The sequence below is a fragment of the Callithrix jacchus genome, chromosome X (genome assembly GCF_049354715.1).
Source record: "Callithrix jacchus isolate 240 chromosome X, calJac240_pri, whole genome shotgun sequence".
Taxonomy (NCBI): domain Eukaryota; kingdom Metazoa; phylum Chordata; class Mammalia; order Primates; family Cebidae; genus Callithrix; species Callithrix jacchus.
In genome coordinates this window covers 146776286-147033899 of record NC_133524.1, presented here as the reverse complement: position 1 = coordinate 147033899, position 257614 = coordinate 146776286, and the positions used below count along the sequence as shown (strand labels likewise).

The 257614-nt window shown below is 43.4% G+C and overlaps 2 protein-coding genes across 48 annotated transcripts in view; both read right to left on the bottom strand.

Moving 5' to 3' along the window:
* Positions 1 to 14900: 14900 nt before the first annotated feature.
* MTM1 (myotubularin 1) lies at positions 14901 to 127439 on the bottom strand. Of its 7 annotated transcripts, none has more exons than XM_035289653.3 (15): positions 127170 to 127439; positions 102999 to 103071; positions 99112 to 99184; positions 97015 to 97109; positions 80080 to 80190; positions 75488 to 75589; positions 47480 to 47563; positions 45227 to 45376; positions 40960 to 41148; positions 36797 to 36982; positions 30135 to 30341; positions 28070 to 28162; positions 27351 to 27464; positions 24587 to 24763; positions 14901 to 16582 (listed from the first exon to the last, which is right to left on the bottom strand). In XM_035289653.3, the coding sequence occupies exons 2-15, from the start codon at positions 103059 to 103061 to the stop codon at positions 16415 to 16417; spliced, it is 1812 nt and encodes a 603-aa protein (XP_035145544.1). In that variant the 5' UTR covers positions 103062 to 103071; positions 127170 to 127439; the 3' UTR covers positions 14901 to 16414. The 7 variants fall into 7 exon arrangements, with proteins under 7 accessions (XP_035145544.1, XP_002763409.1, XP_008988271.1 ...); XM_002763363.5 differs by having other exon boundaries at positions 127374 to 127439; XM_008990023.3 differs by having other exon boundaries at positions 14901 to 16579; positions 127374 to 127439.
* Positions 127440 to 177122: 49683 nt separating this feature from the next.
* The window catches only part of MAMLD1 (mastermind like domain containing 1), a 566578-nt gene continuing 486086 nt past the window's right edge, over positions 177123 to 257614 (bottom strand). For 31 of the 41 annotated variants that reach the window (XM_078364352.1, XM_078364350.1, XM_078364348.1 and 28 more), the window contains 6 exons: positions 242031 to 242189; positions 225455 to 225532; positions 216674 to 218422; positions 214433 to 214555; positions 181135 to 181219; positions 177123 to 179325 (listed from right to left, as the gene is read on the bottom strand). In XM_078364352.1, the coding sequence (XP_078220478.1) occupies positions 178181 to 179325; positions 181135 to 181219; positions 214433 to 214555; positions 216674 to 218422; positions 225455 to 225532; positions 242031 to 242126 (3276 nt within the window). In that variant the 5' untranslated portion in view covers positions 242127 to 242189 and the 3' untranslated portion in view covers positions 177123 to 178180. Of the gene's footprint in view, positions 179326 to 181134; positions 181220 to 187443; positions 187688 to 214432; positions 214556 to 216673; positions 218423 to 225454; positions 225533 to 242030; positions 242190 to 257614 lie in introns of all 41 variants that reach the window. The other 10 variants (XM_078364363.1, XM_078364364.1, XM_035287779.3 and 7 more) reach the window with 5 other exon arrangements.

The window sequence follows — 257614 nt, the reverse complement described above, 5'->3', positions numbered from 1 at the left end:
TTTCTCAAACAGGACTCTTTCACTGTAGCCACTACAGCTGTGAATGTGCTTAGTCACACCTGAGACCAGCATGTCTCAGAGCCCAAGGCCCCTGGTATATTACCTGGGTATCTCTGCTGGTTATCTACGGCTCAGGGGCTCTATAGTCAGCAGGTGTAGGGCTTCTAGCCTCACAGGGTCGTGAGGTGTCTCTTATGCTGTGCTGAGGCGCTGGATCTGAGAAATAGAGATAGGACACAGAAAACTGGAAAAGAGCAGCTGGGCTCGGGGGGCCACACCACCAATGAGCAGAGACAAGCGAGGCCCCAAACCTCCAGAAGCATCTGTATTTATTGGGAAGAGGCAGGGGTAAGGTTCATGAGTGAGGTCATCTATAGGCTTAATGACAGGGCATACACAATCACATGAGTAACAGGCGAGGGGCCACCCCATTATGTCACCTGGGCAGAGAGGTGGGCCGTAAGCAGTAGGGGGCCCTGCCGTGCGTAGTACTAAGGGTAGTGTACAGAAAAGGGGTCCACCCCCATTACATCACCAAGGCAAGGAGGTGGGCTGTGTGCAGCAGGTGTCGTGTGCAACAGTTCTTATCTAGGGGCTGGAGACTTCAAAGGATTCCTGTAGAAGGATGCTGCAAACCAGTGCAGTGGGAACTGACAGACTCGTGCTCTTCTCTTAAGATATTTATGGGAGGATGATTTGAGCTAGCACCGAAGTGAGAAAAGACTGACAGGGCGTACAGCCGCCGTGACTGGTCACACCAGAGGGGTTCTTCTCCCTCGGTTACTTCCAGGATCTCAGGCCTGAGGCCTACTCTCCACAGGAACTGGATGCAAGGGACTTCAACTCCTTTTTCAGGAGCAGAGGCTCTAGCTCCAAGCCTGCCATACAGCATATGCCCTTTCAGGCAGGGACGCCACCGCTGGGGTCTTGGGTTCTCATCCTGGTCTGGCTTTTCCCATGTGCTGCTTCTGTTGTGTGACTGCTCCCGGCATTCCTCCTACTACAAACTACTATATGGTTATATAGAAGGATTATATACATCAGCTCTAAATGTGTCAGTACAGCTCCGACTACAATACCTATATGATTATATAGAATATATATATATATAGACTACAATATTTACATGACTACATAGAAAGATTATATGGAACTAAGTGTGCTAGATATAAATACTAAGTATTATTATATAAGCTAGATATGTGTAAGCAGTAAGTTATACTTCAAGCACTATTTGTTCCAACTATAGACTAATACATGATTATATATAAAGAATTCTATAAAGGAAGTAGCTGAGTAATAACACTATAAACTAAGATATTCTTCAGGCACTAATTGTGCCTGGGGTTTGCACAGCCTTCCTTCCTCAGTGCCCATGTGTGGGGGTTACCCACAAGCAAGTGATGAATCCTGCCAGGTCTCTGCTGTTACATGGCAGCACTGAGTTAAATGTAAAGTCCCTCACTTACTGTGCTCTCCCTCTCCCAAACATACAGATTTCTCCACACCCTATGGCTGCTGGGGGAATGGGGAGGAGTGGTGCACAAGTACTCCCTTAGTCACCTCAACTGTGTCTCAGTAGGTTACTAACCACCCCCCCACCCAAATCCACTGGATCTGAGCCCAGTTCAGCACTAGGACTTACCCAGGATTTGCATTCCTTGTGGCATAGACTGTCTCTCAAGTTTACTTAGGGCTCCACAGCACTAGAGTTCACAGTGATGAGGGTTGCCAGAACTCAAGCTCTGATTGCTAGGATGGATGATTCTCCTCTGGCTAGGGTGGTCCAAATGCTCCCTCAATGAATGGACATCAACTGAGTACAGCCTGGTTTTGTTTTCCACTATGACAGGGCAGCACTGAATTCAGGGCAGAGCCCCCAAATCACTGCATTCTCCCTCTCTCAAATGCACAGACCCTTCATACTGCATGGCTGCTGCTGGGGGATGGGGGATGGGGCTGTCAGTGCTTCAAGGCTGTCTTTCCTGTCCTCTCCAATGTCTCTTTCAGTGATATGAAGTTAAAACCAGGTGCTATGATTGTTCACTTGATTTTTGGTTCTCTTGATTTTTGTTCACTTGATTTTTGGTGATAGTGCTTTTTGTGTACAGCTATTTGCTAAAATTTGGTGTTCCTGCAGTGCTTCTATCTGACCATCTTGCTCCACCCTCCAGAACCTGTTTTAATAGTTTAAAAAATTATCATTTAGGTTTGGCAAGGTCCACAGGTCAGAAAACGGCTGACTTTTAAAACAGTTTGTTATACTTCCAGATCTCATGAGATGGTGTATTACTCAGTTTTCACACTGCTATAAAGACATACCCGAGATTGGGCAGTTTATAAAGAAAAGAGGTTTAATTGATTCACAGTTCTGCATGGCTGGGGAGGCCTCAGGAAACTTACAATCATGTCGGAAAGGGAAGAGGCACATCTTACATGGCAGCAGGTGAAAGAGAAGTGCAAGCAGGGGAAATGCCAGATGCTTATAAAAACATCAGATCTTGTGAGAGCTCACTCACTGGCACAGGAACAGCATGGGGGAGCTGCCCCCATGATCCAATCACCTCCCACCAGGTACCTGCCTCAACACCTGGGGATTACAGTTCAAGATGAGATTTGGGTGGGGACACAAAGCCTAACCATATCAGATGGGGACATGTCATGCCACTGGGAAGCCACATGAGGAAGCGCTATAGTTAGTCACAGGCGGAAGCAGAGGAGGCAACTGCAGGCAGCCTTGACTGTGGTTTCTGTGGGAATGAATGGGTGAGGCAGGGTAAGCAGGTTTAGAATTGGCTAACTTGAATGATTTCCTTGTTCTCTTGGCATAGGAAGTCATCCCATGTTGTCTAGTGCCTGGGTCTGGGTGATGAGGGCAGGATAGTGGCCCAGAGTGAGAACCCAGTAAAGGAGGCAGTTAGGGGCGTGGGGTCTGGATTGGTTGGTTTGCATTTGAAAAGCACTTGCAGTGAGTCATTTGCTGTCTTTAGGAATTGGCTAGCTCTAGGAGGGGTGGTTGCTCTGGGGTCATCAAGGCCCCAGATGTCAAAGTCTCAGAATACAGAAAATAAAATACATGGCTAATACATGCATGGGCCTAGCACATTAAAAAAAAGAAAGGAAAAAAAGCATATGCATAGGAACCCAGCACCAGAGAAAGAAAGCTGTGCTCTGGAGGAGGCAAAAAGATGAAGCACCCCAGAATCCGGAAGAGAAAACTTTTTTCTCCTCTGGTCTCTCTCTAGCCCCCTCTACTGACAAGGATTTGCATTATTCCAGCTGGTAGGAAATACTGAATGATCACAGAGCAGTTAAAGCAGGATGGCTTTGGAGCTGAGAATGCATCGATAAGTGGCTCAGAGACTCACAGACTTACTGGGTTGAAAGAAACGCTAATCTAATGTCTTCCTATTTCCAATCCACACCCCACTTGATGATCGAATTCTCCCTACAAGATCCTACCAGTTATTGCTTCTACAGATGTAGGGCCAAAGAAATAAATTCCTAAATTTAAAGCCTATTTCTGTCCAAAGTATCAATCCATACAACAAACTTTTCCAAAAGGAGCTAACTCTGTAATCAGTGATTAATTCTTTCAATGACATCTACTTAAGGATGCTATTTGACCAATATGTAGGTATTGCCCGAAACAGTCATTCCTAAACACTTGATACTGGACCAGCGGCACAAACTTATCCGGGGTACCTTTAAAAAATTAATAGACTTCTTTATGTAGTTTTTTCAGAAAAAGTGAGTGGAAAGTACAGCGAGTTCCCATATACCCCCTCACAGCACGCCCCCATCCCAGTTTCCTTATTATCAACATCTTGCATTAGTGTGGTACACAAGTTATAATTGAACCAATATTGATACATTATTATTAACTCAAGTCCATCGTTTACATTAGGGTTCATTCGTGTTGTACATTCTATGGGTTTTGACAAATACATGGTAACGACCTATGTCCACCATTAAAGTATCATAAAACATGGTTTCTGGTTTCAGTGCTCTAAAAATCTTCGGTGCTCCACATACTCATCCCCCCTACTTCCCTCCCTCCTTCTCCCTGAACCCTTGGTGACCACTTGTCTTTTTAGTGTCTCTACAGTTTTGTCTTTTCCAGAATGTCACATAGTTGGAAGCATACAGTATATGGTCTTTTCAGGCTGGCTTCTTTCACTTAGCAATATGCGCTTAAGGTTTCATCATGTGTTTTAATGGCTTGATTGATGGCTCATTTCTTTTTAGTGCTGAATAACATTTCATTGCCTGAATGTACCATAGTTTTGTTTACATCTTCACTGCTACCAACTTGCGACAGCTATGTGACAAACATGTGGCAACTGCTGTAAACGTTTGCGTGAAGGTTTTTGCCTGGACCTAAGTTTTCAATTCATTTGGATAAATGCCAAGCAGCATGACTGCTGGGTCATGTGGTAAGACTATGTTTTGCTTTGTGAGAAACTGAACTGTCTTCTGAAGTGTCTGTGCCATTTTGCATTCCCACCAGCAATCAATGGGAGTTTCTGTTGCTCCATATTCTCACCAGGATTTAGTGTTGTTGGTGCTTTGGATTTGGCCATTCCAATAGGTGTGAGGTGGTATCTCACTGCCGTCTTAATTTGCATTTCCCTGATGACATATGGCGTGGAGTATGCTGTCATATGCTTATTTACCATCTGTAGATCTTCCTTGGTGAGGTGTCTGTTAGTCTTTTGGCCATTTTTTTTGTGTTGTGTTTGTTGTTGAGTTTTAAGAGTTCATTTTATACTTTGGATAACAGTCCTTATCAAATGTGTTTTGCAAAGATTTCTTTCCAATCTGTGGCTTGTCTTATCATTCTCTTAAGTATGTTTCATGGAAGTTTTAAATTTTAATGTGGCCTATATTGTTAATTTTTTCTTTCATATATTGTGCTTGTGCTTTTATATCTAAACACTCATTGTCAAACTCAAGATCACCTAGATTTTATTTCTTTAAAGATAATTTTCATATTCATTTTTATAACCTGCCTCCAGCAATGTTCTAGTACATTTTTAATTATCAGCTCTCTGAAGAAGGACAAAGCCTTGATTTGTAGCATTTGCTAATTTCTGTGGTGTAACTCTTCCCAGCCTGGCCAATTTCAATGTACCATGTTGACACACTGAATACAGAACTAGGAAGAGATGCTCACAGCTGTCTCTGACAAACCTGTATAAGCCAACTCCAGCAGAATGACTGCTTGTGTCTGATAATTTGAATAACCTGAAGTCTTTCAAGTATTTTTCTGCTCTTTTGTTTCTATTGATGTTCACCGAAGACTTTCTGTCTGCTATTTTTCACCGGGAGATGTTCATTTTTTTAAAAAAAATGATTTCTGAGAATTCTTCGAGGCCTGTGATCCACCAAGCACCTGGGGGCACCATAAGACTGCTGCCTGAAGATTTCTGAACTACTAAAGTGAAGCCAATTTGAACTATACTGGAAAGCCTGCTAGTGAGCACCACTTCTTAGGGACGTTTGAATCTTCTTCCCTTTCCTTTGCTCTGGGCCAAGCAAATTTCCTTACAGGACTCCGCTATTGTGGTTACAGAGGGAGTTTGTAAGAACATGAGGTAACCAGGCACAAACTCCATCAATTCCCTATGCCCCTTGTATTCATACCCTATGGCTGCTGTAACAGATTACCCAAGCTTAGTGGTTAAACAACATGTATGCATTATTTCACAGTTCTGGAGATAAAAGTCCAATCTGGGTCTCACTGGGCTAAACTCAGGGTGTGCGTGGGGCTGTGTTCCTTCTGGAGACTAGAGAAAAATCTGTTCCCTTGCCTTTTCCAGCTTCTGGAAGCTGTGTGGCCCGTGGCGCCTGGCCCCTTCGTCCATCTTCAAAGCCAGCGTGGCCAGTTGCCTTTCCCTCATGGCATGGCTATGACCCAATGTCTCTTCCGCCTGCATCTTCCAGTTTTAAGGAGCCTTGTAATGACATTGGATGTTATTACAGGGATGATCTCCTCATATAAGGGTCAGCTAATATCACAGCCTTAATTCTATCTGCTACCTTAATTCCCCTTTGCTATGTAACCTCACATATTTGTAGGTTCTGGAGATTAGGACATGGACATATTTGAGGAACCATTATTCCCTCCATAAATGTTTCTTCATCTGTACCCACCCTCCTCCTCTCTAGTTGCTGAGGAAGAGGAGTTCTCTCTGTTATGGAAAGCAAATCCCCCTCTGTCTGTGTCCTTTGGCTCATCCCCACTCTGAGGCCTTGTTCAATCAGGTAACAGCTCCCTCTTATCCATGTGATCTCTCATTCGCCACTGGCTTCTTCCTCCTGATGTATGATTCCATGAAAGTCTCTTCCTTTCAAAAGCCCATTCTGTCTGTCTCATTTCTCAACAGTTATTATCCAATCGCTGTCCTTTCTTTATAGCAAACCCTCTAGAAAGAGAATCTTACTCTTGCGTACCCTTCATTCATTCATTCACTAATGCATGCATTCAATTAAATATATATATTTTGTACCTACCATGTGCCAGGCACTCTATTGGGCATTATAGCTAAGAACAAGGCAGCTTAGAGTGCAGAGACAAAGAAAGACATTCAACATGTAATTTCAACAAAATATGGCAAATGCAATAATAGGAGATGTACAAGGCCCTGAGGGAGCATAGAGCATTGGGACCTAAGATAGTATCTAGGGGAGGGCCACTGGGGAAGAGTGCCATAATCGAGTGACATTTAAGCTGACAGAGCTAACAGGTACCTGTTGAAAAAATGACTGCAGGAGGCGGGGCTATTCCTCTTCAGTTTCTTTTTTCTCTTCGCTGTAACACAGCCCTTGCCCTAGGACCTAGAACACAGGCCATCGCATCTTTTTGCAGCTTAGTGGTGCTAGAGCAGACCCTGGTGCCAAAATCACAGTTTCTCGAACTGGGGGCACTTTCAGCCTTGTGCATCCCTGCTGTTTGAGCCAGAATCCTGGGTGGTGACTTTTAACTCACTGTTCTTTCACTTCTGCCTCAATGGAACAGCTCTCACAAATGTCTTCCAGGGACCTCTTACTTTCCAAATTGACCGGACATTTTCTTTTTAACCTTATTTCACCAGATCTCCCATGCTAAGAACTTGCTTCTTGGAATTATCCTGTCTTTTACCTTTTATGGTGCAACTGTTTGCCTCTGCATTTCTCTGACCTTCCTCCTCCATCTCATTCCAAGTCTCCTCTTCCTCTGTCTGTCCCACACAATCTGGAGTTGGGGCCACTTTCTGCACTTACTTGCACAGGCGATGCCATCTGCTTCCTTAGTTTTTCCCCAAATCTGTATTTCCGACTTCTTTTGTGAGCTTCAGAACTCAACTTTACCACATCTTGGACACCTGTTCTCCTCACGTTCAGCGTGTCCCAAACTGGCCTCAGAATCACTCTCGACTTGGTCCTCTCCTGACATTCTCTATTTCTGCAAATGATACCACTTGCTAACCAATCGCAGCCACCACCAGCTTCAGTACCATCTTTGACTTCTTTCTTGTCTCTTTTTTTCAGTCATGAACTTAAAAAATTTTTGTTCAATCTGCATCTCTACTTGTCTCCATTCCAGGCTCAGTTCTTCCCATCTGGTCGACTACATCAGCCTCAAACTGGCCTTTCTGTCCCCAGCCTTGCCACCCTGAAATCCATCTCCCACGCATGGCCCCTAAGGCACTCCATGACTTGCCCCTGCCTACCTCTCAGTAATCTTCTGCCAGGCCCATGCACATGCTGCATCCTATTGAATGTATCAGATGCTCTGCTCATAGTGTTCCCTTCTATGGTGCCAGTTTCTTTGCTTTTCTTTACTGTTTTACCACACGTGCATCTCAAAACCTGAATTTAGTTTGTTTTTGAACTTATATAAATGGAATAATATTGTATACAGTGGTCCCCCCTTACCTGAGGTTTCTCTTTCCATGGTTTCAGTTACCCATGATAAACCATGGTCTGAAAATATGACAGTATTTCAAGAGAGGGAGAGTGAGAGAGAAAGGGAGAGAATGCATTTATGCAACTTTTATCACAGCATATTGTTATAATTGCTCTATATTGTTATTTGCTATTGTTAATCTCTTACTGTGTCTAACTTATAAATTAAACTTCGTCATAGTTGTGTATATATAGGAAAGAAACATAGTATACATAGAATTTGGTACTATCTGTGGTTTCAAGCATCCACTGAGGGGCTTGGAACCTATCTCCCATGGATAAGGAGGAGCTGCTGTATATTCTTTTGTACCTGGCATCCTTTAGTCAATGTGCTTATGAGATTCAACTGTGTTGCATGTAGCTGTGGTTCGATCATTTATCCTGCGTGTGTACTATTCCATTATGTGAATACGCCGCAATTTATCTGTTCTACTGTAGATGAATATTTGAATTATTTCCAATTTGTTGTGTTTTTTGTTGGCTATACAAACAGCGCTGCTATGACTGGTCTTGTATGCCTTTTGGAATACAGAAGTTCTTATTCCTCAGGGGTATCTCTGTCTTTAGGAGTGGAAATGCTAGCTCATAGGGCAGGTATCACTTCAGTTTTCCCAGGTAATGTCAACTGTTCAAAGCAGTGTATGACAATTCCTGTTGGCCCGCAACCTTCCCAATGCTTGGAACTGCTAAAAGTGTTAAAGGTTTGCAATACATGAGTGTTTCCTAATGACAGATGTGACTGAGCTCCTACCTAACTTGCTTTTTTCTCTTTACAGAATTTAAAACATATTACTATATATATTTAAGGTGTACAATATGATGTTCTAACACACATACAGTGAAATGGTGACATACTCACTAAAAACTACTCATTCAGCAAAACCCAAGTACAACACTGTATTATTAACTATAGTGGTTATGTTATGCCTTAGATCCCTAGGCTTCTCCAGCTTATGTATATCTGCTACTTTGTATCATTTCAGCTACATTTCCTACTCCCCTAATGTCTGTTTTATTCCCTATCTCTGTGTAGTCAACTTTTTTTTTTTTTTTTTAAGATTCTGCAATCAATGAGATCATGCAGTATTTTTCTTTCTTTTCTGGATTAGATCACTTAGCAAAATGTCCTCTACTTTCATCTGTGTTGTGGCAAATGGAAGGATTCCCTTCCTTTTTGAAGCTGAATAATATTCCATTCTATATGTATATATACCACAATTTCTTTATTTATTCATCTAACAATGTACGCTTCAATTATTTCCATATGTTGACTATTGTGAATAATGCTGTAATGAACATGGGAGTGCAGCTATGTTTACAAGGTGGTAATTTCATTTCCGTTGGATATATACCCCAGAAAAGGATTGCTAGGTGATTTGGTAGTTCTATTTCTGTTTTTCTTCAAGAAACTTCATACTGTTTTCTATAATGGCTGCACCAATCTCCATTCCCACGAACGATGCATAAGGGTTCCCCTTGCTCCACATAGACTCGCCAAAACTCGTCTCTTGTCTTTTTCATAACAGCCATCCTAGCAGATGTGGCCTAATATCTCATAGTGGATTTGATTTGCATTTCCCCAACAATTGATGATGTTGAGCACCTTATCAAATACCTGCTGGCCATTTTTATGTCTTCGTTGGAGAGATGTCTCTTCAGGTCTTTTGCCCATTCTTTGATTGGGTTGTTTTTGTGCTATTGAGTTGTGTGAGTTCTTTATATATATTTTGGATATTAACCCCTTAACAGACATATGGTTTGAAATGTTTTCTCCCAATTCATAGTCCACCTTTTAATTTTGTTGACTGTATCCTTTGCAGTGCAGAAGGTTTGTAGTTTGATGTAGTACCATTTATTTATTTTTGGTTTCGTAGCCTGAGCTTTTGGTATCATATCCAAAAAGTCATTGCCAACGCCAGTATCAAAGAAGCTTTCCTGTTTTTCTCCCAGGAGTTGACTTTTGTGTATGCTGTAAGATAAGGATTCGATTCCATTATTTTGTATGTGGAAATCCAGTTTTTCCAGCACCATTTATTAAAGACACTATCTTTTTCCTATTGTGTTGAAAATTTAGTCTGTATATGTTTAATTTCTGGGGTTTCTATTTTGTTCCATTGGTCGAATGTGTCTGTTTTTATGTCAGTATCATACTATTTTCATTACTATAGTTTTATAATTTTAAATGAGAAATAACTGGTTACTCAAGGTCTTTTGTGTTTTCATACAATTTTCTAGTTCCTTAAAAATGTCCTAAGAATTTTGCTAGGGATAGTGTTGAATCTGTATATTACCTTGGGTAGTAGGAGTCTTTTTAATAATATTAATCCTTTCGATCCTTGAGCATGGGATATCTTTCCATTTATTTGTTTTCTTCAGTTTCTTTTTATTAGAGTTTTATAGTTTTCATTGTACAGAGCTTTTACCTCCTTGGCAAAATGTATTCTTTTTGATGCTGTTGTAAATGGAATGCTTTTCTTGATCTCTTTTTTGTCACATTGTCATTTGTGTACAGAAGTGCAACTGGTTTTTCTGCATTTTTTGTATTCTGAAACTTTACTGAATTCATTTATTAGTTCTAACAGCTTTTTGTGTGTGTCGGGGGAGTCTTTTGGGTTTCCTACATATAGGATCATGTCATCTCTAAATAGAGATAATTTTGGGCAAGGCACAGTGGCTCATGCCTGTAATCCCAGCACTTTGTAAGGCTGAGGGGGTCAGATCACTTGAGCTCAGGAGTTTGAGACCAGCCTGGGTAACAGGGTAAAACCTCATGTCTACAAACAATACAAAAAAAGTAGCTTGGTGGTGTGTGCCTGTAGTCCCAGCTACTTGGGAGCTGAGGCAAGAGAACTGTTTGCGCCTGGGAGGCCAAGGCTGCAGTGTGCTATGAATGAACCGCTGCACTGTAGCCTAGGTGACAAAGTGAAAGAAAAATAAAGAGATATTTTTCTTTCTGCCTCAAAGAAAAATAAAAAGAGATAATTTTACTTACTTTCTGATATGTATACCTTTTATTTTTCTTGTCTGATTGCTCTTGCCAGTTCTTCCAATACTATGTTTTGTTTTTATTTTCAGAGATAGCGTGCAGTCTCTGAAATTTCTCTGTCATTCAGGCTGTAGTGCAGTGGTGCAATCATTGCTCACTGCATCCTCAAATTCCTGGCCTCAAGCAATCCTGCCTCAGCTTCCTGAGTAGCTGGGGCTGCAAGTACACACCACCATACCTGGCTTTTTTCTTTTTTTTTAGTGGAGACAGGGTCTCACTATATTGCCCAGGTTGGTCTCCAACTCCTGGCCTCAAGTGATCTTCTTGCCTCGGTCTCCCAAAGTGTTGGGATTACAGGCATGAGCCACTGCACCTGGCACTGCGTACTATGTTGAATAGAAGTGGCAAGAGTGGGCATCCTTGCCTTGTACTGGATCTTAGGGGAAAAGCCTTCTATTGTTCCCCATTGATTATGTTAGCTGTGGGTTTCTCATAAATGGCTTTTATTATGGTGATGAACTTTCCTTTTATATGTAAACTATTAAGTTTTTATCATAAAAGAAAGGATGCTAACTTTTGTGAAATGTTTTTCATCAATTGAGATGATTGTATAGTTTTTATCTTTCCTTGTGTTCATGTGGTATATTACACTGATTTTTATGTTAAACCAACCTTGCATGTCTACTCAGCTTCCAAGGCTCAGTTCTGACAATATTGTCAAGTTCCTCCCTAGTTCCCTGTGCTAGCCCAGAAGCCTGCCATCTGTCTCTATCATTGCAGGTGGCACCCTGCTTGGAAATTACTGGTTAACTGAATTGTCTCTCCACTAGGCCAGATGCTCCTTGAAGGAGCCTACTGTTTTCCTTATTTGTGTTTCAACAGCTGGCATGAGTCTGTGTCATAATAGACAATATTTGTTGAAGTGATCTTACTTTAAATAAAAAATACCTCTGGCTCTGGGCCTCTCTCATTTGTAAAATGACCAAAAAATTATGATCAATTGTATAAGGTTATGGGGAGGCTAAATAGTACAGTGTTTGGCACATATGCTCCTAATTAATAGCTCTCTTTCTTCCACTTAGAGATCAAGGGACTTGAAGCACATGGTCTGGGGCTTTGGATAGAAGCAACAATAGAAATACGGAAGAAAACTAAGGACAAGTGTACGTGTAAATTTTGTCTGAGATGAACTGAATTAGTCATTTATGTAATGATAAATAATTGTATAGCTTCTAATAGGAAAGGCCAGCAGTGTCTTATTTCTCACCTCGCATACTCTGACCATCCAAAGCTAAAGGAACTCAAGTGTGGTAGGCACCATAATGCACTCCCCACACACAAGTTGCTCACTGCCCAATGCCCAGAACCTGTGAATATGTTACAAGACAAGGAGGAATTCAGACTGCCAATTAGCTGACCCTGAAACAGGGAGATTTTCCTAGCTATACAGATGGGCCTGATGTAATCACAAGGGTCCTTAAAAGTCCAAGAGGGTCAGAGACTTGCAGATGTTACGCTGCTGCCTTTGTAGGTGGAGGAAGGGGTCGTGGAGTCAAGGAAGGCAGGTGGCCACTAGAAGCTGGAAAAAGCAAAGATTTCTTCCCTAGAGCTTCTAGAAGGAACATAGCCTTGCCAACATCTTGATTTTAACCGTGAATTTTAAGAGAATACATTTGTGTTGTAAGATAATAAATCACTAAGTTTGTGAGGATTTCTTGTAGCAGAAACAGGAAACTTATGAGGCAAATGTTATCTTGTGTGATAAGTATTTTACATGCACAAGTGATTAAAATGCATTTCCGAGATCAAAACTTTTTCTTGTGTAACCGTAACTTTGCACCCATTGACCAGCTTCTGGTACTTTCTTCCCTGCTACCTCCTCAGTCTCTGGTAACCATTCTATTCTCCACTACTATGAAATCAACTTTGTAAGATTCCACATGTAAGTGAGGTCATACAGTATTTGTTTTTCTGTGCCTGGCTTTTATACATATATTGAAACATCACTTTTTACCTCATAAGTATGTACAATTATAATGTGTCAGTTACAAATTTAAAAAAATTAAAAAGGCGAATCTCTGCATGGAATGTCATTAAAAATGCATTTCTGAGAAGGGCTGTGTTTGAGTTGTAAGGAAACTTTGAGAACGTGCAGTCCACACCCTCACTGAGCAGATGGAGGCTGAGGCCTCCTCCATAACTATAGCATCTGGGAGCTAGGAGGACTTCACTCACACCTTTCCTTCAGGAAATAGGGCCACGGGTCAGTGCTGATGCCCAGATGAGAACCCTGGTTTCCACACTTCCCATCCAGTGTTCTAATACAGCTTTGTGATATGGAGTTCATGAAATGTGAGCAACTTTTATAATTTACGTGGAAGCCACTGTGAAACAATTTCAGACCCGCTGTAAATGAGTAAGTAACATTCTCAAAAGACAGAGAAACAAACTGCTAAGACATAATGGTCATGTCTAAGCACTGAGCCACTCTATGTGTTTGAAACATGTTAATCACCTTTGATTTTAAAGGAGAAATTGCAAATAATAATCCATGTCTGAATGAGAAATCCATGCCTCATAAGAAAGTGAGCATACTTCATTTTACTTCTCTTTCCTCTTCCAAGTATGCTCAATATGGAAGACCTTGCTAACAACCCCGTAACTTATAAATCTACCAATAGGGTTTGGCAAGTGAGACTATTTCACATACTGGTATTCCAGTGCCGTGCTTTCAGTGGTTCTGCATACCTGAAACATTCAATTGAAATGTAGTTCAGCCGTGTCACACTCTTCTGCAAATGCACTATCATTCTTGCTTTTGGAAATGGGGAATGCATACATTTCCCATTTCTCTCGGGTATCCCCTCTTTTGCTTTAATGGCCACCAGTGGGTACAGCCTCCAGTCCCAGGTGTATACACTCTTTAATAAATTCCCACATGAAGAATTTTCCATTTATACACAAGAGTTGTCGGAATGGCAACAGAGATCTGCATTATGCAGAAAGGGCTGCAAGTGACAAGACACTGCTCAGCTTATTCGGAGAATTTTTGAGTATTATTCCTTCCATAAAAGCAAAAGGATAAGCTTGGCTGCATTATCAAAAACAGTTCAGAAAGTGCTATGACTATATTTAGAAACAAAACCTATTTTCAAAAATTTTATGATTCAGAATTATTTGAAGCGTTGTCCCAGGAAGAGAGGTTTTTCTATTTCATTCCAAAAGGCAGAGCTCAGGCCATTCAGTGGGAACTCAAACGGAGACTTCAGGCTAACATCAGGCTAACATCTGCTGCTGCTGTAGGCCTCGGGGCATGTCAGTAACCGCCTGGAACAGTGGCATTCTCCTCAGCTGAAAAAAGGGGTCACAATGCCATCTAGCCCAGAAGGTCCTGGTGAGGGTTCGATGAGGCAATGTCTGAGGAAGGACTTCACAAAGCACCTCAAATCTCATCGTTATAAAAGATACACTTAGTCATCTGAGAGTCCTATTCTGATTGTTTTTTCTTTAAGCTCCGTTGGACTTGATCTATTCTGGTGGTCCAAAATGTTCAATTTTAGTTTAGTGCTATAACTATTCAGCCTTCTTCAAATATACATGTGTAAATGACATACTCTCCCACTGGCAATACTGTTTGAAGAATTAAAAAAAGTCTTAATGAGACATCAGCTATGGCTTATTTGACCAGTATCTTCACATCCCTCACTATCAACTGCTGTGCTCCCTAGTCAGCGCCTGAAGTTTTGCATGTTCACTTCTGCCAAAGCCATCTTCATAGACAGTTGTGACTCTTCAAATCTGCATTGTGAATGCACTTAAACGCCCAATCTTGCTGAAATTTTGGGAGAGCCCTGGGAGGCTGGCAGTGAGAGAAAAAGTACATGAAATAGACCCAGGAAAAGAAATAAGATGGCCACCGTGCACATTCCCAATGCATACACAGTGAGAGCCCTGCAAATAGTGCTAGGTTTTAGTTAATACATTTATTACAGCAGGTCTTTAGTCATTATTGCCATGAAAAAGTTTTCATGAAATTTCACAAAATCTTTTACGCTATTAGTATTAGCTTTCTTTTTATGGAGTGACACTTTGTTAATTTATGAAATATTTACAGCATTTACAAAAAGTAAGAGAATGTCTAATAAAATTTCTTATACTTACAAAATTCATACATTATACCACTATATTTGAGATGTCTTATTTGGTAGACCAATTAAACTATGACATAAAATAATTTACAAAGATATATTTAAACTTTAATTCATTGAAAACAAAACCATATTAGCTATAAATAGTCCTTTACAAATCACTGTAAAACACTTAATTGTTTTAACTCGAGCCTTAGCTTTTACAAATATACTTAATAAATGAATTAGTTCAGATAGCAAATAGAACTGTGCATTTAAAATTTCACTTAATACTATAAAACAAAACAACCTGAAAAAGCAAACTGCCTGGTACTTCAAGTAAAAATTTGTAGAACCAGTTTTTATGCAGGCGTGGGGGTGGGGAGGGGAAGCCAACACCATTGAAATTGAAATGCATAAACACAAATGTACGTCTGGGCGTCAATTTCTAAGGATGATACTCTAGCAATAGCTCACGCATCCAAGACGGTAGGCCTACATTTTGGCGGATGAGCTGGACTGACTAGAGCAACATTTGCGAAAACATTCCCGGAAGCAGCAGGATGCTCCTGACATCCTTGGACAGTGCTCTCTTTGGGGTTTGCCATAACCCGAAAACCATTCCGAATTTTAGGCAAGCTCATGAAAGAAGTTAGAAAATAAAACTGGCAAATTAAAGAAAAATCAACTCATATTTAACTGGGCCCTGTCAGTTTTTTAAAAAATAGAAAAATAGGCTTCTCTGGAGAATTAAGGGAAAACATTTTCTACCCTCAAATTTCCAAATAATGAAAAACTCATCTATATAGCTATTTCTCCTTAAGTCACCACTTACGATGGCATGAACACTGGCAATTACTTAAACACCTTGCTTTTGGGTAATGCCTAGGAAGCGGAGCTCAGTTTGCTTTTGGCAGTAACACACCTTTTACATTTGGATTCATTTGAGATAATCCAAAGCAACTGTTAAGCAGCTCGAGGAAAATCCATTTCATGAGCATATTTCCCCTTTGATTTTAAAATAATGTTGTTTCAATTAAGCCCACAAAATATGTACTGTATACATAGTATTTCTCAAGAGGTAAATTAAATCTAAATTTTGTCTTTCAAAAACTGCTCTTTAAAGGTGTGTTTTCCAAAACCTCACCTCAGCTCCTTTCTTCTGACTGCCGTGTGGATCCTGTCGTTTTCCTGTAATATGTATTCTAGAAGGCACATCTTCAAGAGTTTAAGATTATGTTAGCTCAGGTTCTACATGGAGGCAGATATTTTAATCTACTTTTTACGAAAGCCCCAAATGAAAGTCAGCATTGCCTTTATTTCGAGCTCTAATGCAGTGCCAGGGTCCCCCTCAGAAGTGAGTTTGCACGTGGGGCACCATTTGCGAAGGACTGGAAGGTGAAGTCGGCGGATCAGAAAGCTTGGCAGAGTTGGCAAGCTGCAGTTCCTCAAGCCGCTTGATGTATTCGTCACGCAAGGCTAAGAGCTCCATGTAACGCTGCTCCACTGGATTCGGCTGCTGGAGAGAACCAGAGACATGAGTTAGACCTTATGCCAGCCATGTCACAAGAACTCACCTGCTCCACCCATCTGCTGTGACTGCTGCTTTGTAAATCAGCCTTTTACTCAAAGTTTAACATAATACATTCTTTCCTTAACTGTTGCCTCATTGACACATACAGGAAAGTACCACACAGTACTAGAGCACCCAGCTGTTCACCAAGAAATACCTAATGTGCACGTTTCCTCACACAGGTAACCCATCTTTTAAAATTTATCAAACAAGACCCAGCTCCAGTCTCCCGCGTTGCCTGTCCCAGGCCCACTGTCCTCTTTCACTCTGAGGGACAACTCTTCTCAAGTTGCCATGTGGCCTTCCTTTTTGTGCAGATTTGTGACACTTTTCCTGTGAGTGAGTATCCAGCAACAAAATACAGTATTACTTTATATTTTATCAAAATTTACACCACTGGTACCTCCGGTATTTATCAATTGACATTTTGACCCAACATGTTTTCTGAATTTCATCCTTGTTAAGTTGCATTGAAGGAATAAACCAGTTTCTCCACCCATTCCCAGGCTGATGGGTAATCAGAGATTTCCAGGGCTCCTCGGTAGTATGTGCAATGCTGTACTGAGTATCCTTGTACACATCTCAAGCACAAGTACGAGCACTGCTCTAAGGAATTCTCCTGTGGGTGGAACTGCCAAGAAGCAGAATATGGTCATTTATACCTCACCGGATGTTGCCCAACTTTCGGCAGAGAGGGTGGCATCACCTTAGGCTCCTGCTGGTGATGGCTGGCAGTTCCACTGTTCTGCATTCTCACTGGAACTTGGGAGCATACAATGATGATGATGCTTTCTAGTTTGAGGGCCATCACGTGGTATGCCATGGTAGTTTTTGTTCCTAGTGCTCTGCTGGGACATCTCTTCATGTGCTTATTGCCCATCTTAATATATGGCTGAGAGCCATAGTGGCTCTGCTATGCTCCGCCTTGGGTGTGAATGCTGGTTTGCCCCTCAACTTCTGCGTGCCTCCATTTCCCCATCTGTAAAATGGGATTCACAACAGCACAGCCCTCACATGGCACTATTATGTGAGTGAACTGAGTTAACAGCATCTGTTTTGCTACAATGGTAACTACTTTGATGAGTAAACAGGGGATTGATGTTGATACAAAGGCAGAAGTCTGGCTGGAGCATAGGTAATTCTCCCAGCATGGTAATTTTTAAAAGTTTTGTACTGAGATATAAACCACACACAGTGCAAAATCTTCAAATTTTCAGCTCAGTGAATCTTAACATATGTATACACTTAAATAATCACACCCAGGTCAAGATACACAAGAACAGTCCTCCAGAAAGTTAATGTTTTGAAGGATCAGGGCAAGCACTTTCTAGAAAGCTTAAGCAATATATGAAGACCTTAATGTAAAACCCCAAACCATGCAAACCGTAGAAGAAGACCTAGGCAATATCATTCAGGACATAGGCAGGGGCAAAGACTTCATGACAAAAACGCCAAAAGCAATTGCAGCAAAAACAAAAATTGACAAATGGGATCTAATTAAACTAAAGAGCTTCTGCAGAGCAAAAGAAACCATCATCAGACTGAACAGGCAATCAATAGAATAAGAGAAAATGTTTGCAATCTACCCATCTGACAAAGGTCTAATATCCAGAATTTACAAGGAATTTAAACATATTTACAAGAAAAAGATAACACCCTCAGAAAGCGGGTAAAGGATATGAACAGATACTTCTTTAAAAAAAAAATTTACCCAGCCAACAAACATATGAAAAAAGCTCAACATCACTGATCATCAGAGAAATGCAAATCAAAACCACAATGAGATACCATCTCATGCCAGTCAGAATGCCGATCATTAAAAAGTCAGGAAACAACAGATGCTGGCGAGGCTGTGGAGAAATAGGAACGCTTTTACACTGTTGCCGGGAATGTAAATTAGTGCAACCATTGTGGAAGACAGTGTGGCCATTCCTCAAAGACCTAGAACCAGAAATACCATCTGGCCCAGCAATCTCATTACTGGGTGTATACCCAAAGGACTATAAATCGTTCTGTTATAAAGACACATGCACACGAATTTTCACTGCAGCACTATTTACAATAGCAAAGACCTGGAACCAACCCAAATGCCCATCAATGATAGACCGGACAGGGAAAATGTGGCACATACACCATGGAATACTATGCAGCCATAAAAAGGAATGACATAATGTCCTTTGCAGGGACATGGATGAAGCTGGAAACCATCATCCTCATGAAACTAACACAGGAACAGCAAACCAAACACCACATGTTCTCACTCGTAAGTGGGAGTTAAACACTGAAAACACGGACAGAGAGGAGAACATCACACACCAGGGCCTGTTGGGGGATGGGGGTTGAGGGGAGGGAACTTAGCGGATGGGTCAATAGGTGCAGCAAACCAGCACAGCGCATGTGCACCTATGTAACAAACCTGCACGTTCTGCACATGTGTCTTGTTTTGTTTTTTTAAGAAAAAATAAAAAGCCAAACATCTACAAAAGTGCCTTTCTTTAGCACATGTAGTGGTTTCCAGAACCATCCTGCTTCCTACTGTGTTGAACTGTTTGCTGAAGCTGTGAGCACCAGGAAGGAAGCTGTGAAGATAATGCACTGATGAGGAATGTTGCAGCTGATTTTTTTTTTTTTTAAGAGACAGGCTCTCACTCTGTTGCCAGGCTGGAGTGTAGTGCAATCATAGCTCAGCAAACCTTGAACACTGTAACCTAAAACTCCTGGGCTCAGGCGATCCTCCTGCATCAGCCAAGCAGCTAGGACTACAAGTATGCAGAACATGCCCGGCTACTTAAGACATTTTTTTTTTTTTTTTTGTAGAGATGAGGGTCTCTCACTATGTTACCTAGGCTGGTCTCGAATTTCTGGGCTCAGATGATCCTTCTGCCTTAGCCTCCCAAAGTGCTGAGATTACAGATGTGAGCCACTGTACCTGGCCTCGATTCAATTTTTAAAGTTCAGGAGAATGGTCTCTATTAGAAGCAGACACTTTTTAGAACCTGTATCCCAGAGAAGGGAGCATGAGCCACGAGGCTGCCCTAACAAATTAACATAAACGAGGTGGCTTTTAAAACAACAGAAATTTATTCTCTGATGGTTCTGCAGGGCAGATGCCCCAAATTAGGGTGTCAGCAGGGCCATGCACCCTCTGGAGGCTTTAGGGGGAATTCCTCACTCTTCCAGCGTCTAGTGCTTCCAGGTGTTTCTGGGCTTATGGCAGCATCGCTGCAATCTCTGCCTGTTTTCACACGGCCTTCTCTCCTCTATGTCTGGGTCTCAAACTTCACCTTCTTTCTCTTATGAGGGCATCTGTCACTGGATTTAGGGCCTGCCCACCCTAAACCTAGGATGGTCTCATCTTAGATCCCAAACTTAATTACAACTGCAAAGATCCTTTTTCCAAACGTGGTCACATTCACAGGTTCTGGGTCGCTGTCTTTTGGGGACCACACCATGCTACACACTACAGGCAGCCAAGGCGTGAATCAGCTAAAGCCAGGTGCCAATGCAGCAGAGGTGGAGCCATGCCCACATTTCTACTGGGACTGCTGCTTTCATTAGCACTCTGGTCTCTTCATCCCACTCTCCCTATGATCACTGTGAGTTTCAGTGTGCGACAGGCAGTGGGAAGTTTTCCAGAAATGCATGTCTAGCATTATGCTTGGTAGAATGCCTGACACCCAGTAAGTGCTATGGGATGCTTGCTAATATCCTTTGCCCATATTTCTCTTAAAAGTCAACTGAGGGCCAGACACTGTTCTAGGTCCTCAGGATGCACCAGAGTGAACAAAGGAGGCCCAAATGCCTATTTTTATGGCCTTTATCTTCTAGTAGGGGGAGACGGACAAACAACGAATATTAACAACCCTGGGAATTTCACAGAATATTCGAAGGTGATCAGTTCTACAGAAAACTAGAGCAGAGTAAGAGGGTTCCATGCTAAACCGATGGTCAGAGTGAGCTGCACTGAAGAGGTGACCTTTGGAGACAGACTTGAGGGAGATGAAGGAGGGCATCATGTGGATACCTGAGTTCCTAAGGAAGAGCAGAGGCCAGTCTAGCTGTAGCTGAGCATGTGACAAAGAGTTGTTGGTGAGGATGCCAGGAGGTCACAGAGGTAAGGGGTGGGGTGGGGGGTCACACGAGGCCTCAAAGGCCACTGTAAGGACTTGTGCCTTCACTTTGGGTGAGGTGAGCAGCTACCTGGCCAGTTTCCAGCAGGAGAGTGACATGATCTGCTTTGGCTGGCATGTTGAGAAGAGCAGAAAGAAGTGAAGGCCGTGTCCGGGCGTCCAAGTAGAAGGCTATTGCTGCCACACACAGGAGAGGGCAGGCAGCGCACACCAGCATGGTGGTGGGGGGCTCACTGAGAAGTGCTTGGACTCTGAATGCGTTTTGAAGGCAGAGCCCAACAAGCTCTCCTGACAGACTGGACATGGGGTGTGGGAGAGAAAGGTGTCAAGGATGACTCTAAGGTTCCTGGCCAGAGCGACTAAGCTGGTGCTACCATGAGCTAAAATGGGGAAGATGGCAGGAGGAGGAGGAGGTGGTTTTGGGGGGAATATTGGGAGTTCTGTTTGGACGTGTTAACCTTTATTTCCAGTCCCAGCACCATTTACTGAACAGTCCACTCACAGGAATGTGTTATGTTGCCACCTTCTTACTATTCCAAGTCTCCACATCAACGCAATGCAATTGTAATACTCGTATTTCAAAGGGAGGCTGTTTCTGGGCTCTACTCTGTTCCAAATAAGTCTGGCTCTATAGCAGGGCAGGTTCTTCCTTGATATTCTCCTCAAAAATTGTGGCTAATTTTAAAACCTCCCTTTGAAATACAAGTATTAGAATTTAGAATCAGCTCGAATATTAGAACGAGCATGTGCAATCAGATAAGAAAAAGAAATCAAGTAACAGTCATTTTTGCAGAAGGCATGACTGTATCATTAGAAACTGAAAGAATAAACCTAAACACCATTAGAAATAAAAAGGCAATTCAGTCAAGCAATGCGTATAAAATATACAGAAGTTATTGGGTTACAGACAAACAGAAACCACTCAGAGGATGTAAACAGTCCATTTGTAATACAAAGACAAATAACAAGAAATAAAAACTTCAAGCCAAGTGATAAAATATTATATCTCGAATTCTCATTTGGAAAATGAATTATAAAGTATCTCCTCACTAGGCATGGAAAAGAAGATAGGCAATCAGATCATTACGGAAGTGTTTTAGGCTTTAAACAATTTTCATATTCATATCTCTCTTAATTTTTCTAACAAAAATGACTTAAATACCACGCAGGTCGGCCTGTTAATATTTGTCCTGAATCTCATCCTTTAGTTACCACTATACAAAATTTCAGTACATGCAGTGCAGCCCTGACCAACAGCTACATGGAATGCCGTGGTTCCTGGATGCTGACCGGCAGCCGAAATTCCTACTCAGGTTTGTAATGTGACTATACTTTTGGCATGAGTGATTTCCTCATATTAAATAAAAGTACCAGCTCTGCTTATTGATAGCTTTTCAAATGTAAGCATTGGCCTTTCCATAAACTCTGTTGAGATTTTTTTATGTCATGCCAAGAGTTGGTGGCTTTTGCTTTTAAAAGCACACTAATCCCGCCTTCTTTAGGCTAACAGCTCATTATGGGGCTGTATACAGGTAGACAGTAATTGTATACCTTCTGGCTCACACGACTGAATAACAATTTAAATTTTAAGTGGTTAACTACATTCTTTTAGGTTTATATTATATACTTTTAAAAGTCCTATGCGATTGGATTTAATCTATTTCTGTATGAATAATGTTCTACATAAGCGGATCTTTAAGAAAACCTAATGTACTTAATTCATACTTTTATTCTTACACTCATCCCTGTGCATTATAATCGTTGGCTTATGTTTCTGGCCGTGCCCACCAGCTTGGGAGCTCCTCACGGGCAGAGACCGCCTCTTCTTAACCTCTGCATCCCCCTAGTGCCTGACGCATGAGAACATTCAATATTGGTAGATGAAAACACAAAGTGCCTGTGGAGATGAAGATGTGTGTAGGGTCCTTCACATTCAGAAAATCTACATAGAAGGAGAAGTTCTTTCTTTTCTGAATTGATGCCAATAAATCATAATACAGGCCAATTCCTGTCTCGAAGTAAAAACCCTACCAGACAATGGACACTCCTCTCCAGCCCAGTTCCATTTTGCCAAGATCTATGAGAATAAGTGGGATAAATACATTCTAATAAGTTCTTCTAATGATGTACCCTCAAACTTGACCTGCCACACAATTACCATTATTACCTTTATGAATTCAGAAATGAAGTGCTCCAAATTCCTTCAATTTCAAGAATTTCTCCAAGTACAAATGGGTGACAAGAGATTACAGGACTTGCACAAAAACTGTCCATATTCTCTCACTGACAATATTTTAAAACCAAGACATAGTGCTCATCTATAATTATATATATATATATATATATATGTATGAATTTTTTTTTGAGATGGAGTCTCACTCTGTCGCCAGGATGGAGTACAGTGGCATGATCTCGGCTCACTGCAACCCCTGCCTCCTGGGTTCAAGCGATTCTCCTGCCTCACCCTTCCAAGTAGCTGGGACTACAGGCATGCACCACCACACTCAGCTAATTTTTGTATTTTTAGTAGACACGGGGTTTCACCATGTTGGTCAGGATGGTCTTGATCTTTTGACCTTGTGATCTGCCCCCCTTGCCCTCCCAAAGTGCTGAGATTACAGGTGTGAGCCGCTACCATGCCCGGACTAAAATATTTTTTAATATGAAAGTGAACATATCTCCTGTAAAAGCAGTTAGAACTCTGTAAGGATTACCATTTATTCTTTACTTGATAATCAAAAATGCTAGAACTGCTGCTAAATAAATTCCCCCCATCTGCTTCTCAAATCCCAAACTAAACAAGTGAATGTTCTCAAGCCCTGGAATCTGTCCCTTTCCAAAAGAATACACATTTCAACCACTACCAAATTGCAAAAGCCTTTCATGGGGGTAGCACAGACCCTGAAATGAGGATGCCAGCTTGAAATAGGCATTTCTCCAGTGAGGAGGCAGGGCACAGACTAGTATGCTGCCAACTGCCTGAGAGGAAGGAACCATCTGAGAGAGAGGCCACAGCTATGGGACCCTGCTGTGGCCAGCCTATTTCTGGCATTAAAGCTGGTGCTTATGCAAGACTGGACTGTCAGAACAGGTAGTCGACCACCCAAACTGCCGGAAAATGTACAAACCTTTACAAAGAACCATCACGAATACTGAATATCGATAATGTTTAGAACAAATCAATAAACTGATGTACTGCTGAGCCTTTACAAACAGATTACTTTTCCTTCTGATTTTGGATGGAGTGGAGGTGGGAGAATGGAAAGCCCAAGTGTGTCTTTAACAAAATGGAGTCTTTCACTTCAAAACCCACTGTTTCCATTTTTGCTTGATAAAAGGCCAACTGAATTTCCTCCTATTGACAGGGTAATTATCTTTATTTTTTAAGTAAATACCCTCAGTGAAAAGCAATCTGATGTTAGCTGACCTAGGGCATACACCTGAATGACAGAGTAGCAAACATTTTCTTAACAGGATCATCTAAGTCCAGTCAATGTAAAGAATTTTCTAACAATGTCTATATAATGAACAACTACTTCAAGTGATAAAAGGAAATCTCTGGCTATGAAAACTCAGAAATTTTCTAGAGCTTTAAATCAGCTAGCATTATAGTTAACAATTGCATCACATTGGCAGAAGAATGGCAGTTTCACATCAAAATACATAGTTTAGTAATTTTAAAAAATTTACATGAAAGTTGAGTTTAACAATAAGTGTTTTTATAGTCTGACATTTTTCCTCATATTGTTAAAAAAAACCCAAATAACATGATCTAAGCCCAGCAGCTGACACTATCTTTGAACAGTGCAATTGCACTTACTTGTTGCTTGATCCTGGGGTTCCATCTAATGTAGTAATTCACCCAGAGTTCCAAGTGACGCATACTGGCAACTGGATATAAAACTCGATTGATTTCTTTAGTATAGAAGGGGTTTTTGAATTTTTCTTTATTACTGTTTATCAGTGACCACAAAGAAACAGTTCTTTCTGTAACTTTCTACAGAGAGAGAGAAAGTAGAAAGCCTAAGCCAAAACACACATAAATCCACAAATCATTTTGCAGCCTATAGCAATACAGTTCAGCATGAAATTGAAGCATACATTTACATTATCCTCATAATAGCTCAAAAAGCCTCAGGAGCCAGTGAGTGCTTGGCAGCCACTTATCGATATTTGCATAGGTAATGGCCTAGCTTGAAAGCCACTGTTTCTGCCAGAAGACAGCGGCGCAGGATGCTGTACCATTATATGCAATTCACTGACCTAAGTAGAGTATTTCTGGCTAGGTAAAAAATTTATGGGGTGGTATACTCTTTTTAATTCAGTGAAAAGAAAAACTATCATACAATCCCAATTACTTTTAAAACTTTTCTATTTTTTAGAACTATGAAATCTTAACCTGTGTCTACTTGACAGTAGGCATCTGAACAGTTATTTTAATCAAGATGTTTAATCTACATGTCAACATCCATATACTTGAAAACATCTGGATAACTGACTGCATGAAGTCTTCACTTTCTAGCCTAGCGTCTGTCATCTCATAAAGATATTCACATTTTCATTGTTTTTTATTGCAGGCTTTTACAAAATTTTGACCATAAACTAGAGAGGAAACAAAAACAAAAACCAAAGCTAGGGAAATAAAAATACAGGAATTAAAATTACCAAAGGTAGAATCTGAAACTTTTCCTAGTAATGACTTTAATAAGAAAAGAGCAATAAACTAAAACTGGAAGCCAATAAGAACATCCCAAAATAAGTGACTAAAGACATTTCTTCAACATATGGATGGATTTGATTTCATGAATAATAACAGCATAATTTTGCCTTTCTTTGAATCCACCTAAACCTCAGTTGTACCTTTTTCATGCCAAAATCTATACCACATTGTGTTTATGTGAATGTCACTTTGCTTTTATTTTTATATATGCACATACTTTAAAAAGTCAAATAATTTGACAAGGTTATGAGAAAAAGAGCTCTCTCTCACCTCTTTTCCCAGAAACAACTGCTTTTCCCCCCCAGTATTACTGAGGTACAACTGACAAATAAAAATTGCATATGTTTAAGGTATACAATGTGATGTTCTGATATATGCATACATTATGAAATAATCACTGCCATCAAGCGAATTAATATCTGTCACTTCATATAGATACCAATTTTTCAGTAGTGACAACACTTGAGATCCACTATTTTAGCAAATTTCAAATACACATTATTATTAACTATAATTACCATACTGCACATTAGGTCTTTAGTACTTACAACTGAAGGTTTGTATCTTTTGACCACTATGTCCCCCTTTCCCTTACCCCTTTCCCTAGTCCCTGGTAACTACCTTTCTACTCTCTGTTACTACAGGTTCCAGTTTTCTTAGATTTCACACATAAGGGAGATCACGTGGTACTTTTCTTTCTGTGCCTGGTTTATTTCGCTTAGCAAAATGTCCTCTGGATTTACTTATGTTGTTGCAAATGGTAGGAATTCCTTTTTTATGGCTGAGTAGTAGTCCACTGTATATAGGTACTATGTTTTCATCATTTGTTCATCTGTTGATGGACACAGGTTGAGTCCGTATCTTGGCTACTGTGAATAGTGCTGTAATATACATGAGATTGCAGATACCTCTTTGACATAATGATTTCATTTCCTTTAGATATGTTCCAGTAGTGGGAGTGCTGGATCATATGGTAGCTATATTTTCACTTTTGGGAAAACCTCTGTCATGGTTTGAACATTTGTCCTCTCCAAACCTCATGCTGAAATCTGATCCCTAGGGTGGGTGTGGTGGCTTACACCTGTAATCCCAGCACTTTGGGAGGCTGAGGTGGGTGGATCACTTGTGGTCAGGTGTTCCAGACCAGCCTGGGTAACATGGCAAAACCCCATCTCTACTAAAAATACAGAAATTAGCCAGCTGTGATGGCGTGCACCTGTGGTCCCAGCTACTAGGGAGGCTGAGGTAGGAGAATCTTGCTTGAGCCTGGGAGGCGGAGGTTGCAGTGAGCCAAGATTGTGTCACTGTACCCCCAGCGTGGGTGACCAAGTGAAACCCTGTCTCAAAAAAAAGAAAAAGAAACCTGATTCCCAATTTTGGAGGTGGGGCCTAGTGGGAGGTATTTGGGTCATGAGGACAAGTTCTCATGAACAGACTGACATTCTCTCTTAGGGGTTTGTTCTCACTCTATTAGTTCCTGAGAGAGCTGGTTGTTAGAAAGAGCCAGGCACCCTCTCCCCTCTCTCTTGCTTCCTCTCTCACCATATGATCTCTACATACTGGTTGTCCTTCACCTTCTGCCATGAGTGGAAGCAGCCTGAGGCTCTCACCAGAAACTAAGTAGATGGTACCATGCTTCTTGTACAGCCTGCAGAACTGTGAGCCGATTAAACCTCTTTTCTTTATAAGTTACCCAGCCTCAGGTATTCCTTTATAGAACACAAAATGCATACCTTTATGTAATTCCTACTCTTTGAGGTCAAAGACAGTGTCTTACAAGCTATCATATTCTTTATATTTCATGGCAGACTGCATACATTTTGGCAAGCCTAATGTACAAAAAAAAAATTGCAGTTCTACTCACCTGTCTTTCTCGAGCAGATTCACAGTTGAATAAGAAAGTACCAAATCGGCAACTATACAGATGATCCAAAATTATAATCAAAAATTGTTCATTGAATTCAAAAGCTGTAGGGAACTAAACAAAAACAAGCAAAGAAAGCATGAAACACTGGGGCTGAAACTTGACAAAACTAAAAAGATACACTGTAGAGGCTGCCACACTGTAGGTTCTAGGAAGGACAGCAGAGGCTGTCATCTATACGCACACTAGAGTTCTTTTTTTGGCACTTTACATAGGACCAAACAGTTTAAGTAAGTGCTGAATAAAGCAATAAAGAAGGAAAGGAGATAAACAGGCTGATTTTCTGGGTTCTCCTGCATGTACAGTGTAGTTTAGGTATTAAGGTATTTAAGGTATTACGAGTTAGCAGACACAGCTATATATCAGTGTCAGTGTAGAATGTATGACAGGACAACTTGGTATTGTCAATTCCATCGATCTTCCATTAGTAGAGATAACAGAGTTAAATATTTAAGTTTTAAAACTTTATTAGGGAAAATCCCAGATATATCAATAGCAGCAGGAATAAAAAGGTGAACACTCATGTAGCTTCTGCAGTTATTCACACGTGACCAGTCTTGCTTCATCTCCATCTCTACCCATATTATTTTGGGGTTAAATCCCAAGCATCACATTAAAATGTTTAATTTAAACATTAAGTTGAATGACATGTTCCTTACCTGTTTTGACATCTGCCATACACAATCAACAAACTGGAGAAAAATAGGAGAACGGTCAGTGTCCGTGTGGTTTTTATCACCATGACCTATTCTCTGAAATAAATTGATGAAGATAAGTTTTTTTAATTAATGAATACAAAACTAAGAAAAGCACATAACACACAAAATGTGATAATACAATCAGCAATCTGCCTTCTAAATGCCAAGTTTCTCAGACAGGAAATAATATATACTTCCATGGCAATATAGGCAATGTAAGGTTTCAAAATAATGGAAATTAAGTATAAAAACATCTGTAAAATACCAATAAAAACTGGCAAAGAATCATCATCCTAGGTGATTATTACAACTGTTTCATACAGTTGGAGTTTTGTACAAGTCCTGAACAGCTATAGACAGAATGAACATGATTATCCTACTTAGTACATTAGCAATACACTCAAGCTAGTTCCTTCAGTTGCAAAGAGAACACTCCTAAAGTTTCCAGACTTAAAATCATGTCCAAAAGGTATGATTATTAGAATGAAATGCTCTTTCTCTCCTAAAAACAAGACAAAACCAAAAAATCTCACAATGTATTCATTTACTAAACAATGATTCTTTCTATGGCCAGGCATGGTGGCTCATGCCTGTAATCCCAGCACTTTGGGACAGCAAGGCCGGCAGATCACCTGAGGTCAGGAGTTCGAGACCAGCCTGGCTAACATGGTGAAACCCCATTTCTACTGAAAACACAAAAAATTAGCCAAGCGTAGTGGTACACACTTGTGATCCTAGCTACTTGGGAGGCTAAGGCAGGAGAATCACTTGAACCTGAAAGGTGGAGATTGTGGTGAGCCAAGATCATGCCATTGCACTCCAGCTTGGGCAACGAGAGCAAAACTCTGTCTCAAAAAAAAAAAATGATTCTACTTGAAAATGTTATTCACACTGTGAAACTTGGATGAAGGCTAAAATGATACATAAAGGAGTGTTTCTGAAAGGGTAGTCTACAAATCCCCCTCATGAGAATCACTGAGGAGCTGGGTGAAAATGTGTATTCAAAGGGCATCTGGAAATAAGACCTAGGAATATGAATTTTTTTTCTTTAAAAACGGAGTCTTGCTCTGTCACCCAGGCTGGAGTGCAGTGGCATGATTTCAGTTCACTGCAACCTTTGCCTTCTGGGTTCAAGCGATCTCCTGCCTCACCCTCCTAAGTAGCTGGGACTACAGGTGCATGCCACCATGCCCAGCTAATTTTTTTTTTTTTTTGGTATTATTAGTAGAAACAGGGTTTCACTCTGTTAGCCAGGATAGTCTCAATCTCCCGACCTCGTGATCTGCCCGCCTCGGCCTCCTAAAGTACTAAGATTACAAGCGTAAGCCACTGCACCTGGCCTAATTTTAATAGGTTCTTTTGATGATTTCATTAAAAAAATTCTTGGGGAAGTTATTTGTAAAAATTTATTTTTATTTTTAATTGAGAGAGAAATTTATATATACTGTGTATACTATGTTTTGATGTGTATATATATATATATATATATATATACATTGTAGAATGACTGATTATACCAAAAATGAGGATACACATTACCTCAGTTATCATTTTTGTGGTGAGAACACTTTACATCCGTTCTCTTAACACTGTTCAAGAATATATTAACTGCAGTCACCATGCTGTACAATAGCCCTTTTGAACTTATTCATCTCTTGATGATTTACAAAATGCCTATCAGAAAATAAAAAGCCTCAACTCAAAGTCTATAAAATATATTGGACTCTAATAGCTATATTATTTGAGAAAGAATTGTCTATTTTCCTTCTCTTATGACATTTCAATTGAAATATTTCTATGAAGATTGTTTGTATTACTTTCAAGTGAAACTGCAAACAGTGCAGATGGATAAACATGTCTCTTAAAAACACTTTCACTACTCAAGGCATCATGCATTTTCAGACTCATAAATTTTTTATTACACTCCTCAGATTTTCATTATAATACTGGATATGTAGTTTAACAACTAGTTTTAAAATCCTGAATGGTAGTGATCTATTTTTAGAAATTAGCTTTGTTTACTTACAGATGCAAATTTATGTCCAAAACTTATCCATTCTTTTTGTACCAATATTTCGAACCCTTCAATGCTCCTATAGAAGCTATCCAACATCAGCATGGCCAAGGACGTCAGCTGAGCAGTCCTGTCCCATCCATCACTGCAGTGCACAAGCACTGAGCTCTTCCCTGAAGAAACTCTGTCTGCCACTTGAATGGCTCCTGTCAAAACGAGCTGGCAAAGAAAAATATGTGAGTCAGTAGGGAGCTATAAGATACTGTTTAAATTTGCTAGTTTTTAAAACTAGAAAAAGCCATGCTTTAAAATATCAATTAATTCCAGAACAAAGATTTATCAAAATGCAACACTATGCACTGCAGGATCTATTGATCTTCCTCTGCAGACACTGCCTTTGAGTGTGCCCAGGTATTAAAAAACAAACCCAACAAACCAAAAGTCAAAGTGCATCCCAAACTCATGGATGTGATTGTGATTGTCATAGTGCGCTAGGCCCGTCATAAAGTACGACAGGCTGTGAGGCATAAACAACAATGCATTGTCTCAGAGTTCTGGAGGCTAGAAGTTTGAGAGCAAGGTGTTGGCAGCACCACGCTAACCACTAAAGATCTTTTCCAGGTCACTCTTCTAGCTTCAGCTTGTTTCTTGGCTTGTGGCAGCCTAACTCCAATCTTCACACGGCAGTCTCCCTGTGTGTGTGTGTGTCCGTGTCCAAATTTCTTCTTTCTAGAATGACCCTAGTCATAATGAAGTAAGGGCTCACACTACTCCAGTATAGTTTCATTTCAACTAAACATGTCTATAGACCTTATTTTCAAATAGGGTCACACTGAGGTATTGGGGGTCAGGACTTCAACATATAAATTTTTGAGGGACAAAAACTCAACCCATAACAATGATCAGATTTAAAAAAAGAATCACTGACCCAACAGGTCGCATCTAGACTATAACAGTCTGATACAGTGAAATTCACCTTTTGACCTTTAAATTGGCAATATATCAACTCTTACTTGGCTCATAAACAGTAGGTACTTAAAGTGAAAGTATTCTAGTAAAAATTTGAGACTTAGAAGTATCAATAAGTGTAAGTATACAACGAGTTACTGCTATGATGTCATGTTTTGATGATTCATGCATTCAGAGAGACACTTTATAAACCATGCAATATACCCATCATGACTGTGAGGGTGATAAGATTCCGCAAATGTATACAGTTGTGCAATCATCACCATAATGTAGTTGTAGAACACCCACATCACCCAAAAAGTTTACTTGTGCCATCTAAGGTCAATCCCTCTTCCACGCTGACCCCTGGGCAACCATTGATTTGCTTCCTGTCTCTGTAGTTTGCCTCTGATAGAAATTTTGCATAAATAGAATCATGCAATAGGTGACCTTTTGTGACTGGCTTCTTTCACTTAGCATCACGTTTTCAAGATTCATATGTGTTGTAGCATGAATCAGTACCTCATTATTTCTCAGGGCCACATAAGCTTCCATTGTATATAGACAGACCACATGTTATTTATCCATACAACTGATGGACATTTTATTGTTTCTAGCATTTGGTTACTATGAATAGTGCTGGAGTGAACTGCTGTATACACATTTTTGAAGGGACACCATGTTTTTATTTTTCTTGGGTAAAATATCTTGGAGTGAAATGGTTGGATCATATGGTGAATGTATGTTTAATTTTTTAAAGAAACTGGCAAACTATTCTCAAAAGTGGTTGTACCATTTCACATTCCCACAAACAATGTATGAGAGTTTCACGTTGTCACATATGTACAGCAATTTGCATATATTATGTAATTTTGGGATGGTTTTTAAAAGACTTCTTCCATGGAGCTTCCAAAATTCCAACAGCCATGCAACAGAAACGTATTATGGTCATTTTACCTAATTCAAGGAAATGGAAATGGAAATAGAAATTCATTTATTTTAATTAATTCATGGAAAAATCACACCAAGTGAAAGATCTGATGTATGAGGGGCGAAAAATTACCTACTACTGGGTATAAAGCTCACTATTCGGGTGATGGGTAAACTAGAAACCCAAACCTCACTATGCAATATGTCCATGTGACAAACCTGTACATTTACTTCTTAAATCTACAAAAATAAAAATAAAGAAATGTAACTTCATTAAGCTTTACATATACAACATAACTAAAGATAAGTGGATAAAATAGTACCAAGAAGGAAAGGTTAATGGACCTAAGAACGTCTGGCACATCAGTTAGTTGTACAAAATCCATTACTCTGAAAATAACTGGAGCAGTTTATTTCTTCAAGCATTTTAAGTATTCTCCTTGAAATCCTGTTTACAATTCTCATTTGAAGTACTTCTGAAGAAAGGGCTGTTGAGAAGCAATGGTAATATATTAGATCACTTGAGTCCAATTTAATGAAGTTGGGGTTCTAATGCATTTTTACAGAGGGCAACTTTCACTCGAGATACTTCCCTCACTTATAATTAAAAAATAGGACTCAATCTCAGTCAATTATTTTGAAAAACAGTAGCTGTGTTCCAATGAGGTATTAATTCCCACTATCACTTCTGACAGAAACAGCTACAACTATCTAATGAAAGTAAACTAGAGTTTTAAAAACACATGGCCAAAAACTCTTAAGTAATCGATGGACTTGTGACTGATGGGAAGAAATGACAGCCATCAAGCAGCATACATCACGATGTTAAGAGCACTGGCTCTATGGCCGAAAACCTGGTCCTAAAACTTCATTCCACTTTTGATATCTCGTGCTTTCGTCAACTGAGTAACCATGGTTTCTTTCTCTCTACTGTGAAGAAATGAGTGATATCCCCAGTAGCTTGTCTTGGACTAAAGGATACTTCCCATAAAGTGCGGACATTGAGCACAGGCTCAGTGAGGGCTAGCTGCCATCCAAGATGCCCAAAATAATATGACGCTTTAAAAGAAGAAGGACTGTAGGGCAAGAGTATTGTATTGAAAAGGGCAAAGAGGAACTACAACCTCCAGATATCACAGAGTCTGCCTTCTAACCTTCTGGGGCTGTCAGTGAACTGGAATGAGGATTTGAGAGGCATGCTAAGGATGGTGATTTTCTCATTGCAAAAGGCTTGCCCTGGTTTCATGCATTGAGTGGTGACACCATTTCACCAGATTACAGGTTAGTGATGGCCATGCCACCTCTCTGTCAGCAGACTCAGGGCTATAAGATACTGTAGGAGGCTGAAGAATGGTCACCAAAGATGTCCAAGTCCTAATCCCTGGAACCTGTGAATACTATCTCACATGGTAATAGGGACTTTGCGGATATGATCAAGTTAGTGATTTTGAGATGACAGATTATTCCAGATTATCCAGGGGGCCTAAATTACATCACACACATCTGGATATGAGAGAGGCAGAGGGAGATTTCACACAGGCAGAAGAGGGGAAGGCAATGTGACCACAGAGGCAGAGGATGGAATGATGTGGCCACAAGAAGCTGAAAGAGGCAGGAAATGAATTTCCCCCTAGGGCTTACAGAGGGAATGCAGCCAAAATATTCCATCCAGTATTCAAGGTCCAACGCAAGGCTATCCACAACTCTGCTCTGCTGTCTGAACTGCTATGATGTGACTGACGCCTGAGAAGCTGTGAGTCAGATATCGTTACAAGTGTCCACCTAGAGTCCCTAGTTTCCTGGTACCTCCTTTGGTTTCCGTAGAGGACAGTGACAGTTTCTTTCATTTCTTTCATATCCTCTTTGCTATAGACAAAACTATAAAACCTTAGAGAGATCTCTTAAAACATTTTCCACATTCCCTAAGTGGGAACTTCATCTTTTGCAGATGGCCTTGTCTCCTAACTTCCTCAGACATCTGAGCCATTCAGTAAGACCTACTTTCACCCAGTCTCTCTTCCTTCTATCCAGCTCAGAGTAGCAGCTGAGCCACCTTGCCAATAACTCCTGTACCTGTGCTCTCTCTTTAAAAAAATATTTTTTTCTTATTTGCGAAAGTAATATATATTCCCTGAAAAAAAACGGAGAAAACATAGGCCTATAACTCAGAAATAATTATTCACATATTGGATACCTTTCTAAACTCTGTATAAATATAACTTTTTTGTACATTTAGATTGTTTCCAATCCTTCTCCACTTTTTTTAAGAGATGGGGTCTTGTTCTGTCACCCAGCTGTAATGCAGTATTACAATCGTATTAATAGGTCACTGCAGTCTGAACATTCCTGGGCTCAAACAATCCTCCTGCTTCTGCCTCCTGAGTAGCTGGGACTACAGTTGTGCACCACCACAACTGACTACTTTTTGTCTGTTTGTTTTTTAGTTTTGTAAGAGGCAGCTTTCGCTATGTTGTCCAGGATGATCTCAAATTCCTGGGCTCATGTGATCCTCCTGCTTTGACCTCCCAAAGCCCTGGGACTACAGGCATGAGCCACCATGCTGGCTCTGTTTTTCCACTATCATAAGCATTCTAGTATATTCATCTTTTCAGACCTGTATGATTGTTTCCCTTAAAAAATTCCTGAAGCATTTTCTCTTTGTCTACAAAACAGGCTGAAGCTTCCCATGACTTGAAGACTTGAAAAGCCCTTCTCATAGTCATATGATCCTCAACACTTCCCCCTTCCTTAACTCCCTCTCTTTTGAAAATAAAAGTCTATATTCACTACCTCTATTTTGTCACTCATGCCCACCACATCACTAGACACCCCCAAGGTCATCAAGGGCCTTGCTAGGAAATGTCCTTCAAGTATCACCGACACTTTCTTAAGATCCTTTCTTTACCCTCCAATATTCTCTCCTTTGATGGATTTCTCTTATGCCTGGTTCACTGAGCTCCACTTCTCATCTCCTGCCCTGAATACAAACAGGCCCAAAACTCCACTCAAAGTCCTCTGATCTTTTCCTCACACAGCCTCTCTCAGAACCCACATTAAAGGACTTTGCCTGTGCTCGTTGCCCAACAGCTGACTGCCAAACTGACATCTCAGTCCTAAGTCTCTATTTTGGGTTCTACTTTGCAGAGAACCTGCCTGTTAGACACGACCAGGTGGATGGCGCACCACTATTCCAAATGCATGGTGTTTCTCTTGCCCAAGGTCCCAATCAGGATTACCCTTCATCTGCAAATGGTGGCATGCTTTTCTCAGCTAGCCAGGCTCTCCTTCTTGGTGTCATCCTACATTTCTTTAGACCTGACACCTCGCTAATCATCAAGTACCACAGGCCCTCCCTTGGAAACATGTCGATTGCTCTCATAGTCCCCTCACTCCCACACTGGCAGCATTCAAACTAGTCCATTACTACCCCCCATCTTTGCACTCTTAAAATAGTTGTTTTTTCCTCCTCTCCTCTCCTATCTATTCTATAAGCAGCTTGGCAGAACATTTTCCTAAAATACCCTGCTATTCCAAAACCTCTGGGGGCTCCCAACAGCCCAACCTGACAGTCAAGGCCCTGTTCATCTGGCTTCTGCAGGTTTGTAGATTAACCTGCAACTACGGAAATCCTTACTCTTCCTAATTCCATCCCACTTACACCTGTTTCTGGGCCTTTTCTAGGTTGTCCTCTTTCTCTAGAATGGATTCCCCCATCCTTCCACTTTCTTCAAGGACCAGATTCAAATCCCACTGAAAAGCAAAGGAAATGTTCCTTCTACATTATGTCTCTTTTTACATATACCTATCATCTCTTCAATCATATATGAACCTCCTTAAAAATACCATGTTCCCATTCACAAGGTCTAACATAAAAAACAAAATAAAACTTTTTTATTTTATAATAGTTTTACATTTACAGAAAAATTGTAAAAGTACTATAGAAAGTTCCCACATACCAAGCCCAGTTTTTCTTCTTATTGACATCTTATGCTGATCACAACTATGGCATGTCATGTTGTATGGTACATTTGTCACAACTAATGAACCAATATTTATACATTACTAACTTATTATTCATAAAGTTCACCCTTCATTTTTACCTCATGTCCTTTTTCTATTTAAGGATCCCATCCGGGTATCACATTATATTGAGTTGTCACAATCATTTTTTTTCTGCAATTCATTGGTGAGGATGGCAAATTCATAAAAAATGAAAGTTAGGCAAAAGAAAAATAAGATTTCCATCAAGTTGGAAAATAAAATTCGACTGGAGAATATATCTTAATAACTCACCTATAAATTAAAGCTGGTTTTTTGTTTACAGAACTAATTGGTTTCTAAAAGTGTTAGTTCCCGAGAAGTGTTGATGGCTTTGTCAGGATAAAGCATTGAAAGTAATAAAACACAAGATCAGTTCTTTAAAATAAGTCATTTGAGATTAGTTTCAAAAAAACAACAACAACCTCTATCTAGGTCCAAAGAGGTCATACCCAGTAATGGTCAGATAATAAATCGGCTACTCCTAAACAAACCTGCATGAAAGACTGAACAACTGAATACTGAAAGATGGAAATGGATGTCTTTGCAAACTCTAAAGATATTCTGGAGTGATGATGTGAAATCTTTAATTTAGGTAAGCATATTATAAAGCAACATAAAACTGTCAAATGTAGTCCTCTACTACTAAGTTTTTCCTTCAATGTCCATTTTTTTAAGGAATTAAAAAAGATCTCCATTCCACTAAACAATTACATTCTTTTTTATATACGCAAAATATTTTTACAAAATATACTTGCCTTGATGTGTTCTAACCAATGAGTAGACTCCAAACTGGACAACCAATGAGATTCTTCTACATTAGGATAAACAATGTCCCTCACTTTTTTTAAAGATTCCCGCATAACATGAATATTATGAATGTCTAGGAAGAAAAGTTCGGCGTTATGATATGCATCATCACTTTCATATCCTCCTCCTGTCGCCTAAGAAATGACACGAAACACAAACAATTAGTTGAGGCTTCTATTTCATTAGAAACTTATACAAATATTTCTAAAGTTATTTGTCCTCCAAATAACCCTAAGCCCGCCAATTTAAATGAATAATTGATGTGACTTGACTTCCTAGCCAACACTAAGTCTCAAAAACATTAGTCATACTCTGAGCTAAAAAAAAAAAAAGACAGAAGGCTGGCAATTTCCTGGAGAATCTGTATTCCTAAGGAAAAAAATTATCCTCAAAATGCTCTATAATTAATCGCTATTCTTCTGGATCTGCAAAGGCAAAAGCAGGCCGTGAAAGGTCCTCGTTCTCCATTAGTTTTGTAGCTCTGATAGTACTCTTCAGGGAGGAGCGGGGAGGCTGCCAGACTGAGGTGGCAGCAGGCACCTCCGGCTCTTTACAGCACTCACATAGGATGTGATGCATTAGAGGAAAACAACAGGCCTTGGAGTCAGACCCAGGCTGATAGCTCAGCTTCTCCTTGCCCTGTGATCTGGGGCAAGGCATTTAACATTTCTGAGCCCCAACATCTTTTCCTGTAAAAAAGGGGATAATACTACTGAGGTCTCATACTATTAAAGGAACCACACTCTATTATAATAGCTAATGCCAGCCACTATTTAATGAACCCCTATGACATTCCAGGCATTGTGATTCTGGCTTTACATGATTTTATCTCTTCAGCAATGTTGCAAGATAGGTATTACTCTCCTCATTTTGCAAATGAGAAAACAGGAACTCAGAGATGCTAGTTTACTATACCCTAAGTCACATAGGTAATAAGTGGAACTTAAATCTAAGTCTAGCTTCAAAGTTTGAATTTTTCTACTAAACCACGACTATTTCTCTGCTGTGCAAACACCAATGACAGACACTGCACATAGTGAGCTCTGAAAGAATAAATGATTTCCAAAGGAGACAAGATGGCTACCACCTATTGTAGCACCTACAAGTATTAACTTGCCAGGGCAGGCTTTGGTTCATCTTCACACCATGGTGAAGAGTGCCCATTTTCTACACTGACAAAAATAGATGCTATGGTTTCATTTAGGAATCTGGCTGCATTCTGCTTAAACGTTTTGAAATGGCGTAGGACACGTGGCCTTTGGCCCTTTAAGAAAAAGTTCAACAGTTCTGAGACTTGCAAAGAAAGCAATATTATACCAACTCCAGAGTGCCTGGAGAATAGAACAGGGAAACATCTGCCTGGGGCTGAAGAGGAAAGGAGAAGTCACCAGACAAATGTGCCATAGCTACAATATGCCTCTTTTCTCTTTATTATTAACAATGGAAGGAATATAAGCTTATAGCCATGCATAGAAGTGCCAAAGAAACAGGTTTTTTCCTGAGGTTAGTCACAGAAAAAGGCTTCCTGCAGAAGTAAGGCTACCATCCATTTAGGTTTCAAACCTGGAGACCTTTGTTAAAAGCCAGAGATCTTGGTCTCCAAAGACTCCAGGCAGAACTATTTCTTTAGAGCTTGCTCTAAATAGCACCACTAGTAAGTAGACAGTAAACATTCACAGTGTTTTTTAAAGAAGTTATTAGCTAATAAATAAGCAAGTTATTATTTAAGTGGGCCACTTGCCCCTCCTACTGGTTATCTATGCCTTGGGGAAGAACTCTAGAGATGCTCCCTCCAAGTAGCAGTCACTTTTGTAAAATGCAGGCACAGCACAGGGTCCGGGAGGAAATGGTCAGCCTGTTTTGCTCAATCTGCAAGCCTATAATGCAGTGACACGTCTCCCTCCCACAGACAGATGACCTGCTTCTCTACATATGTGGTTTTTCAATAGTTATGGCGATTTTCAAAAAGATTCTTGATACTGGAGTTCCCTTCATAAAACTGAAAATAATAAGTGAAAAAAAAGGAAAAATGTACTTTATTGCTCATTGCTAATGTTTCTGGTAAAAACAGACATTAGCACAGTTCCACATTAATTCATCACAATGTACTGTCACAAAAATAGAAGCGGCTCGCTGCTAGAGCTTACCGGTCCCTGGATTTTGTTTAATTTAAAATGATGTGCCGTTGCTTGTTACATCTGGGGATGTAAATTTCTAATATCCATAAGGGAGGAACAATTAGGTCCAAGAAGAACAGAAGGTCAGAAAGGGCAATAATCAATTAGTCAAGCACACACTGAGTTCCCAAAAGTTTGAATTCTATGTCTCTGGTTACTTTTGAAGTATTGGTTTTCCTTTCTTCAACAAAAAAGTATTCTGGTTACTTTTGAAAGAATTGGTTTTCCTTTCTTCAACAAAAAAGAACAACGCAGATTACCTAGGACCATGATTTAAAGGTCTACAGGCCCGTTGCTATGGATATAGACGACTAGTGGAGAGACACAGCAGAGGGAGAGGGACACGAATGAGCTTTGGAAAAGAATGACAGAGATCTGTAAAGCTTAGGCTCTTCCCTTGATATTTTTCTTCCTTTGACTCCTAACAGGACTAGAAATAGAGGCTTGTTTCCTGAGTGTTAAAAAGGCCTTCAAGAATTGTATTGCTGTAATGAGCTTTAGAGTTAATATAATTAGTGTATCCATTCCATACATTTTAATATTCTAAAATATTCTTTGTAAATACTTTATTTTAGTGCTATATCATATCTATTTCAGGCTAAATATGTATATAAAAATATTGCTATATATATATATATATATTCACTCCGAATTATGTATGAAAGAACAGAGACATATAAAATTAAAGACAATCCAAGAAGATATTATGATTTATATTTGATTTCTCCTAAGTGTTGCACTTACGATTCCTAATTTACTTGTCAATTTAACTTACTGATTGCTTTACATATAATTTCAAAATCATTTCTAGACAAAAAAACAACAGTAGTAACAAACAGCTGGTTCAAAAGCATGCATGGGGATGAGGAGATAGCCCAGGATTAAACGTGTCGAATAGAAGACCTGTGTGCAAATAACGAAGAGTTGAGCTCCGCACACATGTAGTATGACATGTCCTAGTCCAGACCGACACTGAAGACTCTATTAGGAAGCTGCTGCACCTATCTGAGCTGCTCAAGAACTTGTTTTGCTTTCTGGTTCTTGTCTTATGTTCTGAATAACTGAAGATTCTATACAAATGAACTCAGGATAAGCAATGTGTTAAAGATGATGAAATTTTAGCCTACAGTTGATGAGAAACGAAAAATCTGAAAGTTGGAATGCGAGTGAGCAACTTGGGGAGGGCATTTGAAGGTGACAGCAATGATGGGAGGAGAACAACAACAACAAAAAGGAAAAACAACACAAAATGCACATCAATCTGAGGCCATTCAGTGTAGAAGCAAAAGGCCCTACGCCTTGCAGCAGCTTCTGAAGTAACACTATGCAGCCGCTGACGCTCACGATGACCCTAATCAAAGTGCATTCAGCATATTCTGCTGTGGGCAGAAAGTCAATCCAGACGGACTTCTTTAAAAACGGTCAACTTTATGTATGTATTTGTGCTTGGAAAACTTACGTACATGGATCTACTCATTTCTTGAATTCTCTTATGTAAATGAGAATACATATATGTGAGTATATATGGGTATGGAGGACGGAGTGTTTGGGTAAGCATACAAATTTAGTATTTTAATAATTACAGCTTCCCATAACTCCTCACAGATGCCTCAATAGTATACACAACGAGTGATCATCCATGGCTGAAAGAGCTTTAAAGAGAATCTAACTTTTGCCTGCCTAAGGTTCTGGCCAAAACCCAACTTCATCACCGTCTAGACGTGCCTATTTACCTAGAGTTTATTTGCATTTGATTTTAGTATATTCAATTTTGTTTTAGTTTTGTGATTACAATTATTTCCTATTTAAGAGAACTGGTTTTCTTAACTATTAACTTAAACCCATGTGCTTCTATACCATGACAAAAACATTCACAGAAAACACTGCAATCTGTACGTCGGCTACGTGTTGATCATATCATTAACTCCACTCACCTTGTTGGCCACTGCATTTACACTGGGTCTTGCATCATAGATGGTGAGTTTGGAAATCTGTTTGTTAGTCTCCCTGATAACATCAAGATATTTCTCATCATCTTTATTTCGTTTCCCACTCATACCGACAAGAGGCTGACTGCAACGCACAATGACCGTCTTGTTTTCTGGATGAATCCATGACAGCACCTATGGTTAGGCCAGAAAGTTTAAGCTGTCGAGAAAACCAATCTCCAAGAAAACAAAACTACAAAACAGTAAAGCACTAACAATGATCAAGAAGTGAATCTGATTGTGCTAAAATAGAATACTTGTTCACCTGTAATCTCACTGTGTGGGTGTGCCCAGACACATGCATTTAATAATATGACAATTCAGAAACAAGTACAATTACCAGTCTTTTCTTAATCAGCACGTTTAACAGAAATTAAACGCTTACCTAAAAATAGTTGTATCACTTAAAGGAAACTGAAAATGTGATCCCATTTTAATTATGTACCTTGCACTGGATTTGTTATCATATAGAAACAGCTTTGGCAAACAGTGAGAGGTAGAGCAAATCGTCTGCGGTATAATATATTTCTCATAATAGCAACTCATGTCTATAGATCATTTTCCCGACAGTCTCAATTCTAGACTCTAGCACAGGAGGGAAGAAAACCCGAGGGGGGCAAAACGGATCTCAGGAAAGCCCAAAGAGCGAAGATCGGCTCATCACCACAGTGCAGTGTGGACATCCGATGCGTAGGAGACCTCATCAAGCCCTGATTCCGAACCTGTCTTCTCTAATTTTATATACAAGTCTAGTGCGTTTGCTTCCTGGTTTCCAAGCTCATAGCATGTAAAAAGTAATATGTGTATGAGGTAGCTAAAATGTAATATACCAAAAATGACAGAATTGTACACTTCATATGGGGAATTGTTTGGTATGTGAAGTAGATCTCAATAAAGCTGTCAGAAGTGGGGAGCTGGAGAACTGCAGCACAGTGGGCAACAATGTGGGCTTTGAGGTCTAGTGCCATCTCTGCCATGGCTCTAACCTCAGGCATTTCACTCGCAGCTTCTCTGGCTTCCCTTTACCTCTTCCATAAAATGGAGAAAATAATATAATCTCATAAGGTTGCTGGGTGGCCTGAAGAAGAATGCCCAAAAAGTCTGCAATAAACACTGCCTCGTGTTAGCTTATAGAAGCAGGCCCAGCAGCCAGGAAAGTCAGTTAACAAAAACTACAAAATACAGACACTAAGAACTAAAGAAGCACAACCATGTGGGCTCACTCAACACAACACCAAATACCCTGATGTCTCTGATGTTACCTGTGCCACAATGGCAAATGACAAACACTGATGTTTATAAAAATTAGTGTTTATAATAACAACAGGTTATTAAGGAAAAATTATACAACAATAATATTCATTCTCAGAACAAATATTTGAGTCTTTGCACCATGCTAGACACCAATTAAAAGCACCATTGTAGGCCCTGCCTAAGAGTCCAAAGGCTCAGACCTGGGAGCCTTGGAGAAGGTACTAGTGGGACCTACACCTCCACCTTCCAGTCTACAATGCACAGCACATTTGAGATCTGCCTTGCCTTCCTCCTATGGCCCTGGTATCAAGAGAGTCAAGAGACATGAAATCACTTTAAAGGAGCAATTTCCTACACATTTAAAAGATTTATTATTTGAGAAAGACCCTCATCAAGTTGCAAATTTCAGTTGGGCCATAGGCAACGGCCTCTCTTCTTCTACCCCTCTTCTCTTCGTGGTGCCATGTTAGGAAATGCTACTCTTCTGAGTTGTTTCACCTCTTAATTTCTTTGCAGCAGGGGGGATTCTTACTACTTTTTAAAAAGGATACTTATTGTAGAGCTAAATAGGTACAGATAACGTTCATTTCACAGTGTCAACTAACATGAGTGCTTTTACAGTCTATGGTACTGTATTACATTATTATTAAAATTAAGATCTAGAAGTCATAGATAATTAAGAAGGTACACAAATACCTAACCACTGAAAGATGTTTATCACAGCATTGTATATAGTAGCGAAAGATTAAACAGAAGCTGAATGTCTCACAATGGAAAACTGATTAAATAAACTGTGGTACATCTACACATTGGCATATGAGCAGATCATATTTAGCAACATGGGAAGTTGTTTACAAGATATTGCTAGGTAGAAAAAGTAGACTGAGACACAAATTATAGAATAATTTCATTTTTTCCAAATATATACATATGCTTAGAAGGAAGTCTGGAAGGATATATACCAAAAATGTTAACACTGGTTCTCACTAGGTGGCAGACTCCTTTCTGCTTATCGGTATTTTTTACAATGCTTAAAATGAATATGCATTACTTGTACATGAAAAACTCATAAAATTAAAACAAATCTGTTTGAGAACAAGAGAATACATATCCATTAATGAGAACATTTAATGCACATGGATTATTTCACTACCCGGTGATATTTTATTATAATTTGTATCTTATTTACATGCAAAATAAGATCTCTCTCCCGTCACTTCCTTTTGCATTTTTACATGAGCTTTTGTAAAAACAATTGTCAGATATTAATGATTTCACGTTAAAGGCATGTATGTTCTCTGGGTGTAAGCAAGCTCTGAGACTTAGTCAACATTCAGGTGGTTAGAAAATATCCTGAAAATGACATATTACCATGCTTAATAGTACCTAATAGTAGATCTGTAAATATGTAGAGGTGATAGGGAGCTTAGTTTTTCCTACAAAACTATTTTAGGAAAAATAAATACCAATTGGTGGCCATGATAAAGTAAGAAGGATAATAATTATCCATCTGCGCTATAGCGGCTACTCATTCATTCAGAATAATGGAGACCACTGGATCAAGATGGTGGAAAGGGCACAGTTGTTTAATTTTCTCTCCTGTTCCAAATCCCATGGAATTTACCTACATACACAAGTGACACAGTAGATGCTCAGTAAATATGAACTGAATGAATACATGAACAAAACTGAGTCGTGCTACCCTAGCCCAGTTGTCCTTGTGGGCAAGGCATGCATTAGCAAGCCAGCCAGCCAGGGTACGGGCGTAGTTTGTGGCTATGGTACAAAAGAACAGGTCCAAACAGAGCACAGAGGACTGAACTTGTAACCCTAGCTTCATTAGCACCATGTTCTAACAACATGAGCTAAAGAGCATGCTTTCAAATACAATTTATATCTTGAAGATATGAATGGACACTACTAACTGGAGAAGCAAGTGAATTTTAAAAAGAGCATTCCATTAGGCATTTATTAATTTAACAGGTAAAATAATAATGCTATAGTGGAAAAACAGATGCTACCTTAGCAGAATAATGACAATTAACATCACTAATAATGGGACAAATCAACAGCATGTCTCCTGAGGTGGTACACTGAGAACATAGCATCGCTTCTGCAGTTTTATGGCTAGAAGTGTGTAACAATTGAATTAAAAAAATTACAATTCATATTAGGTTGACAGAATGCAAAAGTTTCATGCGAATATCCTTTTAAGGAAAAAAATCGTCTAGACTTGAAAAAGGCAAGGTGACATTAAGTCTTAATTTCTTCAACCTTTGTTTTTAAACATTTACTAATATGGGGGGGAAAACCCAATGTACTTATGACAGACCCTGAAAATTAGCATGAGAAAATACGTAGATTTTTAGTCAATGTTTGTCAGTGTTAGATAGTAGGACATGCCCTTTAATATTTAAGGACCAAACAAGAGCTTTGTGAACTAGGTGCAATGATACTGTATGGATACTTTCTGGAATAATCTGTACTTGACTCCAGTTAGACAATGATACTGGGGAAGCCTGCAAAAGTGATGGGGATGAGGTCATGGTGAGTATATGTCAAAGTCTGTGCTGACACATTGTATAAGAAGACAGTGTATTCCTTCCAGCATGATTTATCTGACATTTATCAAGAGCCTATCTTATATCACGTATTGTGCCATAAAGACACAAGCCACAAGGAGCCTGTCCTTCCTCGCTTCCTTCAACACAGCATTGGTTCCCATGTGACAGCATTACTTGCAGCCCTTCTCTCATAGAGGGCTCTAATTACTTGCATTCATTCTGGATTCTTAGTTGCAAGCTCCTAGAAGGCAGGTGACAGCACACTTCTTCTCCAACCTGGTACGGTCCTTTGCACTCAGAAAGCACTTGGTAGGACCATTTCTCTAAGTTCCACAACCACCATTCTTATGGACTAACAAGTGTTCTTCGAGAAGAACGTTAACTGCAGTACTCACTGGAATTCGATTTCGGGACCTGAAAGTTGCAACTCTCCGGAGGTCATCATCTGTGGCACGATAAGGAACTACCAAAAGAGCAGGGTAAGTGTCACAGAGCTCATAGCACTTATTAATAAAAGTTATTCTCCAATGGTGATTGGGCAAGCCCTGTGAGGAAAAAAGAAAGTTCAAGTCAGTATTGCTCGACTTCATCTCTGAACTTGGCCTTGGGCCTCTTTTCTTGCTTCTAGCAACATGTGCACATGCCTCTGTGACCACAGGGTGATGACAGTCTACCTATTTATAACAAGGGTGCCAAATCAATAATCCAGACAACGTAAGAACACAAGACGAAACACTGGTGGTTTTTACACTTCTAAACTATATTTTGTAAATACAGATTCTCTTGAATTCAAGATCTTCCTTTATTTTGTCTTCACATATTCTTTACTACCTGTACCACACAGATAAACCCAAGTTCGTCCCCCACCCATGCACCCCTTCCACCCCCTAAAAAAGTACCCTGCTTTATCTTAATCTGGGTCTAACTGAGGGTAGAAAAGAGATCAGGCAACTTCCTCTCCCTGCTCAAAATAGAGTAAATGCTTCAGTCTGCTCCAATCTGGAAAGAGGCTGAGCTCATGAAGAAAATCACAGAGGGGAAGTAAAGGAAAACCCCTCTGGGGAGGCTCATTTCGCCACCTCCGATGAGATTATTTTCAATCAACTTGTTCAGAATTGATGATCGCCCTATAGGTTGTGTGAGAAATACAGTCATTTGCATTTTAAGCATATTGCTAATGTGACAGGGAGACACAGAAGACACCTCCCATCCTATCATCTCCCCACAAAATTGTATTTAGTATGGAAAAGATCCAGAGGTGGTGGAATATTCTCTCCCCATTCTCACAAATGCACAGATACACACATGAAAGTGAGCTATGTGGGTGTTTGCTTTGGGGACAGACATTGTACCTTTTCTTTAGGTCTGGCCCTAGAGACCACGGACCAAACAGATGTTGAGTCTGATGCTGAGTCCAATTAGACAGTTATAAGTCCCATCAGAAAGTTATAAGAAAAAAAGATTGAATATAATGGCAGTCTAAAACAAAATACCTTCAACAGTTCATATATGCATGCAATCTTAAAAACAGGAACTGTTTTGTTTCGAGCTAGAAGCTTTGAACTAAAAAAAAATCTTAATGTTATCAATAATACTTCAAAAATACGGTAAAAATATTTTAATACATCATTTACAGAGGTCTCCAAAACATGCAAAATGTTTTCATGGTCCTTCTTCCACCTCAGTAGCTAGTCCAGAACGGAGGCCATTAAAATGGGAGGAGTGCACAGCCTTAGAAAACTCAGCAGTCTAAACGTGACTTATGGAAACAACAGGATATACTACCTCACATGTGTTCTAGAGCTAATCTCCTGCACCCAAATTCCAGAGCATCAAATCTGTTCATGAATATGCAAACCACTGAGTAAGACTAAAAAAGGAAATGAATCCAGGTTTTTCATGGTGAAGGTGGTGACTAGATAGTTCTTCTCAAGTCCAGGGTTCTATCATGTTCCTTTATATTCACTACCTTTTCATATAAAGCATATGGGCTTGATCTGATTCTCAAAGCTCACTCAATAAAATTTTTCAATTACCTTAAGAGCTTTGTAGAACAAGAATTGTGAATAATCCCATCACACAACTCCTAACTGTCTACAGATTTGCTTATACCAGAGGTCAAACTGTGGCTCTTGTTACATATTATGCACAGAATTCCCTTTCCAAAAATACTGCAAGAGACATTTGTCCCTGAACAGCAACATGAAACCAAGCCTTTTGCCTTTATTATAGCAAAAAAACATGCATTAGGTGACATATAAGAGAGCAGCTTTCTTGAAAAAGGCAGCATTACAGGAAAACAGTTCTAATTCATTTGACTCTGCAAACTGAAATGAACATAATTTAAATCTAACTGCCAGTAACAGTAAGCTCCCAAACATGCATATACATAGCAACATCGAGTCCTAAAGTATAACGTCTAAGAGGTTTGACTTTTCTAAATCCTAAGGATTTAATTCATTTCATAAACAACACAAAATTGATACTCTTCATATAGGAAGGAAATAGAATTTAGTCATCCAGCTTCAATGCAGCCTGAATATGGCAATGGAATGAGCTTGTAAGTTATACAGTGATAGACAGAATGAGATATATTGTACAAAATGTGTATAATATCACGTACCAGACAATAGCATCTAACAACTCACCTGCCTCCGGTATTCTTCCACTGGATTGTAAACTGTCCATCCATCCACGTTAAACTTTTCTTCATTTAAAAATGCAAATAATGGCTAGAAAAGGCAAAGAAATAAATGATTTAAAGTTCAGTGTGAAGGAATAGTCTACTATCATAGTACATCCTTTGATTTCTCACAAAATAAATTTCACCAGATTTGCTGACCACGAAGTTACAACCCAAACCAAGACCTCTAACAAAAACACTGGAAAACTCAGATCAGACTTACACTAACTTGTATCTTGAGTAATAGTAAGAAACTTCAATTTTCTATGCCTCTGAATATCCCTCTTAATTGTTCTTTTAATGATGTTCCACCAAAAATCTGACTACCAGACCAAAAAGTGCCAATTAACTTTAAACAGTATTAGTATTAGCAAATAATCACACACAGGCCACTAAAAAGAAAGAAGGAAAGGAAGAAAAACAAAATTCAGGAATTATTATTAAATGGTGCAACTGTCTCAAAAGGGAACAATGACGTGTTTATTTTAAAAAAACACAGGATATTAAGAAAACTCTGAATTAACTATTCCCTGTGAATTCTGAATCAATGCCCTGGTTTCTGTGAAATGGCAGGACTCAGATGTTTCATTTCCTCTCTACTTATACTCACTCTCAAGGTGCTCCTGATACATTTGATAGCTTCAAATACCATCCATACCCTAGTGACTACTAGGTATCTATCATTCTCCAGCATCCCCTCTGAATTCCAGCATTGGCTATCCAAGTGTCCACTCTACCACCCCTTAGGCATCAGACTGCCTAAGAGGCATCTGGAGAACTCTGAAGTTAACACATCCAAGCCAAACACCTTTGGCTTCCCCTACCGAGTCCTGCTCTTCCCATAGTCTCCCCATTACAGTACATGTCAGCACGTCCTTCCAGCTGACTGAGCTGAAAACCTTGGATTCATCCTTGTCACCACAAGGCTACCACCCTAGTCCAAGCCTCCACCATCTCTCACTTGGTTGATTACAAAAACCTAACTGCTCCCCTGCTTTCATCTTTATACCTCTTAAGTCAGAGTGACAGCGTCATACCACAGGTCAGATCAAGTCCTTTCCTTGCCTCAAATCCTCCTGGAGCTTTCCACTTTGCTAGGAGTACAGGTGGAGTTCTTCCACTGCCTTACGCATCTGCAGCTACAAAGGCCTTTTCTTCTTCCCTTCCTTCTTTCTTTTTAGTGGCTTGTACCTGATCAATTCCTAATACTGTTTAAAACTGATAGGTACTTTTTGGTCTGGCAATTTGATTTTTCGGTGGTACATCATTAAAAAAAACAATTAAGAAAGATATGTATAGCCATAGAAAATTGAGGTTTCTTTCTATTACTCAATTCCATCTGCCTGGAACTCTTTGACCTCATGGCTTCTTGTCTGACATTTCTCTCACATCTCTGACCTAATAACCTTAATCAGTAAGACCTCAGAAAAATTTCACAGAAACCAGGGCACTGATTCAGAATTCACAAAGAACAGTTAATTCAGAGTTATCTGAGTATCATCTCTTTTTTTTAAATAAACACATCACTGTTCCCTTTTGAGACAGCTGCACCATTTAATAATAATTGTTTAATTTAATTTTTTCTTAGGTCTTATTGATTAAGGTCTTGGATCAGAGAAGTGAGAGAAGTAAGACAAGAAGCCACGAGACACCATACAGAAAAACATGTTCCCCCGTAACAGCACTCCCTATTCCCATTTGATTTTCCTTATCACTTATGACTATTTGACAGATTAGATATGTACTCATTCACTGTACACATATACTATCCCCTCCCCTAGAACATGGGCTCCATGAAAGTAGACACTTGCTTTGTTCACAGCCTTTATGTGCAGTAACTAGAATGGTATCTGGTCCGAGGGAGGCAGAACACAGGCTCGCTGACCACATGAAGACATGAATGCCCACACAGCCCCTGCACAACCACGTTCTCCGGAGCCACTGCGTCTGGGCCCTTTTCCCCGCTGTAGTTCCCTCCCCACCCATTTTCTTCTGTCATCAGTGTTCCCTCCCCTACAACACAGAGTATTTCTGGAAAAGCATCATTTAGCAGCAGCAGTTTTCTGCATGTGAATGGCAAGAGGTTTAAGGTGAAAACTGCTTTCCAGGTTGTCTACTCAAACCTTCCCAGGCACACAGCATACTCTGCAGGTCTCAACTCTGGCAGCACTAGGCCCGAGTGCTGTTTATTCTGGATGGCTGGCATGATAAGCACGCATTAGTAATGATGCTGACCTAGCTAAGCAATTCACTGAGGCTTTAACCTGATACTGAATCCACAGCGATGCTTAATTATTCAGTACCACTGGGGAAAAGAAGTGATTTCTGTTAACTGAAGTTGAACTTAAACACAGAGGGACTTTGGGTGAAAACGGCACTAAAATGATTGTTGTACTTCTTTATCCAGAAACAGAATATATGGGACATGCCTAAGCAGTCTCTTGGCAATTTACCATTACTGTGAACATCTGATACCACACTGGTTGGCACTTGGCACAGGTAAACATTCAGGATTCTTGAATGCTGTGCTGCTAACATGGCTGTAGACAGTTTGAGACCTAAGGCTCAACTGTCACTTTAGAAGAAAACCTGGAACTTGCTTTCTCAACATGGTTTGTGTTCATTTGTTTGTTTTTAGTTATTGGCATCTTTCTCATGAAGCTAAAGTGAATATGGCAGCTTTTAAAAACCAAAGATAAAAATGCCCAAACTGAAGGCCCAGATAAAGCTTTCTTTCCAGAAAAATCATCATGTGTAGTAATGCTATCAGTATTAACTCTCAAGCAGCATTTTCAACCTAAATTGCTGTTTTTTCAATCACTAATGTTAAAGCACCTTCTTTTTTTTTGCTTCCAGTATTCCTGTAACTTACATGAAAATTTCTAAGTTTACAAAATTGTTATCAGAAGACCAAAGGTATATGGCCTAAACCAAAATTATTTCCATAACTTCCTTAATATGTTTGATAAGAGAACCCAAACAGAAGCAACATTAAATTTTTTTTTGTCATTAGTATGAGACTGAGACAATGTCCCCATGGTAACTACACATCAGGTGGCCTCTCTCATGAGATCACTTCTACAATGGCACTTCACATTCTGACTAATATCCAGAATGCGTCAACTAACTGGTATCCTTTAACCCGAAACATGCCTATGAGAATTGGTGACAAAAATAGCTCCCAATTTACTCTTGATGCTAAAAGCCAGGCTTGGACCCCAAATATTTCAGGAAGAATAATTAATCACATAACAGCCAAATATTTCTCATCATGAAGTACACAGCAACACATGTAATATTGCATTGGAGCTTAGGGTAGGAAAGACTGGGTGCTTAAACCATTATTTTCACCATTCAAATAAATTAGCTTACAAACACAGAAAAACATTTTTCAAAAAGCATTACTAGGTAGTGTTTATGTGGTGCTTTTCTTTAAAAACTATGTCTGACACAAGAACAGAAAATCAACCACCACACACTCTTACTCATAAGTGGGTGTTGAACAATGAGAAGACATGGACATAGGGAGGGGAACATCACACACCGGATCCTGTTGTGGGGTGGGAGGGCTAGGGGAGGGATAGCAGGGAATGGTGGAATTGGGGAGGGATAACATTAGGAGAAATACCTAATGTAGATGACAGGCGGATGGATGCCACAAACCACCATGGCACGTGTATACCTATGTAACAATCCTACAAGATCTGCACATGTACCCCAGAACTTAAAGTATAATAGAAAAAAAGAAGAAAAATACTTGAAAAAAATAATAATTAATAAATAAAAACTTTTCCGGTTGGGCGTGGTGGCTAATGCTAGCACTTCGGGAGGTCGAGGCTGGCGATTCTCCTGAGGTCGGGAGTTTGAGACCAGCCTGACCAACATGGAGAAACCCCATCTCTACTAAAATTACAAAATTAGCCAGGTGTGGTGGCGCATGCCTGTAATCCCAGCTACTTGGGAGGCTGAGGCAGGAGAACTGCTTGAACCCAGGAGGTGGAGGTTGCAGTGAGCTGTGATTGTGCCACAGCACTCCATCCTGGGCAACAAGAGTGAAACTCCGTCTCAAAACAAACAAAAAAACCCAGTGTTTTCCATAAACTACTTGGCTCAACTGAGGCAAGCAGTCTGAAAGAGCCAATGCCACCATTTTCTAAACTTGAAAGTATGAAGCCTTATTTTTCTTTTTTTCTTAAAGAGTAAGAGAATACAAGCTCTCAGAGTAACATAAAGTTGGATTATTACAAAAACAAAAATAAAGCAATAACAAAACCCATTCATCTGTACCTCATTATCAAAAAGTGCAAAATTCCCTACAAGTGGTAACTTGTTACAAGCCTAATTAAAGCTCCAATTCCAAAACTGTTAAAACCTAAAATGAATAGGTTACATGTCTTGGGGTTTTTAGCTGTCATTTACTCTCTCTTCCAGACAATACATTCTTTAAGGCTTTGAGTCTTTTAGTACTTTATTAATGTGTTTCTTAAATATAACCTTGGGTCAGTTTTGACCCTTAATTTGGGAACTCTAAATCTCAGGGAGAACTGGTTCTCGAGTATTTTCCATTATAACCGCCAGGGTGTCTTGTTTGCTAAATGGTAATGGTAAAGCGTACTTCATGAACACGCCCAAGTACTGATTTCATTTCATCGCCTATGGAAAATTCAAGAATGATTCAGTCCCAATTGAGCAAAGTCTTAGGACAAAGATGATGTTTTGCTGAGCATCACCTTTCAGTTGATGCTTCAGTACGTCCTACATGGCTTTCTTCTAGGGCATGGTCCTTATCTAGGGCTCTGCCTCCGAATCGGGGGTGAGGTGGGCTGCTTTTTCCAGATGCCAGTCCATGGCTGTGCCCTGCCTCACCCCTACTAAACCAGAATCTCTAGGGGGTGACTTTCTACTTCCTTGGTCCTAGAAGGGCCATGTGGGATACACTAGAACTCTCAGGAATGTAGCCTAAGAGTTCTGTGGTCAAGCTGTTGGGGAGCTACTTTAGTTTTTTTCCTTTAAATTATTTTGAAATACTTATAGATTCACAAGAAGTAAATCTTCAGCCAGCCTCTCCAGGTGTTCACATCTTGTATAACTTTTAGCGCAATATCAAAATCAGGAAACTGATAGAAAATACTCTCAAATGCCCACCCCCACCTTCCTCAATTGAGTGAGTGACATCTTCCTTAATTTCGCTCTGTATTAGTATTTGGGCGTTTCATCAATTTGCAATTCACTAGATCCCTACTAGTCAAGAGACACCGTACATGGAGACTTTTTTTAAAGCAATCATGTGCATTGTTTCTGGATTAAAAATAGCACAATGTAACATTTGAAAAGTGTTAAAGGACAAACTTGAAATGAAACTCTGATTTCACACCAGGGATAAAAACCGCTCTGACACACAGAATATAATTTGTCATTTTAATTTAGCTACATTTATCATTGTATCTTGTAGTGGGAAAAACTCTGAAATGACAACAGATTTTAGCTTTCACTTAATTCACCATTATTTTTAAATAGCACCTATATAAAGATACACTGATTTCCTTAAAACATCTAGATCGGATTTTTTGTTTATTTAGCACAATCTATAAATGTTGAGCAATACTTGAATTTCCTTTGAGGAGGGACAACTGTCGGTCACTGTTATAGGCTCTCCGTAGGTCATAAACAGGGGAATAAACTGATAAACTACGAACATTTAAAAGTGTTTTCAAATGGTGTCCTATGTCTCCTAATACCTAAACTTACAACTTCAGGGAACCACTTACTGCTGCTTTTTGTTTTTTTTGTTTGTTTGTTTTTGTTTTTGTAGACAGAGTACTGGCTCTATGGCCCAGGCTGGAGTGCAGTAGTGCCATCTTGGCTGACTGCAACCTTTGCCTCCCAGGTTCAAGCAATTCTCATGCCTCAGCCTCCCGAGTAGCTGCGACTTTAGGCACGCACTATCACGCCCAGCTAATTTTTTTTTGTATTTTAGTAAAGACAGCGTTTCACCATGTTGCCCAGGCTGGTCTTGAACTCCTGAGCTCAGGCAATCCACCCACGTTGGCTTCTCAAAGTGCTAGGATTGCAGGCATGAGCCACTGCATGCAGCCCAACTGCTTCTTTCTGGATTAAACTTTTTGCAACATTTGAACGGGAACTCAAGCTAGCTTTTTTTTTTTTTTTTTTTAATTTGATTTCTGAAATTAAAGACACTCCATTTTTAAAAAGCTTCCATCTACCATTTAAGGTTACAGTAATGTAAAATTGCCTCATTTTCATCTTTTAGATTAAACTTAGAAACAAGACCTGTTCATATAAGAAAAAAGTGCTTTCATTAAAATTGGAGGGAAAAGCCGAAAATTTTAAAGAACCACAGGACATACTGATATTTGGTAAAGTTTATAATTCAAATACCGCAATGCTAGATAATGCTTTCTGTGTATTCCACATGAATAGTATTCCACTATTCCACAGGTTCATTTATATCAGTTTTGACACAGTTATTCCAAAAACCTGACAAAAAATTAAATAGGTCAAAAAGAGCTAGCACATAAATTACCATTTATACTTCTGTTTGCATAAACAATTCTCTTAATCCTATTTCTACTACTAACTAAATCAGTATCTCTGGGGGAAATGGCTTGATATTCCTGTGTCATGATTATCTTCATATATAAATGTACATATATATTCAGGAAAGGACCACAAAAGTGCATTTGAAATGTCATTTGAAACTATTTTGGAAAAAAGAATACTCTTGACAACTTGTCCACTATCATAATCATTTAAGGCTGAGATTTCTCAGGGTTCATACACTGTCCCTCTTCTCACTGTAGTTCTCTCTCCTGGCAATTTTGGCCACGTCTATGAAAATGTGCATGATGTGATGTCAATGTGATCCAGGCTTACCAAATAAAGCTCTCCCCAGGCCAGTGCTCTGGGTCTACGTGGTCATCTGTCTCACAGACACTCTCAATTCAAAGGATCCAAAACGGAACTTGCCACTTCTTCCTCACTCCCCTCCTATATTCCTCATCTCAACCACTGGCCCCACCATCGGTCTGGTTATCCAGGGTGGATTCTTCCCTCTCTATCATCTCCTCCTCCCTCATAACTACATTCGGTCAACCACCAAATCCTACTGATCTTACCATCTGAAACTTTCTCAAAAACATCCTCTGGAGTCCCTCTCCATTGCCCTATTTCAAGCCCTCATCATCAAGGACTGAGGTGTCTAAAAGATCCCCAGAAATGGTCTTCCTCTCTGCTCTGCTCCCGTTCCCTCCACCTGATCTGCACACACTGCAGCCCAGCAATCTTTTTGAAATGGAAATTTAATCATGCCACGCTCCTGCTTAAAACCATTAAATGGCTCCCTTCACTTTTAGATAAAAAGCACAAGTTTTGAGTGGGGAATGTCAGGTTCTGCAACCTTTGGCCCAGCCTCCTCTGTCCCCAGCACTATCTCCTGTTGGTACCCCCACATGCACACCATGCTCCCAGACACCAAACTGCATGTGGGTTCAGCCTGCATCTGTGCATCCTCTTTGCATGACCACACTGTTCCTTCAGTTTGGCATGTCAATTTCTGCCTGGCAAATGCTCCTATTAATCTTTCAGAATCTGACTCCTCTAGGAAGCCCTCCTTTGTGCTCCTGTGACATCCTGTGTACCACTCTATCATATGCACCTGTTTGTTTGCATTACCCAGGAACACAGCACTCCTTGGGAACAGGGAGTGGGTATTAGCTCTAGATCCCTGAGCACAGCCATAATGTAGCATTCTGTAATTGCTTATGCAACAATAGAGAGGAAAAAAAATGAAAAAGAAAAGGAACAAGGGGAGGCTCGCTCCACTAGACAGTGCAGCATCTTATAAAGCTTCAACAGTTAAAAGAGCATTCCTGGTGCACAAGGAGAATAATTAATGCAAGAAGAGAACCTCTTAGAAATAAAATCAAATATGCAGAGCAATTCAGTGTGAGATAAAGACAGTATTTCAAATCAGCAAACTACTCAACAAATGATATTGCAACAAGAGGGGAAGAGAGATTCACATCCTACTTTAACCCCAAAGAAATTCCAAATACATGAAATCCTTAATTCTTAAGGAAGAAACCAAATTACTACAAGAATATGAGAATTTGTTTTTTTGGGAGATGGACTCTCACTCACCCTGTCACCCTGGCTGCAGTGCAATGCAGCAATCTCAGCTCACTGCAACCTTTGCCTCCCAGGTTCAAGCAATTCTCATGCCTCAGCCTCTCGAGAAGCTGGAATTACAGGTATACACCACCACACCCAGATAGTTTTGTATTTTTAGTAGAGACAGAGTTTTGTTGGCCTGGCTGGTCTTGAACTCTTGGTCTCAAGTGATCCACTCACCTCAGCCTCCCAAAGTGCTGGGACTGCAAGGTGTGACTCACCACACCTGGCCAAGATAATTCCTTGTAAGTCTGAGTAGGGAAGATCTTCCTAACTGGGATATAAAGCCCAGAAGCTATAAAAGAAGAGCGTGCAGAAGAATTAACATAGCTGCCCTCCTTAGAAAGGCCTGCTTACATGGTTGGCCCTTGCCAGACACTTGGTAATCTGGATTTCAGCAGAGTTCTCACCATTCCTTCACTGATAAGATTGGTTCACCGTGCCTAAACTGTTTGTATAAACAATGTGGTTTATACTAGACTCCTGCTTTTCTTACGGAAGCCTGGAATTTTGCTTTGTGCAAGGCAGTGGGTGCTTACACGGCCAGCCTCAATAAACACTGTGGACACAGTCTCTAACGAGCTTCTCAGGTTGGTCACATCTCCTGTGTGCACCACTCACTGCTGGAGGAATCAGGTGCATCTTGTTTGATTCTGCTAGACAGGAACTCTAGAGGTCTGTGCCTGGCTTTCCCCCCTAGTCTCACCCCATGTGCCTTTTCTCTTTGCTGGTTTTGTTTTATATCCTTGTGCTGTAATATGCCATGGCTGTGAGTACAATCACATGCTGAGTCTTGTGAGTCCTCTTACTGAATCCCCACACGTGATGTGGTTTCAGAGCTCCTCAACACACAGAGTCTCAAATGCTACCAAACAGAAAACAATTCTCCATAGCAAAATCCTTCAAAAAGTCAAAAAACATATAGGAAAAATATGTTACTCATATTAAACATCACTATAGCTATTACATAAAAAGTACCTACAACTAACAAGAAAAAGACCAAACATCCAAACAAAAAATAGGTAGAAGATATAGAGAATGGATAAATGTAAATACAAATAGCTTAAACCTAAAGATAGTCAATTTTACTCAAACAAGATAAATACAAAATAAAACTATGAAGTTGCATTTTCACCTATTAGATTGAAAAAGATTAAAAGATCAGAAAACATACTGGGTTGCTATGGTAAACATAATAATGACTTCTCAGCTGGGGCTGGGGCCTATAATCCCAGCATGTTGGGAGGCTGAGGAGGGCAGATCACCTGAGGTCAGGGGTTCAAGACCAGCCTGGCCAACATGGCAAAACCCCATCTCTACTAAAAAAATGAAAATTAGCCGGGTGTGGTGGCCCATGCCTGTAATCCCAGCTAGTTGGGAGGCTGAGGCATGAAAATTGCTTAAATCTGGGAGGTGGAGGTTGCACTGAGCTGATATCGTACTACTGCATTCCAGCCTGGGCAACAGAGTGAGACTCTGATACTCTGTTAAAAATAATAATAATAATAATGTCTTCCCAAAGATGTCCATGTCCTAATCCCTCAAACCTGTGTTATGCTACCATATATGCCAATGAGGAATTAAGGTAGCAGATGGAATGGAGATTGCTAATCAGCTGACCTTAAAATAGAGAGATTACTCTGGATTATCTAGGTTTGCCAAATAGAATCATAAAGATCCTTAGAAGTAGAAGAGAGAGGCAGAAGAGTCAGAGTCAGAGAAGGAGATGTGATGATGGAAGCAAGGTTAGAGTAATTCAATGTGGAAAAAACCTGGCCCATGTTGCCGGCTCTGAGGATGGAGGAAGAGGGCCACAAGACAGGGAATGTGCGGCCACTAGAAGCTGGAAAAGGCAAAAAGTGGACTCTCCCCTCATGACTCCCGAAAGAACACAGACCTAACAACTCCTTGATTTTAGCCCAGTGACATCCATTTTGGACTTCTGACTTCCAAAACGGTAATATAACAGACTTGTAGTTTGTTTTGTTTTTGAGACGAGGGTTTCATTATGTGGTGCTAAACTCCTGGGCTCAAGATCCTCCTGCTTCAGCCTCCCAAGTACCTGGGACTACAGGCACACACCACCGTGCCTGGCTTAGCCTTGTGTTTCTTAAGCCACTAAGTCTGTGGTAGTTTGTTACAGCAGCATGTGGAAACTAATACAGTTGGAGAGGATGCCTGGAAACAGCCACTCTGATGCGTGACATGTGGGAGTGAAAATCGGTATATCTTCTATGACAGGGAATTTGGCATATCAGTAATTCTACATTCTAAGAATTTAGCTTACAATATGCTTGAACACATACAAAATGTATCTGCAAGGTGATTCACTGTATTATTTCTATGATAGCAAAAGATTGGAAACAATCTAAATATCCATGAATAGAGGACTGGAGAAGTAAACGATGGCACGGTCAACAGAACACTGTTTAGTCATCAGCAGGGTAGAGAAGCACATTCACTGGGCAATGTCTCCTGGTGGATGGAAACAGGAACAGGACTGTGTTTATAGCTCTTTACCATTAGGGTTAAGGAGGAAGGAATGTGAATCAGTTCATTGTATAAGCCTAAACTATCACTGGGTGGAGATGTAATAAACTGAAACCTTGGTTATCTATGGGGAGGGGAATGGGGTGGCTGAAGTGTGCTGGGAGGAAGATACCTTTCCTGTATACCCCTTTACAGTTCCTGAATTGTCAACCATGAATGTATATTGGCTATTTAAAACTTAAATTAAAAAGTAAATACTTATTGAATAAATGCTCTTTCTAAAAAGCAGAGTATTCTCATTAATGTCTTGCTTGCTACTGATTCCAACTTATTTGCTCTATTTATATTAGTGTATTCGCTCGATAAATATTTACTGAGGCTCTACTATGAACAAGGTATGAAGTGGAGAAAAAGGCAAGTAAGACACAGCTTCCGTCTTTAAGGAGTCAGAAGTCATCCAAAGGAGAGAGATGCGGAGGGCATGTAAAGCGGAACAGCAAGTGCCACAAGTGGGAGAAAATACTATGAGGCCCAGAGAATGCCCAGATTATTTCTTGACAGATGGGCCTTGGTGGGGCATTGATGGTATCTGAACTACCCTGGAAGAATAACACAACTCTGGGCAAGATGACAACAAAAAGGCACAAATGGTAGCCAAACTCAGAGAACATATGGCCACTGGCAAATATCTCAGTCTACATTCACTCCACTGAGTGGAGAAGGATAACAAACAACGGAGAGAGGCGGGCCACACTGTGAAAGAGACAGAGAAGGGGGAAGCAGCTGAAGTTTGGAGTCAAGGGATAGGAGACAGAATGGAGATAGAAAGACCTCCAAACAACGTTCCAACGGTTTAGAGGAGAGGAGATGAAGACAGGAACTAACCCAGGCTGGGGAGGCAGAATCCCCTGGATTTAGTACATGCTACGAAACAGGGGCCAGGTATGGTGGCTCATGCCTGTAATCCCAGCACTTGGGAGGACGAGGCAGGATTTCCTGAAGCCAAGAGTTTCAGATCAGCCTGGGCAACACAGTGAGACACTGTCTAAAAGAAAAAAAAAGAAAGAAAAATAAATTAGCCAGGTGTGGAGTCATATGCCCATGGTCCCAGCTACTCAGGAGGCTGAGGTGGGAGGATTGCTTGAGTCCAAGAGGTCAAGGCTGTGGTGAGCTGTGACTGCACCACTGCACTCCATCCTGGGTGACAGAACAAGAGCCTGTCTCAAAAAAAAAAAAGAAATGAAAACCTTTGACGGCCTTGATTTCAAATGTTCAAATGTGAATGAACAAGGGATGAAATCACTAAGAGGAAGTGCAAACCCAGAGTGGGTTTCTGGGACATATGAGAGTCATTTTAAACAGACGTTTTGGTGTTGCTTGAAGTTCTATAACAGCTACAGGGAAATATAAAGCTATAGATTTGGAAGCCATGCTTAGAAAGGCAATGCTCGTGAACATGAGTTTGCCCTGGGCGTAATTCAGAGCAAGGACAGACTTTTGTAGAAAACCCATCTAGATGGTATAAGGATGCAGAGGAGCCAGAAAAGAAGTGAAGCAGAGGACTTAGATCACAGAAGCGATGGAGAAAGTTAGGTTTCAAAAAACAGAGGGAGAGGTGTCTGCAAATGTGATGGTCTATATGTCATAATGAGACTTCTGATGAAAACACCTTCAAATGCTGGATATAACAGATACTTTTATATTCAGAAGCCAAAACTGAGTGCAAATAGGAATGCAGACAGCAAGAGGAACACACCAGCTTCCCCCTTCAGGCCACTCCCAGAACTCGTTTTCATGGCCTCTTGGGGCACAGGACATAGGGCCTGAGACCTGGCCCACCCAAAATGAGGACTCAGATTAGAGAGATCAGCTCGTTCAAGATTTGCATAGCGAAGTGCATGTGCCAGACTGCAGTAGTGTACATTGGCCATTTGGAAGTTAATGCATGGAAGGTCCAGATGAGAAAGATCAGCACCGCTGAAGCTCGAACCCTGGCGTCGCAGTTCTGTCTTGGTTGGAGTTGCGCAAACATCAGAGAAACTCCTTTCGGGATATTGGTGAATGATCCTCCAGTGGTTGAGAATTCTTTATTGCCACTTCCAGCTTTTCAATCTACCAAAAAATCTTGCTTCTTCTAACACACCCAATAACTCAATGCCATCATTTACAATGAGATGTCCATGAGGCAAGTAGTTTAAAATGGGTTCAAAGTCAAACTTCAGTCAATTAAGAAAAAAAAAAAAAGAAAGAAACCTCCCAAGCGCTATGGCTCAGGGGAAGGATGAATGGGAAAGGACCGCCTGGGGACTCCAAGAGAAACTTCCTGTCTAGATTATTGGTGCTGAGCAAGGGAGGAAACAAATCTCTACCACCATCACCCACTAGACATTTGCAGTCACAAGTCAGCCCTTAAGTTGTATGTGGACCAAACTCACAAATCTTGGATGGCCCCGAAAAACTTCAATCTGAGATTTTAATTTATAAGTGTCCAAAATCTGTCATGCTTCAAGATGCCTGGCAGAAAGCAAAACAAATCCTCTTTTGGTAAAACTGCCTTCAGTCCTAGCCTCAGAGTATTCCCACAGATAAAGTTCCAAGGGATAGGAGTTTGCAGGCAATAATCAAAAGACACACCCACATTAGCAATGAAGTGTCACAAGCCGGCAAACACACACACCTGTGGTAGAAAAAAATGCCACAAAGGCTTTGGGTGTTGTAATCATCAGATGCATCTTATAAATGATATTTAATGTGCTTTCAGAAGTAAAAGGATGAGAAATCTGAGTACAGAAGAAGAGATTATAAATAATGGCCAAAAATATCTAAAAAACAATCAAATAGAACTTTTATAATTAAAAAAAATAATAACGGAAATTTTAGCAAACAAAAACTCAGATCAGGCACAGTCGAAGTAGAAGATAAAACTGAAGAAATTACCCAGCTTACATCTCAGGAGGGACAAAGGAAAGTTCCTTCAATCAGCATTCTTTATATTTTATACATATTTTTATAAATATCCTTTTGTATCTACTCAATATTTTAAAAGCACCACTTTGAAAGGAAGGGGTGGGATAGTTGAGAGGCAAATGATGGTGCAGTTGAGAAGCATATGATCTAACGGGCTACCAAGTTTTGTAACTTGTAGGGCCTTGGGCCCCTTTGAGAAGAATCATTCCACTTGAGTGAGCCGGCTAGAAGTCTGGCTGCAATGAGTTATGGTGTGGGTGGATGTGGGCGGGGAATTCTACACTTCTGATCATCGACAGCAATGCTGGAGGAGACCAGGTGAAATGTCAGTTCCAGAGGACAGGCAATAGGAGAAGAACCAAGCACATTTCAAGGCTGAGAGGGAGAAGGTGGTGGAGACCGAGAGATCAATGAGACCAGAGGACCAAGTCTTAGAGGAGGCAGAAAGGAAGGAGACTTAAAAGCATAACTAGTGTGTCAATTTGCCAAGTTCACTATTGATTCAAGAAAAAACAGTCCTGGCCAAAAAGGAAACAGAAAACTAAGACGTAACTGTTGGTCATTAGGCCACATTTAGGCTAAAAGCATGTGTGTGTGCACTTCATTTCAGTGTTCATCTGCGAATAAGTTCTTTCCTCTTATATATTAATTCCATAATCAACCCAGAAAGTAAGGGTCCACTAAATATAAGTCCCGTTTAAAATTGCAAAGCAATTTATAAAAATGTCCACCTTTCTGAGCTGAAACACAAAGGCACAAAATAAAACATCCTATGTGAATTCTCCATTCATAGGATCATTTACACCTGTCGTTCAAATGATCAGAAAAGATGTATGCCTCCATAACCCACTCTACTAACTTAGGAAATTCCTTTTACAAGTAAACACAATTGGAGTAGGGCGAGAAAGGACATGCAGTAGATACGGTAGTGTTTAAGCCATGTGGCAGGGCTTGATGTGGTTCACCAAAACTAGGCAAAAAGAAAGCAGCTGTAACGAACACCTGCAAATGCTGATGAGCCCTATTCACAAAGGTGCTGCTGCTTGGAAGACCTTGCTCCCATCCTTGGCATGCAACCTAACGCACCACGCTGCAGTCCTCAGAAGGCTGCTGGTCTCCACAGCAAAGGCCGTGCAGCCCAGCTGCTTCTCTCCTGAAATTAGAGCTAGCAAGAGCAAGTTCCCTCACCTGTGTCTTTCCTGACTGATACAAGAAGGTCAAATATCTCCCACCACACACACACGAAAACAAAAATTTTGCAACTATATGTCTGCTAATCAGTTCACATAATAACAAGAAATATTGTGATGCTAAAGAACTTAATGCAGAATGTCAAAGCAAAGTGGCAAGTGTAGAAACATAAACCTGAATGAGCCATGTTCCCCTAAAAGCAGAAAGCCTGCACAGGGTCAAAAGATGGAAAGAAAAACATGGAAATCCATTTCTGAAGAATTCTTTTCAGACATATCACTGCCCCATATCTCACCTTTCTAGGTCAGACGCTTTCTGGATTTAATGCTCTGACTTTCAAAGAGTCCTTTCTCAAGGTACAACCAATGGTTTATTAATAAGAATTCTAATCTTTATATAGCATCTTTCTTTTAAAGAGCTTAAAGTGCCCCACGTTATCACGATTACTTTATTAATAGTCTTGGGCAAAAGTGTGCTGGGTAATCATCCTTATTCTCTACACCTGCTGGGAAAATGGCACACTAAGAACAGAACTGACATTTACTGGGTACTTACTGCGTGCCAGGCAGCGTCCTAAGCACTTTACATTTAATCCTCACAAAACCCCAGCGGGGTAGAGACTGTTATTATCTCCATTACAGATGAGAACACAGAGGCGCATAAATATTATGTGACTTCCAAGGTCACCAAGCAGGTAAGTGACTGAGCTGAATTCAGACACAGACCACTGGACTCCAATGGCACATGCTTGTCACCACACACCGGAAGGGCTCTGCAAACATGTTCCCTCACTTGGTCTCCCCATCAGTGGCTGCTATGAGCCTGGCACCTGGGTCTCAGGCTTCATTTCTTCTAGCCCTCGACTTCCTTTATGTGAGTCTACATCCCATGCATTTATTCATAAACTCTAAACCTTCACTTAAAATCTAAGAAAATCCATGTGCACCTATTGCTGTAAAGGTAGATTTAAGTGAGTATATGAATGTCTACAATAACTTAAAATGCATATTATTCTACATATTCTACCATTACCTAAAATGGCGTTTTTCAAACTTTTTGGACCACAATTAAGGATAAGCAATGCACTTGAACACCATGACCCAGTACACACATACACCGAGAAAAATGTTTCACAAAGCCACACTTATCCATATTATGTGTTATGCTCTTAATACATTCTATTCTATTCTATTCTATTTAAAAATGCTAGCTGCAACCTGGTGCTTTTATGACTCACTAATAGGACTGACAGTTTTAAAAACTGTCATCTGATATTTATATTATCTCTGATTAACCCATCTGAGTAAAAAATGAGCAAACAATAAAGAAAATCAATAAAAGAAGAACTTTGCCAGTGAACATTATCATCCCAGCGATCGAACTCTTAATCTTTCTGTTATACATGATTTTAATTTCTGCCTTTAAAAAAATCACCATACTATCAAAAACACTGACATTTCTAATTAAAATATATAATTTACCTACAACTACTATAGAGCTTCATGCGATTTATGAGAATTCAGTACAATTTCTAGTGTTTGAAAAGCAAATCAAATAGATTTTAAAAAAGAAAGTAAATGAATAAATTTCTATTTTTGGCCAAAATAGAAAATGTTACTATAAAAATCTTATGCGATTGACATAACACAGAAACAAAGAAGTTAATGGTTTGGGGTGAACTCTGTGTTGCTGAACAGCTCAAGTTCAATTCAAAGTGTAAGTCATGACTTGAAAACACTGAATGGTGAAAATACTAATGGGAAAGGAGGCCAGAGAGAGCCAAAAGGGTGGTCTGAAATTAAAAAGCCCACTCATGGTCTATTCATGACCTGGTCAGAGTCAGGGCCCAGCTTGCTTGGCCTCCAGACACCATTTCAGACATGCAGCAGCAAGTTCACTTCTCACTTCAAATGCCAATAAAAATCACTAAGGTAATCTGCAGCTGGCTGGACATTCCACTAATATTAACAAAGTGATCTTTTTCAAGCAGGGTCCTTTGTATGGTTCAATGCAATCAGGCTTATGTTCCCTCCTAGGAAAGCCTTTTTGGCACACTCCCATATTCCCCACTGTGGCAGTTTGGAAACTTTTCTTCCCCTCTTGTCTCAGAGAAATAATGGTCCCTTCTCCTTTCCCAAACCACCCCACAAACTGGGCTGGATCCCATCCCCCTCTGCCTTCTTCAGGATTCTGCTTGAGAAAGGATCTCTTCTCTCTTCGCCTTGAAAAGAGGCAACATATCTTTCCACAAATATATTCCTTTTCCTTTTTCAAATTCTAAGGTAAAAACATTCTTCCCTCAACATGCCTGCTAGTTTTTTTTTTTTTGAAAACCAACTATGCTTCTTTTAAACACGTGCAAATTGGTGTTTGTCCCCTTCACCCAGAGATCATTTTCTGAGATTCATGAAAGTTCAAAAAAAAAAAAAACAACAAACCCCAAAACAAAAACGTGTGCCAGGCACTGGACTAGGCACTGGGGCTGCAAAGATTATAAAATGAGGTCCTGACTTTAAGCAGGTCACAGTTAGGAGGTCGGTCAGTGCCCCAGGGAGGCTGTGATCCATCTCCCCGGCTCTGACACCCATGACATCTCGTTCATCCTCTCCAGGCTCTTCCCTGGCCTCTGTAACCTTCGCTTTGTGGGCTCCTTTCCTATCTTCACTGCTTAATAGCTGGCCTCTCCCAAGAATCTGGTTCGGGACTTCTCTATTACATACGAGGGTTACTTTACCAGGGTCCCAAAAAGGGGCTTCAGAGGGGCCAGAAGTCCCCTAAAATTTTAGGCAAGGTTTTGTACATGACTGCATGTTTCAGGGGAAGATAAACTAATTTACATGGTATTCTCAAAGGAGCCTATAACTTCAAACTACTTAAGAACTACTATTCCAAATCTACATCTCTAGACTACTTTCTGAGGAGCAGGCCTTCAGTGGCTTGCTGGCAATTCTGTCAAAATACATGAAATGCCACGTGTTCAAAAGAGAACTCATTGTTCCTCCCCCTTCCCCTTTTTTCCACCTGTTTCTGCAAATGAAAGTTTTTTCTGACTTCCGTATTCTGTCGACAGTGCCCCACCCTCCTGATCACTCAAGCTCCACACCTCAGAAGTTCTTCATCATGACTGGAAATTATATCCATCCTACAAGGCCTTATACTAACAACTATCAATTCTATGCAGGCTTTTCCAATTTTGGTTAGATGTGGTCTCTTCTTCCTATGAGTCCCCAGTGGATGTCCTTTGCATTTCTCTTGTACAACTGGATGTATACTATCTTATATTGGGGCTAAACATATTTGTCATATCACTGATGTTTGACTGTCACATCCCTGAATGGGACTAGGTATCACCCATCCTACACACTACTTATCTTGACCACTCCCACTGCATCCTGACACCACCTAGCACAAGACACGAGATGAACCTGATTGACGAAACAGTTGCATATGTGGACTTGAGTATCAGGGACTGCTATTCCAAAAGCAGCATCAAGAGCTGATCTGTTTCAGTCTGTATCTTGTATTATATTGGTGATTGGCAAGCCTTTTTTAAGGATGACTTTTAATGATTAAAACCTAAGATACTGTCATTTCCCAAAACTTCATATGACCAATTCAGTTGACTTTTTTTTTCCAGTTCGTTACTTTATTGACTTCCTAAAATAAGAAGTAGGGATTCTCAGCACAGTTATGAAAAATACGGCCAAGTACCACAGACTTGGGAAATCAAACCCTCTAGGGATGACTCCAATAACAGCAACAGAGAATTCTAGGTTTTGGTGTTTGATTTGCAATATTCAGAAACATATATCTCATTTGTTTCCATATAGTGATTTTTTCCTTCACTTTCTACTAAGCCCGAGTTCAAGAAGAAAGCCATCATTACAAAACTCCCATGCAGATGTCACTGTGCTGACAGTAGAGAGAGAAATCAAGGCTGATCCCGCCTGGATAAGCTCATAATTGATCAGGCAGTGGTAGGAGGTAGTTATGACAAAATTATTCCATAAGGCAGACTGAGATAAAGTGCTCTGATAGAGGAACTTGTAAAGACGAACAACTGAGAGGTAAGAGGAACTCTCACTGAGTTCACATGGCCCACACACAGCCTGGAAAAGGACCTTGGACCGATTAAGATGTTGAAGGCTAAGTGTGTGGATGATGCGTATGCAAGAGACGAGGGGATTGCAGGAAAAGAGGATAGCAAAATCTGAACCAAGAAAGTACTTTGTGTGCTAGAGGAGCAGCTGCAGTGGAGGGCACTAGCTATGAAGAGTCACTGGGGGTTTGTTTTTCTGGGGGTAGAGGGTGATACAGTAACATGATCATATTTAAAAACAAAACAAACAACTGGCAGTTTTGTATAGGATTAGCTGGAAGGGGAAGAAACTGAAAGAAAGGAAGCCAGTTTGAAAGCATGGGTGAAGGTAGAAAGCATAAGAAATGAGAGGAAATGGCTGAGAGTTGCTACTAAGTAGAACTCATAGGATTCAGAACTGATGTGCCTATGGGAGAACTAGCAGGAAAGGAACTGAAAAGCTGACTTCAAGTTATCAAACCTGAACAACTGGGGATCCTCAAACTTGCAGGACATATAGGATGAAACGTAGGTTTCATGAACTGCAAAGAGGTTAGGGCAACAACAGGCTTGTGATTCTTTTTTTTTTTTTTTTTTTTTTTTTGAGACGGAGTTTCACTCTTGTCCCCCAGGCTGGAGTACAATGGTACAATCTTGGCTCCCAGGTTCAAGCAATTCTCCTGCCTCAGACTCCTGAGTAGCTGGGATTACAGGCACCCACCACCATGCCCATCTTTTTTTTTTTTTTTTTTTTTTGTATTTTTAGTAGAGACAGGGTTTCACCATGTTGGCCAGGCTGCTCTGGAATTTCTGACCTCAAGTGATCCACCCGCCTTGGTCTCCCAAAGTGCCTGGATTCACCAGCCGAGCTTGTGATTCTCAGACTCCCAGAGGAAGGAATTTGAGGTAAAACTCATTGGTCTCACTCAAGGACAATATGAGAGTCAGATTTGGAAGTCATCTACATAGCAGTGATGACTTTAGGCTACACAAAACCATAAAGGCAAAGTTAATAAGGCGAGAAGAGGGATGAGAGTAAAACACTGAAGAGATATTTACATTTGAGGAAAAGACAGATGCAATGTAGGCTGGAAAACAATCAAGACAGTGCAGGAATACAGAAACCAAGGTGCTCAAGAAGAGAGTGGTCAAAATTGGTGAATGCTGGGGAAGAGGTCAAGCAGAATGAGATGGAAATGAGCCACTAGATTTGGCCAGTAATGAGCTCCATACTGGAATGAGTTGGAGGATGAATGCACTAGAGATGAGGATAGGCTAGAATATTGTTTCCAGAAGTTTGGCAATGAAGTGAAAGAGGGGACGGTAGAATAAGGGGAAAGCTGGTCCAGCACCTTTAGGGGAGTAAACCCTACAAGAAAGAGAAGATACCAGAAAAAGGGGATGTTTGATGAAGCAAGATCTTATACGAGACAGACTGGAGCTTCGGCTCCTTCAAACCTGCCGTTCTGTCAATTTCTGATATTTTAGGGCCAGATGTGCATAAATCAAGACAGAACACATTTCCTAACTGAACTTTCATGAGTTAGACTCACATTCTCACTATCATAATAATTGAGAAGATGTGTTCCCATCAGACTCTCTTTTTATCCTAATAGAATTTAAAACTGTCATAGAGGACGATTCAAGATGGCTGAACAGGAACAGCTCTGGAGTACAGCTCCCAGCGAGAACGCAGAGGGTGAGTGATCACCACATTTCCAAATGAGTTTTTATTACCCACAGACCAGGAGATTCCCAGGTGGAAAAGTGCCACGAGTATCCAGCACGGCTGTTTCAGCTGGTGCAGTGGGTCTCCATACAAAAACTCACACAAATCTGGGCAGCCGTTTCAACTGGCACCTGTAATGCCTGGGAGACAGAGCCACCTATTTAACTGAAAAAGAGAGGGCTGAAACAGGGAGCCAGGTGATCTGGCTCAGTGGGTCCCACCCCCACAAAGACCAGCAATCTCAAATGCTGTGGATTGAGAGTTTCACAGCAAGCACAGCTGGACCCAGGATGGTCCAGCTCTGTAAGGGGAAGGGCGTCCACCATTACCGAGGCAGTCCACCACTACCAAGGCAGGCCACCACTACTGAGGCAGTCTGCCATTACAGAGACAGTTCACCATCACTGAGGCAGACTGCCATTACTGAAGCAGTTCTAACTATAATTCTATAAACAAAACTGCAAGGAAGTTCACACAGCAGCTGGGCAGAGCCCACGGCAGCTCAGCAACACCTCTGCTGGCAGACTGTGACTTAGCAACCTCCTTGCAGGGCAGGGCATCTCTGAAAAAAGGCAGCAGCAGGTCAGAAACTTATAAATAAAGCCCCACCTTCCCAGGACAGAGCATCTGGGGAAAAAAGGCGGTCATGAGTTCCACTGCAGCAGACTTAAACGTACCTACCCAGCAGCTCTGAACAGAACAACAGACCTCACAGCTCAGCACTTGAGCTCCTATAAGGGACAGACTGTCTCCTCAAACAGCTCCCTGACCCCTGTATATTCAAAGAGACACCTCATAAAGGAGAGCTCAGGCAGACATCTGGTGGATATCCTTTTGGGACAAACATAACAGAACAAGAAACTGGCAGCAATCCTTACTGTTCTGTAGCCACTACAGGTGATCCCCAGGCAAGCGGGTCTGGAGTGGACTTCAGCAGTCCTACAGCAGAGAGGCCTTACTGTTAGAAGGAAAACTAAAAAACAGAAAGAAATAACTTCAACATCAACAAAAAGGACATCCACTCAGAGACCCCATCCGAAAGTCACCGACTACAAAGACCACAGGTAGATAAATCCACAAAGATGGGGAAGAAACCAGGGCAAAAAGGATGAAAACACCCAAAACCAGAAAGCCTCTTCTCCTCCAAGGGATCACAACTCCCCAACAGCAAGGGAACACGGCTGGATGGAGAATGAGTGTGATGAATTGGCAGAATCAGGCTTCAGAGGGTGGGTAATAAGAAACTTCTATGAGCTAAAAGAACATGTTCTAACCCAATGCAAAGAAACTAAGAACCTTGAAAAAAGATTTTGATGAAATGCTAAGGAGAATGGACAACTCAGAGAGGAATATAAGTGAATTGATGGAGCTGAAAAACACAACATGAGAACTTCGCGAAGCATATACAAGTTTCAACAGCTGAATTGACCAAGCAGAAGAAAGGATATCAGAGGTCAAAGATCAACTCAATGAAATAAAATGAGAAGGCAAGAATAGAGAAAAAAGGGTAAAAATAAATGAACAAAGCCTCCCAGAAATATGGGATTATGTGAAAAGACCTAATCTATGTTTGATAGGTGTACCTGAATGTAACGGAGAGAATGAATCCAAGCTGGAAAACACTCTTCAGAATATTATCCAGGAGAACTTTCCCAACCTAGCAAGGCAGGACAATATTCAAGTCCAGGAAATACAGAGAACACCACAAAGATATTCCTCAAGAAGAGCAACCCCAAGGCACATAATCGTCAGATTCACCAGGGTTGAAATGAAGAAGAAAATGCTAAGGGCAGCCACAGAGAAAGGTCAGGTTACCCACGAAGGGAAACCCATCAGACTCACAGCGGATCTCTTGGCAGAAACCCTACAAGCCAGAAGAAAGTGGGGGCCAATATTCAACATCCTTAAAGAAAAGAACTTTCATCCTAGAATCTCATATCCAGCCAAACTAAGCTTCATAAGCGAAGGAGAAATAAAATCCTTTACAAACAAGCAATTGTTCAGAGATTTCCTCACCACCAGGCCTGCCTTACAAGAGCTCCTGAAAGAAGCACTAAACAGGGAAAGGAATGACCAGTACCAGCCACTCCAAAAACATACCAAATGGTAAAGAGCATGGGCACAATGAAGAAACTGCATCAACTAATGGGCAAAACATCCAGCTAGCATGAAAATGACAGGATCAAATTCACACATAACAATATTAACCCTAAATGAAAATTGACTAAATGCCCCAATCAAAAGACACAGATTGGATAAAAGGTCAAAACCCATCGGTGTGCTATATCCAGGAAACCCATCTCATGTGCAAGGATATAAAGGCTCAAAATAAAGGGATGGAGGAAGATTTACCAAGCAAATGGAGAGCAAAAAAAGCAGGAGTTGTAATTCTCATCTGATAAAATAGACTTTAAACCAACAAAGATCAAAAGAAGGGCACTACATAATGGTAAAAAGATCAATGCAACAAGAAGCGCTAACTATCCTAAATATATACGCACCCAATACAGGAGCAGCCAGATACATAAGGCAAGTTCTTAATGACTTACAAAGAGACTTAGACTCCCACACAATAATAGTGGGAGACTTTAATAATCCACTATCAATATTAGACAGATCAACAAGACAGAAAATTAACAAGGATATCCAGGACTTGAACTCACACTTGGACCAAGCAAACCTAATAGACATTTACAGACCGCTCCAACCTAAATCCACAGAATATACATTCTTCTCAGCACCACATTGCACCTACTCTAAAAGTGACCACATAGTTGAAAGTAAATCACTCCTCAGCAAATGCAAAAGAACAGAAATCATAACAAACAGTCTCTCAGACCACAGTGCAATCACATTAGAACTCAGGATTAAGAAACTTACTCAGAACTGCACAATTTCAGGGAAACTGAACAACTGGCTCTTGAATGTTACTGGATAAACAATGAAATGAAGGCAGAAATAAAGATGTTGTTCAAAACCAACAAGAATGAAGACGCAACATACCAGAATCTCTGGGACACATTTAAAGCAGTGTCTAGAGGGAAATTTATAGCAATAAATACTCACATGAGGAGCAAGGAAAGATCTAAAATCAACAACCTATTATCAAAATTGAAAGAACTAGAGGAGCAAGATCAAAAAAATTCAAAAGCTAGCAGAAGACAAGAAATACCTAAGATCAGAGCAGAACTGAAGGAGACAGGGACACAAAAAAAACCTTCAAAAATTAATAAATCCAGGAGCTGGTTTTTTGAAAAGATCAACAAAATAGACATTCAACTAGCCAGAATAATAAAAAAGAAAAGAGAGAAGAATCAGATGTAATAAAAAGCAATAAAGGGGATATCACCACAGATTCCACAGAAATACAAACTATCATCAGAGATTACTACAAACAATTCTATGCACATAAACCAGTAAACCTGGAAGAAATGGATAAATTCCTGGGCACTTGCACCCTCCCAACCCCAAACTAGGAAGAAGTCGAAACCCTGAATAGACCAATAACAAGGGCTGAAGTTGAGGCAGCAATTAATAGCCTACCACCCCAAAAAAAGCCCAGGTGCAGATGGGTTCACAGCCGAATTCTACCAGACACACAAAGAGGAGCTGGTACCACTCCTTCTGAAACTATTCCAAACAATCCAAAAAGAGGGAATCCTTCCAAAATCATTTTATGAGAACAACATCATCCTGATACCAAACCTGGCAGAGACTCAACAAGAAAAGAAAACTTCAGGCCAATATCCATGATGAACACAGATGCAAAAATCTTCAATAAAATACTGGCAAACCAGTTGCAACAGCACATCAAAAAGCTTATCCACCATGATCAAGTAGGATTCATCCCGGGGATGCAAGGCTGGTTCAACATACACAAGTCTATAAATGTAATCCACCACATAAACAGAACCAAAGACAAAAACCACATGATTATCTCAATTGATGCAGAAAGGCCTTTGAAAAATTCAACAGCCCTTTATGCTAAAAACCCTCAATAAACTAGGTATTGATGCAACGTATCTCAAAATAATAAAACCTATTTATGACAAACCCACAGCCAGTACCATACTGAATGGGCAAAAACTGGAAGCATTCCCTTTGAAATCTGGCACTAGACAAGGATGTCCTCTCTCACCACTCCTCTTCAATATAGTATTGGAAGTTCTAACCAGAGCAATCAGGCAAGAAAAAGAAATAAAGCGTATTAAATTAGGAAAGGAGGAAGTCAAATTGTCTCTATTTGCATACGACATGATTGTATATTTAGAAGACCCCATTGTCTCAGCCCAAAATCTCCTTAAAGTGATAAGGAACTTGAGCAAAGTCTCAGGATACAAAATCAATGTGCGGAAATCACAACCTTTCCTATACACCAATAACAGACTTAAAGAGAGCCAAATCAAGAACTGCCAATCACAATTGCTACAAAGAGAATAAAATACATAGGAATAGAACTAACAAAGGATGCAAAGGATCTATTCAGGGAGAACTACAAACCACTGCTCAAGGAAATAAGAGAGGAAACAGATGGAAAAACATTCCATGCTCATGGTTAGGTAGAATCAATATCATGAAAATGGCCATACTGCGCAAAGTAATTTATAGATTCAATGCTATCCCCATCAAGCTACCTATAAACCACTTCACAGAACTGGAAAAAGCACCTTAAACTTTATATGGACTCAAAAGAGAGCCCGCATAGCCAAGTCAATTCTAAGCAAAAAGTTCAAAGCTGGAAGCGTCACACTACCTGACTTCAAACTATACTACAAGGCTACAGTAATCAAAATAGAATGGTACTGGTACCAAAACAGAGATATAGACCAGTGGAACAGAACAGAGACCTCAGAGGCAATGTCACACATCTACAACCATCTGATCTTTGACAAACCTGACAAAAACAAGCAATGGGGAAAAGATTCCCTGTTTAATAAATGATGTTGGGAAAACTGGCTAACCGTGTGCAGAAGTCAGAAACTGGACCCCTTCCTGACACCTTACACTAAAATTAACTCCAGATAGATTAAAGACTAAAACTTAAGACCTAACACCATAAAAACCCTAGAAGAAAACCTAGGCAAAACCACTCAGGACATAGGCATAGGCAAGGACTTCACAACTAAAACATGAATAGCATTGGCAACAAAAGCCAAAATAGACAAATGGGGTCTAATTAAACTCCAGAGCTTCTGTACAGCAAAAGAAACAACCAACAGAATTAGAGTGAACCAGCAACCAACAGAATGGGGAAAAATTTTTGCAATCTATCCATCTGACAAAGGGCTAATATCCAGAATCTACGAAGAACTAAAACAGATTTACAAGAAAAAAACAAACAAACCCATTCAAAAGTGGGTGAAGGATATGAACAGACACTTTCAAAAGAAGACATATTTGAGGCCAAACATATGAAAAAATGCTCATCATCACTGGTCATCAGAGAAATGCAAATCAAAACCACATTGAGATACCATCTCATGCCAGTTAGAATGGCGATCATTAAAAAATCTGGAGAAAACAGATGCTGGAGAGAATATAGAGAAACAGGAACACTTTGACACTGTTGGTGGGAGTGTAAATTAGTTCAACCATTGTGGAAGACAGTGTGGCGATTCCTCAAGGACCCAGAAATAGAAATTCCACTTGACCCAGCAATCCCATTACTGGATATATATCCAAAGGATTATAAATCATTCTATTATAAAGACACATGCACATGTATGTTCAATGTGGCACTGTTTACAGTAGCAAAGACGTAGAACCAACCCAAATGCCCATCTACGATACACTGGACAAGGAAAATGTGGCACATATACACTATGGAACACTATGCAGCCATAAAAAATGATAAGTTGGTGTCATTTGTAGGGACATGAATGAATCCAGAAACCATCATTCTCAGCAAACTGACACAATAACAGAAATAAAACACTGAATGTTCTCACTCATAGGTGGGTGTTGAACAATGAGGACACATGGACACAGGGAGGGGAGCATCACACACAGGGGTCTGTTGGGGGGGACTAGGGGAGGGACAGCAGTGTATACGGAGTTGGGGAGGGATCACATGGAGAGCAATGCCAGATATAGGTGATGGGGATGGAGGCAGCAACCCCAGAATCTAAAGTACAACAAAATATAAGAAAAAAACCCTGTAATACAGACATATTTTTTAAAATCACTTATTTAATCAGAAATTTAGAAAAGGCAGAAAATAGATTCAGTTATGAGATCAGCACATTTTTTCCCAAGCATGGCATTTTCATCTGTGTTCAACACATGCCTCTTCTACTTAAGGGTCCCTTCCATCACCTTCGGTTAATCTGCAGTGTGATCATCCTATACTTAAAATAAAGGCACTTCTATAGTATATGTTGTAAATAATTATTTCCTCACTCTCCCCTTAGCAGGTATTTGCATCTAAGTTCAAGTCAACCAAAGGAGTAGGACGGGGCTAGAAGATTCGAGCAAGGCACAGGAGGCAAGGCCGAGGCAGGATATAAAGAAAGATTGCTTTAAGAGCAAAACTCACAGAAAGGCTTATTTCTGTACAGCAAAAGAAACAATAGTAAGTTTCTTTTTAAGTCACGCAGTAAGAGTAAGGTTACTCTAACAGTTTGGTGACGAGGAAGGAAAAGTTTTAGGTACACATAATACTAAATGACCTTTGGACTAAGTCATAGATTATAAGTAATTAAATGCATAATAAATTGGTCCTGCCAATTATATAGTAAATGCTATCAAACGACATTTGAAAGGTTATTCTTTTCAAAAGAAAACCTGTCCCTATTCAGCTATTGGTGCAGTACCTATACCACCCATCTGTATTTGCACAAATGGCATTTAGGCTCAGAGGGTTAGTTTCCATTTACAACTGGAGCCACAAAACCCTGATACTCATTGCTCATTAGCTCCAAAGCTAAAAGCAAAGAACTCTGGGATATGATCTCACAGGGTCGCACTAAGCCACCTGCTGCCTCATTACCGCCTACATTTTCAAGCAGGGTGGCCAAGATTAAGGGCACATTTGGAGTTGGAAGAGTACAAGATGCCCTTGGTGAAGCTCCCAGGCTCATACAGGGCTCTTGCCAGCCTCCAGGGATCTGTGTTTCAGTCACCTAGGGCAATCCATCCCACGCAGACTAGCAGGGGAGAGACCTATCCCCTCTGGAAATGATGAAATTATTTAATAAACACCCCCGCAGATACATCACACTGGGAAACAACACAGATGAGAAAAAGAAAGAGAATCCCAGCTTGCGGGCAGTTTTCACAGAGGAGGCACTGAGAACCTTCCCATGCTAAGGAAGAGTGTTGAAATTTACCAGACTGTGGGCCAGAGGAAAGGCGTATCTTGTGAGGATCTCAAACATATCTCTTCTGCTGTGGCCTTCCTGTTTCAAAGCGAACCTCAGGTTTCTCATGTCCTGGGGGCAAAGGACAAGTATGACAGTTTAGTCTTCAAAGAAAGTCATGTTAATTAGCAAGAAATCTTCCATTCAATTAAGGGAAAAGATTCACTTACCTAAAAGGACAATTAATCTAAATTACAAAAATTGCTTTGCTTTATATGGTAATGCGATATATCCAGTCTAAGAACACCTGAAAATGTTTCCATCATAGCCATGAATGCAAAGACAAGATAAAGCAACTAGCACTAAGGAGAAGACAGAGCTAAATTCATTTTATTAAAAAAAATCAAACATGCCTTGAACAACATCTATTACGGTCCATCTACTTTCACTGGTTTCCGACGTATTTTTTAATTTTTTAAAATTTGTTTTATTTATTTTTTGAGATGGAGTCTCACTCTGTGGCCCAGGCTGGAGTACAGTGGTGCGATCTCAGCTCACTGCAACGTCTGCCTCCTGGGATCAAGTGATTCTCATGCCTCAGCCTCCTGAATAGCTGGAACTACAGGCAGACGCCACCACACCCAGCTAATTTTTGTATTTTTAGTAGAGATGGGATTTCACCATGTTGGCCAGGCTGGTCTCGAACTCCTGACCTCAGGTGATCCACCTGCTTCAACCTCCCAAAGTGCTGGGATTAGAGGTGCGAGCCACTGCAACCAGCCCTGGTATTTTTTTTTACTTATAAAACTATTTTATTTAAACAACTTTTCTAAAGAGTAACTGATATCAAATATAATCTCGACATTGTCAAACACGTCATTAAAACACAGAAGCTCTCTTCCTAAATGACTGGCATTTTAAGCTCTCATTGCAAGTAATATATTTTTATTCTACAATTTTACCTTCACAGAGTTCTGTATAAGCCACATTAAAGTAGCCCATATTCGTAGTAACTATGCTTTTAGGAGCTAAAAATAAAAGGTCAAAACCAGATTTTAAAGGTAGCTTCCAATACCTATCTCTTCAATAAGCAGGAAAACTTTCTTTTATACCAAATCCAAACCAAATAAGCTCCTTTAAATGTCAATCTGTATTATATATACAGATATAACATTCTATCTTATTTTCAAGACTGGAATATTTTTAAAGTTGTTTCGTAAAAAAAAAAAAATCAGTTATGGTGCTGTGACTGAGTGGTGGCGCCACATTGGAACCCTATGCTCTGCAGTGCACTTTCAATTTTCATTTCAGGTAAAGGAGTGCTAGGCTGGACCATGGAGCCACGTCAGGAGTGGTAGAGACCTAGTCGCTGCCCTCTTGGATATCACAGTCTTCATTTTTTTCAAGATGCTTTTTCCTTCCTCAGCTCAAGAGTATATTCTTAAGCTTCCCAAGTCTGCAGTCTGAAGGACCAGAACAGGCTGTGGCCATCACCAGACATCTCCAAACACAAATGGCAGGAAGTGAAATATGAAGAACTATAGCCTGAGACCGCTCACAAAGGACTGGAGATTGAGCACTATGTATACAGATGACATCTACTAGGCCTTGCCAGCTCCACGATTCTTTGTTTTTGTTTTTTTTGAGACAGAGTCTTGCTCCATTGCCAGGCGCCAGGCTGGAGTGCAGTGGCACGATCTCAGCTCACTGCAACCTCCGCCTCCTGGGTTCAGGCAATTCTCCTGCCTTAGCCTCCCGAGTAGCTGGGACTACAGGCGCATGCCACCACGCCCAGCTAATTTTTGTATTTTTAGTAGAGATGGGGTTTCACCATGTTGGCCAGGATGGTCTCAATCTGTTAACCTCGTGATCTGCCCGCCTCAGCCTCCCAAAGGATTCTCTGCTTTGTAAAAAGCACGTCACAGAATAAAGTCCAACAACCCATTCATATTACCTCCCAAGAAAATTGGGATAATAGTTATTGGTTCATGGTGCAATGAATAGTTAAACAAGAGGAATAATCATTTCAATGTGATGATATGCATTAAAAGGGTTTACAACTAGCCACAAGTGCCACACTGGAGAGCTGAGTACCCTCAGGGCTCAGGCCTCGTGAGGAACCTTCTTCCTAACCCCCACAAGTCAAATGGTAACTATAGCATGGTTCTCTTCATTGCTTGACCAGAAATGAGACCATCTCTACGTGAATATTTATTCTGATCTATCAGTGATTCAAGCAGCTACTTTTAATGTGCCAAAGCACAAGTGATTCAAGTAACTTCTTTTTGCCATCTGATTAAGATGCAATTAAAGAAAGAATATTATTTCTTGCCAAAAAAACTAAGTAGAAAAGGCAAATGACTCACAGGTGGCAGATCACCAAATCTGTAACAGAAATAAGTTCCACCTGGTCTCCTCAGAGTTTGACTCATCAGGGAAAGAGCCACATGCCTAAGGGTCTCCCAGTCGGACCCTCAGCCTTTTTAACAGCCTGGTCATATGATGTCCCAAGCCTTGCTATATTCAGAGTTGAAGAAAACATATCCCTGCTGAATTGATTTATTGAGGCATCATTTCTAAAGAAACAACACACATCACTGCTGACTTTGAAACGCTACACTGCGTCTTTAATGTGAGTCCACGGGAGTGAGGTGGGGAAGGGAAAGAGAAGGCTTTGTGGTGGTATGGTTTTACTTTGCTTTTTTGTCTGTTTGTTTGAAAGACTCCAGGTAGGCAGCAGGGGCTGCTAAGGGGCCTGCAGGGTATGAATTTACATGTTCAGAACTTCCTTTCCCCTGCTGCTGGACAACATTCTCTGGGACTTGTATCTACTGGGAAAGATGCTACTGGCAAGCAGCAATCTCCATGTGCATAGCGGGCATAGCCAAATTTGCAGGAGTTGTAACTACTTGTTTCTGGAGAGGAATGTGGTTGTACCATGGTTACTGAATGCAGGTGAAAGCTGACCTACGGGAGACGGGACAGTGAGTCTTTCTTTACCTTACCAGAGCAGATTTCCTTCATATCAATGTCAGGTTTGTTACTGAGAAGATGGAATATGACTCTGTGACATCAGTGTTTCTGGGGAGATAACTTAGATAAAAGGTTTTGCTACAACACTGTTCTAGTCCATCATCTTTGGGCTCATGCTAACTCCAAGAAATATACATATATAACATTTCAGAATTACACTTGGTGAGTTGTTCATATGCCTTTTATTCTTATAATAAATAGTCAAGGGTGAGAATGTGCTTTGGCTCATTAATTTTGGGGGATTGATACTGAAGTACAAGTTTTTCCTATTATGAGGAAGAAAACAGGGTTTTTAAAACCCTGTAAGAATGAAAGTCACCCCAAAACTGTCAATATAGCAACCCCATTTTCCCTTGACTACTCTAATATTAAACATTCTACTCCCATAAATCCTTTGATGCAAAATGCAAAAGCCTTCCTTAACAGTAAATTCCCATGTTTCTAGGACCCAAAGGGTAGATAGTAGCTGCAATAATAGATAAAGCATTAAGGTAGCTGGAATTAAAACACCACCAAAAAAAGCTGTGGTAGATGGTAGTGGAGAATTTCAGTTAAGGTTTAACAATGGCATTATTCTTTAGTTTCTGATAGTAAAAACGAGTCTTGATCTTTTATAAACTGGAAAGAAAACCACCATATTGTAGCATAATCCAAATATAAGCAAACAAGGTTGGTTTTGAGAAGTTGCAGTGTATGAGCCTAGGAAAACGAGCCTTAGTTTTTGGTTCTGGCTCTTGCGCCAGATCGGCTGGGGACCAGCAAACTTCAGCCCAAGTCTTCAAATTAAGAGTGTTTTTTTAAACACTTCAAAAGGGTTGAAAAACAACACACAAAGAAGAATACACAACAAAAATCGGATGTGGCCCACAAAGCCTAATATATTTGCTATTGAGCCCTTCACAGAAAAAGTCTGCAAAGCTCTGCACTAGACCAGTGGTTCATAGTCACCTGAGACACTGACACACAGCCCCACCTTCTGGGTCCCCGCCTTCAGAAATTACCTTAGTAAAGATACCCAACTCTTCGGAGCCTCAGGCTCCCCATCTACAATACGCCCATTTCAGAGAGTTGTACTTGAGGATCAAATGCAAAGCACCCCATGTGTTTGGATGGACACAAATGCTGAATACATGGTTACTATCACAGCAAACTGTACCTCTGAAAATGACCTAAGCAAAAGTTACAAAGGTTATTAGAGGTAAGGACACATCCTGTGAACTGAGGGCAAAATCTCTTCGATTCCTCCTTCCTTCATGGTAACACATACATGAAGGGGCACCAGGAGCAAGCTGGAGCAAAAACTAAAAGTTTTAAGAAATTTATTTATAAAGTTCTCTTCCCACTCAGTCAAGCTAACAGACTGACCAGTTCCTCAAGTCCTTGTACTTGGTGATTGCAGTGGGTCCCTCATGTGGGCACTATTTCCCCAGGCAATTCGGAAAAGCTTGCTCTTAAGGGAAGAGCCATTTCCAGGGCCTTAGATAAACAAGAGATTTTTTATTTTTTTTTTCAAATCCACATTAATTTTTTACTATCATTCAACACTAACGTGCCTTGTTCTTTGCATAAGGAAGTATTAAATCTCTTACTTTACAGGTAATATCTAGACCATAGGAATTTTCTCCTCTACTTGTCGCGCCTCCCATTTTTTCAATTCTTGAGATCACACCCAGAGGAACATCAAGTATTAGAGCAGAATCCTGTAATGGACAAAAATACGACAGTCAGTATGTCTGTCAGTATAATTAAACCATCAAGAAGCATATAAAAACAACCATATGCTTTCACCGTGATTTTGCCTTCGCCCTTTTATCACTTTACGAACAAAAATATGATACAGATTACACATGACAGAGAAAGCATTAAAACAATCAATTATGCAATCCAAATGCATCCCCAAACATTTGCCACTGTGCACTCAACTCCTAGGTACACATTTCCAGGGTGTTCGTGACATCACTTCTAGCCTGTTTCTGTAGGATTCTCTCCCACAACATTCTGCATTCCAACTAAGTGAACTTCTTCAGACACTTTGTCTACGATCAGGCCATGTGCTTTGCTCAGGGTGTTCCCTTTGCCTAGAATGATCTATCGTTCCCATCTACCAAAATTCTCCCCATGGCTTCAGCCTTGGCTCAGCAAGCATGACCTCTAATGAGGCGTTGCTTCCAAATAAGATCAGGCAGAATTCAACATTCTTCCTCAAAGTTCCACAGCACTGGATTCAGATTGCTGTTATACCACTTGCTTCACTCAGCCTTGTTACCACAAATTTACATGTCTGTATTCACCCACTAGAAACCAAGCATCTGCAAATGGTGCTTGTCTCTGGCATGGGTGCATTTCCCAAAGCAGAAGGGCCTTAATGCACAGGAAGGCTTCTCCATTATTTGCTAGCCAATGCTGGATGCAAGTGGTCTAGAAGACTGCTGGCATGATGAAACCATGTCAGTCAAGTAATAGCACAATCAGCACCACGAGACCATTACAGCAGCTGCCATGTAGGAAAACCTCTCTTCTGTGCCAGGTACTATAATGGGGACTTTGCACCCATCACCTCATTTTATCCTCACAACCATTCCAGGACTGAGTCTGTCAAAGCTTCAGTAACTTGTTTAGTAAGTATAGGGCAGGGCTGAGATTCAAGGCAATGCCTGAAAACACATATTAAAAGTGCCATAAAAATTGTCCTACTCTTTGATCCAATAATTTCACTACTAAGAACTTATGGCTATCATTTAACAGAAGAAAGATGTTCAACAGAAGCAGAGGTAGATAACAGGATAGAAAAACTTAGTCAACTAGATGGAACAAATATACAGTTATTAAAAATAATTATGGTCCATGAAAAGATAAGTTTAAGTGGGCAAAAAGCAGCATACAACATACACGGTGACTATAATAACATGAAATATCTATTTATAGGGACAAAGACATGAAGGTCTACACCGTTTTTTTGTTTTGTTTTTTGTTCTGTTTTTGAGACAAAGTCTCACTCTGTTGCCCAGGCTGGAGTGCAGTGGCACGATCTCAGCTCACTGCAAACTCTTGCAGAGTTTAGTTTTTACTCCAGAGGCTCTGCCTCCTGAGTTCAAGTGATTCTCCTGCCTCAGCCTCCCAAGTAGGGAGTACAGGCAAGCACCACCATGCTTGGCTACTTTTTGTATTTTTTGTAGAGACAGGGTCTCACCATGTTGGCCAGTCTGGTCTCGAACTCCTGACCTCAGGTGATCCACCCACCCTGGCCTCCCAAAGTGCTGGGATTACAGGCGTGAGCCACTGCACTCAACCAGGCTATACTGTTTTTAATCCAAAATTTTCTTTCATGTTGTGATAGATGAGTTTGAAAAATAAAGAAAAAAATCTGTAAGGGGTATTTGATTTTTTTGCTCTTTAAAAACTTTTTGGAGCTAGAAATAAAGTTTTCCTTTCCTTTTCTTTCTTTCTTTTTTTTTTTTTTTTTTTAAAGAGATAGGATCTTGCTCTGTTGCTCAGGCTGAAGTGCAGTGGCTCACTGGAGCCTCGACCTCCCGGGCTCAAGGGATCCTCCCACATCTGCCTCCCAAGTAGCTGGGAGTAGCTGAGACCACAGACATATGCCACTGAGTCCAGCTAATTATCTTGTATTTTTTGTAGAGACGGGGTCTCACTGTATTTCCAGGCTGGTCTCAAACTCCTGGGCTCAAGCCATCCTCCTGCCTTGGCCTCCCAAAGTATTGGGATTACATGTATGAGCCATTATTCCTGACCTTTTATTTTAAAATACAATACAGAAAATATAAATACAGCTCATGGGTTGTCTAGAAATTCAAAAAGTGTAAGGCTGTAAACATCTGTACCATGGAATACCACTCAGCAAGAAAAATGAATAAACTATGGATACATGGAACCTGGAAGAATCTTAAGGGCATCATGTGAAATGAGAAACGCCAATTCTTTTTTTTTTTTTTGAGACAGGACCTCACTCTGTCACCCAGGCTGAAATGCAGTGGTGTGATCTCAGTGCAGCCTCGACCTCCTTGGGCTCAGCTGGCCCTCTCACCTCAGCCTCCCAAGTAGCTGGGACTACGGGTATGTGCCACCACACCTGGCTACTTTTTGTTCTTTTGTAGAGATGGGGTTTCACCATGTAGCCCAGGCTGGTCTTGAACTTCCGAGACCCAAGCCACCCACCCACCTCAGCCTCTCAGAGTGCTGGAATTACAGGTGTGGCCCACCACACTTGGCTGAGAAATGGCAATCTTAAAAGGTCACCTGTTATATGATTCCTTTTATATAATGTGCTTGAAATGACAAAATTGTAGAGATGCAGCACAGAGAAGTGGTTGCAGAGGCTGAGGGGAGGGATAGCATGACTCTAAAGGGGCAGCATGACTCTAAAGGGGCAGCATGAGCGAGTTCCCTTGTGGTGACAGATCGGTTCCATGTCTTGATTATTGATGGTGGTTACCTGCGATCAAATGCCACAGAACTGTGTGCAAAAGGACACAAAAAGTGAGCGTGTGAAAAATACTGCTGAAATTCAAGTCCGGCCAGTCTAGTTGTATCAATCTACTTCCTGGTTTTGATAAAGGGATATGGTTATTGCAGGGAGCTCAGTGATAGGTACAAGGGACCTCTTCCATTTTTGCAAGTTCTATGAGCTCACAATTATTTCAAAATAAAAAAGCAAAAACATGTACGAGTATAATGATCATAATATAGAGAAAATAGTACAAGCTCTTAAGGTAGACAAAACTGGCTCAATCTGAGTTCTGACATTTACTAGCTGATGACAGTGGCGAGTTACTCTCTCAGTCACATTTAGCTAAAAGTAGGGATGATTACAGGAAATGAGTTTAAAGTACAGTAGCTAGAAAACAATGGAAGTTATTATTATTATGGCAAAGAATATCTTAGTATTTGGAAGATGTAATTGTGCTCTTCAAATACAGTGGGTAAGTATACTCTAGCAAGCATCTGATAGATCTTACCATTTGCACCTATAAGGAGAAATGTCACGGGGTGAGACACCTCATGACAGGACTGAAACCTAAATGCCCAAAGAGAAAAATACTACTCAGTAACAGTGTACGTACATAGCAGCATATCATAATGTATTTTCTTATCAACACAGTGCAGTTATTTAAAACATACTATCAGTCCGTTATCATGCTTAGATATGCTATATTGAGATTTGAGGGTCTGTGAACTGTATTCCTAAATGTCAAACTTATACCTAAAATACAGAGACTAGACACTAAATAAAAGCCTGATACTCTAGTATCAACATGAAAGCAAGGATGTTTAAAAAAGCAGAAGAATTAAAAGTGAGATAACATCTCGCTCCTCTTTATCTCTGTACAGAGGAAATTTTATAGCTCAAAGTGCCCTGGCCCTACACACAAAAAAACAAAACAGGACACGGGGGAGAACCAGCCAGCTCCTGACCAAAGGCACCCACAGTCTAATGAGGCTGCTTGCCACATTCTCCCTGAATGACACGTTCAAGATCGGACAACCCGGCAGGCCGAACTGGAAGATCCAGGAATAGGAAAATTAGCTGAACTATCTGGATATCTGAGTCATCAGTATCTCAATGTCGTTAAATATTTAAGCATTTTCAAAGGTTCATTCTAACTTAAAAGTCTGAGCCTTGTACTTCTAACTACCTAAAATAATTGAGATGTAAATACGACAAATAAGCTAAAACAATGCATTCTCTTTCTCTCTCATACACTAAGTAACAGAAACTCTGCTGGACCCTAGGGTTCATGAAGTTGAGATGCAGAGTTGCCTGCATGGAGTTCAGGGCCTAGCTCTATCTGAGAGGTAAGACACATGGACCCAAGTAACTACAATGCCCGGTTGCTAGTGTCAAGAGCCATAAGAAAAGTCCACACAAAGTGGAATGGGAGGTCAGACGAGGGCAAGTCAATATCTGATTAGATAGCATGAAAGTTCTGTGGCAATGACTACATTAAAAATGATCCTTAAAGGATGGATCAAAAGCAACTGGAGATTGGCATTTGAGAAACAGGTAAGAGTCACATCAGCTGCAAATGTAGGAAAGAAAAGCATGGGGGAGTTTATTTTAAAAATGTAGGCCAGGTTTAAGCAAGGGTGATGGCAATTTCCTGGGGAGTACCGCAGGGCTAGGATCAGGGAGACTGAGCTCTAAGGGATGCTCCTGGAGAACAGGAATGCCATGATGAAATGGCACTTTATGAAGGTTCATCTAGCAGCACTGAGCGCTCTGGACTAGCAAGAAGTGGTCTACAGCTGCTCCTCAGACTATGAAAGCTGATGCTTGAGTACAAGTGAGAGGCAATGAGCATCTGAAAGTGGAGAGGGACCGAGGTAGAAAGCAAAAGAGACTAGCCACTGGGGAAGACTCAAAGATGACTAAGCTTTAGGCCCAGATCTCCGGGATAAACAATGGTGGTACCACCAAAAGATGTGAAGAACACAGGAGGGGGTTTTGGAGGAAGATGAACATGGCCAATTTTAGAAACTCTAAGGCCCAGTAGAGTTTCTGTTCATTATGATAAATGAACCAAGTACAGATATCCAGGAGATGGCTGGATATACAGAACTGACGAGATCCCAAGGGCACCTCAAACTCAAAATGTCCAGAACTAAATGCAGTTCTCTCACCAAACTACATTATTCTCCAAAGTTTCCCATCTCTGTGGCTGCTTGGAAAAGCAAGAAACCTAGGAGTCAACCCTGACATCCCCTTCTCAACTACCCTTAAGCCAGTCTCCCATGTCTATCTCTTAAATCAGTCTCAAGTCTGCCCACCACTCCAATTCTACCAGCAACGTCTCCGGGCCACTGCCATAGTTGCAGTGGTCTCTGTACCTACTATTGCTCCCCGTAATGTGGCCAGGGTGATCTTTTAGAAGAGCACATCTGATGCTGTCATTCCCTGGCTCACACCACTTCAAAAGTAGTGTGGAAAGCTACAAAAGCTTCTGACTGCTAAACTCTAAAAACCCAAATCATGGGGGAGGGGATGGGAAGATGCTGGTCAAAGGACACAAAATTTCAATTAATAGAAGGAGTAAGTTTCAGAGATCTACCGTATAACAGAGTGACTACAACTAATAACTACTGTATACTGGAAAGTTACTGAGAGTAAATTTTAAATGTTCTGACCACATAAAATATGTATGTGAGGCCATGCTTATTTTACATAGCTTGATTAACTCATTCTACAATGTGTATGTATTTCAAAACACATTGCACAGGATATATACAATTTTTGTCAATTAAAAAATAAATTAAAGGGTTGGGCATGGTGGCTCATGCCTGCAGTCCCAGCACTTTGGGAGGCCAAGACAGGCAGATTGCTTGAGCCCAGGAGTCTGACACCAGCCTGGGCAACACAGCAAGACCCTATCTCTACAAGAAACATAAAAATGAGCTGGCCATGGTGGTGCGCACCTGCAGTCCCAGCTATTCAGGAAGTTGAGGTGGGAGGACTGCTTGAACTCAAGAGGTCGTGGCTGCAGTGAGCTATGATTGCGCTACTGCACTCCAGCCTACACAACAGCGAGACCCTGTCTCAAATCAATCAATCAAATGAATAAATGAAAAAATTAAAACCCAAAATCCTGAACAGGGTGGGCAAGGCCTAGGACATCTGGCCACCATCTACCTCTCTTACCTCACCCCTTGCCATTGTCCCCCCACTCAGCCATACTGTCATCTTTTCATGCTTCCTTTGGTCTCAGGTCTTCTCAAATGCTGTTCTCTCAGCTTCTTCTTACCTCCTCAGTCCCTGCCTCACATCTAGGGAACTTGCATGCATTCTTCAGACCCCAGGTCAAGCGTCATTTTCTCAGGACAATTTCTCAGGCTCCTCAAACTATTGTGCTCCTGTACTACTCCCATGCTCCTGATCACAGCTTGTTATTATATATTAGTGTGATTATTAGAAGAATGCCTGTCAATCCCATTAGAACTATAAGCTTTGTGAGGGAGGAACTATGTCTGCCGTGCTCACCACCATATCCTAGCCCCTGGCATTAGTGCTTAACACATATGGGACTCTCAGATATTCAATGAATACAGAATGAAAGCTTGGTACTGGAGCTAGAGAAGTAGAAAGCAACTGACAATGGAGAAAAAAGAGGGTGAGGACAGAACTCTGGGGAAAATAGTATTTAGGAGGTAGGAAAGAAAAAATGAGCTGCAGAGAAGGCAAAAGGCAGAAGTGAGAGAAGAGCCAAGAATGCATGGGGAAAAGGATAAAAGAAAGAGCAGTCGACACAACCAATCCCTGCATAGAAACGTAAAAGTCCAGAACTCAACCAGAGCCATCAGAATTGAGCAGTGAAGGAGCAGTTTCAATAGGGAAGAGGAGCCAGACCACAAGAAGTAAGGAATCAGTAGTCCAGAAGTGGAAGCAGCATGTGTGGACTAGTTTTAAAGAAGTTTGTCCAAGAAAGGGAAGAAAGAGAATGATTGTATCGGTGGTAGCAGGAATATAAGAAGGTGTTTTCCAATAAAGACACTTGAGCAAAGCCAGGCATGGTGGCTCACACCTGTAATCCCAGCACTTTGGGAGGCTGAGGTGGGCAGATCATGAGGTCAGGAGTTCGAGACCAGCTTAGCCAACATGGTGAAACCTCATCTCTACTAAAAACACAAAAAATAACTGAGTGTGGTGGTGCATGCCTGTAATTCCCGCTACTTGGGAAGCTGAGGCGGGAGAATCACTTGAACCCAGGAGGCAGAGGTTACAGTAAGTTGATATCACACCACTGCACTTCAACCTGGGCAACAGAGCAAGACTCTGTCTAAAAATGGAAGGAAGGAAGGAAGAAAAGGAGGGAGAGACTCGAGCAGATTCACAGAGCAGGGGAAAGGAGAGCCAAAAATGATGAAAACCAAAAATGTAAGATGCAGAATAACTAATGGGGAACTGAGACTCTAGAGGAGAAAGGAGAAAGGTTTAAAGAGTGGGATTCACTTTGGAAAACAAGATGTCTGATTCCTTCCTCCCATATGTGAGGAAAGGTGGAAAAGATGGGTAAAGATAGACATCTTTAGGTGGTGACAAGGGGACTTATGACACTGCAGAGAGGATGATTTTTGACTTTTCAACCTAAGAGATGAGGTCAGCTCAAGAGCATGGAAGATTTGTCACTGCAGTGGTGGAGGGTGTAATGAGAAGTCAATCTGGTACTGAAAGAATTGCCAAAGCAGTGATGAGACCCTTTCTGAAAGCCTGAACTTGTAGTGGAACTAATTAATTAAACCCGTTATGTGACTTTCAACATCAGAGCTTACTATCCCACAGACCCTAAAGTTTGGGGATTAGCATGGGGACAAGGGACAAAGGAACCAAGGCTATTAGTGGGAAGTAGGTTTTGTTTTTTAAACATAAAGCATTTGTTTTGCAGCAGCAATATAAGACGATGATTTAAGACTAGAAGTCTAAAAGAATACCTATGGCATGAATCCTGTGTTCCCACTGATATTCCCATTTATGGCTATACTAGGGTTTTATTATAGTCTATTTAGCATTATTTCACCTACTATGAAAGGAAAAAAGGTGCCAAATCCACAAGAGGGAAGGACCTGAAAAGGACAGTCTTGAAAAGTTTCCAATGCACTTTTTTTCTCAAAGAACAAATACTACAGGAATCCTTTTTGCTTGTGCTTACAATTAAGTGGACTTGCCTTCCCTCTGAAATGTAGGTCTGGCTTTGAAATTCTCACACGGGAAGGTAAATTCTGCCTCCCTTCCTGGCAGTATCCAAGGCTTACAGCTCCAATGACAGCCTCCAACAGAGATTAGGGAACCTGAGTGCTGCTGCACTTGTTCCATGCCCAGCCCTTAGATGGCATGACACTCCGCACCCACCTGAAAGTCATTTTGCAAACAAGTATTTAAGACAGAGTTTGACTGACATATAGACTGCCTACTCGTCTTGATTCTCCAAATATTATCTTTGCACAGGTAATTCATCAGAAAAACAAAGTAGACCACATTACACTAGTTCTTCATGGAAGTACCTTTACCAACTAAAAGTTAACATTGTATGCTCCATCTTTATAGAGAGTCAACAAAAGAACCAGCAAATCAAACAGGATTCAAGAATCCTTGGGAAATACATTGAAGAATTGAATCACTGTGTCACTATCTTTTAGAGAAAAGCCAAACAACAAATTCGTCCTTGAATTTAATCCAGGAAGAATGTGTCATCAGAAAATGAAAACTCTGTATCCAACATGTTTCTCATCTTGCCAGCAGTCCTGAACCTAGAGCCAAATTATACTGCCCAAGGGTTCTGGTATGCTCAACTGGAAGCCTTAAAAGCCCCAATCCTTTAGCTTCCTCCACATTTCCTATATTTCATTCTATTTTAAAAAGGGATGTGTGTGGATGGATGTGGTGGCTCACACTCGTAATCCCAGCACTTTGGGAGGCCAAGGTGAACAGATCACGAGGTCAGGAGTTCGAGGCAAGCCTGGCCAACACAGTGTAACCTTGTCTGTACTAAAAATACAAAAATTAGCTGGGCATGGTGGCAGAGATGCCTCTAATCCCAGCTACTCAGGAGGCTGAGGCAGAAGAATCGCTTGAACCCGGGAGGCGGAGTTTGCAGTGAGCTAAGATCGTACCACTGCACTCCAGCCTGGGCGACAGAGCTAGACTCTGTCTCAAAAAATAAAAATAAAAATAAAATACAAAGGGATGTGTGAAATGACCAGGAGTGAGAAATACTAACTTTTGGGTGGTGATTACCTCCGCTGTGAAGTGGGAGGAAAGGATGGGATTTCTTCAGCTGAGAGGTGGACCCACAGACATGTTATCCGTCATAAGCTTTCTATGGTAAATACTTCGGAACGATTTTTAAGAGGGCTGGAGGGCAAATGGCAGAGATGGGGTGGGGATGAAGGTATGTTCTAGGTGAACAAAATGGCTGCAACAGAAGTCCATAGGTGAAGAAGCAGAGGGCTTATTTAGGAACACCAAGTTGCTCATAGGAGCCAAAGCATAGGATGTCTACACAGGGGAGGGGGAAAGGTAGGATGACAGCAGTGTGGTGAGGACCGTGAACACCTGGCTAGGGAACGTGTGATAAGGTAGGAAAGGAGAGTTTCTGAGTAAGGGAATGAGAAGATTGCAGGTATGTCTTAAGGAGCAGATAAAATGGCAGGGAGAGACACTGAAGGAGACTGCCAGGGCCTCAGGGATAGACATGGGGGATTAGGGTAGGGTGACCAGAAAGGGTGGGACAAATGTGATGAAATACAGAGGAGAAGTGGGGATGGGTAAACAGAGGAGACTCCAGGGTGATGAGAAGAAAATGGCACCATCGAGAGAAACAAGAACGCTAAAAGGAGAAAGTTGAGTCAAACAATTTCGGCTTGACCATGAGCCTGGGATGCCAGGTGAAAATTCAGGGGATCTCCAACAGGCAGTACGGAATGAGAAACTGGGGCTCAAAAAAAAGCCCAGGGACTGTGCCAGGGTGGCATCTGCTTTGTCTACGTGTCAGCTGTTGTCATGCTCAGATAAAAGAGTCAGTGGAAGAGGGCTGGGTAAACTCTAAGGAGCTTTGTTACTATACAATTTCATGTGCATGGAAGGGACTAAAGCCAAGTGGGTAGCTTAAAGCCATGGGGAGAAGAAAGAATGGAGAGCAGCTCGCTGAGGTCTGGAAGCTGCAGAATCTTTACAGAAAGAGCAAGGTGGAAGAGGGCTACGAGAAAGACCCAAGGACTCACATCTACATGGAATCTGTTCTCACTGGGGCTCCTGTGAGCCTCCTCCTCCTGGACATACTCCATGGCCTCTTTTTATTCTTTATCTTACTGAACCTTGCAACATTTCACACCGTGGTCTACTCCCTTCCTTTCTGAGATTCTTTTCTCCTACTGACTTCCATCACAGCCCTTTATCCAGAGATTTTCTACTGCTCTGACTGCTGCCGCTTGGTTGTCTCCACTGGCTCTTCTCACTCTCCCCACCGTGGAAAAGTGTTTGCACGTCCCCTGGGGTTCTCTCTTTAGCCCATATCTTTTTATGTTACATATTCGTCCAAGGTGATCTCATGAATGTCTGTGGTCTTTAGTGCTACCAATGTGCTAATGACTTCAGAAGCTTCAGAGTCAGGTTTCCAACTGCTTCTGAGCCATTTCCACATGCTAGTTGTACAGCTGTGAGTCCACGCCTTCAGACTTGCTTCCCCACTGGACGTATCTACAACATATTCCTTCTCCTATAATATGTCTACTTTCCCATAGAGCACATACGTCCAAGCTTTTAGGGATCATCCTGGGACACACTGGAAGAAGAACTGTCTTGGGCCACACATAAAATACACTAACACTAATGAGAGCTGATGAGCTTTAAAAAAGGTCCGTGCATAAGTTTTGTGATACCTGCCGCAACAGATAAGCAAAAAAGTCCTCGCATTCAAAGGACTGGACACAGTTGCAGGCCTAGAGCCTCCAAAAAGGAGCACAGCTCTGCTGACACTTTGATTTTAACTCAGTGCGACCTACATCAGTCTGCTTTGTCTACCTGACTGCTTTATCTACAGATCTACAAGACCTATAGATAATAAATTTGTGTTATTTAAAAAAATATATATATATATAATGTCTATTTGGATGAATGGGAACAGCTCCTATCATTCAAGTGAAAGTTTGTTCAACTACTTCCTCCAAATGGCCACTCAAGCCCTCCAAATCTCTCACGGCTGTCCCCTCTTTCCTATCTCCACTATGACTGTACTGAGCCCTTACCACTTACCTGGAAAACTAAAATAACTTCCTGGTTGGGCTTCCTGACTTCAGTCTCTCCTTCCCCTAACCCATCCCACACGCTGCAGCCAGAGTTCTCTTCCTGAAATCACATAGCATATGTCATTGTCTGTGTAACTTGCCTACTGCTTAACTGTGACTTATGAGACTCTTAAGGCTGCTCATAAGTCACAGTTCCAGCCTCATCCCCTTCTGTTCCCCATGCCTCCCTCAACCCTCAATGTTCCAGCTCCAAAAGATCATTCAACCATCTTCATAACATATGGTGCTTTTCCATATTGTTATACATGTGATACAGAAAAGCACCATAGAGATGTGGAAACCCTCTACCTGATATGCTCCTCTTTCCTTCCTGTCCAGAAAATTGTTACCATTCTTCAATACTCGGTTCAAGTATCATCTCCCTATAAAGCATTCTGTGACTCGTCACACTGGCATGAACATCTTCTCCCTTCTCACAGCACTATGTGTACCGCTGTGGGCTTTGCCATATTACAACACAATTACTCAACTCTATATCCTATGAGGCTGTGCAGGCCTCAAGGTAGAGTATTATGCACCTTGCACAGTGTTAAATTCACCATGTTGCTCAGCGAATGTTTCTGGAATGAAGACATGAATACCTGAATGAACAAGGGTTAAGGTGTCTTTCTCATGCACTATAGCACCTAAACACAAAGTGCGCCTGGAAGGAGCCCTGAAAGCAGTCCTACTCATGGTAGTCTACCAGATTACAGGCTGTCACCTGCCTACAGTAGGCCCTACTATAGTCACAACATTAACCCAAAGCCAAATTCCTTAGTGCCCTTAAGGCCAAAAGGTGGCTATGGGATTTCTCAACTCCAGAAGCAATGTTAGTATTCAAGATGCCACAATGTAGTAGGGGCCACACTGTGGTCAAACCACAATGACTAGGCCTTTGCCCTCTGGGCAGCACTAACAACATAGGAGCCCATTTCCTCTCAAGTTCACTCAGTACGCTTTTACTGTGTATTACTGCCTACCAGGACACTGTACTAGCTAGGCATGAAGGACCAAAGGGACTCAGCATTTGATAAGACCACAGACAGAGCAGCAAATAAGACAGGATCCATTCATTCAACACAATGTGGCAGACTCCTTCCTAAGAACTGAAAGAACATCAGTGAATAGACAGACAAGCATCCTTGTCCTCAGAGAGACAACAAACAAGATGAATTAGTCAAATATATAACACAGGAGATAGTGACAAGTGCTCAGGAGAAAACTTAAACACAGAAAAGAGGGATTCAAAGTTTAGCCAAAGGACCAGGGAAGGTTTCACAGCAATGTGTTAACACAGAGGCATGAAGAAAAGGCTGCAGGGACACAAAGGAAAAGTGATTCAAGAGAAACTGGGGAAGACTCCAGAGAGGGCGTGGCTTTTGAGACGGGTCCTGGAGGATGAACAGCGGCTTCTGAAAGGGGTGGACAAAGGGCATCCAGGTTCGGTGAGAATGGTACCTGCATGATGGGAGAAGGAAAGGCTCTGCGCATTTGGGGAGAAGTGATGTCAGTCAAGGCTGGAGAAGTCAGAAGGACTTTTATGCCACAGAAAGAGAATGGATTTTATTCTGTGGGCCACAGGGATCCAGTGGTAGTTTCGGAACTGAGAAGCAAAGGGGTCAGCGTCACTCTAAGGATGAACACATTGGAGATGGGGTGTGCAGCAGACTGTGGGGACAGGCCATGCAAGGAGGCTGAGGTAGAAGCAGGCCACGGTGGCACTCTGAGGACATGGCCACTGTTCCTCTACTTCACTGGGCCACAGGAGGCAAGGAATCTGCCCTCGACACCTTAGAAATAGCAGAGCTGACTCCAGAATCAGACCACACACATCTAGACTCAGCACTCCCACTGCAGTGTTTACATACCTGAAACAAATAGATGTCCACTTCGAAATGCCAATGAGATGACAGCTCTTTGTCAAACATGCAACATAATTTTTCAGTTTGCAGCAGAATCCATAATTAATGCTCTTGTTTAGGACTTTAGTTGAAGAAACACTATGATGACTGTTTTTAGACTCCTGTGTAACCATTTACATAGCATTCTTTATATGTTTTCTGCTGTTAGCTGCCTGCTTTTATACTTGGACTAAACGTTGTGGCCAATTGCTTTAAATGTTTATGTAAAACTTAGTGGAAGAAGAAATAAGTTAGTAGTCAGTGTCAGATGGGCATCTTATTCACCCACTCAGCACTAACTCCACCCTCTAGGGCATCATATGCAAAAATAAAACTTGCTGAGAATTCTCCCAACTATAAAAGTAATACATGTTCATTATGGGTTTTTGAAAAATATCGACAAGTGAAAGGAAGAAGACATGTATAATCCCTCTCTTCAGATAGCCCAAGTACTGAAATCTTTGGTATATTTCTTTCCAACTCTTTTTCTACAGATAATTTTTATTTTTCGTAGTTGAGGTCACACTACATACACAATCTTGTTGTATCATCAAAGTCTGAATAACTTCCCCAGTTCATCATCAATGACAGCATAAGGTGGAACTGGGTACATGGGGTGAGTCAAAAAACCAAGCATATAAGAAGCAAAAGGGACCATAATGTTTAATTGTAACTTTTGACAATTCTCCTATATATTAGCATAAAATCTTTCAATCTATCCTAATTTGACCCTTGGGAGCTCTACAGAATAAATCTAATCCCTGCTCCACAGAAAGGTGGATCCATCAAATATTCAATAGATGGGTCAAATATTCAAAGATGGATCCATCATGTCCCCTTTTAGCCATCCTTTCTTCAGACAAGATCAGCATTTATTTTGATCATGGCTCAAACTGCAGTCCTTCATTAATCTGGTATCTGTGTCTGAACTCTCTTTAGTTTGTTAAGTCCCTCTTAAAACTTGCTATCTGGCTTTGAACACAATATTTCAGATAGAGCTATTGTTTCATTTTGTCTGGCAATTATGTATACTTCTGTTAACTCAGCCTAGGGGTAGATTAGCTTTTAATCAGTCATATCCAATTACTGGTTCAAATAAGCTTGGATCCCTGTTAAGACACACCTCCTATCCCTTACTGATAACAACTGATTTTTACTGAGTAATTGTTATCTACATTCAATTTTATATTATTAGTTTTGTTCCAATATCCTATCCAGTTAAGGTCGTTTCAAACCCTGATCGCATCACCTAGCACATTGGCTAGGATGGTGTTTTTCACATACTGGGAATGCATGTGTTCTCTGTGCTCCTCTGCACTGCACCAGAAATGCTGGAAAGGAAGGGCCCTGCATCGGGAGATGTTAGTGACCACCCTTCCTGGCATTAAGCCTGAAATCCACAGCCTATAACTCTACCTAAGTGTACTGCCACCATTCAGCCCAGGTGTCTTTACCAGGGTCTGTCCTATGGCCTTGATTCCATCAAGACAATGTGCCAATAACACTCCCAGTGGTTGATTTCTTTTCTAGGTACTTAAAAATCATCTGTTTAAAATTATTATTTGTAGAATTTTTGCCAATTGTTGCCAAGGGTGAACATCCAGCTCGCTGTTGTTTTCAGAATCTTCTTTCCCATTCGGGAAAGCTAGAACATTCACTCATCTCCACTCTTACTTAAAAGTTTGAATAGAGTCACATAAATAAAATGCCCCATGGCCCGAACCATGTACCTATCCCTACAAGCACTGTGCTACAGGAAATTCCATAAGTTGGGGCAGCTATCAAAGTGGGTTCCCACAGCTAAGGTGATAGGGATAATAAACAGCATTTTTTCAGAATTCAAACATAATAATGCACAGCTTCTGCACAGCAAAAGAAACAGTCACTAGAGTGGATCGGCAACCAACAGAATGGGAAAAAATTTTTGCAGTTTACCCATCTGACAAAGGGCTGATATCCAGAATTTACAAAGAAAGAACTCAAACGGATTTACAGGAAAAAAACAAACAAGCCCATTCAAAAGTGGGCAAAGGATATGAACAGACACTTTACGAAAGAAGACATATATGAGGCCAACAATCATATGAAAAAATGCTCATCGTCACTGGTCATCAGAGAGATGCAAATCAAAACCACATTGAGATACCATCTCACGCCAGTTAGAATGGCGATCATTAAAAAATCTGGAGACAACAGATGCTGGAGAGGATGTGGAGAAAAAGGAACACTTTTACACTGTTGGTGGGAGTGTAAATTAGTTCAACCATTGTGGAAGACAGTGTGGCGATTCCTCAAGGCCTAGAAATAGAAATTCCATTTGACCCAGCAATCCCATTACTGGGTATATATCCAAAAGACTATAAATCGTTCTACTATAAGGACACATGTACACGAATGTTCATTGCAGCACTGTTTACAATAGCAAAGACCTGGAATCAACCAAAATGCCCATTGATAATAGACTGGATTGGAAAAATGTGGCACATATACACCATGGAATATTATGCAGCAATCAGAAATGATGAGTTCGTGTCGTTTGTAGGGACATGGATGAATCTGGAGAACGTCATCCTCAGCAAACTGACACAAGAACAGAAAATGAAACACGGCATATTCTCACTCATAGGCGGGTGATGAAAAATGAGAACACATGGACACAGAAAGGGGAGTACTAAACACTGGGGTCTATTGGGGGGAAAAGGGGAGGGCCAGTGGGAGGGGGAGGTGGGGAGGGATAGCCTGGGGAGAAATGCCAAATGTGGGTGAAGGGGAGAAGGAAAGAAAAGCACACTGCCATGTGTGTACCTACGCAACTGTCTTGCATGCTCTGCTCATGTACCCCAAAACCTAAAATCCAATTAAAAAAAAAAATGCACACCGTAAAAGAAAAAAAAGGTTAAAAGATACAAACTAATCTAGATTAGAACTGTCCTAAAAAAATGGTGGAGTAAAAGCAGTGAAACAAAAGCTACATTTTCCCAACAGCCTCAAGGTCACCTGTGTAGAAGCTGCTGATATGCTACTCTCTGTGAACCCTGGACCTCTTCCCTGTTCACATCTCATCAAAATATACCTCCCCTTCAGGCTGACCTGGCCAATGACAACGCACCACATCTACCGGAAGTCCTCGGTGACAGCCACAGCAGCTACTCACTCTCTCTTCCCTTTCTGAGGTATCTCTTTCCCATCTCATTGTCCTAGCCATGAAACATTCCTCGAAATGCTGGGACAAACCTTTCATGGCCGGGGACTGAAAAAGTAGAGTGGCAGTAAGCCATACCATAGTTATCCTAGTTCTACACTGCTACCTGGTGCTTTATCACTGACCACTCGAAAAAGTTCTAGAATAGTGGGCCTTACCCAGAAACTCACATCAGCATCCTCCTCTGTGATATTTTAGAAAATAGAACTGTGAGTGGACCCCAGGCCTGGATATTCTGATGCACTCTATCTAGGACATCTGTATTTTTTTTTTATTTTTAACTTTTATGGATACCATGTTGTTTGTTAAGCTCCACGAGTGGGTCTCATCTGTGCTTCTGGCAAAGAACCACTGTTCTACACCTAACTTTTCCAAACTAGCAAATGGTTACAATTACTAACCCCTCCCCCACCATTATGAGGGATAAGACTATTTTTTATTTACCCTATTCCTTACATATACAAGTGTTAGTATTAAATGAGTTTTGCATAAGCAAAATATTAAGAGTTGAGAAGCAAATATATCCCACGTTAATTTGACCCACAGTCAATCTTGCAAAGTAGAAGAGAAACAATTTAGCATTATCTTTAACAGTTAGGGTCATCTTTATGGTCTTATATTCTACTTACCGTTTCCAAACTTCTTAAATAAAGACGATAATTTGTGATGTAAACTCTTCCCTTAATGGGGCCATTGAAAGGACATATGTAAATAACTTCTTTGTCTATTGAGATAAAAAAAGTACCCTAAAATAATGGAAATATATACCAAGATACACAACAAATGGCACTAATTTAATATAAACTATTCAGTTAAGAATAACTACAATCTTAAAAAATTATTGAAAAGGTTGAAAGCAAGCACTGGCAATGCTTCTACATTACTGGCTGGGTTGAGTTGAGATAGTGGGGGAACTACTGGGGCCACATCACCTCCAGGCACTCATAATGCTTCCCTGAGCTTTCCCACAGTGCTGTCACTACCTGGGGCAAGGTGACAACAGCTCCACAGCAGAAATGAATGAGAATATTGCTGCTGCTGCTACCCTAAAGTGGTCGTAAAGGTAACAACTATTTGAGCTACTTCAACCAGAGGAAGGCAACTCACCTGGGACAATCTCATGGACTAACCAATACACTAAGAGATGAGGCTACCAATCTCTAACCACAGAAACATAATCATGTTTTTTATAAATGTCAGCAGCAAAAATCTTTTCAGTTTATTCTTTTTTTTTTAAAATAGGGTCTTGCTGTATTGCCCAAGCTGGAGTTCAGTGGCACTATCATGGCTCACTGCAGCCTCGACCTCCCAGGCTCAAGCAATCCTCCCACCTCAGCCTCCTGAGTAGCTGGGACTATGGGTATGTGCCATTGCACCTAGCTCATATTTTAATTTTTAGTAAAGATGAGGTTTTGGTATGTTGACCAACTCCTGGCCTCAAGTGATCCTCCTACTTCAGCCTCTCAAAGTGCTGGGATTACAGGTGTGAGCCACCGCACCAAGCCTCTTTCTCTTTTTAATAGTCTAGAATAGAGTTTGGCTAGGTTCACTTCAAATACTGAAGTTATATAAAACACGTGGCTAAAAGAATAGCATACCTTTGGAAGAATAAACATAAGGAGAAGTTAAATCAGAAGAATTAATTATAATAAAAATATGTCCTTGAATGTGTTAATAACTCATAATGATTTTGAAATCCCTTTCTCCTAAAGTACTAAATGAAAAATGGTAGGGCTACTTCATGCTAGTTCTATTAGTTACTACCTGGGTTAAGGTTCAGGCACTGATACCTACCACCAAAACTTCATATATGAAGACCATCAAAAGTAAAATATCCTCTTTGCTCTTATCCAGAAATTGGGATGAACACATCCCACTGGTCTCCATTACAAGACTAGAATGTGTGCAAGTTTGTGGAACTCAGAAGAGAATCTCTCATGGTGTATGGCTAATTCCCAAAGGTACTTTGCTTAGGACAGGCATCTAATTAGCACCAGGTTTTAGCCATTTAAGCTAAACAACCCAGATCTTAGTTAATTAATCAAAAGGTTCCCTGGAACATTGGTAACAACATTCGCTTCAAACACACTGAAGTCTGAGAAGAAGGTGTTGATCTGAATATAAAATATGCCCACAACATTAGCACTTGGCTTAGAAGCTGTCAGACGCTTCTATATTCTTAAGCCGGAGTGATTTAGCCCTTCCAAAGTCGATCCCTTCCTTTAAGTATATGTTTATCATGAAAAATAACATCAAAATATTACCCAAATACTACTAACTTCCATTTTCTGACAAATGAAAGGTATTTTAAAGCAATATGGTCTTCTATATTTCAAAGAGGAAAATGCTTAAGCCTTCAAGCCTTTATCATTTTAAAGCATGCATCATAGACTGAAGACCTTAATATAATTTTGCTCTTAAAACCTTAAACCATGAGAGCTTATGGCTCCAATGAGAGACGTTCAAGAGATAATGAACATTTTTTCCCTAAATCATTCTCAGTCTTTGGTACAGACACAAGAATATCACTACCCTTATGAGCATGAAGCTCTTGAAAGAACTCTTTAATCAAGAAACGGATGCAGAGAGTTCTGTGTTAACACTTCTAAACAAAGCCAGCCTATTTGTCTAAGTCTGATTTCTAAAGAGTAAGCGGGATTGAAGCCACCTGATCCTGCCAGACTTCTCCTCAAGTTATGCAAATCTGAATGTCAGCAGTTCCTTACCAGTGATTAGTGTTTCCCCTGCAAGTCGAGGAACAGCCTCAGTGAGATCCCGATTGACTCCATCTCGAGACGTCTAGAAACAAAGCAGACGCAGCCGAAGTAATGACATTCTATTTATACACTGTTTGTAAGTAGGAATAAAACCCACTAGAGATATGCTTTTTAAAGAAAAAAACAGATTTAGCATCTGGAAAAAGTGGCACAAAAATTCAAACTAAAAAAAAATACAATCTAACACCATTAATTACACGTGTCAACTTCTAATATTAAATAATGTTAGCATGCTTTTCAATGATATTAATTTTTAAACTACATTTCCAAGCACTTTAAAGTTAACAGCTTTCAGGAAAGTGATAAAAAGTAAGTATTAAGAGTATTCTATAGATACACATACACTGTAGCAGCTTTCTTTTTTCATGTTCAGCCATCTTTTGGGAAGAGTAGGAAGGAAAACTTCAATTCCACAGAGGCTTAACTGAGTAACAGTACAACTATTAGCCAGAATCCTATTACAACGCCTGAAAACCACTGTGATTACCTACTGAGGTTCCTACTTCACTAAGATCCTTCCTCACTTTTTACTTTCTCACATTTACTAAGATCCTTATCCTAGATAAGAGGAAAGAGCGGTCTGTCAGAGAACTTTTGAGCTGGCAAAAGCCTTAGGAGCCGTTTGTGCAAATTCTTCATGTCACTTTACTATTTCTCTAGGCTTCCTGGCTTTAGAGGTATTTCCAGGCATGTGCCTCATTCAATCACTTCCACAGCTCTGCTGGGCAGGCTCAGTATTATTCATCACTACAAATGCGCAGGCGACTTCGAGTTCTCAGAGTCTAATTTCCACTGATACCCACTGTCTTTCAGGTTATTCAGCCACCCTAGTGGATTAATACAATGATGTGTTGCAGGTGCTAGTCTCATGACATTTGAGGCACATCACTAACATCTGTTTGGGTAAAAGGTTTTTTTTAAGCATTACATTCATTTTTTTTTCTAGTTGTTGTCCAAAATCACACTGCAATCAATTGATGAGTGAAATTACTCAAGCTTCCGTCAGAGCAGTTTTGTGAGTATTAAGTGAAAAAAAAATACACAAGTACACTTTTATTTTTTGAGACAGACTTGCTCTGTCGCCAGGCAACAGTGGCGTGATATCAGCTTCCTGCAACGTCTGCCTCCCAGCTCCCAGGTTCAAGTGATTCTCATGCCTGAGTCTCTGGAGTAGCTAAGACTATAGATGTGAGCCACCACGCCCAGCTAATTTCTGCATTTTAGTAGAGACAGGGTTTCATCATGTTGGCTAGGGTGGTCTTGAACTCCTGGTCTCAAGTGATCTGCTTGCCTTGACCTCCCAAAGTGCTGGGATTACAGGTGTGAGCCACCATGCACACTTTTGTGAATTACCAAAGGCTATGCAAATGGAGAGAATTATTATGAAACAAGAGAAATGTGAATCGTCTAGGTGAAATATAAGTTGTCAAAGAGGGGTGCTATGCTGAATTTTCAATATTTTTTTTCCCATTCGGAGGCAGAATGAAAATTCCTACCCAATTTAAAAATTTTTCTAGTACCTGCAAGCTAAGCAATTTTACTAGCTGGGCAAGACAAACTGTTCTCAGTCAAGAATGCCTTCCTCGATGAGAAGTAAAACCATACACCTTATATAAATTGAAAGATAGGAAAGAAATTATTATCCTTGAACACTACCTCTCACTCATGAAAAACAGGTATAACGAGCAAATGCAACACTCAGTACATCTTTTAAACACCACAGCTCTGGGCCAGGAGAAGACAACAATCGAACCACAAAATAAGGGGAGTGAATGTTTAAAAAAGAATAACATGGGATTAATATAGATATACATTATATCAGAGCAGCATTATACAAGGATTTCTAGTTACGTTTTTGAAATTACTCCCGTGTTTAGAACTGATTCATGTACCATAAAAATACTTAAATACAATAAAAACATATAATCTTGGAGATGAGGATGGTCTTGTAGGCACCCAAATCAGAATATTTTAAAGGAAAAGATAGATGTGATTACATAAAAACTTTAAGTTTCTGTATTTCAAAATCAAAACAAAATACCATAAATACAATTAAAAGGCCAACAATAAACCAGGAAGAAGACTTGTAACATATATTATAGAGCTGATTATTGAAATATAAGAAACAAGCCAGGCATGGTGGTCCATGCCTGTAATCCCAGCACTTTGGGAGGCTGAGGTGGGTGGATAGCTTGAAGCCAGGAGTTCGAAACAAGCCTGGCCAAGATGGTGAAACCCCAACTCTACTAAAAGATACAAAAATTAGCCAGGTGTCGTGGTGCATACCTGTAATCCCAGCTACTCGGGAGGCTGAGGCATGAGAATCACTTGAACGAAGGAGGCGGACATTGCAGTGAGCCAGACTGCATCACTGCACCCCAATAGAGTGAGACTGTCTCAAAAAAAAAAAAAATACACACACGCACGGGCACACACACACACACACACACCACATAATCAATAAGAATTCCCCTCAAAACCACCAAAAGCCAAATAGAGGACATGAACAATCACTTCACAAAAGAAGTACAAACTAATAACAAACACACTTTTTATTTATTTGTTTATTTAGAGACAAGATCACTCTGTCGCCCCGGCTGAAGTGCAGTGGTGAGATCTCAGCTCACCGCAACCTCTGCCTCCTGGGCTCAAACAATCTCCCACCTCAGCCTCTTGAGTAGCTGGAAATATAGGTACATGCCACCACACCCAGGCTAATTTTTTGTAGTTTTGGTAGAGATAGGGTTTCACCATGTTGCCCAGGCCAGTCTTGAACTCCTGAGCTTAAGTGATCCACCTACCTCAGCCTCCTAAAATTCTGGGATTACAAGCGTGAGCCACCTCACCAGACCATAAACAAACTTTAAAAAAAAAAAAAAGTGTGTTCAAAAACTCATTAGTAATCAAGAAATACAAATGAAAAGACCACCTTTTGCTCCCTTCTGATTGCTTGGGCATCCCTATCCACCTGGTGGGAGTATAAATTAACCTTTCTGGTGGATAATTTTAGGGCCTTAAAGGGCTTATTTTAAATTAATCCCTTCCTTTTAATGCACCTTCCAAAATCTCCCTTTAATTACACATCTTCCCCTGGATACCTTGAACTATTTTCTGTTAAAGTTGTATTTGTTTTGGTTATGCAACGATTTTATCATCATGATTAGAAAATAATGCCAATATTTAGGAAGGTGTAGCAGCCTGCTCAGCAGGCCTTGGCCTTCCAGTGTGTCCTTCAGCAACCTTTCTGGGTGGAGAATTGCCTACTACCTTAAACATAAGGTCTAGCAGTCATTTCACAAGACAGAGGTTCTCAAAAACGAAGTTACGTGAAAGGATTTACAAATGTAAACCTCATTTAACACATATAAGGTATTCTATCTAAAAGCTTTGCTAGGCTGGGCACGGTGGCTCATGCCTGTAATCCCAGCACTTTGGGAGGCTGAGGCAGGTGGATCACCTGAGGTCAGGAGACCAGCCTGGCCAACATGGTGAAACCCATTCTCTACAAAAATACAAAAATTAATTGGGCATGGTAGCACACACCTGTAATCCCAGCTATGCAGGAGGCTGAGGCAGAAGAATCACTTGAATATGGGAGGTGGAGGTTACAGTGAGCAGAGATGGTGCCACTGCTACAGAGTGAGACTCTGTCTCAAAAAAAAAAAAAAAACTTTTCTGGAACAAGGTGGGACAATAAAGAAACCACATGAATAAATGTATTTATACTATGTGAATAATAAAATTCATAACAGGCTAGCCAAAAATTACCTAATATTCAAATATGAAAATAAAGAAATATAAGGAAAGAGATAAATAAATCTGAAAATTCAACTTACCCTCTTAATAGACTCATTCTCCAAGGAGTGTGAATTATATTTAGAAGTTGATGCAGAAGCCATACTGGAAACTCTACCAAGAAAGACAACATTCAATATCAGCTGAATTTGTATGCAATTTCACACATATGTGATATCTGAGATTAAAATATGGCAACTGAGAGCAAACGGCACTACTTTACAGGTTCTATTTCCATACTAGGCCCCAGTGGTAGTGAGACATACAAATGACGAACCAGACCAACCAGAGCACAGGCCGTATGTGAGAGCGCCAATCAAGGTGCAGGGCACTAGGAGAGAACAGACAAGGGGAGCTAAAGGCACAAGGGGGCCTCAGCAGAAGACACCACACACATTCCAGGACTTTTTATTCCTAGTGCTCAAATTGCCACCTAAAAAAACTTAATGTTTATTAATTGTGCAACAGGCCTCAAATTTCCTTACTCCTTAATTTTTAAAGATAATTTAGAGGTATCCAAGCAGAATGAAAAAAGAATGGACAATTTAACTCTCACTATTTTCTCTTTTAAGAATTTTGTTTTCTCCAAATGATGGCATGGATTTGACTGAAATCAAATTAGTAAGATTTGATTTAATCAGTATTTTCTAGGGAAAGTATATACTTCATTTAAATAATGCATATTCATCACAGTTCAGGCGTAAATGAAAGCATTATATTCAGAACATACACAAATAGCATTTGAATGCAAGGATTTATTTAGACGTATGAAGATCACAGCAACAGAAAACTAAGTACTGCTTCGGTTATTTTACCAACGTTTAGAACACAGATAAATACACATGAAGTCAGTGGGAGGTAAACCACATCCAATTCAACAAGGCGACTGTGGATATTTATAGAGATCTTTTTGCCAGGCTGCATTAAAAGAGCAACCAGACATACTAACAAAATCCAGCAATGGGGAACATTAACCCATTTATGCTGGAGGCTGCAAATTATTTTTGTGAAAAATCAGAACTTGGTGATGACCTTGGGCAGTAGGATGTAAGTAACTCCCACAAGCTTAGTGTTCCAATAGTGGAACACCAGGCATAAATGAGTCAACACGCCTTGGCACAAAACCTAGTGAGATTTAATATCTTCACAGTACTGGCCACTGTCCTTAAGATATAGTTGAGAGAGGTGACTAAGTCACAGACGAAGACAGCCACCAGGATGAAGAGGTGGAGAGATGACCGGATAGGGGCCATCTTACAAGGTTAGGACTGTCAGGATTCCCTCATCAGAGTTCAACACTGCGAGGCCAAAGTTTGTGTCTGTTTGGTTCGTGGATGTATCCTGGCACATGCTGGAACTCACAACTATCTGGTCAATGAATCGATGATTACGTGGCAAATATACAGTACTGTGACATGTCATGACAGGGTGAGCATGTATACTAGTTCACCAAATCCCAGAACACTGGAACTAGGCAACTACCACTGAGGCTTAAAAGTGAACAATTACCACAAAATACTTCTTTATAGAAAGAGAGACTTAACTTAAAAGACCTGAAACGACCTACAGGCAGCACAATGCAAAATTAAAAATAATTTTTAAAAAAGATTAATGAATAACACGAAAATGAATTAAATTCAGACAAAATGGTACAATATGCTTTGAAAAACCCTTTTAACCTTAAGTTCATGTCCAAGCAAAATAACCCGTTATTCCTGGAGACAGCAGAATGGATGAGATGAACTATGGAGCAAGTTAGATGTATTTGCTCTGAAATTTTTCTATTGACTAAACAAGACTATATATTAGGGGCAGATTTTCTTCAGTAACATATAAAATTACTTTTTAGTATAGATACTTTAATATTTAAAATGCTTCATTAGTATGTCAACTTTTTTTTTAAAGTTAAATTCTTACTATCAAGTCAGTATAAAAAAATCTAAACTCCTGGTTACACAGTCAACTCAGTCAACGTCACCACCCTGCTCATTCATGGGCCATGAAAGAACGGTGAGCCTTCCTGCTGTTTGTGATTTTCATGCAAAAATTTCAATTTAAAATAAATATAAAGGAAGAAAGCCCTCATTTCCCCTCATGTAACTCACATACCATACCGTTCACCTTTTTCAAGTGTACACTTTATAGGTTTCTAGTATATCCAAAGTTGTGCCACTATCATCACAATCAATTTTAGAACATTTTTATCATCCTAAAGAGAAACCCCCTACCCATTAGTACTCACCCACCATTCCTAATCCTCTAGCAACCACGAATTTGCTAACTCTATAGACTGGCCCACTTTGGGCATTTCATATAAATGAAACTAAACAATACGCAGCCTTCATGTAGAAAGCTCAGTTTTTAGTTCCACCAGACACTACTACTACTATTAATAGCTGGATCAAGGACACATCCGAGAAATCCAAGGGTGCAGAGAACATGTGCCAGTTCCACAATGAGGCTGACTTTCAAATCTCATCAGTGAGCCTCTCTTTGTTGAATGGTTTTGATTGATCCCTGAAGTTTACGGAAGCTGACTACATTCAAATTCCAACTCTGCAACTCACCATTTGACCTTGAGTAGGTTATTTAAGTTCTCTGGGCTTTGGTTGCTGTTCCTGCCATTTTACATCAACATTATCGGGTGAAACAAATAAATCAATACATTCATGAAGTACTTGGAACCAAACAGTATATCTGTTAACAAATTACTAGCATTTTAATTTTTATGAGCACAAAAGGAAAACTATTGAATGCCAATGTCTTAGCTGATTTTTCTACAAATTAGTACTGACCTTAGAAATAATAGGGAGAAAAGTTTACTCCTATAGGGACAGTGCATAGCTAGTAGCGACTCAGCTATAAAGTGCTTTTTGCTTTAAAACAAAATAAGTACATGACAATAGTGGCTCTAATGGGAAAATGGGAAGCAGTGTAGCACTTTGGAAAATGTACTAGACAGGTGTGCAAAAGCCCTGGGCTGTCTCTAACTTACCAAAGGAAGTTCATCCATATCTTTGTCTACAAAATGACTATGTTAGCATAAAGGCAGTTTGGTGAGAGTCAGAAGCTATAGTGAAGTCTACGAAAATCAGCTACCCTTTTGGTTACAGACTATTTCATCCCAAAGCCCTAACAATCAAGTTTTTATCCTTTTTATTTAAAAACAACAACGACAACAAAAACGTTGATTTTTGGCTACCTTGGCTTTAAAGCAAAAATTGAAACTTGATTCCCTATATATACGTCAACTATGGCACTCTAACCAGAGGTAGACGTCTATCATTTTTGATCCCCCAAAATAACCTTTGAGATGATTTAAACCCAACCCTCTCCTGTTACAAAAGAGATGAGGAGGGCTTAGAAGGTGTGTGACAAGGTCCTGGAGTGACTTATTGGCAGGGCCAACTCTAGCCTAGGTCTCCTAGTACTGCAGAGTCCCCTCTACCTACAGAAAAGTGCTTATAAGCGGTCTCTGGAAAGAAACCAGCTTGCACGTGACTGGTCTCAATCTCAGTAGAAGAGCTTTAGACTAAGAAACATAGTTAAGAGAACTCAAATCACCCAGCCAACCAACCTTTGGGGCTTCTAAGCCCCAAGAAATTTTATCTGTTTTATTTATTTACAGCACCTGTAACAGTGCCTGGCACCCAAGATACGTAACAGGTATTTGTTAAATGAGCGAATGAACTGGACAATTAGGGACTGGCCAAGGAACTTAACAGTCATTTGCACAATATTTCACTTAAGCCAGAAGTTCACACAAACTTATGTTTGAAATGGTACAAGGCCTTGGCTAATCAGGATGGTCCAGGCAGGGAGTGGGCAGCAGAACTGCAGTGTTAACTTGTACCCCTTTGAAACGATTTGCACTGAAAAGAATTTGAGCAATGCTATCTTCCCTTACAGGCTTTTCCATGAAGCAGACGTTTCAAGTTAAGGCACATTCATCCCAGTGTAGGGGGTGGGATTGGTCAGTTGAATCTGTGGAGGCAGCTACAAAACCTTTCACTGCGCCCTTTTTTCCAGACTAAGGAACTGTTTTCCCTTTTCTGTAGAATATGAAAAACAAGATTACACAAACCTGAAGCATACATAATTAAAAACATTAAAAAATGCATGCCATTTTAACTCTTATGTTAAAAATCTAAAAGCAGCAAAACTAGAAAATAACTTTGACCTCCACCTCGTAGGGCCTTTGCAAGCAAAATGCAAATACCAAGGGGAGCTCTATTTCCAACGTCACCTGATTTGAGATCAATGGCCCTTATGGAGTGGTTTTTCTGAACTTTTTGTATACAAACAAAATAGTGACAAAGATATGCAGCCTTTATTTTCTGATGAGCCTTAATGTGATTTATGACTCTGTGTTGGCATTTACGTTAAGTTCAATCATGCTCTTTCTCTGGAAAGATACTGCTCATGGAAACATACTGAGACTTAAAACTTGACTTCTAAAGTTTGTCAGAGAACGAGCAGCCTCTCCGTTAAGAATTCCAGCTCTTTCTAAGGTAGTTGTCCTTACTTAGAGGTCTGTTTCGGAAAAAGATACCAAATCTGTTTGGCAGTGGTGCTCAATACTATCAGACCTGAAACTCCCTTGGTTATAAAACAAATTTCTGTGAAGTCCCCTTTGCTAGGCTGAAATGAAAACCATGAATATCATCAACCTAAACATGATAAAAAATAAATATACTGAACTAACTCCAATATAAAGGAGAACTAAAAGGACAGTGATTTATAATAAAATAATGTATTTTTCAATATGTTACACCATAACCAAAACATTCCCCCATTTCCAATTTGGCCTCTAGGGGGAGTGTCACCCCCAATGAGAACCATTCGCAGAGTTCTATACCTGGAGTGCCAGTAAATGCAGGATTTACTATAGATTAAACTTATTCTGATTTTTTGCATTAAAGTGGCTTGAATCATAGGCCACTTAGGAGGCAAGAAAATGAAACATACCTTGAGATGTCCTCATTCTATTGTCCTCAATAGAATGCTTCTATTCCAGCCATTTTGAGAATGTACGCCATCAATTTAACACATATATATTTGCTTACTTAAAGGGAGAGGGGTCAACTCACATGAAAATAAACTATGATCTGCAAAAGTGGAAGTTTAGTTCACTTTTATACATTTTCCTTTGAACAAGGGATTGGCAAACTTTTCATGTAAAGGGCCAGATACCCAGACATTTCTGTTGCAAATACTCAGTTCTGTGTTGTAGCACTGAAGCAGCAACATGAAAATAAATGATGGGCTATATTCCAACAAATTTTTATTTACAAAAACAGGCTGTCACACCCTGCATTAAACTATTAAAATCATTCCCATGTGAACTGTTTTCAGCCAAAGTACATAATAATCATATTCTCTTGAACTAAAAAGCCATTAACCACATCATTCAGAGCTTGTCAAAATGCCACTGTGCCATCTACAAAACAGTGTAATACAGTTGAGAAAAAGGAAGGGATTCTGTGTTCAGACCAATCTGTGTTTCAGATCCCAGTTCTGTCACTTAATTACTGCAGTTCCCAGTCTGTAAAATGGGCGTGATACTGATACTACCAGCCCTCACAGTGCTGTCATGAAGAACAGGTAAAATTATAGCACAGCAGATGGCCCAACAAAGATGCTCAAATACCAGTTCCCTTCCTCCTACCATGGACTTTTTTTTTGAGATAGAGTCTCATTCTGTCGCTAAGGATGGAGTGCAGTGCTACCATCTCAGCTCATTGCAAACTCTGCCTCCTGGGTTTGAGTGAGATTCTCCTGCCTCAGCCTCTTGAGTAGCTGGGATTATAGGTGTGTGCCATCATGCCTGGCTAATTTTTTGTATTTTTAGTAGCGACTGGATTTCACCACGTTGTCCAGGCTGGTCTCGAACTCCTGACCTCAAGTGATCTGCCCGCATCGGCTTCCTCCCAAAGTGCTAGGATTATAGGCGTGAGCCACCACACTCAGCCCAGTGAACTCTAAAGTCACTCCCCAAGCTGGTGCTAATATGCTAGGCTGGTTGTCCACAAAATATACCATATCCTTGACTGCCTAACCATTCTCCACACAGGTTTTCCAAGGTGATCAATCTAATCTCCTCAAGACTCCAATCAGCCTTACAGCAGTTTATCTTAAAATATGCCTACTTTCATTAAAAAAAAGAAAACACTGGACTCCTAGCCCAGGGAAACTTTCCATGGAATCCTTAACATACAGATTTTATCTCTTTACCTTCTATTCAGGTACAGGTATCTAAAAATAGGCTAGAAATCTAACTATATTTATTCCAAAAAATGATCCCCCAAGTAAGTGGCTTACTGTCCACACAGACACATGTAACAGATACATTTAGAGCTTCTTGACTTGTCTTGGTCACTTCAAGTCTCAGGGCTACAGGGTATTTGGTTTGATGATTCCTCTTTGAAAATTATAAGATGCTAAATAGCATTTCATTTAAAATATCACTCTTTGTATAATTTTGATATTTACAATACACTTTAAACATCATGATATATCTACTTCTATTTCTTTAAATGTTGCAAAGACCTTTGGCTAAAAATAATGTAATTCCGACCCAGTGGAGAATGCATTTTGAATCATTTTTTCCAGTGGTTAGTGATGGATTTGGGCTGATCTCTTCACCCTATTTCTTGGTCCCATCGCGACAAATGGCACATCTTTAAGAGAGCTGACTGGCTTTAGTGGCATGAGCTGTGGCCATGGAACAAGGTAACTTTAGAAGTTCTTTGTAAATTGAAAGTGATATGGTAGGTAAACTATTAGAAAAGTCAACTACTATCAGGTTATTTGTTTGAAATGTACAAAGGCTACCTAGCAATGCTGTACACATTTAAACAGATCATTAAACTCACCAATGGATTTTTTAACAGTCAAATACCTGCCAGTAAACAAAGTTTTAAAATAGGAACAAGATCAAGTTCCTGTGCATCTGCCAATTCCAAAACTCATGAACCCAGCTGATCTGCTCAATGAAGAAAACCTGTATTTTATTGAACTATTTTCCCCTGGGAGAACTATTCACAAAAAGTACATTTTAAACTTATAAGTAAACAGTAACTTCTTTAGCAAAAGTTAAAACAGTAATTGTTGAAGAATAGAAACATGTAAATAGTTTTTTTTTTTTTTTTTTTTTTTTTTTTTTTTTTTTTTGAGATGGGGTTTTGCTCTTGTTGACCAGGCTGGAGTGCAGAGGCGCGATCTCGGCTCATTGCAACCTCTGCCTCCTGGGTTCAAGCAATTCTCCTGCCTCAGCCTCCCGAGTAGCTGGGATTACAGACTTGCACCACCATGCCCGGCTAATTTTGTATTTTTAGTAGAGACAGGGTTTCTCCATGTTGGTCAGGCTGGTCTTGAACTCCCAACCTCAGGTGATCCACCCACCTCAGCCTCCCAAAGTGCTGGGATTACAGAGGTGAGCCACTGAGCCCGCCCTGTAAATAGTTATAACTATGGTAGTAGCAAAGGTGCCAGATCAAAACATCTTCTTACTTTCCAAGAACCTTCTCAGGTCTGGGCTAAAGGACCCCAAAGAAAAGCCCAGGCATTGGGCATTACTGATGAAGATTTTTTTCAACTAAAATTAGTAGTGGAGGAGGAGGGAAAAAAAGGACCTCTAGAGTGGATGTGCACAGTATCTAAAAAAACTAAAGAGAGAAGGCTGGAGATAACCTGCCATTTGAAATAATTCCTGTAGGTACTCTCACTTGAAGGTAGAAACATGAGCTTTGTTGGCATCGTGTCCTTATTTACGTGCTTCAAGGCACAGAAAGCTTTTCCTGACTTCTCCACACACATCACACACACACACACACACACACACACACACACACACACTCTCTCTCTCTTTTCTCTCTCTCTTCACTTCTCTGTACATCATACATATTTCTAATATAGTCAGCCCCCCACCCACATCCAGGAGTTCCACATCTGGGGATTCAACCAACTGTGGGTCAAAAATATTTGGGAAAGGCCAGGTGCGGTGGTTCAAGCCTGTAATCCCAGCACTTTGGGAGGCCGAGGCAGGTGGATCACGAGGTCAAGAGTTCGAGACCATCCTGGTGAACATGATGAAACCCTGTCTCTATTAAAAATACAAAAATTAGCTGGGCATGGTGGTGCATGCCCGTAATCCCAGCTACTCAGGAGGCTGAGGCAGGAGAATTGCCTGAACACAGGAGGCGGAGGTTGCGGTGAGCCAAGATCACGCCATTGCACTCCAGCCTGAGTAACAAGAACGAAACTCCGTCTCAAAAAAAAAAAGTATTTGGGGGAAAACCACCAAAATAACAGTACAACAAAAAATAATACAAATAAAATAATACAAATAGAAAAAACACAAACAGGGAAACAATTCAAATATAAATTTTTATTTGGATTTATGTAGCATTTCCACTGTATTAGGTATTATAAGTAATCTATAGAGGACTGAAAGTACACAGGAGGATACGCATAGGTTATATGCAAAGACAATGCCATTTTATATCAGGGACCTGGGCATCCAAGGATTTTGGTATCCTCAGGGGTCCTGGAACCACTTTCCTGCAGATATCAAGGGACGACTGTATTTCATTTCTCACCCTGTACTTATGCCTTGACATTTTCTGTCCCATCTCTTAGATTTCTAGAATTTCCTAAGGCCAAGGGCCATGTTTTCCACTCTGGCACCAGCACAAAGCACAGTTTGGGTACTCAGTATTCAGTGAAAAAACAAATAAGCATCACCCTCATAAATGTTCATGACTTTGGAGAAGTCAGTCATCAGCCATTAAAGGTACTCCAACCTACCTCCCTAGGACTGATTTTCAGGTTTATAATTCCCTTGCATATCTTTAAAATTTTCCATATATGTGTACATCCCTAAATAATATATTGATTTTCCATGTTTCTGAAGTTTTATGTAATTGGAATCATTATACATTCTTCTGCTACTTGCTTTTCTCACATAGTGTTATTGAGAGAGCCATAAATGTTGATGTATATAGTTGTGTTCCACTCATTTTCACAGCTGCAAAGTAGGCCATTGCTTTGCACTTGGTTTTTCCATTCTCCTCCCAGTGATCATTTGAGCTGTTTCCAGGTTTCACTATTATAAACAGTGCTGTTATAAGCATCCTTGGAAATGTCTCCCATTCCCAGCACACACGTAAGAAGTGTATTTTTGTGCCAGATTTTCATATATGTGAAATATATATATATATATTTGCTGCCAGATCAGGTATGGGAAATACATGAATATTATATTTATATATTTATTTATTTTTATTTTTTATTTTTTTAGAGATGGGTTTCACCATATTGGCCAGGCTGTTCTTGAACTCCTCACCTTGTGATCCATCTGCCTCAGGCTCCCAAAGTGCTGGGATTACAGGCACGAGCCACTACGCCCGTCAAAGTACATGGAGAAGATGGGTAATGGATGAAAACATAGGCAAATCCACCATTTGAAATAAAACGAAATCCCAAGCTTGTCAACACTAATTCAAGCAGATGGGCAGTGTATTGGTGTTCTGGGGCTGCTGTAAAGAAGTCCCACAAACTGGATGGCCTAAAACAACAGAAATAAATTCTCTCACAGTTCTAGAGGCTCAAAGTCCAAAATCAAGGTGTCGGCTAGGCCATTTGCCATCTTGAGCCTCTAGGAGAGAATCCGTCCCTTGTTTCTCCCTAGCTTCTGGTGGCTGCAATCCTTGGCATTCCTTGGCTCGCAGCTGCACCACTCCAATCTCTGCCTGTTGCTGTCACATGGCCTTCTCCCTGTGTGTCTGTGTTTTCACATGGTGCTCTCCTGTCTTATAAGGACCCCAGTTGTGTTGGATGAGAGGCCCACCCTACTCCAGTACTGCATGACCTCATCTTAACTAACTACATTCACAATAACACCATTTCCAAACAGGGCCACAGTCTGAGGTAACAGGGGCTAAGTCTTCAGAATATCTTTGTAGGAGACACAATTCAACCTGTAACAGGCAGGAGGTTGGCTACAGAAATTAACATTCTACAAAATGGTCATGTGAACATATGGTTACATTCAGAACAATTTTGTTTGTCAATCCATCTATAAGCATACAGTGAACACCTATTAAGCATTACTAAAATAGTAATATGGTTTCTTAGAAGAAATAATGAAATGACAACAAGCCAATGATTCTGAGATACTCCTTACTCAGCATATATAATTATTTAATCCTGTTTCGAAAGGGTTCACAATCAGTAACTATATAGTGGGCAACTACTCTGGATCACAATGGAGATTTCCCCCTCCCCGAACAAAAAAATTGAGATAGGTCTTCAAGGAGCTAAAAACTGGGCTGGGGAGATGAACAGATGTTAGATAACAATAAAGATAATGAGTAGGTAAAAAAAACGGTTAGTAATAAAGACAATAACGGAGGTGATACAGTTAAAGCAAAAGAGTATCTGCTTATGCTAATGATCATTGCTTTCATTTCTGATCATCTACTACCTGTCAGACATTGTTCTAACCACAGATTAAGTCATTTAATCCCCACTAACAACCTTAAAAGGCAACTAGGTATTAATATCATCGTATGACAACTGACAAATACAAGGAACAGGAAGGTTAAACAACTTGTCTTCTAATAACTGTCAAAGGTGGACCTGAAACCCAGGCTACGTGACCAGCCCTCTTAGCCACTAACAGATAGTCATCTGTCATTCTCATTCTGTCATAGATCATCATATTAAAATGAGGATATTATGCCTCCTGCTTGCATAGTTGGATAAAAAATCTTTTCAGAATTTCATCCTTGTGATAAAATCAGATGATCACAAAGAAGAACCCTAGACTTCACTTTAAAGATGAGTCAACAAATAGACCTTTTCCCCTGAAATCCATGTCTGTGAGTCACCGAAACAGTACAACGCTTCTTGTTTGTCCACTGCAGTATTTCTTTGTATCCACCTAGTCTTTATTAAAACTATCTTTTAAAAGGGGAAAGTTTTATTACTAGTGCACAAAAATGGAATACTCCATGAGGTGCAACTATGATGTAATGAGGCATTTGTTAAAAGGCCTGTCAGATCACATATAGCTAAATGAGTTACTCTTCAAAGTAGTCCCTTTTGATGGTGTATGCAAATTCCAGCAATGTGGTCATTGTTCAAAGTATTCTTTGAATTATTCTTTTGAAACTGCCTTTGGAATTTAAAGCTACATAAGGTACCATCTCATGAACTTTTACCATATCTCAATTTTTAAACCAAAACCAATGCTCTGCAGAGCACCGGTGGCCCATTCTGTTTATTAATAGAAGTGATACAAAATGATTTTGGTCTAAAGCCACTGAGGATTTTTTTAAAGGTGCCATAGTCTCTGAAGTCAATTCCAAAAAAGAGTTCCAAAACGCACTGAATAATTTGGATTTGGAACTTCCTAACCTTCCTCTACATGGGGTTTTGGGAACACTGCCTAGGGTCTTTTGATTGTTGAAAATGTTGGGCTTGATACATCTTAATTAGTCCTAATTTGCAAGAGCTGGTTGACCCTGAAGGTTAGCAGAGATCACCAGTAGGAGTAGTAGCTTGCCCAACAGGCAGTTTGCTATAGTAGGGAAGGAGTATGCAAACGGAATCCCCAAAGATGGCTTAATTAGGATCCTGGGAGAATCAGAAGGAGAAAGACTTGCCATGACCTAGAGAGTATGGACAAGAGTTATCTTCCTAGTTGGAGCAGTTACTTCGTATTCCAGCCATAAATACAAACAACCACCTATCCTTGAAACAGAAGAAGGTGAAAGGACTGAACATACACATTTTTAGAACTTGGCACTATTGGCAGAGAAGGTTCCACAGATGGGGAATAAATCACCTTTTAAAAAGGCAGAAATAAAAAAAGGCAAGGAGATGAACCAGTGTTAAAAGAATGGCAAAGAAAGAGAGGATGAAGAAATTCCAGTTCTATAACAATGATACCTGTGAATCTCGCAGAGAATTTCCATGCCTTTTGAAAGAGCAGTATATGTTGCTCCACAGAAGAATAAAAACAATTCCCAAACTCCAGATGGAAATTAGGTTATCAATACCAGGAGGAAAAGAAGCTGGGTAGTGGTGGTTGAGAATGGGTATAAATGTGGTGATATGTATAGTCAGTAAGACTATTCATGAGGTGTGCTATCTTTCTGATGATTGTATCTGAGATGCGGCTTCTACTAACGTAATTCAACATCTATCCATGGTTTAAAAAAAAAAATCCCTTAGGAAATCGGGAATAGTCAAGGGCACCTATGAAAAACCTTCAGCTGACATCACACTTAGTGAGAAGGTATTTCTTCTTTCACCAGTAAGAGTGGGAACAACACAAGGAAGGCCACTCATCACTTGTATTCAACATCTTTCAGAACTTCTAGCAAGTTCAAAACAGATAACATATTGGAAAGAAGTAGTAAAACTGTACTTATAGACAATATAATCATGTATGCAAAAAAATCCTAAGAATACTACAAAAAAAACCTACTAGAATAAGTAAATTTAGTAAGGCTGCACAAAACACAAAGCCAACATAAAAATTCATTATATTTGCACTGTTAGTAATGAACATATGAACACTGAAATATAAAAATACTGACCCACTTGTAATCTCAGTACTTTGGGAGGCTGAGGCAGGAGGACCACTTGAGCCCAGGAGTTTGAGACCAGCCTGGGCAATACAGCAAGACCCTATCACTACAAAACATAAAAAAGAACTAGCTGGGCATGGTGGCATGCACCTGTAGTCTTCAGCTACTCAAGACGCTGAGGAAGGAGTATCACTTTAGCCCAGGAGATTGAGGCTACAGTGAGCCATCATCATGCCACAGCACTCCAGCCTAGGTGACAGAACAAACTTTTTAAAAAAATTTTTTAAATGTCATTTCCAATACCAAAAAAATTAAATATTTAGGGAAACACTGAACAAAATATGTACAAGAATCATACACTGGAAACTACAAAACACCACTGAGAGAAAATAAAGAAGACCTCAATACATGGAGAAATATTGCATGCTCAAGGATCAAAAACTCATTGTTGTCATGATGTCAATACTGATCTATAAGGTCAATGAAATCCCTATCAAAATCCCAACAGGCTTTGACAAGATGATTCTAAAATTTGTACAGAAAGGCAAGTGACCAAGAATACTCAAAACAATCTTGAAAAAAAAAAAAAGAAAGAAAAGTTGCAGTATTTCCACTACCTAATTCCCAGACTTATTACAGTGCCTCAGTAATCAAGACACTGCAGTATTGGTAATAATGATAGACATACAGATCAATGGAATAGAACAGAGACTATAATTAGGCCCATCTTTTTGAGGTCCTAGCAATGGTCAATTGATTTTCAACAAAACTACCAAAACGTATGAGCCTTTTCCCACAAATGATACTGGCACAGTTTGATGTCCATATGGAAAAATAAATGAATCTTGACCCTTACTTCACAAAACATAAAAAATTAAGTTGAAACAGAACATAGATATACTAGTTTTATATTGCTGAATAACAAACTTAGCAGCCATAAACAGCACACATTTATCATCTTAGTTTCTGTGAGTCAGGTGTCCTCTACTGACTCAGAGGACCTCTGTGAGTCAGAGGTCCTCTACAGCTGGGTCCTCTGCTCAGGGTCTCACAAAGTTGCAATCAAGGTGTTGGCCAGGCTGCATTCTCATCTGGAGGCTCAAATGGGGAAAATCTGCTTCCAAGCTCATTCAAAATGTTGGCAGAACTCATTTCCTTGAGGCTGCATAGTTGAGGGCCCTGGCTTTTTGCTAAGCGGCTTTAAGTTCTTAGAGACCACCTGCAGTTCCTTTCTATGTGCCCTTCGTCAAAACAGCTCCTCACATCAACAAGTCAGCAAGGAGAATCTTACCTCAGGGAAGACCCAGACCTCCTTTTAAGGGTTTTCTGCTGATTAATTCAGGCCTACCCAGGATAACCTCTCTTTTGATTAACTCAAAATCAACTGGTTGTGATCTTAATTATATCTTTAGAATCCCTACACATTTTCCATATTCTATTCTATATTCTAGAAGCAAGTCACAGGTCCTGCTCACACTCAAGGGAAGGGGATCACATAGGTATTCACAACAGAGTTTGGAAAGATCTGTCTGCCAAAACAGATCTAAACATAAGGGCAGGACTAAAAAAGTTCTGGAAGGAACACAGGGGAAAATTTTTGTGAACTTAGGTTAAGTAAAGATTTCTTAAAACACAAACATTCAAACCATAAGAGGGGAAAAAATAAACAGGACTTCATCAAAATTTAAAATCCTTGCTCTTGCACCAGCACAGTTAAAGTGAAAGGCAAAGCACAATTTGAGAGAACACGTTTGCAAATCACATATCTGATGCAGTACTTGTATCCAGAATATATAAAGAACCCTTACAACTTCAGACAGACAATCCAATTGAATAAGAAATGGGCAAAAGATTTCAGCAAATACTTCACCAAGGAAGATAAACTTAATGGCCAATAAGCACATGAAGATATGCTCACTATTACTAGTCACTAGCAATCTGTAAGTTAAAAATACAATGAGACACCATTATACACCCAGTCAAATGGCTAACATTTTAAAGGCTGACAATAAAAGCCAGTAGGAATGCAAAGTGGCACAATATCATGGCCACATTGGAAAACAGTTTGACAGTTCCTTGCAAAGTTAAACATACACTAACTATATAGCCCAGCAATGCCACGCCTAAGTATTTACACAAAGCAAATAAAAACATGAGTCCACACAAAGACATATACGAATGTTCATGGCAGCAACAGAAAGTCAGGAAGGAACTGCTGATACATGCAACAACACAAAAATGAATATAAAAATCAATACGCAGGCCAAGCGAGGTGGCTCATGCCTGTAATCCCAGCACTTCGGGAGGCCAAGCTGGGCAGATCACGAGGTCAGGAGATCGAGACAAGCCTGGCCAACGTGGTGAAACCCCATCTCTACTAAAAATAAAAAAATTAGCTGGCCGTGGCGGTATGCCCCTGTAATCCCAGCTACTTGGGAGGCTGAGGCAGGAGAATCACTTAAACTCAGGAGGCGGAGGTTACAGTGAGCCGAGATCACACTACTGCACTCCAGCCTCTGGGCAACAGAGCAAGACTCCATCTCCCCCCGCCCCCCAAAAAAAAAGCAGTATGCTAAGCAAAAGAATCCAGCCACAAAATACCACAGAGGCCTATCCTTGACAAATTTCAAAGAACTATGAGTGTTCACACCATATTCTTTGACCATAATGCAGTTAAGTTGTAAATCAGTTTTGCAAATACCTAGAAAATACATTTGTAAGTAAAAACGTACTTCTAAACAGCTCACAGGTGAATTAATAATCATAATAGAAATAAGAATATATCACAACTAAATAATCATGAAAATACTGTTTTGAAACATCGAAACTGCAGAATAAATCTAAAGAAAGGAGGAGAAAATGAAGAGTGATTCCTGGTATATATTTTAAGCAAAAAGAGTGAAAGGCTGACTAGTGTAAGAATATGCTTTTTTTGTGCAAGAAAAGGAGAAAATCCATCTGTGTATGTGCTTGCTCAAATTTGCAAAAGAAACTCAGAAGAACAAACTAATAAAACTGATTATGTATGGGGTGGGGGGGAAGGAAACAGCATGCATGGTCAGAGATGGGGTGAAGGCAAGACTTTTCTGAATATACCTTGGTAAAAACTTGACTTTAAAATCATATAAAGTTTGTACTTGTTAAAAATTAATCAAAAAGTGGGGGAAAGTGCTAAAATGAAAATAAATGAACATAATTATATTATCAAGTTGGTGCCATAACCACAATTGACAAACCTCTGGTTAGATTAATAAAGTAAAAAGGAGGATACAAATGATAGTAGGCTGCAGGAATGAAAGACAGACACGGCTACAGATTTGCAGACATTAGCTGGTAGTTGAACATCTTCCAGGCCCAGGCAGCTCTATGTGCAAGTTCTAGCAACATTCAAGGAACCAGTAACTCCAATCTTATACAAACTTCCAAAGAAGAGAAAAAGGGCTTGAACTCACTTCATAAGGCTAGCAGAATCATGATACTAAACTAGACAAAGACAGCACAGGAAAATTAATACCAAATCTTATGTATGTAAGAGGCAAAAATCCTGAATCAAATATTCCAAATCAAATCTAGCAGCAAGAAAGAACATGACCCCGTGAAGTTCATCCCAGCAATACAAACTTAGTTAATGCTACAAAGTTACCTTAGACAATCCCTTAAAATAGCCCACCACATTAACAAGTTCAAGGAGGGAAAAAACATGTTCTCCCTCACACCTGTAATCACAGCACTTTGGGAGGCTGAGGCGGAAGAATCTACTGGAGGCCAGGAGTTTGAGAACAGCCTGGGTAACACAGTAAAAAGCCCCTCTACAAAAAAACAAACCAAAAACCGATCTCCATAAAGGAAGAAAGGGGGTTTGATAAAATCCAACATCCAGCCAGGCTCATGCCTGTAATCCCAGCATTTTTGGAGAGCGAGGTAGGCAGATCACGAGGTCAGGAGTTTGAGACCAGCCTGGCCAACATAGCAAAACCCCATCTCTACTGAAAACACACACACACATGAGAGAGGGGGAGAGGGGGAGAGGGGGAGAGGGGGAGAGGGGGAGAGGGGGAGAGGGGGAGGGAGAGGGGGAGGGAGAGGGGGAGGGAGAGGGGGAGGGAGAGGGGGAGGGAGAGGGGGAGGGAGAGGGGGAGGGAGAGAGGGAGGGAGAGAGGGAGGGAGAGAGGGAGGGAGAGAGGGAGGGAGAGAGGGAGGGAGAGAGGGAGGGAGAGAGGGAGGGAGAGGGGGAGAGGGGGAGAGGGGGAGAGGGGGAGAGGGGGAGGGAGAGAGGGAGAGAGGGAGAGAGGGAGAGAGGGAGAGAGGGAGAGGAGGAGGAGGAGAGAGAGAGAGAGAGAGAGAGAGAGAGAGAGAAAATTAGCTGGATGTGATGGCCTGCACATGTAGTCCCAGGTACTTGGGAGGCTGAGGCAGGAGAATCACTTGAACCTGGGAGGCAGAGGTTGCAGTGAGCCGAGACCACGCCATTGCACTCCAGCCTGGGTGACAGAGTGAGACTCCTGTCTCAAAAAATAAAACATATAAAAAATTTCAACATCCACTTATGACTGAAAAAAAAATGTACACTAGAAGTGCACCTACACAAAACCTAAAGTAAACATAAAACTTTACAGCGAAGCATTGAAAGCACGAGCCTTCTCAAAGATCTTGGGCCCCACCCCATACCTACTGAATCAGCAACTTCAGCATGATGCCAGGAATTTGCAGTTTTGCAAAAACCCCTCAGGTGATTCTGATGCAGCTTGCTGCTCTGAGTGGGAGCCACAGAGCAACACTGTTGGCATCACCTGGGAGCTTGATGGAAATGAGAAGAAAAAGCTCTCGGGGCCCATCCCGGAACCACTGGGTCAGAATCTGTGTTTCAACTCGAACAAAGTCCAGGTGATTCGTAACACAATGAAGCTGGAGAAGAGCTGCTGGTAGTGCTGCCAGCTGGGACCACTTTTTTGGAAAATGCGGTTGTCAGAGTCTCAGCCCAGATAAATTAAATTCGAGTATCTGTGGGCGATGCCCAGGGCAGCAAGGATTTAAAAGGCAACTCACTGGTCCAGCGCAATTCCCTCTATGAGGAAACTTCTGTTTAGGGACTCCGCGCCCTCTCTGAAAAGCTAGAGAAGAAAGAGGCATTCCTCAAGTTCTTTGAAGCTCCCCTCAAGAAAGAAGATTGCATTTCACACATATACCAATGGTGCCTTTTTAATATGGCTTACAAAACTGAAAGCTGAAACGGAGAAAAAACCCTGTAGTCATGAGAGCTGCAGGAAGTGGCAGCCAAGGTTCTAAACCCAGAAGTCAGACTTGCCTGGGTTCAAATCCTGACATTGCTGCTTCCTAAACGCTTGATCTTAGCCTAACCTCTCTGCAACTCAGTGGGGATCTTAACAGTTTTTACTTCAAAGCGGTGCTGTGAGGATTCATATGAGACATGATGTAAAAGCACTGGGCTAAGGACTTGGCAAAGATTACACCAATGTTAACGTAAGTTATGACTGAGGTGGCTATTTAAGCATTGACAGTGAATCTGATGAAATCCTCAGCAAATCAAGACCAAATGTATCTCTCCACAGCTGTAGCTCCTGAATACGTGAAGTGTGGCTACTCCAAACGGAGATGTGCTATGATGTAAAATATACACCTGATTTTCACAATTCAGTACAAAAAAAGGAAAAACATGTATTATTGCGTCGATGACATGTTGAAATATTTGGCATATGCTGTGTTAAATATATTAAAATTGATTTCACCTGTTTACTTGTTCAACGTAGCTACTAGAAAATTGTAAATTACACATTCTCTATTGGTTAGTGCTATCTTAAAGGACTGGGAAGCCAGGATAAGAGCTGGTACTATTAGACTATTTCCGAACTTTAATTTACTGCAAAATCACCTGGGGGTCTCATTAAAATTCATATTCAGCTTGAGGAGTCAGTGGTGGGTCTCAGTGAGTGAGGATGGAGCTTGAAATTCTGCCTGTCTCACCAGCTCCTGAGAAGCAAGGGCAATCTCCAACAGTAAGAAAAAGCTGTTTCATGCCATAAGCATAATGGGAATCTCTGGGGAGATTATTAGAGTTGATATAGTGAAGAAGGGACATGTCCAGCAGGGGGTTAGACTCAGCTTCAACTTCGAAAAAATCAGCTCTCTCTCCAAGTGAGGGATTCAAACAGGTGGGGGCCAGTGGTCAGTCCTCCCTTTGTGAGGGCAGCAGGGACCTGTGCTTTCTTTCCCAGATCCAGAACCACTGACATGGGCAAGGAACACCTCAGAACCAGGAAACTCAAAATGGAATACTGGCTGGGGTTTCTTATATCCTGCTAGTCACATAACCCAGGTTAACTGCAGCGCCCTCCTGGGGTCTCACTGAAACCAAGTGCAAACTTTCCTTCTTACTGTTAGCCACAAACTACTGGCACGCAGGTATACTTCATGCCATGGCCACGTGTCACTGCTGTGCAGGCACATCTAGGCCTGCTGGAATCCAGCATAGTACCTATTCTCCTAATTCCCCACCTAAGTCATCTCAGGGCCATAAAGTCATAGAAGGGAATTTAAAGCACCACTGCCTGATGCTAACAATCTCCCTTGTAACCCACCTCTGCCTCTATAGCTCCCAAAAAGGGGAAAGGATAACTCATGTAGCAATCCATTACATTCCAAGAGGCTCCAGGAAATAAACAATGCTTCTTTCTCACAAAAAGTTCAAGGATGTGCTATCAAAATATAACAATTATCACATGCTAAAGAAAGAGCATCGCTGTGTGCTGTCAGGCTTTGGAGGCAAGAGGATAAGAGCTGAATGAGTTACAAACAACTTTTATTTTTACTTTCAATTATTCTCCCTTCAACTTCCCACCCCAAACATACTAACGAGCAAAGCAAAAACTAACTGTAACCTGTACTCAAACTGTTTGTGCCAAGAGTTCAAACATCAAAAAGCTGAGAAGAAAAAGGTGGCAAGACAATGACTGATTCAAAGCACTTTCTCATTTGCTATTTGACCATGGCGAGAAAGGTTAAGCATGAGCTCCATTTCATCTGGCAGACAGGGAGCATGATCTCTAGACATGCCACAGAATTGGTTACAATGATCTGATCATGTGTGAACAACTGTAAGCTGGACTCCTTTGCCCAGTTCAAGTCTAACAATGTTTACTAAATGTCTACTATGTGTATAGGACCATCTTAGGTTTCAGACAATCAGAAAAATATCTCCAACCTCAGTCCTTTTTATTACAAGCACAGAAAATGAAAAACATAGTGAAATACGTAGGAGTTACCTAGTAACAGTCAAGGAACAGCAATACTAAATGAATACAAGTACATGAAACTGCAAAGTACAATTTATAGAGACACTTCAAGATACTGAGAAACAACTTTAGGTAACGAGAAAGGGGCACTGAGGTGCCCACCCTGTGCCAGCAAGGAGGCTGGTACAGACCTGGAGAGCAATCAAGGATCTCTTCTCCAGAGACTGGATCACTTTTTATCCTAACCCCAGGAGCACAAGCATCCAGTCTGGTATGGACTGAGGAGCTACAGTCAGGTCTCTACCAGGAAAGGGAAAGTCTTCCACTCTGAGACACTTGGGAGAGAAGCAGGCAACATCCCCTGAGGCAGAGTTTGCCTTGCCGTTGCTTCGGATTGGTTATACAGTACTACCATTTTTTTTTTCTGAGACAGAGTCTCACTCTGTTGCCAGACTGGAGTGCAGTGGCGCGATCTCAGTTCACTGCAACCTCTGCCTCCCAGGTTCAAGCGATTCTCCTGCCTCAGCTTCACAAGTAGCTGGGACTACAGGTATGCGCCACTATGCCCAGCTAATTTTTAGTAGAGATGGGGTTTCACCATGTTGGCCAGGATGGTCTCAATCTCTTGACCTTGTGATCTGCCAGTGCTGGGATTACAGGTGTGAGCCATGGTGCCCGGCCTATTACAGTACTACCATTTTAGGAATAAATACAGTGGAAACTTGTTATGGTATACCAGTGACTTCAGGCCCTTAGGAAAGAGGCAATATAAATACCTGCATATTTTAGTGATGACAGAAGAGGGAGATTGAGGCAGAAAGGCCACACCTACAGCCACAGGGAACATAGGCCAAGAACAGGAAGGACAACTGCCCTCTTATACCAGTTCTCCAAATAGCAATTGCCTATACAACACATTCATGCAATAATAATGCTGCACACTTTACAATGAGCTCTGAGGCACATTTGATTCTCTGAAGAACTCGGGAAACTTGGCAGGGCAGGTTTTATTAGCTCTGTCTTACAGATGGAAGAGCCACCAGCAGCAAGGTTAAATGACTTGCCCAGTGACACAGAGGTAAGGAAGAGAACTGGGACCTGAACTCCGGCTTCTGGAATCCAAATGCAGGAAGCTTTCCACCACCTCACACAAACAAAAGGCTCATTTACCGTAGTTCCTCTGGTAGAAATAGAAAGCACTAGTAGTACACGATGCCAATTATCTAAAGAGATGCCTCCACATTCTTAAAAAGAAAAGGATGAGACTGTCCTGGTACTCACTGTGGAAAAATACATTGCAAACATTTCCAGTGAAAAACCTCCCCCCAACTACAGGATGACAACTGGACCTAGCTCAGTAACTCCTGCTGGGTCCGGCAGTACACTCTCACTTTCAAGGCAGAGGAACTGGAAGAAGGCACTAGTATTGTTTGTAGCAACAAACAAAATGTAGCCTCAAGGAATTTTTAAACCCAAATGGTAAATGGAATATAGCACTGCAAGAACTGAGGACACTGCTGCCAGCGTCTCCTGGAACCAAAAGCTGGTGCCAACAAGGAAATGCAGAGAACTGTGGAGAAAAGCAAGCTACTGGATTCCAAAAGTTTATTAAGACATAGCTAGGATGTTTTCTCTTAAAAACAAAAGAGTTCCAGATTGTTCAAGTCAATCACAGCTTTTCTTGAGTGTCTACTAGATGCAAGACACTTTTCTAAGCACTTAACATAGATTATGCACTTAGTCCTTCCAGCAACCCTTTGAGAAAGGTACTATTATTATTATTTTCATTTGACAGATAAGGAAACTAAGGCACAGAGGTAAGTAACTTGCCTAAGGTCACACAGGTAATTATGGCCAGGATTCAAATTGCAGCAGGCCGCCCAATTCAGACTCAAAATCTTATAGGCAAATGACAGTCCCTAAACCCCCATCTGCCAAAAAGGAATAATGAACTGAGAAACTAAAGAAAGCAGAACTTCAAAGAGGTCAGAACCAGGGAAGGAAAGTTACTAAAGAATAATGAAAACAATCTATTATTCTGTTATAAAATCGAATAAACTTTAGAAATAATGAGAAACTCCAGCCTTTGAAATCTTCTGGTTACCCCTTTAAAATGTCACCTATTAATCACTGAAGAGTCTCCTCTTTTCTCTTTATTTTGGAGCCATCAATAAGAGAAAGAGTCATATGTTTTTAGTGGTTTCTAAAGAAACAACATTTTGTTAATCTGCCTCTCATTTTGGAACCAAAAATGTCAAAGTATTTTTTGCAACTTTAATTATTTTTCAGCCCTGTAAAAATTTAAAAATGTGCTTTGAAGCCATTGAACATGCAGAATATGAGAGAACTGAGAAAGTATTAAACAAATGAACTTTTATAGTCAGCTCTCATTAATGCTATTTTATTAGTGAGTGCTCTTGTTCCTAAGGAGTTGAGTGCTTCTTTTCTCTGGAGCTATTTGAAAATGAACTAGTTTCTTTACAAACCACACAACACAAGGACTGATGATCATTTCAGATAAGAGGTTCACAGTACAAACCATTGCACAGGAAGAAAAACCCTTGTGCAAGGTAGCCTGAGAGTCCAGCAGACACTGGCATGAAATCAACAACCAATACTGACCACAGCAGAGCTGTCTGTAGCTACAGTGAGCTACCTAACTACAAAAACAGCAAAGGATTTGAAAAATACCTCTCTAGGTGTTTGAAATCATTTACTGTTTGCCTGGTGGGGGATGTGAATAAAGATGAGGCTGGTATGAGCTTACCATCTAAGAGAAATACTCATTGGAGAAATCATGACTCCAAAAAATCTCTTTGATTCAGAGATTAACTTTGGGATTTATTTCCTTTAATGGAGCAGCAGCTGTCAATCTAAAACTAGAAAATGAAAGTGATGCCCAAGTCACTCTCAATAATGCCAGCCTGTTCTATTGTCATTGTAAGGTTTCAGAGCTCTATTTTTTCTCATCACACTCATCTCTGCCTGAAAATTTATCTTTTTTTTTCTTGTGTGCCTCCTCACATATAAACTCTATAAGGGGACCTCAGCTGTGGCACTCTTTGCTGTCTTCCCAGTGCCCACCGTGGGCACTCTTGTGTTGTATGAATGAAACCATCGACAACTTAATAAATGTAGTTAGAATTTTAAGTTAAAGTGACTAATCATTTAATAACCACACTAGAATCTACAAGCCTTAGTGAATATTATCCACTCTCAAGCACCCTGGAAGGCTACTATACACTAGTGCTACAGGCAGCACCACTGGTTCAAATCTCCCCCATGGCATGGAATCCCTTAAGAGCAGATTTGATTTTGTGAAGCAGCCAAAAGCCATGCAGAATCAAATATGGTGAATACATAATCGTGTCCAATATATATGTTGGATGAAAGCAAACATGTCTGCAAAGTAACAGGCCCGTCTTACTTGGTTGGTAAACCGGTTTTGAAGGAAATTCAAAATGGTTTGCAGGATAGCAAAATTGCTGGCTCAGTGTCAAGACTCTAAGGTGGGTATTTCATAAGGAATAAAACTGAGCTGTGGTAAAAAGAACCCAGACTAGACAGATACTAAGATGCCCCCAGAGAGCTGGCTTGTGATATTAGCTTTGCCATTAAATTACCCTGAAGCTCGAGACATATTAGTTACCCTCTCCGGGCCTCAGTTCCCCCATCCAGGAAACAAATTAACAAATGTAAACTTCAGGGTGCCAGTCAATTCTAAAATTCTACAATTTTATTCTTGTGAAGATCTGGTTTATCTGTTTAAAAACCAGTCGCAACCCACTTCGCCTCAAATGATGCATACATCTATAAAGCTCTAATACAGTTTTTGCAGCAGATTCACTTCTTACTTGCTTAGGCAAATACTAAAATTAGTTTTCACTTCCTGAGCGCAGCAAAAGACAGCTAAGGGAGGCAACCCGGCCAAGGGCGCTTGCTCGTATCCGAGCATACTTCCGACTGCGTATCAGGGAACTAACCGTTCCCTCTAAGATCGTCCCTCAACTGTTGCAAAAGCAGATAAACCCCTCGTGTATGACACAGAAACACTGGCGGAGAGCGACTATCGACGCTTCGCGGCCAGTGCCGGGCTCCGGCCGCTCCGCAGGGCCCACCGGGATGCGGCGGACGCCAGCTCCGCGCGGAGGGCCAAGGCGAGGACCAGCCGCGGCGCTTCGCCCGGGAGGCAGGGCGGCCACCCGGCCCACTCGCCGCCCCGGGACAGGGAAGCAAAGTCCGGGCAGTGGCTGAGACGTCCGCCCCCAGCTCCACGGGCGGCCAGCCCCTACCCACGTCCCGACCTTCGCCCGCCGCCAGCCGGACACCTTGGGCGGGGAGAACAAGGAGAAGCCGGAGGTACCTGCCTGCTGCTCCCTGGCCTCAGCCCTGCCCCGCCGGGACAGCGACGGCGCTTGTGCAAAACCCCCACCCAACCCTGCCGGTGCGGCAAGGCCCAGAGCGACCCGCTGGCCCAGGGAGTCCCAACTTCCTTCTCCCGATCCCCCCACTACGGGTCTCCGCAGTGCCCGGCTCCGAGCCAGGCCAGCCGAGAGCGCGCACCCACCTCGGGCTCCGGGCGCCTCCGCCGTTGCCAGGCTGCTGGGCTCCCGGGCCCTGCTCCGCCCCCTCTGGGGTCCGCCCCCCCCGGCCTCCCCGCCCCCGGCCTCCCCGCCCCCGGCCACCGCCCGCTGCCCTCCTCCCCGTGCCGGTTGGCGGGACTGCATCACGTGACAGGGCAGGGGCAGGAAGAGTGCGCCAGGTCGACCCGAGGAGCAGCTCCGAGGGGCGGGGCTCTTCGCCCGCGAGGCTGCTGGGAAGCCCACTTTGAAGGGTCCGACGCATGGAGGCAGCTGGGAACTGTAGTTCGTATTATGGTGACCGGGGATGGGCGGGGCCAAGATGCAAGGGGCCATCCCTGTAAGGGAAGTTGGACTGGGCGCCGGGCGGAGGCGGCTGGGGAGCATAGTCCCGCGACCCTTGTCTGGGGCTCCCTGTTTTTCTTCAATAAAGGGAGAATCCAGAGGGAAAACTTCTCTACATAAGACTTTAGCGGATGCCACTAAATTGAGCTATTATCGGGTACACAGGGTTACTGCGTGTAGTTGTGATAGTATAAGGGAAAAAGAAATTTCGTTGACTCTGGAGCAGGATCTGCAACTCACAAACTCAACTAACAGCTGGGGTGTCCCTCAGCTGTGCCAGCACCTTTCCAAGAACGCTAATGAGACTTACTGAACGGAAATATTTCAGGCCAAAATTCCTTCTAGTTTTTGAGGTTTGGGTCAGACGACTATTGATACAGTAAAAAGAAAGGGACAGGAAAAAGAGAAGGAAGACAAATTTTAAGAAGAGAATTCATTGTGTAATCAAATAAAACAAACAATCTGTGCCGGGTGCTGTGGCTCACACCCGTAATCCCAGCACTTTGGGAGGCCGAGGCGGGCAGATCACCTGAGGTCAGGAGTTTGAGACCAGCCTGGACAACACAGTGAAACTCTGTCTCTACTAAAATTACAAAAATTAGCCGAGCATGGTGGCAGGTGCCTGTAATCCCAGCTACTGGGGAAGCTGAGGCAAGAAAATCGCTTGAACTTGGAGGCGTAGGTTGCAGTGAGCTGAGATGGTACCACTGCACTCCAGCCTGGGTGACAGAGCTACATTTCATCTCAAAACAAACAATCTGGTACATAATGAGCATAATATTCTTTCTACTGCATGATACTTACACATGAGCAGTTCGAGTAAATGTGATGACTTTATCACGACCTGTTTCTCTTGTGTTAGTTCTCCAGCATCTGAAAGCAGCATTTGACTTGATACCAGTGTATATGTGTACGTGTGTTTCCACATATAGTCACACAAACATATATATTCATATATCATATTTATATATACATATATCTGCTCTATTGAAGAAGCTAGACTTCTTAGATGAGTAACAAAGCCATTCAGAATCCAACCCAACCCACGCTTTAGCCACTTCTCCCAGTGTGCCCCTTTTTGCTCTTCACCCCAAACTCTGGTGTAGTCCCAGGGAACTTGATGCACCAAGTTTTTTTTTCTTCCAGCCCTTTTCACTTGGTCCTCTCTCCTGGATTTGCCAAACTCCTGGAAAGACAGCAGAATAGCAGCTGCTCCTGGGCCTGGTACAATTAGAAGTCTCCCCCACCCAGCCCTTCTGGTTGTACTGATGTCATCATTTGCTTATACATCTGCCCTGCCAACTCCCCTCCCCAGACTGTGAACTCCTTTGAATCTCATTCACTTTTGTGCTGGATTTCAAAGCATGCTCAGTAAATTTGCATGCTAGAGAGGCTCCCTAGTGGGCTGCTGAATAACTCTGGATTCCTGGTATCTGTGAATCTTGGGGCAGAGGGATAGAGGAAAATGGGGATTGGGTGGAGGGAGGGCAGCAGCTGCCTGGGAGACGTTGCATATAATAGGCCTGGTTAAGTGTCCAAAGATGAGGCCGAAGCTTTTTGCTGGAGCTGAGAGGAGCTGAGAGTTGGGAGGTGGGGAAGGTGCAGAGCAGGGATGGTCCTCATTCTAAGGAGGTAGTTCCTGAAGATTTCTCCAGGGTCCAGCCCCAGCCCAGCCTCACCTCTAGGAAGATGCAATTCAACCAGAAAGGGCCAGTAGAGAAGACTTGCCTTTCACCTGTGAAATGGAGAGTAACCCCTGCCATTCCGGCCTTGCGGTGTAGGTGCAGAGATCAAGAGGCAACAGATGAGGAAACACTGTGAAAACTGTAAAGGCTGTACACTATGGGCTGGACATGGTGGCTCACACCTATAGTCCCAGCACTTTGGAAGGCCGAGGCAGGCAGATCACTTGAGGTCAGGAGTTAGAAATCAGACTGACCAACAAGATGAAACCCTGTCTCTACTAAAAATTAAAAAAAAAAAAATTAGCTAGGCGTGGTGGTAGGTACCTATAATCCCAACTACTCGGGAGACTGAGGCAGGATAATTGCTTGAACCCGGGAGACAGAGGTTGCAGGTGGTACATGATGAAGGGGTTTACCACCTTGCCCTTGGTGACATCGCTGTATTCTTGACCAAGCCTGCCCTTTTCTAGGCTGGGGCTGCACTCATATTTCTGTGTGTGTGTATGTGTGTGTGTGTGTGTGTGTGTGTGTTGAGGAATTCTTCAGGCTTCCCTGCATTTTACACACATACACTCACACCCCACCTGCAGGAGGCCTGTGAGGAGATGGCTGGCCTCCCAGTCCCGGGGCTTAAGTGATGAAGCCAGCCAGATCCAGAGTGCAGGCTCCTCCTGGTGCTGCCTAGCTCACTTCCCCCATCCGCAGAGAACAGGAGGAAGCCTCTGAGGGTAGCAGGTGCCTCCAGCCCTCCAGCCTCTGCCTTAGCAAAAGCAGGAGGACTCTTGGGGAGAGGGGCAGGAATAAGTGCATGTGTAGCAGTGAATGTGCAGCCCAGAAGGGCTGTGGAAGAAGCGGCCTCAGGTCACAGCCCCATGAAGGCAAGACTGAGAGAGCTTACCTGGATGGAGGAGGCCTGAGAGCTACATGCTGGACAGGGAAAGCATTATTCTTGTGGGCCCCAGGGATCAGAGTCTTCCCCCAGCTTCTGTCTGGAAGCTGCCAGTGATCTGCAGGCCCATGTGCAGTGGGGCTCCAGGACACCGTGAGAGTCAACCTGTACTCTGTGTTCCTGGGCAGACGAGACCACGATTGCTTCTCACTGGTGCTTTGCTTCCACTTTCTCTCAGAACTTGTTGTTAAGTGGAAGCCTCCTTGAGGAGGCCCCGCTGGTCAGCAGGTTCTATTTTGCCAGGTGCTAGTTGAAAGTTTGAGCCAAGTAATGGGACATGAAAACACACACAGAGAAACCCAGGTTCTTTGTCTCAGGGTTTCTTGGACACAAGGACCAGCATAAAGGGCTTATGGTCATGACATCGCAATGTTTCCAAGAGCCAGCCCTGTTTAATTCCATCATCGCTAGGCACATATAGGGGAGTCACCGAGGACTTTGAGGTCTAGTCCACAGGCAACACCATGACAAAGTTGTCCCACGCCCTAGTCAGATCACAAATCAAACTAAACACAACTCACAAGATCTTCTCCTTCTACCCCCAATTACAAGGACTTAAATAAAATAAAAATAAAAGAAACCTCAGTTCTTACACAAAATAATTTTTAAGAAAGTAACCCCTATAAGGAAATGTTTCACAATACAGTCAAGGGCGTTTTACTCAAAACAGGCTTTTTAAAAAGAGCTTTATTGTTTATTTGAAGGGCCTGATTCATGTTGAGGTGTGTAGCATGCTACTTCTCAAACACAGATTTGGAGACCCAAGATTAAAACCAAATGAATATAGGAAAAGGGGAAAAACAAAAGATTAAAAAAAAACAACAACAAACCTGAGACTGGGTATGGTGACTCACACCTGTAATCCCAGCATTTGAGGAGGCCAAGGTGGGCAGATCACTTGAGGTCCCACTTGAGGTTCAAGACCAGTCTGGCCAATATGGTGAAACCCGTCTCTACTAAAAATACAAAAATTACCCAGACATGGTGGTGGGCGCCTATAATCCCAGCTACTTGGGAGACTGAGGCAGGGGAATCGCTTGAACCCGGGAGGTGGAGGTTGCAGTGAGCTGAGATCGCACTAGTGCACTCCAGCCTGGGTGAAAGAGTGAGACTCTGTCTCAAAAAACGAAAACAAAACTGAATGTCAGCAAATATTTGCTGAAACTGAATGAAATTGTGTTGTTTAAGATTAATTAACCAAAATGAATAAAATAGGAATAAACTTAACCAAAGAGGCAAAAGACTTTTAACCTTAAAAACTGCAAAATGTTGCTAAAATAAATTCGACACAAATAAATGGAAAGATATCTGTGTTCATGGATTAGAAGACTCAATATTGTTAACATGTCAATACATTCCAAAGTGATCCACAAATTCAACATAATCTCTATCAAAATCTCAATGGCAGGGATTTTTTTTGAATAGAAAAATTCATCATAAAATTCATATGAAAATCAAGGGACACTAAATAGCCAAAACAATCTTGAAAAAGAAGAATCAAGTTGGAGATCTCACATGTCCTGATTTCAAAACATTACAAACCTACAATACTCAAAATGGGGTGATATTGGTCTAAAGTCACACATTTCTACCAATAGGATAGAATAAAGAGACCAGATAGAAACCTTAAAATATATAGTCAAATGATTTTTAGACAAAGGTGCCAAGACCATTCAATGAGAAGAGGACATCTTTTCAACAAATGGTGTTGGGAAAACCAAATATCCACATGCAAAAGAATGAAGTTGTACCCTTACCATACATCATATACAAAAATTAACTGGAAATGGATGAAAGATCCAAATGTAAGAGCTAAAACTATGAAACTCTCAGCAGAAAGCACAGGGAAGCTTCTTGAGAGGATTTGGCAATGATTTTTTAGCTATGACACCAAAAGCACAGCAACAAATATAAAGTAGATAAATTAAGTTCATCCAAATTAAAAACTTCTGTGTGTAAAAAGAAACAAAAGAGTGAAAAGGCAACCTAAAGAATGTAAGACAATATTTGCAAATCACATATCTGATGAAGGATTAATATCCAGATATATAAAGAACTCCTGCAAGTCAACAAGAATAAAACATTAAAAATGGGCAAAGAACTTAAATAGACATTAGGGAAATGCAAATTAAAACCACAATGAGATATCACCTCACACCCATTAGGATAGCTACTATTTTAAAAAACACAAGCCGGGTGTGGTGGCTTATACTTGTAAACCCAGCATTTTGGGAGGCCAAGCTGGAAGGATTGCTTGGGTCCGGGAGTTCAAGACCAGCCTGGGCAGCATAATGAGACCCCTGTCTCTACAAAATATTCAAAAAATTAGCTAGGTGTGGTGGTGCATGCCTGTAGTCCCAGCTACCCAGGAGGTTGAGGCTAGAGGAGTGCTTGAACCTGACAGGTCAAGTCTACAGTGAGCCATGGTTGCACCATTGCACTCCAGCCTAGACAGCAAAGCAAGACTTTGTCTCAAAAAACAAACAAAAACCCCACAGAAAATAACAAGTATTGGTGAGCGTGTGGAGAAATTGGAACCCTCATGCATTGCTGGTGGTAACGTGAAGTGGTGCATCTGCTGTGGAAAGCAGTGTGGTGGCTCTTCAAAATATTAAATCTAGAATTGCCGTAGGATCCAGCAATTCCACTTCTGGGAATATGCCCAACAGAATTGAAAGCAGGGTCATAAAGAGATGTTCGTACACCCATGTTCATAGCAGCGTCATTCACAATAGCCAAAAGGTGAAGGCAATGGCGGTGTTCGTTGATGATCAAAGCAGAGATGGTTAACAAAATTTGGCATATTCATACAGTGGACGATTAGTCTTAAAAAGGAGGAACATTCTGACACATACTACAACATAGATGAACCTTGGGGACATCATGTTAAATAAAATAAGCCAGTCAAAAAAGGCAAATAGAGGCCGGGCACGGTGGCTCATGCCTGTGATCCCGGCACTTTGAGAGGCTGAAGTGGGTGGATCGCCTGAGGTCTGGAGTTTTGCAGGATGAAAAGAGTTCTGGAGATTGGTTTCACAACAATGTCAATGCACCTAACACTATTGAACTGTGTGCTCAAAAATGATTAAGATGGTCATTGTATCATGTTACCATAATTTTATGATAAAATTTTGTCATGTTTAATTTACCGCCGTTGAAAAAAATTAAGTCCTCGCAAGTAGCTTGAGCTAAGGGGACCCAAAACCCAGATTTGTTAATAACGTTCTCTGTGGTTCATTTCAGACGTGATTGTGCCTTTCAAGGTCAGCTTCCACCCAGGACAGGAGGCTCATGTCCTGCTTCAGAAACAAAGCCTCCCACAGGGAACCAGAAGTAACTAAGAGCCCAAGTCCCAGGCGACTAGAAGGATGAGGAAGCCAGAACACGTGTCCTTTCCAAAATAAATACTGCCCCTCTTTGTTTCACTGCCAAAAACTCATGAGAGTTGCGAAGGCAATGGGAGGGGAATCTTTTCCCAGAATATCTTCCCAGACCCCTCCTCTCCATCAGGAGAACAAACACCAGAGAAAAGGCCACCAGGGCTGTGTAGGGGAGCAGGATGCAATGGAATCGCCTTAGAAACTGCCTCCTAAGAATCCCACTCATCAGGAGGTAGGGAGCTGAGGTGCAGTTCTTTAAGGGAATGCCGCTGATAGAGTCTAACAAAGGCAAGCCCCTTCCAGTCAGATCCCCCAGGGATCACTTCAAAAATGTCATTAACCAATGGATGGAGGGAGTGCACTCCCCACCCCTCAGCAAGCCTGTTAACTCTCTTAGTCTTCAGGTGAGGGCCTCTGGGGGTAGCTATTTATGAACAGAATGGAGTCTCAGCCACCTCCCCAATCCCCTAGCCCTACTCCTGTCAGGCCCCTAGGGAGTAAAAAGTGGCATTTCCAGCAGTAGTATTTCTAGTGACAGCTGGAGACCACCCACCTACCCTTCCTCATACCGTGAGGGCTCGTGGGAACAAAGCCGAAGCGCTAGGGAGTGGGAGCATTGGCAACTTTCCGGACTGCTAAGAGAGTACCAGGAAAGCCTGGACTCTCAGTGCTGCACATGGAAACCTACCTGTTTAGGCTAAGTGTCCCTCCAACCCCCAGCCCTCATCCCCCAACACCTCACCCCCAACACAGAACATTGTGCATGTTCTCGTTTAATAACTTTATTGAGATATTATTTACTCACTATAACATTCACCCACATAAAGTGTACAATTAAATGGTTTTTAGTATATTCAGAGTTCTACAACCCTCACTGCTATGTCCAGAATATTTCATCACCTCCAAGGAAAACCCATAACCATTAGCAGTCATTTGCCATTTCTCCTTCTCCACTATCCCTTGGCAACCACTTTCTCTATGAATTTGAATGTTCTGGACATTTCATATAAATGAAATCATAGAATATGTGGCCCTTTACACCTGGCTTCTTTCACTTAGCCTCCTGTTTTCGAGGTTCATCCATTTTGTAACATGAATCACTACTTCATTTTTATGGCTGAATAATTTTTTTAATGTTTACCAGTTTATTATAAAAGATATTACAAAGGATACAGATGAAGAGATACATAGGGTGAGGTATGGGGGAAAGGACACAGAGCTTCTATGCCCTCCCTGGGCACGCCACCCTTCAGGAACCTCCACGTGTTTAGCTGGAAGCTCCTGGAACCCAGTCATTTTGGTTCTTAGGGAAGCTTCACGATGTCAACATTCCTTCCTCCAGGACCCTCTCTGGAGAGGATCTTAAGACACACAATCAGAAAGCCTAGGGAAGATTAGAGTCTTGCCTTGGGGCAGGGGAAAAAGGGGCAGGAGAAAGTCCCAGAGATTGTTTCCTGAGGCCTAACACGCCCAACATTTTAATCGATGACCATTAGAAGGGCTATGGGAGTCATGAGGCAGGAAATCTGGACGAAACCAATAACTATCATAACACTACAGGTCAAAATCCTCTGGTTTTTGACCACGGATCCCTTACAGCAAAATAAATATGCACAATTATTAATAAGCAGTCCAGTCCATCATACTGTATGAATGCAAACATACAGCTTCACCCTTTCAGGCACCTGAAATAATTGAGCTAAGAGATGATGTTGTCTCTTGCTCTGAGACTCCTTTGAGTTGCAATACTGGAGTTCCCTCAACTTATAACCCACTTACTCATCTCTTTATCCTCAGCTATTATTCCTTCTTTTCTCCATGTGTCATATATTTTTACCCAAACTTTTCCACCTTTGGAAGGGACAGTAAGTTTGGCCACTGTGCTGGTCCAGTTTGCTGGTAGCAGTACTAGTCTAGCCAGTGCTTCCTCCTCAGTTACAGAGGTTCCAAACTGGTATGGTGAATAATATTTCATTGGGATATTTCCTGCCATCTTTTGTTTATTCATTCATCTGTTGACGGACATCTGGATTGTCTCCACCTTTTGGCTCTTATGAATAATGCAGCTATGAACATTTGTATATAACTTTTTGTGTGGACATAGGTTTTCATTTCTCTTGGGTACATCACAAGGAGTGGAATGACTAAGTCATAGGGTAGCTTCATGTTTAACATTTGGAGGAACTGCCAGACTGTTTTCCAAAGAGGCCGCACAATTTTACATTTCCACCAGCAATATACAAAGCTTCCACTGTCTACATGTCCTCACCAGCACTTCTTATTGTCCATCATTTGTATTATAATGTGACATTGTACCTCATTGTGGTTTTCATTTGTATATCTTGATAAGTAATAAAGTTGAACATATTTTTATTTGCTTACTGGTCATTTATTTGTATATCATCTTTGAAGAAATGTCTACTCAACTATTTTGCCTGTTTTTTTTTTTAAACTGGGTAATTTGTTTTTCTATTATTAAGTTGTAAGAATTCTTCATATATTTTGGATATAAGTCCATTATCAACTATATATGATTTGCAAAAATTTTCTCCTATTCTGTGCATTCTATTTTCACTTCTGGATAGGGTCTGTTGAAACACGAAAGTTTCTCATTTTGAGGAAGTGCAATGTATCTGTTTTCTTATTTCATCACTTTCGCTTTGGTGCCATATGTAAGAAATCATCATTAAATCCAAGGTCATGAAGATTTACCACTACGTTTTCTACTGAGAGTTATGTAGTTTCAGTTATCTCTTACATGCAGGTCTATAATCCACTTTGAATTAATGTTTTAATATGATGTGAGGTAGGGGTCCAACTTCATAATTTTGCATGTGAATACCCAATTGTTTCAGCAGTATTTGTTGAAAAAACTATTTTTTCTCCCATTGAATTATCTTGTCACCTTTGTCAAAATCTGACCATAAATGTGAGGGTTTATTTCCAGACCCTCAATTCTATTCCATTGATCTGTCTATCCTAATGCCAGTACCACACTTCTCTCTCTCTCTTTTCTCTCCAGGTTCATTGGGAGGGCCACGTTGGGTGACTCCTAATATATCCAGTGCTTTCAAGGTCTTCAAACACTCTAAATTCCTCTTCTTATCTGGCTCACGAAACAGCCTTAGAGGAACGGATGACCATCCCTCTTTTACGGATGAGGAAACTATGTCTCAGGGAGGCTGTGAGTATCTCAAGGTAACTGTGCTGGTACGTGGTGGAATTGGGACCAGAATTCCAACTTTCATCTGTAAAATTGAGCTCCATCGTGGACAGCACAAGTTGCTCTTTAAAAGGTAGACTACCTATATACACAATGGGATACTATTCAGCCTTAACAAGGAAGAAAATTCTGTCATTTGTAACAACATGGATGAACCTGCAGAACATTATGTTAAATGAAATAAGCCAGGCACAAAAAGACATATACTACATGATCTCACTCATATGTAGAATCTAAAAAAGTTAAACTCATAGAAGCAGAGAGTAGAATGATATTTACCAGGGCTGGGGGTAGAGGGCTGGGGAGATGTTGGTCAAAAAAACTCAACAAACCAAAAATTATTTAAAGGTATGATTTTGAGGACATGCTATTTGACTTTTTTTTTTTTTGAGACGGAGTTTCGCTCTTGTTACCCAGGCTGGAGTGCAATGGCGCAATCTCGGCTCACCGCAACCTCCGCCTCCTAGGTTCAGGCAATTCTCCTGCCTCAGCCTCCCGAGTAGCTGGGACTACAGGCACGCACCACCATACCCAGCTAATTTTTGTATTTTTAGTAGAGACGGGGTTTCACCATGTTGACCAGGATGGTCTCCATCTCTTGACCTTGTGATCCACCCGCCTTGGCCTCCCAAAGTGCTGGGGTTATAGGCGTGAGCCACTGTGCCCAGCTGACTTTTTAAATAAAAGCATCTCCCAGGGCTTTTTTCCCCTACCCTAGCTAGTTCATAAAGGTATTGTGACACTTAATGTAGCTCACATAAGCCTAAATCTTTCATAGACTGTCAAGGATTAAATACACGTAAGGAGTTATTAGTTGTGCATTTCTGTAACAACTCTTGCTTGAAATCATCTGGATCAGAGGTGGAAGTGGGCCATTTTCTATACCTCCACCCATGGTCCAGCTATCACTGGACAGCGAACGACAGTAACTGTGTCACTATGCTGTCCAGGTGGAGCAGTCACTATGAGACCTGCTGTTGTCCCAGTTGTGTTTATTGTTTAGGAAGCCCCCAGTATCACATGATATCCCTTCAGGGAGGGAGGTAAATATAGTATCTTTTTTTGCCTCAGTATGGTTCGGCTAGTGTGTTACATGTTTAAATTAAATTAAAATGAGCATTATCTCAATAAACAGGGATTGAGTACCTCTGATGTTCTAGAGACAGGATTATGCACTAAAGGGGACACAGAGAGGATTAAGTCACAGCCAAGACAGGCCAGGCAATGGCAGCTTTGCAGGGAAGATGTTTCTTCATTCAAATTTGGCAAGTTTTTATTGTGTGCCAGGACTCAATCATGGTCCCCACTACCAGCAGTTAGGAGCAATTAATGGATTCTCATAATGGATACCAACTCCTACAAATAGCTAATCACAGCCTGGGCTACAGACCATGAAGGGTGCTATGAGAGCAGTGACCAGGGGACATCCCTGAGGAAGGCCTATTGGAGCTCATATGGCATATAGTGATATGTGCGATAGGCTGGAGATGGGGAGGATGAACTGATGCAATCTTGGGTGAGGTAGGGTATGTGTCATAGCAACAGTGATGTTTGGAATGGGCTTTGACCAATTACCAGGTAGAATAGGAAATAGATCACTCTAAGCTGGAGTTAGCACAGACAAACACTAGGGTGACCACAGAACACATGATCCAAACCAGGACACCTTTGAAAGGTGGCTCTATTCACTATCATGCTAGGACAACAGGTATAAGCTGGAGCTGTCCCTGTAAACTGAGACATGTGACCTCCCTAGCAAAAGCACATGTGATCTCTCTAGCACAAAACCCAAGCATTTGGGTTTCAGAGCAGTTAGAATGTAGAATTGGGAGTGGGAGGGACTGGGATGGAAGGTGAGTACATCAGTTTTCTAGAGCTGCCACAACAAAGAAGCACAAACTGAGTGGCTTAAGCCACAGAAATTAGTCCTTTTTCTGGAGACTAAAAGTTGGAAATAAAGATGTTGGCAGGGCCACGCTCCCTTTGAAGGCACTAGGCTAGAATGCGTTCCAGGCCTCTCTCCTAGTTTCTGATAATTCCCTAACTTGTGGCAGTATAGCTCCTATCTTCACATGCTGGTCTCCTTATGTGGGTGTCTAGCTCTGTGTCCAAATTTCCTCTTTTTATGAGGATACCAGTCATATTGGATTAGGGTTCACCCTGAGGACTTCATCTGAACTTGATCATCTGAAAAGACCGTATTTTCAAGTAAGGTCACATTCACAAGCACGGGAGTTAGGACTTCAACATCTTTTGGGGGAACACAAGTAAACCCTTAATAGTGAGGCAGAACATGATTATAGCTGTGAAAGAATGCCACACTAGCCTAGTCTATCCTGAAAACCATGGGCAACAGTAACACTGGTAGCCCAGTCCTTTAATTTGGTCCAGTTGGAGATAGAAAATGCTTTTTTGGCTTTAAAAATTCTCCCCCCAGTTAAAAAATGCCAATTTTTAGTATTGTACTTCCTTTTGGTAATCAAAGAAGGCAAAATATGAATCCTGAAAACAATGGGATCCTTTTAATCGAAAGGTTATTTTCTCACTCTCAAACCATTGTTACTATCCCAGCTTGCAAGATAGCAATTGCTTTCTCTGTTAGAACACGCAGTGTAGGATGACTTTCAGTACAGGCTTGTGGGGCAGAATGCAAAGCTGTTTAATCTTACTAGTTAACTTTAGGTATAGTTGTCAATGCTTTGCTGCCGTGAGTGATGTATCATCAGCACGCAAAAATCTCATTTGTCTTTGATTCCTGACCTCCAACAGGGGTTTCCATGTGGCTACACGGAACTCTAGGGGCCAATGGTCAGAATTGCCCTAGAATTGCCTGGAGGTGGAGAGGGCAGACCAGAGAAGCTGATCTTGGGCTGCTTTTATACTTGTCAGATTTGTCTGAAAACTGCCTTGCACTCTTTTTGTAAAAGTTGGGAAAACCTGGGACTTTGTGCCCAGAGCCAGCTTTTCTCGGCCTAAGGGCAAACCCAATTGGCCATTAAATGGAGTCCATGGTATTCCTTCATCCAGCAACTATTTGTTGAGCACCGATTACATACCTGACACTGTTCAAGACACATGGCAGTGTACAGGCATGTATTTCTGGCGCCTAGCGACAAAGCAAGATTGTCTCAAAAAAAAAAAAGTTAGCTGAGTGTGGTGGCAGGCACCTGTAGTCCCAGCTACTTGGGAGGCTGAGGTAGGAGAAGTGCTTGAACCCAGGAGGAGGAGGTTGCTTCTTTGGAGGGGATTTTGGTGACAGCGGAAGCCAATATGGAGCATGTTTTTCTCAATCAACAATATCTCATGAACAGGATCTAAGAAAGGTCATTTCTGAAGTGCCTACATAGACACAGAATTCAGTTAGGAGTGTGTAGTGGGTTGAATAATGCCCACCCCCACCTCTCTCAACCCAAAGTCATGTCCACCAAGAACCTCAGGATGTTTCTTTATTTGGAAATAGGGTCTTTGCAGATGGAATGACTTGAGGATCTTGAGGTAAAATCATCCTGGATTTAGGGTGGGCCCTGCATCCAAAGACTGGTGTGTGTTCTGTGTGTTCTTTTTTTTTTTTTTTGAGATGGAGTCTCACTGCAGTGGCACGATCTCGGCACACTGCAACCTCCTCCTCCTGGGTTCAAGCACTTCTCCTTCCTCAGCCTCCCAAGTAGCTGGGACTACAGGTGCCTGCCACCACACTCAGCTAACTTTTTTTTTTTTTTTAGACAATCTTGCTCTGTCGCTAGGCGCCAGGCTGGAGATGCAGTGCAACCTCCACCTCCCAGGTTCAAGCGATTCTCCTGCCTCAGCCTCCTCCCGAGTAGCTGGGACTACAGGGGCCTGCCACCACACCCAGCTAATTTTTGTATTTTTAGTAGGGACAGGGTTTCACCATGTTGGCCAGGATGGTCTCAATCTCTTGACCTCGTGATCCACCCTCCTTGGTCTCCCAAAGTGCTGGGATTCCAGGTGTGAGCCACTGTGCCAGGCTACTTTTTTGTATTTTTAATAGAGACAAGGTTTCACCGTGTTAGCCAGGATGGTCTCGATTTCCTGATCTTGTGATCCACCGGCCTTGGCCTCCCAAAGTGCTGGGATTATAGGTATGAGCCACCGCGCGCGGCCTGGTGTGCTCTTATAAGAAGGGGAGAGGACACAGAAACAGAGAGAGAGCAGAGGGCAATGTGAAGATGCAGGCAGAGATTGAAGTGATGTGGCCACAAGCCAAGGAGCACTGGGGGCTACCAGAAGCTGGAAGCAGCAAGGAAAGTTCCTCCCCTAGAGCCCTCAGAGACCACGGCACTATTACCATGATTTCAGACCTACATGCCTCTAGTTATGAGACAAAAACATTCTGATGTTTTAAGCCATGGAGTTTGTGGTACAATACTTTGTTCTGGCAGAAGGAGAGGGACAGACCACATCAGTTTCCACATACTTCCTCACAATCCTGCCAGAGCTGGGACACTGGCTGCTTTCCTGATTCCTTGTCCTCATTTTCTTTATCACCAGCTCGGTAAGGACCAGCTGTGAGCTCCAGAAAGCTATTGGGAAAAGTCCAGATAAGGGAGGGCCAAGTCTGGACCACTTCTGCTCTCATACCTGCTTTCTCAAGGTCAATGTGTCCCCCACACAGTGATCGCGGTAGCAGCCCTGGCCCTTCTGCATGACCCAGCCTAACCAGCCCAGGCTGGCCAGCATAACCTCTGTGGACAAACATCAACCCAAGCAAACCCTGCCGCCCACCCTGACATGCCATCCATCCTGTACTCTCTGTCTTACAGCCTCCCACAGGCTGACAGGAAGTGGGGCACAGCCAAGCCCATGCCAGCTGCATCTTGGTTGTTTCAACTCTGGGAGCTGTTATTGGGAAACTCTTTTTGAGAAATTTGCCTCAGTGAAGGATGAAGAGTAGCAATTGCGTGAACAAAATACGTCAAGTTTGACTCCCACACCCAGTCATCTCCGGGCCATCTACTTACTCCCATCCTACCAAGAGTGCCCGTTTCTTGAGCATGGAGCTTATCATCTTCCCATATTGTACTGAATACTCACAACTGCCCTGCGAGGGAAGGATGATTATTATGCCCACTTCAGAGAGGAGGACATAGAAGTTCACAGATGTTTAGGGATCTTCCCAAAGTCACATGTCTCTTAAGTGACCCAGAGATTTGAACCCAGGGTTGCTGGACTCCAGCCCCTTTGCATTTGCTCCTTGCCCTGCTGCACCCCTTGTTTGCAGATGTGTTTTACAGAGGATGAGCTTCAGCCACAGCCACGTCACCCCCAATCCTCTTTTTTTTTTTGCATTCATTGCCAGGACCTGCTCATGGACTGTCTCCCAAGCCCTCTTCCTAAAGTCAGGTTATGGAGCTAAAAAGAAGGCACTGGCTCAACCATCCATGCGCATGCCTGTTTCAGGAGAGATCTGGACTTTTAAAATAATTTCCCCAAATACCTCTAACTTATAAAAAAGCAAACAAAAGCATTGCTAGTTTGAAATTTACTGCCTGTTTACAGTGGTTGGCATATTTATTTTAGGCCAAATTAAACTCTGATTTTACGCATAACCTGCATCCACCATATATTGTCCAATCATGAGCCCCGATAACCCCTTCTCTCCATTTTTGCTGATTCTAGGAGTTTAGATAGCTGTTGGGCCTGGCATGCCCTCAGTTGAGAAGCCCTAATATGGAAAAAGTGCAGGCAACTGTCCTTCAGACTTGGCTTTCCAGTTTGCACTGCAATCCCACAAGGGCAGAGCTTGTAGGGAAAGAAAGCCTGCTAGGTTTCCCCAGGCATCCTCACAGAAAGGAATGTGTAATGAGGCACAAACTGGAAGAGTGCTACCCGGAGGGAACTGGCTTCGTCTGACAGCAGTTCCTGGGGCCACACGTGCTCCCGGGGAGCCCCAAAGTTGCTGTCAGGACTGTACCAGGTCAGGCTCCCCTCCCTTACTTGACCTCAAACCAGGCTTGAACTCCGCCCTTCCTGGCTCTCTCCCTTTGCACTCATGAACTTCACTGCTCAGCTTCATGGGGAAGCAGACAGGCGGGTACCACCTTCTCAAGTTGGGGGAGAATGACAAACTCCACAACCTCCCTGAGCTCCCAGGGAATGGTCCTTGGTGGGTAAGTCCTGAGCCCCTTTTAGAAGTCAACTTCAAGAAGCCTCTGGCCCTCCCGCCTTTATTCCTTGGGTAGGACACATCCTGCTTCTTCTCCTCCTCGCCTGCCCTGCTGTAGGCTCCCCTCCAATATCATGCCGGCCCACACCTTTTCATTTGAGGGGAGCACCAGACTGGGCACTCTAGTCAATGGGGCCCCTGCTCTTCCCAGACAACTTCACCTTGGCCCATTCCCATGCCTCACCTTCAAAAGCTGTCAGAATTGGAAAATAAAAATACAGGCCACTCACATTTGAATCTGATGTAAACAATGAATTTTGTTGTATAACTATGTCCCACATAATATTTGAAATACACTTATATTAAAAACGATGTGTGTGTGTGTGTGTGTGTGTGTGTGTGTGAAACTCAAATGTAATTGGCAACCCTCCTCCCACCCTCCTAGACTAATGAGTCATAATCCCACCAGTGTTTTCGAAGGATAGCAGGTTAAGCCATCAACCTAGGCTGTAGACAAATGATACCAAGTGTGGTGTCAGCAAATAAGTTCGAGCTTTCCTACCTTTCTCAGTAAGTGGCTCTGCTCTTGCTCTCTGCAGAACACCCAGCCATGCATTGTCCTCTGTGTCCAGAGTCATACCTTAGGCACAGCCCTTACTGGCTTCCAGTATAATTACAGGGTTTCACATCTACTGGGCTTTGAGCTTCTTGAGGGCCAGGACTGGTGCTGATGGGTCTCTTCTCTCCCCTCCTTACAGTGCCCAGCAGAATTCAGGTGGTGGGTCTCTAAGGCCAGGGATCTTACCTGTTTTGTTCCCTGCTCTGTCTCTAGCACCTAGCACCTTGCTGATACCCAGCAGATGCTCAGTAAACACATGTTGTATGAATTAGTAGCTGTGTTCACAGCTGACCGGGCCGATGGATCAGTCAACTTGTTTCCTAGCTTGAATCTCTTACCCCACCTCCTTTAACAGTTCAGAGATGACTGCTCTTCCTGTCCCATAGAGGCAGTGGGCTGAGTGGACAGTGACTAAGGAAAAGGGAAGACAGCTGGTGTCACTCTCTCTGTCGAAGGAGACTGCAAGGCTGGCTGAGGGAAAGGAAAAAGAAGGCTAATTTAGAAGGGAAGCGGGCAGTGAGCAAGGGCAGGTCGTGCCAACCAGGAAAGGGGCAATTGGAAGGGCAGACACGGGTGCTGCCCTTCCAAGTGGCTGAAGTGCACTTCCAAGTGGCTGAAGTGCAGCTTGCCCAGGCCTGCTTTTCCGAGTCCGAGTCCGTGAAGCGGAGAAGACTTGCACCAGAGCAGGCGGCTGGACGGCAGGGATTTGCAAGAACTCAGCACGGAGGCGGCTCTGTCGCCGGCTGGGACTGGCGGCCGAGCACGTGACCGGCCGGACCAATGGGGAGGCAGCGAGGTCCGCGGTCAAGGGCACAGGGTGGCGCGGAGCCTCGCTCGCGGCAGGAACAGGCCCAGGACTTGAAGGGCCTCTGCCAACCCTCGGGTGCAGAGGAAGGGGCGTGGGGGCTGCCAAGCGAAGCACCCGGGCCCTGCCCCGCTACCGGAGCCTGCCTGGCACAAACCCCAGCCTGGGAGGGCCAGAGCTTTCCGTTGGCCACTGCGTGGGTGGGACCCGGGAGGGTGGTGACTGCCAGGAACTCGGCTGGGGTTCCCCATCGAGCCAAGTCCGGAGGGAACAGGACACTCCCTCAGAAGCTGGCCCTCCTAGAGGAATTGTGGGCTGGGAACCTGCTACCCTCAGGTTGCCACCGGCCAATGCCCTGCATGTGCTCTCTTTTGCTGACCAGCCATAAGCTCCAAAGCCCACCCTCGTGTTGTGCCAGGGGGCAGCTTCTGAGCACGTTCTGCTCTGTCCCGCGTCCCTGGAGCCTGAAAGCGTGGCAGGAGGGGTAGGGATGGTGAGTGAGGGGCCCCAATGCTGTTCACTATTAACACAGGGCCATTTCATCAACCCCACACTCACCCCACACCCAGTATAAGACCTGGCAGCTAGCGGGTGCTTAGGATGTGCTTGCTTGTTGCTGAAGGAACAAATGGATGAATGACACTTCCTAACTGTGATGTCGCCATCTGAGGAGCCATGACAATTCTCCAGGGCAGGGCCATGCAAGAGGAAGCTGTTGTCTTCTGCTGCCAAGGCTAGCTGGGGCTCAGGCCAAATAATGACAGTGCCCACTGTGGGAGGATGTCAGAAGTTTGGAAAATGTAGTAAAACCTCCTTTTTGTCTCAAAGTCCATTCCTTCCCGTGTCACTGTCCCCTAGCAGAGCCGCTGTGCTCTCCACTCCAGGACTGCACCTTCGGTCCCTGCCTCCACCGCTCTGCGCCTTCACACCTCCCTGCCTTAGAGGGCCTCCAACTCTGCAGAGCTAGCTGCGCATGCTCCCACCCCCTTCTACCAAAGGCAAGGGACCCCTCCTTCCCCAGGGTTATCCCCGGCACATTCATTGTGTCGTGGTTCCACCCTCTGAGCACTTCCTGTCTCCTTGAGTCTGAGAAACCTGAATTGAAATCTACCTCCTTCTTTCTAGCTTCTCAGCCTCTTTATCTGCATTTATAAAGCAGGGTGATCATAATAGCACTAGGATTATTACGAGGCCTTCACACAGGACTCCTATAAAGTGTCTGGCACAGAAGCAGTCCTTGGCAAATGGCAGTTTTTGAGCTCCTGGAGGCTAGGGGCACTGCCTTATTTGCTTGCCAGCAACTCTCTCTCTCTCTCTCTCTCTCTCTCTCTCTCTCTGATGCCAAGCAGACAGCCTGGTGTGCAGTAGGTGCTCCAGAAAAGTGTATTGGATCAGCTGGGTACAGTGGCTCACTGCTGTAGTCCCAGGACTTTAGGAGGCCGAGGCAGGCAGATTGCTTGAAGCCAGGAGTTCAAGACCAGCCCGACCAACATGGCAAAATCCCGTCTCTACTAAAAATACAAAAATTAGCCTAGCGCAGTGGTTCCCGCCTGTAGTCCCAACTACTCAGGATGCTGAGGCAGGAGAGTCACTGGAACCTGGGGGGCAGAGGTTGCGGTGATCCGAGATCACAGCCCTGCACTCCAGCCTGGGCGACAGAGCAAGACTTCATCGCAAAAAAAAAAAAAAAAAAAAGAAACACACAAGTGTTGAGTGAGCTATTGCTGCAGTGCCTTGCTGGGCCAGGAGTGCTTCCCAAACTGGGCACAGCCACAGCTGAGCTTGCAAGCTGCTGATGGAGCTGGGGGAGGGAAGCAGAGGCTGGCAGTCTGGGGTAGTGGTTCGAAAAGTACCCACCCCCGAGACCAGCTGCTTTTAGAATTGGGTGTACATAGGGATCAACTCCCTTCACCTGCCTAGGTAGCCCAGCACAGGTAGGGTTCAGTGTGCTTGTCTGCCTCCCAGTTTCTGCGCCATCCACAAGATGGCTGCCTCTGAAGGTGTGGTCAGAGCCTTTGCCTAGTAACCCAGATTTGTGGCCAGGCGCTGGTCTAACTCCTGCAGGGTTTGGCTGGAGCTAGGGTTTCCAGTTTTAGTCAATAAAGATACAGGATGCCCAGTTAAATTTGAATGTGATAAACAACAAATCTTTTTGTAGTAGAATTATGTTCCATCCAATCTTTGGAACATACTTATACTATGAAATTATTCGCTGTTTGTCTGAAAAACAAATGTAACTGGGCTCTCTGCATTTTTTTCTGGCAAGCCTCGCTGGAGCTTGTCCAGCCGCTGTGGATTGTAAGGGAATCAACCTTGGAGGATGGAGTGGGAGGGAACTGCTCCCACCAAAAGTGCTTTGAATTGATAGCAGAACAATGGCATGGGCTGTTTTGTTTTTCTTTGCTTAGAAAAAGAGCATTCCATGTCACTCAAAAGAAAACAGCACGGTGAATTTCAGTTCTCTGCCTAGCTCCATTGATGTTGACCCAGAACATGCCTTGATTCTGAAAGGGATATTGACTGGTAGACAAGTGGCTCTTTCATTTTCTCGGCAACTCTCCTTCTAGTGGTTAGTGCCCACTACCCTGTGTCCCATTTGGAATACACTTGGGATAGGATGCAGGGTGGCCATTTGCCTCTCTGGAGGGTGCTGTTCTGCTGGGCTATTCAGATACTCCAAGTACAAAGTGGCCTTAGCTGTGAACTAGGGAATAGACGTCTGTCTGTCTGTCTGTCTCTCTCTCTCTCTCTCTCTCTCTCTCTCTCTCTCTCTCTCTCTCTCTCTCTCTCTGTATATAGGCCAGGCACAGTGGCTCACCCCTGTAATCACAACACTTTGGGAGGCCCAGGCAGGCAGATCACCTGAGGTCAGGAGTTCAAGACCAGCCTAGCCAATATGGTGAACCCCCGTCTCTACTAAAAATATAAACATAAGCTGAGCATGGTCATGCGTGCCTGTAATCCCAGCTACTTGGGAGGCTGAAGCAGGAGAATCACTTGAACCTGGGAGGCAGAGGTTGCAGTGAGCCAAGATCGTGCCATTGCACTCCAGCCTGGACGACAGAGGGAGACTTTGCCCCCCCGCCCCCCTCCCACCCCCCACACACAAAGAAGAAGAGTTCTATTTCTCTATTTCATTTTTCCATGCTATGCAACCTCTAATTCTCACAACGATTCTGACCAGTCATATTATTCCTATTTTACAGACGGGAAAACTGAGGCCTAGACAGGGAAAGGCTTTGTGCAAGGTCATATAGCAAGTGAATGGAGAGGCCATGGTTCAAGCTCTGTTCTTGCTATTCTCTGAATTTAGTGCCTAGAAGTCTGCCTCAGATGCAGTTTGAAAGCACACAGGAAATAACTGATACACAAATTAACATAACCTTCAATCACATCTCCTGATGCGAGAGAGGTGTTTCTAAAGCGCAGATCTGAACATGTCCTGTTCCTGCTTAAAACCCTCCTGGGCCTCCCTGTTGCCTTCTGGTGAAAGTCAAGCTCCCTAGCTTGCATTTCAGAACATTTGCTGATCCCGCGTCTCTCCCGCTGGCTCTAGCCTCATCTCCCACCACTTGCCTAACACTTGTCCGCCCTCCACCTCTCTCTTCCATCACCTCACCAGCCAGGGCCTGTATTCTGGAGTGGAGAAGGGAGTGGGCCTTGGTGAGCCAGGCCCGGGAGTCCACAGGGGCCGGGGAGACATGAGCCTGCTGAGAGACACGATCAGTCACTCTGAGACACGGCCCAAGTCCCAGGACAACAGACCAAGTTCCTGAAGCCAGAGCCCCTGTGCTCCAGGTCTGTCCTGGGTGGCTCTTGGTGGGCTGGGTAGAAGCCTTCTGGTTTTGGCTTTATAGCATCTCAAAGTCGCCACCTAGGCCCTGTAACATGCTTGACAATCCAGCCCTGTGGATCCTCTCTTGGCCCATTGCCTGATCTTGCAATGTGCTTATGCCTGCTTTCAAAAGCTTAAACAATTAGGAAAGTTATTAGCTCATGTGACAGGAAGTCCAAAGGCAGGACTGGCCCAACTCTGTCTCTAAGCACCCTGATTCTTTCTGCCTCTCTTTGCTACCATCCATGGCGTTCATCTGAAGGCGGATTCCCCTTATGTCCCTAATATGACTGTCCATAGCGATTCTGACTGTGCAAATCCTTATTGTAATTCACCAGGTGAGAGAGTCAGTAAAGGTCTTGATGGGTCTGCCTAGTTCACCTGCTCACCCCGGATCAGTGACTGTCATGGAAGGAAACACCACATGTTGTTTGGCTTAAACCTAGGCTCTCAAGTTTCATCCAGAACTGTGTGTCGCTGGGTCCCATCCTGGCCTGCACCTCCAGGCCGAGTCAGGTAGTTCCTTCTCAGGGCTCCCTCAACCTCTGAGCTTCATTCTGTCACAGCACTATGTGGCCACTGTGTGGTCACTGAGGTTTTTACTGTCAGTTCTGAGAGGACAGGGGTTGTCTAGGTTATTCTGTAGCCCCAGGGACTGTCCCAGAAGGGCTGCTTTGTGGTGTTTGTTTCATGAAGGGGAGTGGAGGAGTGGCTGGTGGGCACACCATCTGAATGGTGTAGGCCTGGGGCTGAGAATGACATGGGGTGGGGATGAGGAAGACCACTGATACTCATGGGTTCCCACGTGCAGGGGCCCATGGAAGTGGGTGTGCCTGTGTGTGAGCAGCGAAGCCGCACAAAGCCTGATCGGTCTCCTCCCAGGGGAAAGCCCTGGCCAGCAGCCATAGGGAGTGTGGGCTGACCAGAGGCAGGCCTTTGTGGCTCCTTTAAGTAGCTGGGCCGGCTCAGGTCTGACCCATTCTCCCTGCCTTGCACTGGTCTTTCTCAGCCACTGACTTCACTCCTCGTTTGCCTGCCTGTCCTCGTCTTACCTTCCAGTTTTGACACACACCTGTGCCCTCTGATTGGTTATGAATAATACTCGTGAGTCATCCTAATAGTGCTGGTTTTCAGGGCAGCTTCCCGGCACCAGGACTGGGCTAAGGGCTCTGCCAGGCGCTGGACCTCCTCCCAACGATACAGTGAAATAGGAATCACCCCAGTTCCCAGAGGGGCACTGGTTGGGGGTTCAAACAAAGCGGTCTTGCCTGAGGGGTTGCAATGCCCTTGTTGTGCCAGGAGAGGTCAGATCTTAGTTATGGCCCAAGTCAGGGTGCAGTGCAAAGCAGCAGATTGTTCTCAAAGGAAACTTTAGGTGAAGTCCCTGTAGAAAAAATGGGTCACAGTGAACTTGCTCTGGTTAGGCGCTGGGGACAGGAGCCCTGCCTCTGCACTTCCCCACCTGCTCAGTGGACTCTGAGGCTCAGCCTGGGCTTGAATTCCAGCTCTGCTACTTAGTAGCTTGGTGCCTAGACAAGTTACCATAGCTTTCTAAGCCTCAGTGATCTCACCTATAGTGGCAGCTGGGGAGCAGTGAGAGTTCTTACCTCAAAGGATTCTACTGACCATTTCGTGAGGTGCTGAAGGGTAGACGGGCCTATGCACTTGAAATACTTGGCAGTTATCCTTCCTACCTCCCAGGGATCCCTTCAGAAAGTGCCCACTCTTTCTATACGTCTTCCTATCATCTCCCAACCTGTCCTTTATCACCCAGATTCCATCCATCCACCCATCCATCCATCCATCCATCCACCCATCCACCCATCCATCCATCCATCCATCCACCCATCCATCCACCCATCCACCCATCCACCCATCCATCCACCCATCCATCCACCCATCCACCCATCCATCCATCCATCCATCCATCCACCCATCCACCCATCGATCCATCCATTCACCCATCCATCCACCCATCCACCCATCCACATACTCATTCATTTATTTGTGTGATGAATATCTGTTGAGCACCTACTATGAGCCAGGCACTAAACTGGGTACTGCAGACAAAGGCCAAGGTCTCTGCCCTCAGTGCAGCTATGATCATTCATTGTCAGGAGAGCCGAACTAAGGAAACATATCTCCCACTCACCCCCACAACCCTCACCTCCAGTAGTACAGGATAAATCCATTCACATGTCCCCAATGGCCTATTAAACAGAGGACTGGAACCCAGCTCCCATGGCCCCCACATTTCTGCAGAGGAGGACCCAGGGGGTTTCCTGGTGCAGCTTGGAGAATGCAAATGATGTGATGCCAGCATCCTGCCCCCAGCCTTTGCCAGACTTTTCCCAGAGTTCTGCTGGAGCCCTCAGCCATTCAGTTATGAAATGGGCACATATATCAGACCTGAAGCCCAGAAGGCCCTTGTGGGGCCACCGTGGGTAAACTCTTTGGGGTTTGACAGAGCCCTCTGGAGAACACTTCCCTCCACCATAAACCTACAATTTCTCTGAAATCACAATCACTGTGGCCGAGGGGAAGAGAACACTTGCTTTATAGGATCCCATGTATACACAAGCTACTTTCTAGGGACACAGCCTGTGGCCTCACGTGATTTTCTGAGCACTCTGTGTTTGCCGCCCTCCTCTGCTATGGGCTTCGGCATGTGCATGGAGGTGAGGAGAATGCCCCGCCAATGAGACAACCATGGATCAGTCCACCTGGGCCAGTGGGGCCTTGCCTTGACAAGCGGGGCTGATGTGCTCATGGGTGCTAACCCTGGGATGCTAGGCCTGCCAGCCTTGTGGAGGTGCTTGGAGAACCTTAGCTTCTTGGATTGTTGAAAGGTCAGCACATGGTAGGAATGTGTGTGGCCCGAGGCTTCGCTTGGAATGCTCTTCCTTCCCCAGTCTCATGGGGGTCTTCCAGGCTCATCATAGACATCACTTTCTCCGGGAGTGACACCTCCTCTGTGCCCTCTTCTCTGGCTAGGCTTGACCTCCTTCCTTGTGGTCACAGTCCCCTGAAATTGCCTAGACACAGCACTTAGCATCCTGTACTATAATATCTTTTCCTCCCATGACCCTGTGACCACTTCTTGTTGTCACTTATAAGTACCTGGCATACAGTAAATGCTCTTGAGAATGAACAAGTTAGCAATCCTCTACCGAGAGATAAGCCCGGGAGAGATAAGTCATGCCAATCCCACCAAGTGCCTCTGGTTCCCAGGCATGGCCCTGGCATTCCAAGTGGTGGTAGGCAGGTAGGCAGGGCTCATTGCCAGACATTGGAGACATGTAGAGAGGCTGGACCACTGCCTAGCAGAGGCATGTAAGACCCAGAGCCCTCAGGGGCAGGGAGCACACACAGGGTCTGCTAAGGGTGGCATGGGGCCTGCTGGATGAACAGGTGCCAGATGTAGGGCTGGGGAGGACGCAGACAATGAGTGGTGACATTCTTGACTTCAGCCCTAAGGGCAGTGTGCTGAAGGTACTTCCTGCTCCCTTTGAATAGGGAAGTGACAGGACTTGTCAGTGTTCAATGGCAGCATGGTAGAGTGCCAGGCATCTCCAGCTGGGAGCCGTACAGCCTATAACCCATTCCCCTGGAGGGTCAATTTTGCTCTAAAATGTGGCAGGGCAGGGAGAGTTACTTTAACTGGTAAGTAACACAAAGATTACTTTCTTATGTTTAAACAAACATGGGTGTATTATGTTTTAGAATGCAAACTTCATCGAATCTTGGAGCTATAGCATAAGATGTCAAAATGGCAACTTTGGGCTATGCCCCTCGACTGCCCCCAGGGCCTGTATTTCATTCTCTTCAGTTGTTAGGGAGACCCAGCATGTTGGGGGTGGGAAAAGGTGGCCTTTATCATCAGATGGACTTGGCTTCCCATCCCACCTTCCCCTGCAGCTTGACCTCACCATTGATGAGATCGCTGGGCTTTTGGGGGGGGTATTCTAATTCTGAGGAATTGGGTGAGTCCATTCTTGCATTGCTATATAGAAATTCCTGAGGCTGGGTAATTTATAAAGAAAAGAAGTTTAATTCGCTTGAGGTTCTGCAGGCTATACAGGAAGCACAGCGCTAGCATCTACTTCTGGCGAAGACTTCAGGAAGGTTACAATCATGACAGAAGGCAAAAAGGGAGCAGGCATATCATACGATGACAGCAGGAGCAACAGAGAGAGTGGGGAGGTGCCACACAGTTAAATAGTTCATTCATCATCAGGGGGACGGCACTAGCCATTCATGAGGAATCCACCTCCATGATCCAGACACCTTCCACTAGGTCCCACCTTCAACGCTGCGGGTTGATTACGTTTCAACATGAGATTCACAGGAGACAAACATCGAAACTATATCAGGGATGATGACGCCTGCCTTAGAGATGGGCGTGAGGACTAATGAAGGAAAGTAGGCCCTGTACAGACCCCTGCTGGGGGTGACAAACCTGAAAAACTCCCCATATGGAGACAGGGGAGTTGGTGTGATACCCCCGACACGAGTGTGGAGTGGAAGTGCCTGTTATTCTGGGCCTTCCACCTTGAGAGCCTTGCCCTGGCTTCTTCCCTTGTAGGCTACTGGGGGTGTGGGCATTCACAAGCTTTGTGGGCCCCTGAGTGGAATCCTTAGCCTCCCACCACTCAGGAAAGGGGAAGAAATTATGGTGGTAAAGTGCTGAGCCCAGTGACAGAGGAGGTGGTTTCCCTTTCATTTTCCCTCCCTGAGAAGTCTGGGGGCCTCTAGGGCACTGGGGAGGAGAAAAGGCAAGGAGTTGAGAGCCGAGGAAGCTTTAGCTTGGCCACTGAGTGCTGATTCACTGTTCCCGCCCTTGGAGAAGCACCTTCCTTCTCTCCTCCATGACCAGCTCAGCTTCTAGATCAGCCTTCCCTGGTCTGGCCTCTCCATGACCCCAAGAGATAGAGTGGCTAAGCCTCACTACCCGTCCTGCGCAGTTGGCCAAGCTATGGAGGGAGGGTGTCTCAGTTTGCTCCAGCTGCCTAACAGAGTACCACAAACAGAGGGACTCAAACAACAGGAATGGACCGTTTCATACTCAGTTCTGGAGGCTGGAAGTGTGAGATTAAGGTGTTAGCAGAGTGGATTCCTTCTGAGTGTTGTGAGACAGACTCTGTTCCAGGGAGTGCAGGGGCATGACCTTGGCTCACTACAATCTCTGCCTCCTGGGTTCAAGCGATTCTCCTGGCTCAGCCTCCTGAGTAGCAGGGACTATAGATATCCACCACCATGCCCAGCTAATTTTTGTATTTTTAGTAGAGATGGGGTCTCACCATGTGGCCAGGCTGGTCTAGAACTCCTTACCTCAGGTGATGTGCCTCCTCGGCCTCCCAAAGTGCTGAGATTATAGGCGTGATCCACTGTGCCCAGCCTAAATGTCTCCTTCTTGTTAGGACTCCAGTCAGATTGGAGTAGGACCCACCCCACCCTAGTATGACCTTATTCTAACTGAACTCATTTCATCTGCAGTAACCCCGTCTCCAAATAAGGTCACACTCTGAGGTACTGGCATTGAGGACTTCCACATGTGAACCTTGTGGGGGCATAATTCAATCCATAAGAGAGGTAGAATGGAAATTCAACTTCATCTGATGCCAAGGGCCACTTTTTTTTCTGAGATGGAGTTTCAGTCTTGTTGCCCAGGCTAGAGTGGAATGGTGCAATCTCGGCTCACTGCAACCTCTGCCTCCTGGGTTCAAGTGATTCTCCATCCTCAGTCTCCTGAGTAGCCAAGATTACAGAGCCACCATGCCCAGCAAAGGCCACTTTTTATTCCAACATGCTGGTGCTTCTCAAATTTTTCCAAAGCCTGCCTAACAACAGCAGAGAATGAGAAACAGTCTCTCACTTGCATCCACTAGAGGTGATGGGGAGAGGGATCTTGAGTGACTGCCTGTAGTACTACCCTCCCAGGACATAAGTTTACTCAGGGCCACCTACTGCTGTTTCACATGCCTTGGTCCCCTGTTTCCTGTAAGCTTCCTGCCCCCCATCCGCTGGCAACGTTCAAGATAGTTCGATCTTCCAGATTTGCCCTAGAGTCCTGATCTTATTATTCCGGGCTTTCTCACAGCAGGAATCCTGGGAGCCCCTATGCAGAAAAGATCCTCTTTTGTCTACTACCAAGAGCCCTAGAGTGCCTTTAGTGGCACACAGGTTCCCTTCTCACGGGCATCCTTATTGCACTTCATTGTCCCACCCATTTGTGGTCTTCCCTAGACTGAAGAAGATCTCATTGTGGGTTTGCTGGCAGCCTCTAGATTGCATCTCGAAGAGTGATTGCTTTGGGACCAGGTGGAGCCTCATTTGTAGCAGCCACATTAGTCAGAGCCTGGGGTTTCTGCATGCTCACCACGTGCTTATTTTAGACTCCTCTCAGGAAAGCCTGCTCCCATTTAATTCCTTTCAGCCACACTTTCACACTGTTCTAACCTATTTATATTTAACAGTTTGAGCACTGAAGTGCCTTGATTAGAATAATCAGTTCTGTATCAGAAACAGCCTCCCCAGGAATGCAGAATCCAGCCAAGCACCCAGATGCCAAGGAAACAGCCCTCTCTTTCCAGCTACACCCTCCTAGACCTCAGGAGAGCTGTGTGTACTGGATTCTCCATTCCCCAGGTCCTGCCGTCATGAAAAATGAAACTAATCTTGATTGGATTATTCTCAAAGGATTTACGGAAAGTGGGCTCCCCCTCCTGCACATCAGCTTCAGGGTTTAAGTTTGTCAGCACTTGTAGTGATCTCTAGGCGTTAGGTACATTTCAGGACCAAGAGAGACTGTGTCCTAATAAGATGCTAATACCTAACACTCATTGAGTACTGACCATGTAGCAGGCACTGGGCCAGCTACTTTCCCTATAGTGGAGTAACTTCCTTGATCCTTGCAGCCACCCTCTGGGGCAGATCTTATTATTACGCTCAGTTTACCAATTAGTAGATTGGGGCTCAGTGGATGTAAGTAGCTTAGAGATCATGTAGTTGGTAAGTGGCAGCAGTAGGATTTGAACCCATAGAGTCTGGCTCCAGAATTCCAAAACAGAACCATTCTCTTGAACTAAGTGTTGCCACTAGAAGGGAACTTGAGAGTGGAATCAAATCTCTTCATCTCTAGGTGGGGCAACTGATGTATGGGGGTGTGGAGGAGGGAGGAACCTGCCCAAGTTCATACAGCAAGTTGGACATACAGGCCAACACAATTTCAGAAGTCACCATGGCCAGGGCTTAGGGGTGGGGGCAGTGAAGGGTCTTTGTGGCTAGTGTGGTCAGGTAGTCCACCTCTTTGGTGGAGGGCCATCCTGCCAATTGGCCCCTCTGGCCCGTGTCATTGAAGGAGGCCCTTGGTACTACTGCCCCTTCAAGGATACCTGCAGTGACACCACAGTCAGATATGGTGGCAACAGAGTCAAGGGGGGACAGCAAGAACATGGCCTGTGGCAGAAGTCAGCTTCCGGCCAGCCTTGGCTAACTGTGTCTTCTCCTCACTATAAGCAAGGGACCATCTGTCTCCTTCCTGCCATGGGGAAATCATCATCTTTCCTGAGTCCTCCTGGGTCTCATTTCCAACTGAAGCCTGATTTCCTTATAGTCACAGCAGGAGTTCTCAACATCCTGGGGCTCTAACTCAATGACAAGACACTGGGCCTTCTCTTCACACCCTGGGAAGCCTGGACTGGGACAAGGGAAAACAGGGGAGTCTCCTGAAGTTTTCATACCAGGAGACATCAGAGAGAGTACATGTGATGAGCCTCTGCTCTGCAGAACACAGGCTTTGAAAAAAACTTCACAGAGGAGTCATGCTGCCCCTGCCCCTAGGAATCCGCTCTTCAGCTCCTCTGCCAAGAGGCCATCTCTCCTTAATGTCCGTTTTATTGTGGTAAAGTATACATAACCCAAATCAACCATTGTCACCATTTTAAGGTGTACAATTCAGTGACATTTAGGGCATTCACAACATTGTGCAACTATTACCATTATCTATTCCCAGAAGATTTTAATCACCAAAAAAAGAAGATCCCATACCCGTTAGCAGTCACTTCCTACATCTTAGCCCCAATCCCCTGGCAACTGTCTCTATGGCTTTATCTGTTCTGGATATTTCATATAAATGGAATCAAATAAATGTGGCCTTTTGCAACTGGTTTCCTTCACTTAGCAAAATGTTTGCATGGTTCATCCACATTGTAGCACATACTAGTACTTAATTCCCTTTATAGCTAAATACGATTTGCTTGGGTAGATACGGCACATTGAGTTCATTCATTCATCTATTGAACATTTGGGTTGTTTCCACCTTTTGGCTGCTGTGAATAATGCTGCTGCTGCTGTGAACCTTCATATACAAGTTTTTGTTGATACACTTGTTTGCGAGTCTATTGGTTATATACTGAAGATTGGAATTCTTAGGTCATAAGTTAATTCTGTTTAACTTACTGAGGAATCACCATACTGTTTTCCTACAATGGCTACACAATTTTGCATTCCTGCCAGCAATGCACAAGCTAATTCATGTACATCTTTGCCAGCACTTGCTTTTCTTTTTCTTTTTCTTAAAAATAAGTAATCTAAACGGGTATGAGATGGTATCTTATTGTGGTTTTGATTAGCCTTTCCCTAATGACTAATAGCATTGTACATGTTTTCATGTGCTTACTGGCCATTTGTATATCCTCTTTGAAGCAATGTTTAGTCAGATCGTTTGGCCATTTGCTAAGTGGGCTGGTGGTTTGTTTTTTTGTTGTGGTGCTCTCTCTTCTCTTTTGAACCTTTTCTGGGAGCAGAAGGAGGGATTGCTATTTTCAGAATCTCTTATCGTAAGAAAGTCCTCCTGGGAAAATTTTCTCCACTGGTCCTACTTCTGCATGATAGAGCCACACAAAGCCTGTGCTTTCTGCCCCATGAAAGCCCCTTAGAGTTAAAGGAGAGGCCGTTTGCTTTCATAGTCATCTCCACTTTAAGCATTCCCAAGTCTTTTAAATCACTCCTTGAATGTTTGGTTTCTTTGTAAGGGAGAAACCCCAGAAAATCAGTCATATGGTCACTCAGGAATGAAAGCAATACCCAACCTTTACACCTGTGCATCGGTTTGCCCCTGACATTATGTTTGTGAGTCTGATGTCTGCCAGGAACTGAACATCAGGGATCAAGGCAGACATAAGCACCACCCTCATGGGGTTTAGATGCTAGTAGGGAAACAACCATGAGCTGAGGGAAAAAGTCCCAAATGAAGATGAACATGGTGTCATGTGGTAGAGAATGTGTAGACTGGGGAGTCAGGAAAGGCCTCAACAAGGTGCCATACAACCTTTCTTAATGCCAAGAAGAATTCAGCAACATGAGAATATAGAAAAGCATTCCAGGCAGAGAGATCAACAGGTTCAAGATCCTATGTGGGAATCATCTCCAATCTAGCACTCAAATAACTCCAATTACATTTATGTCATTAAGTCCAATGGACATTTGCAGTCCTCGTCTTACTTAACCTCCTGGGAGCATTTGAATCCAATGTCCCCTTCCTTTTGTTTCCATAATATAGCACTCTCCTTGTTTCCTCCTTTCCTCTCCAGCCACATTTCTCCCTCTCCTCTGCTGGTTTCTTCTCTAGTGGGCCATTAGCTGTTGGAAGTTCAAGGCTCTTTCCTAGACTCCATTTTCTTCTCACTTTCCCTCTAGGTAATCTCACCATCACCAGGATTTAACTACCACCTATATGCTAATGACTCCCAAATTCTTATCTCCAGTCTGAACCATGCTTCTAGGAACAAGGCCCATGAATCAAACTGCTTCTCTGATAACTCATCTGTGATTTTTCACAGGCACCACAAACACAATATGGCCAAAACCAGACTCATAATCTTCTCCCTCAAACCTGCTTCTATCTGGGTGAATGGGCACAGACACCTACCCACTTTTACAAATGGAGCCATTATACATTTTCTTCCTCATCCAGTTACACAACTCATGACTACGTTCATTTGACTCATCGATTTCTGTCAAATCTATCCACTTCTCTTCATTTCCATCCTCCAAATCCAAGTCACCAGTGTCTTTATCTAGGATTATGCCACAGCCCTTTAACTGAACTCTTCTTCCAACTTTGGTCCCCTTCCTCCATTTTTTTTATACTATAGAGATAATAGTACTTTTCACATGCAAATCTGATTATATAATCCCTTCTTGCTTAAAATCCTTCAGAGGCTTCCAGTTACTCTTATGATAAAACCTAAACTTCCTACCATGGTCTGCAAGGCCATGCATGATCTAATCCTGCCTCACTTTATCTGCTCCAGCCATATTGTTCCTCTTTCACTCTCCTACACTCTCCATGGTCCTTCCCACCACAGGACCTTTGCACATGCTGTTCCAGAAAGAGTTATGAAACACTTGTCCCTCTCATCTCCTAGAGTGTTTCCCCTTATCCTTTAGATTATAGCTCAGATGGCCGTCTCCGCAGGAAAATCTTTTCAGACCTCCCCCTGCCTACTGGCCAGGTACCTCTGTTGTATGCCATTAGAATCCTCATTTCAACTTTGGAGCACTGTTAAAATTGTACTGTCAAGCTTATTCTGAGGAACGTTTTGTTTAATGCCTATCTCCTCAGCTGGCTATCACCTCCACGAGGGCTGAGGCTGTGTTTGCTTGGCTACAATGTTACTCCAGCACCTACTACATTTTGGTACTGACGTGGCCCAAAATAGGCACTCACTATTTATTATGTGTGGTTTTATACAAAGTCCTGGAATTTGACATGTACACGTAATCACACAGTCCTAAGTACAGACCCAGATGTACATGTGCACACACTACCTAATGCCTATATTTTAAACATCTGAGTCTATTACCATCAGAAAGAAAAGAAAGGTAAAGAAGAGCATCTTAGACAGACAACTCTGCTTAACGATATGGGCTATACTCTACCCTTGGGAAGATTATACCTGCTTTTCTTCCATTTCTATTGTTACTTTTAACCTGGGTCAGCTCTCTGGGTTGTTCCCCTTTCCATTAAAACTGTTAACTCTGCATGATGAGGCCAGGAAAGAGGACCAGGAGGGTCTGATTATCCCACTCTCCATGCAAAGCCTGGTTCACAGAGCATCTCGGACCTACCCCCAGGGGCCCCACCCTAGCACCACAGACTTCATCTTTTGACTGAAGTCAAAGATGACTGGTAGATTTATAAGGGATATTGGGTTCTATTTCCCAAGGCGATTGGGGACGAGCTTGCTGTCACTGCTATCAGCTTATTCTTGAGGACTTGGGATCAGGAATATAACAGTGCCCAGTATCACCAGCTTTTCTCTAGGCCTCTGCATTGCTTCCACAGAGAGAGGTCTGGCCAGCAATTTCTTGTCCTATGGAAATCTCTGAACCCCATCTCCTTGTTTCTGTCAAGATATTTGTGAGATCACCTCTTTCTCCTTTCCTCTTCTGTCCTGAGACCTCCGGGTCATTTTTCTGATGAATGAATGAATGAATGAACAAATGAACAAATGTTTGCTGAAACCTATAGAATGTATCTTTACCTCCTCTATCATTATTACCTTATAGGCTCTGAAGCCAGATAGACCCAGTTTTGATTCAAGCTCTGCTCATTTTCAGCTGTATGACCTTGCCAAGTCACCTAATGTCTCTGTGCTCCAGTGTGTCCTCTGTAAAATGAGATCTGTTGAGGGATTAAATGAGATGATACTTGCCAGGGAGGAGCCCAGACCTGTGCATGTAGTGTAAGAAGTACTTCCTTCTCCACAATTAATTGGATAATGGACATTCACAGCAGCCTGGTGTCACTGCTTGACAATGTAGGGTCATGGTTAAGAGCACTGGTTTCAAACATTTCCTTCTTGGATTGGTCCTGCCTAGTTGGACAGCCTTGATCGAGTCACGTAAGTTGTCCAAGATCACATAGCCAGAAAGGGACTGAACTATAATTCACACCCAGAGTCTCTAGCCTTTCTACTGCACCAGAGGCTTCTGTTCACCAGAAATGATGTCAAATATCAAGAAGTAGCTAGAACACTTCTGCTTTGAAGATGTTGTTTCGGAGAATGTGGCTTCAGGGTCCTGCAGTTCGCTGCATGCTTGTTTCTGGTTCTTCCAGAGAGACTATGGAATGCTTCCTGGGCTGCCCCTGCTGGGTTCCCAGGCTCTGCTCCTCTCCTCTCCCCAAGCCTTGAGTGGCTTGTCCCTGGCACCTATGAGCCTCTCTCTTAGGACCTGGAGCCCAGCCTAGCCCAGCTCAGCTTTGTGCATCAAGAGTTTTGAAGACAGGCAGTCTTTGTCAGCCTCTGTGGGATTCTCCCCTCACTTTCCCAGAACTAAGAAAGGCCAAGCCTGGGACTCCTCCATGATCAAAAAACTGCTCTGAGGATCTTCAAGAGGCTGACAGAGGGGCATGGCCTCCCTAAGTTCCCCTTCCCCCTTACCAGGCATCCATTAAAAATGCATGGCCCAGTGCCTGGTGTGCGCACAGAAAACAAGCACTAGGATTGGAATCAAGGGACAATTCAGGGGAAAACATGCTTTAGTCCAAAGACAAAATCACTCAGATTTTCCAGGTGATATTTTACATGCTTAAAAGTGTTGGCAATGAATTAAAATGAAAAATACAACATCATGTGTTTGAGGCCCTTGTTCTCATCATAGCTTCATCCCAGCAGAACACAGATCTCTTTGGTGGTTTGGAGCATGTGGCCACCATATCTTCCGGGCATTCAGAAAGGGGACCTGGAAGAATCACAGAGGGGTCTTGTCCAGAATCAGACATCTGCTGCTTAAAGAAGCATTTTTGGAGACTTCCTGGAGTGTTTCTGACGTTTTAGTGCTGCCTGTCATTTGGGTTTGCAGCAGACCCTTTTTATCTCGACAGAATTCTGCTCTACTGTCATTTGTGAGCATGCTCCCCACACTGCACTGTGATTGTGTGGGTGTGTGCCAGGCACCATCAGAACTGCCCATTAGGGTTAGAACAGGAGCCAAAGTGCCCTCAACACTGCTCATGATTACCAGCTTAGTTTCTGTCCTTCTGGGATGTCCTTAGCCAGGGCATTTGACAGCAAGGAGCCAGTAGGCCTTCTGGGGTTTGGTAAAGCCCCCCTTGCACTTTATTGTTTGTTCCACCTGTGGCGCCTCCTACAAGAATGCAGACAACTGGGGCTGTCCCAATGGTAGGTCGAGGTTACCGAGGGCCTTCTGTACAGCTCTCTTCCAATTGTGTTGGTGACCCCATGCCAATGATCCCAGCAATGCTGTCCCTACAGTAGGCCTGACAGGCTGTGGTGGGATGTGCACTGGCCTCTGAAGGCCCAGGCCTGGCAATGCTACTCATTCATCTTAGGGTAGGGCAAGGCAGAGACTGACCTAGCCAAGTGCTGGCAGCAGCACGTGTTTGGTGGACAACCTGGCAGTGCTTCTGCCTACTCTCCATCCAGGTATTTAGCACATCCTGGGACAGAAGTTGCTCTCTCTTGGTGGGTGGGTACTCTCTGCCTGCCATGGATCATGTAAAGGTCCCCTTGCTGAGGCTAAATGAGGGAGCAGTGGTCACTATTGTGACTGTATCTCTTCTGCTTCTTGAGCAACACCTGGACGTGGATGTCCTGAGCAGGAGTGCCTATGCCTAGGGGAGCAGAAGATCTGGGTGTCATCCTTGGCTATTCCACATGTAAAATGCCCAGTGGTTAAGAGTTGTGGGATGGGAGCCTACTCTACCTTTATCAGGGACATGACCTTGGCCAAGCCAATCTGCCTCTCTGAGTGCCAATTCCCTCCGGTGTGAAAAAGATACCATAGTACTGCCCCTTGAGTGTTAGCAAGAGAAATAAAGAAGGACCATATGCCGATGAGGCTCTGAGTTTGGTAGCTGTGACATATCAAGTATCTAAGTGAGATTGTAAATTTCCACCCATGAAAGTCTTCACCTGTGCAAAGAAATAAAGAAAAAGGTTGCTTCAGTATGTCCCATGATGGGTCTATTCTTGCTCAGGGGTCTCTGCTCTGCTGGGGGAAGCAAGCTGACTGACAATTCCGTGGTATCCTTTTAAAAGTCTTATCATGGAATACTCTGCAGCTATAAAAAAGAACGAGATTGTGTTCTCTGCAGGGACATGGACGTAGCTAGAGGCCATTATCCTCAGCAAACTAACACAGGAACAGAAAACCGAATGCCGCATGTTCTCACTTCTAAGTGAGAGCTAAATGTTGAGAAAACATGGACACATAGAGGTGAACCACAAACACTGGAGCTTTTCAGAGGGTGGAGGGTGGGAGAAGGGAGAAGATCAGGAAAGATAACTAATGTGTACTAGGCTTAATACCTGGGTGAGGAAATTATACGTACAACAAACCCCCATTACACAAGTTTACCTGCGTTACAAACTTGCACATGTACCCCTGAATTTAAAATAAAAGTTAAAAAAATGAAAATAAATAAAATTTTTTTAAAAAGTCATACCCGGATGTCAGTGTGCACCTTTCCCGCAGTGCTTCCCCAGGGGGCTTCCCCCTGCACACCTAGTTCTGCAGCCTCTCCCCAGCCATTTCTGGGTGATATGGTTTGGCTCTGTGTCCTCACCCAAATCTCGTATTGAGTTGTTATCCCCAGTGTTGGAGTTGGGGCCTGGTGGCAGGTGATTGGACCATGAGGGCGGAGTTCTCGGGAACGTTTTGGCACCTCCCCGCATGTTGGTGCTGTATAGTGAGTGAGTTCTCACAAGATCTGGTTGTTTAAAAGTGTGTGGTACCTCCCCACCTCTCTCTTGCTCCTGCTCCAGTCATTTAAGATGTGCCTGCTTCCCCTTCACCTTTCGTCATGATTGTAAGATTCCTGAGGCCTCCCCAGAAGCGGGAGATGCTTCTGCTTCCTGTAGAGCCTGCAGCACCGTGAGTCAATTAGACCTGTTTTCTTTATAAATTACCCAGTCTCAGGTATTTCTTTATAGCAGTGTGAGAACGGGCTAATACACTGGACCTTCACATCCCCACAGCCCTGGACATGGCACCGAGCCGCAAGCAGGGCTTTTCCTAGGCTTTCAGATGGAAGAAACCACCTTCCTGACATGCACCTCATCCACATGGTCCTCAGGGGACTCTGATCCAGAGGCAGCAGATAAAACCCACTCGACTCCCTTCTCCCATTTTCTTCCCTTTTGCTACTATTCCTTTTACCTGAAGCGGCATGGGAGGAACAGAGGGAAAGGGAGTGCTTTCCACCTCTTTTTCATCATATTCTGAGTTTCTGCTACCCCAACGTATAATTAAGGGGGCTTGGTTCTTGATGTGATAATGGGAACTGTACCAGTCAGAATTCTACCAGAGAAACACACACACACATATGCACACACGCACAGACATATATATACACACGCACACATATTACACACACATATACACACTGTATATATATATATATGTATGTGTGTGTGTGTATGTGTTAAATATATACAAAAAACAAGAAATAGCTTATGTGATTGCTGGCTGGGCAAATTCAATATTTGCAGGCAGGCAGGCTGGACACTCAGCCTCAAGACTGAAGCATCAAATCCTACCTCATCAGTCAGGGTTCCCAGGAGAAAAGAATCGAATCAATTGTGGATTAGATAGATAGATAATTAATATACAGATAGATGGGTAGATAGATTTTAAGAAACTGGCTTATGTGACTGTGGGGCTGGCAAGTCTGAAATCTGCAGGACAGGCCGGCAGGCAGGAGACTCAGGCAGAAGTTGACCCTGCAGTCTTGGGGTTGAATTGCCTCTTCTCTGGAAACCTCAGTCTTTGCTCTTCAGGCCTCTCAGTTGATTGCGTGAGACCCACCCACATCATCGAGGATGAGTCTCTACTTTATTTCAAGTCCACTGGTTGTAGATGCCAATCACAGCTACAAATTGCCTCATCAGCAACACCTACACGGTGTTTGATGGAATCACCAGGGGCAAGTGCCTGGCCCAGGTGACTCATAAACCTGACCACTGCAGGGACCAAAGGAATTTAGAAGAAAAGTCTTTTATCATTTTAGCTTTCAAGACTCTTTTCTGGTTGTGGACACAAATCCTATTTTAGGTATCAAAAGCTGATTCTATCTTTGTTATGTTCTTCCTGTAACTATTATTAGTCTTCTAGTTATTTCTGGAAGATTTCAGGGAATATTGCCTCTGGAATGTTGTGGCTAGAATGTCACCCACAAGGAAATGTAAATGAGAAAAAACACATTAATAAATTTTTAGTGGGATGTTTTGCCCAAGGAAGGACATTTTGTCTTTACAATTACACATTTTTCCAGTGAAGAAGAAAAAGAAGAGAAAAATAATCAAAGCAGTGAACTCACATTTGAAAACAGCATGAGGGTGGTGGGGCTTGTCCCTGGGCATGGTGGGGAAAGACTGTAGGAAAGGTGCTAGGAAGGCCATGTCTGGAAGGCAAAAGCTGGGAAAGAGACAAGGGGAGTGGAAGATGAAGAGCAAGGGCCATGCTGTCAGCCCTTTTTGGCACTTGGTGACCCCAAAAGGAATGCCCCTGTTGCTTAAGGAGGCAGGTTTCATATCACTGGTGGCCAGGGTTGGGAGAAACTCCTCAATTCCTATTTTGCTTCTTATCCAAGAGACAATCTCACACTGCAAAGGGTCAAGCTTGCATTACCAGGTAGACATGGTCACTGGGAACAAAATGGTGAGGAAGAGAGGGGTGGGCATTGGACTCCAGCTTCCCTTGCAGAGTTCTGCTTTCAGGGTCAGACAAAAATCGGTGTGGTCCTGGAAAGCTGGAGAAGGAAGAAAGAGGAAAAGAGGTCAATGCGGTCATCTGTGCACAGAAAACTTGGTTTTTGATGCTAGCCAATGTGGAGAAGGTTTTCTAAACCAGCTGCTCGGGTGAACCTCCCTTGACTCACATGGCCTTCTCTTCTCTTGTGGACCTTTGCCCCTCAAACCAGGGGCTCCCTCTGAGCCAAGACTCCCATCTGATACCTTGTTCCTTGCAGCCCAGCCAGTGCCAGGCCATGCCCAGAACTGGGGAACCACGTGCCTGGGCTCTGCATTCATATCCTCTCCTGTGTGAACTTGCACGACACGCTGCACTCCTAATGGTGAGGCTTGGAGGGGAGGAGAACAGCTGCTGTTACTGAGCACTGTTCTTCAAGTTTTGCACATACTGATTCTTCTTTTAAAATGTAATTTGATGGGAAAGGACATTTATTTTATTTTTTGATGATTAGCTTATTTAAAACAACATAACCTTTTCGACTTTTTAAAAACAATTTTGTTGAGATAGAAGTCACATAACATACAATTCACCCATTAGAAGTGTACAATTCAGTGGTCTTTAGCATATTCACAGGGTTGCGCAATCATTGCCACAATCTTAGCACATTTTCATAATCTTTACAAGAAACCCCGCACACTTGTACCTCCAAGCCCCACAGCCCCTAGTAACCATTCATCTGCTTTTTGTCTCTACAGATTTGCCTATTCTGGATTTTCCAATGAATTAAATTGTGTATGTGTGGACTTTCATGTCTGCTTTCTTTCCCTTAACATAGTGTTTTCCAGGTTCATCAAAGTTGTGGCATGTGTCAGTTTTTCCTTCCTTTTAATGGCTGAATAATATTCCTTTATATGCATAGACCATGTTTTTGGCATCTAGCCACCTGTTGATGGAGATTTGGGTGGTTTCCACCTTTTGGCTCCTGTGAACATGCTGCTGTGAACATTCCTGTACGTGTTTCTGTGCAGACATTTATTTTCATTTCTCTTGGCTATATACTCAGGAACCTCCTGCAGTAACTCTATGTTTAATCGTTTGAAGAATATATGTATTCTTCTACACATCACAACAACCTATGAGATAATAGTATTTCCATTTGGCAGATGGAGAAACTGAGGCACGGAGAGGCTAAGTGGTTTGCTGACCTGCCCAAGGTCCCTCAGCTAACAAGTGGTGGCTCCACAATGTGAAGCTGGGGGCTCTGGCACCGTAGCTCCAGTGCTTAACAGCTGCTCTGTGCTGTCCCTTGGCTCACAGACTGCATCCAAATCCCATGAGGCCCTGGGGTAGCTGGGTCTTTGCCGAGTCTTCCCATTGCTGTCTGCAGGCCAGAGTGGCCAGTGTGCCAAGTCTGTTCCCTTTGTCCCCAAAGGAGCTTTGCAGCCACAGCTACTCAGAAGGAGGCAGGGAGCATGCAGGGCAGGCCAAGGCTCTGCATGACATTTTGAAAGGGCCACACATTTCCTCATTTGTTGCTGCCCATGGGCCACATTATTGAGCGTGGTGCTGCATTTCCACAGAAGGCTCTGTGCCACGTGCCTCACATCTTCAGTGACCAGAAGATTTCAATTTCCAGAAAACCAGCAGATGCTTCTGCAGTCATGGCAAGGCTCCCAGATCTTCTAATGGGAGAATCTCCACCTGTTGCTCTACAGAGGAAGAGAGGTGGAGAGAGGAGAAAAATCCACTTTAGAAGCAAAGAAACATAACTGGCCTGTGCTTGTGGACGTGGCCTGGGGGCTGGAGTTTAAGCCAGGCAGATGGGGTCAGGGTAGGTAAAAGCCTCCTGTAGTCTGGGATTTGGAAAGCCTTGTACCTAAATCAACAGCCCCTGAAGGCCCATCCTGAGCTCCTTTCAGACCAGGTCAGGTAACTCTGGGACAGATGAAACCTTCTGGGTGTGGGGCTGAGGCAGGGAACGGCAGAGTGCCCCAATTTCAGGAACTCACAGCAGCAAATCAGGAGTTCACTTTCCCCGACGCAGGGCAGCCTTGGGTACCCTCTCCCTGATGGGCAGACTGTGTTACCACAGGGGGCAAGAACTCTCATAAAGATATCATTCTGGCTGGGCACGGTGGCTCAAGCCTGTAATCCCAGCACTTTGAGAGGCCAAGGCGGGCGGATCACGAGGTCAAGAGATCGAGACCATCCTGGTCAACATGGTGAACCCCCGTCTCTACTAAAAATACAAAAAAATAAGCTGGGCTTGGTGGCACGTGCCTGTAGTCCCAGCTACCGGGGAGACTGAGGCAGAAGAATTGCTTGAACCCAGGAGGCGGAGGTTGCAGTGAGTGGAGATCGAGCCGCTGCACACCAGCCTGGCACCTGGTGGCAGAGCGAGACTCTGTCTCAAAAAAAAAAAAAAGATATTATTCTGTGTGTGTGTGTGTGTGTGTGTGTGTGTGTGTCTTGCCACATTATCTTCACCTCCAATTTTTTCAAGCAAGGAGCCTAGTCTGACTTCTTCAGGTACCCTTGCCTCAGGGAAGATTTAGAGAAGAGGCAATAGTGCCAGTTTCCTTCCCATCATTGGAAAAGCACATTGAAGTGATGATGATGAGTGCTGGGGTGGGCAAGGCAGGGACTCTGGGCAGAGAGAAGCAGCAAGGAGGGGGGGCTTACACTTTGGTGGGTCTCAGGTATGTGTATGAGGCTGCTGCCACTTTCTTTCTTCTTCTTCTTTTTTTTTTTGCAAAACTGAACTTTAATGATAGATTCTTTTACATACATGCATTTGGTACTGAAAATGGAAAGATGACTGGTATGGAGTAGAAGATTCACCTTATAGTGATTGTGTTTTACCTAAATGATACAACGTAAAATCACTAACATTCATTTCCACATCCCTTGGCCCAACAATCTTCTGCTTCATACTCGTAATACCAGGTCTCATCTCATTATTGAGTTTACAATCTGAATATACACATGTGATGTGCCAAAGAATGGTCAGTTTGCGAAATGGAACAAAGTATATTAAAATCCAGGAGGCATCCGAGCTCTGTAGATAACTTTAAGTTGTAGATAACACGGAAGAGAGAAAGACAGATCTGAGGAGGGAAAAAACTTCAATTTCTGAAACCTACCAGCTTTACCCACAGTCATCCTAAGACTGGTGCTGGCACTGATGTTGAATCCAATGTGCTGCCAGTAAAATTCCTTGGCATAATTCTGTATCTTGTTGCTCCTTGCTGATTCTTCCTCATTTTCAGTTCCTCGGAAATTATTTTTGCAATGCGATATGGACACCCATACCTGTTTCCAGTCTGATCTCCATCTTAGGAGCAAGACAAATCTTTAACTCTAAATCTCAAGCCCCTCAGAGTTTCTCTTTGGGGAGAAACACCAAGTCTCATAATCTGCTTCCTTTTTTGTTGGATCTTTTCTAAGTCTTGCTGTTGAAATAGGTCTACTAGTACAGGGAAACTGTAGTTAGTTAGTAGTAGGGCTGATGGTCAAGTTACTGAAACCCTCAATTGGCATTCCTGAGGAGGAAGGATGAGAGTGTGGTTTCCTCACTCTAAAGTTCAAAGGACAATTCATAAAATGATGATATTCAAAATTAAATCTCAATTTATTCTGATAATGTAAATGCTGAGTAAGGATTCAAAGTAACAGTGTTTGATCTAATGGCCTCTTTTGTTGGATTTTCTGTTCACTGTCCTGCTCTGGGGACAGACTTTCTGTTGGAGGGTCAAGTTACTGAGGCCCTGGCTCAGCATTTCTGAGGAGAGAGAATGAGGAGCTGTGGTGGTTTCTTGAGAATTTTCTTTTGAGGATATCTGGGAAGGTTCAAGAGCCAAGACTGGGTTAAACTTCCAGGGTCAATCAGTGGAGGTCGAGTCACAGCCCGAGACTCCTCTTGGATCTTTAGATGTGAACAGGAAGGTTGATATGGTTTGGCTGTGTTCCCATGCAAATCTCATGTCGCATCATAATTCCTGATGTTGTAGGAGGGATCTGGTGGGAGATGATTGGATTATGGGGGCAGATTTCCCCCTTGCTATTCTCGAGATAGTGAGTTCTCATGAGATCTGGTTGTCTGAAACTGTGTAGCCCCACCCCCTTTGCTGTCTCCTGCTCTACCATCATGCTTCCTGTACAGCCTGTGGAACTGTGAGTCATTTAAACCTCTTTTCTTCATAAATTACTCAGTCTCAGGTAGTTCTTTATAGCAATGTGAGAACAGACTAATACAAAGGTGATGCTTGAGGCTCTCAAATTGGTACAGGTTGGCCTGGAAAGAATTCCAGCCTAGTTGGGCAGTGGAAACCAGACATCCAACACATGGTAAGTCCGGCATGCTTTTTAACAGCTGCATAATAATACTCCATTGAATGGCACGAAGCAGTCCCTGTCTTGGACGCAGGAATTTTCTGACTTGGCTGTAATCCACAACTTTGTGCACATATCTTTGAATGCCCATGCAAGTTTTCTCTATAACAGATTCTTATGTCAAAAGCCAAACCAGTTCACCTCAATCCTGGAGCTTAAAATTATACTCCAATTAGATTGGCAGTAGGAAAAAATAGATTCGCTTTGAGGTTAGGGCCCAGGACAGGTGTATTTATCAAAAGCTCCACAGGTGATTCTCATACACAACCAAAGTTGTAGCTGTCCCAAGAATGACCAGACTGCCCCTACGACAGTTACCTGTGTTTGGCCTCCAATCAGCAGTGAAGGAGAGAGCGGGCCTCTGTCCTCATGCTTCATCTACATTGGCTATTATCAGTTGTTACACTGGGGACTAATTGAATAGAAATAACATGACAGGGCATCATTGTTCTTACTGGCGTTCTTTTCATTATGAGGGAGGTTTAAGCTCCTCTATGTGTTCATTGGCAATTTGTATTTCTCCTATTAAGTGACGGTTCATGTCCTTTGTTCATTTCCTCCTTATTGGGTGATTCATCTTTTTCTTGTTGTTTTGAAAGAGCTCTGCTTCTATTTCTTATGTAGTACATACACATGAATAAATGTTTATCAAGGCAATTTAAGAAGATGAAAATGAAAACAATTTAAAACGTAACAGTTGTGAAAAATTACAGGGTTAATTCAGGCGAGCAAAACAGCTGAACAACGGGTGAATGATTGCTTGGTTGTTTTATTTCTTCTCTTTATCTACCTATCTCTCTATCCATTCACAAGTAGCTGTTGAATTCTTCCTCTGGTTTTGTGTTTAGTTACATTGCCTTCAGAAAAGGGTTGCAGGAAAATTAAATGTCATCCCTCTTCCTTCTCCCAGACACAATGTTGGTCTCTGGCTGTTTTCTTCCACCTCACATTGCTGGATTTGTACTTAAAAAGTACCTCTGTATTGAAAAATTATCTTCCCCCAATATTTTATTATGAAAATTTCCAAATCTTTACAAAAGTGTGAAGAAATGTACAGTGGATTCCCATAGACCCCAACCCTAAGTTCTACAATTAACATGATACTCTACTTACTTTATCACCTGTTTCTCTACCTATCCCTCTATCCATTCATCAACCATCTTTGTTTATTTAATGACAGCAAGTTCCAGGCATCAGTGCGTTTCATCCCTAAGCACTCCAGCAGATCATTAATGACAGTACAATATTTGTTTCAGATTCTTCTATTGTAGGTAAAATTTACTTACAAGCAGATGCCCAGATCTTAAGGAAACCATTCTCCAAGTTTTGGCAAAAACACACACATGTACTTGTGTAGCCCACGTCCCTGTCGAGATATAGACCTTACTATTACTCCAGAAACTTCCCTTTAGCCCCTTTCCAGTTAGCCCCCATTGTCACCTAGAGGGTCCCTACGTTGATTTTTTCCACATAGATTATTTTTCATTGTTTTGGCACTTTATATGAATGGAATCATATAGTATATACACTTTTGTGCTTGGCTTCCTGCTCTCAGCATAAAGCATTTGATATTCATCCATACTGTAGCGGGTGTCAGTAGTTAATTTCTTTTAATTGCTGAGAAGTATCACTTTTTATCAATGAATACTTTTGCATTGTATGAACATACCAGAGTTTGTTTATCCATTCTACTAATAGACACCTGGACTGTTTGCAGTTTTTGGCTATTACAAATAAAATTGCTATGATTTTTTTTTCTAACTTTTATTTTACATGTGCAGGTTTGTTACATGGATAAATTGCAAGTCACAGGGGTTTGGTGTCCAGATTATTTCACCCAAGCAATAAGCATAGTACCCGATAGGTAGTTTTTGATCCTTGCCCTCCTTCCTCAAGTAGGCCCTGGTGTCTATTGCTCCATTCTTTGTGTCCATGTGTCCTCAGTGCTTGGCTCCTACTTAAGTGATAACATGAAGTGTTTGGTTTTCTGAAATTCTTGTATTCATCTTTTTGTAGACAATCCACTAGTTTTATTTTTAAATATTAGGAACAATAGCCTCTGTGTGGCACACATTGCAATTTTTTTCTCTAATTCTGCTGTTCATCTTGTAACTTGCATGATGTTTTTCTGAGTGGAAACTTCTTACTTTACATGGGCAATTTTATCATTCTTTTATGGTTTCTGGGTTTCATGTCATGATTGGAGAAGCTTGATCTACCCTGATACTATAAATATCCACCTTGGTGGGTTTTTTTGTCTTTTTTTGATACAGAGTCTTGCTCTGTCACTCAGGCTGGAGTGCAGTGGTGCGATCTCAGCTCACTGCAACCTCCACCTCCTGGGTTCAAGTGGGTTCAAGTGATTCTCCTGCCTCAGCCTTTGAGTAGCTGGGATTACAGGCACCTGCCAGCACGCTGGGCTAATTTCATATTTTTACTAGAGACAGGGTTTCTCCATATTGGTCAGGCTGGTCTCAAACTCCTGAGCTCAGATGACCTGCCTGACTTGGCCTCCCAAAGTTTTGGGATTATAGGCATGAGCCACCGCACCCAGCCCACCTTGTTTTCTGATAGTGCTTTCATGTGTTATTTTTTCTATGTTACTCTTTGAATCATCTGAATGTATGTTAACGCTAGGAGTGAGGTAGAGGACTCAGTTATTTTGTCTAAATGACTAGCCAGTTTTCCCAACACCAGGCATTGAGTGTCCCTCACCAATGTGAGATGCTACCTTTCTCACAGTCTCAATCCTCGTGTGCACTTCTATTTATTTCCCTTCCACTTCATTCACGTCTTTTTCAGTGTCCACAACCATATTGTTTTAAATAGCTTCATGATATGTTTTAATATTTGGTAGTGCTAGAACCCTTTCATGGTTCTTCTTCTCATCTTTTTTCCTCTCCTCCTCCTCCTTCTCCTCTGCCTTCTTTTTCCTCTTCCTCCTTCTTTCTCCTCCTCTTTCTTCTTTCTTTTTGGAAATTTCCTGGTTATTTTTGTTTTGTAGTCTTCCAGATAAATAATTTTGAATCACTTTGTCATGTTTCATAAAATAATACTGCCAGAATTTTTATTGTGATCACAGTAGTTTTACAGATTCATTTGAGGGAAAAACCCCATCTCCCAGAATACAGAAGGGATGAGGGAAAGACACCAAGGGTAACTCCTGGGTTCTGGACTTGGAGACCAAGAGGATTTGGAGTACCCAGGAGCAGGACCGGGAATCGTGATGCCTGCCTTTAACTGAGTTGGAGGATATCTGGACTTGGGGGAACCATGAAAAGTTTGGTTCAGACCTGAGTTGAAGATGTCTATGGGCAGTCCACAGGGAGAAACACTGGAGGTAGAGGCCCTCCTTACTGCCTCCCTCATTCATTCTGAGGTCCATTCACCATATGGACACTGAAGTGGCCCAAAGCTTCCCCTGTTGGATCAGGATAGTCTCCAGGGCCCTGTGCGGTCTGGGCCTGCCCACCTCCCCACCGCCTCTCCGGCCTGCCCTCCTCTTGCTCACTGGACTCCACCCACCAGCCTCTTTCTAGTCTGGAACATCCTAGCTCTTGGCATGGCTTGCTCCTTCGCATCTTTTAATCGAAGTGCAAATGTCACTCCTTCAGATATGTCTTTCCCAAATAGCCTAGCTGAAGAGGACCACTCCCCAGCTTCCCACCAGCCCTATCATACTGGGACTCTCCCTCTTGCTTGCTTTCTCTCTGCTCCCTTTGTGTTTTTCCGTAGACCTTGATACAACTTGTTACTGTTTTATGTGTTGATGTGTTTACATCATTTGTGCCCCTGTGATAGTGAGTTTTATGTGTCAACTTGGCTAGGCTATAGCGACTGTGTATCAGTCAAACCCTGATTAATATGTAGCTGTGAAGGGCTTTTGTAGCTTGATTAACAGCTACAATCAGTTGACTTTAAGTAAGGAAGATTATCCTGGAGAATGTGGGGGAAGGGCCGGACCTCAGCCAATCACTTGAAAGGCCTTAAGAACAAAGCTGAGATTTCCCTGAGGAAGAAGAAATTCTGCTTGTGGACTGCAGCATCAGCTCCTGCTTGAGACGTTCCAGGCTGCTTTCCTGACAGCCTGTCCTACGGATTTTTGACTTGCCTGGCCAGGTTTTTCCTCTCCCTTGACCCCCTCAAACTATATACATCTCCTGCTGGTTTGTTTCTCTGGTGTAATCCTGAGGGATGAACACTCCTCCCTCCCAGTTCACTCTGGGAGAGGTTGGGGATCATGTCTGGGGATCGTGTCTGTCTATTTCCGCAGCCTGGCGTTGAACAACCACACATTAGGAAGCCAGTCATATGTGCTTCTTCAGAACCTCATGTCCATTGCCAGACCTCCCTGGCTTTTGTGACTGAAGGACAAGTGAGAGATAGTAGCTTACGCGTAGACCTTGGCCTTGAGGCCCCCAGGGGCCCGAGACTGCTGTAAGGGAGGAGGGAGCCCCTGAAGTCTCACACACCTCCCTGGGGATCTGGCACTTTCCCTTGGGGTTGGCCTCAGAGCTGAGGGAGGGGAATTATTGCGTGGGTTGTAGAGGGAGCACCTCCCCACCCAGCAATCATGTTTTTTTTTTCTGCACCTCTCACAGGAAGTACTTCAGGCCTCCACCCTCCACTCTTCAGGAGCCACAGGCAGCTGAGTGCCTTCTGCACCACAGTCCTCTCAGGGAAGACCTTGCAGTCAGAAAGAGGGGCCTGTGAGGGAACCCAGACAAGTTTGTTGTTGAAGCAGGATGAAGGTGAACTCTTCCATGGGGGACACTCAGCAGGCTCCAGGCTCTGTTATTCTTTCTTCAAGGGGCCTAGAGAGCTTCAGCTCATCACGAGACTCAGTCCAGCAGCATTTCCCTGCGAAGTGAAAGTTAGGACCTTGACTAAGTACACCACGCTGACCTCAGCCAGAATGTCAAGATGCTGAGGTGCTGAGAGGCTGGGATGCTAAGGTGCTGGGGTGCTAGGCTGCTGGGGTTTTGTGATACTGGATTACTGAGATGCTGGTATGCTGGGGTGCTAAAGTGCTAGGGTACTGGGTTGTTGGGATGCTCAAATGCTGGGGCGTTGGGATGCTGGAGTGCTGAGATATGGGGGTGCTGGGGTGCTGGAGTATTGAGATGCTAGGGTAATGGGTTGCTGAGGTGCTGAGATGCTGCTGCGTTGGGGTGCTGAGATGCTACAGTGCTGGGGTGTTGGGATGGTTGGGTATTGGGATGTTTAAGTGCTGGAGTATTCGGGTGCTGGAATACTATGGTGCTGGGGTGTTGGGGTGCTGAGATGCTAAGGTACTGGGTTGCTAAGGTGCTGAGATGCTGCAGTGTGGGGAGCTAAGATGCTGCAGTGCTGGGGTGCTGGAACGCTATGGTGCTGGGGTGCTGGAGTGTTGAGATGCTGTAGTGCTGGGATGCTTAAGTGCTGGGGTGCTGGGTGTTGGGATGCTGAGGTGCTGAGATGCTGCAGTGCTAGGGTGCTGAGATGCTGGACTGCTGGGATTCTGGGGCACTGGGCTGCTGGGGTGTTGGGGTGCTGGGATGCTAGAGTGGTGAGAAGCTGGGACATGGGGTGCTGGAATACTATGTTGCTGGGGTGCTGGGGTATTGAGATGCTAGGGTACTGGGATGCTGAGGTGCTGAGATGCTGGGGTGTTGGGCTGCTGGGTCACAGGCTGTTGAACCCATTTGTTTGCCTAGGGGAAGAAATCAGAAGACAGAGAGAGAATGAAGGAGTCTTCATTGAGTGGGAGGAAGTAATGGAAGGAGCAACATCTTGGAGAGGAGCAGGAGAGAATGGACCTCCAGTTGGGAGAGAGGGCCAGGCTGCAGGCCGGAAGGGAAGAAGGATTCCAGCAGAGTGTGGGCTTCAGACATCAAGGTGAAACAGGTTTCTGAAAGAGTCCAGTACTGCTGAAGGGGCAAGCCCGCTGAGGACCAGGAAGTGTTTGGCTTTATGACCAAGAGAAATTTGGAACTGTGACTAGAGTACTTAGGGGGAAAGAGGCAAGACTGGAGCCGGATTGCTCTGGGTTGAGGGCTGAGTGGGCGGGGAAGCCGGGTACTGCCACTCCTTTGAAGGGTGGCAGAGAGCTGAAGTTGGTGCTGGATGGGCTGTGGGATAAGGGGATCATGTGGAAAGCCACCGGGGGGCACCTGGCAGAAGAGAGGCTGACAGTATGGTGGCAGGACACACACTGCCAGGAGGAATGAGGGTAGGGTCAGGACTGCCGGGGCAGTGAGGCCAGCCTGGGGTCAGATGGCAGGATGCGTCCGGGAAGCTGGTCTGCACTGCAGCCCACACTGGCTCCGCCTTGAGGTTCCCTGTGTGGTTGGGGTAGGAAGTTGAAAGCTTTGGGAATGGAAGATGGAACCAGCTCTGCGGGACAAGCTCAGCTTTTATCTGTGGGACTCTGAGGGCTGGCAGAGCTGAGCAGGGACAACTGTGATCCATGAGGCTCTCAGACAGGCTGAGGTGGCCCCTCTGGGAGCGCTTCATTTTCCCAGCGGGTAGGTTCTAAGCAGCAGTTGCTGGGCAGGTGGGTCCAACACAGAGCCAGAGGACGGTGAATGGGCCTCCTGGCACCCCACCCCTGCTGCCCATGAGCTCAGTGACAGAGGGAGACAGCACAGCTGAGCCCAAGTGCCTTGGTGTGGCCCTGAGGGAAAGCTGCAGCCGGCCTGCGGCCTGACGTGGATGGGACACTTGAGGCAGAGGAACAATAATGGGAGCTCCAGTGAGGCTGGCTTCGGCAGAGGCTTCCTGAGATGGGCAGGGAGAACAGAGACAAAGTCGGTGACAGGGAATGAAGGCTCCTTCGAAGGAAGGCCATTACCCAGACCTATGAGGATAGCTCTCTCAGTAGGAGGCAGGAGAGGCCTGGGTGAGCACTGCCCAAGAGCTGGAGTGTTGGGGTGATGATTCTTTCTACAACCCCTCTGTCCCACCTCTGGCTCCTAGACTGGAGAGGTCTGCTTCCACCCCCATTGGACAATCATTGTCCCTTGTCACAGCCACTGGGAGTGTTGGCAGGAGGATGTTCTTAAGAGCATTTTTTAGGCTCTGTGGGACATAACGGGCCTGCTCGGAACACATGCCTTTCTCAGCTCCTGAAAGCCACTGATCAAATTGGAACATTTTGTACCTTAGGGATGAGCATATCAACTCTCCCAGCCAGTTTAGAGGGATGAATGTGATTGATGGTGCATTCCACTGTGACTACATCTGATCCCAACTATTGCATCCCAATAGCTACCTCCCCACTTTTGGGGTGGTGTGCTCCATCCATGAAACCTGGGTACCTGCCTACCAGGTACCGGCCTATGAGGTGTCAGGGTCTGGTCAAAGAAGGGCATGTGTGGTCTTCAGCAAGGGAGACAGGGCGGTGGCACAGAGAGTCTAGACCCTCAGGGCAAGTCTCCCCGCCCCTGCTCCCAGTGCAGTTGTCTTTGTGGCCTCCCATCCCCCTCTGTTTCATCCTCTGTAAAATGAGGGGCTAAGCCCCAAATAACAGGCTTCTATGCCGTGATGCAAAACTACTGGATCTTTCTGACACACAAGGCATCGAGCAGCCTCTGAAAGAACCGAAGCCACTAGCAGTCTTCCTGACTTGGGTTTGTAGGTACTCAATAGTCTCTTGAAAAATAAAAACATAGAGGCATTTTTCTCCTGGCTGTTTATTACAGAATGAAGAAAAAACACACTGGCTCGAAACAGATGCCAGATTTCAAATGTAGAGTGAAATACGAGGTGGCAATTAAAATGTGATTACGCAGTCTGGACACTGAGAAAAGTTTATAGGACAGTGGGTGTGGGTTTTCTATAACAGACACTTAAATATACATGACTATAATTGCAGATAGAAACCATCAAAGACAAACCCCAAATCAACTATTAATGTTTACAGATGTTCCCCCCCAAACCACAGAGCCTTACATCAAAACAAATACTGAAAGGCTTTGAACCAGGAACAGCTCACCTTCACCCCGCGAGGGTGCACACAAGCTGGGCTTTTTCTTTCGGTCTGAATGGTCAAGGGAGGAGGATACTCTAGCTCCTCAAGGTAGATTGCTAAGACAGTGCTTGGCTCACATGCTCTCTCTGCGCCTGTCCTAGATCTGGAGAACTCTCTCAGCCTCCTGGTAAAGTATCTCTGTGGGGCACTTAACGATAAAACGGCTTCTGCTGTAAATGCTCATTAGGAAAGAGCTAGCGGAGACTGAAAGGTTTGCAAAAGAGATTAAGAATCACACAAGGCAATAGGGTTTTCAGTGAACACAGAAATAAATGGCCAAGTGGTTTTCTATTTGGCATTTGTCAACTTGCACAACAACTCTTGGTCACATCCACACTGCTCATTGCATCAAAACCATAAGCAACTCAGCCACCTAGCTTAACAAGGTATCACTGGAGCAAACAACACAGTCTGCATATTTGTAACAATGTATAATAAACACAAAACGATGCATAGTAAACACAACTCTACTGAAACAAAAGCCGCCGCTTTATTTACAAAGTCACAAATGAAGTATAAATACTTCTGTCATTAATGTTTAGGAAAACCATTTACAAAATTTTCAAATATGTACACATAGCTTGAAAAATCACCAGCTTTCCATTTCGTCACAGGTAGAGAGGGATGGGCATGGGCTGATGACACCACTCAAACTGTAACGGGGGACAACTGCAGGTATGGATCGACACCACTCTAGGGAGATGTCAACATGGGGATGTCGACGCGAAGTGCCCCAGAATCTTGGGTGACTCATCAAGCATTCTGGGCTGTGGCATCTGGGCAGCAGCATGCTGTTCCAAAATGTCATCAATCAGCCTCAAATTGCATACCCAGTCTTCATCTGTGCTCACACTGGAGCCTTTCAAGAGAGCATCAATGAAATCTACCTCATTGCAGTCACGTGGCAAAATCAGAGCATTTAGTGGGGGTTGGGGCTGGGGCAAAAAGTCAGCAGATGGCAGCTCAGGGGGAGTACCCGTTCTGTTGAATGGACCTGGGAACTGGCTGGCGGCAACGGCAGAAGCAGCAGCAGCGGTGGCAGCAGCAGCCACACGGCTTGGTGGCTCGATGCCCTGTATGGGGCTCAGGGGACTAAAGCTGGCCATACCCTGCTGGAGGAACTTGGTGGTGTTTGCTACAGGCACTGGGCCCCGCACGGGGCTCTGCCTGAGGCTCTGGCTGCCCCGCAGGCTGAAGCGGAGGTTGTTGGCCAGAGCAGCACTCACCTTCTGGCCAGGCCTGCCTTCAGAGGTCATCTGATTGGGAGGCACTACTGCCTGCTGCGCTGGGAACGCTGGGGCTACCAGGGGCACTCTCACAGGCGCCTTGGCAAAGATGGAGTTGCTGTCAAAATGCTGCTGAACGCTATTATCCACTCGGCTCAGGGGTGGTTTTCCCGAAACTGCTGTGGTCACAGCTGCTGCCGCTGTGACCCATACACAATTGTTGAACACAGTGGGCATTCTTGGCACACGAGGCTGTCTGAGCTGGTGGGGACTCAAGGACTGGGTGCCCAGGGGGCTGAGACAGAACCCAGGCAGGGGCACTTCTGGTGGGGTGGCCTTGGGACTCTGTGTACGCAGGCAGACAGAGCCAAGACTGCCTAGGGGAGTCTGGCCCGAGTGTGAGGGCATGGGCAACTGGGGGCTGGAGGCAGAAATTCCTTGCTGCTTCCCTGGATTTGGTGAGATCACTCCCATGCCCTCGCAGCTCTGGTGCCTGGTAAGTGGGATCATTTCTGGACTCAGATTGTTCTGAAGGAGCCCAGTTCTGGGTGGCATCATGTGCTGGCTAGATGGGGGGCTTGCCTTGGTCCGGCTACACTTGGAGGTGACTTGTTCTTGGACGGCTACATACAAAAAGAGAGAAGTGGGGATCAGTTCCAAAGGCATCCTCAGCTTGGGCTGTGGCCACTGGAGGGGAGCTCCTGGCCCAGCACTGACTTCTCCCCTCCCGCCCTTGCCTCTCTACTGAGCCCCTGCTCCCCAATTCCTCACAACTCCCCTCATTTCTCTGCCCTCAGCCTGGACTACAGTTCTTCTGGGAAGCCGCTCAACTCCCTAGGTCTGTGCTCACCAAGAGCAGATGACACTGGACTGAAATGCCAGCTGATTTGTCTCTTCAAGAAAAGCGGAAGCTCCCGGAGGCCCCGGCCCATGTCTGCTTTTACACTCAGTGCTCTGTATCCAGGGCCTGGCACTGCCCAGCCTTTGACAGATGGTACATATTTTGCAGAAGGAAGGAAGGGGCCAGGTGGGGTGGGCTGGTGGTGGGAGCTAGCTCAGCCTCTTAGCTTCTCTACCTGATAGATGCGACATGGGACAGCAAGTGAGTGTGGTAAGAGTGAGTACAGATGGTGCTTTGTTCCCCTCTGTTCTCCCCATAGCCTAGGTGGCCTCTGAGCCCAGGTCTGTGGCTGGGATTACATTTGTTCAACTGAGCTGTAAAGGGGTTCCTTTCTGAAGACTGAAATCTAGGAGTTGACATTCTGGACTCCCTGAATTCCGAAGAGCCTGGGGATGGAGAGACACCAAGCAGAAGATGGAAGGTCGAGTCCCAGGTGCCTAAGGTGGGGAATGCATCTCCCCTCATTGTCATGAGAGTCTACTCTAGCTGATATCTACTGTGACCAATATCTACAGGCATTTTTTTGGAGTGGAGACTGAGGCATGTAGCAATCACGTCGTTTACCTAAGGTCAGGCAGGGGAGATAGTGCAGTCGGGGCACAAGCCCCGTGTGTCTGACCCACAGAAGAGTCCGTGCTCGTATCTACACCAACGATTCTCTTGTAACTTCCTGAAACTTGTCTGTGCTGTCCCTGCAACTGGAGTATGCCCGATGTGGCACTCCAGCCCGGACAAGTGGGACACAGACACCACTGGTATCAGGCCCAAAGAGATCTTCCATGAGACTGTAGAGGCGTCACGGGCCACGATAAAGATGCTGACCACCTGTCTGGGGCAAGCAGCCTCTCCTGACCCTCAGACAAACTCGGAGTGTTTCCCAAGACTACCCTTGGTTTAGTCCCATCTCATCCCACTGGTGCATAATGGTTGCTGAATTCCTGACTCCCTGGGTAGCCTGCAAGCGCCGTGAAGGACGAACTATGTCAGGCTTTTTGCTAACTGCTGTATCCCAGGCCAATAAATGTTGATCACATTTATAGCTACCATAGTAGGGTGTGGACCCCTGCTATCTACCTGGGAGCCCCTGACACAAATTTTCTGAAGGAGAGCCTCCCCAACCCCTTTTCCATTCCCTATACGTGACAGGTGGCCCAGGAACCCATTAGAAATAGAAGTTGACTGCAGCAGCATGTGAATGTGTGTGTGGGAAGAAGGGCAGGACCAGAACTCCGGGGGTGTGGCAGTCCTCAAGTGATTCTAATCCAGATCCTAGGGGGAGTGTCCCTGTCCCATTGAAATAGCTGCTTTAAGGGACCTGACTCAGGGGAATAAGTCTCTTGAATTAAATGGTGATTTTGGAGTCATTTAGACCAGGCCTTGAATTGGGATCCTGCTCTTAGAGCTGGATGAACTCTCTCAATGCTTTCAGAAACAGAGACATTAAGTGCTTACTCGGAAATGAATTCTCACCCCACTTCCACATATGTGCCCTTTGCCCACCCCTTTGGGAACACTGGCCTTAACTGCTTACCTTGAAATTGACTCATCTGTTGTGAGATATATGCATTCTGCCGTTCAGGGGTCATTGCCATAAGACCTGATCTCTGTTTCTCTTGCTAAACAGAAGATGAAAAAGACAAATTAGATTACAGCTACCAATAAATAATGAGCCTTAGGATCGCTGCATGGGGACCTAGGACTTGGCTTTGGTGTAGCAGAAAGCATGAGTGAACACACCAACACCCACTTGCATGCATGCCCCACCCTCTTGAGCAAAATTCCACAGGTATAAATAAAGTAAGATTCTGCACCTGGGTTAAAAACACCAATTGCAACAGCATAGAATGGGGCAGGAGAGACAGAGCTTAATAGCAAGAACACACAGAAAGAAAATTTAGGCATTTTGAATATCCATCTGCTCAGGATGGGTCAGCAGTGAGATGCGGTCACCAAAAGAACAAATGTAACATTAGGCTGCATTAATAAAAGCAGAGTATGTAGAAGGAGGGAGGTGACAGTCCTATGCTAACTCTGCCTTGGTCAGACCATACCCACAGGAGTCTGGGCATGCCAGTCTCAGGGAGACCCAGACAGACTGGCTGCATTCGCATGACGGTGAGCAATGAGAGTGGGGGCTGGACTTCAAACTACCCAGACAAAGAACGGCTGAGCAAGCCAAGGATGCTATGTCTGGGACAGAGCATACTGTGGGCTACGTAGTGGTGGATGCCCAGCCTTTGCAGGACTGTCATAGGGAAGAGGACAGAGGCTTGCTCCCGGTGGTCCTGGCATGAGCGGCTGTATTATCACATGGTCAGGAGGACACAGTCTCCAACACTGGGAGTAGCCAAACACTTACTGCCAGACGTCCGCCCTTCTCCTGACTAGCTGCAGCATGGGCAGTTGGGAGGAGCTTCCTGTCTCCATCTGAAAGCTGGCTGGGTGGGCAGGGGGAGGAGGGAGCCAAGCTTCAAGGCTGCCATTTCAGCCCTCAGTCCGGGATTGGCTCAAGGAGCAAAGGGGAAGAACAGCCAGGAAGGAATCAGGCCCCCAGGCTCAGAGAAGGCCTGACTTGCTCTGAGACCCTCGGCCAATTGGTGTCAGGTTGTAACTTGGACCTAAGTCTGACTCCCAGCCCGGTGCTTGAAGCCTCATCCCACATAGTGAGGGAAGCCCAGCCATCTCTACTCAACTGCTGCCATCTCTGTCCCCTTCTCAACCACCAAGGCAGCTCTGTCTGGGAACACATGCTCCAAGTCCACTTTCTGGTCTGTGTCCCCCCATATGCCAGAGGACTTGACTCTACAACACGGGCTGCCCCTGCAGTGCCTGCTTTTCCAGCAAAGGGCTTCTGGGTACCCTTCTCTGCGCTCAGTGGGGTGGCGGGAGTGGGGTGGGGTAGAGACCCAGTGCTTGGGACTGTGCCCGGCTCTCAGTCCTGGCAGCAGTTCCTGGCCTTGGTTCCTGCCAAGGCAAAGAGGACAAACACATGGCACCGGGAAGACTGCACCAGAAGCAATTCCACCAGACTGGGCTTTGCTTTTCCATCCCGCCCTGCCTGCTTCCTGCCCTGGTCCCTGCCTCCGCTGGAGCTGCCATGTGGGCTGTGAGGAGCTGTTTCTCTGCTGTCTTATGGAGCTGCCCTCTCCCTGCTGAAGCATTGGCAAGGTGGCAGGGGGTGGGGGTGGGGTAGCGTGGCATCTGCTTTTTCCAGCTCTCATTATACTGAGTGTATCTCACCCATTATTTTATGTCATCTAGCAACACCCCATGTGGACACTGAGGAGCACGGTGGTCACATGACCACTGGCCAAGGCCACATCGTCGGATCTGCCTTGTGATGGCCAGGGTTGGTGACCGTTTTTGAAGGCAGTCCTTTCGCTTTGGCTCTTCTCCTTGCACCAGCCCCAGGACATCAGGGCAGAAGATCTACAGTCCCCAGCTTGTGGCTGTGACAGCAGATGCTTAGACAGGTTAAATGACTTGCCCAAGGTAACACGGCTAAGATGTGCACTGTCTCCTAACTGCAGGCCAGGTGCTTCTGCTGCTTCTGGGGACAGATTCCTGCCTGGCTGGCTAGGTCTAAATAGTCCCTAACTCCATCCCCACTGGTTGTTGCGTAAGTTCCATCAAATAACACAATTGAACAGAGGTAGGGGTTGGGGGGCAGGGGCAGATAGAGGCTAGAGAGTGTGATCAAGGAAACAGCGGGGAAGTGCGGTAAAGTCCAAACGGAGGGACTCAAAGAGAAAGCCAAGCCCGGGGGCATGCCAGACCACTGGGGTGGGGCAGGCTTCAGCAGGTGCTGGGGCATCTTCATTCCAGGAAGCACACATTCCAGAGGACCCCGGAGTCTAATGGAGAAGCTGGCCAGCGTGTCACTACAGAAACTGCCACGGCCGCACAAGGCTGCTGACTCCCAGCCCAGGTACCGGTGGCCTGCTCTGCAGGACCTTCAAGTCTGAGGTGCCACCAGCAAGCGAAGGCCCTCCACGGGCTCTTCACCTTACGATGGTATCCTGGGGCACTGCCAGGCCTCTGCTCCTACCCTGGTTCTGTTGTCCCAGGCAGAAGGAGCCAGAGCGTTCTCTCCAGGCCTCCCGAGGAGGCTGCTTCCTTTGTTTGGCAGATGGAGGCTCCCATCCTTTGTTCTGAATCAATGTGCTCCAAAGATAAGCCCCAAGAAAACAGTTGTTGCCTTTGACACTGACAATTAGAATCGTTGGAAAATGGAGCAAACAGGAAATGACAAATGGTTTCAGTGACTAGGAGGAAACTGGCCTGAAAGTTGCTGCTTAGTGACTGGGCCACTCACTTTCTGCTCTCGTATGAAGGACGGCCGGGGCCGTGTGGCTTTTTACAAACAAAGTTATGAAGGGGGCCATCACATTTTCTAGGGCTGCAATTGTTGTGGCACTAGGTCCTATTGTGCTACGTGACACTGACAAGCAGCACTGAGTTCTGTGCCAGCCCAGGTGTGCTTTTCTCATGGCTCTTCCTCTGAAACACCCCCTCCCAGACCCCACCCCTAGACAAGGGACCACGTTCAAAGACAGTCTCAGCCAAGATGGCAACCTCAGAAGTCCTGGGTCTGCCTTTCTGGAAGCTTCAGGCTGACACCAGGAAGCTGTAAAGCCCACACCTGTCTCTGGGAGTTGTGTGCTGGGCAGGAGACAGGGGAAAAAGCCCAAAGCCCACTGCTGCCCACTGGCACAACTGAGCCCATGCCGGGTGCTGCACCAGCTTCTCTCACCAGCCACCACATGCTAATATCCCCCGCTTACCCGGGTGCAATCACCTGGGTGCTACTTTCTCACTGCTACACGGGAAGAATGATCTCATCATCAATCTGACCACTTAAGTGGGCAAAAGGGGAAAGGCAGAGGGCAAGTGATCAGGGGCACTGAGACATGCTCACAAAACGTTCCTGAATTTCAGCCGAATTCGGGCTGAAGTTCCTTGCCCCAGGATCCTGAGCATTCTGGACAAGAATTCAAATGACATAGCTTCTAGGGGATGGCAGTGAATGGATCCAAAGCCTTGCTTTATAAAGGATGTGGAGGAAGGGAGAAAGGGAGGGAGGGAGGGGAAGAGGGAGAGAGAAGAAAGAAGAAAGAAGAGGAAGAGGAGGAGAAGAAAAGGGAGGGGAGGGGAGAGGAGGAGAGAGAAGGAGAGGGAGGACAGAAGAGGGGTGGGAGGGGAGAGATTATCTACCCTCCATGCTGGGAAACTCCTGCCTGCTTTCCCATGAGTGCCCCCACATAGAGCCAGCCCACCATACAGCAGAAGGTGCTCAGCTATCTGAGCACTAGTGTGGGTTTGTTAATTACTCCACAAAGAAAAGCACCTTCTTTCGTACTTTTTGGAAGCCAGAATTAGAAACAACTCATTCACCCTTCTGACTTCCTTTGGAATGACAGGAAAATAGTATACTGCAAGGGACCACCATACATTCAAGATCTGAGCTCTGGGGAACCCCACCCCCATATGGGTGGAACCCTCTGAGACCGTGGGCACTGACTGCCCATGGCCCATTGATAGTGACAATGTAGACACTGCTGCCTGAAGCCTAGTTGGAGGATGAATGGATGCTCTTAGGAAAAAATTCCCTTCAGTCATCCTTCAGAAACTACAGGGGCTTCCTAAAATCAATGACAGGCAAGTTTTGATTGTTTCCTAAGTTCCTCCTAACTCTCAGAGCCTGTGACTCAGTTTCTCAGAATGCCTGCAGAGAGGCAGGACCATCGGGAGTAATGAGCACGAACTGGGCCGCTTCTCCCAGTGGGCTGATAACGCCAAGATCTGGGCTGGAACCCACTGACCACCCACCCTTTTGCATTGCCTTCCTCAATGCCTTTCCCTGCCCAGAATGCAACCAGAGGGATACAGGCCGCAGTAACTCTGGGGCCCCTGAACCTACCTTCCCGAGACTCTGACAGGAAGGTATTGCTCACATGACAGTCCAGCAAATCCCTCTGTCACTCAGTTGACAAACATTGATCATGGGTCAGGCTCTATGCCAGGCATGGGGATAACACCATGTGTCTCTACTCTTACGGACACAAGTAAGCCAATCAAAGCAGATCATGTTCTAATGACCACCCAGTAGGGTGAAGGGGTGGAGGGTGGGCAGGTGCTGGCAGAAACCTCAGGTCAAGACATGGGACCCCAGCAGGGAACTGGAACCTGCCATGCCATTTTCTATGTTAGGGGTCTTTCCTTGTCTTTCTGGAGACCTCACCCATGGTAATAGTGCTGCCCTTAGATCTGAACTGGTCTGAAGCTGTCACTGGGGGCTAGGGGCTTCACAGAATAAATGCCATTGAAAGCAAATGGCAGAGATCAGCATAAGAAATGCTTTTTACCCTGTTTTCTGTTCTTCCACATGGCCTATGACTGCTGCAAACTCTATTCTGACTTCTCCTCAGTCTTGGCGGGTCTGGGAAGAACTCGGTTTAGATGCAGGGAATGATCCTGGGCAAAGGAAAGAAATGTCCTTCCAGCTTGTCTTTCTTCTTCCCCCTGTGGCGCCTGCATCCTCTGCCCTGCACTGACTCACAGGCTGGCTGATAAGGTGGCTGTGCTGAGGGAGCATTAGTGAATGCCAGGCCTGACTCTCAGAGTTTCTCAGGTGGGGCCAATTTCCACGGTTCTTAGAGAAGATATTGGACCACAAGTCTGCTCTGTCCCTTCACTGCTGGGTGAAAGACGCTGGCTTGAGAAGATAGAGAATTCTCAAGGCAAGCTAGCCGAGGTCCTCTCATTTGTGGCTTCTAAGGACAGGGAAAGTAGTAGACCAGGGTGGAAACAGCGACATCCTGAGGGGATGATGTCTGTTGTGCTAAATTCTGTTTCCCTGGCAGCTTTGTGCTGGGCACAGTTTCTTTGGTTTCAGCTGAAGAGTGAACAGCTGAGGAGCTCTGTGACTCTGAGGGAGAGAGAGAAATCAATAGTCCTTGAACGGAAAGCACGGCTTGTTCTTCCAGGCCAGGGCAGGCAGGATAAAGAGAACAAGGCTGTAAATACCAAAGCTGAATTTCCATTCAAGGCCAGAATCCTGGGAGGCCCTTTTGGCTTAATGACCATCTTCTGATCATTATCACTTAGAAAATGTTCATGTCTCCAGTTTTCTTTGCAGATAGGGAAGACATTCTGTGCACACTGATATTTTATGCACCAGATGGAATCCTCTGCAAAGGCTCCCTCTGGCTGGTGTCCATTCACTTGCTCTCATGACCACTGATTTGACTCTGGGGGCAAGTCAAGACATTCTTTCTAGACTCTAGAATCTAGAGGATGATCCCAACTCACAGCCCTCTTGGACAAGCTTGGTTTGGATTCCTTCTGCCAGTCCTCCAGTAGGGCCATCCAACTTCCTGCTTCTAGAGTGTGGGAGTCCTGGGCGGGGTGTGGAATCCACAGCAGACGGCTGGCAGGAGAGGCATTTCCCAAGCACCCACTAGGTGCCAAGGAGGCAGGTATCAGGTGCAGGGCTTTGGAGGTGCAGAAGTGCAGCCCCCGTCCCCCTCAGGTTCCCAGAGGGAGAGAGCAACTGCACCCTGGACAATCCCCTACTCATTTCCCTGAAGATGGGGCTGAGGCACCTGCAGTGCTCTGCTTGCACAAGTTGTCCCTTTGCCAAAGAATGCCGGGGAGAAAGTAGAGAACAAGCAGGCCCAGGAAGCACTAGAAATCCCTCATGGCTGGACAGAGCTTTACCTTTGGAGCTGTCACCTCCTGTGTTCCTCCCAACAACCCTGTAAGGCAGGCGGCAGGCTGAGCAGGGGACTGTGCCCCGTTGACAGATGAAGAAAGCGAGGCTCAGGGGGAAGTGACTTACCTGCAGCGTCGCAGCTAGGCAGTAGTGGAGCGGGCACCTGCCTCCAGGCCTTCGGATCCCAGCTGCCCCAGGGCGCTGCCTCTGAGGTGCTGTACGAGGAGGTGACTCGGGCCAGCTCATGAGCAAACGAGCTGCCGGGCAGGAAGGACTCGCTCCCCAGGGCCTGGCAGGATGGGGGCTGTCGCCCGAGGCTGACCTTGGGGGGCCTGGCTTCCCCAAGCTTGCAGGCTTTGTCTACATGAGTCTACAACAACCGATTGAACAATCCATCAGCTGCTTGGCCACAAAATGCTTCCGACTGATCTTGTCAACTGCCCTGAGTGCCTAGCTGAGTGGTTTGGGTGTTGTGCTTATACCTACCAACTGGTTTGGTGAAACAAAACCAAATAGCTTTGTAATCTTAGTTTGTCTTGGGTCACAGACTCCTTTGAGGACCAGTTACAAGCTACGGTTTCTCTCCACAGAAAAAGCACTTGTGGTGTCTCCCCCTTTCCAGCCCATCAACATTTTACATCTAATTTTCGGGGTTTTTCTGGACCATTTTATACCCATCCATGGATCTCATGTGAAGACTCCCCTGACTTGCGCAATCACTGTCTTGTTGAAAATGGGAATAAAGCTAAGTCAGACAGCTGGTTCATTAGCAATGCCTCTGACTAAGCCTGATCCCACCCGCCCCACCCCACTGACCACCCCCCCTCAACGGAACACACAACTCTAAACTGGTTTGTAGGTATGTGTGTATAAACACGCTGAGGAATCTGCAAAACCAAATGGTGAGTGCAAAACCAAATAGTCACGAGTAAATCTCACAACAACATGTGCTGAGCTGCAGCCCCACTAGGACCCCAGGGTTTTAGGACGTGTGTGTGTGGAGCCTCCCCTTTCTATCATGCTTTAGAAGACAGGGATTTCACCAGAATTGAACATATTGAACACATGACCCATTTTTTTCGGCCAAAAGCAAATAAAATAACCTCACACTTGATATCCATGTCAGCAAAAGCTGTAAAACGCAAATGGGCAGGTGCTAATAGCTCTGGCACCCCGACGAGCACACCAAGTGCTTAGCAACACTGGTGTCCAAAGGACCAGGTGGAAGCCTGCCTTGATGAGAAGCAGCACCTCTCCTCTCCTGCTTTAATACCTGAGCTGTGAGTGATCATCCATGTCCACCAGCAAACATCCCAGTGGAGAAAACACTCATACCCGAAATCTAAGCTAAATAGTTGGAATCACTGCAAGTTATTGCAATAAACACCTACTAAGCACCTATTGTGGGAAAGTCTTTGCAATGGATAATAGTTCAGTAGATATTTTGATGTATTATTTGAAATAACAATAAAAATTGCCACCGATGAATTTACTGAGCATTTGCTGTGCTTTAGGCACTAACCCAGTTCTTTAAATATTTGGTCTCATTCAATCTGTATAAACAGCCATCTAAGAGAAAGGGACTATGATTTTACAAATGAGGCCACTGAGGCCCAGAGAGGTTAACTAAGTTGCCCAAAATCATACAGCTCATTAGCAGCAGAGCAGGATGCAAACCCCGCCTTGCCTTGTTCCCAAGTCCACATGTCATTTGCATTGGTATGGATGTGTGCATGTGTTTAATCATTAGCAAGTTACATGACAAGCAAGTTTTGAAACGTAGAAACTTAGAGTGGGTCATTAAGAAAAGTACAGGCAAGGTTTTCCAAGGGGAGGTGTGGATCTCTGGACAAATTTTTAAGAACAAATTATAAATACTTAAAAATGGGAATAAGGAAACAACCTAACTACCTGAACAGTTTTAGGGATGACTCGTGCCCACCCTCTAAAACCCAAACAAAAACAACGAAGTCAAGAAAACCCATGAAATCTTAGCAAGCAAATTCCATGTACTTGTGAAAAGGATTTCTTTACCATTCTAACAGGATTTATACCAACCAGAGAGGGCTCAGTGCCCCTCTTGTGGGCCGGTTCGTGAGTACAGAGCTGAGCTCACCGGCCATCCACAGCTTCATATTGTCAAGCTCCTGTGTGTCCTTGGAGCAAGGCTATCTGGGACATGAGCAGAGATGCTGCTTTCTACAATGGACAATTCTTTCTGCCTGCATACCTAGCTCCCTGATAACTGTAAACACTATTTCATAACCACATTGGAGTTTTCAAGACCTCAATATGCAAATATTACTCAGGTTCTGATTACTTGTCTGCTCCATGACAACACACTCTAAAAGCAATGAATGGGGCTTATTTGTAGAGAACTGAAGCGTTTTAAGCTTTTGCTCAGGAATCCCTGGTAGCTTCATGTGACTTGCAGAATATTAGTGATGGGTCAAGAAACAGGACCCCCTATCAGCATTAACATACGCTTGCAGTGCCTCAGTAGTCCATCAGGCAGAAAAAACTGCAGATGGCACATGGAAATGACCAGCGGCGGAAGATACCCCGACAGCGTGGGCAGTTCTATTTCAGCAGCAATCAAGAGGGGGCCTGGAGCCACTCAATCAAGTGGAGCAGGATGGGAGCAAGCACTGTGCAGACCAATGCAATCCCCAGTTAAAACACAAAATAAATAAAAGAGACGAGATTCAGTCTCTTGACTGACTGAATGGGAGCTTTATAGCTGATGCTTGTGTCTTTTCTCCATTTTATTTAATTAGGAAAAGAAACTGCTTATCACACACTTTAAGTGTGAGTTACGACCTCCGAAGAGAAGGTTGTTAGGAAGATTTCAACTTCTAGAAGTTTCTAAACATAAGGCAAATCCATCTCTATCTTTGGGATCACTGCACATCTCAGGAATGCAAATAAGTCAGTAATTGGTGGGCATAATTACTAGCTCGTGGATTGACCAATTGTACACTATTTCAAATCTCATAGAAGTAAGCCATGGGACAGATAGAATCTGATAGTGGTGCCGCATTTCCTGGAGGTCACACCTACTCATCTTCCTGGACCTGGTGTTTCTCATGACTGTCAGAGAGCTTGCTGGAACCAGGTCAGCCCAGTTTCCCTTCCCCTGAAAAATCCTCCAGTGGTTCTCACCAGACCAGAGATGCAGATGGAAGCACATCCACCCTCTCAGAAGCCAGGTTTTGCGTTTCATAATGTCACATACCTCCAGGCATGGCAATCTCCCTGCAGCGCTTCAGACAGGCTGCCATGTATGTTTGGCCCTCTGTGCTTGTGCTCCTTGGTTTGCCAAGCCCGGTATGCCCTTTCTCCATGATTGTACTTTGAGAATTCTGTGTGTCTTTCAAGATGTAGCTCCTCCACCCTGGAAATTCTGCCTCTCGTTTCAGGTCCAGCTCCTGTGACTGAAAACCCTTGGCTGACTGAACATTCTTGCTGGGCCAAGTCTTAATCATCTCTAAATCTCTCTGGTGCCCAGACAGTATCCAGCCTGGGCAAAGGGCTCAGCAAATACTTGCAAAATTTAATAAACTTTACTATGTTGTTAGCTTGGCATGATGTTCCAGACACTTGGGAGATTATAATCTAGCGAGCATTGTGCTAGTTTTTTTTTTTTTTTTTTTTTTTTTGAGATGACCATCAATGATAAACTGAGCCTTTACTCTCATTTTAGCACATCTACTCATCTCTTTTCAATGCTGGTGGGTTTATAAAACCCATCAGTAGAACAGAGAGTGATCATAATCATATGGTGAAAATAACATCAGCTAACACATTTATTGAGCATGCTTTAGTGTGCTGGCACTGAACTGTGTGCACACACGAATTTGAGATGTTGTTCCTAGCTAATAAGAAGAGGAAGTGGAGATGGGCTTATTCAGATCACACAATGGCAAGGTGGGGTACAGAAAGAAACCAAGCTAGAAACCAAGCAACTCCTGGGTTTGGAAATGCATGCGCTCCTTCTGTGCGCATGGCAAGGAGCAGTCAGGTGCTTCTCGTTCTTTCCTACTGAAATAACTCTGCATTGTTGGCTATTCTGTGACACTGCTATTCTGTAGCTCAAATGGCTCTGGTGCAAGGAGCTCAGATTATGACTAATCCCCACAAATATTAAGCTGCTTTGCAAGAAGTGGATGACTGCTCTGGCTTTATCAATTACTGACTAGATTGGATATCGGTCCACTCTTCACTCTGGTGATTCAGAAGAAGGCACATGCACATTTGCAAGGTTATAGTAGCACACTGTAATTCCACCAGCTTCTCAGAGCTTGTAGGGTTCTTGACTTAATCATTCTGGAATTCAGGTAATGGATCCCTAACACCTTTTTTTTTCTGGTCTTTATTAACCAAGTAACAGAAGTGAGCAGAGACAACCCAAGGAAGTGAACTAGAGACTTGATGAGTGTGCCAATGACTCAGAGTCCAAGGTCCTCTGTGGCTGCACTGACTTCAGAAGCCAACTTCAGTTGTTTAAGTCACTCGTGAGGTTACTATACCCCAAATCCAGGTTCTTCCACAGCTCTGCCTTCACCTTTTTGGGCTACCTGGCTTCTGGACAACATGGTGAAACCCCATCTCTACTAAAAATACAAGTTAGCTGGGCGTGGTGGTATGTGCCTGTAGTCCCATCTATTTGGGAGTCTGAGGCACTAGAATCACTTGAATCCAAGAGGTGGAGGTTGCAATGAGCCAAGATCATGCCACTACACCTAGGTAGTGCCAATCCCACCCATTTGGTGGATCTGTTCTGGAAATCTGCATTTTGTAAAAGTTTTCTTGGAGCAGGGTACCCCCTAAGCTTGGAAGAGTTTAGGCTTTTCTGGAGTTTTCCCTCCACAAATGTATATAATTTAACTTTAACATTTCAAAATGTAAGTGTTTAGGGCTGATTAAAATTGACTGGGTCCAAAATCAAGTCACCTCATCACTTAAATTCTCAGTTTTGAAATTTAATCACAAAATTAAGTTCAACCGATAAATTGCTACTTTGACAAGGGGAAAAATAACCCAGTAATAGAAAAAGGTAGAACCCATAATATATAAAGAAATGAAGGAATTACTATCCCCTGGGCAGTTACTTCACTGGGGCACATTCCTGTGGATATCCCATAGTACTTGGCATTGAGTGAATCAGCAGTACCCTTCCCACTTCTGACATTGAGGCGTCGTGCTACTTGGGGGAGCATCAGGGGCTGGGTAAAAGGGGGAGGGTATCAAGGCTTTCCAGAGTCTAGCATTTCAGTAGCCAACAGAGGCCTGTGGCAATCGTTGCCCTGACAGTTTCTGGAAGCTTTGTATTTTCTCATCATGATGATGATGATAGTGATGATCACACACATTGTGCCAGGCACGAGTGAAACACTGCAAGTGCTGACTAAGTGAAACATTCAATACCCACGACAAGCCTGAAAGATAGCTACTGTTATGACCCCCACTTGATAGGTGGGGAAAATAAGGTTCAGAAAAGCAAAGTAACTTGCTCAAAGTCACACCATATGCAACTGGCAGAGCCAGATGCTGAACCTGGGGTGGACTTATGTGAAAATCCAGGCTCTTAACCACAAATACTACAAGTGATTCAATATAAAGCAATATTCGAAGCATAACCCTCACCCCAACCCCCACCTCCCCTCCCAGTCTCAAATTCCCTCAGTACCTCCTTGATGGGCACAGTCAGCACTGCTGATAGGCTCTGGGCTTCCAAGGGAGCCATCCAACTAACCGTCATGTTAGTGCAACCGAGGAAGGGAGCGGCAGGATTTCCTTTGGAGACTTCCGGATTTACACAGCAGATTTAATGCATGCATCTAAATTCTCTCCCTCCCAGAGCCTCATTAAAACTACAGTAAGAGTTGATGTTTTGTTTCATTTTTAAAGACAAAGTCCCACCAGAATAGGAAGAACAGGAGAGGAGATAACAGCATCATAATTTTTGAAGCTAAAATGTAGATAGACCAGGATTAACCGACTACACAGCACCAAGGAAGCGGAATCACAAGACAACAGAGGAGAAAACTGGAAAGGAACATGGTCTATGTGGCAGAATCTTCCCCCAGTTCAGAAACAGGAGCTCTAGATGGTCTCTAACCTGGGAGGTAAAGTGGAACTTGGGGACATGACCAGCATAATGGGGTTGGGCTGAAAACTGGTTAAGGAGCAGGTAGATCTCTGAATCCCCTCTCTGACTCTGTGTCCCCAGGTATCTGCCTGTTCCTGGAAGAGGTCTGGCTTGACCCTTGTCTGGTGAATTTCCTGCTCTGCTTTCCTGGTCCTGCTGGCCAGATCAGCAGAGGCCACTCACTTCACCCCACAGGGATGTTCTGTGTTGCCCTGCATCTGGGAACTGGAGGTACTGGAGGCCGGCTGCAGTAAGCTTGAAAGTAAAACACAGAGGGCAGTCCAATCTCTTTGGCCATATTTCTTCTGTATATCCACTACCATGTGCACAACTCTGCCAGTGTCCTGATGGTGGTGGGCTCTACACATTCCCAGGAAGCTGAAGGCAGGTAATGACAGGGACAGGTCAGCTTCTCTTCATCTGCTAATGGCCTGGGACCCCTTCCTTAAATGCCTAGATTGTGCTTGCCACTAAGGTGTTTTGTTTTTAGATGGAGTTTTACTCTGCTGCCCAGGCTGGAGTACAGTGGCACGATCTCGGCTCACCACAACCTCCACCTCCTGCATTCAAGAGATTCTCCTGCCTCAGCCTCCTGAGTAGCTGGGATTACAGGTGCATGCCACTACACCCAGCTAATTTTGTATTTTTAGTAGAGATAGGATTTCACCATGTTGGCCAGGCTGGTCTCAAACTCCTGACCTCGGGTGATCGGACCACCTCAGCCTCCCAAAGTGCTGAGATTACAGGTGTGAACCACAACACCTGGCGAAGGCTTTGGTTTGTTTGTTTGTTTTGAGACAGGGTCTCACTCTGGTCACCCAGGCTGGAGTACAGTAGCACAATCACAGCTCAATGAAACCTCTGCCTCCCTGGCAGGCTCACTTGATCCTCCCATATCAGCTTCCCAGGTAGCTTGGACTACCGGCATGCGCCACCATGACCAGCTAATTTTTTATATTTTTAGTAGAGACGGGGTTTTCCCATGTTGCCTAGGTTAGGCTCAAACTCTGGGCTCAAGCGATCTGCCTGCCTTAGCCTCCTGAAGTGCTGGGGTTACAGGTGTGAGCCACCACACCTGGTCCTGCCACTAAGGTTTTGAAAATGAAGCAATTACAACTTTGAGTCTATTAATAAGTGATGGAGCTATATAGAAAAGCAGTAGAATCATTATCTTGGATCAGGAAGGTCACATGGGGATCAGTGTTGACAGCGGGTTTTCATTTTTCACTTCTTTATTAAACTGTGCATATACGCCTTACACACTTTGCTGCATCAATGCTGTATTTCACAATAAAGGGAAAAAGCTATATACAGAGCTTAATACCAGTAATGTGAAATATGTATTTCTACATAGAAAAATGATTGAAATACCGCATCCCAACGTGTTCACACAGTAGTTGTTTCTGGATTATTTATATATTAAATGTTTATATATTGTATTATGCCATGAGGTTTGTGTTCTCTCTCCACTTTTTGCATTTTTCCAAGTTTACTACAAAAAGCACGTATTACTCTTATAGTCAGAAAGTCATAAAATATTTAAAAAGACAAAACTGAATTTAATAAGGACCAACAGAAAATAGATGAGCCATCTGTGGAAATCTGCGTAGGAGAATACTACCTAAAGAGATTGCTGACGTGCATTTCTCACTACGATGAGCTCAAAGCTTGCCAGAACCTAGGGTCTATTTCTAGAGTTGGCTCTTGGAAGCCAGGATAGTTGTTATCTCTGGGACAAGGGAGGCTCACACAGGGGGCTTCTAAAATATTCTGAATGTTCTATTTCTGAACCTGGTTGGTGGGTACATGACTGTTGGTTTTATTATTATGTTTTATATACTCTTCCGTATGTATGGCATGGATTCCAAAAAAAGATTTTCTTTAGAGGAAACCAGAATCATGTGAGTAGAAAATATGGTGTTGTGTTGAAGGAACAACTCAAGTTTATATAAAATCATTGTCATTTATAGGTTTAAAAAGTTGCTTCGGAATTTTGGTCTAACTGACTTGTCTTCTCTGCAGGAAATCACAGCTCCTTCTGAACCTGCTCCTGGCAGAGGAGATTAGGCTAGGTTCAAGGCTGCAAGTGCCTAGCTCAACACACTCTCTTTATGGGATTTAGGATTTGTCTGGTGTTGGCTCTCTGAGCTCTTGTCAGGAATGCCAACTCTTTAAAGGTTCAGGATTTGAAGCCTGCCTTCCTCCCCCAGATTTTGTCCACACAGACATTCAAGTACGTATTTCAACTACAAATGACTCTGTGCTTTCCTATTACTCCTCTCCTTCATGGTAACCTGTCTGGTGTCTTTCCTTCTCTACATTTATGGGAGGGGGATATCATTTTCTGCTCTCCTGTCACTGAAGACTCCACCTTCTGTCTTCTGACCCATCCAATTTTCCTGGGGCCACTTCCTCTCCTTACCACCCTAACACTTTTGTAACTTGAGGAGAAATGAGAGATCACCTAGTCAGGTCATCATTCTCTGTAGATGAAGAGGCCCAATGGTTTGCTCAAGAGTTGCCAAGCAAGTTAAAGACAGAGAGTATGAAAGTCAGTGAGACCTATAGAAAGCATCTATCCTCACTGTTTTGTAGGGACTCAGTCTCTGTGTGTGAACCCCTGGAATGTCACCCACTAAGAAACATTGGCTGACACCAACTCCCCACTTGGTAGGTGGGGACATGGAGACTCATGGCAGGAAAGGGCCTTGCCCCAAGCCAGAGCAGACTAGGACTCATCACTCTCAATTTTCAGTCCAGGGCACCTTGTTGTGACTATTACAAAGGCAGCCACTTTCCCTGGTCTGAAAGACAGGAATAGAGAAGAGAAGAGAAGAGAAGAGTGGAAGGCAGAGTATATGGCTTTGATGAATATCCAGGTGAAAACAGATCTATATGAGAAGCAAATTTCAAGAAAGAGAAGAGAAGAGAAAATGTCCCATACATTGCTGGCCTCTTTCAACCTTGCTTTGATTCTTGCTGAAAAGGGCACCTACCGTGTATTTCTGAGTTAAACATGCAGGCCAGAGTTGGGAAAGCCACTGCACCTCTTCTTTAGCCTCCAGGGCTGTGCCCCTGCAAATGGCCTGCAGCCTCGGTGCCTCACTCTCCAGACTGCATTTTGGAAGATGAGACAGAGGCCTGCATTAGAATAGGGGAGCAGAATGGGTGAGATGGGGGATCCTTGATGGTGAACCAGATGAAGGAGTGGTTGCCAAATGCCAGGTCTCCTTTGTAGCTCCAATCCAAAGGCTCTGGAGCCCTTATAATGCAGAACATCAGGTACGTTTAACCCCACTGTCCTCAACAATGACAGCAGTGCAATTTTGGGCAGATGGCCATTTGGGATGCAACGTCCTTAATCTTAACTGGGAAGGCTCCCCATCCGGGCCCCTGTGATGCACACCTGGAGGAAGCTAGAGTAACCAGAACCTCAGCACAGTTCCATCCGGGATGCCCAGGTCTGAGACCAAAAAGGTAACTCTCTTTTCTGAGTCCTGGCCCAGTTGTGTCTCTCTCTCTGTAATTCTCTGAGATGCCTGTCTCCCCGTTTTTGTCCCATCAGGAGGCAAGAGCAATCACTAGGCCAGACTCTGCCATAAGCCACGCCAGCTTGTTACCCAGCTTCTCAAGCAGCAAAGAACAGCCTTGTTTCTATCTTATCCCCCTGTCCCCTCCCCCCACCCCACCTCCCAGACATTCAGCTTCTGGCTTCCCTAGAGCTGTCTGCTTCTTCGTGGTCCTCCATTCCTTGAAAAGACCTTCTAGTCACTAGTGTATATAAATGGCCACGTAGCCCAGATTACACTGAGGTCAACAGCTGAGGCTCTGAGAGTTGTCACACACTGGCACAGGAGAGGAGGCTATTCCCCCAGAGAATTTGGAGAGCACCCCCATCTGCTTACAACAAAAAGCCCATCCACTGTGCTTGGCAGTAGGTGATCTGAGAGCTAGTGGAATCCTGTGACACTGTTCAGTGAGGAGAGCAGTGATGGGCCCTGGAAAATACCAGAGACAAGGCAGGAGACCTGAAATCTAGGCTTAGCTCTTCATGTACTCGGCAGTTGTGTGACCTCAGACAACCAGTGTTACCTCTCTAAGCCTCAGTTTCCTTATGCAGAAGGAGGGGGAATAACATCAGAGCCCACTTCTTGGGGCTGCTGTGACGACAGGATGATAAAGACAAAGAGAAATCACTCAGTGCAATGGAAACTCTTGTAAGGTCCAGTTCAGCCCTCCACACCTACCCTCACTGGTAAAAAGAACCAGTAAGTCAGGTGACCTGAGTTTTCATTTCAGCTTTGCCATTAGCTGTGTGAACTTGAGAAAGTTCCTATCCCTTTTACATCTATTAAGATGATCATGTATTTTTGTCCTTTATTCTATTAATACGGTGTGTTACATTGATTGATTTTTCACAGATTGAACCAGCCTTGTATTCCTGGTATAAGTCGCATTTTTTCATGGTGTGTAATCCTTTATATATACGTTGCTGGATTGAGTTTGCTAGTATTTTGTTGAGGATTTTTATATCTCAATTTATAAGGGATATTTGTCTACCTTCCCCTTTTAGGGCCACAATTTCCCTACAATGATGTAGTTGAACTAGACAACCTCTAAGGTCTTTCAATATTCATATTCTCTGATTCTGTGAAACTAAGAAAATTAAGAATTAGTGATTCATAGGCATTGGGCAGGCAAAACTTAGACTCCTTGTAGAATAATTAAGAGGCCAAATATTCAGTTTGCTTATTTCTCAAATAACTTTAGTTTCTCCAGTCTGCCCCACCTCCAAGGCCTGATAATCTTTAGATGCTTATGATGGGAGCTAAAACCTACAAGACAATTCATTTTAAACTCCTTCCAAATGCACAGGGTTTATTTTTCTAGACCTGGGGTCAGGTGGGGAATTGGACAAACAATGGAAAGGGGGAAGAAACAACAATCCAAACACTGAGTGACAGAGTAACAAAGAAGCAGTCTAGCTATCAGCCAGTCAAGCCAGCCTTGGCCTTCTTCTCCAAAGTAGTCAGTGTAATTCTATCACCAGTTTCTGTTCCTGTAGCTGTATATTGCTTGCCAGGGACTCTGCCTTCCCAGCCACAACTACCAAGAGAAGGATGTGGTGACCATGCCAGTGGCTGCTCAGATCTCCTAACATGGGAAGCATAATTGCCTCCAGCAGCCACCCCCTTGGATCCATCACTGTTACTGCACTTGTCCTGGACTTTTGCCCAGCCAATGACTGAAAATGGTGAGCACAGTAATGGAGGCCCATTTCTGTGAGGTGCAGGACTCCTCCAGCAGGTGACTTTGGCTCAAGGACTCTCTATTGGCTGAACTTTTCCTGAACTGTGGTTCTGTCTGAGACTCTCCTTACCCAATCCTCCTTCTGGCCCCAGTTGTCACAGTCCACCTGCATTGTGGTCTGAGTCTCTCCCCACCTTCTCTTGCTCTTCTCTGTTTATCTTTCACAGATATTTCTCCCAGTACATTCCTTGAATGTCTAACCCCATACTGGTGGCTGACTTTTGGCAGACCTGAGCAGACACAAAGGAGCACTTGGTTACCTAGCTCTTCTTTCTGCCACAAATATCAAGGGAATGCTTTTACCCTCACCCTTCTGCCACTCCCCACACTGTCCCAGTGAACAACCACAGAAAATGCCGTGGTATAATATTAGGCTGATGCAAAAGTAATTGTGGTTTTTACCATTAAAAGTAATGGCAAAAACCACAATTACTTTTACACCTACCTAGGATTTGTGTTCCCCCAAATTCATACATTGAAACCTAACCCACAATATGACATCATTAGGAGACAGGGCCTTAGGTCATGGGGTGGAGCTCTGCTGAATGAGATTCGTGCCCTTATAAGAAGAGGCCCAAGGAAGCTACCTTGACTCTTCCACCATATGAGAATACAGCAAGAGGGCACATCTACTAATCAGGAAGAGAGCGCTCACCAGACACTGAGTTTACCATTGTCTTGATCTTGCACTTCCCAGCCTCCAGAACTGTGAGCAAGGCATTTCCACTGTCTCTAAGCCACCCAGTCTATGGTCTTTATCATAGCAGCCCGAACTGACTAAGACAGTGAGCAACATGAGAAGTGCCCCATCTCCTCCCTTAAGCACTTGACTCATAGCTCAGTGAGTTCATTTCTGCCTGAGTTTTATTGTGATTCTGTAGATTTCTTGGGCTAGATATATTTTTCTGTTATTTTCCTTCTTCATCCCAGTCATGAATTGGTTGTTTTAAAAAAGACAAGGTAAGTCACGGGGAAACTCCTGACAACTCTACTCTCCTAGGGTTCCTAATAAAAGGGCATTTAGTTGAGTCCTCTGATGCTCTCAACCTGCCAAAGTCTAGCAGCCCTTGGCAAACATGCTGCTTGTGCCCTGCAGAGAAGGTTCTGGGTTCCTACCATACTTCTCTCTCCCTCATGAAAGCCTTGCATCCCAGCAAATGGGTAGCTGATATGGGTCTGTTTCAGACAAAGAAGGGCCAGCTCTGGGAACCAAAATGATGAGCATAAGCATAACCTACCACTGTGCCTGGGAAAGTGGACAACTTCTTTGATATACAAATATCTAATGAGAATGGAATCCATCAATTATCTTAAACTTAGGCACAGTCTTCAAATTCAACATATGTGAGATATACTTTTAGTCAGTTTGTAGACTTTATTTGTAATAAATAAGCTGGTTTCTCTAAAGGAATTATTTTAAATGTTTGGTTTGGTTTGGTTTAATGGTAACATTATATTTAGTGGCAGAGAATTATAGCAATGGTGATAAACTATAAAGTGCAATAAGTTTATACCCTATTCCCACATTTGAGGCTGCCTGCAGATGCATTCAAGATGGAGTCAGAAGTCAGGAGACTCAGGCTGTTATTTGGGGCCCATCATTTTACAGCCTACGTGGGGTTCACCCAGATTAGCTCTCTGAGCCCTGCTGAGTTTGGCATTCTGTAAGCTGGAGAGTCTTCTATTGTCTTCACCTAAGTGTCTATCAACAAACTGAAGGGGTATGGGGGAAGAGGGGACTGGGTGTCTAATCAAGGGGCTATTGTCTGAAGAAAGGAGGCCCAGGGTGACTGGTAGAGAGACACCTTGGGCCCTGGAAGGCACCAGATTCCCAGACAGAAGGGGGAAGGCCATGAAAAAGTTGGCTGTAGATACCAGGGACACTGGGGCTCTCCAGCTGTGTGTTTGTATCTTCTGAACACTTGTGTTTCATTCCTTTAGAGCACCCATAATCATACAGTGTGGGATGGGAATGTGTTACATAGATTGGTCGATAATTCACCACTGTAATAAAATACTGTGGCTAGAATCTGCTCCCAGTCTGCCTTTGACAGCACTTGTGCAATACACATTTATTGAGTATTTACAGTGATTCAGGACCTGTGTTGTGAAAACACTGATGGACAAGGCAGATATGGTCCTTGCCCTTTTAGAGCTGGCATATTCACATAATGGCGGAGCGCATCAGCAAGGATTTGTAATAAAGGCTGGTAAGTGCTATAAAGGAACATTGCAGGGCACTAGAGAACAAATAACAGGAGAACCTGACCTAGGCTGGGGTGCGGGGTTGGTTAGAGGAGGCTTGTTGGAGGAAACGATGTTTAAGCTGTGACCTGAGGATGAAGAGATGTTGGCCAGGTGAGGGGCCCTGAGGCAGAAAACTGGCAACGTTCCCAAACCAACTTGATCTATGTCACAGCCTCACCCAGTACCACTCCTATTCTAAGGCCCAATGAATACCCAGGTCACATAGGGAGAATGCTTGCAAATGTGGCCTAAGGATCCAGGGTTTCCTGGGCAAAGAGCTGCTTTCTGCAGTTACGCAGAACCATCCCCAAAACCGCTGTGCTGTAGTAGACGGGGGTGGGGAGGATGAGAAAGCTTTTATCTTTCTGTTCCTAATTTCTTCAATTCCAGAAAATCTGCTTTCCTGAAGCTCTAAGGTGTCCTTCACTTTCAGCCTCAATTGTTGAAAATTAGATTACAAGCCAAAGAAGAACTCCATGACTTTTTTTTTGAGTTGTTCACACAGTAGAGTTGGGTGTGCCCCACTTATAAAACAATCCATTGTAAGTCAGTATAGATCTAAGAAAAATCCCTGAGCCCTAAATGTCAGAATCAGAAGGGCCCATAAAGATAATCTACACCATAGGTTCTCAAAGCGGAGGGTGGGGTTGCACTAACATCAGCAGCCACAGCCTCTGGACATCTATTACACATGCACATTCCAGGTCCCCACCCATATCTTTGGAGTCAGAAACTCTGGGGTTGGAACCCAGTAATCTGCGTTTTAATAAGCTCTCCAGGCCACATTCCAATGTGAGAACCACTAGTTTAATCCAATCCTCTCCTTATACAGAACAGGAAACTGAGTCTCAGAGATGCATGGACCACCTGACCCCGGCTCAAGCCTTGCTACCGCTGTTCAGCAGGATGTGATCCGTTTGCTGAATCAGTGAACACTGTGTGCTGCTTTCCAATTTCCTCTTTCCCAATTGGAGGGGTTTTTTTTCTTTCTCTTGCACTCTTATTTTATATGCCAAGATGATCATGGTGGCCAGCGGTCCCTGAAACATGAAGAGCTATATACTGACCAAATTCAGAGGATGACACATCACCTGGGATTTCCAGATTGGAGTTGGATCTCTTTGGGAAAGAGGTAAATAGGTTTTCATTAAGAGTGGGAATTTTGGGAGGTGAATGCATGGGAAGGAAGGTGTGTGTGAATGAGGATGGCCAAGAGGTTGATCACAACAAATACAGTTGGTTGCCAGCACTGTCTTCCTTCTCTTGACACCTCCCTCCATTTTCATTTAGGCAGCTTCATTTGCCCCATTGTCACCTCTATGCTTAGGAGGAAACTGGCTTCACATAAGGTCCTGGAGGTGGGGCACTTAGCTGACATGAAGCAGCATAGTAGGTATCTGATCAATTCAGGCCAAAAAGCATGAAATTTGGAGGGGACCTTCTGGGAAAGAAGCTTCCTGATTCTTCTGCTAGAGACTGCAGAAGCTATTCTGCTCTCTGAATGGGGACAGGGGGAAATTTGTAGCCTCTGGAGTTGCTGGCAACTATCGTGTGCCCACAAGGGGGAGCCAACCTTAGGATGAGGCTCCTGCTATGGAAGGCAGAGTAGACAGCCAAAAAGAAACAGCATCTTTGGTAACACTGAGGAACTGTTGATTCAAAGCAACCCTGAAATCTGTCCAACTGCTGGACTTTAACTTTCAGGACTCAGTGTGAACTTTGCTGTCTGCTAATTGGGACTGGATACATCCCAAGTGATAATCTGGCCTGGCCTCTCAGACCCCTGAGTTCATGAGGTCTGCTTTATACCTCCAGCCTCACATTAAAAAACACCCCATTTTTAATGATGAAGCTTGGGGCCTGCTGAACCCTTCTCAGCCTTGAGTCATGTTTTTTTATCTAAGACCAATTCATTTATAGAGAGAAATCTAACACACCTGAACCATCTGTACAATGCACTCTAGCAAATACATTCAGTATGGATCAACTATCACAATCCTGGGCTCTTCATTCAGATCTCAAGTGTGGTACTCAAGCTCTTCAATATGCATTAGTTGAATGTGATACATATTTTAGCTACAATAGTCCAGCTTAACAACATTAAGAATTTCTGGATCATTTTCAATTCTGATGCAAACTAGAATATGTACTTTGTGGGTTTCTGTGAAGAAAATTGTTTTTAAATTTTTAAGCCTCTGGAAAAGTCCAAGAACATACCAGAAAGTCAAGATTTGTTTCAAAGGTAATAACTGTAAACAAAAAAATTAAAAGCCTGTGAAAGGTGTTGCTGGGTAGGATGGTGATGGCTCCAGAAACAATTGTGAAAGCTCACTCTCTTTTTCAATTCCTAGTCTAGTATTATTTTTAAAATGTTATGTGATGAGAGAGTGAGAAATAGACATAAATGAAGTTCAGGGTTACAGAGCAATGTTTGCCTTCAGGAACCTCTTCTCTGGGGGAAATTTCTGATTTGGCGTTGGTTTGGACAATGAGCTCAGGCAGGAGAAATGGGGGATGCAGCTGCTACCCTTGCAAGTGGGATGTAGGAGAGCAGGAATAAAATAGATTGTTGGGAAAAGAGGAGGGAATATCTTGCTTTCCTCTCTACTGGGACAAATGTACCTGGAGCATTTGATGAGTGTAGTCGAGCCTGAGTTACGCAGAGGCCCTCACTCCAATGCTCTGTGATCAGTTGAGAGGCCAGCGGCCAAGATCGGGGTAAAGAATTGGGTGGGGGGGAAAGAGACTCAGTGGGAACATTACAGTTGTCTTCAAATCTCTAAAGGACTCTTAAACTTTGGGGGGCATATTGTACTAGAATGTTGATGAACCTCAAGATTTTGTGATTTGTCTCAAAAGTGAGGCATGGGGAAGGATTCTAAACTCTAAACTGTTTGCAGCAGGGACTTGCTGAAGTCTTTGACGTTCCTAAGAACATGTTGTCATTCAAAAAGCCAACTTACACAAGTTTATGAATGAATTAGTCCTCCGTTGTCATCTTGCCTCTTGCAGTGCAGAATAACTACAGGGGTTGGAAGAGTGGTTCTGCTCACCAGCTACTGTGGAACAAACTGGGCAGAACAGATCTATATAATTCCAGATCTATCTGAATGCACAGGGAATTGACATGGTCAAGGCCATTGCCAGAGGCTGCTCTTTCAACCCCATTCTGTTCCTTTGAGCTGTATCAATCTTGAACTAGGGCAATTCATAGAGCATAAGGGAGTCAGGAGACCTTACTGGGTAGATGCTAGGGGAAAGGGCCTCCTTGTGATGTAATTATTCTGCCAAAGAAGACATTTCCAAATTAAAAGTCAACAAATCAAACAAAAGAATAAAAAATGAATAATACGGATGTCTAAATGAGAATAACAAATAAAAGAAAAAAACCTAAAAAGATAATTTCCATAAAGAATGTACAATCTCCGCTCATGAACTAGTAAAATAAACCTCTTAATTATTTTTAAAACCAGTGATGGGAGCTTATTCAAATACTATCAACTGTTATTATACATTTAAGCCTACCAGGAGAACATATGCTTAACAGCCTTCCAAAAACATTCACTTTGTACTGTGCTAGTCATAAAGAAATAGCAGAGTTACAAACACGCTGTGTGTAAGTGAAGACCACCCACTCACTGCTCTTAGAACTGACCAACATCGATTGGCTTATATTAAGAGTATTAGTACCACCGCAAAGTGGTATGAAAGATCCTTAACCAGGGAAAAGCAATAAAATGAGCGGCCTGAATTTCTAAGCTAGCTGTTATTGGCTTTTCTTACCATGTGCCACTGTCACTGTGGCATGTGAAATGTCAGCCAGAAGTTTTGTTTTAAATGACAACGACAACAGCAGAGACAACAGAACAACCAGTGAAATTGCCACTGGCTGTATGAAAACGTGCATTTGTTGAAAGTTGAAGAAATCACATGTTTTCAGACATCGTGGTCACGGGGGAAATGGGCCCTACATGCAGATGCAAAGTTCTCCCTTCTGCCTAGCACAAGAATAGAAGACTTCCTCGGGCTCCCAAGCCTTGAAGACTGACAATGTCTATCAATAATTCCTCTAAAACGCTCCAAACAGTTTCAGGAACTTAGCATTCTGCAAAGGCTAGCAGATAAAGCCCATTCATTGGTTCATTCCCCGCTTGTGTTCCACTCATTCATTCCAAGGATCATTCAGCTCACATTTACAGAACTAGAGAAGACATCTTCCTACACCTGAGGAGTTTACTACCAAGTGAAGAAGCAGACAAATCCCAAAGAACTCTGATGAAGAAGCGAACATCACCACACTCTGAAAGGCAGAAAGCAGAGATCTTGTGAGCTGGAGCATGAGCAGGGTCAGAATGACCAGGTGTGAACTTTCTAAAAGTCATTTTGGCATTGGTCAGAGAAGTCCTGCTTTGTGTATCAGTGTCAAGGCCTTAGGAGCTGGTTCTCCGGTAGTTGAGATCCACAACCTTTTTCAGAACTCGCTTTCAAGGCCTAGCACTTGCTCTAGAGGGACAGTTTGCACAGAAAGCCAGTCAGAGATGGTGAGTTGCTAGCATCGTTCTGCTGGCTCCTGTATTACTCAGCAAACTGTGAGTCATCTTGGTGTTTCCAGACGTGCAGATATACCAGAGAGCTAATAAAGCGAGTGGGTTTCTTATCCCATTCAGAAGCAGAGATAATACAGGTTCTTGTTTACAGTCACCGCTTTGTTTCCCCCACCCACATATTATCATTTCTCCAAAATGTCAAAAGAGGGACAGCCATTATGTTCAATTTTCCAGGAAAGTTATTTCTGGTTATGCCTGTGCACTTAACAAACACGCACCTCAGTAAGACACAAAAAACCCAGATGGCCCATACAACATGAAGAGTGGATGCACAGTCAATAGTGTTCTTCCCAGGGATGGAAAATGAGCAGTTCAGCTTGCTGCTTCTTCTAGATTGTACACTAACATTATTGAAAAAGAAAAGACTGCTTTTGATTAGGAGAGGACTAGAAAGTGTTTTAAACTGCAGTCTTTACTTTTTCACTGTGGTGAAAATATGTATAGCATAAAATGTACCATTTTAACAATTTTTAAGTGTACAATTCAGTGGCATTAAGTACACGCACAGTGTTGTGCATCTGTCACCGCCATCCATCTCCAGAACGTTCTCATTTTCCTACACTGAAACTCTGTCCCCATTAAACATGAACTTCTGCTTTCCTCCCTCCCCAACTCCTGTCACTCACACTTCTATTGTCTTTCTCCATGGATTGGACTGCTCTAGGGACCTCACATGAATGGAATGATACAATATTTGTCCTTTTGTGACTGGCTTATTTCGCTTAGCATAATGCCTTCAACGATCGTCCATGCTATAGCACATTTCAGAATTTCCTTCATTTTTAAAGCTGAATGATGTTCTGTTGTATAGGCACGCTGCATTTTGTTTATCCGTTCACCAACTGATGGGCATTCGGGTTGTTTCTCTCTTTTGACTATTGTGAACAACACTACTATGAACACTGGTGTACAGACAACTGGTTGTGACCCGGTTTCAATTCTTTCTTTCCTTCTTTAATTTTTTGAGATGGGGTCTCGCTATGTTACCCAGGCTGCAGTGCAGGGCGACGATCAAGGCTCACAGCAATTTTAACCCCTTGGACCCACCTCAGCCTCCCGAGTGTAGCTGAAACTACAGGCATGTGCCACCATGCCTGGTTAATTTTGGTAAATTTTTGTAGAGGTGGTGTCTCGCTGTGTTGCCCAGGCTGGCATTGAACTCCTGGCCTCAGACGATCCTCCCACCTTGGCTTCCCAAAGTGCTGGGATTACAGGTATGAGCCACTGTGTCCAGCCTTGCTTAGGTGGGTACCCAGAAGTGGAATCACTGGATCATATGGTATTGCTATGTGTAATTTTTTGAGGAACTGCCATACTTTTTTTTCCACAGTGGATGCACTTTTTCACATTCCCACCAACAATGCACAAGGGTTCCAACTTCTCCACATTCTCACAGTCACTCGTTATTTTCTCTCTGTGTGTTTATGTGTTTAAATAGCCATCCCAATGGGTGTCAAGATGCTGGTGTTTGAAGATGTGAAACTGGAAAGCTATAGTGGAGTGCACTGTCTGTTCACATTTTCCAGAGCTCATCTTTGAAAGGATTGCCAGATAAAGGGAAAGGGTCATGGAATCATTCCCACTCATTCCCACTCAGGGATGGACGAGGGCCTCCCAGATGGTTCAAAGCTTTGTCACAAGGAAATAAATGATCATTAGTCACAATCGCAAATGAGGAGTCCACCTTCATCTGTTGGCCTGCTGAGACAGCTGGCTTTGGCAAATTCTCTTCATGGGCCACCCCGATATCGGCCTGCAGGAGAATATGCATCCCCACAGCTATGCTCACCTCCTCTGCTCAAAACTGGAGGATGGCAGAATTTGGTAGCATGCTACAGGGGAAAAAGCCTACCAAAACCTGAGCCTTTAGCTGTGAATTGAAATCTCCCAAAAGCAAAGCAAGAATTGGGATAATTTCTGGCGAAGTAGAGCCATGCATCTTTCAGGCCCTGAAGGCCACCTTTGGCCGAGGACTATAAGCATAATGTCCTGGAGCCTCCACTTTGATTTTTCCTGTGCAGCAAATTCCAAGAATCCGTACCAAGGCCTGGGGCTCTGTGCTTTTCATCTGTGTGAGTCCTAGCTGCACATTACTAAGAAACTTGGTTCACATGGGATAAAGGAGAAAGCGTCAAAGTAATGGATGAATGTTGACCCTTTATTCCGCTCTCTATCTTAAAAGCTCTTGCTGAGACGGGAGTTAAGAGTCAGCCATCTGAAGATACCTGCAGAGGTGAGCCTGTGGGAGAAGGGGGAATGATCTCTTGGGCCCTTCTGCTGCTTTTGACTTTCAACAACTTGACTGCTTCAGATGGGGGCAACCAACATAATAAACCCTCATCTAACAAAAACAAACAAAAGCGCCGTTTGTCACTGTGGGCAAAATAACAAAATCAGATAAAATCCCAGACTGTTTCAACTACTTAGGAAAAAGCAGCAACTCTTTCTTTTGGGGCTAGGGACAGGGTGCTTTAAATGTAAGCAGCATCGTACCCTCTGTGGTCCCCTTCAAGCTCAAAAGCAGCCAGGTCAGGGCACACACAGTTGTTTTACAGAGCAGGCCCAGATTGTGGGATTTGTCAATCCTTAAGGGACAGAACAGGCTAAAAGTACAAATAGACTCAGGAAAGGATTCCATAATCCACTATATGGGACCATGAGTGGATCTGAGAGACGGAAGCTGGGGAAGGCACAGGACAGGGAGGGGAGGAGGCAGTCGAGCCCTCTGAGTACTCATCCTTTGCTCACCTGGATGGATGGGTCACATCTCTAATCCCCTTGTCTTTCTGCACCATCCACTCCTGCACTCAGAGACAATGCTGGCTGTAGGTGTCAGGGCCACAGCTGAATGGAGCAAGTCTACTGTGACTTTCACCCGCTCTAGATCTTGTTTATATTTTGCAAACTTTTCACCTGGGGACACATTAGTAGCAGAGCAACAGGAATTCTCTTTCACCTTTGTTATGTGCACAAAACCGGACTGCTTGCTCCAAATGGTGCTCTGTGTTTTGGGTTTGCAGGTATTCCTAAGGAGATACAGCTTAAAGCAGCATGATACGATGATTCATTTCCGTCCTCTTATGCTCTTTGAAAGCCACAGTGAGATTACTTGTCTCACTTTACAATGACAAATAAGTAGGTTGTTTTAATTAACTTAGCATAAAATAATTCATACCCTTCATTTTTTCAAGGACTCATTTTGGGCATCCCAACTTCAGCAAGTTTCTTTAGTTTCTCTTCAGATATTAAGACAAACAAACAAAAAACTTGACAGGAGGTTTCTGGAAATGACTGCCCCTTCAGCTTTCCTAAGCCAGTCACTAAGCAACGAAAACATTCTATCTACTGATGCATCTTAAGTGGGGTCTTTGTGTACCCCCATAAGTTTTGGGGTTGACTGCACTAACTCATGGCTCCAGGGGAACAGTGTAAAATTGCCTTCATTTGAAAGAGTCATTTCTCTTATTCTTCAACTTTTAATAGAAAAAATGTTGACATTTACAAGGTTAGCATTTAACAAGCAGCTCATTCTAAATTTCCACTTTTTCAAAAAGAAAAATAGTTTTGAGGTGGAGAATCGCTAATGGCTCTTAGAAACTGAAAAAGAAACTGAAATTCTTTTTGATTCTTAGTAAGATTAATACCAAGTTCTAAGCCTGTGTTTCCCAAATTCAACAGCCCATGTGGTTTCACTTCCTGGCAATTTAGACTGGTTAAAACAAAACATTTTCGACACTGAGATATCGGTCCTCGAATTTTCAAAATGCATGTTACACTGTGTCTAATCATAGTTCCACCCAAAGCAGCAATGGAAAAGTTCCCCGAAACCAACCGGCTCTTTGCAGCTTAATTTAGAAAGAATGTTAAAACTAAGCTTGTATGTACCATGTTTAAATACAAAATAAGAATGCTCATTCAGGAAAACATTTCCATGTCTGGCAGAGAAAACGCACAGGGCGGGCCTTGGCTCTGACCCATACGCTCTTTGAAATCTGACTGTCTGGTCTCCAATCCTTTATCTGACAAGTGGAGGCCCTTCCTTAGTTATCATTTGACTGGTGGACAACACAGAGCTTCCTCCAGAGGCTTCTGTTCTTGCATTTTAGCGGGACTAACCTTTGAAATAAAATCTGTGATGTTTCTCGCCAGAATTAGCAAAAGACAAAATTTCTGTGAGAACTCGGCCAGCAGTAGTGCTCTCCCACAAGCCTTACTCTCAAAACGAGAGAGGAACACAGGGAAGTTAGTGAGAGGACCTGCAAGTCCAAGGTGACAGGCCCTTCCTTGAAAATATGTGGTGTATCTGATTTGGGGGTGGAGGTCATGCATTTCAGTAAGATAATAAGTAGTTTTTAAAATGTGAATGAGTGATTCCGAGACGGAACAGGCTCATTTGCCGCCTCTGCCTCTCCTGACTCACTAGTTGCAAATGGAGCAGAGGTAACTTTGATCACAATAGGAAATTCTCTTGGCCTCACTAACCTGGTTTGATCATTTTTGTTTTCAATGAGAAGTCATGGTTCAAACATAAAGAATTGAATTTGCAGAGCTAATTGAGACAGTAATACTTAAAGGTTATTCTCTACTGAGTGGACTAGTGGCAGCTTGGAAGTTCAAACCAAAAGGAATCTTAGCAAAGATTCTTTTTGGAGGCTTTGGGAGTGAGAGTGAGTGGTGGAGGAGGACAGAAAAGAGAGGAGAGTGGGAGGCATCCCTTCAGGATGCGTGCTCTGTGTGCCATGACTATGCAGGACCAGTGCTCCTTCCTCTGCCACTCATGTACACATTCTCTGCCCTGTCACTGTCACTGTGTCTCAGCAGTAAACCCTCTGCTAAGTCTTGAAATGGCAGGCACCCCTAAGCATGCTGCAAGCAGCTGGGATCAGATCCATGCTGGCTGCAGGTGGGAGTTAGCTGCCCTTTCCCCCTCCTCTCTGCCCACCTAAAGTCATCCTGGGGTTGCATTTGTTAGTCAGCATCTACATAACTCCAGGCAGCTCAGCTGTGCTTAGACGGAAGAGAAGACAACATTCTTCCCTACCCACTGGTCGGGGGCGCTCAGGAAACCACAGCCTGGCTCGGTGGCTCTATTTCCTTCTGGAGTCTCCGACCTGTGCCCGCTGCCTTGGCTGCTCGTTAGCCGCCTGACAGTGTCTTCATTAACGCCCCTACTCTGGAGCTGTCCATGGGCATGCAGCCCCAGAGTTACTGAACTCCCCCCCACCTGCCCTTTCTCTCCAAGTCACTGTCCATCCCTGGGGGTCAGAGAGGAGCCTGGAGGCTGAGCCGAGGCTGACTAAACTCATTCCATTGGGTTACTCGTATTCTGAATTTCAGAAACTTTCCTGAGAGTTACAGCGAATATTGATGGAGCATAATTGTGTACCAGGCCTTCATCCCATTTAGTCCTCATAGCAGCCCCATGAGATAGTATACTAGTACCTCCATTTTACAGACTGAGGCCTGGAGAGGGCAAATCACTTGCCCAGTAGAAAAGGTGGCAGAACTGGGATTTGGACCCAAGTAATCCGAAGTCTGAGCTTTCTTGAACTTGGCTTTGAGCCCAGCCCCAGGGCCTGTACCCTGCTGAGGCCCCAGGGTAAAGCCCCTGTGTCCCCTGCCCTGTGCCATCTCTCTTCAGGCCATGGGTGCTGGAATTACTGCATTTCTGAGGACTCAGTCTACCAGGGGTGAGAGGCCACGGGTGGGGATAATGGGGGGCTTCCCCAAGGCCCCACTTCAGATGGAGCTGCCCAGATCCTCCTCAGGCCCAACCCCTCAGAAAGAGAAGATGGCAAGTTCACTGCCTCTGCAATTGCCCAGTGTTCACGACTGCGTATGCTAAAGCTTTTCCTTAAGATAGAAAGCATATCAGACCCAGCAGGGCTTAATCCAGCCTTCTCTAAGGCAGGTTTGAGTCCCCCTTCTCTACCCTCTCCATATTTGTCAAAACAACATCATGTGCCTCCTTGGTCTATTTCCCCACAGCTGCCCTCTTCCCCCTGTGCTGCACAGCCTGCCTCAAGGATCAGATTCCAGGCTTTTTTTGTTCTTATTCCAACTGGCCTCTGTCCACATCCCTCCTCCCCATGAAACCGCACTCCCAGTTCTGCAGATCTGAGTGGGGCTCAAATGCACGTGCACTGAGGGCACTCTGGCCAGAGGCTGCCTCTTGCTATCCCCACTCTTCCACAGTTCAACTCCCATCTCCTCGACAGATTTCTTTTTGCCTTTGAGTAAATGTAAGATCTGTACTGCAGTCGTGAATAGTCCAACTGAAGTAAGTTCTAACCCTGATTTTTGCAACACACCAAGGTATCTCCAATAATCTTCGGGGATAAGGGACATTAGATTATGCAAACAAAATTCATTTTGCCTCAGTGTGATTAAACGTCAAGATATATCACCCAGCCTGGAGGAAGGGCGGGAAATTCAGTGATGCGATTTGGGGTCATTAAAACCTGAGAAACTAGCACTGAGTGCTGCAACTCCAAAAAGAGCTGAAAATCCTCCCTTCATGATTTCAGGTCCACATCCCTTACCTGTAACTTCAAGTCCAAGAAGCTGTAAAGGCCAATTGGATTTTTGTAAATTTGGTGCCAAATTTTATGTGGGGGCAAACGTTAACTCTGGACTTGCTTAAATATTCACATTTCTCTGCAAAAGTAATGAAATGCTGCCTCAGATTCCACTGGAGGGTTGTGTGACATTTGGCATTTGTACCACATTACCTTCCTAAAGTCCCAAATGTTCTGATTTTGGAAACTCATCAGGCCCCAGAGGTTTCAGGTCCAAGCCCACAAGGCTGAGCTTGTAGTGTGTGCTGGGCGCCATTCTAAGCAGTTTCAAGTTAGCATCTCCTTTGCCTTGCCAATGCCCTGTGTGAAGGGGACTATTCCTTTCCCCATTTTCAGCTGAGGCCCAGGGCTTGAGTAACATTGCTCACGGGACCTGAATCAGTCAGCATCTGTAGCCAGACGTGAGCCTCAGATCTGCGGGCCTCCAGTGCCCTTGCTCAACCTCCCATGCTAAACAGCTGCCTCAAAGTAACGTGGCATTTGCCTTTTACCTTATGTGGACATGAATGGTCCATTGAACTTGAATAGTTCATTCCACTTGTAAAGCAAAATCCCCCAAGTAGCGAGATGCTGGTCTGTACATCAAAATGAGTTCTTATATAGAAGGCTGGTTTTGGCCTTTCCACTTACTCAAGAATTTATGTCTCATCTCACATTTAGGAATAACTCCTTTAGAAAACTCAGACTTAGGCCAGGCACGGTGGCTCATTCCTGTTATCCCAGTGCTTTGGGAGGCTGAGTTGGAAGGATCACTTGAGCCCGGGAGTTTGAGACCAGACTGGGAAATATAGTGAGACCCTGTCTCTAAAGAAACAAACAGACAGAAACCAAAAAAGCCCTCATGCCCCTCACAAAACCCCAAAGATCCAGATTCAAATGAATGTCCAGTTCTTCCATTGTAACCATTATCCACAAGCTAGTAAATGCCATGTCATAAGTAATCACTGTTCCTGAGGCTCAGCTTGGCCATTAGTAAAACTTGGGAAGTTTGCTTAGCTTGCTGGAAGTGAGAAACATGTTTTTCCCCACCATTGGGGCCACCATCTGTCCTTCCACAGTGGTTCCAGCTCTTGCCTCAAACACTCGTTTTTTCTTTATCTTTTTTCTCTCCCCTGGAAGAGTGACCAGGCCTGAGTTCTTAGGTCTTAGGGTTAAAGAGGAGAGGCTATAAGAAGAAACAGGAGAACTGGAGACCCCCAGCTTGGAGGCCTGGAAGGATACCAGGTAGAGAACAGTGCTAGGGAGAGCAGTGGAGTGAGAGTGCCAGAGAGCTCAAGAAAGAGCCAAGTGAGATCCCCAGCCTGCAAGGCAGGGATGGCCCTTTCCCCTTTCCCATCAGGCTGGGAGTTGTTCAGGAGGGGCAGGGCTTAGAGCAGAAGGAACCCGCAAGGCTCAGAGGCCACACAACTCCTGTCAATCTCATGGTGGCTACGGGGTTTGGAGAAAGCGCAGCTCGTGTCTGTTCTTCCACAGCTACTGGATTTTAGAACCACATCTGAGTCCCATGAAACAGATCTGGGAGCACAGGGTCAGGAGGCAGAGTCCTAGTGAAGCAAACCCCTTATCAGCACGTGCTGTATGCCGGGCCCTGGACAAAGTGCTTTAGATGTATCAACACACTTAATTTCCAGACAACCTATCATCACCTTCATTTGTAGAGGAGGAAGCAACTAAGACGTGACAGTGGAAACAGAAGGCTCCAGAGGCAGTGCCCCATGCACGGGTGTGTGGGTGTGAGTTCTGGAGCAGATCGCCTGCTCTGGCCCCAACTTGCTGTGTGACTGTGGGCAACATTGGTTACTTCTCTGTGCCTTTCCCCCAGCTCTCAAGGGAATGGTAACAGCCCTACCTCTGAGGATTAAAATGAGAAAAGGCAGGTGAAGCACCAGGTCCCATGTCTGGCCCCTGGGCAGGGGCCAGCACGGGCTGGAAAGGCAGCTCTTGGTGGCAATAGCATCCCATTTGGGGAACCCAGCTTCTTGCCTCTGTTGGCAAAGGTCACTTGACCCCTTTATTGTGCTCCTATCCCCAGGGAGCTTGGCTGCTTGGTCTTTCTCCTGAAGGCTTTCTCCAACCCCACCTAGGTCATTGGTTGGGTATGATTTGCATGACCCCAATCATTAAGAATTCTCCCCCTGAGCCAGCTGACCCAGCTCTGGGACAACATAGTCAGTCTACAAAAATGTACCCAATTGAAGACAAAACAAAACAGAAAGGCTCACAATGATAGCTGGTGACACGTCTCCAGGCTGAGGATCTTGCCTGCTAGTGAAAGAGTTCCCGTGTTGATGCTGGGGCTTCACCGAGCTAGCTGCAGAAGTCCATGCAAACAGATGGCAACAGCCCTATAATAAAATCAAACCAAAGTACTCCTGAACTGCAGACCAGGGCCCAAGCCCCAGGCGGCCTGCTGTGTCCTGCCTGCTTTGCCTGTCTCCACACCGCTCCCCCGGCCACCCCCATGGGAACTCTGCTTGCTGTGTGGTCTATCAAATGACCAGCTTCCTGGTGTTAAGCACTCTGCATGGTTATGCTCCAGGAAACCTGGATGGAAAAGATGCAACCTCTGTACTCTAGAGACTGCCACCGTCATACTCACAGAGAGCTCTTGAGTAAGAGGTCAGCCCCTGACAGGTGCTTCCCTTGGCCAAGCACTTTATGATACCTCCTCCTTGACCACTCTCCAGAAGAGGGAGAAAAGGGAGAAGCTTCCTGGAGGGGATGGTGCCTGAGATTAGGAGCTGCAGGTGTTGGACAGGAGAGAAAATGCAGGAAGGGATGGCCAGGCCCAGGGAATGGCTAGAGTAAAGGCTGAGACCACATAGCGTGGGCCAAGTGCTGCAGGTGCTTCTGGGTTATAGAAGTGCAAGGAAGGGCCTGACAGATGCTAAAGGGCCCAGGAGGCTGGTGGGGCCAGCTTACAGGCCTCTGGGGACTTCTCAGCAAGTGTAACACATGATCAGGCCACTGTTTTAGCAAGATGACTCATAGAGCAATGGATGGCTTATTGGGAGACACCAGTTAAGGGTCAACTGTATGCATTCAGACAAAGAATCAAGAGGACCTGGACTTGGGCAAGGATGAGAGGAATGGGAAGGAGGGATGGTAGATGGTGACTGAGTATTCTGTGTAGCCAGACGTGTGACCTGGCCCCATGGAGCCTCCTTGTATTTACACCCTCATGCAGTCTCCTCTGGCTTACATATAATTAACAGAATACAGCAAAAGTAGTGGGATGCTACTTTGCAGACTAGGTCATAGAGACTGTGACTTCTGACTTACTGGCACTATCCCTCCTGCCTCTCCCCACATTAACCAGCTTCACTGGCACACTCTCATGAGAGTGAAGCCAGCTGTCATGTTGTGAGATGCTCTGTGAAGAGGCCGTGCGGCAAGGAACCAAGGGAGGCCTCTGGCCAATAGCTCGTGAGAAACTGAGGCCTCAGTCCGACAACCTGCAAGGAACCGCTTCCTGCCAGCAACCACATTGAGTGGGCTTGGAAGCAGATCCTTCCCTACTGAGCCTTGAGATGACTGCAGCCTTAGGAGATACTCAGCCAGAAGACTCAGTGAAACCATGCCAGGATTCCTGACACCCCGAAATCAGGATGTGGGGTAACATATGCATATAGTTCAAGTTGGTGCTTGGGGTGATTTGTTATGCAGCCACAGATAACTAATACAGGCAGGGGTCGCAGCAATGGAAACTGGCAACTGCAATAGACACACTCAGGTGGAATCAGCTGCATTTCGTGATTGAAAGGCCTGGAGGAGATGAGGGAGGGCAAGAAGTCAAAAGTAATTTCAAGAAGAGCACAGGTTCTGGAGTGAGAACACCTGGCTTCAAGTTCCTGCGCTGTCCCTTGCGAACTATGTGGCTCTATGCAAGTCTTTCAACTCTCTGAGCTTCAGTTTCTTCATTTGTAAAATGGAGACGATTAGAGTCACTAGCTAAGAAGTTCCTTTCACGGCCTGCCTGAGTATCCAGTATGGTGACGAACGGCACGCTGAGGTTGCTCAGCAAAAGTTTGCTATAGCATTTCCAGAAGGCTCAGTGTTTATCCTTCTGCCAGCAGGGACAAGATTTAAATGCTTCAGTGCAATTTCCTTACACATCTTAGGGCTTCACTGGTCCTGCTATGCAGCCCAGTGCAGGGAAGGCATTTCTGTACTCAGCCTTGGCATCCCTAGCTCCCTCCCCCGGGAGCACCTTGTGGGTGCAGCTTTCCTTCCAGGGAAGTTGGGTGACCTGAACAGGCACTGAAACCATCACCTTGGCCTCGTTAACACTGTGCTTTTAACCACACAGGATTAGCTGACTTCGGCAGAATTTTTCAGAGTCATTTCCAGTCTCAGAGAGAACTATAGCCTGGATTTGCCCTCCAGAGCCAGATACTGGCAGCATGGAACACAGCCGTTATTTCCAAAACAAAAGAACACAGCCAGATATGAGATTGTCTTACCTGTCTAGGCAGAGCAGGCATGGGATCCGAGGCCACTGATCGCTGAAAACGCTGGGGTTGCTGCATCATCTGCTGCAGAAGGAATGAAGAATGGTCAGGCTGCCGCTGCTGCAGCTGCAAGGTGGCGGTGGCCGTAGAGGAGGCAGTGGCTGAAGATGCCTGCGTTGGCGTCGGCTGCTGCAGGTAGTGGAGCAGGGAAGGCTGCCTAGAGGTGGAAGGCATGGAGGGCATCTTCTGGGGAGCCAGCTCAGAAATAAAATGGGACAAGGGCTTGGTGTTGCCAAAGGTAAATGGCTCTGTGGCTCCTGGGCTGGAGCTTGCCATCCCCTGCTGCATGATCATGCTCAGGGTTTTGGATGAGCTGCTGGTCATGGGCTTAAAGATCGCATTTGCTTGCTGCTGCTGCTGCTGCTGCTGCTGCTGCTGCTGCTGCTGCTGCTGCTGCTGGCTTAGAAGATTACTGGTGGGAGTGAGGCTTCGGATCAGGGAGCACTGTGGGGTGAAGGACTGCTGTGGCAAGCCTGGGCTGGAGAGCTTCTCCGGGCGATAAGGTGGGGACGGCCCAGGGTTGCTGGTGGGCAGAGCGGACATCAGGTGTCCTTGGGGGGTTTTGATGGTAGAGGACACCAGGTTGGCAAGAAGGGAGCTCTGTGGGCCAAACTGTGGCTGTTGAGTGAGAGCAGGGCTGGGGAGCTTCTCAGGAGCATAGGGCATGGCTGGCCCCAAGGCGGCATTGCTGCTGGACGTCATGCTTGACAGTAAGGCATTGGGAGAGCCTTGAAGAGTGCTGCCCGACAAAGTGTTGGATGACATGCAGGACACCATGAGGCTCTGGGGGCTGAATGGGGGTGGGGGTGCTGGCAGCCGTGGTGGTGGTGGGTGTGGTGATGGCACCGGGCGGTAAGGTGGAGACAGTCCTGGAGGAGGCAGACCAGACCAACTGGGGGTGGGCCCTTGCTGCTTTGTAGCAGACCCCTGCTTGCTGGCTGCCAATGCCTTCAGCTGGTGGGCGTGATGCCACTGAGGCACTGGTAATGGGGGCAGAGTGACAGGGAGCATGGCCTGGACCTGGCTCTTGGACTGTGCCATTGAAGAACTCTGTGACACCATCTGCTTACTGGTGGAAGGAATGGAATAGCTGATCCCCGTGCAGGAGGGTGGGATCTGAAGTGACACACCAGTAACTTGGCTGCAGCTAGAAGCAAAGTCCTTGCTGGAAGCCAGGCTCTCCAAGTGCGACATCTGAACCGAAGGCTTGGGAGTTGTGTTCAGGGTTGCCTGGGGATGATCTAAAACCAGTGGCTCTTCTGGCTTGGTCCCCAGTATCTTCTCAAGATCTAGCTCATTCAGAGAAGGGTCTTGAATTTTGGTGAGCTCATCTAGCAGCTCCTGAAGCTCCTGGTCTACAGCTGGCACATTGCTGGTTTTCTCATAGTAAGGAACAGTTGGCCCTTTCAATCCCACTTCTGTAGTTGGTGGTACCACAAATGGTGAGCCCATGATGCTGCCGTTCATAGGGTTACTCTCGAGCAGTAACGACTGGCCCCCCACTCCCACAGCCGCAGGGCTAGGGTTCATTGTCAATGGAGGGACCTGCAGCTCTGCACAGGCAGTATCAGGGTGGGTTCCCGGGCCCATAGCAAGGGTGACATCTTCAAGGCAAGGCCTCTTAATTTTATTAGGGTAGCCCCCATCAGCCATGTCTGGAAACTGGAAGTGGTCTTCTTCTTGTCTCCTCTTAACAGTTCCCTGTGATTGAAAGAGAAGAGAAGACAGAGGAGAGGAGAGGGGAGGAGAGGAGAAGAGAGGGGAAGGGAGGGGAGGGGAGGGGAGGAGAGGGGAGGAGAGGAGAAAGAAGAGCAGAGAAGGGAAGAGAAGGGAAGAGAGGTGAGGGGAGGAGAGGGGAGGAGAGGAGAAAGAAGAGCAGAGAAGGGAAGAGAGGTGAGAAACAACACACACACACACACACACACACACACGAGTGAGAGAGAGAGAGAGAGAGAGAGAGAGAGAGAGAGAGAGAGAGATTTTTTATAAAGGCTTGGTACATTAAAGCTAATGAACAGGAAATCAGCATGATAAAACAGATCTCTCAGTTTAAAGACTTACAGTTGTGAAAACTACAAAATACAGCCTGTTTTTTGGAACCATAGTGCTTATTTCTTCATTACTATGCTTCATTTAAACTGTCTTATTACATTTGTGTACTAAAATGGAATAGAATGGTATGCAAAGGGTGATCTGCCCACTTCAAGGACAGTTCAACAAAAGTATGCAGAAATCACTAAGTGAACCATGCTGCCAAAGGCAGGCATTGGAGAGAAAACTAGAAATAGCTAAATACTTTTAATTCTTACCTGTCTACAGACTCATAGATTTTAACAAAGGAATACCATGGTATACACTTGAACTTTTAGGCTGCCTTCTTGTCTTGGTTAAACACATCAGGCTGCAGTGATAAACAGAATACAACAGAGCCCTTACAGGAAAGAAGTGGATCTGGATGCGTTTTCTTGGGAAGCTGTTTAAAATATTGTTTGGGGGAAAGCATACATTTCATAACAGTCATTGTAGGCTGCGTATTCATTGTTCCATTTATTTTCACACATACACACACACACACACACACACACACACACACACACACACACACTGCTATGTGTACCTAAAAATAATTTGGGAGAACCTATATCCATCAATTTGGAGTGGTCGTTTATTTGGGATGACTGGCAATTCCCTTTCTATTCTCTTCATTTCTGCTTGTTTGTCTTTAATGAGAAGGGCTTGTAATTAAAAAATTTAAAAAAGTATAAAATTATCTAAATAAGAAATTCCTGTCTGAAGATGCAACCTCGGGTTGAGGAGATATCAAACAATGGGAAAAGTCTCTAATCTGTGATCTGAACCTTGGGGGAGCTGCCCACCATTTACGGAAGCACAGTCTTTGGAAACAAAGTGAAGTCACTGGCAATGTGAGGCTTCCTGCTCTTCATGGCTTCAGACAGTCATCCATCGCTGTTATGTTAGTGACCATGATCTGCATGTTAGCAGGTAAATGGGAAAGGAAGTGGGGGCAAAGAAGTATGTGCAGGAATGATCAAAATAAGGCAAGGAAGAGAAGGATCTGGAAATCACCAGAATGCCGACAGGTGAACAGGTAGAATTCTTTCAAAGCATTTTTCTTTTTTTTTTTTTCACAAGAAACCCCTTTTCAGCTTTGGAAGTTTCACTGGGACATACAGTGCTCATCCTCTGATGTCACCTCACATTTGGCTCTTCTGATTTGATGAGCTTGTAGCCCACTAGGAGTTCAAGGGAGTCATGGGGCCACTTGCCAGCACAATGCGGGGCATGACTGTCACGGCCAAATGAACATCAAAGTAGATTCCCAGGGCTGTACGCTTCAGGCCTTGCTGCACATCAGAATCACTTAGAAACATCCACATTCCTGGGCCCTCCCACCACAAACGGACTGCTTCTATCTCACCCAGGGTGTGGTCCCGGCATCAGGAATTTTTCCAACAGCTCCACAGTTGATTCTCAACAGGAAGCCAGGCAGAAAACCACTGGCCCAGAGCAAGGGTACAGGCAGCATGGCATAGGGCTCTGATCTTGGCCTTGACACTGAACCTCTCAGAGCCCATTTCTTTATGTGTAAAACAAGTGTAATTGTAATTTATTTCTTGTGAAGCTGCTCTGACTATTAAGTGAAATGGGGCACATTGTATGACACCTAGTCGCTCCTCACTAACTGGTACCTGGCATTATAAAGGGCAGGTCTGGAAGTGTCCTAGGGGTCCAATCCCCTTAAAGACAGGGAGGTGTCTAAGACCCAGAGAGGGGCAGGCCTTGCCCAGAGTTGCTCAGCCAGAGGGCAAAAAGGCCCAGGTCAGATGCAGGGCCCTCCACCACTACTCAGCTGCCTCCAGACCCACTGCCTTTGCCATGCTGATAACAGGACGCTGCATCGCTCCTGCAGAAGGGGCTTATCAACTTGAGTGAGAACACTTGCACGCTTCTTTTATTTTTCTTTTGAGATGCCTACAACCTGAACAAGGGCACTTCAAGGGACAGCTCTGTCACCAAACTCATCTGAGGCCTGAATACCATGGGTCAGACAGTAATGGGTTGGAGAGGGGTATAGCAGGCACAATAAGAGGTCTGAGGCCCATGCAGTCATCGGTGCCCACTTTCCCAGGAGACTGAGTGGGCACAGCACCCATAGTGCCCCTGAGCGGGCCCATGGAGCAGCTTACTAACTGTTTGGCCCACAGCAGGTGCTCAGTAAATGGCAGCTGAATGAATCAATGGGCAAAGGAACTTTACGTTCCTTTGGCTCAACACACAGGAAGGTCAGCCATTTACTCAATCCATTGCGGAGCAACCTACAAACAAGCCATGGGTCCCAAACTGAAATTGTGTCTCTTCTACATTCTCCTAAAGAATTCAAAAAGATCCAATAGGTTAAAAATAGAAATGTATGAAATAGACCAATCAGGGATGACTGTGTGTGGGTTTGACATAAGGATCCCCTGCAGAGCGTCTGAACTGGCACCAGTCAGGCCCAATGTGCTGTTCATGATGTCTTGAACTGCAAGACACTTGTAACAATGGCAACACAATGCAGAACCAGGCAGGCCAAGGATGAGTGGGCGATGGGGAAAGGAGGGGAGGTCAGGGGCTGTGAGGGGCAATGGCTTGGCATCCCTGCCAGGTGAGCCTCCGTAATTTGCTGGCAGCTTCTGTGGGCTCCCAGAGCTTTCGCTTAATTGTTCTTCTGCCATTAACCTGTTGGAAGTAAGGTGAAGGGATGGAGGAGGCAGGGCATGACCACCAGACACTAAAGGTACCAGCAGGGGCCACTGGCAAAGGAAAGGAGGCTTCACCTCCCCTACATGAGAGCCTGTGTACACACACCTTTTCCGGCACCCATCAACTGCATCCCAAGCAAATAGTCCCTGATCAATTCCAATTCTAGTAAGCAGATCCCAAGAGGCCCCCATTGCTGGAGCGGATGCCACCTTTGCTATGCCAAGCCTGTGGCTGGACACTCATTGAATGTTTCAGGAGGATGCCCCCTAATAAAGGGGGCAGGCTTGCCTGGCTGTTCTCAGGGGTAGGATTGCGGGTGCTGACTGAGGCTGCTGTTTTGGCAGAGTGGCAGGCCGCAACCCTCTTCTGAGCTTTCATTTTTCAATAGACTTCAATGAGACTCTACTTTGTCAGAGGCCATGCAGCTCCATGTTTTGGATTTCATGGAACGAGCTTTCAACAGTGAGCCTGAAGTGCCCTGGCTGAGCAGCAAGAACACCAGCCAACCCTAAACAAGGCCGAGGAGAGGTGGCTGTGTTTATGCGGAAGTCTCAATCTAGTTGTAATAGCATCTGCTTTCACCAGACATCAGTGAGGCGTGGAAATCTATTATCCAGTTAATTTTGCTCCCTAGATAAACGCTTGCTTTCGTGTCTCCTCTTTTGCAGTTACTGCGAGAAGTTGGCTGGGCTTTCCCCTGTGCCCAGTGCCACACTCATGCCTTCACTGGGTCACCTTTGCCTGTGGCTGATGCCGCTGAGGTTTTGCCAGCCACCATTTTAGATCAAGGGCAGGAGATAGCTCACTGCTCCGAAATGACCTCCCCTCCCAGCATCCTGGGGCAGGGGTGGCAGGCCCCCAACCTAGCTCCCAGCCCTTTCCAAATGAATCTTCCTGCTTCACCCGTGTGCTTTTTTCCAGTCTTTGTGGTATTAGTACTAGCTGTCTCACAGCTGCTACTTCCTTCGGCCCTCTCACTGTGACAATCAGCAGACACTGGCAGAATTTCTAAAGAGCACATCTTACACAAAACAGAATGGGATATAATTTGGTGTTAGACAATTAGCTAAGGGGTAAGGACATTGGACTCCAGATGTCCCAACTCCCAGAGGCCCTGCCTTTGGTGGCGAGGAAGCAGGAAGGAGTGAGTGACAGTGCCCTGGCATCTTTTAGAAATGAATTCCTTTCTCTCCGTACATAAATGCCTGCAGAGTCCCATTTCAGAATACAGCAGACAAAGCCACCAATGTGATCCCCGTGACCTTATAAGCATTCATTAAAATGCATTTCAGGGCATGTGATGGCCTCCCCACCCCCTAAATAATGAGAAACAAAGGTTTCCCTTCTGATAGACACAAGTCCAGCTCTGAAGTCAACATTATTTCTGGTTCTGTCTGAACAATGACATATGGCAACTCTTCCTTTTCCGTATTTCTAGTCCAGAATGACAAAAAAGGGGAAAAATTTCTTAGAGAAGGTAGAGATCATAAGAATACAGTCCATGTTCATAAAATGAGCATAAGGAGAATAAAGAATATAACTTGAGACTCTTTGCAAGGAAGTCTGGCAGGCTGTTATAAATGCTTAATTTTAGACACTGTAGCTGTAGGTTTAACGTGGACACCAATAAAAAGGCCAGCAAAGGGTATGCACTGTTCCTATTGGGCAAGAGGATAGGAGGTTAAAGGTAGCCAGGAAAGATAAACTCAGGGGCACTCATTTTCCTTCCAAGAGACCACTGGGCATGCAGGTCCTGGACAAAATTGGCACAAAGTTAAAAACCCCCTGTGGCTTTTTTAGTCTGCTCTTTTTGCATCACCATTTTGCTAGCTGGCTCTCCCAGTCCCTTCTCTTACACTCATACTCCATGAACAACTTAATTCAATATTGTTCCATTTTCCCCGATGAATTTTGAAGCACCTGATGTTGGCCAACTAAATTAAACTTCAAGCCCTCTGAGGACAAGGAGGATCTCAGAAGAAAGTAATGAAGATGTCATGAGGCGTGATGGAGGTAGCGTAGAATAGATAAGAAAATATTGTATCAGGAATGGGTTTGAAGAGACAGACAGAGAGATGGGGGTGGGGAGAAAGAGAGTGAGAACGAGGGAGAGAGAGTGAGAGAATGAATGTGCCTGCATTTGCACATGGGATCAGAGGAATATCCATGTGTATAGTATCAATGCCTGTATTTGGGGATGTGTTATTTACATGTTTATTTTCAGCAGAATGTCCCAACAAACTGAAACTGACCTTTCTGTGAAACAAACAGGATTTTGAGCATTTCCAGAATTGTAAGACATGAGGCTCTGGAGAATACCAGGGTGGTTGGGAATAGCAGGAAGCCCTGAATGCTAATGCTGATTAGCTTCAAGAGGAGTCAGTTATGTTTCTGGAGCGAATCTCTGATAATGGGTGGTCTGGAGCAAGAATCTTGACCTACAAATCGGGGATTTATTGGTGCCCCTGATTCACCCTTAGCCAGCCCCTGATGCAGGCAGAGGCAGAATGGGGTGGAGAAAAGGGCCCAGGAATGTGCCTCAGAAGACCTTTCGTTAAGTCCTGGCTTCTCCATTTGTTGTGTGGCTGTGGGCAAACCGCTCCCCTCCCTGAGCCTCAATTTCTTCTTCTGTAAAGTGGGTACTTGGCCTACCACATGTGCCTCACAGCATCAGTGAAAGGTTCCATTGTACTCACCGAGGAGAGCACTTGGGGAGCAGTAATCACTACTGATGTAGTTCTCAAGGCTCTGTGTCTTTGCTTTGGGCCTCTCTTGCTCTCTGACAAAGAAGGATGCATTCACTAAGATTGGGGGATGGGGTGGAAGTAGGGAGAGGCAAGCCGCCTAGTCCTGACAGCACTGACCTGACAGCCAGCGATGCTGTCTTGGTGGCTGAGCCTGGAAACTCCTGCCTCATGCTCCTTGCCACCACCTGCCACTCTGGGTCCTGCCACAGTTGTCAGCCTTCAGCTACCTCACCTGAGGGCTGAGGCTTCAACAGGCTTCTATCAGAGCTATCTGAGTGGCAGCGTGGAGTGGCTGGAACAGCCCTGACAAAGGCAGAGATGAGCAGACCTGGGTGGGCAGTGTTCTAGGACTACTTCCTCCTTTTCTGTAGTGGAGACGTACCAGTTGGAAGAACTGACAGCTCTAAGGATGACCCTCAACATACAGATGTATATGAATGTAGTGAGCTCAGAATTGTATTGTACCATCTCCTGAGAGGAAACAGTGTATTCTGCCCTTGAACAAGCATTTGTTGAGAGCTGGCCTCCAACTCCTAGGCTGTCAGAACTGCTGGGCTCTTCCAGACGGGCTGCTCGACCCCACTCATGTTGAGCCTGATGAGGCCTGTAGCCTGTTTCCCAGGAAGAAACCCTCACCAAGTCTTCTCCACACACATTCCCATGCACTGTTATCAGTGGGATAAAGATGATTACTGTTGGAAGAGTAACCATTCTCTCACTCTCTTTCTCCCCACCCCCATCTCTCTGTCTCATTTTACAGAAGAAATTGAGGCTCAGGGAGGGGAGCGGTTTGCCCACAGACACACAACAAAGAGTAATCCATCCATCTGGATGGATTTGTCGGGTTGACCTATAGAGGAAGCAGGTGCTGCTGAGGGAGCTGTAATAGAAGCTGAAGGTCAAAGGGGAGGGCCCTGTCCCAATCCAGATGACCCCGTTTCTGCTGGACCCACATTCACAAACTTAATCTGCATTTTGCTTGAATTTGGCTAAGAAGTAAAAAATCACACAGGAAAAGGGAAAAGTGTAGGCAGAACCTAGGTTGGAGGCCTCCAGGGCCACTGGGCAGAGGTCATTTAAGCCCAACCTTTTCCCTTCTCCCTGGACTCTGCCTCTAAAGGACGTAGTGCTGTGACCTCTTAAAGGTCTCTTTCACACTTGGGGCCTCACTTTCCCCACTTGTAAAGTAAATGGGTCCCAGCTTTGGTAAGCTTATGCTTACCTGATGCTTTCTTCCTGGGCTGCTCTTGTAGAGAAAAGATAAATTTCCTTCTTCATCCATCCACGAGGGCTTCTTTCCCTGGGGGTGAGAGTAGGCTGAGGAGAGAGCCACTTGCACACACTCTTAAAGAAAGTATTACACCTGCACCAGCTCAGTGAGAGGCACAGACCAGACTCTTACTTGAATCAAATTATGAGCCTCCCTAAATATCTCCATGACACTTTAATAGGGAATTACTTGAACACAGACTGTGGGGCACAGGGTGGGGTGCGCCTCTGGCCTTCCTCTGGGAATGAATTCTTCATGAAAATGACCTAGTAATAAAAGTTTTCCCCTTTAAAAGATTGTTTTAATAAAGACTAAGTGGCTACAAAGAAACATTGCAGTGGACAAACAAGAAGGGTTGTACTGTTTCAGTGACTCACTTCTTCCAAGGGCCAGGCTGCCAGACCCACTCCTGTTCCTGAGTCGTTCCCTCTCCCAGCACCGTCCTGCTGTCCACAGGAGACTAGCAATGTGAATCCTGAGAGTAGCAGGGCTGCACTTGTTGGATCAAGAAGCTGTGCTTATTGACATATTGTATTAGAGAGTCCTACTGAGTCACCAGTCACCAGAAAGGCTGCCAACTCTCCAACCACCTCCAGGGAACTATCCTTAATGGGGCCTTAACAAGCCTAAGAGAGGGTTGGTTTGGGTCCCAAGACAATATTTGCTCTGCTATAAGTCAGTCACATGGGACCCAAACCAACCCTGTCTTAGGTGCCTCACCAGTCACTGCAGGTATCCCAATTTCAAGTTTGGTTTTCTATGGTCAAAGTCCAGCATACATTAAATGAAGGGGTGGTGATGATTGAGTTAAAAGAGAACTCCAAACCAGTTTAATTCTTGGACACACATCCCATCTCACCATGGTGCTTCCACCCTTCTAGAGATGATGGGCTCCTATTTTCCAATAACAAAGTCCCCCACAGGAGTGCTGCCTCGCCACCAGGGAGTGCTTTGTGACTGAGACTGGCATCCCACTTTCAGTCCTCCAGCTGTGGCCCACCCCTGCCCTAGGCTCTTAGGTATGGCTGCATTGTGAAATGATGGCCACAGAGCTGGCATTTCCTACAGTGTAGTTCATCTAGCGCACTACCTCATGGTTAGAAGAAATCTGTCTAAGCCACTGAGGGTGGCTCCTAGTGCCAACTTTAAGAATAGGAAGCTTCCCTTTCTTGGGAGAAGGGGTAGATGGTAAGGTGGATGGTCCAGGCCAATGGGAGCAGGGAAACCACGGTAAGTACTAGACCACAACACACAGACTCCATGTGTGGCCTCCATCGAGTCCCTCTTCAATTGCTTTGGCCTCCTCTGTCCCATAAAGAACTTCAGCGAGGGGCCTGGCTGAAGGCTATGAATTGTGTGGAGCTCCTCACTGCAGTCCCCAACCATCTGATGCTTGGAAAGTGTCACCAGGATGCAGCCATGCCATGTGGCCAATGAACAGAGAAAACACTCCTTTTCTAGAATGCTCTAAAAAGGCAGCATAATTCAGAGGTGAGGAAGGAAAGACACCACCAGGGACCCGGGCGGTTCCTACAAGAGCCAGACTTTCTTTCACCTAGGGAGTAACAAGACCAGTGGAAAACACTCTGGGCTGCCCTGGGCTATGCCTGACCCTGTCCTCAGCTTTCTACACCTCCACCTAGAGCCCATGTACAGAAGGAGCATCCAGGAAGGCTGCAACTGTAGACTCACCTCCAGGGCCACCCAGGGAGATGGGGGGCAGCCACACTGGTGGCTCCAGGCCCATTTGGTGGGTCATACCTTCACACCACAAGTCCCCAGATTTGGCTGATGAGGGCATATTGGCCGGGGGCACTTTTGCTGTTCCCGATTGCCACCAGGCTTCTGGCTATCTGGACCTGGCTACCTGTGTATACTCTCACAAGTGCCACCATCTTGGCTGAGCCTTCACATGGGAGGTCCCTGAGGCAGTAGCAGGCTTCTTGCTAATGCTGATGGAATGAGGAATGGGATAGGTGGGGAGGGCCCTGGGCTGGGCCCTGAAGAATCGAGTGGGTTTTTAGAGGAGTTACTGGTGCATTTCAGGGACAGGACACCTGGCACAGCTAAGCTGGGGCAATAGGGAGCCATTGCTAATCTGACAGCTAGAAACAATCAAGTTCTGGGTCATTATTAATTAGGGTAGTTTGAGCTGTGTGGAAATCATGTACTGTGTAGGGTACCACAGCTCTCCTTCCAGATAATCTCTAAGACGTCTGATTGGGACTGTGTGAATGAGTAGTAACATCTCTTCTTGCCGCCAGGCCCTGCCAGTCCTGCCTGCATGCCCTGGATGGCTCCCCTTATGATCTGACCCGTACCAGGCTTCCACAGTATGTTACTTCTGCACTAGCACTCCTTGGGACATGTCTCTCCACTGTCTCTCAGACCTTAAAGGACTATACAAACCCAAGGGGCTCTTCCCAAGAGAACTGATAGGACTTGAGGTAATTCCATTTTGGGAAGCAGTCACTCCATTTTCTGCCTCACTCTTTCAGTGCTTCACAGCGCAGGATGACCCAGGTGCCATCATGGTGAGGATCTTTGTTCAGGGGATTGTGACTTTCATCAGGGTGGCCCAGATAAACCCAGTGGTTTTGTGGTTGGGAGTGGGAGTGCCTTCCCAAGAGCAAGACATGGGGCTGAACACGGAAGCCCGTTTCTGGGCTCCATGACTGTTGGATTGGCCCCATCAGATGAGTGGCAACCTTGCCCATAGGCAGCCTGCTCAGGGCACACAATCCCTTGCCCAAAACTATTAGAATGACAAGGCACAAATGACTGTTGTGGTACTAAGCACTTTATATGCATTTACATAGTTACCTTTATAACTCTATGAGACAGATATTACCATTATCATCCCCATCTTAGAAATGAAGACCAGAAATGTCTGCAGTTCAGAGGTTTTTCAGGGAATCATCTCCAAATGGGTGGGGGCTGGAACTTGAGTGTGAGTGGTTAGAGAACAGAAGCAAAGAATAGAGTCTTGCCTTCCTTCCTTCCTTCCTTCCTTCCTTCCTTCCTTCCTTCCTTCCTTCCTGCCTTCCTTCCTTCCTGCCTTCCTTCCTTCCTTCCTGCCTTCCTTCCTTCCTTCCTTCCTTCATTCCTGCCTTCCTTCCTGCCTTCCTGCCTTCCTTCCTGCTTTCCTGCCTTCCTTCTTTTCTTCCTTCCTTCCTCCTTCCCTCCCTCCCTTCTTCCCATCTTTCTCCTGTCTTCTCTTTCTCCTTCTCCTTTTGTTTGAGTAAGGGACACCTGATTTATAAGTAGACCTCAAGAATGAGTTTGGAATACTTACTAAGTGACAGGCACAGTGCTAAATGCATTTTAGGCTTTACTTTAATGCTCCCAGTGACTCAAGGAAGTCAGTACTAATATGATCACCCCCAACCTCATTGTACAGACCAGGGTGCCCAATTGAAGAGAGGGAGCGTCACTTGCTTAAGGGCATGTGGGTGGCTAAAAAGTGATGAAACCAGGGAGTGAACTTGGCTTTGTCAGTCTCCAGAGTCCTGCCCTCAAGCAGAAACCGGACTTGGAGGAAATGGGCGAAGGTGGCATTCAGATGATAAGGAAATGGTTGAAGGAGAGCTAGAGCTAAAGAAAGAGAGAGACTACACCAACTTCCTCTACAAGCAGAGGAAATAATAAGAGCAGCCAGCTGCAAGCCCTGTTAACTACATCAGTTCCTTTCATCTTCAACATAACCTTATGAGGGTAGAAATTGGGGTGCTGAGATGAAAAGGCCTTTGGTCCAGGGCCTCCTGGGGAACACACAGTGACTGACTGTCTGGAAGGGGCAGTCAGGAGATACCCTTGCTGGACCCATGCAGCCTCCACCCCCTTTCCTGGCATGATAAAAAAAAACTGACCCCATTTGGATTGCAGTGGCAAGGTCAGGAACCAAGTGACAGTCCTCCCCATTGCCAAGACACCAACTAGAGTAGTTTAAATGGGGCAAAAAAAAGTTGCTATGAGACTATTTAAGATCTGCACCCACAGTAAATTTCAAATATACAATACAGTACTATTAAATATAGCACAGTGCTGTACATTAGCTTGCCCAAATTTATGCATCCTATAACTGAGAATTTGTGCCTTTTAACCAGCATCTCCCCATTTCACAGCCCACACACTGCAACTCTCAGCAACCAGCCTTCTACTGTTTCTATGATTTAAAAAATGTTCTATGAGTTCAGAAACAAATGTAACTGGGAAGTTACGGATGGATGCATTGACTAACTTGCTTGTGGCAATCATTTCACTATATACATATATCAAGTCACCACATTGTACACTTTAAATATTATACATTTTTAATTTGTCAATTATACCTCAATCAAGCTCGAAACAATAAAGAAAAAGAAAAGAAAAACAGTTGCTAGTTAATCAGAGCCTTCTTTTCCGTACTGAGGTCTGTGGGTCTCTAGTTTTGGGACTAAAGCTTATATAATCTGGGGCCCTCTTTATGAAACACAATATAAAGTTAAAACAAAATTAGGTACCAGGCCTCAGAAGGTTTGAGGGATGAGCTTTAAAGTTTAGGCCTGAGGTGACCTTACCCCTCTCTGTGCTCCAACAGTAGGGTAAAGAAAATGGCAACAAGCTTTAGGTCATGCAGAAAATTGCTCTCCTTGAGAAATACAACTGCTCTGTAGATGAGAGAAGATTCCAGAGACACCCAATCAGTTCAGTACATTCTAGAGGGGCATCCTGTCTATGACCCCTTCCTGCTAGGACACACCAGAGATGCTGCTATCATTGGCCACATTTAAAACAATTTCTGTCCAGAACATGCCTCTGTAGCTGGGCAGAAGGGTCACATGCTTACTGAATAAGCACATTTTAGCTCCTGAGTGCCAACTTTTAGCCAGCAGAGATATCGATCCCACTTCGTAGATTTAGAGTCAGGCTGGTGAGCTCTGATGCCGTAGCAGCTGGGACTTGGAGGGACCATGGGATGAGGACTCAGTCCAAAAACTCTTCTCATGGCCTAGGTTCTCTCTTTTTAAATTGAGGTAAAATTGACATAAGCATGAAATTAACTTTTTAAAAGTGTACAATTCAGTAGCATTTAGGACATTCACAATGTTGTGCAATTGGCACCACTACCTAGTTCCAGAACTTTTTCATCATTCCAAATGGAAACACCCCTCCCTCAGCTCCTGGCAACACATTCATCTACCTTTTGTCTCTATGAATTTGCCTATTCTGAACACTTCATAAAAATGGGATCATACAATATGCAGCTTTTTGTGCCTGACTTCTTTCATCCAGCATCATGTTTTCTGGGCTCATCCATGTGGTGACATACCTCAGAACTCCATTCCTTTTGTGGCTAAATAATATTCCATTGTGTAGATGTGCCACACTTTGTCAGTCCATTCATCTGATGGACATTCGTGTTGTTTCTGTCCTTTGTTTCTGGCTATTGTGAAGAGTGTTGCTAAGAACATTTGCATGCAAGTTTTTGTTGAACACTTGTTTTTGGTTCTTTTGGGTGTATACCAAGGAGTGGAATTGCTAGGTCATGGAGTAATTTTATGTTGAACTAACTTTTTGAGGAACTGCCACACTGTTTTTCACAGTCTGGGTCTTCTTGGAAACTTGCATTATTGGAGGTATATGGCAGAGCAGCAGGGAGAGCTGGGACCCAAAGCTGATCTCCCGACTGGCAGAGAAACCTCTGCAGCTTCTTTAGAGAAGCGTTTTTCTGTTCCTGCTGCCAGTTTGCACCACACTGTACCACAGCCTCTACTAGTACCAGAGGCAGATGTAGGCAACACTTTTCCTGTCTCCAGGCCAAATTATGGCACCAAGAGACTGAGGGCCAAGGGAAAAAGCATGAACAAATGCAGTGACCAGGGGGTTGGCTTCTGTAGCTTCTCAAAGCCAACTGCCCTTTCCCATCTAAAACTGCAACCTGGGCAGGGCTTGTTAAAGCCCTAATATCCTATGTCAAGGTTTGGGGGGACCCAATGGTCACTGCTATTTGAGTTGCAGAGGATGTGGAAACTCTCTTTCTGGATTGGAATGCTCCATCTAGCATGAATTGCATTTGCCTTGGATGAGAAACTTCTGAAGGCTTTGTTTTCCACAAGCCTACTGTGCTGCATCCACCCTTCTGCCTCCCAGCCCCTCCAGCCCAGCTCTATATCTGGAACCCTGAACAGGTGAGCTTATCATATACTCCCCATTTATTCAGCCATGCAGGAAATCCCTCTAGAGCCATCTCTGGGAAGAACATGGCCAGAAGCAGCAAAAGACGTGTCTCTGCACAATGACTCAGCAGAGCCTGCCTATGAAATGGGTGTGTTCCTAGGAGGTTGGTTCTGCATTTTTATATGCATACAAGATGCAGCTTCTAGTAGCAAAAACTTTTTAGGGCTGTGTGTGGGGTATATCGTATTCACGACATGACATAAGCACTCTCATAGTAGGCTAAAGGGATCCATATAGACGCTCAGGATGTTGCGCTTTTCTGGATCTTCAGATCCAAGTCTTGGTGTTGCCACCTACAGGCCTTTATAAAATCCCAGACTCTTTCAGTGAACAGTGTACTTTCTCATTCATCATCCTCTGATTCTAACAAAAATCCTAGGAGATAGGCAGGGTTTTGCTTGGGGTCCCTGATTTATACATGGGTAAACTGGGGCAAAGAAGGTGCTGGTTGCTTACTAAAAGTCATATAGATAGTGGCAGAACAGAGCTTGGCACTCAGGACTCCAGAGTGCAGCCTAGATAGAAGAAGCCCTAGAGCCCCAGGTGTGTATCATTGTGGATGTGTGGACACCTCAGTAGTAAGCCAGCCTTCCCCGAATGAATCCAGAGGTAATTATGGGGTGCTAAAGGAAAAGTAGATCATTTCAGTTCTTCACGCTTAGAGTGAGGATAAAAAATTACTTTTAGTTTCAGTCATAACATTTTGATTTGCCTGTAGGGACTGTTGTACTTGCCCCAAGCTTTCCCAAACCATACATCACAGGATAGTGCCAGATAGCGGTGACCTCAGAGGATAAATCTCCTATTGTAGTTTTAATGTACATTAGGGTAGCTTGACTGCTGAGAATTTGCTGATCCTCTTGGGCCCTTAATGAGCTCTCAAGTGCCAGGGTTCACTGACTGGACTGCTATACACTCCTCACAAATTATAGACATTATAGGCAAATAGATAATATGATTATACAAAAAAAAAAACCCATGAAAAACAAAAACCAAAACCTTCTGGACAACAAATTCTAATAGAAGAACTTAGCAGTGTAGGGTGATTAGGGGGCTTGAGGTAGGCCTTGAGCCCTCACAGTCTGTTTAAATCTTGTCTCTAATTGGTGGTTACCTTGGGAAAGTCATTTTTCCCTCTGTGAGCCTGTTTTCTTGCCAACAAAATGGAAAAACGTGAAGCCTCTGTAAATTTTTTGTAAGGATTACATGAGCTTAGAAATGTTATTAGCATAGTGCCTGGCATAGTGTAGATACCAAATAAATATTATCTCTCTTTCTACTCCTGAAAATGCAAACACGTTCTTAGTGGTCCCAAAATAGCCTGTGACATGGTTTCCTTAGCAGCATTTGATATTCAAGGCAGATCTCCCGTTAGTCATTGGCTGCACTCCTGAACGGCTGTGTGAAAGGCTAACTTTTGTAAACCAAATCATAATAAAATGCAGCAAAAATCTGTCACTGAAAGGAGATCCTCAGTATATCCTTTTATGAAGTGAAAGATCCCTCATCCAAACTTATCTTTTTTAAAAGTGTGCATTTGGAGATATAGCCCTTTCTTATGAATCTTAATTCAATTTTGGCCATAAACACATGTGGATGGTAATGGTAGAGGTGCTGGAAGTAATGGTGGTAGTGACGATGATGGTGGTGGACTTGGTGGTGGCAGTTGGGATGGTGGGATGGTGGTAACAATGGTGATGATGGTAATGGTGTTGATTTAAAGGGTGGTGGTGGTAGTGAAGATGAGGGGAGTGGTGGTGGAGGTGGTGGTAGCAGCAGTGATGGTGGTGATGGTGTTGAGGGAGTGTTCGTGGTGCTGGTGGTGCTGGGATCAGGGCGAGTTCCCACAGTATATCTCATTCTTGTTGTACCACTCTGTCAACAGCACCACTGCCCAGGGCAGAGGAAGAGGCTCACTCTGAACATGTTATTAATGGAAACCTCAAAACAGTCTGTCTCCTCATAGTTATTCATAATTATCTTTTTCTTACCTGGAAAACTGAAATTGAATTACTGGGAAAAACACAGGAGATTTTTGTTTGTTAATATGCTGCCAATAAAGTAATTTTATGTCAAATTTAACTACAGGAAAGGGCAAGGCATTTCTAAGTTCCTTAGATGTCATGTGGCTAAAAAAACAAAAGGATAGACAACAGTTAGGTACTGTATACTTAGCTGTTTGAAGCCATATATTCAGAAAGCAGATGTTGGGTGTTGGTGTTTGAGGACTGACTTCCTGGAGTTCATTGTTCTAAATTCTAAGGGCTTGATGAGGGGGGAAAAGTCAAGAAAATGTTTAGTTCTGCTGACAGCATCACACGGGCAGCCCTAATGCTACACAACTTTAGGACCTCAAGCTTATTCTAGGAAAAGAAGCACCTATAGAGAGTGGCACTGGGCTCTCCTCCACTACAGAGATGACAGCATCTGACAGTACAGGGCAGGCAGGGCTGCGGAGGGGGCCCAGAACAGATACCTCAATGAGAATGAGGACAAGCCAGGGAGAGAAGTAGGGAACCAGAGAGAAGGAGCTGGAATTCTAGTGGGATAAACGATAATTAAAGAACAAGAACAAGATAAGAGTGTGTGCAGTATTTTTTCAAAGACTGAAAAAGTACTGATGTGATAGAATGGCTGGTGGCTCCTCTGAGGAGGGGATATTGAACCGAAGGTCTAAATGCAAGAAGGAGCAGGCCAGGAGAAGGACTGGGGGCAGAGCACTCCAGGCAGGAGGGCAGCAGGTGGGAAGGCCCTGGGGGAAGGCTATTGGACTGTTCCAGTGATGGTGGGCAGCCAGCGTGCGCGTCACACAATGCACCAGGAAAGTGGTCATGAGCTTGCAGAGGGCCTTGCAAGCCAGGGGAAGTGGGTTGGATTGTATTTTGTTTGCAGTGAAGCCACTGGGGGGCTGAAGCAGAGGAAGGATTGACTTCATCTCTGAAAAAGATCTCTCTGGATGCTGATGGGAGGAGAAATGGAAGAACTTTGGAGAAGGGTGAGCTTGGGAGTGTGGAGTTGGGGCCAGCTTTGGCATAGGAAGGGAGGCTAAACATGCAGCAGGCATGAGGACCTGCAATTCTACTTCAGATGGGTACCATTTATTAGGGGAAACAAATGAACCAAATGCCCAGTAGCATAGGCCAAGTGTTGGCAAACTTCTGTGATGACCCGGGAAGTAAATATCTTAGGCTTTGTGGGCCATGTGTTCTCTGTTGAAACTCTGTGGAGTAGACAATATGTTCATGACTGGGCATGACTGTGTGCTAATAAAACTTTACTCACCGACACAGCCTGTGTGCTGGATTTAGCTCACAGGCTATAGTTTGCCAACTCCTGACCTAGAGCATGAACTGATCATCTTCTCTGAAGGAAATAAGTTCTTTCCAAATTGCCCTCCTCACATTGCAGGGGGCCGTGTAGGCCCACTGTTCACAGGAGAGTGGGTGGGCAATCTTTCTAGAGCAGAAAAACTGAAAGGTTTCTGCCACAGTGCAAATAAGATGACCATTTTTAAACCGTGCAAGTGATGCAGCAGTCCCAAATGTTGTCTCACCTGCGCTAATGACGCTTCTCATTGTGTGTCTGTTCGCAGGTGCTCTGAAGCTTCCAGTGAGAGGAGAGAACATCATCCTTTCCAGGATTCCCTTGGGCCTTGCTCTTATAGTCTTGTACATCATTGAAGAATTTGCATTGTCTAGCAGGTTAAAGCACACCCTCCACCCTCAGGCCCTCGAGGGTCTGTATAAGAATACAGTCTCACTCTACCCCTTCCATCCCCATCCTAGGTGCTATGGCCAATCTTGAGGCTACCATGTTAGGCCTATGCCTGTCCCACCTCCACCATGTAACTCTCTGAAGGCCAGGTCATTTCCTATTCATCTTGGTTACCCCAAAGCCTCATGACAGGGCTCAGCTGGCATCTGCAGATGTGAATGAACCGTTGGAAAAAATGGTACTCTGCAAATAATTCTGTTCTCTTCCTATTTCCAGCGTTAGACCTAGAGACAGTGACTTTTTAGATGCACCCCTTCCCCTCTGTATGACACTGGCCTTCTCTTGTGTCCAGAAATGTGGGTGGCCCAGATGATTCCTAAGGGACCTTCTGGCCAAGATGAGCAGCAGCTGCATCTTACTGAGCAGTTACTGTATGCCATGTACTGAGCCACAGCTCCAAGGGCATGGGAGCAAGAACTGGCAGGGTCAGGGCACCGGAGGGAGGCAGACAAAGACAGGCCTGTGCTGAGGGGGCCCGGAGCAAGAGAGGGAGGCAATGACAGCAGAGACATGCCTGGGCCTTGGGTTTCGGTGCCCAGTGGTCAAACTCACTGGCCAGTGGCTCGTGCTTGCCTTTCTAACTTTGGAATTTAGGGGCTGAAGATCTGGTGAGAAGGGAGGAGGGAGATGAGAAGAAGAGAAATGGAGGAAGGAAGGGTAGGGAAAGGAAAAGCAAAAGGGGAGGAGGAAGGTTTCCAACAAATGATTCTATACCAACTGCAGAAATCAAAATTTGTTGCTCAAATCTTAGAAGTTCATGTCCCTCCTCCCCAGAAGTCTGGAATGTGGCACCCCAGGGGTAGCTTATAACCCAAATATCTATTTGTAAAAACAGAAACATTGGGCTCTCCAGCCGTGGATTCTCAGTAAAAGCAAGAGGCCTCAGCCTATACAGGCCAGCCCAGAGTTTGAGGAGCCCCAGGCCTGCACCCACAGGGCTGCCCCCTGGGTGTGCATACTCCCTAGAAATGTACACACTTCTGAGCCTCAACTCTGCCCTGAAGTCCAATGGCATCCCCCTCCTTCCTGGGGCAGTTCCATCTCCAGAAACCTGTTACCTTGGGCCTTATGTCAAGGAAACTATGGGAAAGAGCTAGGCAGGAATGCAGGTGAGGCCACTATGGGCTCCTGAAAGTTCAGAAATAGGCAGTGTCATGCTCCCAGGTGCCTGCAGAAGCCAGTTGAAAAATGGAGCTCCCCTCACCCGCACCCTCCCTTCAAACAGACTGTGATTTGCAGGTCACTGGTTTACTGAGCCGGGCTACCCAGGCAGGACCCAAATGCCAAGCCCAGTGGTGTCCTGCAAGCTGAGCAGTGCTCAGTTCTTGCAAAAAAGGTCTGTGTGAAGGCAAGGCCTCTGCCTGGCCTTTTGCCCCAGTTGGGTGTCTGGAACAGGAAAGAACCCTTACTGCAGGAGAAGGAGGAGGGAGCAAATGGAGTGAGCAGCTGCATGCTCCATGGGGAGGATCCCCAAAGTAGAAAGGCGCATACACGCTGCTGCCCTTGACCCAGAATGCTCAGAGCTACATTACAGAGCCAGGTCTCCTCAGTGCAGTGGGGCTGCTGATGAGACTGTGGGATCCTCAGGGGTCAGGACACACATTTCCCATCACTCTTCTGATGGCAAAAACCTCTGAGCCAATGCCAACCTCTGATCATTAAAAAAAAGTGTTCACAGCAGTGTGTGGTTTAGAACCATGCTCTGCGTTGTTGGGAACATGTGCACACCCATAACTTGTTCCTCACCATCCCTGAAACCCTGATGTAGGCAGAGAGCAGAGTTATTAACACCACTTTACTGATGTGGAGACTGAGGCCCAGAGGCTCATGAAAGTTCTCAGGAAGTGGCAGGGACAGGTGCCTCCAGATGAACTGTCCCCTGGGGTCACCTGGGGCTTGGAAGGGGCCCATACACATGAGCTCCCCTCTCTTGGGGCCAGACTTGCACCTGTGTTGTACCTCCAGCCTGAATGAAGCAGGGGATGCTGGCAAAGACTCAAAGCTCTAAACTTGGGTTTTCTCTTGAGACTTCTAAGGGAGCTCTTTTGACAACTCACTCTGTTCCCAGCTGGCTGCCCCTGCATGGGGTTTTTAATCAGCCTGACTTTCTGCCAGGCTTGGCAGTGGGCAACACTGATTGGAAGGTTCAAGGGAGCCACTGGAATGAAGTAAATGTGCTTCTACTCTTTACCTGTTTATGGTTGTCTGAGAAGAGTGCCTGGCCTGCAGAAAGCCCCAGAGCTACCTGAGCTCCTAATCTGGGAATGGAAAGCATCAGGGTAGGAAAAGCTTTGGAGGCAGGGCACCTGAGTTTGAGATCTGAATTTACAACCACCTGCCTGTGTGACACTGGGAAAGTCTCCATCCTTTCTGAGCATCAGCCTCCTCCCTGGGGAAGTGGAAATATCAATCTCTGTGACACAGGAGCAAATGAGTTAATGTGTGCAAAGTACCTTGCACAAGAGAGACGCTCAACCACTTCTCTCCAGGTTTCACCAAGAACTACAGAGTGAGATAGATTTGTTCCCAGTGGAGGAAACCTGGAAATAATTTGCTCCTCGACTATGAGCTCCTGGAGCTCGAGGTCTAGCACAGGGCTGGCCACACAGAAATGTGGCAGGAGGTCAGAAATAGGCCCTTAGAGCTCACACCCACACCCTCTGACCTCAAGAAGAAAGAAACCTGCTCAAAATCTCACAAACAGCTTGTTCCAACCCTGGATCAAGTCCTAGGTCTCCTTCCTGAGTCCAGCACTTTTCTTTTGCAGCCTCCCAAGCTGATGGGCAGAAATCTTTAACCTCATCACACACATACCAAGGGAGGAGGTGACTGGAGCTCCTCCTACTGGGTATGTCTAAGGTCACCAGTCTACAGAAAAGGGACTGATGGAATGGGGTCAATATTTTTGTAGCCATCTAAATGTCCACATACCCTGTTACACTGAGGGCTCCTCTCTCCCCCTTCTTCAGTCCTACTTGCATTTAGAGGTGAGAAAGATGTGGGCTGAGGGGTTGTTTTTTTTTGTTGTACCATAGGTGGAAAGCACACTGCACTTGGGGCCACCCAAATGAGGACCCTTGATGTAGGACTCCACCTTCTGGATAGTCTTCTGAAAGTCACTGAATTTCTCAGGCTTTATTCTATTTATCCACAAAGAAGGAGAATAATAATAATCCCCCCACCCTGCCCAGCCACTGACTGGTTGGGAAGCTCAGAAGAAATATTGGTCATGGCATCCCATTGTAATCTCTACAGGGAGTCACTTCTTAACATTAAATGGCAGAAGATGTGCAAAGAGCACTGTGTCCCCTTCCTCCTCCAACCGTACATTTCATGCCCTTAATATGAAGGGCATTTTGTCTAGGAGCTGCCTTATGAAGGGAATAGGTGCTGTCACTTACAGTGGGGTGTAGACTGAGACAGAGATGGCATGTGCCATGCACACTGAGTCTCAACTACATGCAGGCTCTGGAACACTTGCAAATTGGAGTGCTAATGCCTTCTAGATTCTCACATTAGTAATCCTTCGACCTACCAATCTATGGAAAGCGTCGAGACTGCATGCCTTATTAACCTTGGGTAGTCGCCCAAATGTTCAAAAGGTCAAACTTTTCTGTTCCCAGATTGCCAGAGTCATTAAGCAGTTACACTATTAAATGAATGAACAGATGCTGAAAAGGTACTTGCATTACTAAGATTTCTTATGATGATGGCCCCTGCCTGATATGTGTTCAGCATTTAGTGGTTTTCAATGGACATTAGAGTATAGTGGTAATGACACTGGCCTCTAAGTTTGTCACTTCTTTTATCTGACTTTTGCAAAATTGCTTAATCTCTCTGAGCTTCTTCTTCCCAAGGTTATCATGAGGATTATAGGAGATACTGTCCCACAAATGCTCAATTGAAGGTGGTTACTCTTACTCTTGTTTCATTTGAACTTTGTTCTCAGAGAGGGCAAAGGATGGACAAAGCCCCATAGCTAGTGAGGATTAACTACAAGACTAGAACCCAGGTGTTTTGAGCCCTAGTCTTAGGCCAAGAACAAGTGTCACATGAGATGCACGTTTTCCTTCCAGGGAGCTCACAATTGTTTCCATGTAAATTCAAGGACTGCTTAAGGAGAACTCTCCTCTGGGACTGATATTATTTTATTTCAAGATTGATTTGAAACATGTTTTTTGTTTGTTTCTTTTCTGGGAAAGAAGAAGAGAACCAGTTAAGCTTAATGCATGAAGCAAATCTCTGTTAGCAATGCTTTCAGGATGAGTGAGAGTAGTGCAAGAAACATGCTTCCAGTCGCACATGGTTTCCTGGGACTAGGGTTCAGGGTATCATCCCTGGGTGTTATGCAGTGTCAGAAGGAGAGCAAACAAGGGAAACATCTGAGATCCAGCTAAGGCTACACTCTGTAAATGCAAGCCCAGCTTTTGCAAAGGACCTCCTTCCACTACTCACTTTCCAGGCCTAGCAATAACTTGTTTAGACAGCAGGTTTCCTGGTGAACTCACAGCCCATTCTGCTTTTATTTGGTCAACCTTAGTCCATAAAGACCCAGATTCTGAGATCCTCAGCACGTGCAGCAGAGTTTCATGTTAGCACTGGGTATCTTCCTGAGGCTACAGGGATCCCCTACAGCGGCACCTGTCACATCCAGTCAAAGAAGTGGGTTCTTTCAATGTTGTCCAATGCTGTTTCGACTGTGAAGAAGACCATCTGAGAGGGTTGCTTTTGGGGCCTGAGGCAAATTTTTAAAATTCTTTTATCTCCTCAACTGGGGTGAATTCTTGGTGTTCTAGGACAGCTTGAAGTTTTAGAAATAGTCAAGCCACTCAGAACTCCACAGAGAACTCTTTCAGAGAACGAGGTATGGCATAGAGGAGGCAGAGGGCTGATCTTGATCAAGTTCAAAGTGTGACCCTAAAGCAATGAATGTGAATTTTTGGCAAAGCTTACAAAGGGCTCTAAAGGCCTTCTGGGAAGAGAAGCCAAGCCCGGAAATGACGTAACCAATGGCAGCTTCTCCAGAGTAAAAGCACAGATGGCTGCTCCAAGGACCTATTCTAAGGACAACCCTCCCTGGAATATGTGCACTCAGCTGTACACTGATCAAAACCAAAGAAGTTATGTACTGGTCACACTTTTTAAGAGTGTTGATGGAGTCAGGGAGAAAGGCAAGAGGACCCCTGTATCCATAGTCCATCAACCCTTTCTCCTAGAATTTTACCCAAGTGAATGGAAACAAGTGGGAAACAAAAGAGAAATGTAAAGTCAAACTAAAACTGATCATGGACTCTGGGAGCATTACGAAGGTTTTCTTTACTGACTCAATTGTTGATCATAAACAAGAAGCAAGAAATATAAAGGGTAATTAGGAAGGAGGTTAGATATTCCTTTCTAGAAGAGGACTAAGGCCTGGCAACTTGGACCGGCTGTTGACTAAGTAATGTCTCCATCTCTGCCATCCACCTGACTGCAGTCTCTGTGAGAGCTGGGGACTCCAGTAAACAAAGTTTTGTCAATGTCTATATGCTTAACTTGATAGCACATTCTCAATACATTGTTGGTGGTTGGTAATGAAGAAAAAAGGAGATAAGATTTCTATCACCCCTTTCCGCATCTGTGGAATTGTATCAGAATTTTAAAATAAATAGAAAGCTGAGTTGCTGAAAGTGGATTGTCCTGGGATTTGGAGAAGACAGGCCCTCCAGTTATGTGAAGTGGCATTAACTCAGATCCCAGGGCTTCCAGTTCTATGAAAAGGAAGGAAGCAGACCCACGGCTGTATAAGAGCCATTTCCTCTCTGCTCTATTAATTTCAGAGATTAAGCAAGCCACTCCTCTGTGGCCCTAATACCCTGAGATAACAGCTATTGTGTTTGCTGCAACTCCTGCTAACAGAGCTAATCTTGGTAGATTGGGGGTGTTGCCGGCTTTTGTTGTCAAATTAAACTAGCCAATGGCTCTCATAGTCCCTTCTATCATCATCCTGCTCCTAGAACTACCACTGGAATCCCTAGTCCTGAGTTTCGGAACACTTGGATGATGTCTGAGTTCCCTGAGAAGAGAGTAGAAGCGTGTCAGATGAGTTTTTAAAAGGACAACAAGGCCAGAAAGTTGAATGGGAAGCCCTTTCTGTGTCCTACTCACTAGCTTTTTGTTCTCAGTCATTCTAGGAAGCTCATGCAATGTATCTAGTGCTTGCCATTCTGAGTGGCTTCTATTAGGAGAAAAAGTAAAATCTTCTTTCCTCTCTCATCTTTCCTCATTTTTCTTATTGAATGGGTGCAGTGCAGTGATCACTAGACTGGGAATCCAGATGTAGCCTTAGACTGTATTTCTAATTCTTCTAGAAACCTACAAGGGGTGGGATCAGCTCAACGCCTATAACTCTTCTGGATCAGATTTGAGTTCCTTATATTTTGGGTTGGATTCCTGCCACCAAGTTTACATAGAAAATTTCAATAACACATCTTACGTTCAAGTTTAAGATTAGAAGCATTCAACACCCCCCTCCCCCCATAGCCCATTGTCTGACCGATTCCTGGAGCTTTCTGGGCTCCTGACGATTTCCCACCATGGCGAAATGGGGAAGCATGCTCTTGATTACAAGCCGACTTTTCCAGTCATCCATTGTTTGACCTGCAATTTTATTCTTGACTCTCCAAGGCGTTTCCCAAACGACCTAGACACAGGGCTTAGGGAGACAAAAAGTACACTGTCTTTCAGATATGAAGATGAGACCACCGACCCCGTGAATCACTCTGAAGACAGATTTGTGTGGAGTCAGCCACATTCCTTTTCCCCTCTTCCCACCCACCACCCTCATTGAGTACCCCCACCCCCAAGGATGTGGGGCATTTCTGTGAGACAGTTGGTTGGGATAAAATCGCAGTCCTTGACCAGAGGCAGAACGAAGTTCACTGGAAGGCAGAGGGGTGGATGGAGGAGCAGCTTGATGCAACTAAAATAACATTGGGCTTACAGGCATGGAATCTGTGTCCTAGGTCTGGATTTGCTTTTGTGTAATACACAGTGGGATCCAGGGAAAGGCTCCTCTGTTTTCTGAGATGCAGTTTCCTTACATGAAAACATGGTGGCTAAATTAGGTGATGGCTTAGGGCTTCTTCAGCTCTACTAGAGTATGCCTTATGGTTCAGAGAAGCAGCAACCACTAACTGTGGCACTGTTAGGATACAGCCAAGTGAGCTGACTAACAGTTCAAAGCCTGATAGATATAGGATGGAAGCAATGAATGTTGAAAGGGGCTCAGGAAACTCTGGTGCACCAATTTACAGGAAACTGACTGAGCAGGTTGTGATCATGGCTACTCCTCCATGATGGATAAGTAGATATATGTAAACCCAGGTAAAGTTTCATTTGTTTTTGTTTTTCATGATGTAGACAAGAAATAAAAGCTCTGCTAAAACATTAATATATGAGGACAGCTCTACTTCCCATAAACCTCCTTGGCAGTATAGCATCAGGCTCTAAAATCTCAATGTCTAAACCTCTGCCTCTGGAAATATGAAGAAGTACTTTTCCCCATTCTCTCACTGAGTATCACTAAAACCTCTGGACATTACATATAAAACAAACATAATAAGATACCAAAAGGTGGAAAGAAAAAGGTATACTGGTTAGGGATCTTGGGACCTGAGCAATGATGCAGTGGCGAGTATTCTGGATTTTCTTCTTGCCTCATATATACCAGACTTGGAGCTGAAGAAGCCAGAAACCCAGAATGCTTATGAACACTGACAAAGAAACCCCAACAAAAGCCTGCTCTTTCTAGCCAATGGACCAAGAAATGGGTAGCCTAGCAAGACAGAAAACTTTTAGACAATAACTGCTCTACTCTAGCAAACACCATAGAAGAAAATGCAGTCCCATTATATTCCATCAGCAAAAGCCAAATGAGGAGCCTCGACTCCACCCCCACATAGCAGTAATGAGGTGCCCTTCCCCATCCCCACTAGAGTAGTATCAGTAAAAGACTAGTAGGGAGTTGGAATCCTTACTCCTGCCCAGCAGTAATGAAGAGCACCACCCTCCCTGATGTCAATGAAGAATAAGATGGTACAGCTTTCCCTGCCAGAGCAGTGTCAGAGGAAGTCAGCTAAAACAGATTTTAAATAAGATCCAGTCTTATAATGTAATATCCAAAATGCCCAAGTTCAGTAGCAAAGCACTTGTCATACCAAGAACCAGCAAGATATCAAACAGAATGGAAAATACTATCGGCATATGCCAACAGAAAGATGACACAGATGTCAGAACAGCCTGACAAGGATTTTAAAGGAGTAATCATTAAAATGTTTCAAACAACAAATGCAACCATGCTGGGAAACAAATGAAAAAAATACAGAAAGTCTCAGCAAAGAAATCAGAATTCTCACTAAAGAAACAGAAAATATAAAGAAGAAGCAAATGGAAATTTTAGAACTGAAAAATACAATAATGCAAACAAATTCAATGAATACAATCAAGAGGAGAATGGTAAGAACAGAGGCAATAATTAAGATAGAACAACAGAAATGATCAATCTGAACAACAGAGAAAAAATATCCTAGAAAAAAAATAAACATAGACCCAGGAACACATAGGATTATAAACAAAAAATCTAACTTTCATGTCACTGGAATTCCAGAAGGAGAAGAGAAAGAGAATTAGGCTAAAATATTCCAAGAAACAATGGCTGAAAACTCCCCAAATTTGGCAAAAGACATAAATCTGGAAATTTAAGAAGCTGAATGAACCTCAAACAGTACAAATGTAAAGAAATCCACTCCAAAACCTGTAATAACAAAACTTCTGAAACATGAAGAGAAAAGCTTTGAATGCAGTGAAACAGAAATGATACCTATAGAAGAAAAATAATTTGAATAAGAGTGAATTTTTGGTCAGAAACCATGGATTCCAGAAGGAAGTGACATAATATTTTTCAAGTGCTGAATAAAGAAAACTGGCAACCCACAATTCTATATTCAGTGACAATATGCTTCAGATATGAAAGGAATATCAAGACATTGTCAGATTAAGAGACACTAACAAAATTAGTCAACAATGTACCTCTACTAAGAAAATATCTAAACAAAATTCTCTAAGCAGAAAGGGAATGATAAAAGAAAGAATATTGAACATTAGAAAGGAGTAAAGACCAATGGAAAGAGAAAAGATTATGGGTAAACATAATGGACTTTCCTTCTCTTCTTAACTTTTCCAAATTATGTTTGAAGCTTAAAACATCAATTATAACATTGCCTGATGTGTCTGTAAAGTATGTGGAAGGAATATTTAACACAACTACATTATAAAGAGGAGAATAAAGGGGTGAAAAGAGAGGTAGGGTTTCATTGAACCTGGAAAAATTTTGACACCAGTAGATTATTATAAGTTATGCATATATAATGTAATATCTAGAGCAACCCCTAAAAATGCTATACAAAAAGATAGATTCAAAAATGCTATAAATGAAACAAATGGAATTTTAAAAACATTGTTCGAATAGCCCACAGGAAGTCAGAAAAAAGAAAATAGAAAAATAAAAAATCAGAGAACAAAGAGAAAACAAAAGTAAATTGGCAAAATTAAGCATTATCAATAAGTACAATAAATGAAAATGGTTTAATAGCAATTAAAAGACAGAGATTGGCAAAGAAGAAAACAGGATCCAATGATAGGCTGTTGCACGATGTTCACCTCAGATATAATGATTTAGAAAGGTTGAAAGTAAAATGATGGAAAAAGATACACCATGCAAATATTAATTTTAAAAGGTAACAGAGGTGGCTCTAGTGATGTCAGATAAAGTAGACTTCAGAGCAAAAACAACAACAACAAAAAATACTGGGGACAGATAGGGACATTACATAATGCTGAAAGTGTCAATCCACCAATAAGACATACCACTCCTAAATGTGTATGCTTTAAACAGAAAAGCTGCAAATATAGGAAGCAAACATTATTAGAACTGAATGGAGAAATAGAAAAATCCACATTTATAGTTGGAGACTTCAACACCCTCTCTGAACAATTGATAGAACAGCTATACAGAGAATCAGCAAGATGTGGAAGAATCCAACAACAGGTTTCACTAAGGCCTAAATGAAATGTATAGAATGCTCCACATTATTTCAAACACCCAAGGAATATATGCCATTATAGACATATTCTGGATCATAAAAACAATCCACAAAATATTAAAAGAATTGAAATAATACATGACGTTTTCTCTATGATGAAATAAAATCAGAAAACAATAACAGAAAGACAACATGAAAATCTACAAACACTTAGAAATTTAAAAGCATACTTAAAAAAAATTCACGAGTTAAAGAGATCTTAAAAGAAATAAAAACTACATTGAACTGTAAATAAAAATAAAATGTATCAAGATTTGTGGGACACAGGTAAAGCTGTGCTGGGATGAAAATGTATAAAACTAAATTTTTGTGCTAGAAATAATTAAACTCCAGAGCTTCTGCACAGCAAAAGAAACAATCATTAGAGTAAACTGGCAACCAACAGAATGGGAAAAAATTTTCACAATCTACCCATCAGACAAAGGGCTAATATCCAGAATCTACAAAGAACTAAAGCAGATTTACAGGAAAAAAAAAAACAAACCAACTCATTCAAAAGTGGGAGAAGGATATGAACAGACACTTTCCAAAAGAAGACAAATATGCAGCCAACAAACATGAAAAAATGCTCATCATCACTGGTCATTAGAGAGACACAAATCAAAACCACATTGAGATACCAACTCACGCCAGTTAGAATGGCGATCATTAAAAAATCTGGAGACAGCAGATGCTGGAGAGGATGTGAAGAAAAAGGAATACTTTTACACCATTGGTGGGAGAGTAAATTAGTTCAAACATTGTGGAAGACAGTGTGGCGATTCCTCAGGGATCTAGAAAAAGAAATATTATTTGACCCAGCAATCCCATTACTGGGTATACACCCAAAGGATTATAAATCATTCTATCACAAAGACACATGCACATGTATGTTCTTTGATATTAATAAAATTAATAAAATGTACAAATATTCTGAATGAAAAAGGAGATATTACTATAGACTGCAGACATGAAAAGGATAATAAGGGACTACTATGAATACACATATAAATTTGGAAACTTAGATGAAATGGACCAATCATTATAAAAGTGCAAACTGCCAAAATTTACCCAATATGAAATAATCTGAATGGCTGTATAATTATGAAAGAAATGGAATTCATAATTCAAAAATCTGAAATGAAAACTTTAAGCCCAGATGACCTCACTAAAGAACTACATTAGTTGTTTAAAGAAGAATTACCACCAATTCTACATAATATCCTACAGAAAAGAGAAGAGGGAACACCTTGACAGCAAAGACAAACACTGTAGAAGTAAGGAAAAAAAAAAACCTGCAGACCAATATTCCCCATGAATATAGACACAAAAATCCTTAAGTTTCAGCATTTTATAAAAAAGATTTATACGCTATGATCAAGTTGAGTTTATTCCTGGGGTGCAAGGCTAGTTCAATATGCAAAAGCCAATCCATGTTAATCATACATACTACCATATTACCATAATATGCTATGTTAACAGGCAAAGAATGAAAATCATGTAATCACCTCAAAACAATATTGAAAAAAGAAAAACAAAGTTGGAGGATTCACTTCCTGATTTTAAGATTTACTACAAAGCAATAGTAAGCAAAACAATGTAGCATTAGTATAAATATAGACATACAGACTGATGAAATAAACTTGAGAATTCAGAAATAAACCCATAAACCTTTTCTTTTTTTTTTGAGATGGAGTCTCACTTTGTAGCCCAGGCTGGAGTGCAATGGTGTGATCTCAGCTCACTACAACCTCTGCCTCCCAGGTCCAAGCAATTCTCCTGCCTCAGCTTCCCAAGCAGCAGGAATTACAGGTGCCCGCCACCATGCCTGGCTAATTTTTGTGTTTTTGGTAGAGACAAGGTTTTGCCACATTGGCCAGTTTGGTCTGGAACTCCTGACCTCAAGTGATCCACCCGCCTCGGCCTCCCAAAGTGCTGGGATTACAGGTGTGAGTCACCACGCCCTGCCCATAAACTCATAAATCTACAGCCAGTTGATTTGCCAACACCACTCAATGGGCAAAGAATAATCTTCAACAAATGGTAGTGTGACACCTGGATATCCACATGCAAAAGAATGAAGTTGGACCCCTATCTCATATCATATATAAAATTCAGCTCAAAACTGATCAACAACCTAAACATAGGAGTTAAAACTGCAAAACTCTTAGAAGAAAACATAGAAGTAAAAGTTCATGATCTTGGATTTCTCAATGGAATCTTAACTATCACACTAAGAACATGAACAACAACAACAAAATAGATAAATTGAACTTCATAAAAACTTTTGGGCATTAAAGGATGTTATCGAGAAAGTGAAAAGACCTAGGGAATGGGAGAAAACATTTACAAATCATATGGCTAATTAAAAACTAGTATCCAGAATACAAACTACACAATAAAAACAAACAGGCAATGGACTTGAATAGACATATTCCCAAAGAAGATATATAAATGGCCAGCAAGCATATGTAACGATGTTCAACATTATTAGTCACCAGAAAAATGACAACCAAAACCATAGCATACCACTTCCCACCCACTAGAATGGCTTTAATTGAAAAAATGGAAAATAACAAGAGCTAGTGAGAAGGTGAAAAAATTGGAACCCTCATACATTGCTGGTGGGAATTTAAAATGTCGCATCTGCTATCAAAAACAGTTTGGTAGTTTCTCAAAAAATTAAACATAGAATTACCATTTGACCCTACAATTCCACTCCTTGGTATATACCCAAAATAAATGAAAACAAGGACTCAAATAAATACTTTTGCACAAATGTTCTTAGCAGCATTAAAAGTGTAAAAAGCCCAAAAGTACATCAACTGATAAGTGGATAGGCAAAATTTTGGTATGTCCACACAGTGGAATATTATTCAGCCATAAAGGGAATGAAGTACAGATCACATGTTGAAACGTGAATGAACCTTGAAAACAAGAAGCTGACTGAAAGAAGGCGATCACCATGGCTTACATATTGTATGACTCCATTTATATAAAATGTCTGGAATAGGTAAATCCATAGAGATAAAGCAGATTGGTGGTTGCCACAAACTGAGGGGAGGGGAAGAATGAGGACTAGCTGCTTAATCAGTATGAGGTTTTATTTTAGGGTGATGTAAATGTTTAGAAATTAGATAGAGGTGATGGTTGCAGAACACTATGAATGTACTAACTACCACTAGATTGTTATGTGAACTTCATCTTTCTAAAAATATAGTGACAACACCAAATGCTGGTAAGAATGCAGAGAAAATGGATCATTCATAACATTGCTGATGGGAATGTAAATGGTACAGTCATATTGGAAAACAGTTTGACAGTTTCCTTAAACACTAAATATTTAGCAACTATATGACCCAGTAATTGCACTCCTGGGAATTCATCCCAGAGGAATAAAGACTTATGTTTACACAAAACTTGCACATAAGTGTTTGGGGTAGCTTTATTCATATTAGTAAAAAACTAGAAACAACTCAGTAATGCTTCAGCGATGATACATGTATACTGTGGAAGCCTACTCAGTGATACAAAGAAATACACAGTTGATACAAGCAACAGCCTGGATGAATCTGCAGAGAATGATGGTGAGTGAAAAAAAAAGACAATTCCCAAAGATTCCATACTGTATTATTCCATTTATATAACATTCTTAAAATAACAAAACTATAGAAATGGAGAATGGATTAGTGGTTTCCAGGGATTAAGGAGAGAGTGGGCATGGAAGGGAAGTAGATGTGTCTATACATGAGCAACTTGAGAGATACACATGGTTATTGAAATGTTTGGTATTTTGACTGTATCAATGTCAATAACCCATTTTTGATATTGCATTATCATTTCACAACATGTTATCATTATGGGAATATGGCTGAAGAGTACATAGCATCTTATCCGTATTCTTACAACTTGATGTGAATCTACATCATCTCAAAAAATAATTAAAATCATATGATCCTATCACATGATGCAGAAAAAGTCTTTGACAAAATTCAACACTCATTTATGATAAAAAGGAATAGAGGGGAATGTCCTTAACTTGATAAAGAATATTTACAATAAATCTACAGCTAACATCACACTTACTGGTTAAAGATTGATTGCTTTCCCTCTAAGAGTGACAACAAGGCAGGGTTATCTGCTCTTGACACTGCTATTCAACATAATACTAGAAGCTCTAGCTGGTATTAGGCAAGAACATAAAGTGTGCACATCTTGAAAAAGGAGAAGTAGTTGCCCCCATGCCACACTGCCATTGCTGACACTGTGAACGCCTGCATGGAAGCTGGCAACCCCCGCCCCTGCCAGCACCCACCCCAGCCAAAGAACGTGCATCCTGCCATTCTGCTACTGTTGCTGGCACAGGTGAATGAGCATGGATCCTGTTGCTACTGCCCGATGGAGTGCTTTGGCTGCCACCATCCATTGGAGTGTTGTGACCAGCAGTCTCGGAACACCTCAGCCCCTTCAGGACAGCATGTTTCTAACCTTAACGGACCAGAGAACAAACCTGAGGACCTGATACCAGCTCCTCAGAGTTAGAACATACAGCCCAGAAGTCCTGAACTGAGCTTTACCACATGAAAATCTCCCAGAAACAAAGCTAGCCAACTGAACCCACCTTATAACAATCAAAACCCCAACGACATCAAAAAAGTAAAAAAAGCAAAAGAATACAACTTCAAAGACTGAAAGAATTTCAGCCCCCAAAGATGAGAAAGAAACAGACCAACAACCTTGGCAACTCAAAAAGCCAGTGTCTTCTTACCTCCAAATGTACACACTACTTCCCCATAATGATTCTTTACCAGGCTGAAATGGCTGAAATGACAGAAATAGAATTCAGAATCCGGATAGGAATGAAGATCACCAAGATTAAGGAGAAAGTAAAAACCCAATCCAAGGATTCTGAGGACTACAATAAAACAATACAGGAGATGAAAGATGAAATGGCCATCTTAAGAAACAGCCAAACTGATCTGAGAGAGCTGAAAAACTCACTTCAAAAATTTCAGGATACAACCAAAAATATTAACAGTAGAGTTGACCAAGCTCTGGAAAGAATCTCAGAGCTTGAAGACTGGCTTTGGCTCTTCGATATAGCTCAGACAAAAATAAAGAAAAGGCAATAAAGAAGAATGACCAAAACCTCTGAGAAATATGGGATTATTTAAAGAGATCACATCTATGACTCACTGGCATCCCTGAAAGAGACGGAGAGAAAGTAAACAACTTGGAAAACATATTTCAGGATATTGTCCACAAAAATTTCCTCAACCTACCTAGACAGGCCAGCATTCCCATTCAGGAAATACAGAGAACCCCTGAAAATATTATACAAGAAGATCATACCCAAGATATATAGTCATCACATTCTCCAAGATAGAAAAACAAAAAACAAAAACATGTTAAAGGCAGATAGAGAGAAGGGGCATGTCACCTATAAAAGAAACCCTATCAGGCTAACAGCAGACCATTCCTCAGAAACCCTATATACTAGAAAAGACGGGGGGCCTATATCCAGCATACTTAAAGAAAATAATTTACAACCAAGAATTTTATTTATAGCAAACTAAGATTCATAAGTGAAGGAGAAATAAGATCCTTTTCAGACTAGCAAATGTGAAGGGAATTCATTAACAGCAGACCTGCCTTACAAGAGGTCCTGAAGGGAGTGCTAAATATGAAAAGGAAAGACTGTTACCAGCCATTACAAAAACACACTTAAGTACATAGACTAGTGACACTATAAAGCAACCACACAAACAAATATGCCTAATAAGCAGTAAACAACATGATGACAGGATCAAATCCACACTGTCAATACTAGCGTTGAATGTAAATAAACTACATGCCCCAAATAAAAGCCACAGAGTGCCGAGTTAGGTAAAGAAGTGAGATCCAATGGTATGCTATCTTCATGAGACTCATCTCAAATGCAGTGACACCCGCAGGCTCAAAGTAAAGTGATTGAGAAAAATCTACCAAGCAAACAAACAAACAAAAAAAAAAAACACAAAAAAGCAGGGGTTTCCATTTTTATTTCAGATAAAGCAGACCTTAAACCAACAAAGAGAAGAAAAGACAAGAAGAGCATTACATAATGGTAAAGGGCTCAATTCAACAAGACCTAACTATCACAGATACATACGCACCCAACACAGGAGCATCGGATTCATAAACCAAGTTCTTAGAGACCTCCAAAGAAACTTAGATAACCATACAATAATAGTGGGAGACTACCACTCTCCACAGACAATATTAGATCATTGACGCAGAAAGCTAACAAAGATATTTAGGACCTGAACTCAGAACTTGACCAACTGGACCTAACAGATATCTACATAACTCTCCACCCCAAAACAACAGAATATACATTCTTATCATCTGCACATGGCGCATACTCTAAAACCAACCACACAATCAGACATAAAACAATCCTCAGGAAATTTAAAAAAATGAAATCATACCAACCATATTCTTGGATCACAGTGCGATAAAAATAGGAATCAATACTAAAAGTTGCTCAAAACCATACAATTACATGGACATTGAGCTATGTCCTCCTAATTGACTTCTGAGTAAATAATGAAATTAAGGAAGAAATCAATAAATTATTTGAAACTAATGAGAACAAAGATACAACATACCAGAGTCTCTGGGACACAGCTAAAGCAGTGTTAGGAGGGAATTTTATAGCACTATTTAGTTCACGTCAAGAAGTTAGAAAGATCTTAAATTAATAACCTAACATCACAACTACAGGAGATGTAGCATAACTAGGAAACCAAGAGCAAACAAGCCCCAAAACTAGCAGAAGACAAGAAATAACCAAAAATCAAAGCTGAATTGAAGGAAAAGATGTGAGAAACCATATAAAAGACTGAGAAACACAGAAGTTGGTTATTTCAACAAATTAATAAGATAGATAGACCACTAGCTAGACTCATAAAAAAAGAGAGATGATCCAAATAAATACAATCAAAAATGACAAAAGGCATGTTATCACTGACCCCACAGAAATACAAAAATCCTCTCAGACTGCACCAACACCTCTATGCACACAAGCTAGTAAACTAAAAAAAAAAAAAAAAAAAATGGACAAATTGCTGATAACATACAACTTCCCAAGATTGAACCAGGAAGAAACTGAATCCCTGAAGAGACCAATAATGTTCTGAAATACAATCAGTAATAAAAATCCTACCAACCAGAAAAAAGTTCAGGACCGGATGGATTCACAGTCAAATTCCACCATTCCTGGTACCATTCCTACTGAAATCATTCCAACAAATTGTGGACGAAAGACTCCTCTCTAACTCATTCTATGAGGCCAGCATCATCCTGATACCAAAACCTGGCAAAAACACAAAAAAGAAAACTTCAGGCCAATATCCTTGAAAATACTGACACAAAAATCTTCAACAAAATACTCACAAACTGAATCCAGCAGCACATCAAAAAGCTAATTCATCATGATCAGGTAGGCTTTATCCTTGTGATGCAAATCGGTTCAACATATGCAAATCAATAACTGTGATTCATCCCATAAACAAAATCCACATGATCATCTCAATAGATACAAAAAAGGCTTTCAATAAAAGTCAATATCCCTTCATGTTAAAAACCCTCAACAAACTAGGCATTGAAGAACCATATTTCAAAATAATAAGAGCCATCTATAATAAGCCTACAGCCAACTTCGTACTAAATGGGACAAGAAAATGATGCTCTCTCACCACTCCTATTCAACATAGTATTGGAAGTCCTGTCTAGAGCAATCAGGCGAGAGAAATACATAAAGGGCATCCAAACAGGAAAAGAGGAACCCAAACTATCCCTTTGCAGATGATATGATTCTATTCTGAGAAAACCCCATATTCTTGCCCAAAAGTTACCTGATCTGATAAACAACTTCAGCAAAGTTTTGAAATACAAAATCAATGCTCAAAAATTCATAGTATTCCTATAGTACAACAACATCCGAGCTGAGAGCCAATTAAGGATGCAATCCCATTCACGATAACTACAAAAAGAGTAAAATTGCTGGGAATATGGCTAACCAAGGAGGTGAAAGATCTCTACAAGGAGAATTACAAAACACTGCTCAAATAAATCAGAAATGACACAAACAAATGGAAAAACATTCCATGCTCATGGATAGAAAGAATCAATATTATTAAAATGGCCATATTGCCTGAAACAATTTACAGATTCAATGCTATTCCTATCCAACTAAAAATGACATTCTTCACAGAATTAGAAAAAAAGTTTCTTTAATTCACATGAAACCAAAAAGGAGCTGAAATAGTCAAGGCAATACTAAACAAAAAGAACAAAGCTGAAGGCATCATGTTATCCAACTTCAAACTATACTGCAATGCTACAGTACCCAAAATAGCAAGGTACTGGTATAATAACAGACACATAGACCAGTGGAAGAGTTTAGAGAGCCCAGAAATAATGCTGCACAGTTACAACCATCTGATCTTCAACAAAGTTGACAACAAGCAATGAAGAAAGAATCCCATATTCAATAAATGGTGCTGGGATAACTGGCTAGCCATATGCAGAAGATTGAAACTTGGCCCCTTCCTTACACCATATACAAAAATCAACTCCAGGTGGTTTAGAGCCTTAAATGTAAGACCTCAAACTGTAAAAATCCTGGAAGATAATTTAGGAAAATCATTGTGGATATAGGCCCTGGCAAAGATTTTATGACAAAGATGCCAAAAGCAATAGCAACATCAACAACAACAAAAACCCCAAAATTGACAAATGAGACCTAAAAAAACTAAGGAACTTCTGCACAGCGAAAGACATTACCAACAGAGTAAACAGACAACCTACAAACTGGGAGAAGATAGTCTCAAACTATGCATCCAACAAAGGCCTAGTACCTAGAATCTATAAGGAACTTAAATCGATAAGCAAAAAATAACTCCATTAAAAAGTAGGCAAAGCACATGAATAGATTCTTTTCAAAAGAAGTCATATATGTGGCAAACAAGCATATGAGAAAATGCTCAACATCAGTAATAGAGACGCAAATCAAAATCACAATGAGATACCATCTCACCCCAGGCATTTAACGGCTATTATTAAAATGTCAAAAAATAACAAAGGTTGTGGAGAAGGGAGACACTTATACACTACTAGACACTTATACAATACTAGTGGGAATGTATAACTAAATGACCTAACAGACATCTACAGAAGAAAAGCAATTTAGTGATGTCTCAAAGAACTCAAAGCAGTATTAACATTCGATCCAGCCATCCCATTATTGGGTATATACCCAAGGGAATATAAATCATTCTACCATAAAGACACATGCACACATGTGTTCACCACAGCACTATTCACAACAGCATACATATGGAATCAGTCTAAATGCCCATCAACAGTAGACTGGATAAAGAAAGGTGTGGTACATACACACCCTGAAATATCAAGCAGCTGTAAAAAAAAAAAAAAAGGAGGGTCCTTCATACCAACATGGATGGAGCTGGTGGGCATTATTCTAAGTGAAAAGAGTAAGAGTGTCAAAAGAAAAAAAGAAAGAAAGAAGAAAAGAAAAGAAAATGGGCAAAAGACATGAAGAGGCATTTCACTGAATTTCACTGAAGAGTATATACAGATGACAAATAAAAACATGCAAAGACATTCAACCTCATTAGCTATTAGGGAAATACAATTTAAAACCACAATGAGATACCACTACCTACTTAACAGAATAGCTAAGCTAAGAAACAATGACAACATCAAACGAGGGTGACAAAGTGGAGAAACTGGATCACTCATTTACTGCTGGTGGAAATCAGTTTGGCAGTGTCACACAACTTAACATGCAACTTCCATATGACCCAGCAATTGTACTCCAGGGCATTTATCCCAGAGACATGAAATTTATATCAAAATTTATATTTTATAATAGAAAAAGCTTCATATGAATTAAAAAAAAATTTATACAGAAACCTGCACCAATATCAATTTCCTGGTTTTGATATTGTGCTATAGTTATATGAGATGTAACCACTGGGAAAACTAGATGTAAGCTATGGGAGGGGGGGCTCTCTACTGTGTTTGCAACTTCCTGTGAATTTAATTTTGCCCAAGTAAGAAATTAACTGCTATTCCAAAAGGATCTCAGAGTCCAGATTCAGGTACATCAATTCTTCTTACTGCGTTTGGGACCTTTCCTACATAGCATGATTTTTTTCAATCAATCAACTTTCGATGTTTGTACAGACTTTCTTATTAAAAAAAAAAAAAAAAAACAATTCCCACCCAAATATGTCTTGGGTGCTTTAGGGGCTAAGCCTGAGGCCTCAGGTGTGACCTCATACAAATGCAAGGGTATAGAGACATCCCAGTAAAAACAAAATGGCATATGATATACAGTGCATCCAAATGAAGAGACCTCTGATACCGCTAAGGCCATCAGTAACTCCCTCGTGCAGATGGACCCAGTATCTCCAGCCTCTCTGGAGGATGTGAGCTCAGATCTCGTATTAGGACTGGCAACACGAAATCTACCAACTTCAAACAACCTGCCCATTCAGCCCTAAAGAAAAAAAGTTTAAAATGCTGCTTTGGCTTTTAAAGACTCCGCCCTATTGATTTTATGCCTTCCCCCTTTGTGACCCCTGGAGCCAATGTAAAGGCGACAGGTGGGGGATAGTGGCCAAAACTTGCTACACAAAGGCCTGATTCTCTGTGTGCAGTAGCTGCCTACTCCCTCACCACCACAATCATCATCAGGTACTGGCTGGACCCAGGGAGTACGGCCAATGGAGGAGACACTGGAGAGGGATTACTGCCTGTAAACTGACTTTGGTCCAAGTTGAAAGGTATCTCACAACCTCAGCACACTGGCCTGTGGACACAGCTTTGTTTCTTCTTTCCCTCTAGATGAATCCAGGCCTATGAAATAGCCCTTGGGCAGACCTTTCTGCCCGAAACAGGAGTTTTGAATCCCAAAGCCTGGATATGTACCATCTTTCCATGGCAATGTTTATGAGCACCTGCCCAGGAAGCCTATGCCTCTGACAAAAAGAAGTATTTCTCATCCATGCACAGTCCCGGGGTAAAGAGGAACTTCAAAGCCATCTGTCACATGCAATTTGGAGTTCAGTCAAATAAATCTTTGGCACTTCAACTCTCGATTTTATATTATATCCATGTTTGCTTTAACACAGGAAAAAATGCCTGCATCCTCAAGTAAATGGATGTTCCAGGGAAATAATGTGTTGCTCTGTGGCTTTGTTTCCGGTGGACCCAGGGAGTGGGGTGGGGTGAGTAGTGTACTCACACCTTAGTCACAGAAACAGAGGCCTGTAGGCAGTCTCTTTTCCCACCTCAGGCTCTAAGTACACACATGGGAGCCCTTAGCCACCGATACATAGAAGAAGATATGAAAGAGAGCAAAGACTCTCTGCCCTGGGCTCTGAAGGCACCTCAGTAACCCCAGAGTTATCACTGGTTCATCCCTCCCAGCATTAGCTACAGCCTCTTGCACGTGATCTTTTGCTCCCAGACCAGTGGATCCTGCTGGATCCCTGATGCCCATCTCAAAGTGCCAGTTGGAGCTATATCTACCTTGCTGCCACCTGGCTCTAGGCATGACAGGAAGGAAATGGGGAACCAAATCAAAGGCACCTGGCAAGAAAGGAAGGGAGTATGTGGATATTGATGGAGCAAACCCAAAAGGATGAAATCTTCTTTAGACGCTCAAAGGTGTCTGAGTCCCACAACCCTCACCATATCAGAGGAAAAATGAACTAAGGGGCAGAAACAACTTTGGGCTTCAGCCTGGAAGGTCCAAAGGTGAGCTACATTGTGAAGCCAAGCTCTGTACCTGCTTCTGAGCTGTACCCTTAGTGACTCCATGTAAGTTGCTGGACATGCCTGAGTCTGTCCCTCATACTAATAACTTCTTCCTCTGTTTCCTGAATGGGGTGAGGATGAGGAGACACATGTGGTCCAGGCATTC

Coding starts and splice junctions, on each gene's coding strand:
- MTM1 (XM_035289653.3), bottom strand. CDS start 103,061: ATGGCTTCTGCATCAACTTCTAAATATAATTCACACTCCTTGGAGAAT. Junction 45,377..47,479: donor TGGAAGAATACCGGAGGCAG/GTGAGTTGTTAG, acceptor TTTTCCTCACAG/GGCTTGCCCAATCACCATTG. Junction 24,764..27,350: donor AATCTGCTCGAGAAAGACAG/GTGAGTAGAACT, acceptor CTCTCTCTGTAG/AAAGTTACAGAAAGAACTGT.